Source organism: Nyctibius grandis, chromosome 2 (genome assembly GCF_013368605.1).
Source record: "Nyctibius grandis isolate bNycGra1 chromosome 2, bNycGra1.pri, whole genome shotgun sequence".
Taxonomy (NCBI): Eukaryota; Metazoa; Chordata; class Aves; order Nyctibiiformes; family Nyctibiidae; genus Nyctibius; species Nyctibius grandis.
In genome coordinates this window covers 37,226,909-37,515,266 of record NC_090659.1, presented here as the reverse complement: position 1 = coordinate 37,515,266, position 288,358 = coordinate 37,226,909, and the positions used below count along the sequence as shown (strand labels likewise).

At 40.6% G+C, this 288,358-nt stretch overlaps 5 protein-coding genes and 1 non-coding gene across 7 annotated transcripts; 2 read left to right on the top strand and 4 right to left on the bottom strand.

Moving 5' to 3' along the window:
* The first annotated feature begins 15,346 nt into the window (after positions 1–15,346).
* Positions 15,347–99,564, top strand: CDKL5 (cyclin dependent kinase like 5). The gene is given in 18 exon segments (XM_068425456.1): positions 15,347–15,424; positions 15,961–15,995; positions 47,953–47,998; positions 51,036–51,172; positions 54,160–54,280; positions 55,470–55,529; positions 60,862–60,952; positions 65,559–65,748; positions 70,143–70,223; positions 75,867–76,027; positions 78,347–79,306; positions 82,466–82,580; positions 82,824–82,929; positions 85,031–85,154; positions 91,403–91,505; positions 97,558–97,677; positions 98,945–98,987; positions 98,990–99,564. Coding segments are annotated over 18 exon segments (2,898 nt in total). The 5' UTR covers positions 15,347–15,360; the 3' UTR covers positions 99,331–99,564.
* An 11,144-nt stretch (positions 99,565–110,708) lies between these two features.
* RS1 (retinoschisin 1) lies at positions 110,709–125,758 on the bottom strand. 2 transcript variants are annotated; one of them, XM_068395499.1, is made up of 6 exons: positions 125,630–125,758; positions 117,413–117,448; positions 116,995–117,100; positions 112,331–112,472; positions 111,992–112,187; positions 110,709–110,861 (listed from the first exon to the last, which is right to left on the bottom strand). In XM_068395499.1, the coding sequence occupies exons 1-6, from the start codon at positions 125,678–125,680 to the stop codon at positions 110,709–110,711; spliced, it is 684 nt and encodes a 227-aa protein (XP_068251600.1). In that variant the 5' UTR covers positions 125,681–125,758. The 2 variants fall into 2 exon arrangements, with proteins under 2 accessions (XP_068251600.1, XP_068251601.1); XM_068395500.1 differs by having other exon boundaries at positions 117,413–117,438; positions 125,629–125,680.
* Positions 125,759–135,610: 9,852 nt separating this feature from the next.
* Positions 135,611–135,683, bottom strand: TRNAV-UAC (transfer RNA valine (anticodon UAC)). The gene has a single exon. It is a non-coding gene; the product is annotated as a tRNA-Val (tRNA).
* Positions 135,684–147,128: 11,445 nt separating this feature from the next.
* PPEF1 (protein phosphatase with EF-hand domain 1) lies at positions 147,129–177,938 on the top strand. The gene is made up of 16 exons (XM_068425546.1): positions 147,129–147,192; positions 151,755–151,882; positions 152,694–152,745; positions 158,584–158,756; positions 160,483–160,597; positions 162,577–162,623; positions 166,621–166,787; positions 168,238–168,274; positions 168,734–168,883; positions 171,718–171,918; positions 173,371–173,556; positions 174,202–174,344; positions 174,964–175,070; positions 176,195–176,358; positions 177,195–177,279; positions 177,745–177,938. The coding sequence occupies exons 1-16, from the start codon at positions 147,129–147,131 to the stop codon at positions 177,936–177,938; spliced, it is 2,013 nt and encodes a 670-aa protein (XP_068281647.1).
* A 6,149-nt stretch (positions 177,939–184,087) lies between these two features.
* PHKA2 (phosphorylase kinase regulatory subunit alpha 2) lies at positions 184,088–229,554 on the bottom strand. The gene is made up of 32 exons (XM_068422216.1): positions 229,477–229,554; positions 223,517–223,675; positions 222,117–222,164; positions 221,468–221,636; positions 220,201–220,283; positions 219,497–219,577; positions 217,015–217,113; positions 216,545–216,691; positions 216,264–216,317; positions 214,986–215,108; positions 212,877–212,972; positions 211,354–211,461; positions 210,562–210,640; positions 209,016–209,150; positions 207,653–207,762; positions 204,767–204,911; positions 204,179–204,257; positions 203,141–203,304; positions 202,372–202,545; positions 201,111–201,199; positions 199,857–199,990; positions 198,190–198,346; positions 196,643–196,722; positions 196,376–196,454; positions 196,121–196,250; positions 194,275–194,376; positions 193,523–193,641; positions 190,900–190,947; positions 188,795–188,962; positions 186,367–186,420; positions 184,820–185,020; positions 184,088–184,307 (listed from the first exon to the last, which is right to left on the bottom strand). The coding sequence occupies exons 1-32, from the start codon at positions 229,552–229,554 to the stop codon at positions 184,134–184,136; spliced, it is 3,666 nt and encodes a 1,221-aa protein (XP_068278317.1). The 3' UTR covers positions 184,088–184,133.
* A 3,829-nt stretch (positions 229,555–233,383) lies between these two features.
* ADGRG2 (adhesion G protein-coupled receptor G2) lies at positions 233,384–287,145 on the bottom strand. The gene is made up of 27 exons (XM_068420769.1): positions 287,028–287,145; positions 276,052–276,669; positions 264,219–264,260; positions 262,824–262,862; positions 260,886–260,918; positions 258,988–259,029; positions 257,075–257,122; positions 255,771–255,838; positions 254,069–254,142; positions 252,994–253,033; positions 252,830–252,864; positions 251,336–251,418; positions 250,609–250,669; positions 249,392–250,125; positions 248,384–248,582; positions 247,890–248,046; positions 245,648–245,797; positions 245,300–245,422; positions 244,101–244,146; positions 243,892–243,995; positions 243,190–243,314; positions 242,072–242,340; positions 241,143–241,242; positions 240,558–240,832; positions 239,896–239,997; positions 239,000–239,152; positions 233,384–233,956 (listed from the first exon to the last, which is right to left on the bottom strand). The coding sequence occupies exons 1-27, from the start codon at positions 287,143–287,145 to the stop codon at positions 233,772–233,774; spliced, it is 4,023 nt and encodes a 1,340-aa protein (XP_068276870.1). The 3' UTR covers positions 233,384–233,771.
* Between the last annotated feature and the right edge of the window lie 1,213 nt (positions 287,146–288,358).

Sequence of the window (288,358 nt, the reverse complement as noted above, 5' to 3'; positions counted from 1 at the left end):
GACAGATTGGACTTCTCATAGCAGATTTTCTTTAAAATACTCTTAATACTGTTAAATACTGTATAAATGTTATTGGGGGAAATCTTGATTTTTAGTTTAGTGTAAATCTACCATCACAAAACTTATTTTTAACCAATTAGGTTAGAAATGAAAATAAATTAGGCTTTACATATTAAAAGCATGTTTTTCTTGCCAAATTCAAACTGGAACATTCTGTGTCCAGTTTACACAAACTAAGCTGGTTAAATTTAAATCGGGCAAAGAACTGCTAAAGGGACATAACTAAATTAGGTCTGGGTTTTTGTATGAATTACATTTGCTTATGAGCACTTGACAGTACCTTTGTTACAACTAAAATAAGTGTTGTGTTATGCCTAAACGTTTAGTCTCTTAAATTCTTGAACTTTGAAAAGTTTAATAGTTTGCCACTTTAATTGGATGCTTGAGACAGGGTTACATACTATTTCTCCTTTTTATTTTTACTAAACATTCATTTTGGCACGTTTGCTGAAGAAGTAGATGCAAGTTTACAAATAGCTTTGAGGAGAGCTTGCCTGGGTACAGTGTGTCTGGGGAGGGGGTTTCCCTTTTCTCTTTTGTTTGCAGTATGAATATCTCTGAATCTTGGATTAAATATTTTGCTAGCCTTTTTCTTGTGTGATGGATGTATGTGTTAATGTGTGCCGGGGAGTCTTTCAGAATGCCTGAAGTTAACCACGTTCCATGTTCTATTTCTAGTGTTAACTTAGCTGCTGCTGCTTGCCGGCTGAATTAGAAGTAAGATCATTGCATTTCACCACCACTGGAGCTAAGGGTACAAAATTATTTACGTTCTCAGTTGGCCAAGTTCTCAGCTTGCCAAGAAACAAGTCTCTAATAGTTGGAAAATGTGCTGATGGATTCCTCCTCCCTACCCCCAATTAATTGAACTTCAAGAGCTAGAATATATTTGTGAAGTGAATTGAGAGCTTGTTATTGGAGCAGATTCAAGTACTATAAGGAGAAGTTCTTCTAAGGGAACAAAAAAACAGGAGAAGGCTTGCTTTTACATAAGTGAAAGAAAAGGGTTGATACCTCCTCCTCACACCCCCAAACAAGATGAGAATGGTATTAGGTTTTGCATCTGAAAAGTCCGTTTTTAATTGCAAATGAATAAAAATGGCAGTATCATCTGCTTTCACATCTCAGGGCAATAATGGCAGACTTCATATTTTGAGAAATTGCCTCTTTTAATGCTGGAGACAGTTGATATTTTCCTTACAGCTGTCTTCACTAAAGTGAATATTGTTCTCCAATATGCTGGGCAAACCTTTACCTGCTACTCAGATTCTAGCAGATTGCGATGTGATATCTGTTATACCCTCATGCAGGTGCAGTTCCTTTGTTAATTCATAAGCTGCTATCTTTACAGGTTTGTAAATGTATAGTTTCTTCACTCTGAAGTGTTACCTTATTTTACAACTGTTTTGTACATACAGCTTTCAGAAAGCAGTTGGCTGTAGCAGTATTCCAGTCCACAGGTGTGTGTGGGAGCTGGTTTTCTTGGTGCTTTTTCTGCCCTGAAAAAGTGTCATTTATTACTGTAATGGCTTAGCCTTTTATAGCAGATCTTCCAACCATGGAGGAAGATATCCATCAGACTCTTTCTTCATTCTTGTAGATTTCAACTTGTGAACTTATACTAAAAATAAGAAATAAATGGTATTTTTCTTGCTTGAGCAACTTGGAATCTGTTTTAAAGTGCTAAAAATAGAGTAAGTTTAATTTGGAGGAAGCTTTTGGCTTATGTATGATTCATTTCTGTAAAGTAGAGAGTGGTAAGGTAATCCAATCTATTCACATTCATTTTCAATAAAGAAAAGAAAGGTGATCATTTAGCTGAAGTTTTACAAAAATAAATTTAGTGGAAGGAGGAATTTGTCCCATCATTAGAAGTATGTGCGTGCACATATACGTATTTCTGTGTGTGTATACATATGTAGAGATAAAAAAAAATAACTTTGTATAGCTACTTGTTGGTGTATTTGTAAGGGGGTTTGGCCATTGGTTTGCATGAGAACCAGTTACAAAACTTGCCAGTCATATTCCTAGGAACAAATTGGCCAAACCGTCATTTTTTCAAGCTGAGCAAAGTGTAATTATGTTTTCAATCAAAAAAAAAACCAACCCCAACACAAGTATAATGTACTGTTCTAGGGAGGTGGGGGGTTGGGGGGATTTTAAACGAGGGGACGAAGCAAATGAAAGAAAACCATATTTAGATTGGACCATTGTTTGGACTAAAAGACCTGTGATGGCAAGAGATGTCGCGTTATAACTTTTTCTTGTTGAATTTCTTGAAAAAGGCAAAGCTATTGCATACTCCTCTCAATGACAGCAGTGACAGTCTTCAAAAGTTAATCCATAAACTAGTTGATAATTTTACTCTCTCTTCTTTTTTTTTCTCTCTTGAATTAAAATGTTGGACTGTTTTATCCTTCTCCTTGTGAAGGTAACTGTTAGTTTTCTTCCAGATGAAGTCATATGAAGGTATTGTTGTAATTTCTCCTGTGAGCAGGGTAAGGGAGAAGAATAACACTAATCAGGTAACACTTGACTAAAATTTTGAAATTTTACTAAATATGAAAACTGTCATTACACTTCATGTTTTTTTTCTGTATACTGGCTTTCTGCCAAAAAAAAAAGTACATACCCATAAGGTAACAATAACAAGTTTTATGTCTGTTTTACATTACAGGGAGCTAATTAGATTTATTCTTTTAAAACAATAAGAAAGCAGGCAGGGAATATAGCCTATTTTTTACCATTATTCAGTATTAACAATGGAGAAGAGAAGGTGGCTTCTAAAGTTGAGTACTTAATGCAAATTCATTCTCTTGCATAAGCTACAGAGCAATAGAACATAACACTGTCATTAAAACTGACTCATAGCATTCAACAGAAGGTGTGTTTCAAGTTTTAAAAATGCTAAGAGAATTACTGCAGTCTAGTAAATACCTTGCAGTGGGAGAAAATACTTTAGCTGTGATTTGTTGCAAAACGCTGTTGTGCAAATTGAAAGTATTTTGCTTTTTAAAAAAACCTGAGCATGCAAGCAGAGAAATGGTGTTATTCTGAACTACTAAGTATTTTGATCAGTTGAAAAATGGATGCAAATAGGCTATGAAATGCATTTAACACCCATGTTTGAAATTGCAGCTCAGGATGGAGACTCTTAACATTACTTGATTGTCTTTTAGTTCTGTTTATTGGGAACAGGAGGGATGTCTCCTGTACATCACAAAAATCTCTCTCTAGCAGTAGGTATTCAGCTGTGTAAATTGGTGGTTTAGTGGGTTGGGTTTGGTTTGGTTGGAGTTTTTTGGGATATGAGTAGATGGGAATAGGAAATGTATATCTAGCACCACGAGAGGTGTAAGTGTTAAACTTGCATTTAGATGGGTTTGGTATGCAGTCTCGGCAGCAAAGAAAGTGGTGTAATCCAAAGAAGATTACAAGAATTATTTCGGACTTTTTGTCTGAGTAAATAGCGTATACCCCATTCTACCTGGGTTACAAAGGAAGGTGGAGGTTACTCTTCTGTTGTTAGAAAGGCACAAAGAGAATGTTAGTGGAAAGAAATAATATGGTGCGGTTAAAACTGTGATCTTACATGTTATCTCCCTACCTATAGGGCAGCGGCTTCTTTGGCCGTGCGTGCAGGGTTGGGCACGGGGTCCGTGTGCTGATGCTTTGTGATTACTGCCTGTGATTGATGATGAAATGTCTTGATATGTGCCCATTCAGTTCTAGATTCTTGATGACCAATATTTAGGCCTGTCATTATATGTATATGGTTTTGTACAGCTTGCTTACTGCAAACCAGAAACAGCTGTTTCATCTCTTTGATTTGAAGAGTCTTTCACCTTGGAAGCTCCCTACCATTAGGTATGATTGAACTTCGGGAAGTTCTTTTTAATCCTCTGAGACATGGTATGCCTTATACTATTGCCAGCCCTTATTTTCTTAGGTTTTTTTACTTTCCTTTTACAGGAAATAAATAATAATGATATGCTGGGAGTAGACTTTTGTGTTCAGATCTCCCAAATTACTTCTATTTCCCTTAATGTTACAAGACTATTTGTACAAGAAGTGATATATTAGAAACAGGAAAGTCAGTTATGCAAATACTGACTTTTGGGTGCTGCAAGTCTGTATTTTTTTTTTGTAAGCTAATATAAATCTCAAATCTCATAATGAACTCATTGCTCATGCCTGAAGCATCTTCACCTTAGATTTTTTGTTTTCCTCTTTTCTTTCATTCAAGAACTTCCCCGTATGCCAGCTTTTCACTGTCTTCTGTGACTCCCTGGAATAGCTTTCCTTCTCTTCCTCCCTCACTCACCCTTCGTTCCCTTTGCCAGGGGCATTGCCTTCCCTCTTTTTTCCCGTTTCCTCCCCCCACCCTTCCCCCTCTATAATTAAACTTAGAAGACTCAAAGGACAGAGAAACGCATGAAGGATGAAAGTTGGGATTATGAGCTTTTTTTATTACCTTACCTTTGGTAGGCCTGCCAACATTGTTTACTGTTTAGATGCATCTCCCTTTTCTCAAGACCTGTTTTTCAGGTCCTCTTTTGGGTCACTTACATATCCAGACAGGCTTTCGCTGCCATGGGAATCTCCCATGCAAGAAGCCGTCAGCATACTGGAGAGAAGCTCTGTTGGCACTTGTGCAGCAGTCTGCATGGGAGAAAGACCATACACCTGCCACTTCCTATTTAGATTTAAATATTTTTCCATTGATACATAAACTTCTAATCTGGATGGTTCTTAACTTTAGATTATAGTGACTAACTAGTAAATACTAGTCTTTCTCTTCTTTTTTTTTTTTTTTTTGAGGTAGCTCATGCCTTTCAGTAGAAAACTCTTCTATTTAGTTTAGAGACACTTTTGTCAGAACAATAATGTTGACTAGGGCTATGGCATTCTTTCATTGGGCTTTTATTTTAAATACTAAACTTTTTGACAAAAATACTGGTTGAGCACAGTTGGTTGGATATGTATGTTTTGCTGGTATATTGGTGGTGGTGGATGAAGGTATAGAACAAATACAGGCTGCATTTGTGTTAAGAAAGTTTGTCTGAACATTCATACTTTTAATTATGAGGATAGTTGTCATGTTATGTGAGATTTAAAATGTCTTTTCTTTTAACTATTAAATGTAAACCACTAGGCTGAAATTGCAAAAGAAGCTATTACTTGATTGTATTTTTTAAAGTCATTAGGGAGGCGTCGTTTATTATTTAAAAAAAAAAAATTACTACCACATCCTGTTTCCAGAGATGAATGAAATTGCCTCCTAATGTTCTTGAAGTTTTTTCCTGAGTCATCTGGCGAGACTTTCATTTACCTCAAGACTCATATTTTACCACAGCAATTCTGTTCATGCAAAGAACCACTACCATAGCATGGTTTCAAATGTTACATCTTTATAACTTATTTTATAACAACACCCAGAGGCCTTCAACATAGCAAAAAAGTTTCTTTATCAAAGAGCTTAACATCTAATTAAAGACAAGATCCAAGAATGCATCTAACAGTTGAGATAACAGGAGAGGAAAACTGAACATCATAAGTGATTACGAGTCTTTGCAATTAGGTTTCATAATAGGGGTTTTGGAGTCCTTTAAGTTTGAGAAATAAAATAATAATCAGAATCTCATCTCTTCTAACACAGAATTAGAGATGCCAAGTTTAGAAAAGGCAAATAATTTTTCCACTGTAGCTTAAATTCATAGCATAAGGGGAAGGGTATATAGGGGGAAGTACTTCATGAATTTCAGTAGTTTTTCTCAAGCGGTCTATTCAAGGGACTAAGTCTCTGCAGTGCTCCAAGCCTGGTTGCAGGGTTCACATTCAGCCTTGCTGTGATCCACCTCAATCCTTGGATAGTATGTACAGGACGGCAGACTGTCAGCCTTCATAATTAGGTTACTAGTTTGTCAGTTTCCTTTCATCTTTATTAAAGATAGTTCTTCTATCGGTTTCCTCGTAGCAGAACTGCCCCTGCGTAGTAACGTACTAACACAAGTACGTGTCTGCCAACCTGAAGTTCACTTGCAGCTTTGCAATTTGAAGCATGATGGTGGCTCACTTGTTCTGAAAAAGGACTTCTGCCTTAGCTAATGCTCTGGTTGTTTTAAATCCACAACCACTAGATTTTATAAATTTTAAGCTGCCAAGCTCTGAACTATCCCAATTGTAGCAGTTTTATTTCATGCTGTATAAAATGAAAGGGGATCTTCTGATCATTGAAGAGATTTTTTGAGTACACATATTCAAAAGCCAGATAAAAATCACAACAGCCTGTTTTCCTCACCACCACCCAGTTTCACTATAATTTCAATAGAACTTAAATTTTGTGTTTAGGTAAAACAAATGGTACATGAATGAATATGAATGAGTGTTGCTCCGAGCATGTTTTTTCTTGTATACAGATGAACTCTTCATTAGTATCCATTCACTGATGCAGTTAGTGGTGGAGATAAGCATATGATCTTGTGCAAAAGATGATATTCTGGTCTTCGTTGCTTTTGCCTGACTCTATTTGCAAGTTGATTTTTGCTGCTTTTAGATGAAATCACTGAATTAAATTTGTGGGTTTCTTTCTGTATTTTTTTTTTCTCCGCTGGAAAGCTATTTATGCATCTTACAAATTGACTTGGTCACCTTAATAGATCTTCCAAATATGTTTGCAGTAATTTATGCAGGTGTCTGAAGTTCCCCTACCTGAAGGTGTTCTTGGTGGCTTAGCATGAGGGTATCTGTCGTAACAGCACAAGTTGATTTCTCTGTTGCTGTACTTTCGCTCCAGTGGATTTGCACTGAAGACAAAGTTTATTTCAGGGTTTTCAGTTTAATGTTCAGAGTACTTGCTAGAATTGCCCTTGGTACCTGATATATTGCTGCTGCTGCTTCTGTGGCACTGAAAACTCAAAGCTTTCATCCTCTGTTTCAAGGAAGCTTATGTTAATTGAACGAGGAATTATTGGGTTTTTTCCCTTTTTTTTTTAAACCTGGAATGTGGATCTTTTTTATTGAACTTCAGCTTATTATAATGGTCATAAGGTCTTAATGCAGTGTGAGCCACTTTAGAGATTAGTCTTCTTGACTTGGGTTTCACTTAATTGATTTATTCACCTGTGTAAGTTTAACAGATTTTTTCAACTAGGAAGTGTGGCAAACCTCACCTTTTATTTAAACATGGTTAGTGATCAGTTACTCTGATGGTAGACATAATAATAAAAAAATTATATAAAGTGTAAAAATAAGCACATTAAAATATTTTCAGTATTAATTGTACTTGCTGTTATCTCTGAAATATGTAAAATTGGAGCAAATGTCTTGCAATAGACTTTCACACATTGAAATAGTAGTAATATCTTCAAATTCAGATGAAACTTCATATGAAGAGATGTTTCTGTAGGTTTCCATTTCTTTGGGTTTTTTTTGAAGCAAGCTGCTTTGAGGTTGATGGAGTTAGTCTTTTTCTAGTTAAAGAGGAGGGTGGGGGGGGCAAGCAAACCCAAACAAAACAAAAAAAAACCCCAGCACTCCCCCCAAAATCTCCTGCTGTACACCATTTGCCCACCATGTGGTTTAATCACCTGTAATGACTTTTATGAAAGAAGAACCAATAATGAAAAAGCCTTTGAGTTGTTTCTTTAAATATGTTTCCTGCACATATGCTTGCATACTAATCTGAATTTATTCTTGAAATGACCTGTCTTTGGGTGTTAGGACAGTTAGTAATTGAGTGGCTTCTTTTTATCCTTTATTGAAAACTTTTGATGGCATTCTTTGCAAGGTTAATTTTGTAAAAGACGGATTATTTAAATAAAATGCCTCTGACTATTTGCCTGGAAAACACATCGAGAAGAAATGATAAATAATTTTTATAGTGTAATTAGAATGTAATTATATTCATTTGCATGTATTGTATTTTCTTATTAATTTAGTATTAAATTATGGGGGGCTCCCCCCCTCATATTTTTATATTTGTTCCATATCTTTGGTATGTCCTTTTAAAGGAAAAAGTGATTTCTTGGGGTTTTTTCTTTTTACTTCAGATAGTGAACCAGTAATCTGTATTTAATGATATGTTTGAAGATTACAAGGAAGAGTAGTCATTGTGGTTATTTTGATCTGCATTAGAATGCCCACAGAATTTATTATCAGCATTCATTTGCTATTTATAAATACTTTATATTCACCTTTACTTTTCTGTTCTCTTGTGAGAAAGCTCCATCCTGGCCAGAGCCAGTGCAGAGAGGAACATCTGACTCTTAGAATATGAATGGGACTTATTTTTAGAACAATGAAGACGGAACTGGGTTGGTAGGAGGGAGAAAGTTTGTCAGATTAAAAGAATTTTGGTCTTTTTTTGTTAGGAGATGGTCTTTTTAAATCACCAGTATGCTTTGTGTGTGCATATATGAAAGATTTGGTGGCTGATCCAGTTAGGAATGCATCAGAGGACTTTTTCCTAAGTGGCCAGGTCTCTGCATCTTTTGTTCTGTCTGCTGACAGCACGGTGGTAGAGGATTGCTGGTGCGGAGTCAGTGGTTGCAGCCATTGTGGAGAGGAACCTAGCAGTGTGGTTTTTGACAGTAGGCTGCCAGAGACTAGAGGGACCAGAGAGCATGATGGAAGAACTCAAGAGGCCCTTTCTTTCCACAAATACCCTGCTGAGCTCAAACTTCAGAGCAGTCCTTCAACTGACTGGCCGCTCAGTGCTTCTAGCGTGTTCCCTTAAAGATAATATATTGTACTTTTCTTGGACAGGAACTCCCTCTGCTCAAAACTTTTTCTGAATGTGCTTTTTCTTTTTTGTGGCAAAGGAGGAAGACATGCTCAACACTTCCCCCCCCCCGCCCCCCCCTCCTTCTTCTAAGCATGAATCTTCAAACACAAACGTGGGAATTGAGTCACAAAGTGAGTCCTCATGTGTAACTCTTTGAAAATAGTAGCTTTTTTTGGTAATTATTAAAGATGAAAAAGCTATGCCTGTAATATTATTTTATAGCCTGGGGATTTAAAGTCCCTGGCAAATTGTCAAAGATAATATGGGACTAAACAGTAAGCAATATGACACATGAATATAGGATATTACTGGAGACTGGTATTCTGAGAAGAGAGAAGGGAAGATTAAAATGAAAGAACCAGCTTCTAAGGAGACCACTACAGATACTGTGTCAGATAAAGAAATATTAGCTTCTTCCACAGGAAGATATTCTATTATGAAATAAGTCCTTCTTTTATCTTAAAAAAAAAAAATATATTTTTTTTTTCCTTGCCCCCCTTTGCCTAATGGTATCTCAGCAGAAGTGTGCTTTTACTTTAACTACAAATGTTGGGCATTTCCATTTGGTAGAAGTGAATGCAGGTGTCAAGCTCTTTGTGCCAGATGAAACTGCGAAGGCTTTGGATTTAATAAATTGCTGTTGAGAGTGTTATCCTCTGAACTCTGGTTGTTTTTCTGCAGAGCTGCTACAGGTAGGGCGAAGACTGCCCACCATACATAAGGACCAGCATAAACTGCGTAAGAAGCTGTCACACCCACAACAGACGTATTTGTTAAGGTTCTTATTGGAGGAGAAGACTAAAATGGAAGCAAAATTGTCTTTCCTGTCCTCCTGTTATGAGTCACAGGAGCTGCTTTTGTGCTCAACGCCTTGATAATCAGTCTGCTTATTTGTCACTACTGTCTTAGAAGCATCCTACCTAGGCACCCACTCTTTTGAGTTGGCCACAGCTGTTAGAGAAGCTCATAAATCCTGTGTTTTAACTCTGAGAAGTGAATTTAGTTCATATATCCAGGATGAGCTGAAATTTTTTGAATCTGTTCATAACATGGAGGCATGCTGCGTTTTAGGCCAGTTATGTGATGATGAGTTCCCTTGATGTATAACTCATCCAGATGAGCTTTCAGTTTTCAGTTATTTAAAAAAAAAAAAAAAAAAAAAAGGCAAAAAAACTCCTCCAAAAACCAACAACAGTGAAGTCAAGTTCCAATGTTGATATTAACAATGTCAGTAAAAGCTTGCTGGAGCTGAAGTTTAAAACCTGTGAGCTTCTGCAAGCAACCTTGGTGTTTTGCTGTTACATAATTTTTTCAAATTTGACAGTTTTCTAAATTTTGTATTTCTTTTCACCAGCTGTCCTTTTCATTCCTAATTTTCTTTTTTATGAGCAGAGGAGGATAGATTGAAGCTTAGAGTCTGAAAAATGGCTTGCATAATTGCAAGTTCTTTTTGCTTTTTATCTCCTCTTCAGCTTTTTATTTTTTCAACTCCCACATTGTGGGTTTCTTCATATTATGAAATGTTGATGGCTCTTCCTCCAGAACCTTGTTCTGTTAGAATGTCTACTGTCACTCCATAACATGGGAAAACAAGGGGTAGATTTTTCCAAATGCAGGAGTGAGACTGGCAAAACTTCAGTAGCAATATGATTGTGTCCTTTTTTTTTTTCCTCTCCATTCTTAAAGTCGTAATGTTACTACTAGCTGCCTCCTCACAGCCATTCAAATATTGAATTGGTTCTTCCTAATCTGTAATTCCTCATAATACTCCTGGCACATTTTTCTGGATAAATAAATCCTGAAAAATTTCTCCAGCTATTTTCTTAACTCCATCACTTGTATATTCTGCTGTGAATCAGGTGCTTGTAACTTTAATTAGGGATTTCCTGGAAAATCTCAAGAAATGGAACTACGGATATAAAGGGGAGGAGAAGGAAGAGGTGCTGTAGTAGTGATACATCATGACTAATAGAGGCAGTTAATGCTTCCTTTCATGTGTGTACCTTGTACGAGCAAGACGTGCCAGGGTTTGGATTAATGAGTAACCATCAAAGACGTACTTACATGGTATAAGTTTTTACGTCTATTTACTGACCCACTGTTTTGTTAGTGAGCAGATGAAAATGTACCCAGCCTCTAGAAATTCTTAATTTTATCTTTTCAGTGAGTACAAATAATAAATAAATAAAAAGTTTAAGTTTACTTCTTGTTTTAGGAGAGTAAGAGGAGTGTATTACCTACTGGCAAGAAGCTTGTTTAAAAGCTAACGGATGACTTTGAAGTCAATTAGAAGTTTCTAACTGACTTCAGCAGGGTGCAAATTGCACTCTTGATGTATTAAATGAACTGTATACTTGATATACAATATACTGATACACAAATCTAACTGTATTTCCCGAACAGTTCTGTTTCTCCAGATTTTGTGAAGACAAATATCTACCTCAAGTTTTTTATAATTCTCACTAAACGTCTCTACTATGTAAGAAGTACTTCCTGCCCTTCCCACCCCCTGTCCCCAGCTATTGATAATTCTGAAATAATGAATAGCATTTTTATTTAGGATTGAAGCCTTGGAGTGGGTGGTTAAGTTGGATGCTTTTGGGTGATGCTCTAGAATTCTTAATGGTCATGAAGGGAAAAGGAATTGCGGAAGAGCTAGGGTTTTTCCCCATTGTTTTAATTGAAATGCAAATTTAGGTACCATAATGCTGTAATAGTCTGCATGTTCACTCCTAGAATGTTTATATGGTTTTTGGTTTTTACATGTAAGCCTTACATGCAGTTGCAAAACAACGATGTTTGTATTAAAATCTCACACTGTTATAGTTCTGGATTAAGTGAAACTAATTTGTTCTTGTTCATTTCATGATGTTTCATCTTGCTGAACTGACTCTGTGTTTTGTGGAATGCCATGGTAACATTGAGACCATCTTAGAGATCTGTTGGTTTAATTCATAAGTTGTTGATATGTGTGAATCTGGCTGCCTCAGAAAGGGATGTTAGGAGAATGAGTGCTATTTCCCTACTGAGAACCTTTGAGAGGTAAAGAATGGCCTTGTTTCCTCTTCTGCAAGGGTTATCATTCTAGCCAGCAGGCAACTTATTAAAACAGACCTATATGGTGCTCAGTGAAAAGAACAAAATTGTGGTTGCTATTCATAAGGTTTTCCTTGCTATTTCCAGTGTTCAGCTTGAAAGAATCCAGCCTATCTTCACTAAGTTACAAAATAATGTAATTCTTGCTATGGATAACTTTCTTGAAATTACTTTTTTTGCTTAAAACTTCTAGATTTTATTTTTTCTTTATTTTTTTATTACAGTTACTCACTCTGCCATTCAGAAGAATCTGTCTCATTCATACAGTTTAAGTTCATGTTACCAGATTTCCTGCAAGAATCAATGATTTAAAAAAGTCTTAACAAGGCCAGTGCCTTCCGAAGAGCGGAAACATTTCAGAAAGTTCAGTGGGTGCTGCCACTAAGCAAGTATTTTCAGTAGTTTCTTTTCAATCTTTCAGGAGCTTTTGAAAGCAAAGATCTCAAACAAGTGTATACGTCTTGTCTAGGCATGAGATGCGTCTAGCTAGTCTGAGTTCGCTAATGTTGCAGGGGAGAAACAGTTTGAATTACTGCCCTGCTTGAGGAAATGTGGCAAAAGAGCTGGGGCAAAAAGTGTTTGGGTATGAATCCATACTACTGCTGCATGCCACTTGTCATCTTTTCATTAGCTCTCCTTTTCATTTCAAGATTAGGTTCTCATGAAGTGCTCTCAGCAGAGTTGTGCATGCAGGTGACTCTGGAGCTAGCACAGAAGAGGTGGGTCACTCAGGGGCAGTTTTCTTTTGGGAGTCCCCTTGTATGTGCATCTGTATTACCTTAGCTGTCAGTCATGATGCACTTTGGGGGGGAATTGGAGGAGCTGGCTTGTGTGTTTCTTTGGGCCAGTTGAAGTGTATCACTGATGGTGAATGAACATCGATAAGTGAGTTGACAGGCTTTTACCTTTAGGGAATTACATGTGAATGCTGCTGTAGGTGCCTTGCGTCCAGCAGCACCAGTGTAACAAGTGGATCAGCTTTCTGTGGCTCTTATTTTTAATTAAGTGAAAAGGGAAACTACATGATCAGTGGGGAGAGGATGTAGTACGGAATTTCAGAAAGGAAGGTCAACTGCCTGCAAATCTAACCTTTCTTCCTGCCCACCCCCCAAAGGATATGTACTGAATACACTTGCAGAAGTCTTAAAAATAGAAAAATAAAAATAGCGGACCGCAAGCTGCAGGCCTGTATAGTTTTAAGTAGTTTATGAGAAATTTAGAAATTATGAATGAAGGAAAGAGGAAACCACATCTAACGTTCTTGTTGAGTTGTTGATACATTATTTCATGAGCTTTTTCACTGTGTTGTCATAGATCCAAAAAGTATTGTGTGGTCTAAGGCAGAATGACACTGTATGGTAATAACATTAGCAGATAAGTAATGAATGTTATCACAAACTAATTTCTGGAAAGACTTATCAATGAATAATGCTGGGAACTGAAGTAGCGGATGTAATGATGTTACTGAATAGCGCTAATAGAAAACAGAATATATCTTCTCTGTTTCTTTCGGACAAGTATTTTTGCTGTTCTGAATGTGGCTGACCTGTTCACTTGTGTCTTGCTTATATTATGGCATTAATGGTTCTCTCAAGGTCTCTGTAGTGGTGTTTCTGTCACTCGGCTGCAGCGTGGGGACAGCTAGCTGTGCCCGTGTGCCTGGCACCAGCCTGTTTCAATAGGAAGCCGAAGCAGCTCAGTATGGGCTCTGTTCTCATGCTGATGGGTGCAACTGAGCAGATGCTCCTGCTTTTCCAGGAGCCCCTTTCTCAGTTTGTTACTGTAACCAGAAAGCCTGGGCAAACAGTTCAAAGGCTTTTGTGAGAAAGAGATGCCAAATGAGACAGGAGGAGAGTGTGTGGAAGGGAAAGGAAAGGGTATTTTATACAATTCTCAAGTGAAGAAAAAATTGATTAATTAAAACAGTAAATTAAATCACTGAAATAATCTATTAAAGAGTGAGTAACTTTTTTTTAAGAACAAAACCAAACAAAGCCCCTAACCATCCCTTTAATTTGGAAGTCGCTGCTTTATTTTCAAAGTTTGTTTCCAAAATACTGTGGTTGGTTAACTCTGAAGTTGCTTCTAAATTAACAAAACCCTCCAAATTATCTCCCCATGTCTTGCTGAGGCTAGTGTCGCTGTGATTTCCCTCCAACCCCGAGTCGTCCTTTTTGTTATACGTGACATAGTCCACAGGGCTTTTGGCCGGCACCCCTAGCTTATGGTGAAATAGCAATGAGAATTCCTGTTTGTGTGAGATGAAGATAAATAATGGGGTCACACTCACCCATTACATACAAGTTAATTAACTGAATTAACTTCTATCCTGCCATCGTGTTCCTCATGAGTATTCCTGTTCTTGGAGCACTCAACTGTGGAAATGACATATTTCTGATTCACGGTGGCACTATTTTAGCCTCTTTCCCATTTTTGAATGTGGGGATGTATGCCTTTAATATTGGGGGGAAAATATGCAGTCTGAATGAGCAAAACCAAACTTTGGTGTGTTTAGTTTATCAGATTTCTAAGATTATAGGAGAGATGTGTTGAGCCTAAAACAGACAGACACAAAAAACTTTGTTCTTTTTGCTTTGTTATAGTTGCTTGATTTGACAGGTTACTTCAATGTTTGGAAAACATGGAAAAAAAACCTTTGAAACTTTTCTTGTTTATTACACTTCCATTAAATAAGCTGATAATGGAAATAATTCTCTAAATCTGATTGCTAGTCAGTCTAGCAAATAATTTCCTTTATTTTCTTAAACAATCACAGAAAATAGTAGCAGAAGACTATTTTCTATTTTCTAGAGTTCTTTTCACCTTATCCTTCGTTACAGTAGACAGATAATAAATTGAGTAAACACAATTTGTTTTTATACCTAGCTGTCAACATACACCAAACTGAGAACATAAGTAGTTATAGGTGTATTTTTGCTCATTGAGGTAGTTCCTATCACCTTTTTTGTTTGCTTCTGTCCTGTAGAAAACTTTATATTAGTTAGTTATTATTGTAATAGACATCCTAAGTATGAGATTATAAGGCCAGCTGTTCTGTCAGATATATGTTCTCAATAGGTTCTGTCCATTATACATGCTGCTAAGCTCTCTTGATCATAAAATGTAGATGTAAATTAATTGTCTGTTACAATTGTTAGACAAAATTGGTATGATGTATATATACCACTGTTCTCTCTTACTGGAATAAAACAAAGTACTAATTACATTATTTTTCTCTTCTTTCTCCTAGGAAGCTACTGACTGCTTAGAAATTAAGAAAGGGTGTAAGAAGTCTGGTTGATCAAAGTGGATTTTTTTTTTTCCCCAAGAGCCTTTTCACAATTGCCTTTTGCAAAATCTTTGGACGATTCCCATTGTGCCATGTTTTGTGGCTCTCACCGTAAGAGGAATTTGTCTTGATGAAGATTCCTAACATTGGTAATGTGATGAATAAATTTGAGATCCTTGGGGTTGTAGGTGAAGGTAAGTAGTATCTTAATAAAAAATGAATTAGAATTTTATATAGATTTGACTTAGTTCTGTTGATGGAAATAAGTTTTCATTTAGAAAATACTGCTTGCATGCAAATCTTAAGAAACATCAGTTTATTCTCTACAGCTCCTTCTAATGCCATTCTCAGATGGAAGGAGAAGTTTGGAAGATGAAAGAAAAAAGAGAAATGGGACAGTTCTGTGTTTTGGGAAGGAGGTGTTTGGTATTTTTAAAGTTTACTATAGTAATTCCTCTGTAGTGATAGTGGGGAGATGTAAGTTATCAAACTTCTCTGCAAGTGTATTTAAAAATAATTTCAGCATTTTAAAATCCATTTACTTTCAAGCAATTTTTATAAAATTGTTTCAGTGCTCAGAAATTTAGTACAGTACCTGTATGTGCAAGTTCTGGATAATAATACTGGTAACAATATTATTTCTATAGCCAGGAGATGACTGAAGACTGTTTTATCTTGCTGCTTTTTTTCCTGTTTTGAGATGGTTTATCTCTTTTCTTCTTTGTTTCAGGAGCCTATGGTGTTGTACTTAAATGCAGACACAAGGCAAGTAAATTGCTTTAAGTCAGATAAATATTTGTATTTGAGTGAAACAATGACTTTTGATGAGAACTGAGATGTTACTATGTATGAGGTATGGCAGCTGGAGTGGGCTTTTCCTTGTAGTCAGTTATTCAGTTTTTTAATTGCAATACTGTCAGAGGAAATGACTACATCTAGTACCAAACCTCCATTTTTTGGTGTTTAATATTTGTCTGAAATATATGAAGTATTACTAATGTTTCATTAACCTCAACTAAGAAAGTTTTTAAAAAAGAAAAAAGTTGTTTTGGAATGCAGGTTACGCTCAAGCAGTCTCAATTAGAATGTCAAATTAATTGCCAAATACTGCTGTATAAGCACTTACCTGTCTTGGGGCAGGCAGAGGGAGTGGGATCCATGTGGAATTTCTACAGCTGTTGGAGAATCAAACTGCAGTAAGAAAGCACTGACTTTTATGCTTGTTGATTTAAATTTGGGAGAGGAAGAACTAAAAAAGGAAAGAAAAAAAAACCTGTTTCAGACAAAAAAGTCGTCTGGCAACCTCTTTACACTATTTTAACTACTGTGTAGTTGGATATATCTGAACTTGCTGCTCATCAACAGGGAACTCTAACATGAACTACTTTGCTGTCTTTGGAACTGCAGTGTAGTCATATAACCAAATAATTTCTACTTCTCTGAAGCAAAACATTTCAGAATCATAGAATAATTTGTAGTAATTCAAGAATATGTAAAAGTTTTTGTATGTAGTTCATACCTTTTTCTAGAAAAAAGTTAATGCTGTGCAGAGGACCTGTGTTCCTGCAGTGGGTTTTAACACATAGAGACTTTTACACGGGACATATAGTTATATTTGGAGTGGCTTACACTATTATACTGCCTTAAAGTTAAAAAAGGAAAAAAAAAAAATAGAACTTGGAAAGATCCTATCTCAAGCTGAAGCCTTGTCTGGCTTGGGGGAGGCTATCGTTCAACAGAATGACTTTAGTAAATTGGATATTTTTGGATAGTTACGGGATAATAATTCAGGGTGAATAGTCTGAGAGCACCTGCGCAGTGACAATGCGGTTTATACTAGGCAACTCTCTTCTTTATGGAAGGTAACCTCACCGAGACTCAAGAAGTTTCTAGGATTTCCTGCGTTGCTAAGTGAAATTTAAGCTCTGCGTGTCTCTAGTCGTGTCCTCATCTGGAAGAGTTCAGCACTCTAAAAGTATAGTATAATGGCAGGGTAATCTGTTGTCCAAGTTCCTATAAGAATACCTTACAGTGTACCAGATGACTAGAAAGGAAAGGCTTTGCTTTAGCAGAGGGAAGTGCTTCTTCCTACAGCCTGTGTAAGGACGCTGAGTGGCTTGTGAGGATCTAAATTTTTGGGTAGTCACACCATTTTTTTTTCTGCATCTTCAAGCTTAATGGAAACAACTGTATTGAAGTTCTAAAGCAAACGTATTTATTAAAGCTTCTAGCAAGTGGGTTTACCAAGACCTAGGGTTTCCAGTATTTGGAGACATGAAAAAAAAGGTGAGGTATGTTGCTATTTTAAGCTTACTGATTTATGATTCTCACTCACTTAAAACCAGCTGCACCCAACCTCTAAGAACAGATGACTTTAGGGGCTATCTGTTTTACTAAAAAAGAGTAACTATCTAAAAGTTAAACTTGACATACATCTTTTTTCCCGTCCTGCCTCTGGCTGTTTGTCGTCATAACTTATTCCTTTTACACCTTGGTAAAATATATTGACAGAGACCTGTCCCCACCTCTTTTGCAAAGCACTGCACAGATTCAGCGCAGACATGTCCTGCTTGTTGCCTAGATATGCAAGGTTTGTTAAGAAAACATTTAATAATTGCCACAAGAGTTAAGTTCATGTTTAATTATAGGCATCATCATAAATAGAATTATTTTCTAGTTTCTACTTTTTTGATGGATTTAATTATTTTTTAACTTGGCTTATTCCTTTAAATATGGAGGAGAAGTGGCTATAAAGGAAGAGAGCTGGAGGGACAGTATGAATTGGAGCTTGAGGATGTGAAAAGATGCTGCCTGTTTGCTCCAGATCCAGACAGAAAAGATCCAAATTATAGAAAGAAATTTTAAGGCTCTAATATTGATCATTGACTGGAATGAACATGATACAACTGAAGTTGTAGAGGGACACCCTCCTAATGGGAAGGGAAAGGGAGGAAGAAAAGGGGAAAAGGTTCTAATTCCTGCTACCTTCAAAGACGTGATAAACTAAATGGGTGGGTTTTAGATGAGGCCTAAAACCAGTCACTAATTAGCTCAAAATGGGAACTTCTACCAAACTATGATAACAAAGATTGTGCATTAAGAAAAGTTACTTGTAAACAAAGGAAGAAAAAAAAAAACATGTTGCAGGATGGTATGTGTAGCTGTTCTCCTTGATCTGGAACTGTTTTTTAGTACAACTTTCCTACTTGTACAGGAAAACAAAGATTTAATTCACTTCCATGAAGCCTTAACAGAATTTCCTAGAAATGCAAGGAGATGTGGGGTTTTTTACTGTTTGGCTGCTGATGGGCATCCTTTTTTTAGTATGGATGAAGAAAGAAAGAAGTTCTTCCACATGATCTGTCTGCAGGTAGCACAGTTGAACTTGGAGTGCATTACATAGTAAGTCTATTCAGCATCACATAAGAAGTCCAGAAACAGCATAAAAAACTCGAGACTGTTGCAGCATTTTTAATCTATGTATGGTATATACCAGGCCATCCTTGGTCATGTTCCCTCAGTATGTACTGTTTTTCTTTTTGTGCAAAGCTGGCAATTATGTGTAAGTATTTTAATGCAGGAGTATTTATTTTCATCTTTATAAATAGTAGCAACATGCCAGGATCAAATTCTCAACTATTGTAAGTCAATGTATTTCCATTGTATTGGTGAGAGGGTAAGTTTTGTGTGAAATGAGGAGCTGGTCCCTAATTGCAACAATTTTCTGACATATAATCCACTAGTGCTTCGACAAATATGTAGCTTTTTGCCCCAGTGCATTTCATTGGCATGTGTATATGGATTTAAATTGGAGAGAATGGCATAAGGAACAAATAACCTTGTCATTATTAGATGTGTTTTTTCTTTGCTAAGGGAACATTATCAGGAAAGCTAAAGTAGCTCCTCTAGAATGACTGTGTTTACATTATTATACAGCATGTTTTTTTCACAAATCCTTTATTGCTTATTTTTCTTTGTGCATAAAGATTACTTGTTTATCTGGGTTTTTTTCTAATGTGAAGCTAATACAAATAATGTTGAGATAAAGCAGCTCTGATGTTCTGGAAAGCTTTTTCCTTTTTTTTTTTTTTTTTTTTCTTTTAATGACTTTTCATAAGGAAATACACTGGAGTACATTGTGTTTGAGAATACTGGAAATACATTTTATTTTCACAAACTATTAAAATAGGCTGTCTTGGCTTATTTACTGGATCTTGACTATCTTTTCTGAAAAGAAAAACCACCTGAACTGTTCAGCGGTGTCAGAGATCATGGCTGAGGAAAAGAATCTTTGCTTATGTTTAAGCCTTGTCAAATATTTGTCCTTTAAATAAAACCACTATTCCCTTTACTTTGCTATGTGGGCTTGCAGCTTCATGCAGAGTTATCCTTTGCTAATAGGAACTTAGGAACAAGTATTAGGAGGACTCTGACATCAGATGCAAAGCTAATAGGACAATATTGTGACTTAAAAATCAACAAAATGATAGGAAAGTGCTGTAGGAAAGCCGTAGGTGTCCAAAGACAGGCACACTGAAGAAAGAAGCGTAGAGGAAAAAATTAAGCTGAAAGTCTGTGTGAAAAGGGAATGTATTGATACACTGTGAGATAATAAGCTGTGTATATAGGGGAGATTGTTGAGAATTGTAGCTGCAAGTAGGAGGAGTTTGTAGAAATGAGGTGAATACATCCTTGGATGACTGAGATAAGTGGAGACTGTGTCTAAGTAGACAAGATGATGACATTGAACAGAGGGTCATTCATTAGAATGAGTCAGAGCTCGCCACTGGGCTAGGCTGGAGAGGAGAAAGGATTCATACTAGCAGGCAGTCAAACCATAGCTGTTCTGCTAATGCTGTGTGTCTAGTTTGAAAGCAGTGATTCTAATTTCTGCTTTAGTTCCCATCTGCAGAGCATGCATAGTGGTTTACTTTATCTAGGCCAGGGTTTTATCAGTGTTCAGTTGAGTGTTTGAGAAGGACTCGGATGCAAGTCTAAAAAAAAAAAAAGTAATTTCGTTTCTTCAGAGCAGGATTTCATTATTATCCATTAAATAAGGAATAGACTGCATCTTAAGAAATGAGCATGAAACACCTAGACACCTAAAGCTGATCATTATATAAATAACAAAGTGTTGTAGCTGATGGTTTTCCACTTTTAGACCTGCTGGTGTGGGGAGCGGGCAGAAACTTGCAGGAAAAAACACTGAAAATATGCAAAAAGGAAGATACCTGTATACATATATTTGTACGTATAAATTATGAGGGGTTTTTAGGCTAGCTAGGTGTGCTGGAAGGTGTGTGATGGTGCAAATTCTCTAAAAGCACAAAAGAAATTTATGTAAACCTCCTAGACTTATCCTTTCTTTTGCTATGTGCTCTGTGTTATTAGAGTCCTTGGAGTCTAAGGGGATGCAGTTTAATGATTTAGAAATTTAATGCCAGTTGTTCTTGTATGTACAACATCTCCTGCCTAATAAGATGTTTTTTCCCGTTCTTTTATTTTAAAACTATGTCTGGTTTTGGTTGTTCTTTATTGTATGAGACATTTTTAGACCTTTTTCTTTAAGATAAACACCACTGAATTTCCTTATTAAAAACAAACAAAAAGAAACCTTAGTTTACAGAATCATTTGGCTACTTCAGTGCATTGAAGAATAATGAAGAATAACCTTTTTAATAGGTTTAATACTTCCAGGCAATTTCCTCTTAGCCTAGTATTTAATTTTGTCCTGTTTGAGCCTTCAGTAATACTCTTGCATTGTCTTCAGATAAGTTTTGTGTGTGTCTCAGAATATCTGAAAGAAATATTTACTGACCTCTTAAAGAAAGGTATAGTTTACTCAGTAGAAAATATAATGGATATGCATATATAACAGAATCATTAGATTTCATTTGATTACCTCAGCCTTTTCCATGCCTTTTATTACTCGATGCCCTACTGACCAGCAGGGTCACAGTTTCCTTAGTTTTCCCTTTGAAACCAATGTTCTTCTGTTCCTCCAGGTAGCCCATCTCCACTTCTGCACTCTTCACACCACTTGTTTGTGTTTGAGCTCAGTCAGGAATTCCTCATTTACCAATGCTGACCAACCTGAGAAACTTTTCTCAGCTTACTGCCTGTTGGAGTGGGCCATTCCTGTGCTTTTTGAGGAAGTCACCCGTGACAGCCAGCCCTTCTAGACCCCTTTACCCTCTAGGGCTTTCTCTGAGCAGATCCTTCAACAAGGTGAAATCTGTTCTTGTGAAGGTCCAGGGCTGTAATTCTGCTGTCCCATCTTGCTTAGTTCTTTCAGGGTCTTAAATTCCACTATATCATGGTGTTTTGCATCAGGAGATGCTGGTCTGTTGTAATCCCAGTAAGAAAGGTACTCAGACTCTGTAAATTGTCATTTAAAGTGCTATTTCTTTATAGTGCTAGCTTTAATAGACTAAAAATGACATAGGTGATCTTACATGCCTTTAGATGCTGGGAACCTTGAGTCGTGCAGCATCAAATGGGCCTCTGATCAGGGTGCAGCATACTGTGCAGACCATGTCTGTAAGAAGGGGTTACCCCATTTTCATTATTCAAGCTATTATAGGATTTTCTTACAAGAAAACTCTATTAATCATTTATACTGTCAAACAGAATGGATGTTGATGTGAGAACTTCTTGCTGTACTTTTAGATTAAAGGCAAGGCCATGCAAGTGATGTAAGCGCAGGTGCTGAGCAGGAGCTGCCTGCAGCTCCCGAGATGACTTTGTCCTGCATCCAAGGGATTTGTGCAGCACAGCACAGGCCTGGGCTTTCTCAGGTGAACTCTTATGTGAATCACTAACTTCTTGGTGTACAATGGTCTTCTGGTCAGGGCGCTACACATTGTCACTGTCTCTTAGGTTATCATCAGCCTTCACATTCCTATTGGTTCATTGGTTGGCTGTGTCAAGAAATTGCCTTCTGCATCTTCCAAAAATCTCCTGATTGTCTTCATCATGGTGTATTACTCTTTTAACAGATGCTGCAGTGCTCTAAGTCCTCTGTGAAAACTTGACTTTATTGTAAGGCTTCTCTGAAGAAGGCTTTATCTATCTTGCTCTCTTGATCAGGTGCTTTGAAGCAGATGTCCACCCTAATGTCACCTGTGTTGTTCTGTCTTCTAACACTCATGCAAAAACCTTTGATTTGTTTCTTCCTGTCCTGGTTTTGTGGGGATAAAATTTATAGAATCACTTTTCTGTTACATTTTGTTTCAGTTTGTGGCCAGCCGTGGTATGGTGATCAAGGCCATTAGCAGTGAAAGCCAGGGCAGCTGACCCAGGCTGGCCCACAGGTGTATTGTATAACATTAATGTCAGGTTCACTAGAAATGAGAGAGCTGCTGGGGAGGGGTGGGGCTCTTTGCTCTGCTCTCTTCTCCCTTCCATTTTTCTCATTCTTCTCAACAATTGATATCCCTGTAGTGACTTGACAGCACTCTGTGGGCTAAGTATAATTTTGTGTGTTTTGTATTACCATTGATATTGGTTTTCTTATTTTATTAAATCTGTTTAAAATTTTAACCCACGAGTCTCCCTCCTTTTCCCAATTCCCTTTCTCAGTTGGGGAAGGGACATTGGGTGATAGAACAACTGCTTATTGTTTAGCCCCAGGTGTGGGCTAAACAAAGACACTTACCTATTTCAAAGCAAATGTCCATGCATTCAAGCCTCCCTTTCCTTTGCAAGAATCTCCTTGACTTCTTAGCTCATCTTCCTCACAATACCCTGTTGTCTGTTCATGGCAGTGCTCTGGTCATGCAGGCTATCCCATCACATTTTCTGTAAACCTAATGAGTGATTTCATCATCTAGGATGACAGGTAGTTCAGGTAACGCATATTTCTGTAACTGTACAGTGACTCCTAGTTCTTCCTGTTTGTTTCCCGTGATGTTTGCGTTTTGTGTACAGGTACCTGGGACCTGGTCATTCTGCTTTCACGGGGAATGAGGGAGCTTCATACTCAGAAAATTTGGTGCGTCTCTGATGTTATCATAAAAATGGAGTTCTGAATTTGCCTGGTAGATATTAGAATTCCTTCTCCAACTTGTACATCTGCTGATGTTATTAATGTAGCTCTTCTCACTGGAAATCTGCTAACCCTTCTTTTTATGTTAATGAGTTTCTCTTTAGTGTCGAAGTTAAAAGGTAAGTGTACTTGTTTGTAAAAGTTGTGGTTATCTTCAGTGTGTTGTATTTTCTGATATTCTTCCTTTGGATCTGGCTTTCAGGGTTCCTTAGTTCTCCACTATGTGTTAAGCCAAGTGCTTGGACCAAAGAATATAGTCTTCATTGCAGTTTATCTTTAACTTTTTTTCTGGTATTATCTTCTGTACTGAAATGGATACAACTTTTTTTCTTTTACTTTGGATTTTACTGATTTGACAGTAGTTACTGTTTGGATGACTGAGAAATGAAATTATAAGTAAATGAAAAATCTGGGTTCCCAAAATGAGCACAGATTTGTTGTCTGCAATTTTTTCCCCTCAACGTTATAATCTTTCATATGATGGAGGTAGCATGAGCTGATTTCAGATTTTGACTACTCAGCTAGAGCAGAAACTAGCACTGTCTGGTATTTGAAGCCCAGAATACTAGCTGTGCTTATTCAGAAGCTTCTGGTTCTTGGTGTTTGTATTTAACTGTGATAATTCTAAAAGACTGTACCAATATTTGGAAAGATTATCTAAACAGCAGAAGACACTTAAGTTCACATCACTCCAAGGCTTAGCAATGGAAAAGTTTATCACTAATCAAGAACAAAAGGATAGATATATATTTGTGGGAAGTAAGTCTTGTCAGACAAACCAAATTTCTTACTTTGATCATATGTCGCTGATGAGGGAAGCCATATATGTGATAATCTTCTTATATGACTGAGAACTGCATGAGATTCTAATCAATGTTTCTGTATAATTTTTAAAGCAGTGTGAATTTGAGAAACAGCCGATTAACAGACCTCAAAGCAACTGTGAGTAGGGAGTTAAGGAGAGGTGTTTCAGTCTGGTTTTGACAAAGATAGATACTAGGTACAATATTGCTACTCAGCTTTTTAATGATTGGTCTGAAGGTAAATGTGAAAGTACTGCTGTTAAGAGTTATGGAAAACAGAGTGCAGTGGTAAGCAATAGAAGATAATAATGCAGAGCATTTAGCATTATGTGGCAAGTGATTCAATTCAGGCAAAGCATGTTTTAAATATTTGTATTTCTTCATATATGATTGACTTTCAAAATTAGAACCTTCCAGCGAAATTTGAGTCATGTTAGGAGCATTTTGAGCACTCAGTTTTATCATTTCAGAGTAAAGCTGAAAGCTGAGTAATGCATAGACTTTTCCCAATCTACTACTGTGACATACACAAGGATGGTCATTTTCAGTCAGATGAGTTCATCTAGCTCAATATCTTAAAAGTGGCTTTGTTAGAGGTAAACAAGGGACTAAAAACAGGGCAGGCATGTTGTGATACTCCCCACAGTATTCACAGTCTCTAATTGGTACAGTGCTACTGGGAAGTCACTGCCAGAATATTCTAGCACAGATTATGCCAGCAGTGTATTTTTTTTATTACGTTATCCTGTGCCTAAAGCCATCTGTCCTTTAAGTCTTCTACTTGGCTGTGCATACTGTTAAAAGTATTAACTGATATTTCTGTATACTGTGTAAAGTATTCTGTCCTTATGCATTTTTTTGTATAAAATCAGTTTACATATAACTATCCTTCACCTGAAACCAGGTAAAAAGTACAGTGCCAAATCCTACTGATTTATGTCTAAGATGCCATGTATTCTTGCATTGTTACTATGGCGCTCTCGTTGCTGCCTCTGGTTACACCCTCAAATTTTTTGCTGATCTTTTTCTTTGATTTCGGTATGTAATTGAAAATTAGCAATGCTGCTTTTACTACTAATCAAATGTGTTTTGGCTCTGTGGCAAGATTTTTGGTTTTAATCATGGCCAAGGGCAAATCTCTGTGGAGCATACCATTTTCTTTCAGCAGCTTACCTATGGAGGATTATTGCACCAACTAAAGCACCAACTCACTGATGTGTTTTGTGCCAAAACTTGTGTGAAATACATAGTGAACATGAGACCTGTATTGAGCTTTTGAAGTGAGTGTGCAAGTAGTAAATGCTTGCAGTAGGCAGAGTTGAGAATCCATCTTGAGTATTATGTGAGAAAAACAGAGCTATTAGGCAAGATGTAGTGCTGAAAATCCTATTAACTCTTTAATAACCATTTGTTTCAACATCGCCATTAGGCAATGAATAACCTTTTGAATTCCTTACAGAATTCTGGTTTGAAATATTAAGTATACAGTATTTCTTTCATGGGCTTCCATACTCTGTCTCCATGGCATTCCCTTGAGTGCAGCAGTGAGAGGCGAGCTTGATTAGTGCTAATGCACTTCAGTTATCGCTTTTCTATACGTGTATATAAATTACATACAATGAACACCTATAACTTCTTGCTGTGCAGGGTAGGTGCTAATGTGGTTTTGAAAGTTTCTAAAGCTTTCATTTTTTCATTGATGCATTTTGGCATTTGTCTATACCTGAACCTGAGCTTCTTCCATAGTCCTCTCAGTTCCCTGTGGCAGAGGGAAACAATCAGATTAGCATTATATTAATATGTTTTAAATGTCATTGATGTCAATGAAGTCCTGATTTATATTAAACTAAGTGGAAGATTCATCTATGTACTGCTATTGCTCCAAACATCAGATAGGTGTGCAGAATGGAGAGTAGAAATTAAGTTGCTGAGATCCCACAGGTTGAGAAGACAGCTGGCTGTTTGGTCTCTCCTCCCGTCTCACCCCCAAGGTGGGCTATAATATTCTCTGTATCACGATTGCTGCCTTTTATTTCTTAAAGTCTTATTCCCAAGTCTCATCTTTCTGCAATTTCTTTTTTAAAGAGTTCTTTCATAAGATATCTCTTAATAAAAACCATTAAAACACTAATTTTGAGGAAGCTATCCAACTCTAAAATGACTCACCTACTCCTGTGGAAAAAGTTAGATCTCTCTGTTTGGTGTTGTCCCAGTTTCCTAGAAGTCTGAGTCCTGGGATTAACTGAAGTAAACATTTGTTTTTCACACTTTTAAGGCTATATAGGACAAGAAGATAAAGTAAGGTAGTCCCATGTCTCCTTTTCATTGCGTTTGTTGTGTTATGTTGTCTTCTGTTTGTTAATTCTGCTATAGATGGCTAAGGTATACTGTATTTCAAGGATTTCTATTTTTTTTTTATATGAACTCTTGATATCTTTTTCAGTCACATGCAATGATTTCTTTAAGAGGACCTGGCCAGGTTGTACAAAGCAGGCATTAAAATAAATGCATTAAATTTAATGATTTTCATTATTCACATTGGTCAGTCTGTCTGTAGCCATATCAATGGAACAGTGCTGCTCTGATGTCTGCAGTTGTGTTGTTTCCCTTTGAGTCTTTTGTGACAATCCAGACTGCTCTATGAAAGGTCCCTTGTATGATATTCCATTCCCTTACCTCCTTCTTTGTACTGGTCATGTTATGAACCCTGTTCAGATGTGGGCAATATTCAGTATTCAAAACTGGTGTTCCCTCCCTCCTTTCTCTCCAAAGGCTAAATTAGAAATGGAAGGTGCAGGGGAAAGATGAGTGTGCTTTCAGGGGGGAGAAATGAACTTGGTGTGGAAGGGGTTACTAAGATTTTTTTTTTTTTTTCAGGTATGTTGAATTTAAAGTGGTACAGTGGGAGGGTGTTACTTTCAGTGCCACAAATTAGAATGGCTTAAGTTGGCTTGGCGATGGTAACATTGGGTAATGGAATTTCATGCAGCACAAATCTGGGATGCAGAAAGACCTGATGCTGCAGATCTTCAACACAAGAAGGGGGAAGGGAGAGACACAGGTGATCACCCTTATACTCCAGTAGTGCAGGTAACTGAAGGAGGCATAGAAGCCCGAGTTAAAAATAACAAGAGTGGTTCATCTTGCCTTGGGAATGATAGGTGAAATGTATTACTGATGGGTTTTGGTTTAAATTAAGTCAAAGATAGGTAATTTGTTTTTCTTTTAGTCATGCAGCTTCTTCCAGTTTGTCACACTAATGGCTCTAGATTAACCAGGCATCTGTTGCACTTTTTGCTTTGCTTTGTTTCTTAAAGAAACCACATGCCTTTCTGATAGTCTTTTACAGAATACACTGCATGAATTCCTGCTATGGGTACTGGTTTGGCTAAGCGAAAGGTTACTGCTTATGCCGCAAATAACACTTTTCCTTGGAATATTGCCAATAAATAAACATGCTCCTTAGTAATTGATGCATACTTCCATCTGCAAATGGATTATGTATAGTTATACTTGTATTAATATGGGAATCATATTCAGACCTGCAGCAGTGTGTTCTGTGGCTGCCCCTAATGGCTCTTAATTGCAAACAGCTTGTAGTGCTGTTCATTCTAATGCACTTGTAAGTGAAATCTTAAGTGCAGATGTGATGAGCACACAAAGCAAGACTATCCATACAAATTATTATTTCTTGCAAAAAGTGAAAATGTTATGCTGAAAATTAAAGTTTAAGAACCTGACTACAGTATTTCTTAGAAGCAACAGCAGAAGAAATTGAAATTGATGAGGATTTGAGACTTGATGTAGGGTCTTGGATCATTAGGAAAGTAGTGGTGCAGGCTAGGGAATTTATAGCTAATGCAAATTAATATATGGGAGAAGGAACAACATATGGCTAATTATAGGACTACATCTGTAGTAGCATGCACTTGCTTGAATATTGGATTACAGTCTAGTCTTGTCATCAGATTGCAAATTACTGTGTAGCATAATTGATGCAAAGAAAATTGTTTTTCTAAATTTTAGGCTAATTGTTTTCCTGCAAGGGATTCTTGTGGACTTTGTAAACTTTTGTAGGACGTGTGAGCAGCTCTAAGAGCACTAGGTTAATCACTGATCTCTGGATGCTCCATGTATTTAGATAAAGGCCAGTAAAATAGAGCACACTTCAGTTTTTGAGAGGATCACCACTGTAGTTTATTAAATGTACCATGGTAAAAATGGATCTGGATCATCTAGTTGGCTTTCAAAATTATTTGTAGAAGCTAAGTTGATCTAAAATGTTACTAGACTAAAGTGTCTTGAATGTACCAATTACATTAACTTATTTTCTTAATTGTTTTTGTGAATTTAAAGCCTTTTTTTAAGACAGGAGTCCTGGAAAAGGAACATGTGACAGTGTAGGTAAAATATTAACAATAATAGTGAAAACTTTCCCAGCATTTCACTTAATCTGGAAGTTATAGGCTCTTCTTGGCACACGTATTTTTTCATCAGTAAGGATTACAGTGTGGTTTTTAAATAAATAAATTGTCCTTCTGAATGTCCTGGTTAAAGTACTTTAATTTTCCTTTATTACTCAGTTCTGTGTAACTCCTAATTGGTGGAATGCCCTCCTAAAAATATAGAAAACTTTCTATTCTTTTTGAATAAAAATTCCTGGAATATGTTATTTCTTTTCAAGTATAGCTGTATTTACTTCTTACTCAAAGCCTGCATAACAATAAATGGGGGAAAAAAGGAAAGTAGTTTCCACTTATAACGTTACAGCTGTTTGAAATGTGTACAAATGTGTAAAATTTCATGCAAAGAACTTAATAATTGCACTTACCATATGCGGTGTCTGATCTCAGCTAAAAGCCTAATGGACTAGACAAGCCTTGCATCAGAGTATGGTGATGAAGAAATTTTGGATACAGTGGGAGGGCAGACTGAGCTCTAGAACAGAGGCCGTTTTGTTAAGACTGCATAGTGCTCGGTGGTTCTTCAGCTGATAGCAATTGTTGCAGGTTCGCACAGAACTGGAAGCATTCTTTGATATGTATCCCTTATACATATATTACAATTCTGAAACTCTCCAGAACACATACTTCTGGTTTGCTGTGTTTAGCTGTACCTGGACAATAAAGCTCGATGAGTCTGCTACTTGCTTTTGATAAAGAATAGTCCAATTGCATGGTAGCTTCTCCCGTTCTATTTAAGCTGCTTCTAGTTTAATAGGAAAACCAAAACACCCTCTGGATTTATAAAGTATCTGCATTGTTATTATGTTATCCCCGAATTATTTTAGCTTAGATTGCTAAATTAAACCAATCTTCATGCAAGTCCCTTTTAAATCCTAACACCTTACAACACGATGGCTTACCTTTGCACGTTATGAAAAATCACCCACTTTATGGAATTCTGTTTTCGTTTTTCCAGATGTGTAGGAAAGTGAGGATTTGTTTCGCAACAGCACAGGTAACTCTGTTCGAAATAGATAGCAGCATTGTTCTCCAGTTTGTAGTTGCTTGTGCCTTAAAAACTTTGATAAAGCATCTTCTATTTCTTCCTCCATGTGAATACTAATTTCTGTAGAGTACTGCAGCACAGAAAGATTAGTATAACAAAATTCAGTGTAAATCTTACAGAATGGGAAGTTGAATATTGGCAGGATCTTGAAGTGGAATTATTGTACTCATTAACACCCCTTCTTTCATGATTTCATTCACTTGTACTCTCATACCCACACTCTTAGAAGTATAAAGGTGTGTGTATGCCCACATAGGCAGTATCTGATTTGGGCAGTATCTCCAATGTGCAGGATCGGAGGACAAGGGCAGGTAGCTGTCAGGTCCTTGCTACATCTCTGGAGTTCCTCTTGGTGGTGGTGACAAACTAGTTCTTACATCTTTTGTATATATTTTATGTTTAGTAGTTGTCCGTTGTTATGGGATGATCCTTAGCCTCAATCTTGCTTACTTCAGCTTCCATTAGTCTGTTATCTGTTTTTTCTTGTTTGGAATTTGTGTTTGAAATGTATGTCTATAATTTTGTTTCCTTGATGGGCTAACAGGAGAAAGGATGGTGTATGTTATAAGCTGCAACCTTGTCGGTATCTTCCTGTTGTTGGGATTCAGGGTCTGCTGGTGAGTCAGCTGTACTGCAACGTTCTGGGCTTGGCATAATATTTTCCTCAATTTTACTATTGGAGCACCATCCTGGGAACAGCCTTCTCTGTTATCAATAAAAATTATTCCTGAAACCTTGTCGTGCAGTTTCTTCTTGTGCTTGTGCACGCTTGTGTGCGTATCCTTCTCAGTGCCTTCCCCAATATCCTATTCATACTTACCCTGATCTGTTACATACTTCTGCAGCAGAAAAAAGGTGCACAAATTCATATGTTCTCTGAAAAGTTTGTTGTTATTCTGTTTTCAGTTCTTAGTAAAGCATTGTGCTGCCTTATTGAACAATTAAGTATCAGTTGACCATAAAATGCTTTGAGAGAGAAAGCTTAGTTTGGGTGCTGTTGTATCTCTTAAACTTTCAGTCCACAAACAGTCTTTATATTATTGAGAAGAACTTCTTCCCAAATGGTGTGTCTAAAACACATTTTTACATACAGTTCTAATAACAGAAGACTACCACAGATTCCAGTGTGCTGAAAATTAATTGTGAAGTAGTTTTCTTAGACTTAACCTTGGCTGAACAAGGTTACCTTCATTATCAATTTTCCTTTGGGCTGTTGAGAGACTTTTTTTAAATTGTGAGGTTTTCAGGTATAACAGAGGCAGGTGACATGTAAGTGTAATCATGCACTGAGGTGTGGAAAGATGAAATTCTATAGGACCAAAAAAACTTGTTTGGCTGGTTACACCTACTTCTTCTTTTGACAATGCACATCTTGACCAGGAGGCAAGCTCTCTTCTTGAAATCAATTAACATTTCCAACAGAGATGGAGTAATGCCATGTTGATACACAGAAATATGTTACAGGCAATGCCATCTGCAGAGCAAAGCTGACTAGATGCTGCTTCTACAGGATCAATTTTCCTGTGACTGTGTGAAAAATTCATCCGAGTGGTGTGTAGCTTTTTTTTTTTTTTTCCCCCCCTCAGAGCATCAGCTAGTAAAGAATGGTGTTAAGAAACATATATAAGATAGTATCTGGTGGAATTGCAGCCTGAGTTCTGAACCTGCTCTGGTTTTGCAAGTCTTTCATGCTTCCACTGCTGTAAATGTTGCTGTAGTGCTAAGGAATCGAAACTATTTGGGGAGCAAAAGAGAATCAACAGGAAATTCACTCATGACCTTTAAGAAAGCTTAAGAGAGGCCAAACAACATCTATTCCATGGACTCTAGCAGGTTGTTTTTCTTTTTTTTTTAAAAAAAAAAAAAAAAAGGATGAGGGACAGGGTGGTATTTCTGTTTAGAAATTCTGGGATGTAGTGCCCGCCTTCATCCAGGTTCCCCAGGTCACATAAAATAGAGATCTCAGAAGATGTCAGCATCAGAGAAGCAAATCAAGGGAGATCAGCCTGTCTATAGTATTTCTCACTTTCTGTTCACTATAGTTCTCCATGAAATGGATAGTTTTTAATTTATATTACTGAAGATCAGCTTCTGTTGATTGACCAACATCCTTCCAATTTCACATGCGTACATGTACAGAGCCATGCAGAAGGGTATACACACATTTGTTTAGTTAATGCGTTACAGCAAATGGTCTCTTCTGGTCAGTTTTAGAAACTTTATCAGTTTTCTGATATGAGCCCATTCCTTCTGTTGCCTCTTAGCAGGTTTTTATATGTGCTAGTTAGCACACTGTTATGCTGGTTCTTTTTATATTATGAATACGAGGAGCACTGAACACTTGTGCCTCAATATGAAATATGAATGGCAATGATTCTGTTGTTTTATCAAAGTATTCAGCAGGAGCATACAAGACTTTAATCAAAATATGAATAAAAAAACTTCACAACTGAAGTCTTGTGATTATATTTTCTCAGCTTTCACTTGTCTCTTTATCTGAAGATCATGTTTCAGGAACTTTCTGAAAAATTTATCCTCATTGCTAAAGTCTCTTGTGCTTTTTCCCTAAACGTGGTTGTGTGAAGAAAGGCAACCTTTTACTGCTTCTGAGCTATTAAAAAGAAAAAAAAAAAGTGAAAATGAACAGTCTATTTAATTTTGATAGCTCTATTTCTACAGTAAACAGTAAGTCCCAGATTTTTTCAATGGGAGAACATGCCTTTTCTGAAAATATTTGGCTAGGAAATAAATTATGAGGGCATGGCTTATTCTTGCAAAGAATAAATCTGTGGAAAGACAAAAGTAAAAGAATAATTAGGTCCAGGGATCTGTTGTCCGTGGATTTGTTTGGTGTTTTTCCTCTTGATTTTTAGATTAGGGTAGGTAAAACATTAACATTCTTCAAGGCCACCTCTTCTTTTTTGAAGAGGGGACAATAGTTGACTATTCACACTGTACTAACTGAATGAAGCCTGTGTGGGGAGACTGATTCTTTTTTTTTTTTTCAATGAGGATTTTAACTGTGTTTAGAGTAATAGATGATTCATTTGTTAATGTTCTTCTATGTTACTCGTCACACCCAGAGCTTTGGCTATATAATCTTCTATTGAAATGTTGGTGGTGTTTTTTTTTAAAAAAAATCACATCCAGAATCCTGTTATAATGAAACCAAGTCAGATTTAGTACATTAAAACACAAATGCTAGTCAACAAACTGTTGTTAGAGCTATTGTTTATGCTCTGTACCAGCAGAAGTCTTGCTACTATATCAGTTTACAAAGGACAGAAGGCAACCTTCCTCTGAAGAAGCTTTGTTTTTCATATCTGCATCTAGTTTAGACCAAGTACTGCAATGAAGCTCTAAGCTTACTTGTACAGTTCTAACTTTTGGATTTTTGCAGTAATCTTAAATATTTTGTATCCTTCTGATCAAATCTGAAGTAACAGTACTGTTATTAATTATTAATGAGAAATTTTACTAAGTAAAATATTTGAAATCTTTACTCCACAAAGAATGCTAAAGCTTTTCCAATTGTTCCTTTTTCTTCCACTTTTTTTGTTTAAATGAATCTTTATAGTGCCTTGGAACTGAGAGAAATATAGCTCTAGGAGATCAATGTATAACATACATTCTAAATCCATATTTTTCTTATGACAACCTCTCATGTAAATCTTTGTGCTCTTACTGAAGGATCTTATCTGAAATGTTCTTCTGCAAGCTTAATGTAAGGAAAGGAGCTACTTCTAATGGGGCCTTCTTTGCAAGTTGTTTAAAGCTTCATTGAAATCAGGTAGTACCTTCAACTATACCAGGAAAAGGAAATATAAAGCTTATAGCAGAGCTACTTAGAGCTTCATGAAGATACTCACCAGAGAACATGTACTTTATTCTCTAATGTGCAGGTGAAAGAAGAAGGATGAGCTTCAGAAATTCTGGTCTTGCTGTTAGCTATGCCAGGTTGCTTTGTGGGATGTGGGAATTGACGCTGCACAGTTATGTTGGCAACGGAGATGTTCTTACTTCAGAGGCACAGTTGGGAATACTTTATTTGTGTTTCTGGCGTGTGTATTACAACACAATCCAATGGACTGTGATGATATTAATGTAGCAATGGAACTCAAAGACAACTGATACAGAGAAGGTAGTATCTCTGAAGTTACTAGTGTTGGTCACTATTTCTGAAATGTACCTTAAACACGCTCATGCATAAAAGTTTGTACATGAGTGAAAAAATAAAACATGCAGACTGAAGGGCTGCAAAGTCAAGTAACTTGAGTGGAATTAATCTCACCCACTGTTTCAGTGCATAGGTCTTACATAACTGATCTTGCTACTTTATGTAAATTGAGAGAGCCCAACATCCAAAAGCAATTCATACCATCTGGAAATGGTTAAAATCAGTAACCTTCTGGCTGAATCTTCCCTCCCTCCCCTGCTTTTACTAGCTGTGGGGAAAGCCTTGACAACGCACAGTGGATATGTAACTCTTAGCTGGCTAAACCTAAATGAGATGGACTCTACCTTGGGAAATACTTGAGGTTTTCTATAGATTTATTGAGTCTTCTTAAACACAGAATATACTTGTTCTCAGTTTAAATTTAGCTTTGGAGATTGCTGTTTCTATTTTAGACCTGCAGAAGGGCTTCAGTTTCTTTTGCGTACACCAGTAGATCTAATAAAAGAATGCTACCTTTTCCCGTCAAATACTGCCTTGCTTATATACACTGTGATAAACTTACTTTTTCGTATGTAATTTTCTAGACTTCTCAAATACAAAATTCATCATATAACACCATATGGATACCCACGCAGTTGTCACACAGCTGTCAGCTTCTAGTATTTGAGATGGTGTAGCTAGTAACCTGTTGCCTTCATCACCCGTGCATACCAGAATGCTGTGGAATGAGACTCATCTGTGGTTTTAGTGGGTTTGCAGCTATTTCTGAATTCTCACCATTCCTCTGCCTGCAGTAAAATTGGATTCCACTAAAATTTAAGATGTTCACAGATTCATTTGCTTATTTGTTATGCTGGTTTTAATACTAACTTCTGAGTCCAGGTGCCTTATCCCAGTTCTCTCTTCCAATCTGTTTTTAACCTGTGTTTGTCTGCCTTCTTTTTCTAATCTCTTTAGCCTATGTGTTCCCTGGCTGTTAGCTCTCCATTCTGCATTTAAACTCCTTTCCCCACATATTGTTTCCAGTGTTTGGGACAATGAACTTGGTAAGATCCAAGACACTGTTTTCCTTCCCCTTTTTCCAAAAACTATTCATTTGTCACATTTGGGCAAACTTTCACAGAGAACCTAAATTCTGCATGATATCTTTTTCCTGGCTCAAAAGCACATGTCTGTGTGCAAGATCTAAAAGTGGGATGTGTTAGATAGTCCTGTCTGTAGATAGGATTTTTGCTAGAATAGCTTTTTTTTAATCTTCCTGGAACTTGTGTGATGTTTAGACTTTTTTCTCCTTTTTGAGATATGAAAGAAAATATACTGATCTAGTCATGAGGTTTTGGATGCTACAGAAACTGCCTGAAATAAATCCACAAACTCTCTTTCTCAATTGAGCTCCAAAACTGAAATTTCATCTGTAGAAATGCTATTTTTATGAAGACTTAGCTGCTGTTTCTTTTTCATCTAATAGTAGTAACAGAAGTCTTCCTTGGGTGCAGATTCCTTTATTTCCTCATGTACGTTCTACTGCTCAAGTTAACTAAATTACCATGCAACTTGTGTAGAGGTAAACCTCTTGTTCCTCTGACCTCTGCAACAGTGATCAGTAAAATCTCTATGTGCTTGAGGTATGAATCTTGCCTGCTGTCTTTTTTTAAGCAGTTTGGATTGAATTTTAATCCTTAATGGTATTCTGTAAAGAGAAGATCTCTAAAAGGAATGCAGTTTTAAATGCTTGGCAGAGCAAAATGGCAGTTTTCTTAAGAGACAAGAATTTTTCTCTTATTGTCCAAAGAATGCACTGTCTGGATAATCCTCGAGAAGAAAAGCCTTTGTGTCTCTGCAAACCTGAATGTAGAAACACTGAGAAGAAATGAAGGTGTTCACTGAAATCTGTATCAATATACAGACTGGAAAAAACTTTTTTTAAAAAATAGCTAAATTGAAATGGGAAGTAGGAAGGAGCACTGACTAAGCACTCTGTAGAGCATCCATCAGGCTGGTAGGGAAAGAATCAAAAGTGAGGAGAACTGGTCAATAAAACATCAGGAAAGATGATCTTGTTCTATTATAATGCTAAAACAATTAAAAAATTGAGGACAAGAAAATAGTAACAACTTGCACATATAGAGCTCTCCCTGTTGTAAGATTGCCCTAGAAATTTGCTTTGATAAGAGCATAATGTCAGCAGAAATATCTCTTGATTGAGGAAAAAAAACTAGAGAGCAAAAAGATGTCTGTTTGTAAATGCCACAAAATCCTTAGGGGGGGGGAAAATTCTCTCTATAATACTGTTGTCTAATGGAAGAAGTAGCCAAAGAACAGAGGCTAGAAAATACAGGTGGCATTTCCTGTTCAATTTGTCATCCCTTCCCTAGAGAAAAACACTAAAATAATATCATTAAATATCTGAAAGATATGAAAGGGACATTTGTGAGCCTTAGAGCTACTTGAGGAGAAAATAGATACCATGACAGAGCGGACATGGAATGGCAGATCATTCTTAGGGTTACTGTAGGCATCTATGAAATGCTCCACAGCCAAACCTATCAACAAGCTGAGACTAGATTACCAAAGGTGTTGGTTACACTCAGTAATACCTTTTACCTATTAAATTGCCTGGACAAGATAGTGTTACGCTATTTTGTGTGCCCAAAAAACTGAAAACTGTTGGGGTTTTTTTTGCCCCATAAAACATTTTTTTTTTTTTTTAAAATTGGAAATACTGAACATAAAACTACTCATCTTTGGGATTCTAGACAAGAACACTGTAGTTTGGGCTTCCTTCCAGAAACAGAAAGCTTATAATTACTAACATATACTCTCTTTCAAATTAACTTATTAAAACCAAAAATAACCTCAACGATGGCTCTTGCTTCTGCTCCAGGCCAGATCTGGAATGGCTGTTTGATATCTAAATAGAAGATTACCACCTCTGGTGGTTTAAAGGCCACTCCAGAATACAGAGTTGTAGCTGCTATTTCCATGTGAGAGGGAAAGTTAAAATTAGGACAAACCTCCTGTGTAAGTCTGCACATGGAAATGACAGTAACTGCTGCTATTTTTAATTTTTTTTTCTTCAGCACCAAAATAGATAAGTTTTCTTTCTAAGATAATGGTAATCTGAGCAAACTAAGCTTGGGAAATCCTATTCTGGCCTGCACTCTAAAACAAAAATTTACTTAGTATTTAGAAATTGTTAAAATAGAATTAATACTGGAGCTTAATGATGGATGGATACAAGCACTTCAGGAAAGATGGAGTCGAAAGACAAAAGAGGGGTGACATTTCCCTTTGTGTGAAGGAGTGTCTCAGATATATGGAGGACTTTTCTGGGATGGATGACAGTGTGTTTGAGAGCCTGTGGTTCAGAATTAAGAGGTGAGACTAGAAACTGTAGCATTGTATTGGGACTTTGTTGTAGACCACCTGATCAGGGTGAAGAAGTGGGCAAAGCCACCTTTAAACAGCTGATGCAGTTTCTGAATCACAGACCCTGGTTTTCATGGCAGACATTAACTTCTCCGGCATCTGCTGGAAGGGCAACATGGTGGGATGTAAGTGGTCCCAGAGATTTATGAGGGATGTTGGGGAGAATTCCTTGATACAGGTGCTGGAAGGGCCAGCCCGATTATTATAATAATTGGCTACAATGGCCATGAGATAGTGGAGTTCAAGACTGTGAGTGGATTGAGAGAGAAAAGCAACAGTGTGCAGACCTTGAACAGAGAATATTCAAGAAAGTGGTAGGTGAGGAGCTCATAGGAGGCAGCTCTAAAAGGCAAGGGAAAGCTGGCAGTCCTTTAAGAACAACATTCTTCAAGTGCAAGAAGGACCCACCTCAGGGCTTAGGAAAGCAAGGAGTTCATGATGGAGCTCCAATGCAAAAAAGCAGTATACAGGAGGTAGAAGCACAGTTATGCTGCAAAGGAGGAATCTAGAAACATTGCTTGGGTGGACCTGGGTGGAGTAGGGAAAGCCAGAGCTCAGACGGAGTTGAGACTTGCAAAGGCAGCAAGAAGGGCTTCTACTGCTACTTTGGTAGTTGAAACGCTGAACAAGGAAAGTGTGGGCCCATTGCTGAGTGGGGCAGGCAGATTAATGACAGCAGACGCAGATGAAGTCTAGATGCTTAGTGCCTTCTTTGCCTTGGTCTTCACCAGCGAAGTCTCTCAGGTCTCTATGCTTAGTGAAAGAGCTGAGGAAGAAGATTAATTACCAGCAGTGACTGAGGATTGAGTTGGGAATTACTGAAGAGAACTCAGCCCATACAGTTTAATGGGACCAGACAGGCAGCATCCAAAGTTACAGAGTCCTTGCAGCAGGACAGCTCTTGATTGTCTTTGAAAGGTTGTGGAGACTGCGGGAGGTACTTGATAAAAAGAGAAGGGACAATTTTTAATTTAAAAGTAACAAAAAAACCACCCCACTCCAACTTATTTTACCCACGATTGGAAAATCCAAATGTGATTTCCATGCATTTCCCGTACATGCTTAAGCTGAATATGTGCTTTGATTTGATTTTCTTTTCATGTGCTGATAGACCTGGAAAGATAACATGATTAAGATAGAAATTTAGGTATGTATGTATGTACCTGTGCAAGTGTCTAAACTCCCACTGTAGTCAATGGAAATCTAGTCAAGGAATAGAGGGAAGTTCAATTCATGCTGCTTTGGGGGTGAAAGGTGCGCTTCAGTTGCCTAAGCATAAGGTCCTACTGCTATTGGCGATACCTGGGATGCTATGCCTTACCTCTGCCTTCTCCTTTAGGAGGTATACATCTCTAAAAATCCTCTGTCATTTCTGCCAATACCATGCAAGTGTTACAGATCACTAGGGAATCTTAAATGCTGCTAGATGCTCTTGTTTAGGCTACTGAATCATGTCTTCAGTGACTGGTCAACTTAGAGCTCTCCAGCTCTGCTTGTTGTAGTAGAAGCTTGAACATACAACTCACATGCAGGTTTCTGAATTTAGATGTCTTAATCTGAAACTGCATTCCACCTGAAGAGTTTCAGCCTCTGAAACCTTCTTGACAGGTCTGCCTTTGGTTCGTAGTAGGGCTGGTTTTACAGATTAAAGAAAATGCCTGTCAGACTGTTGATAGGAAAAAAAAGAAAAAAAAAATAAAATGTGAAAGTACCAGATAAAAAATAATTTGTATCAATTGCAGAAGTAGAGATTTCAAAATTAAAGCTTGAACTGTGATGAACTTCAGAAGTAGCCAATCACGCTGAAATTATTTTGATGCTCAAAGCTGGAATAATAACACTGAAGACTCTGACACTGATGCATGTTTCAAACAAACAAACAAAGCAAAGAAATATTTTCCAATAAGTTCTACCTACTCTTCAGTTACAAGGAGCCCAGGGAAATGAGCATTACATTAGAAATAACAAAGAATTAAGAAATACACTGTAATTACAAACATCCTGCTGACCTCTGTATTTATGGAGTCAGCAGTATCTTAAAGGAAGCCATAAAGGTAGTACAGGTTGTCTTCCTGCTTTTTCCACTTTTCTTACCATTTGTATTCCAAGTGTCAAGATTATGCTATAAGAAGTAAATAAATAATGCTGGTATCTGCCCAATGCAGTATTATGCTATTTATAAATAGCTTTCTTTTTATTCCCCAAATTTTCACAATTTCCAGTCATAACAGACAAAAAAAAACCAAATAGAACTGGAAGAGGATTGGAGTCTGAAAGTGAAATTACTATTACTGACATTTCAATATCAGAAAAATTTTATAGCCATTTACTGAATTTGGGTTCTGTTTTACATCTAGGGTTGGGATTAAACAATACTGTCAAATTGTAAAATGATATAGATAAGTGCTACAATAGGATGAAATGAGGGCCAGATTATAAAAAAAATTACTACAATAATACTAGTTTACCATGAAAAGCCAGAATAGCTGCATTTATAATATTTAAAAGCTGCTTTTTATTCAAGATCCTTTTCATTACACTATTTTACCAATTCTTTGGGAATACTTATTTACTTTCTTGCTTGGAGAAAATTGTGAATAAATATGAAAAACCCATTTGGAACAATGAAAGTTTCAAAGCTAACCACTATCATCAGCCTGGTAGTTAGTAGAAAATACTGAGCGGGTTCACTTCCTTCAAGTATTCTTTTCAGGGTAGTATTTTAGGGTTGTGGGACTGCTTAAATGCTAATGTTATAACCTTGGGTTAAAGAAACTGCTAATTCTCCGTGTTTATGAAAAGCCAGCATTCAGCATAATGTAAAAGAGGAGGCAGGGAGAATTTGCACAGAGCTAACTTCAGTCCAGAGAGATGAGCCTCCCTGTGCTTCGTTGGGAGTCTGGGGAAGTCGCTTCCTCCATTTGTGCAGAGGTGACTGAGAGCACCTTAACCTTAGTCCTTCTCTGAATCACTCTGTGCACCTCTGCTAATCTGAAAGGAAAGTGGGAGGGACTAGCCTGCAAGGCTAAGATTAGTCTTTGTAACTTCTGTGCAAAGTGGAGGTGGGGGGAAAAACATAAATCGGTAAATTTCACGTTTTTAAAGAATATAAAATGCATACATTGTAATGCACTCCTCTCAGGATTCAGGTGTGCCTCCTAATAACTGCTCAATGCAGAGTCAGCTACAGCAGGTTGCTCCAAATCTTGTCCTGGTGGATTTTGAATATCTCAAAGGCTATTCAGAATATCTCCAGGGATGGAGACATTCAAGATTGGTTGAGAGATGCCCTCCAGCCCCAACCATCCTGCAAACCTGTGAGCTTACTGCAATCTGGAGAGCCTCTGCTACCAGTGGAAAAGGGACCCTTTGGGCTCTCTCAAGCCTGCCACTGGGAGCTGGGGCAGTTCAAAGGGAGGACCCCAATCTGTAAGCCGGTGGATACAGATGGGCCGCTCATTTGGCTTACAGATTTGTCCGACGGTTGGGTGAGAAATGCTTGCTGTTTATGATTCCCTTGAATTACACTGGATTTAAACCAGATAAGTAAAATTGGTAATGCAAGCATTTACTCATAACATCTGAACAGACAACACAGTTATTGCAAGTGTTTATGAAAGACATGGATAAAGAAATAATAGAAACTGTTTTAATCTGCTTGCATTTTTTTAAAAAAAGTCGCTTTCCATCATTGCACGTGCTCACTGGTTGTTTCTTGACAAACTGGTAGCTACAGGTTTCAGCCTTTTCTTATGATTCTTCCACCAGTAGAATAGCTGAACTTTTATAGCTACTCCTCCTTGGAAATCTTCCTAGTGGGTCCAGAGTGGTTTAAGCTTCCTGTAGTCTTCCTTTTGTTCTTCCTTAACTAGGAGACAGTGTGGCCGTCTTCTTTAAAATGGGCATGTGAAGTATATAAATCTTTGTTCCGTTAAGAGTTTTCTCCTGCACTTAGCTGGTTAGTAAATAACATTCTACTTTCAAGAGAAATAGAATTGATTTGTGGTGATTCATTCTAAAGTAAACTGTAACAAGTATGTGTTGGAAAAATTCTAATCAATTTTCCAGTAAATAAAGGCATTGTGATAACTCAGACATACTGTTCTGTCATTATTTACCAGAGGCTCTGTCTCTTCCTAAAAATAAGTAGGACTTTTGGATTAGGAAGTAATTTCCTGAAAGTTCTCCTATGCTGAGAGTGGTATTTCATAGATAAACCAAGTGTGGTTTTTTAAACTGAAAAATAGGAGAGTTACAATTTTCTCAAGGTAGAAATAAAAGATTAAAACAGCAGAACACCTCTTGAGGGAAATTCACCAAAAGGATTTTAGGTGTACAAGAATACACAGTGCTATGACTTATACTTCCCAATGCCAAACTGTTTGAGAAAAGAAATTGAATCCATCATCTTGCACATTTCTTTTGTGTAAGCAATATGCTCCACTAGATGCTCCACTAGATTTTGAAAGTAATGTTGCAAAATTGCCAGCACCATAATATTAGAAATGTTGAGAAGACGGGAAGCTGTGTTCTGATCTGATAGCACTGTCCAAATGTAGCAATGTTTTAAGGCAGAATGCAGATGGAATCAGGACAGTGTCTGGGTGATGTCTTAAGGGCCTGATTTACATGCAGGTAATGATGCCTGTTACCTCTCGGAACTTGCATTGTGAGGTAGCTTGGCCTAAGTTTAAAGACTTTAGTTATGACATACGTTGCATTTATGATACATTGATTGATACTGACTAAAATGTTAATATTTTGTGTTCTTGTTTTGAGAATAACTTTGAGAAATGAATTTGCTGTTTTTTTAGAAGTTTCATTTTAAGCAACTCATTAAAAATAAATGCTTTACTATCTTGTAAGGATTTTGTGGGCTTCCGTTGCCTCGCTGGTGATTGCTTAATATTCTGTGATTTTTGCTAGAATCAAGATTATTGAAAGATCTATTCTAAACACTTAAATGTTGAAGAACATAATAATGCTTATGCAAGGTGAAGTACAAGTGTACTACTTTGTTCAGAAAAGACATTAGCCATCGGATATGTTTGGCTGAATTTTGTTGATATTTTAGTGTGTGTCTTTGTTGCGGCAAACTAAATTATGTGAATGTAATTATGGACTGGTGAGGATCAACTCACAGTTTCTTGCTTGCTTCTAAATTATTTTTATAAAACGTAAATATTATCTATGAGTAGAGAATGCATTTGATTTAACTTTTTCTAGCAGAAGTTAAGCACGCATTTATCTTTGGGGCCTTATAGTCTCATACAGACAGAAAACATGAGCCGGTCACAGAACATGCAATATCATATCTTAATATGCCAATTGATATGTCAGCATAAAACCCTGATGTGATGTACCAGATATTGTTGGAGCAGCACCGCCTGAGGAAAGGCAGCAACATGCTGCTTCTCCATGGCACACGCTCGGTATTGACTGTCACTATCTCTACTCATGTTTGTTGATTTTTATAAACACTTATTCTTCTGGTTGCTTAAAAGAAACCCATGCTTGAGAAGTTCTTGTAATCATATAAGGTGAGGCAGTAAAATTATAGCTGAACAATGTAACTTTCTGAAGGACATAATCTTACCTATTTTTCAAGAATCTTTTTGTGTACCTATGCTTTGCGTCAAATTTTCCTTGCTATGCAAAAGAAAAATGAAAACAAAGTCCTAACAGAAATCTTTGAAAAAAAATCGGGAGAGACATTTGAAGAGATTTTTTTATCATGTCTTTTCAAGAACAGCATATAGTTTGGTAGGATATGTTCCTCTTTCCAGAGGAGAATGGTTACAGTTCTAAGATGAGTTATGCTGAGGAGCGCCTTTCTCCTTGCATACTCTCATCATTAACATCAAGGATTTTTCTAGAAAACAACAGAGATACATTCCTGTGCTGTTTTGGAAAAGCACTGTCATGTCATATATAATACGTAGAGACAACGGAAAAATAGGGGACCTCTATCCTTTAAATGAAATGAAATGCTTTTGAATAAGGAAACTCTTCTAGTTTGATACTGATGAGAGGAAATACCAGGTGCTGCAATCTTGTGAGGAAACTTGGGAGAGAAATCTCTGGGTGGCTAGCAGAAGATCTCTGAGAACTGCTCTGCTCCCATAAGCATACTCACCTCTCATCTGTGGCTAAGTGAATAGACAATAAATCCCATATTTTCTCCAGAAGCAATTCCCATGCATATTTTGATGTAAAGGAAAGGATTGAGCCCTGGCATGCAGTCATTCCCGTCTCCAGTACTGGAGATATCTATTTTCTGTGAACAAGTATCTCCTTCCTCCTCTATATTAAAGCAAATGGAACAGACATGAATGAAAAAATTTTTGTCTTCCCCTTATTAAATGGTATTAGCAGATCTGTACGTGGAGATGAGACATTTTGCCCCATTTTAGACACATAGTCATGAAGTCTGAATAATCAGTTTGTATGTCCTTAACTTTTACACAAAGTGTTTTCAGTAACATTCATCTGTTGTTGCATACTTAACTGTAAAACAATGCTTTTCCTGTAGATTTATAACACAGAATGTTTATAATATACATGCTTAATAAGCAGAGGTAGTACTAATGCTGAGAGATTTGACTTGTGCATTTGCAAATTTGCCGTTGCCTCAAAATGTAAAGTGAAATATTGAGGGCAGAATTATTTAGTAGAGCAAGATAATGAGATGCTTAGTAATAAATGTAGCTGAGTGAAGCAAAACTACAGCTAAGTGAACTCTAGTTTTCATACTTCATTATATAAGCTAGTAGTAGTAAGTACTACTTACTTAAGATCAGAAAGGATATCCTGTGCTTCATAAAGAGCACAAAATATTTAGGATTACCTGAGTTTTTTCTTTCCTTAACATTCATTGAAGTCTCAAACATTGATTAAACTGGTAACAGCTTATCCACTTAGACAATACATTAATTGGATATGAGAATTTTCCATGCTAGGAGTTGGATACTGAGCTATTGTCTGAGGGGGGTTTCCACAATTAGACTGAACATTGTTTTCAGTACTGTTCTGTTTCAGACTAGAGTCTTGGAAAAAAAGCCTTTTGAAATGTAAAAAAAAGTATTTTAGAGAATGACAATTCTATTTTGGAGAATTGCAATTTGGCCTGGTTTTGAGGAGCAGAGTTCTGATCTCCAAAAGGACCTTTATGTAAAGGTTTAAGTAACGAAGTCTAAAATGATCTGTAAAGAACCTTTCAGATTCCCACAGGAATGTGAATTTTCACTGTTGAACCCCCTCATTGCTCAAAGCTGCTTTTCTTCATATCCTGCATTCTGTCCACCTTCTCAGGGCTTAGCGATGTGGTGTCTGTTTGCTTTGTACCTAGTGCATGTCAGTCCTTCTTTGAAACTTCAGATTGGGCCTGCATCATCTGACAGCTTTAGCATCTGTCTCCTGATCCAGGAAGCATACTCTTACCACCCTTACTGTATGCCTGCTGAATTGGTCCATATACAAAATTTATTCCATGTTTTCCAATCTCATTCTGTCTTAGTTTGTGTAAATGACAATTATGTACAACGGCTGATCAAAAGCTATGCGTGTTAGTTGCACAGGCTACATATGCTGCTTGTCTGCAACATCATACAATGTGTAGGAGATTGAGTTCTTACTGCTTTCTTACCCCAAGAAAAGATATTCTGTATACAGCTGACAAATTTGAGAACATTTTTTGAAATTTTCTCTTTTTAAAGCTTGTATTTCTCTGTAAAATTTGGTTGAAACTGGACGTCTCGTTCAAAATTGCTAGTGGTGATGGCAAACGGAGAGATAGACAAACAGGGCATTTGCAATGGATTCTTCCTTTGGAAACTAGTTTAAAACGTGATCGATGAGGAGCTACCATTTTTATGTCACCTCATATAAACTATTTAGTTGGTTTAGAGCACTCGACCAAGAAATGGGAAACATGCGCTTAGCTTCAATTTTCTCTTCTGCCTGCTGGAGCACTCCCAAACCCTAGCATTTTGAAGATGTTCCACATTATAGGGAAGTTACAGACTTTGTGACAAGCAGATGCATTGTATTTAAAAATCTATGCACAGTAATCTTCAGCATCCTTGTATCCATTTTAGCTTTGGCTTGACTGCTTCACAAGTAGCTGATTCCTAGAGAATGCCATTTAGATAGGATGAAGTCCTTCAAGAAAAACTGGACAAGAATGTCCCTCCCTAAGCAGGAACAAAATGTTACTAGTACAACTCCTTAAAGCACCTATCGTCAAGTCTCATTTTGGTGTTGTGATAAAGCTTTCCAAATGAAAATTTCTTAAATGTTACAGTATTTTGAACTGTTTGGATAACTTTTTCTTCCATATGTGTGTTGCTAAAGTCTTCATGTTCCTGTTCTTTGTAGAGCCACTTGTGCTTTAAGTACTGTGAATAGTCAAAACCCTACAGGATGTTTGATAGCATATCTTACATAAGTCTTTGCAAGACTGTGACCCAAGAGCTTTTAAAACTTAATTTCCAGAATAACCACATTCACTATACACATCAGGGACAGCAGCATATGGCAGAGAGGCCACATGGACTAGATTTCTTGAATGGTGCAGAATTGCTGTCTGTGTGGGGCAACAGCTTTTAACTCCTACATTGCTTTCAGTGTACTTCACCACTACTTCAAGAATAAAAATACAGCCTTCTGATGGTTGTCAAAACATCTACAAATTTTTCTTTTCCTTCATGTGAAATAGGAATGTAATGGTAATGGATTAATTTGGCTCATCCGCAAAGTGGTGTATGCACGCTGTCTAAACATAGGCATGTTGCAGTCAGCAGAGGCTTTTGAGGGCAGTTGTGGTGTTCCTTTTCTGAGAAACCTTTCGGAGGCTTAATTAGCCAAAGCACCTAACAGCAGATACTAAAAGTCAAATAAGCTAAATGCACTCACCCTCTTAGCAGTGTTCCTTCATAGTGCTGGTAACTATTACTATAGTTAGACATAATAAATATAACAATACTGTAACTTAGTAGTAACAATATAATTGGTAAAATAGTCTGATCAGTTTAGTTTAGACCATTCAGTTTATAAGCTTCCTGAAACAAAAATATTTAGGAACTGTAAGTGACATAAAAGCTGCATACGAGCCTTTCAGAATCACTCTGAACCTGAAATACATATTATGTCCTCGGTTCTGGCATCCTTTTCTTTGCTCTTCTGTAAATTGGTTGAGCAAAGGGTAGTACTTGGACCTTTGAAGTCTCTCAGCCTTCAGATTAGACCAGTGTATATGAAGGGTAGGTTTCAGTAGCAGAAAAGCAATGCAAATCCTCTCTAAGACTTAGTAGCATGTGCTGCTTCTGCTGAACTAAGCTTCTTCAATATGAGGTAGATACAGTTTGGTCACTTAAATCAATACACAACATAATGCTTCCCAGTTTTTCTGATAGATGTTATGAGTTATGATTGAAGGATGGTTTTTTTAAACATGCAAATTATACACACACACATATATTCTTATGTTTGTTTTCAAACTCATTTTTATTTATTTTTATTCATAGTAGTACTGATTTTCATTTAAAGGCCTTAAAAGGCATTATTCACTATCTACAGTAGTCTTTCCGTGTGCTTTTATTTTAAATGGGATCAGGTGTTTTCCAGGTTCATGTTTTATGATGATTTGAAGTGAAAAATGGAGTAGATGTTTGTGTTATTCAGTACTTGGTTATGCACATGTCTTGAGGTATTCCAGAAGGCCTTCACTTGTTTATAGCTGTTCTCCAATCCAGCCTTTGTATGCTATTAATAGTGGGATGTTGTTATTTTTTTGAAAACTGTGATGTTTGCAAAAGGTGTGTAAACTAGATCTAGCTTGTCAAGTAACCCAGGAAGCCTACTGCCTGTCTGCTCACATGTCCTTAGTCTGTGACCTTAAAGCTTCTTCGCCATGCTGTTACTAAAATTCAGGTGCTGCATCATAGTATGAACAGACTTGCACTAGTCATGTCATGTTAACTATAGTTTGGCCATGTGCTGAGTGCTTTCCTGCTCACACAATAAGACAAATGTCTTAAATTAAGAGAAAAGTGTGACCTATGATGATCAGGTTTGGTGAGAATAGAGAATACTAGAGGAATGCAAAGGCAGGCAGGCATTAAGACGTTGTCACCTATGACCATATAGTAAGCACAGATTAAGACTTTCAAATGCAATTAGTGATTTTGGTTTGGGATAGGCTTCCCTTAAGATGGGAACCTTTTTTTTAAGCAGGCACAGAGAATTTGCTTTCCTAATATCGTGTTCTGTGTAGATATTTGAACTTTGAAACCCAAAACCTTTTGGCAACCGAAATTACAGGTCTCATTGTAAGCCTTAGCCATGTGCTAGTACAGTATTTTCATTTCAGCTCACAAAGATAAGCACCCACACTCATACTTTGGTCACATAAAGGGTTGTTTGACTTTCAGAATAACTAAGCAACAAGAGTCACAGGAACAACTCTTCTGAAAATTTAATTGTTATCTGGTACAAGGTATTTAAATCTGAATTTTTGGCATTTAACTTTGTTTTTTTATACTGGGGTTTCTAATTGTGATGTATCTGCTACATGTGGTTTTGTATTGCATTTGGCCTGATCACTGAGGTATCTACCAGATTTTTAATTAATTTTGGTTTGCGTTGTGAAATTTCTCTGGATGCTTTTTTTTCTTTGTCTGATGCTCAGGAGGGAAAAAGAACAAAGAGAAGACACACAACATATCTTGCTCATTTCCCTTTGCTTTTGTTTTACAGGAGACACATGAAATTGTGGCTATCAAGAAATTCAAAGACAGCGAAGGTAACCTTTGCTGTTGCTTAACCTTTCATGTCAATAACTACGTTGTTAATGTCTCTCCAGTTAAAATAAGAAGTCTCATACATCAAGACATGATTTGAAAATGATAATGATTTATTGGCTCTGTGAATATTCAAGGTACTTGATCCTTTATACCTGCCTAGGGACTGCATTATACACTCCAACTAGATAACTACCTTTCTTTCTTGATGTATCTGTCTTGATACAGCTGAGATTGTGGTGCCATACACTGTAGTAAGATCTACCACTTGGAGACTGGATGGGATCAGGAAATGGCAAAAACTTCTCTTGTGGTACTGACTTGAAGAGTCTTTGGGCTTTATCACTCTGCATCTGTGGGAGGGAATCTAAATGTTAGGGGGACTTGAAGGGGTAAATGGAGGAGACTGAGAGAAGTCACCAAGAAGTTCAGTGGTATGAAGAGGAATCGGGGAGCTCTCAGGGATTGGTGGAGGATTTGAGAGAGCTGGGTGGTGAGGCAGAGCTCTGCCCTCCCTTCAGCAGGCTCCACTCGCCACAGGAAACTTGCTCTTTGCCCCCTCACAGCAGCCTCTGTGTACTCCTCAGTGTTGCTGAGTTTGCTGAGACGGGGGAAGAGCCGACTCCTGCAAGGCTTACTGTTGCTGGCAAAGTGGGTGGCAGAAAGCAGGACACATGGAAATTACTGCCAGTGCTGCACACACCTGTTCCTCACCCAGCAGTAATAAAACCAAATATCTGTACAAGACAAGACTGGCTCTCTGACCTGCGCTTGTTGGGGGACAGTGAATCCAAGTAACCTATCAAAGGCAAAACTGGCAGTGAATCACGAGAGCAACTGTCTACCTTGCGTACATCAGAAACTAGCCCTGATCCCTAATGGACTAGCACAAACAGAAGGAGAAGCCAAGTATGAAGTAATAAGACAAGTCATCCCAGTCTGAGGCGATGCAGATGATTTGCCATATACCAAGGCTTTAGCTGAAAGCTAATGATGTGCTTTAAAGAAACAGCAGCCGCTTTACTTCAGCAAACTCTTGTTTTGTTATTGTTATAGGATAGCTGGTGGCCGTGGAGGTGTGGTTGGTTACAAGGACTGTAATTTTCAGTCAGTTATGCACAGCAAAGTCAGATTTGTGTCTGTTGTTTTATGCAATGCAAACTCTTTGCTTTGCAGTTGATTTTGCCAGACACTTCCAAGAGTATATTTGATTAATCTTTTAGCTCTGCTATTCAGAAATCAGTTTTAAATCCCTGTAAAAGAATGTAGGAGATAATTTAATTGTGGTGACCATCTTGACCAGGTCATGAGAGTACTTCAGAATTGCTTTTTGGAACTTGATACAGTTATTCAGTACAGATCCTAGGCAATGACTCTCAGTATTAGGCCCTAAATAGGATTATTATATTAGCTGGTCTAACTGAAAAACGGAAACAAAAAATGCAACATTACTGTTATGTCTGGCTTTCCAAGAGTATTACGTAATATCAGTTTGCATGACTGATGACTGCTTTTCAGAGTTGTAGATAGTTGTTTACAAGTTTCTGGAAATATGACAGAAGTTCTTTTGATGGATTTGATTCAGCCCATTTCACATCTGTCTCATTAATATGGTGGTTCATTAGAAATCCGAATATACTGTAATTGTTTCTATTGGCATGTTTGTTTCGCTGAATTTTTGCTGTTGTTTGACATATGCATGCTAAATGTGCTGGAAAGAGTGTCTGGTTATAGATGAAATTATGTAATCAGGCTGATGCAAGCCAACACTGAGCACTCAGTTTTAAAATGAAATGATTTAGATTACTCTAAATTATATATTTTTTAATCAAAGCATTTGTGATGATAGTATTTTGTTCTCCTCTTCCCTCCTGCTACACTTCAATTTTTTTTTTTTGTCTCTTCTGATGATGATTATATGCGCTTGCATGACTTGTGTTACACTCTCTCCCCTGCAAACCTGTTTTTGCCTTTTGCTTGCTTGGTAAAACAACTTCTCTTCCTTGTTTCCTTTTTTCCTCTGTCTCTGGCTGTCTTTGTGGTACATGACCTGCAAATGTGATTTAGCTTTGAATTTATGGAATCATATCCAATTTAATAGCCCTCTGTTGTGGATAATGGTTCTAAGAGATTAAGAACTCTGCTTCTACATGTGCATGGGCAAACTTAGTGAATTAATGGATTTCATTTTACTAAATGAAAAATAAAACCTAATATAATCTGGTTTACTTGACATTTCATTGGTAGTAACCTTTAGAACGCAATCAGTTCAGGGCCCATTGATGATAAGCAGTGTATGAAGCTTTAGTAAAACACTCCTCCTTTCTTGAACAACTTTCAGACAACTAAATTGTCAGAACAACAGTTAAGTTTCTTGACTCCTCAGAATCAGATTCAAGGCTTCATTGAATTAGTACTTGCTCTACTGCCCTCTGTGGCTGCTACACTGGCCTGCATTGCTGAATTTCCATTGAAAGCCTTGTTGGGAAACTTAGAGGACTTACAGATCTGTGCTTCAGTCTTAAAATTTGTCCTGGCTTTTGGAGAATAAAATTATTTTGGAATCAAATAGCCTTCTTTGACATTGTTCAAACATGAGCTTTGCAATCCAGTGTTTCTGCTGAGGACCTGTTGACCTTGCCAGTGCTTCATGCGCGTGACATGTATTTGTCAGGTGGAGGATGCACGTATATGCATATTTTTGAAGCATATTAGTGCTCTTCATAATGGAAAAGATAGAAATGCAAATAATTTGCTTCTTATGACTTTTTTTTGCCACTGAAAACCTATATGATAGTCACGGGAAATCTGTAAGGATTGCATAATGATAGTACAGTCACCAGTTACCTCTCTTCCAGTGCAGAAGCATCCAGGCTGCAGAGAGAGTCCACACTGAAAAATAAGCATTTTTTTCTGTAATATCTAGAAATGGAGAATTTAATCAGGGGTTCAAAATAAAGATTTATAACGCTTGTTACTTGGGCATTTTGTTTTGTTTTCTAATAAGTTCTACTCTGTCACTTTTACTTTGCACTCTAGAAAATGAAGAAGTCAAAGAAACCACTTTGCGAGAGCTTAAAATGCTTCGCACTTTGAAACAGGAGAACATAGTGGAGCTGAAGGAAGCCTTCAGAAGAAGAGGAAAATTATACTTAGTTTTTGAATATGTGGAAAAAGTGAGTTGAGTTTGTCCTATGCTTGTCACAGTTAAATCATCAGCTTACTGGAAAAGTCTTTAAAATCACTTTCACTTTTAAAAATTAAGCTATTCTAATCTATAAAGAGGAACAGCAGAAAGTTTAATACAATCTGAATTGTTGTAATTAGACATTTATTGTGAGAAAGCAACACTGACAGCTTTACAATTGTTGTTACTTCATGTGTTCGTATTTAAAAAAAAAAAGTTCTTCCATATATGAACACAAACATGTTCAAATTGTGTAGACTGGAATATATATCATTTGAAGAAAAATTTCCATCCAAACTCTGTAGTCCAGTTTAATTGTAATGCTGATTACCTGTCCTGTGTTATGTTGTGTAATGAATCTTGACATAGTCTTTCAAAACAAGATCATAGACTTTCGACCTTGGAATCTGTTTCAACTTTCTCCATTCTTCCCTGTTAAAAATAGGATTTGTTTGTAGATTTCTGTAACAAAGCCACTACCAATAGTTGCTTAGAGAGATTTGGCAAAGATCACTGTCATTATTTCCAATCCTGACCTCATTTGAAATGATTCCAAAATTTCTTTAGATTGGCCTACTACTGCCAAGCATCCTGGTCTGTTTCCAGGGAGAAACAACCTAGAACAGATTGGTCTTTCGTTATTTTTGCAGCCTTCATGGTGAAGGTAGACCTTCCCTCTGAATTCTAACCATTTAGCATTTCTTCATGAAAATAATTAGGTGGTATTCAGATATATACAGTAAAAATAAACACAACCTTAAATATATGTATCTCTGTAGCTTTCATGAGATATTGTTCCCTTGATTGAAATTTTCATTTAATATCCTGCCAGTGTGATGTTGCAGTCTAGCTGAGTGCTAGGCCTCTTCAGTCAATTTTCTCTCGTGTAAAGATTCGTCACCCTAAATACTGTGTCTCCTTTACCTCAGTTTACAATTTATTATGTAGTATAACTTTATTGCATAATGTGAGGTGACCTATATTGGCCCAGAGTTTGGCAGAAATCAATTTTGTTTTTCACCAGCAGATCAGCAGCTTCTAATGTGATGGATCTTACTTAGATCTAACATCTAAAGCTTGACTTGTTCCGCCCATATTCCTTGTAACTGTTCCAGACACGTGGAATGTCTTTGATCACACACCAACTTAGAACATACATTTAATTTTCTATTATAGTTGACTTAGCTAAGCACTCCATAGTAGTGGGTTGGAAGAGCAACATAAGTAAAAGACATTTAATTGATCTGATAAGAAGTATATGTCAAAAATTGTTAATGTTGGTAAAAACACCAAGCTGCAATATCTAACGTTAACTTGGATCAGAATAAAAGACTATAATGATAAAGGTAGGCATCGTGTATAGTCTGTGCCTAGTGTAATTTCTATATTAATGGTCACCTTTATTTTCAGTTAAACTTTGCAGTCCATGAGCGTTTCTCATTTTCAGATATGTCAAATAGTTTCCACAGTAGTTTCTTTGGATGATTTCTGTATTTTTGGATGAGAGAAGGGTAGAAGGAATTAAATAAAATGTGGTATAGTAGGCTAATTTCTGTTTTAACTGGTGATGAGCACCTTGTGTCCTAGGGAATCTTAGCTGTGCAATATTCAAATCCAGATTATTTAGATTCGCATTTAGTCTAATCTCCTTTATTCATCATCCCCTTAGTTAATGTCTTCATATAGGATTATGTCTCGCTGTTTTGATGCGACTAGTTTGGTTTGTATTTGTAATACTAACTTCTTGACTTGCCTATCCAGATCCACAGGCTTCTGTGTGGACAAGAGTCTAACTAAAATCAATATGGTTCCTTAACAGAAAATTCCTTTTCTCAGATCTGAAGTCTGTTTCTAAGGAAACTTACACTCAAGCACATAAGTTCCAGTATTTATTCACAGATTGCAAAACTTAGAAATGTTTTCAAATATTATCAAAGTCTCAATTTGTTTTGTCTTATATTTGTGTTCCTCAAAATATCTTATAAAAGAAACCTCAAAAGTTTTATTATACAACTAAAGAAAATGTTTGTCAAAGACAAGGTAAATTTATTTTAAATGAAAAATCTACAAATGCTCAAATCCATCATTAAATGAGTTGTGTGAGGCAATATAGCCAAAATACGTATTTCTATTTCAGTATTCAGTAAATAAGGGTTTTCTCTCTTCAAGTGGGCTGCTGCTGCCCATTATTCATTCAGGATTCAGAGTACAAACTCCATTGTACTTCTAATTGTGCAAAATTGGAGACATTTGCTAACATAATGGGAATCTAAGTGTCCTTTTTCAAAGAGGAAATTTACTAGTATAAACAATCAGTTTATTTTTTTCCCTAGATATAGCCATAAACCAGTTAATATGGCCATAGTTACTGTAATGCAAAGAGCAATATAGCTGATATATAGCTATAGGATACTCCGTAGGTTACTATTTATGCCCCTGTGAGGCATTTTTATATCTGTTACTTCATTTGCACAGACAGGCTTGTGTTGCTTTAACTATGCCCATTCACATACAGACATGGTTTGTGAATAATCTTGGCCCTGCTATGCCAAAGCAGCAGAACTAGCTTAATAATGAAGAACAATGTGTTAAACTAGTCGGATATTTACTAAATGCTGTGCTCTACTAAACTTTTCATATAGCCACACTGACCTGGTGTTTCTGTTTAAGCAACTTTTTGTAACTAACTGACTTTTTAGAAGTTTTAAGATAAGTGGTTTGATGACAGTCTTTTAAGGGCTTGTGGTATATTTGTGGTTCACCTTTAAGGATTATTGTCTTCACAAGTGCTTTCTCCAGAATTAAAACAGCTAGTAGTATGCTTATGATTAAAATACACCCCTTGAATGTTAAACTACTGATTTTGCATAGCCAGGCTCAGTGGCCGAAGTAGGTCGCTTCAGAATGCTGAAAGCGTGTTATCTTCTAGCAACTACAATATAACTCTTCTAAATAATGTGTCTTTTAAACATTTAGAATATGCTTGAATTGCTAGAAGAAATGCCAAATGGAGTTCCACCAGAAAAAGTGAAAAGCTATATCTACCAGCTAATTAAAGCAATTCATTGGTGCCATAAGAATGATATTGTTCATAGAGGTAAGTGTGTAGTTCTCCACATGAAATAAGCCCCGTGTAGGAATTTGCTTTCTAAAGGGAAAGATGTTACAACTTGAAGTAATTTGCATTTAACATAAATATAGGCCATTGCTTTATATCAACAGAAAAAAAGTTCTGTAAATTTGGCTGGGTCTTAAGTCTGCTGCATGACTTCAGATTGTTTTAAAACTAAATTCATCTACATATAGAGTTTGCTGTCCACTGTCTTTGGGGTATGGTATAAAGATTGTATCATATGCACGGTGAAGTGAAACTGCAGTACAGACGTTGCGAAAGGAAAAGGATTTTTTTAAACATTTCATGGTGCTCAGTCATTTCACTTTTGAATCTGATAATAGAATATTAGGAGAAAAATAACCCAGAACTTAAAGCTTGGTCCCCTGTGTTTTACTTCTTAAGGCAGTTCCTCCCACTTCCCATGAGTTCAGCTCTGTATATTTACTTTCTCCCCTAAGCTTCAAGCACTTAGAGTATGTATCTTGATGTGTGACTTCATCTACTTTTATGTATTTTATCCTGATTTTATAAAATTGTATTTTGCTTTGTGGCTTTGCAAGAGTAACATTTCTAATGAATGTTTCCAATAAATTAAAGTTTTCCTACAGTATGCTGTCTATATTTGAGACTGATCAAACATAAGCAAGAGTCTGAAAATATTTTTTAAAATATAGTTTGAAAAATATACCTTATATGGATACCACAATATCCATGTAGGAATAAAAGAACAGGCTTAAAACTAGACAACACATTTTTTCTAAACAAATGACAAGAGGTGATCAAGAAGATCATCATAACTGAAAATGTCGAGCACAACACGCTTAACATTTTGTTGTTGACTGGGTAATTAAATGTCAGTTCTTTGTATTATTTTGCAATATGCAATATTCTGTATATTGGTTTGGTGCCCACGAATATCTGTAAGCACCTTTTATCTTCCCATATTTTGTTGGGAAACACTTCAAAAGACTTCAAAAGGCAGAAAATTAATTCTGCATGTTCACAAACTGAATTGCTGGAAGCTGTTTCAGCAGTTGCTCTTGTAATGCTTCATTTACGATTGCATGAATATCTCTAAATATGTTATAATGAAATAATATTTGTTGACAAAGTTCAAAATTAAAAAGAGAAGTTATCAGCATTTTTTTCCTCTCTCTCTCTGATACTCCAGATATCAAGCCAGAGAATCTCTTAATAAGCCACAATGATGTTCTGAAGTTGTGTGACTTTGGTAAGTTCAACAGATAGATACCTTCTTCTCACCTTTTTAAAGAAATCTCTTGCAGTGGAGTTTTGCCTTATAAGAGTTCTACAGTATGTACTGTTTAAAACCCTTTTAGTGGTCAGAATTGATTTCTTCTTCAGGTTTGTGTCTAGGACTTTAATTTGAAAGATCTCTGGGCTTAATTTGCATACCTTGTGAAATACCTGTATTAACATGTGAATAGAAACGCTGCATTTATCTCTTCCTATATTTGACAAGGTTTTTACTGGCACCCAGCTGAGAACAGCACGGATGATAAGCTGATGAGGAGGCTAGCAAAACTGTAGGTTCATCTCGCCTGTGTATTAAAAAAAAAGATAATTCTTCTCTGTTTAGTAAAGACATGATAAGCTTATACTTTTTACATATTTTATGAACCACTGGCTTTCATGGACTGTTACGTGTGTAGTTACAGGCCTACTTTTACTGTTACATTAATCAAGGAATCATGTGTCCACATATGATTAATGACTGAATGGCTGGAGATTAGAGCCAGAGTTGTACACGTAATGTTAACTCTGATGTTTCCTGACCTATCAATACCTGTTTAACGTCAGCTTTAAGGCTTTGAAGAATCCACACCCAAGCACAAGCCGAACTTTACCCATGTGAGTAATCCCCAGAGGACAACAGGGCAGAGTGTACACTGTTCCAGCAATCTGTATTTTTATTCTAAATACTACATAAACACAGAATAAAATACTGGTCCCTGTAAAAAGCTTACAGGTTGGCTTGGTAAATAAAAACCAATTCCATAGTGCTACCCAAGGGCACTTTTCAGTAAGAGTGGTTTGAAAGCTGTCATTTCAAACCTCTGTAATTTTGAATGAAAAAAACTGCTAAAAAAATAGATTGAAATAGTTTTTTAGGAACACAAAAAAGCCATCTGTCATTTGCAGTGCTGCTTATTTCTTTTAATCCTAAAGGCATTGTTGCTTAAGCTTTCAGAAACAATAACTGTTCTAGCAAAAGCCTTAGAAGATTTGGTCCATATGAATTATTTGAATTAAGGGTAATTTATTCTGCAGTGTAAGGAACTGCACAGCTCTGACCGAACACCAGGGTACTGTTGCACGGTGCCCTCGGTGCCTTTGCCTTTTTGGTACCCACAGGCCTCCTGTCTGCACCACTGTGGCCACCCTCCCCCGGCAGCCCTGTGCCCACGCTGCCCTGGCAGTGCTGCCCAGAGCTGGTGGGGCAGGACTTTTCCCTTACCCCAGCCTTACATGCAGGGCCATGCCCCTACAAAGCAAACCCCAGGGGGGCTGGCAGGGCCAGGGCTCTCCCAGGGATGAAGAGTTGGCATATGCCATCAGCTAACAAATCTTTGTGCGTGTGAAGTCGTGTCAACATCCACTGTGCAGCAGTATTACAGGAAAACAAAAAGGCAAACAAATCGTACGACCATGTTCTGGACAACAGTTTTCTCACTACGTGTAGATGATGTGAATGCCGTCAGCAGGGATGTTCTGCTCTGTTGGCTTGCTCCAGTCATACCCTCCAGCCACGTTCTCTTTCTGCTGTTGGAAAAGACATGCAACCACAACGTACTCGCGGTGCTTGGCACAACCTCAAGGAAGGCAAACTAAGTTATGGGAATTTCTGTTGTTGTTATTGTTCATGTGAGTTAGTTTGAATTTTGATCATTTCAGATTTAGTTGAATTTAAAATTCCAAGCAACTCTTATAATTTGGGATCAATTTTAATCTTTTAGCCTTATTGCTAATTGACAGTATTGCTGGTAGCTTAAGCTATTACTGTAAATTGTCTGTCAGAACAGTATTAGCCACAAATGTTTCCTGAACAAGTGTTTCCTGAACACAAGTGTTTCCAGAATTAGGATATAAGAATTCACCTTTTAACATGATTTAACACATGCTGTCTGCCTACCTAACTTAAATAATGTTTTGGGACACGGGTACTTGTCACATACAGTGACACATTCCTGATACGATAACAAATGCAAAGAAAAAGTCTGTGCATCCATCCCAGTGCAGATATTGAAGTAATTGGGTGTTTCCAAATAGCCCAGTAGACAAAAATGTTTGAATAGAAAAGTTCATAAATTTTTAACAAGATAGTTCTTCATAATCCTTGTGCCATGTGTTCTGTACATATCGTGCTAGATAAAAATGAGACACATGTTGTGTGGGTGTCATTTCTGCCAATAAAAGTGGAAAAAGAGAACAGTACAAACTGCCGATTACAGCAGATGCATCTGACTATGGGAAACAGGCTTTCTGACTACTGTGTTTGCTGTTTCAACACCAGGCCTTCAAAATTACTTGTTTTAGCAATCTTTTAATCTCTGTGTGATGAGTAAGTATAGAAATCGTGAAACACAGGACTGGAAAAGACCTCAAGAAATTCTCTAGTTCTTCCACCTACTCAAAGAAAGGATTAAGCATGTCTGTGTCATTCTTGACAGGTGTTTGCTTAGCTTATTCTTAAAATTCTCAGTAATGGAGGTTCCCTAGTGTTCCTAGGCACCTTTTTAAGTACTTACATGTCATTAATGTTAGAATGCTTTACTTTATGTCTAACTTAAATTTGCCTTATTTCTCTATAAGAAACTGACAATCTTCTCCTTTTTTCCTCACATCTTTTTCCTTGACATCTCTCCTACCCTGGTCTGAGTTGTTGAAAGTCCTTTTTTTAAATCTCTTTTTTTTTCGCTTGTTCTCCCTCCTTGCATCGTGATGCAGTTGCAAACTCTATTGCTTCATAGTTGCTCTCACCCAAATTGCCTTCTGTCTTCATGTTCTAATCTATTCCTTCTCACTGTTTAGAGTTTGGTCTAATCTTCTCCCTAGTTACCTTGTCATATCTTTACATAAAAAAAATTTTCCCATTACCTCAGCACAATTTGGAAGAAGGAACAATAAGCGAACTCTACCATGACAAAAAAAACAGTAATTGTGCCCTTATGTGTATTATGCTTTCTTGAATTATTAATTCTGTCTGTTATCTTTCAGCGTGGGTGTCATAGAGTCAGAGCAGTAGTGAATCCATAAAATGGTATCTCGTATCACCCAACAGTATATAGATGACACTGAAGCCCATGATGATAATTTTCCTTTCTGCCATGCCACATCAAATGTGTGCTACACCTAGTCTGTAAAGTTGGGGGCTGATCCTTTTTTCAGACTACGTTAGCTGCTGACTGTGACCAAGTTCCAACAGACTGGCCTGGAGGGAGGAGGATGCATCCTTGACTTGTTGATTCTTCTGGTGCACGTGGGCTGGTGGGCTGCCAGCCTTGTGCATTACGTTAGCACATCTGTTTATCTGTATCATGTGATGACCCCCACCCCCATTCAGTTTGGGACTTGCCACTGTCCATTTTGGCTGTCCCATTTCTTCAGTGTAGTTCCTGGTTATCTTCCCTCTCTTCTTTAAACACATGAATGAATTTTTCACTGACAAGATTAATCAGATTGGTCACGTAATTTGAAACAGAAACAGGGCTGCCTAAGCAGTTCTAAATGTAGTAATGTTTAGAAATTTACCCAAACCCAATGTTACAGTATGTAATAAAAAAAGTCCTTTCCAATTTTTCTCCAGCAGCATCAGTAATGTTCATTAGACTTGATGGGAACAGATCAGAATTGTTATTATTTTGGGACAACTTTGAAATATCTATTCCTCATCACACATGCCTTTTAGTTTACTAACTCTTGAAAGTAGAGGTATCTTGCAGGAAGTAGCAGATGTAACCTCTGTCAGTAACAAATCTATTTTTTTTTTTCTCAAATCACTAGTCTAATAATAATAATCTGCATCCAAACCTTTACTTCAACTCGGAGTAAATTAGTGTTCCACAGGGGTGAACGAGCCTGGGCTCCTTCATACTAAGCTGCCAAATGAGATACACTTTCAGAATACTAAAAAAAAATAAAATTTAAAGAATTACAACCTTACAAGCGTAGTTGTGTGGGAAAAGCAATTTTGGCAGCTTCTGCATAAGAACTCAGGTATAAAGAAGAATGACTATTGCATTTAAGTAGCACTTATTGATTCTGAAAATGAAATTATGCCTTGCACCTCTGCAACGCTTTGAAATTTTTATTCTTCATCGTTTGTGCAATAATGGAAAGACTCATAGTCATTTCACTGAAGTGAATTTTGAACCAAGTTCTAATACCACATCCCAGTAAGAAAGCATTTTGAAAATGTTGCTTCTACATTTCAGTCACAAAAACTTCTCTCAGTTTGAGCTCTAGTAAGGAACTTGCACATCCAGAGCCTTGCTGCTGAGATCTATCTGTCCTGTCTCACCTTATTATTAATTGTTTGTTTGAAAACAGTAAGCCACTTGATGCTTTTTGGAAAACAATGCCAGCATCTGCCCTAGAGTACTTCTACATGAAGAATCCAGTAACATCATTATTGTGGTGCTCAGCTAACTTTTTATAAATGGAGGAGAATGAAAACAAAAATATAAATTACTTCTGCAGCTGGGTTTTCCAGTATATGCACTCTTCTCATAGTTGGTGGTCTTAATTGTTATGCCTTAGGACAGAAGTTAAGTTTTGGTACAATTGCAAATAAGTATACTTTTTTTTTTTTATTATTCTTAACAAAATGATGATGAGGAAGAAGTTAATTTGGACTTGATTTCTGTTCCTAATTCACTAAGAGCCTTGTTGTGAATGTGATGCAAAGCAGGTGGAAAGCTGACACATGTGGAGTGAGCCAAATGCAGATATAAAGCAGTTTTGCTGATCTTTGGTAGACTCCTGCCTTTTGTAGTTTTGGGGAGATGACCCTGTTCCTTGCCAGGTCAGGGAGGGAGTGTCTTTAGATGAGAATAATACATAGTCTCTTGACCAGTTTAAAAAATTGGATGCAATGAGACTGTAGTAGTTAGGATCAATGACTGGAAGAGTCTACTCCCCATGCATATGTTACATTTCTAATGTTAGAAATCTTCTGCAAAGAGCATCTCAGTGAAATTTAGTGGCAATAGTTCAATAGCTTGCATGGCATACTGACAGGTAACTTTTATCAATCTGTTCTGATTCTGGCAAAGCACCAAAAGTAATAGCAAAACCCCACAGAATTCTGAGGAGAGTACCCAAGTAAAGTAGTCATTAAAACAGACATGTTGAGTTTCACTGTTGTATCAAATAAAGCTTGCATTTCAGTAGACAAGCAATTGTTAGAGACATTCTGCACTAGGGGTTGTAAACAATTTGCTTCTGTATAAATAGGCATGACTTCTTCCTGCCAAAATCAGTGGTGATATGCATATTGTATTTAAAATAGGATATAATCTTTCACACTGTTTCTTTGACAGGCTTTGCTCGTAATCTCTCTGAAGGAAGCAATGCTAACTATACAGAATATGTGGCTACCAGATGGTACCGCTCACCTGAACTCTTGCTTGGGTAAGTACAGTTTGTAGAATTGTCATGATAAATCTTGACTGATTCTTTACATTTTTTCAAGCACCTTTTGTAAGATTTACCCATGGAGAGCTGTGATTGATTTAAAGAGAAGAATCATAGAATCAGAATCATAGAATCGCTTTGGTTTAAATAAGCTTCCAGATTTTCATTAATTTGTGTTCATTTCCACTAAGTCAGCATGAATCATTGACATGTTGACGTGTCTTGAGCTGAGCAGTGTTTAACTGATTAAAATATGAAGCTGAATTATAAGAGATGAACTTCAGATTCCTGCCCCCACCGCAATTCCCTTCAGAAGAGGTTTCCATGGTAGTCCTATAGCCTAAAATGTTCCGTCAGCCTTGTGGTGGACATTGCATAGCAATGGCAGTGCAGCCTTCACCACACTACACTCCTAGTTCTCTTCATCCTTTTGGTCAAAACTATGATTTGTTTTTCATTCCCAGTTACCCTTTACCAGCACTGCTGAAGTGGCTCAGAAGGATGGTGCTAGCTTTTTACTGGTCAGGAAGAATTTATTGAAGAAGACTGTATGAATCATTATAATAAAGCACTGAGAAGTTAGTGTTACGTTGCCTGTGAAAGTTGTAGTTACCTGAGTAGCCTCAGCCGGACAATTTAGTTTTATTCTTTTATTAATTGGTGAAATGAGTGTTTTACTACCTCACAAGGTTAAACAGATTTTCAGATACTATGAACGAATTCATAGGACCCAAAAGGGCAAAGGAAGAGACAAAAATAAGTGGAGACCTACTATATGTGATCTTCCCATTACTATCAAGTTTAACAGTGCATTATTCTAAACTTCGTGAACACTGTCATGGAATACAGTTCCTGTATGTATAGCATATATGTATTTTTATACACTTATTCTAGAAATAAGGAATTGGTAGCCACAGGATGAATCAAAAAAGTACTGGTCACGCCTAAGATTCTTTAAGCAAAATGTTTCATGCTGCTGAGAAACAAGTCTTTGTTGGAAGCTTTGATTAACACTGAACTAGACGTTTCTTGAATAGGTAAAGCATTAGGTAATAATTATTCTGTCAATAAAGTCATCCCAGTATTCCCAGAGCTGTGGTAATCTTAATCAAATTGGTAGGTTGTTGCATTGCTATGTGCAGAATAGTATATTGAAGTTGCCATTAAAAACCTCAAAGCTCAGTTTTTCATATTTTGGAGAAAACAGATATTATTAAGCTTTCAGCAAAGTGCGTGTGTGTATGTGTATATATAAGTATAAAAAAAAAGACTTGGAAAGAAAGCATCAATTATGGCCTTTTTAGTTACACAACATTTTACTCTTTGTCTATAGCAGTAATGAGGATTTAGGAGGAAAGACACGAAAAGCTTGGCAGATGTAGTATTAATCTGACCTGCAGTTTTGAAAACTGTTTTGTTACCAAAGAAAAATTAGCAGGAATTGTGTCTGTTTGTAATTGACTAAATTTGCTTGATTAGCTTGTAGAGAAGGGGGGGGTATGTGTATTTAATGTATGTGACTTCAGCTTTGTTGGTGTATGTTTTTAATGCCAAGTTTTTCTGGCACAAAGTGATGCCTGTTTCTTGGCAATCCTGTTCTGTTTCCCAGACACTCATCTTACCCATTCCCTCTTCCCCTGCATTTACCAAATCTTTATAAACATGTAATATTCAAAAGTCTTCCCAGGTTTATTAAATATATACATTTTAACAAATACAGTTTTACTTTTTCAATTTTTAAAATTTGTCCCAGAGAGGTTTCTGTTTTGCGATAAAGTTCAAGACTTAAATTTTAGGAAAGGAAAGAAATCGCTGCCTAATTATGCACAGAATACCCAAAATCTACTCACTTTGGAGAGCCTCAGGTAAGTGTTAGTGGAGTGCTCTGTACACTTTGATGACAAAATATTGCTAAAAGCCAGAAGATTTTAAGGCATACCAAATTACTAGATGGAAACATGTTTTGGAAAATCTAATTTGTGCAGGAATAGACTACAGTACTTCTGATTTTTGGTGTCTCTGTCCTATATTTATATTTATCCTGCCACATCACTCTTGCATTGTTTGCCTGCTGTGATCTGATAAGACTGGTCCTGACAATCAGCAGAACAGGAGTCTTGAGTGTGCCTTTTCAAACAAAAAAGTTGCAGTTTACTCTGCCACTGCCTTAAGAAATGGGTATTTTCTGATTTGTTTCTGTTTGACTACAAAGTAAATAGTGGAAACTTCTTAAACTGTGATTCAGCTTTCTTTAGTCTTGTGAGCAAGGAAAGGTAACAGTCCCTGCCTCAAAGGAGTTTTAGCCCATTCCTCAGTTGTAACCCTAGCTTGTTCTCCAATGACCCAGCCTACAGCAACATCTTCCCCATTTCCCATTTCAGTGGAGAAACCTGCCTTATCAAAGGGGTTGCAAATAAAGATGTGTTTGTTTTTCTGTCACCATAAAAAGCTAGTTTTTTTCAATTGCACTCTCACAAACTGTTTTGCTTAGAGCCTCAGTTTTCCAGTACAGGCACAGAATATCTTAAGAGGAGATCCTTGGCTTTGGAGTCTCTTGTCATCTTTATTGCCTTTTGCAGTGTGGAGAAAAACTAGTCCTTCCTCGGCACTCAGACCTGACCTGATGGGTGGGTTGGACTAGCAGCATCAGAGAAAGGACAACATTGAATCTCTCCGCAAATTTACAAGTAGTCACTATGCGAGATTAGTTAAGGGAATTATGAACCCAGAGAGCCATTGTAGTAGTAGTACTTCAGGAGCTTTGCCACTGGTGATTCCTTGTCAGCAGTCTGTTCCAATGGCGCAAACTTGCTGCAGTGTCTCATGGCAAATTCTGAAAGGCAAACAGTTCTTGAAATTTTGGTGTCCTACTTCAGCTTTCCTAGGTACCATAGACTCCTGCACTAGGCATCTCAGTGGGCCTGTAGTTTCATTTAGGCTATTGTCCAGCTAGAAACGCTTTTTCACCTTCACCTAACTAAATCATCACAAGGGTTACAGGGTCCTCTGGCCAAGTGAGCTCCTGGTAAAGTGAAGTAACTGATCATGAGTAATCAATGAGGAAAAGTCAGATATTTTTTTCTTTAGACTGAGGGTGTTCTCTCTCCAAACATCCTTAATCATCCGCATAAGGAAGGAGCGAAGGGAACAGATTTAGGAGAGGATTTGTCACCTGCAACTCCTGGTGCTGTCTTATTCCAGAAATAGTCAAGCCAGCTGCAACTTAAAAAACTCTTAAAACAGAGGTTAGTTGTTGGATTACAAGTTTCAAAAAGAAGAGACTCAGTGAAATATGTTTTCAGTTCAGTCTTTGTTCCAGTCTTTATTCTTTTTATATGTTTTTTCTTCAACATGAGAAGAATTCTCCAGTTGTTCTGCTCAAAACCTAAACATCCCAAAGCAATTCTTGGAATAAGTTGGATGTTTACAAAAATTTTACAAATTCAACAAGCAAGAACTTGAGCGTACAGAAAAAGAGTTACTTCGGTCTGTAGTAGGAACAATGAAAAGCCAAAAGTATGTAACGCGTTAGCTATTGCACAATTGAAGTAGGCAGCTAAACAAGCTTGCCGAGGAACAGAACCTTAGAGTGAAAAATCAGAAACTGTTCAAAAGGATTCTGTTTCTTCGGTGCTCGTGCCTTTAGACTGAATGTTGCAGTAGTCTGCCACTATCTTCTTTTCATACGACGTTCCATTCTCTACATTCTGATGTTCTGTCCTACATGTCTTACAAACCGTCCTCAAGCCCATAGTCTCTCCTGACTCTCCTGACTAGAGTATGTATATTACCTCTTCTTCCATTAAATACCTTTGTATGTAGTCTCAAGAAAAACTGATATAGCTCTTGCTGGTGTAACACTCTCATCACTTAGTTTTGTCTCTGGTGAATTCCCTACACCTCTTCATGGCTGACCTAGCTTCTTTTGTCATTACCAGCTTAAAATACCAGGTGCCATCCTCCTCACCACACAACGTTGCTTGCACACACAGAGACCACCCATCAGAACTTCTCCCCAAAACCCCACCTGTGGCTTTGCTCCAAAACAGGAATTGCTTCTTTTATGATGCTTTAATTGCCACCTGTATTTTTTAAGGAATAGTTTTCAGGGACATTCTGTTTTCTCGCTAATTAAAATTTCACTCTATGAATGCTGAAACAGATTTCTTATCATTTCTGTTCTCCCAGTGGCCAGATGCAGTGTGTCTGTCCCCCTGTTAAGCACAATGGAAAAAGAAATGTAACTCAGAAAAAGGGCAGAGTCATTAACCCCTGGAGAGAAAGGAAGTTAGTGCTAGTTTTACTTGGAATGGTAACTGCTTCGCAGTCAAAAATATTATTCTTGTATGTAAGATTTTTCACAAAGGTAACCAGGTCCTTGGGGGTACTTGAGAATTCCTCACCTGCCTTTTCAAGCAGTGATACATCAGGCAATCCAGGGCAGAAACAGAGAGCTTGGTGTCTGAGATAGTTTCTTTAACATCAACGTTTATTTTTCTGTGTTGTAAGGAAGCGGACCATGGGAAATATGGCCAACAAATTGAAACATCTCGGTAAGAAGACAGTGTCAGTGGGTGAAAAACATTGTACATTCACTTTACAGAGCCCCTTATGGAAAGGCTGTGGATATGTGGTCTGTAGGCTGTATCCTGGGAGAGCTGAGTGATGGGCAGCCCTTGTTTCCTGGCGAGAGCGAGATTGACCAGCTCTTTACCATTCAGAAGGTGTTAGGCCCACTGCCAGCCGAGCAGATGAAGCTCTTCTATAGCAATCCACGCTTCCATGGCTTGCGGGTAAGAGAAACCTTTGTTCTTTTTTTTTTTTTTTTCAAATTTACTCACACAGTATTTACACTATTGTCGTTGTTGCTGTGAAGGCTATTTTCATTTCCATTGTGCATTACCTATTGCATGTGTTTCTGTGTAAGTATAGGATATTTAGATTATAAGGCATTCATAATTCAAAGTAAAATTCTGATTACACCAGTATTGAGTTTTATAAATATGTTAGGTTTACTGTTAAAAGTTGACTAAAGATTTTCTTTGTTTCTTTGACTTTTTTGACATGTAAGTTAGCATTCACACCCAGCTTAGCATTACCCTGCCAGGTTTGCACTGTGAAATTTAGTAGCATAGCTCTGTCAGTTCACAATGTGGAAAGTTGATGCCCACTATCTTCAGGCTACTCTCTTGGAAACATCTGAGCCATAGATGCTGCTATCATGGCAGAAGAGCTTTTTGCCTTTTGACTTATATTCCTGAGGGGTTGATGTAAGCCACGTGAGTAAAAACGCTCTTCCTACTGACAGCATTGTTCCCCTTTCAGGGGTTTGCCAATACCATGTAATGACAGAGGCTCACTTGTGTGAAGAAGCTGCTCAAGTTGGGACACGCAATATGGCAAAATGCCAGAAATAATATATAAGTAATAGCTCTGTTATCTTTAACAATACCTGGTTAGTGATTGTACTCATGTTTCCTTGTAATTCAATTTTGATTGTCATTTTCTATTAATGAATGTTGCTTAGAAAGGTGAATTCATGATCTTGATAAATGGTCTGAACTTGTTACTGTAAAATTCTATAAAGAGACATACAAAGGTTTTAGGAGACCTGATCTATGCTAGATTTGAGTTTTATTCTGTAAAAGAGAGAACTTAAGAGAATAAGAAAGGGAAAAAGGAGGGACCTAGTTGTGTTAAAAGTTGCCATAAATTGTGTTTAGCTGACAATGATAAGAAAATATATATTTGACTAAGGCGTTAGAACAATTATTTTAGCTACAAGGATAGCTAACTCCTAAGAGTTTTTGTTGAAGTTGGTAGACCCTCCATAGGCGGAGGGTTTGAAAAAACGATTAGACAAGCATTTCTTGCGAGATGCTATTTGTATTTGATCCTGTTCAGAACAGTGGGCTGGATGGGATTTTCTGTTTAAAAAAATGTCTAACCCCTTATCAGGAAAGCAATGCTTTAAAAGTTGTAAGCAAAATAAATTACTGCCTCTTCAACATTATTTTACAGCAGTGCTAGTTGTGCAGTGTAATCTTATTTGGATAAATGCTCTGTAATGTCTTAGGTTGAGAATAAAATATCTTTGTTTTGTAACTTTAAAATACAGTAATTCAAGAATACAGTATGGACCTACTGTGATTAGCACAGCGTTGAGTGTTATGAGTCTCTCTTCTTATCCTGGACCAATGGTTTATTACTTGTCTTCAGACATGTTGCTGCCTTCTTAGCCCCATCTGTAAAGTCAGGAAGCTAATGATAACAACAATGACATGCCTTCTAATAGAGATTAGTTTTTGAATACTGAAGTAAAGTCTGAATAATGGCTTAAACATTAAAAATACTACCAAAACCATTGGCTTGGAATGTGATAATTAGTTAGTTCATGGGAAAAATTTATTCCATGCTGTAAGACAGCCTTAAAAGTACATTTTTCTGAAAGTAGCATAGTGCTTAATAGTGGAAGATTTTCTATTGCATAGCAGATAGAAGGTATGCTGTGATCATGCAAGTTGTTATTTACAAGCTGGATCTGGCTCTGGGTATTCACTAGATAGAAACTAGCCCATGATGTGGAATTGTTTATCAATATGTTTAGGCTTTGTGAATTTCTATATTACCATAACTGTGAGTACTACCATATTGTAGCACAGGATTTAAAAAATTCTAATACAAACACTCCAGCACCATATGCACATGTATACAGATGCACATTCGCAAACTTTCTGTCCTTTCTTCCTGCTCATTTCCTCCATGCATATACGTATACATAGTTTTCCTCACTCCTGAGGTTTAGGGAGTATTTAGTGATCTCTTTTCAGTCCTTTTGAGGAAGAAAACCTCCACGGTATGTTGAAGGTCCAAGGTTATAAAATAATATGGGATTAGAAGGTACCAATAGGCTCATGCCTTTATGGAAAATGTGAGTGGTAATGTAGGGCTGTAAATATTGTTCTACAAATAAGTTATAAATAAGCTGGAGAATCTGAACAATTCCAGTGAATAGCCATCTCTTATTACTGCTTTGCATGGCTTTGGCACATTTTCATGTTTCTCTGATCATTCCAGATATAAAATCTTCTTTATGGTGGTCATTCTACATGAAGACAAGAGTATTTTGCCATTTGGTTCATGTAAAAAGTGGAGGAAGCATGGAAGCCTTAGTTCACCTAAGTTGCTATCTAAGATCAACATAGCAGACTTGAACTTAAAAAAAATCTCAATCATTAGTAAACCACTTCAAAAGAAAGCAAAGTAAAAAGAAAAATACAGAGACTATTTAGGAGCAAACACATTCAAACTAATGTTCTTTCATTTTCCTTCAAAGCTCACATAATGTAATTTATGAAAAGTAATGCCAGTACAAACAATGGGCAGCAATTCATAGTGGTCTAACACCTATGCACATGCAGTGCGTTTTGCTTCCAAATAAAATGCATTTTTGGAAATGAGCGTTTGTACTGTGTTTCTCTGTAAAGTATAGGTTTGAAGCTAGTATTTCAGCTGAGGAAGGTGAACGTGTAAATATGTGCACCTAACTGTAGCAATCCGTAGATGTGAGAGCTGGAAAATGCACAAGTGAAAGTAAAGGAATAAAAGTCTTTAAGACTTCCTGCTCATTGGCATTTTAGACCAAACGTATAGTTCTCGTATGTTTTTATACTATAGCAAACTTCCACATAAAGTGTTTATCGTGATGTTTGTTGATTTTTTTGTTGCTGTTGTCTGTCTTAATCACTGACTTGAATTTTCTTATTTTGTTGTATTTGCAGTGATTTTTAACTACAACTCAGTATTTTATGTGGGTATATTTTATGTATGACTTGAGCCTATTTGGACGTATAGTGATGGCTTTTATGTACCAGTAGACGAGAACACTGCGTGCTTCCTATTGTCAGTGTTCTTGCTTTGATGTGTTAGCTTAAGAAGACTTTTTGGAAAATACATAGGATGTGGATGGGATCAAGCCAGGCTGCAATTGAAACACTTGCATAGTATTAGGCAAATTCCACAACTCTGGGAACAGCTAACAAAGTGTCTGGATCTCAATTGTGTAGTTTTGGTTAAACTGTGATTAATGCCAGTAGGCTGCCTGATTGTTGGTTCGGTTTCGGTTCGTTTTTTTCCAGAGGCTTCTCTGGTATTCAAATGCATAATTTTCCCTAAAATCAGCATAAGTTGGATCCATGAGATTTTTTTATGCCTCTGTTGGAAATCCAGCCTTAATTTCTAATCCTGGAAACATCTGGCGTATATGTTTAGTTTTAAAATCTGAAGTTACCTTGCTGAAATCAGTTTATCTATTTGTTTGCTGTCAGTTCAACATGTGCCATGGTCTGGAAATGGATCTCTGTTGTCTGCTTCTTTTCAACTCATTGTACTTAACATTATGTTATAGCAATGAAATATTGAGCGGATCATTTTTCATTTGATAAAAAGAAAAGATTCCATCTTCATTTTATTTGACTCTTGTCTTGTTTACAAAGCAAGCAAAAAATCCAATTCTGTGCTTTATTTTTTCTTTCTTCAAATCATCCCTGCTTGTCCTGTTCTTCTTTCCAGACAGGGCTAGTTTCAAATACTGCCTTCATCAGGTTTTCTCCAGACTCTAGTTGACAGAAGATGCCCTCCAGCAGCGTGCACTGCTTCTCATGGTGTTGCTCGTTCTGACTACAGCATGACCACAGGAGTAATCTTGAACCTTAAACCTTTGGGTTTTTGATGTTTTCCACTAAAAACATTGTTAATATTTGGTATTTAGTTAGTACTGTATTTGCACTCTCAAATTCTCTCAAAGCTATTTTTAATCCTTTTTTTTAATATATATTTCTTCTGTTATTTCTGAATCTATTTTAAACCTCCCACCTCTTGTCAGTCATAATGCCACAAACACATTTGTAAATCTAAGTTGATTATTATTCATTTGAGAGAGGTTCCTTGACTGCCCTACTAATCAAGAATACTCTCTTTGGTTGACTAGGTGCATATCATACATCAACAATTATTTGTTTCATTATAATGTTTTGTAATGTTCCATAAACCACTAACTTTTCCAGGGCATATGATTCCCATTAATTACATGCCTTTATTCACTGTGTGGTTTCTATTTTTTGAAACATCGTATTCGTGTGTACCTTGTTTATATTCTCAGTATATTTATGCTATATTGTTTTTACAGTTTCCAGCAGTCAATCATCCACAGTCTTTAGAGAGACGATATTTGGGAATTTTAAGTGGTGTATTGCTTGATCTTATGAAGGTAGGAAAATGTATTTTATTTTCTGTCTATAATATGTAGGGAAAGGTGTAAGTGACTTTTTATCTTTGTTTCCTAATATAATACATCTTAAAAGTACTTGAGAACTTCCTTTTGAGATATTTTGATATCACCATTGTTTGTAGCAAGGCTTGATATTTCCTAGGAATTGGGAAAATATCGCTTGCAAATGCCTGGAGAGTCTGTTCAAATTTGACTTATTTGATAAACAATACATAGTCCAGACAACAGAATCACTGTCATTTGCAGCAATATGCATTCACACTGACATACATTCAAATGCACAGGTTACCTTAGTAATGCTGGAGTATGAGCTCTCAGCCCGTAATAAATTTAGATAAATCCACAGAGTATTATGCTAACCTGAGTTTTTTGTTCATTTGTTGTTGGATAAGTATGAGAACGTGGACAGTTGTCAAAGACAAAGCTGACGCACAGTAATTTTTTTTTTTTCTACCTGAGCCCTTAATCTGCTTGCTATTGCACATCTCTACACAGCGTGTATGTTGTTCATACAACAGGACTCTTCAGTCCTGTTTTGGAAAAAGTCAGCTGGTTAACCATGGCCAAACTAGGATATGATCCTGAGATAATTTCTTACAGGGCATCAGGAGAAGCTGGCTCCCCTCAAAATGGCCAAACACTGTAAAGCATTGTGCTATGCATTTGTGCCATATTCCTGGGTATGCAACACATATAGTTGTCCTTATTATGGTACTACAAAAACATCACTGTGGTAAGCTGCAGTACAACCCTCCCATTATTTCGTCCACAGTGAGCTGGAAAAAAAAAAAAGTCATAGTATCAAAAATTAGGTTTAGTATCACAGGGGTACCACCTAAGAGTTAAAGGCGATCTTGGACAGATATGAAGCATGGATATGGCTAATCAACTCTAAATTAATTGTGTGGTCCCTGCACCAGTTGTCTTGGAAACCAGAGGTCGTGTCCTTTGGGGTATACCTAGGTGTTTACTTGCTTTTAGCAGTATTGATGTAGCCAGTAGAAATCCACCAAATTTGCTCTACTCTGTAACACAACCAGTTCAAATGACTTCATTTAATCTCCCTGCCTTATGAAGAGAGTCAGCATAGCTTTTATCTTGGTTTCATGGAGTCCACAAATTCGATACCTCGGTGTGTATAATTGCTTGTTTTGGTATTATACATTCTCCTCTATTTTCTAATTAACAGAAACTTTTTTCTGGCATCATAGCTGCAGCTCAAACTGTAGTAGCATATATTGCAGAAAAGCAATTTCAAGATCATTGTTACACATGCTGGAGTAGGGTTTATTTTCATTTTATCCTAATTTTTATGTTATATCTCAGTGTCTTTTGAGTTCTTTTGGTGTGATATAAAAGTTACGAAGTTGTGTAATGAAGCACTTGAATTTTAGGGAAGCACAGGTTTCCAAATAATTCCATTCGACTTTAAATAATTCTTTTCAAGTTTTCTGTCCGTATTTCTCCCTGCAAGGTGAGAAAGGTCAGGGATTCTGTAGAGGGGATATTTTGCGTTTGGCCTACATTACTTAATTCAGGAGTTGGAACATTGTTAAAGAACGAGCAGGAGACGACAAGAAGAGAACAGAAGAGACGTGGTTAAGTTGCATGTTACAAATACTGCACATACTTTGCTGTATGCCTGTCTCTTCTCCAGACGCTGGACAGTCTGGCACATGTCCACACTTGGTGTGTTCCTCATTATCTGCATTCCCAGGGACCTCAGGTCTGATTTCTAGATTACTGAATAACCCACACTTCAATTTACGCCAGCTGAAGTAGTGAGTTCTTGATATATCTCTATTTAGAGATAATTTCTGCAATAGATTAATAAAGAGGCATGTTTGGCCCCGTTGCTTTGTTGCTCCTTCCCTCTCCCTCACAAATCATGCTGTTTTGCAAGCATGCATTTGGGAGTTGGGAGCTGGTTTTGCATGGGATGACTTGGGCAAAAAAGATCTTGAGTATTTCAGTCTTTTTCATATCATCTGTCATTCAGTTGTCTCCCTCATTCAGCAGCAGACATGCATTTTCTCTGAGCTTCTGTTTACTACTAGAATACTTGTAGAACCCTTTCTTTTTACCCTTGATGTTCTTCACTTGCCTTAGCTCCAGCTGGACTTTGGCCTTCGAAGTGGCCTATCTTTTGTGCTAACTCAATGCTTTTACAGTCCTCCTTTGTCTCCTGTCCTTGACTCTACTTCTTATACACTCCTGTTTTGCATTTTTGTTTATTAAGAAACTCCCTGTTTAGCCATCCTGACCTTATGCAAAGTTTTGTGGTCTTCTGTACAATAAGATGCTTTGGAATATTCAAGAAATTTTCTTTAAAAATCAAGTGGCTCTCCTGGACACTTTTCCTCTGATGGCAGTTTTTCAGGAGATTCTGTCCAGTAATTCCCTATAGAAGCTGAAGTCTGCTCTCCTAAAGTCCTGGGTCCTGTCCCTGGTGTTTATCTTCCCACCCTTCCTTTGAATCCTGACTGTAATCATCTCATGGTTGCTACAGCTCAGGCTGTCTTCTCTGATCAGATTTGTCACCAGTACTTTACTGTTGGTGAGCAGCAGGTCAAGTAGAGTGAAGTCCTGCCCTTGGCTGATTCGCCTATCCAGCAGCTGCACTAGGAAATTGCCACCAACATAATCTAGACATATCCTGGATCATCTACACAGGCTGGATGTCTGGATAATTGAAGTCTGCCATGAGGATAAGGACCTGTGATCAGGAGGCTTCTGCTTGTTGTTGTAGAGAGTTGTCCTCTTAATCATCTTCATGCTCTTCAATGCATGGTTGGTAGCAAACCCCCACCATAACATCCCAAATGTTGCTTTCCCTTCTAATCCTGACCCCGAGACTGTCAATGGATATACCTTCTGTTTCATGCTGGCATTTGATACCATCCAGGAACTCAATTATGTGGAGTGCCACTCTTTTCCCTCCCTGCCCCCTTCCTTCTGAAGCCAGCTGTAACCATCAGTGACCATGCCTCAGCCATGAGCCCTGTCCCACTGCTTCTCTGGGATTCCAGGCAGGTTCACAGCCTTCACAGAATCACAGAATGTTAGGGATTGGAAGGGACCTCAAAAGATCATCTAGTCCAATCCCCCTGCTGGAGCAGGATTGCCTAGACCATATCACACAGGAACGCATCCAGGCAGGTTTTGAATGTCTCCAGAGAAGGAGACTCCACAACCTCTCTGGGCAGCCTGTTCCAGTGTTCAGTCACCCTCACTGTAAAGAAGTTTTCCTCATATTTATGTGGAACCTCCTGTGTTCCAGCTTGCACCCATTGCCCCTTGTCCTGTCAAGGGATGTCACTGAGAAGAGCCTGGCTCCATCCTCATGACACTTGCCCTTTACATATTTATAAACATTAATGAGGTCACCCCTCAGTCTCCTCTTCTCTAAGCTAAAGAGACCCAGCTCCCTCAGCCTCTCCTCATAAGGGAGATGTTCCACCCCCTTAATCATCCTCGTGGCTCTGCGCTGGACTCTCTCTAGCAGTTCCCTGTCCTTCTTGAACTGAGGGGCACAGAACTGGACACAATATTCCAGATGCGGCCTCACCAGGGCAGAGTAGAGGGGGAGGAGAACCTCTCTCAACCTGCTAACCACACCCCTTCTAATACACCCCAGGATGCCATTGGCCTTCTTGGCCACAAGGGCACACTGCTGGCTCATGGTCATCCTGCTGTCCACTAGGACCCCCAGGTCCCTTTCCCCTACGCTGGTCTCCAACAGGTCTGCCCCCAACTTGTACTGGTACATGGGGTTGTTCTTGCCCAGATGCAGGACTCTACACTTGCCCTTGTTATATTTCATTAAGTTTCTCCCCGCCCAACTCTCCAGCCTGTCCAGGTCTCTCTGAATGGCTGCGCAGCCTTCCAGCGCGTCAGCCACTCCTCCCAGTTTTGTGTCATCAGCGAACTTGCTGACAGCGCACTCTATTCCCTCATCCAAGTCATAAATGAATATATTGAATAGAACTGGTCCCAGTACCGACCCTTGAGGGACTCCGCTAGACACAGGCCTCCAACTGGACTCAGTCCCGTTGACCACCACTCTCTGGCTTCTTTCCTTCAGCCTTGTGATTCCCTATGGACTTTCAGTCTCCTTGCTTGTGGTTCAGGCTCTGCAAGTTAGTGTGCAGGCACTTGAGGGAAGCCTCTGTACGTCCTCTCTTCTGAGGAGGAATGTGGAAATCACGCGTGGCCTTCGTGTGTTTGTTTGGGACATTTGGGCCACTGTAGTGATGAGCACCAGAAAAAAAGGGGAAAGAAAAAGTTAATCATGCAGTACATGGTTTATCACTTTGAGAAAGGAAGATACTTCATACTGTGTGACCAAACTACGTAGGAATGTAGTTTGCCACTTGCTTTGTTTCCTGAGCATTTTCCATTTTGAAGTGCAGGGACCCTGTGAAGGGAAAACTAATTTGTGGTTAAGTGGCTGAGTACTATGTTAATGCATATACAGATATGCATTTTGTGTGTGTATACACATGCACATACACACATAGAGTTGTTCTCTGTTCAACTTATATAACCCTTAAAAAAATAGCTATTCTTTTTATTTAATAGCCGTTCAAATTTTTATCCTTGCGGACATTCATGCATGTTCAAATATTCCAACATAAGTTTTGTATTGCCCTGTTCCTGCAAGAAACCTTTCAAACTCATCAAAATACCCAACCCGTGGGTTTTTACTTTTGTGATTAAATATTTTCTACATGTCAGAAAGTGTCTTTCTTCAGAATCACAGCAGATCTAACAGAATTATAAGGCAAATATTATTCTGAGTACATTGTAAACAGTTTAGCATAGAATGGTTTTGGTTGGAAAGGACCTTTAAGATCATCGAGTCCAACCCTTAACCCAACACTTCCAAGGCCACCACTAAACCATGTCCCTAAGCACCACATCTACACAGCTTTTAAATCCCTCCAGGGATGGTGACTCCACTGTTCCAGTGCTTGATAACCCTTTCCATGAAGAAATTGTTCCTTTAGATAATTCTTTAAAAATATGGGTGGAGTTGGACCCTAGAAGTCAAAACCAAAACTCTTATATTTGTATATTTTTAAAAATACTAACTTTAAAAAAACAATTTTTGTTTGTATAAGAATGTTCACACATGCTTGTTCTGTTTGTTTGTAAAGCCTGTTTCATTGTAGCATTTTATTACCAGTAAATTTAATATTTTTCATTCTAAACAACATTGTTGGAATGTATATTATGAAAAATATGTTTAAAATACATATATTTTTAAAATATATAGGTATATACCTAAAACATTTTTACATCTTTATATATTTTTGTATTTTAAACATATTGTAAGCACTCATATATAACTATATATATATTCATTATATACATGTAGCATGTATATATGTTTCATAATAAGGAAGTAGAACATCTTTTAAGTAGAACATAGTATTTTGAAAGTGTGTATTTTCTATCTTATGTAGTTAAATGCAACATGAAATTGTTGTGGCACTTACATCAATCACAGAAACTCTGGAGATTAAAAAACTATCCCAGTAATGTTCTTTATTTTGTTATATTTTTTGCTGATGCAAATGCAGATACTAACATTTAAACTTTGGGATTTGTTTTCCAAAGAACTTGCTGAAGTTAGATCCAGCAGATAGATATTTGACAGAACAATGTTTGAACCATCCTTCTTTTCAAACCCAAAGACTCTTGGATCGCTGTGGAAGCTCACCTTCACGGTCAGCTAAGAGAAAACCTTACCACGTAGACAGCAACACGTTATCTAACAGGTAAACGTAGTCATGTCACCGTCATCACTGACATTTGCTCTGCCAATGAGTGAGCTGCTGTCATGCTTACATATCATCATGCTTAATCATCTACCAGAAAAGAAAAGCAGTCGTTTGACAGTTTAGGCATATTGAGACATATATACTGTTCCATGTGGCTTCACTGAATAAAGAAAGTTGACACAGTTTTACTGTACTATAGCTATTCAAGCTGAAATTTTTGCTAACTTTCTGCATCGTGCTGAATGCTTCTTGAAAAAAAAATACAATGTTCAAGCCATTTCTGCATATGACAAAGGAAAAATAAGTTGGCTTACCCATCTTAAAAAAATGTTAGCCTTTTTCTTGAACAGCAGTAGGAATTTTGTGGCTTGGAGGATGCCTGAGATTCCAAAGGAATGCTCTTTTCTTTGGAGTGCTGCCATTACTGTACATGTGCAAATCTGTCCAGGGTTTTGATATTTGAAAGTTCAAAATTCACACAGATTTTTAGCAGCTAAATGTCCTGAAAATTGGTGCAATGATCATGATCCAAATTGGGGATGGAGAGAATTTTGTCTGCAGTTGCAGTTACAAATCAAGTCTAGTCTGCTTGAACTTAAAGGAGGGTGTGTTTGCTCAGAAACTCCCTTGTTGGACCCACATAGCTTGAGAAAACCCATTTGATTTTAATACATTAATGAACCAGGTTTACTGGAGGATAAGATACTTCAGTACAGAAAGCCTCATGGCAGTGCTCTGACAAAAACTTTCCTATAGGTCGCCCTCTGAAGTATGCAGAATGGCAGTGACTTTTAATCTTAGCCGTGTTTTTCTTTAGCTCTTCCTGTGAGATTCAAAAAATGCTCCTCATTTTAAGATTTGGGATGTTGACATCATTTACAATCTATACTTTTTTGGAGATAGACACCAAAAAGTTTTAGCTGCCCTTGTATATATTTAGGATAGAAGTTTTACCATTAGAGATGTGGCATCAGAAAGGAAAACCTAGATCCATAGGAAACTTCTTGTCTAATACAAAGGCTTGCCTAGCTGCTTGATTTAAAATTACTAGGTTCCTTATATCTCTAAGTTCTAAAAAAGTATTCTGCCTTTTGACTAAAAAATATTTTAAACTGGCATTAAAATTGCTAAATTTCTCAAAACTGTAATAGAGTACATGATTAGATCACTGAAAGTGGGTAGTACAAAAATCCTAAGTGTAAAAATGGCTAGCATTATCCAATTATAGTTAGCAACAAGATCAACAAAGGTACAAACTCATCTGTACAGTAAGCTCTCACTTCAACCCTCAGTAATATGTCTGAGTTACATTATCATAGATTTGATACAAAAATAAGTTAACTGTTCATAGCCAGCCTAGGTCCATCAAGGCTAACAGTACAGCTGCAGCACTGCTCAGTCATGGCTAGTTTGCAGTGCCAGCGTAAGGCCATAAAACCTGAGATAATAAATCCTGCTCAAACAAATTCAGGCTGAGTGTTTGCAGAACCAGCTCATATCTCAGTCCCATAATCCCAAAACCAGGAGAGATGGAAAGTAGAGTAGAGGTTAAGGACATGACCAAGTAGCCCTGCACCAAGTCAGTCTGGTTGCAGAGCATTTCAGGTGCAGCTTTGGGGATGAGTTAGTGTGCCAAGAACTGGGATAGTGCCAAGTTCCACAAAAGTTGGGCTTCCTGTGGTAGACCTGGTTTTGGGCTTGGTGTTACAGGGCTTGCTGTGCTGCACTTAACTCAGGCTTACTCCATCTGGGTATCTTTACCAGCACAATATCCTCTTTTCCCCCTCCTCTCCCCTCCCCTCCCTGTCCAAATGAGACATACATTAGATGGCCTGCAGCATTGATTGTATCGGGGTTTTTTGACAGTGCCGACATACTTTATCGTTCTACCTTCATTTTGATGTGCCAGGTGTATTTAAGACTTTTTTCAATGGATACACATCTAATTTTCATAATGTAGTGCTTACATTATTGATGTGCACATATATTACACACATACATAAATGTGTAGATATATGTTCAAATTTCTGTGACCGGATTTTATATCTTCATTTATTTTGTCAGCAGAATCCATTAAACAAAGCTGAGTTTGTCCATCAGGATATAACCAAAAAGAAACAACAATGTACTAACACTTGCAAATCTGTTACTTTAGTGGAGCTTCTGATGCCTAGTTGGCAGTATTTGATGTTACTGCAGTTAAATTTTGTGGGTTTAAATGGCGACTCCCTTCTGAAAAAAGTACTTTTGTTGAAGTTATTAATACATGCATATGTAATCTGGTATATTAATTCTTCTTTATGCATTTTAATGTAGAAATCAAGCCAGCAAAAGTTCTGCTTTGCAGTCACACCACAGATCAAACAGCAAGGATATACAGACACTAGGGGTTGGTGGGCCAAGAGAAGAGGGTCTTCCAGCGAATGAAAGCTTTTTAAATGGAAACCCTGGAGCTGCACATAGTCCAATGCATGCAAAAAAATCAGGCAGCACACCTGGATCTGGCAACAAGGATCTAGCCAATAATAACATGCCACATCTTCTCAGCCCAAAGGAAACAAAGGCAAAAACAGAATTTGATTTTAATGTGGACCCAAAAAGTTCTGATGGTCCAGGCACAAAGTACCTGAAGTCTAACACCAGATCTCAGCAGAACCGGCACTCGTTTATGGAAACTTCTCAAAGCAAAACTGGGACACTGCAACCCGGCGATAAGCACAGTCGCCACAGCTATATTGATACTATCCCACAGTCTTCTAAGAGTCCTTCATATCGGACAAAGTCAAAGAGCCATGGGGTTCTGACAGACTCAAAATCCGTGGGCAACCTTTCTGAGGCCAGGGCCCAAGCAGCAGAACCAAACAGCAGTAGGTATTTTCCATCCAGCTGTATGGACTTGAACTCTCCTACCAGTCCAACCGCTCCTCGACACAGTGATAACAGAACTTTGCTCAGTCCATCTGGGAGGAATAACCGCAGTGAGGGTACCCTGGATACCCGAAGACCATCAACAAGACACTCTAAAACAATGGAGGAGTTAAAACTGCCAGATCACATGGATGGAAGCCATTCCCACTCTCTGTCTGCTCCACATGAATCTTTTTCCTATGGTCTAGGTTATACCAGTCCTTTTTCTTCACAGCAGCGCCCTCATAGACACTCTATGTATGTGAGCCGGGACAGAGTGAGGTCAAAGGGCTCAGAGGGTGGCTTAAGCATAGGGCAAGGGATGGCAGCCAGAGCAAACAGCCTACAACTGTTATCTCCACAGGTGCAGCATAAGTCACTCACAAGATCAGTTGGCTCGTCACGAGAAGACTGTACAGAAGATGCTAATCGGGTTAGTTCAAACTATTGCCTGTTACGGAAGCCTTACCTTCCTCTCTTTACTTCATGTGGGGACAGCGTCCTGCTTTCCGTCTTCCCTTTGTTTGTTTGCAGTTATTTATTTGTCTTGTTGTAAGGCAAGGGATGTTGTTTTTTTTTCAGAAGGGGTAAGTATTTTAAGTGCAAAATGAGAGGTTATTTTAAAAGTAATTTTAAAAAATGGACTACGAATAACATTCTCTTAAAGTACTGGAATGTGAGAATAGAAAAATTTGTCTCTGAAGTTAAAATTTCATTAGTAGTTCATAGTCTGTGGTTACATTGTGACATTTTTATCATATTGTTTTGATTAATTAACCTTCTCATTTGTGTTTTTATTTAGCTTTTCTTATATGTCTTTCTGTTATGAATGCTGATGTTAATTTTTGAAGAGAGCTTTTCATTTGCTTATAGCAGGACATTATTGCTGAAATGCCATAATTTATTGAGGAATATCAAAGCTTGCCATATTTCTCTTGATTAGTATGATAAATAACTGGGGTAGTCTAGAGATTTTATGTTGGAGAAGCCACTGGTAAATTGACTCCTTACAGTGATTACTGTCACTAGATACCTTGTTGAGTTTTATTGTGAACATTATTTAATAAGTAGAGGAAGGGCTAATTCTGGTGTTGATTTACATTCCTTACACAACACTTCTGCATTATCTGATGTTTTACACATCAGATGTGTAAAGATGACTGTATTTGTCAGCAAATCTTTAAATTGCTGTATCATTAATCCACATCAGAGCAAAATGGTGCAGAGAGTAGTACACAAAATGAGCGTTTGTTTCTCTTACACATACATCTGTGAGTGACTTCTAAGGAGAGAACATCTAGTTCAGATTTGTTGACAAATTGAAGGAAGTCAAAGAGCTGCAAATATTATTTGAGGTCTAAAAATTATGCTTTACTGTGAGAGACTAAAAAAAAACTCTGCCTACGTAGTTTATGTAAGAACTATGTGTAGCTGACTCGATAGTGGTCTACAAGTACCATAAAAAAGAGCTTTCAGGTGGCGGTTGCCTCTTCAGTCCAGTAGGGAAAAAAAGGCTTGATACATTTTTTCGTACTTAGCACATCTCCTCCTTTCAGGATTATGTGTATTCACACATGAGAAGAGATCTCATCAAAATAGGAGAAATACAATGTAATTAAAAAAAAAAAGCTACTTAGAAGGGATTACAGCAGCTCCATTTCAAAACCAGGTTTTTTTTCTTTGTGTAGTCGTTTCTCTCTCTCTCATTTCAGTCAAGTTAAATGTTACTTATTCTTCGGGATGTTACTGTAGAAGGTCAATAACACCAACATTTGAGTTTTTGATAATAAAAGCTCATGCTATCTTCTATTCTTCAGAGCATTAGGATCTTTTTCTGCATTATGTAGCAGATATTAATTTGATAAGTAATTTAAATTTTATTTCATTTTATGGAGAGGCAGATTGCTTTTATTAGATCATTCTTTGTCATTTAACACTTGGTTGACAGATTTTTATTTTAATTAGAAAAATTGATGTGTATCTTAATGCTTATGGTTTTGTTCATTTTGGTTTGCTTTGGAATGCCTAATCATTTGTGAAGAACTTGCCTTTATCTCTTATCATCACTGTTTTTAAACTTAAGCCTTCAATTAATGCTTTTAAATCTGTATTTCAACCATCAGAAGTCTGAAAGGAAAAATACTCTTCTGAAATGGATGGCAAGTCTGTAAATTCACAAAGCTGTTTTTGATTATTTATACTACTTTCAATAACAAATCAGAATTTAATCGTCAGTCATTTTATGCCTGGTAAAGGCATTTTCACAAAGAAGTCATTCTTCTCCTTCCTATCCCTTTTTTGTTGTTTTGGGGTTTTTGTTTGTTTTCTCCATTCTGCATTAGAAATCAGAAAATATAACTTCCTTCAGGATTACTGAACTAAAAAAATCAGGAATAACATAAGTGTTTCAAAGATTCTTTATTGTTTTCCTAATTTTTTTCCCATTCAGTTGTACTTGTTCTCTCTCTCTCTGCTCATATTTTGTGAAGTTCCCTCCCTTCCATCTTTCTAGTCTCTCATTGATTTTCTCTTTGGCTCTACCAAGTCTTTTTAAAAAAAAACATTCTTTGTTTGCCAGGCTTTAAATCTTACTTTAAAAAAAAAGAAAAAAGAAAAAAAGACTTGCATTCAGTGTTAGTTTTGGGGCTTTTCAAGTCTCAGTAAAACATTGTTTTAAGGGTTCTTTTTTATCTTAAAATAAACATACACAAAGGGGGCAAGCAGAAGGAAAGTACAAGTTGCTATTACTGTCTCATATTGGTAACTTAACTGCTGACAAAGAAGAGGTATCTTACACAAGTAGTAATTTAATCAAATGCTTCAGCCTGTTGTAAATTTTAGAAGAATCAAACTGTGATGTAAAGCATTGTTTTAGCTCCCTTTCTCACCTTGCGCAGTTTCAAGGGTTGTTTTATCTGTGACAGTGAGGCCAGAACTTCATTAATAAAAAGCAAAACAGATTTTGCAAATCACTCATACAGTGAATTGAAAACCCAATTTTTAACTCTGGTTGGGTCTTTTGTGTTTTTGTTTTTTTTAACCCTTGTCCTTCTTGGACATTCTAGATTTAAATTCATATGGGGTTTCAGTACAGTTTCTTGTGGGGTCTTGTAGAGAGCATTGAATTTTATCTGGTCAGTCCATACTGTGGGAAAAATTGCAGTGTCTCGCTCATTTAAGAGTGGAGTTAAGTCATATTTGATGGCAAATTACATGCATATGGATGTTTCTAAAGGCGTACTTAAGCTCTTGCTTGAATTGCCTTCCAGGAAGTACTGTATTCAGGAAAATAGAGTAAGTTAGAGGTAATGATATTCTTTTTCATATCCTGTCTGACTTAACTATTTAGCTTATCGATTTCTTAGTTCAGGGACTACCTTTTATTTTGCATACAGTAGATTTTGTGACTGTTGATACCTCTAAGTACTACTGTATAACAGCTGATAAGAAATAGTGCTTTGGTGTTGCAATTATCACAAATTACATGCATTTCCTGTTTGCTTTTTAAAATTTGCCAGTGTCAGAAAGTGACTAGATTCCATCAGAAATTAATTTAACAAGGCCTCCAGTAAAAGATTCCTCCAGAGATGTTACAACTGCATTTCATTCACAGCAAAAATCTAAGGATCTGAATCATGCTCAAGTCTTTGAAATTACAACTAAGAGGCAAAATTTTGTTAATGTCATTTTGGAAAAAGCAAGCAAGCAGCAAAACCAAGTAATTATTGATTACATAGTCTGTGATTTGATACTGGCAGTTATTAATAGCATGAAAGGAAGATTGTGTGTAGTGAAGTTCAGGGTTTCTTGCTTATGTATGTTGGTTAAAACCTGCAAATCAGTTTATAGTCTTTAATTTTAAAGAGTTGATTGTTCTTTTGTTTAGGGTGGAGCATATCATGATCCACACACAGAAGATGGAGCATCTACTAAAGAAAATAGAATTCTGTATAATGACCCTGTTCCAAGAAGAGTTGGCAGCTTTTACAGAGGTAATTTTATGGTGGATCTTTCAGAATTAAACAAGAATTTTAACATGGAATATAAGTAGTGGAAATGGATACAGAGAACTAACTAAAGTGAACAACTATAAAAGTTTATTGGAAAAAGGATTGTTACCCCACTTTCAGAGACAGGGTTGCCCTGGTAGGTTGAATGCAGTAACTGTGTTAGTATCATATTATCTATTTGCAAATGATAACTCACTTTTTTTGAAAAGTATATCCAGCACAGTACCTTGTAAAGCAGAAGATAATTTATCAGGGGGAGTTGCACAAAATAGATTAATATTACTAGAGTAAACAGTTAATGAATGTTTTTCATTCTTCTTTTAAATTCTTATTAACATTATCTCTAAATACCTTTGTACTTGTAACACATTGACATACTGATCTATTTCAGATACTGTGGTGCATGGAACTGTAAAGCTAGTTTTTCATTGCTCAAAAACAATATTCATTTATTTTGTTCAGACTTACTAAAGATCAGAGTTTCCTACAAGCAAAAGCACACGTATAATCCCAGTTCAGAATAAATAACAACACAGGACTGTGTATACGCATATATATGTATGTCTGTGTATGTGTGCATGTGTATATATATACACACACAGATAGATACTGTTCTATTATGGTGCACAAAAGATGGTGATTTCTGAGCAGCCACCTTATGGCTGAATCTGGGTAATCCTTTCAAAAAAGACAAGGATGATAAGAAGCTAATTACTGTCCAGCAAGTGTTAGGAGGCCTTTGGGGCTCTCCTGGACCTTAAGAAGTCCCAATCAGCTGAAATTCGATTATGAGTCACCTAATAACCTTAAGTAAAGTCACAAATCTTCCTCTGATCCTCTTCAGGTTGATCAGTTGGCCGATGACCTGATTTAGACATGTTAAAATCTGCCAATCCTTGCAAGTGTATCATTGCAATATTAAAACCTGTGAGCAATATTAAAGCTTGCACTGTTTTGAGCAATGCTTTTGAGTGTAAGGTTTTGTAGTACGTGCAACAGAGAATCCTTAAGAATCCTCAATCCTGAATTGCTTTTATTAATCCTTAAAACACTCCTAAAATTGGAGTGGATTATCCTTATTTTTTTATACATAGTGAAACAGAAGTTCCAACGAAGAGTGACTTTCCTAAGTCATGTGCTAAGGAACCTGTAGGTCTGGGGTTGCATTCAATTACTTATTGTAAACTAGAGGTTTCTTCCTCTTTAATTGTATCTATGAAACAAATTCTTTTAGTTCAGACTTAATTATTGTATTGCAATAATGATACTATATTTAAATAATACATAGATAATAGTATATGCACAAACTATTGAAAGAAAAAGTTACTATGAAAAAAGTAAATTCATATATATGCAGTTCTTAAGTACTGACTTAATACAAAGGTTATTAGCATGCACTTTTGTACTACAGCTTGAACAAAAACTTAACAGATTCAATTTTGACAAATAGTGTAGTGTGATGCTGCAGTAATGCTGCAACTAGTGCCTGATCAATATTTAATCCACTGCAGGTATTTCTGGTGATATTCATAATTCTAATAAATTTATGTTCTAGGTATATGTAACCTTTTTTCAAAACCACAAGTATGTCTGTTTGAAAAAAAGATAACATCTGATTTTGATCCTTTCATTTTTAGTGAGTAATCTCTTGCTCTTAGTTGTATTAAAATCCAAAGTAATTTTTTTTCAGGATGAGTACTATTTTTTTTAAGGTCTAAATGAAAACAAAGTGTAAACTGTAGTATTGTGTCTTTAATAACAGTATTCTAAACTTTTATTCTATTTCCTGTTTTTAAATATCAATCACACTTGTGGCTCCCTACAGATAGAAATATTCTCAAATCTAATAACAACTTACCCAAGTTCTGACAATGGTCTCATTTTACAACTAATACCTTGCAAGTATCACAAACCAACAGCTTTCCAAACGGTAAAAAAGTATGCTTTTTTTCCAGTCGTACATAAAGTACAACTAAGTCTTCACTGTCTTGTTTCTGTAAAAGAGGTAGAGAGGAAGCAGACAACTGAAAGATGTGATTTTTGGCAGAGCTCAGTATACATTGTTTGCTATTTCTCTGTTCAGTTCCATCTCCGCGTCCAGAGAGTACGTACATAGAAAACAATGTGTCAAACAGAGCCTCTGTGTTACCAGCAGACAGCAGCACGGTGGCAAACCACTCAAAGAGACAAACCACCTTTGACACCTGGTGAGTTGTTATTTACACAGATGTGTAGAGAATGGCAGGAAAAAAAGGGATTTTTAACAGGAGGCGGAAAAAACCCACTTTTTAAAAAAAATTTGCAATTGTCTATACGTGCTTAGTTGCTTCCTCTGACTGTACTGACATAGCATTGCATGTTTGCTGTCCCCTTTTGAGCAACAAGGAATATTTTATTACACCTTCACACTGAATGCATTAAAGATTATATACTTTTGTCCAGTCTTTCCTGATTTTTTTCCACTGTTAATCTTTGGTTAAAGATAGTACAAAGTACTTGTGTGCATATAGTATGGATAGCAAGGCCATAGCTTCATCTGTGGATTCCAGAAGCATGAATTGTCAGACAAATGGAAAAAAATATCAAAATGCATGTTTCCATATATAAAATAGGACTGTATTAATGAAGAATATAATATTCACCCTACAATGGGGACTGCTGCTCTTTTTGCTTACACACCACCGAAGGAAATAATTCTGGTCTATGGGAAAACGGACTAAGCAATATCTTAATGGTATATATTGATTTTAAAGGATTGAAAGCATCACGTGACTCCATTATATAACATAGAACAATTAACTATAATTGTGCTAATAGAATGACAGTATATGCATAGCTTTGCAGGACTTAAAGGGAAATATCTGAATTTGGTTACTCTGAGAGCTATTCAGCTCTAAAATACCTTATTCTTCTACTTTGTTCATTCACAATAAAGCACACTGAATAAAAATAAGCAACTGGAGCTTCAAAGGATTGGTGGGAGGAATGGACTGTATGCATTCACATGGTTCAACTGTGCTTTGTACCACTGTCTGAAACACTGCTCTCTGAAGGTGTGAAAAAGTCATGCTATCTAAAGAACTATTTCAGTGGTTTGTTGACCTAATGTGTTTTCACATGAACAACCTGTGAATTATCTGCTTAAAATGAAAGGGGGTGGAGGGGGTGGGGAAGGGAAACAACTGGTATTTCAGCTTGTGTTCAGGTTATATACCCATGTCAGTAATAGATGATGTTTACTCCAGAGAACCCTTGTCACCTGCTGTGATTCACTAGAGTCTGCTTCCCGTCCCACAGTAGCTCCACCTACATCCATTTTGTGGAAGTTAGCTGAGGAATCCAGTCATTTATGTAAAAAAGTGGTACTTATGTTGTGACTTATGTGGCTAAAGAAGGTATTTATTCCTGCTGTTGAACCCTTTTACATATTTTGTTGTCCTTCATATCTGAATCTTTCTATCTTGCATATAACATAAGCCAACTGGAATCTTGTTTAGCTCTGTGTATTGTTCGGCAGTATATTAACTTTTATTATGTGGTCAGTGCAAAGAAACATGTAATGTTATCTTAACTCTGAACTGAAATAATAGCATATGTTATTAGAGCTGGTTGGGAATTTTTTTGACTAAGTAGTTTTTTTGCTTACAATGCCAAATTATTGAAACCAGAACTTTTCAAAGGAACAGGACTGATATCCACTAACCTTTTATTGGGAAGATTCTTCATCTCCAGGATGGAATTGCCAGTCAAAACCAGAGATACACTCAAAATAACAAATATTCTGGGGTCAGCATTATTTTTTGGGATGTGAGGAACTCAAGTGCAGGGCCTTTGTTCTTCGTTATTTAAACCAGAGGCTTGAACCAAGATCTTAGATCTAACAAGTGAACGTGCTGAACCAGAGGTTAGAGGTTATTCTGGAGCACATTCTCAGTTTCTTTCAATATATTCTCTTGAAGCTGTTTCATCTTGTTGAAATAGTGAAAGGACCACAGAGATGGGTGAATGTGGCCTTAGCAAATAAAAGCCCTTCATTAACTTGAGATGGTTAGATTTAAGTCCTTGCTCCAGTTAATGTACTCCAATATTTTCACAAAGTGGAACAGCTCCTTTGAGAGAAGAACCTACAGAAGAATAAACATTTCTTCTTGTGAAATGAGAGGAATGGCACTGCCCGCAACACCAAGTTACTGCTATTTTGGCATGCGTTTCTCTTTCTCTTTCCTTTTCCTATTCCCTGTTTTCCTGCAATGTTTCCTGCCCAGCTCTACATGTTAACTCTGTGCAAGTTGTCCTGGCAATGGTCTAATGTTGTTGCAAAATTGTTCTGTGCCATAAATGCAGCTTAATCAGATTCCTGAGTGATGTAGAGTCCATGTTCCTCTACTTAATTTTTTGTACTGCGTAAATGCTTATGAAAATGTTGAAAGCTCTAATGGAATGTGATTCTGCTTACATCAATTTTATGATGAAGTAAATATTTGATGTTTGACATACGTAACTGGTATATGACAATTCATCTCGAATTATGAGTGACATGTATTCCAACTGGACTTGCCACTACTGTAAAATATGGCTTCTCTCATACTATTGCTCTGTGTTGCCTTTCTTCTGTCAAAGAGTTTGTGAAGGTTTGCTAGACTGAATTGTCACAGATGTTTCCTTGTCTTTGTGTGCATTTCTTCACTCTGTCCCTGCTGTCCTGCCTCTTTAAAAATAAAGACGTTATAAACTCGACTTTTGTCATCAGGTTTTACTCTTAAATTACTAGATCATTTCTCAACTTTAGACGGCTTGATTTGAAAAAAGGCAAATTTTTCGACCTTCTAGAAAATCTTTTCTTTGCCAGAGTTTAATTTCCTGTAAATGACCTTGAACTTGCTCAATTTTTCCTTTTTTGATACAAGAGTAGATGTTTTCTTCTCTTGCACTCGTACGAGCTTTGTCTTCAGCTGGGCAAAATCAGTAGATACAGGCGAGATGCTTAACTTTGTTCTGCCAGCGTGCCAAAATGGTTGGCTTGAGTATCTTTGCCATTGTTATAGTTCTAAATATTGCTTTGGAATAAACTCCAACATGCGGTACTTCATTCTCACATCATATTGGAAGTGTTTGCATTGATTGCTTAAAAGATATCTGAGGGCTTCTGGAAAGCTTCGTTGTTTAGACCTTTTATGTCCATTTAATTTATTCATTCTATTGACAAACAGCTTTCATATCTTCTCTATCATGTGTCATACCTTCCTACAAAAATAATATAAAGGGGAAATATATATAATATTTATTATTATTTTTATACGTATAGAACAGATACAAACACACACAAACTGTCATTCAAGATAAGAACAAAAAAAAAAAGAACATCCTACTCTTAGGAGTGTTAAAGGCTTACAGTTATCTATCTACCATTAATTAAATACTATACCATACAGAGTATTCTGATAATCCTATTTTTTTCCTATACTGTCCATTGTCTGAAAATCATCTTTTGGGATGCCTAAAATATCCCAGTGTTTCATCTCATCGATCAAAATGTTCTGCTCTATTTTTGCTCAGTACAAAATCCTGGTGTTGAAGCTTCCTGCTATAATGCTATATATGTTCACTCTCTTCACATAATGAGCATGTGTTTTGAAGCAGTTGCTTTTCAAGGTCAATGCTTTTTCAGACAACTGTACTGCAATATGAGTCATAGGAGTTAATGACATAAACCAGTTGGTGTAAAACCACTGGCTTTTGGGTAAGCAGCAATTGAAAATGAGCAGAGTTTTCAGCCCCTTATTTTTCTCCTCTGTCTGGACACTATAGTCATAAAGAGGAAATGATGGTGCAGAATTTCCCATCTCTCCTATCTGCTCATCTGCTGTGGGGATCATTTTTATTATCCAGGTTCACTGGGCAGAAGAAAAGAATTTACATGAATGAATCTCTGTCTAAAAGTCTGGCAAAAATTGTCCCAAGCTTTATTCTGAAGATTCAGTTCACCTTTAAAAATCCAGCGTCTCCATTCTGGGATAGACTTCGGAACAGAAAAGCTATAGCCAGACATTGAAAAATTTTAAAGGACAACGTAGAGTAACCTCATGGGAGTTCTTTATGATCTGGCACTGGTTCCTCAGCAGGCAACACAGTGGCTGGGTTGGTAATTTGTACTGGGGCTGTGGTTTGGGGTATGTTTGCAGGTGTGGATGCACAGTAGCTCCTTTGGGGAAAGGCTCAGAAGATTCTCAGCCCCATTCACATGACTTTCAGAGTACAAGAAGGATACTTGGAGTGCATGCTTCCCTCCAACTTTTCTAACAAATTAAGTAAAAATCATTTAGTAAATCATTTGGTAGGTGTTTCGTCTGTGTTAAGTCAGTCTTATGAGTTCACCAAATCTGTAAAGCTGTCAGTAGTCTTTACTCTCGGGCTTTCTCGTTGGTGCTTTAAGTGACTAATACAAGACTGCCTTACTGCTGTTATGCAGTGGTACCAAATACAGGGACGTGACAGAAACAGGAATCCTTAGCAATCCAGTATATTTGAAACACATGTTATAAATCTAATAATTATATTAAACTAGAGATTTTTCCTGTAGCGTTGTAATTGAATTGTCATGTTAAATCTATTTTGTTGTGCACCTGAATGTGTTTCCTGGATCTAGATGTAAGTTCCAAAAATCTAAATTAGGAAGATTTCCACCATCCTCTCTGCCTGTAAATCTTTCTTCTAAGCCCATTCTTTTACTCAACAATTGCACTTTATTACAGCATTTAAACACTGCATGCATTTCTATTTAGAACCAAGTAGCATTTCAAGCTTGAGGTGATTTTGTGTAGAAATTGAGGAATTGATGAAACCACTACCAGAGTAAAGATACTCATCAATAAGGAGGATGCGTCCGGTGACTCCTACCTTAATTATGTGTTTCACATTTGCTTGGAAAAAAATGTCAGCTTGGCATGTTGTAGCAGCTGATCACCAGCTGATAGCATAGCATTTAAAGCCAGAATTAGAAGCCAAAGATAACTATAGCAGACAGCTAAGTGTTGCTACATTACAGTTGCTCCAAGAAAAGCTGCTCCCGTTTGTCATCCAGAGCCTTTAGAACTGTGGCTTTCCTTTAGGTTTTTCGTCAAGACAATGGAATAGTTTAATTTTTGTTTTCATGCAACTGAAGACTGAAAAAGGACTGTTAAATCACCCAGTATGATTTTATGTATGATAGCTGCCATTAAATGTCATCCGTTCTCTGGGATCCAGGCCCAGTAGCATACCTGACTAATGTGTATCTCCCAGAAGAGCATGCAGTCCTGATTTGAAATGTCAAAGACTGGAAATCCAGTTCTTTCACTAAGGAGTTTGTTCTGGCGGTTAATGGTTCTCATTGTTAGAATCAGTGACTTATTTCTAATATGACTTCTCTGGCTTCATTGTCCACCTACTTGCTCTTATTATGTCTTTGCCCTTTACTTTAAAGACCCCTCTAGTAGCCTGTAATTTATTCCTGGATAAGTACTTGTGCACCGCAATCAAGGAAACTAAATGTTGGGGGTGCTCTGGCTGTGTTTTTTAACACACTAAAGAGATTGAAATCTCTGACTCCTTTAACATAGGCCATTCTTTCTATCTCTGAAATTACACTTTCCTGCACCATTTCCAATTTTCAAACTATTTTAAAGGGCACTAGAACTGCATTCAGTTATGTCTCACTAATGTCCCATGTAAACCATCTTTTTACCCCATATCAGTACTTTACATATACAGTTTACTATGTATACTTAAAGTAACATGTTATTTATCAGCTGTAGTTAATTCAGCTGAGAAGACAAGTTAAAAAGTGGAAATTTGGTCTTCAGGCAAGTCACCGGTTCCACTTTCGGGTCATCTTCTTTTGCCAGCACTGTCTCACCCACGCATAACAAACTAACTGAAGTTTTTAAGTTGAAATGGACAACAGTAGATCCCCAGCTTCCCCAGTGATAAATTTGGAACCATGTCAGCAAAGGTCAGGAAGTTCGATTGAAGTTGGTTCTCTCTGGTGAACTTTGTATCTCCTGGCTCTCCAGCAAGCAATGGATAAACTGGACCTGGGCTTTTATACCTCATCACCATTTGTATGTTCTCTCAGATATGATTTTCATTTTTCTGAAAGATTTTGTGTGTGATATTTTGGTTTGAATATTAAATTCTGGCTTAAAAAAAGACATGCATGCATTCTTTTTCCCTAAATAACTATTCACTGGTTTGAGCTAAACATTTTGTCCTAACACTGTGTTCCTCCTATCCCATTTAATAAGACTGTTTATCCAGTATTTACATAGTAACCCTTGAACCAATGAATCCTAAAACATTAAGAATCTTTTTGCTTTAATCAATAATTTGCATTCTTTGGCATAAGATCTCATTATTACACAGAATTTACATAATATCAAAATAAAATGTCTCTTACAATACCTTATTTCATGTTTAGGAACAGTCCTGAAAACCTTAACAGTCACTCAGAACAGCTCAAGGAGAAAGAAAAGCAAGGGTTTTTCAGGGCAATAAAAAAGAAAAAGAAGAAATCTCAAACTGTAAGTATAGAGTATTTCTAGAGGAAAATATGTTTATCAGTTTTGAATTATACCATTTTAATATGGTAAATTAGTACAATACCTTTGTATTATTTGTGATCATGCCCGCATGTATCTATTTGTTCTTTTCACTATATGAAAGTCAAATTATTTCACTGTTCAGAGTTTATTTATCTGCCTTTTCAAATACTTCTTCACTTACTAGTCCTGTCCATCTTTGTTTTCATTGAGATCCTTTGAGAGCCAGTTTTGATACAAGTTTTAAGCTGATGTTGCAGCAAATTCTTTTGCAGGGTATTGGAATACCATTCCAAGAATAGCAAATGCATTATTGTGTGTCCTCAGAGCTTGAATAATTTCAGATATCCATTAGGGAGGAAATCAAACTGTTACAAAGGAGAATTCTTTCCAGTCTTTTTCGTGGCAGTGTCTTGATAACAGCCTCCATCTTCTTGCTGCACCCCGTGGTGGGAATAAGGATGATGTGTCTTAACCATTGTTAACGTTTTATGTTGGGGGAAAGAATTGTGGATTTTGTTATTTGGTTTAAGCCTTTGGTGTCTTCTATACATTTTTACCTTTTCATCTAGTTTTTGGGAGGGAGAAAACTCTTTTATCAGAGAGCAGTGGTATATTAATATTTCACAAAGTTTTGTAATGAAAATCCCCCGAAGAACTGAAGTAACATAAACATCATCTCATCTCAGTCTCAGATGACAGTTCTGGAAACAGTAAAGTATTTAAAATTTCATTTACCTAAAGTTTGTTTTACAAAATTTAAAACTGCAGGTACTTTATCTTAAATTATGACTAGTAAAAGCGTGGTCTTGCAGTTCTCAAACAGGCCACCAGAAGTAGAACTTCTGAAATTTCAATATTTTTTAATTAGTATAGTAGTATGTTACTAAATCTTATGTGCAAAATAGTTTCATAAATAAATGTTTGTCCTTTTCTGTTACCTGTTCTTTTCTGTGTGCTTCATTCTCACATTTCATTTTTCTGAGTAATGAGATGTGGATAGTAAAACTAAGAATTCTACCCAACTTTCCATTTTTTTTAAGATGGGCTTTCACTAAAGTGGGGTTTATTGTTAACCTGTTTGTAACAGTAATTTCTTATTTGATATTGGTATTGTGTCAGATGCTCTCAGTGTACAAATGAGTGGATAAATTTTAGACTTGATCTGGAATCTGAAAATCAAACTGTTTTATCTAGCAGAGGGATCATCATCTCCAACAGTAATGCACGTCCTACTTTCCAGAGGAGCTTACTTTAGTTCCCCACATTATGGGGTTTGTTTTGTTTCAGAACTCAATGCTATTCAAAAATCAAGTTGCAGTGTTTTTGTAAGTGTAATTGCAGTTACAGTTTTGAAGGTTCTCAGAATGGAGTAAATCACGCTCACTGCTTACAGTTAAATTGGCTTCAGAAGTTGTTAACGGTACCACAAGGCAAAGGGGAGTAGCTAAATCAAAATATCTACTGTCACAGAGTGAGGTGGCATGACTCTGAGTGTTGGAGGGCTGATCTGTTGAAATTTGGGGGAGAGGAATTATTATCTGGCTTTTTTTTTTTTTTAGTTTCTTAGAACTGTATGGAACATGTACGTGTGTGCGTTAACTAGCACTCAAAAATGCACCTCGCCTTCCTGCTGGGCAGGTTTTAGAGCAGTGACATCTACCTCTCCTTCTGAACTTGTTCATCCTTATACCTGTACCCCATTCAAATATGATCACTTGCATTACACAACTGAACAAAATACCTAGATTATAACTCTGAGATTATTTAATATCAAAATGTCTGTGAAAGGATAGCACACCTAGGGCCATTGGTTCCAGGGATGCATTTTCCAACAAAAAAGGAGGTGTTAAATTTGCACTCTTCTAGTCTACTCTGATTCCAGCCGTTCAGACATGGTGGCAGGGAACACTCTAAAAGCCCATCTGATAGATGGTGTATCAACTACTTGCAGATTAAGCTATCTGAAGGAAATACAGACTGGATTGTGTTGCATCTCAAAATCTGTCACTTTCCAAAACATCTAAGTCACCTAAAGTACCTTGATCTGTAGCTACCAAAAACATCACTGATTACAAGACAGGACAGAGTTCTACATAATCCATACTCCTGTTTCTTCTCCGTGTTAAGGAGAGGGGTAGAGGGGGAGGGGTTAGAGAGAGGTTTTGCATAAGGGAAAATTATGTTAGCTAGTTAGAGCTCGTATCTCACAGGAAGATGAATAAATGCAAGAAATGAGATAGTGATAAAACTCTTGCATCGTCAGCTAGAAACTTGCTGATGTCAACTTGAACTTTAGAGCGAACTAGAGACTGAAAAACCTCATTTCTACTTACAGCTGTTATCAGGACAGTATCTAGGGACAGACTGTACCAACGATGTGTGCACAAGTGTCTGTTCAGACACTGTTCTTTGTTTTTCTTCATCTGTTAGTTGAGGACGTCTACCTAACAAACATTGGGATGTTCATGACGATCGTCCAACACAAACAAAAATTATTACCTCCAGTTCAGGACCAGGTTTACTTCAGTGGTAAAAGCTGTTAACAGCACTGTAATATTAGCTCTTCAACTACATGAATAATGTTTTCTATGAATTTCTTGTGACTACCCAAGTTTTTTTCTGAGGCTTATAATTCTTACAGAGTCCTAGAAGTATGAAATTCCACTTATTTACTCTGACACAGACTTTCTGCAGCAAATAACAAACTAGACCTGAGAACAAACTAGACCTGAGAAGTTCTGGGCCCTGCACTTCAAGAAAGATGTTGCGGTGTTGGAGCGAGTCCAGAGGAGGGCGACCAAGCTGGTGAAGGGTCTGGAGGGTCTGACCTACGAGGAACGGCTGAGGGAGCTGGGGTTGTTTAGCCTGGAGAAGAGGAGGCTCCGAGGTGACCTTATTGCAGTCTACAACTCCCTGAAGGGAGGTTGTAGTGAAGTGGGAGTTGGCCTCTTCTCCCAGGGAACTAGCAATAGGACAAGAGGGCACAGCCTCAAGCTTCGCCAGGGGAGGTTCAGGTTGGACATTAGGAAGAATTTCTTTACAGAAGGGGTTATTAGACATTGGAATGGGCTGCCCAGGGAGGTGGTGGAGTCACCATCTCTGGATGTGTTTAAGAAAAGACTGGACATGGCACTTAGTGCCATGGTCTAGTTGACAGGGTGGTGTAGGGGCAGCGGTTGGACTCGATGATCCCTGAGGTCTCTTCCAACCTGGTTGATTCTGTGATTCTGTGAACTGTCACAACGCTGCGAAAGACATCATAGCCAGCTACTATTTACTTCTGATACCCTTTGGCAAGTCTCATTTTGCTGGTGATTGTCTTAAGAATCATAAAAGATATTTGAAATTTGATTGAAGACATCTTAATAACGTCATTCTCAAAATCTCGAACAGCCCAGAACTGATCCCAATTCCTGACACTTCCTCCTGCAGAGTTGTTCCCGTTAATCATTCTCCCGGTGCACTTCCTCATGGGATAATAATTGTTACTGCTTGCTATGGAAATTCTTTGCAATATTGTTTTTGCAGAGCTGTTCTTATCTGTTCCCCTTTTCATCTTCTTTGGAGTCTTTTAATAATGTAGCAAAAGATTTTGAGGATTGCTAGTGTCACATTTTTTTTCTGTCATGTGCCACCAAAACAATTTGATATCCATGAGGGTTGTGCACAGTGTCAATAGGCAATATCTTCAGAGGAGCCCGAGTTTTGCAGGTTTGGGCACATATGGCAAGCTATGGGTCTGAAGAAATTATCTGCTTTGGAAAAAACAGTTGCAAGTGAGCATTTCTCCTAGCGATGCTTTGATTCCTTTTTAATTTACTGCACTTGAAACAGGAAATTCTGACCATAATGCTCCTAAACAAGCTATGCTAATCAGTGGCTCTGTCTTTCATTAACTTGGATGGAATCTAGAAGCTGAGAAAGCTGTTTGAAAACCCTTGCTTTTGGTAGTGCACCCATCATTCTCTTTAGCCATAGAATTATTATATTGTATTATAAAGTTTTCTTTCAGTAGGCAGAATAATGCAAGCCACAGCATATGTGTCCTATGCTTGTTTATACCTGAGCAGAGGAGAAATAGTCTCATTCATAATTTTAATACTTGATAGTTCTGTTTGTTGTTTGTGCATCCATTGGTATGCTGTTCAGTTGTATTACAGAAATTAAAACGAAACAGCCAGTGCCCTTGCAGTTATACATGAAGTTGTTGAAGGCATTTTTTTGTCAGGACTGAAATAATTCATCTTAGAGCCCTAGCTCTTTTTACAAGTTAAAATAGAACAACTTATTTCTTCTACAGGTACCTATCAACTGCTCATTCTGCAAACCGATTGCCATTATTGTTAGTTTATCTTTGATATTTTATTTATATAAAAATAAGAAATGTCATACCACTTTAAGTCATTATCATAAGTAACAAATGATTGCCAGAATTACAGGATTTGATCCAAAGCTCAGTACAGTCAACAAGACCTACCAGTTGTTTCCAAAAGGCTTTGAAATGCACCGAGCATTCCTAATGAACATGGATATAAGAATAGGTGTACTGATCTCTTTTTACATGCTTTACATGCATTCAGTTCCTTGAATTTGTTCCATATGCTTTTTTCGTTCAATCTCTATTGTATTTTTCCAAAGCAAATTGTAGGATTGATACTATATATTTTCGGAATTTTAAAAAAAAGTAGAAGAATTAATATAGTAAGGACAGATCTCTTGAATTGAAATACTATGCATTTAGTTTTTTTATCTTATATTGCAGACAGACTCAACCAACGGGGAGAATCCAAGCATCAAGAAATCCCTCTTTCCTCTTTTTAATTCAAAGAATAATTTAAAGCATAGTTCTTCTTTGAAAAAGCTTCCTGTAGTCACTCTACCCATGGTATTAATTTTTAAGTACAGTAGCACTGTAAAATGCTCCAGTAAACTTGTTTTACTGACTACAGCAGCATGTGTTTTATTTTCATGGGATCACTTTCTCTTCATCCAGTTAAGTATCTTGGGCCAGTTCGATAAATTTAAGTAAAATTGGCAGTTTTGTTGAAATAGATTGTGCCTAAAAAAAAATTTTTTAAGTATTTGATATACTGAAAATGTAACATACACAGTTCCAGGGAGATGAGCCCTGGGACTAAGACTAAAGGAGGAAAATAGTTGTGAAATCGTGTATGTTTAAAATTAAACTGTCCCGTTCTGTTTCAATCAGGAAAAAAATTAACCTGGTTTGTTTTGTAGCTATATTGGGATTCCATTTTTTTATGCAAACTGCTCCTTTATATATACATGTAATTAATTAAATACTAACAACAGATTATCTGAAAACTAAATTTTAGCTCATGCCTCTGCTATATTTTGTTTGTCCTGATTGTTCATGATAAAAGACAGCTTGCATTAAAAATAAGTTAAATTTTAACTATCCTTTTTTTTTGCTTAGAATTCTTGAAATGAGATAAAACTATATATAAGTTTTAAATTATCGTTCTGCCATATATTTTGTTGGATTTTCAGCTTGGTTTTAGGGGTGTGAGGTGGGGAGTTTCTTAATTTTTCCTTTAGTTTGGGATATTTGTGGAGGAGGAGAAACATGGGGAGAGGAAAAGCTCTTGGTTTTGTGATGGCAAAATCAGCCAGACATCAGTTTAGAGAGATTTTGGTCTACTTCACTCAGGAACAAATTTATAGAACTGATCCATGGTCTTAACTGCGGTATGGAATGCTTTTTTTAAATGAAGATGAGGCTCAACAATTTTATTTTTTTTTTTTATTCTTTGAAGCCTTGTTTAACTGCTCTCTCTTACAGCAAATAACACTAACAGCATGCGAATGCTTTAAGGGCTAAGGGTATATATAACAAATCTGCATGATATCCACAGCCACTTGCTCTTACTGTGGGGAAAAATATTGAAAGGTCATTGCAACTCTGCTGCAGTAATGGGCTTCACTTGCGGTCTGTAATTAACTGGGGGAAATGATTTAAAGGTATTCTCAAGAATATATTAGGAAACTAGTATCTAATATTTTGTTGCAGATGCCTAGCAGTGATGGTCAGGATCTCTTGGCATTACAGAAAGCCATTCATTCTTCTAATCACCAGAGCAGCAGGCAGAAGGATTGGCATCCTGAGAAGATGACAGAAATCCAGCCTCCTGTAAGTGGCATTATCAATTCCCTGTATTTTAACATCACTGAGGTATCTTGACAGCTTTTTCTCTGGTGAATAGAAAAATTGCATTTGACATTATTTCCCAACCTCCCCATTCCCCACTCAATGAGTATGAAAAATCATGTGCCTGCAGTCCTGCATAATTCTTTGAAAACCTAGACATGAATGACAAGGGAGAGAAGAAAAACTAAATGTCCCTGTGTCAGTCTTTGAGCCTTTGAAAATATTGGTTATGTTTTTGTATTAGAGGCAAGCAACATTTCAATGCATGTCTGTGGTAGCTATGCAGCGCTGTAGAAGAGCCCTCAAGTTAGCTCCTCAAGGAACGGTGCACCCCGAGAGCACACTGCCACTTGACACAGTTTGATACTTGATGGGGTCACCAGAGCATCGTGACCACATTACGGTGCGGCTGTGCCTCATCTGCCACAGACTGCTGTTTAAGCAGGCTGCGTTATTGCTGCATAGCACTGCACTAATGCAACTTTATTTTCTCCAGTTCTAAAAGCAGTTTGGGGGGCAGGGTTTGGGAGGGAGCTTCAGTGCCATGCTCTGTTGCTGTTACCACATTGAAAGCTGAAGATGAGGGTTCACTGCAGCTGCAGTGTTTGAAGCAGCAAGCTGCTCTCTGAGCTGTGGAATTTAATGAGGCTGTTTTCATACCACTTTGTGTACTCGGGCTTCCCCAGGCTCTTGCTACCCATTTCAGTAACCCCATGTCTCCATTTTCCTTCAGCTTATCACCTAGCTGCTGGCAAACAAAATATCTAACTGCTGAGTTCTGCCAGCCCTTATTTCAGTGCAGATGATTACTCAAGACTCTCTCTAACGCCTAATTGGTGTTCACAAAATTTTTAGGAACTTTGTATTTCTGATGCCTGTGCCTCATAAAATGTGGCTGAGGTTCTAAAGTTAATAGCAGGAGTGGTGACAGATGGACAGCAAATGAAATTGTCTGTGCCTCCGTTTTCATAGGAAACAAGGTTAAAATAATTAATGGGAACACTGTTTTTTTTCTGATGTAAAAAAGCTGCCATCTTTCCAGGTAGCTAATAGATTGAATCATAACGAGAAGACTTTTTCTCAGGTGTGTAGTCATAGCTTGGAATTAAATATTCCAAATGAATACAAATTAAAAGTGAGGAAGTCCTGTGAAGTTCAAGGTGTTCGGTTTAGGACATGAGAGTTTTGTTATAGGAAGTCCCATACGATGGAGAGCAAAAGGTCAAGTGCTTTTCCCCATGTCTTTCAGAGCCAGCCATTAAAATCTCTTCGAAGCTCTGTACACCTCTCCTCTTCAATCATCCCCTCCCTGCTGAGCCCCGCTTCCAGCCCTTACCAAGCCAGCCAGCCAAAGCTGCTTTTCCTGAAGTGCGAATCCACCCCATGAGTCAAAGCTCTGGCAGCGGCGGCAGCAACGTGCGGCAAGAGCCTCAGCCCAAAAGCAGGCCGACGCTGCAGATACCAAGCCAGCTGGAACCCACCTGGCACGTCTCCCCAGTGAACAGGAGCGCGAGTGACGGGCCTCCCTACTCCGACCAGCTGCCTTCCAAGAGCGGACAGAACGGGCACACATATAACCGAACAAACCGATCGCGAATGCCAAATCTGAATGATTTAAAAGAGACAGCCTTGTAATTGCACTCCAGAAAAGAGGCCAGTTCAGGTGGAGATCAGCGTAGGGGCGCGTTGGTGGTTCTGGTGATGGTAAGAGTGCATTTTCAGCTTCATAAAGGTGTGCAATAGGTTCATGTGGAGCTACGCTGTTTGGCACCACAGAGAGAGTCAGGGATTATACAGTACAACAAGTGAATTATGAATTACCAGTCATCAGAAATGTCGCTGGATGCCAGGCAGAGTGTGCTGGGTCAGGGAGAAAACCTATTGCCGTTTTCTCTCACTTACATTCCAGCTTAGTGCACATCTCTGTCTGAAAGCTGGGGAGACTTCTGGTATGTATTGGCACTTACAAGGATGAAAGCGTTCATGTCTAGACCTATGCCCTTACTACATTTTTTGCTGCCTAGTTAAACAGTGGGGTTTTATGTGATAAAAGTGTATCCCGGTTAAGGGTTTAAAGTTAAATTTGTATGTCTTAATTTGTTTTTTAAACTTCCATATTTGATAGGATTTGTAATATTTATTTATGATGACCTACTATCGATACTGTTATAATCATATCTTTTATGTTATAATGTAAAGTTATTTTGAGCTGTTTGAACATTGTGAAGCAGTGCAACAGCTACAGTAGTTTCTATAAAGAAACTAACAGTAACATTTATATATTGCATCAGGAGTATTTTATTCTATATATAAATATATATAAAATGGAAAATAACTGTCTGTTTTTTTAAATATACTCATTTAAAAGAAAAGTATTGTTATGACACTATCTGCCATATTTTTATACATTTGTGATATAAAGTGCAGTATTATACTTCTAATAAAAGGAAGTTGAATGTGGGTATAAACGTGACTATAACAGTATGAATCTTGCTCGGCTATGAGAGCCTGGTATTATAGGCATTACTGGTAACAAACAAAAGACAACATTCAATTCCAAGCTTTATTATGGGCTATTTTGTTGGAAGTATTGGCTAAATGTAAGAGACTGCAGAACTGTACAGTAATCTAAATGTGGTACATTCTCCCCTGTGTCCTTAGCTTTCCTAGGAACATTAATGGGATTTCTGCATCTGCAGCAAGAGCACAGAGCCCCAGTACCAAATTTTTTTTTCCTCTAAAGAGATAAAGTGCCCCATGACTACAAGCTAAAGCAGGTGCTCTTCCACTTTATAGCAGGGGTGAAAACCAAAGAAACATAGCATGAATTGCAAGTGAAATGCCAAACTTTGACACTTACGCATAGCATGGCACTGCAGATCATGGTATAAGCTTTTATGCATATGTGTATTTTACATCTTGTTTATCAATCTATTAACTAATAAGATAAACACTGTATTTAAATTTAAACTACTCTTGCACTTTTTATTATATTTCAGGATGTATTTACAGCTACAAATCTGATACTTGGATATTGAGGGAGAAGGTTGCCGTGCAGCTTAATTTCTCCTTAGGTTTTACTGCCCGAATATTCCCTTACACAGTTCAGTTACCAGTCTCAGCAAAATACTAGATCTTGGGTTTCAGTCTCCTGTACAACATTATTAAAACTGCCTTTACGTTGGTGAATGTCGAGTGTAGCAAATACACAACCGGATTCCTCTGTTGCTACCGGTAAACTAAATCAAAGGTGAGCCCGTAGGAGTCAACATTTTGAGTTATGCCAGTCTAAACTTTGTGCAATAAGAGGAGAGTCAGGCCTGTAGTGTCAGAACAATACAATCTTTCCTTTTTAAACACATTCATTCAACTCCCTCGTTACTCTGCAGCATAGTTCGTTTTCTAGATGCTGTCCTCATAAGATACTTGTACTTGCAAATATGTTGTCTTTTCCAAAAAGAGATTAACCTGAATGTAAATGCAATGATTTAGCCATAGATGTAGTTAACAGAAGCAGCCAGGCAGTAAGAGCTGAACTTCCTAATTGGATAACAATGTAAACTGGACGTGCTGTTCAGTACCTCTAGAGTCATACCAAAGTTCTAATGTCGACAAATTTGGCACCACTCCTCTAAAAATAGTTGTCAGAAAGTACAATAATGGAAGGATGTTACACCAGGTTTGTCCAGGGATGAAAGTAAGTCTAGTAAATTTAGAAAATTACAAAATAAGAATTCTTTCTCTGTCAATTGCCTGCAAGAAATGTGCATGTGATTTTCTATAGATATAGATGATATATGATATCTAGATATATATGATATATACTGTGTTGATATATCATATATATAGCATATATAAATACAGTAGACATGAAAGGGTATTTAGTTTTTGATGAGTTCAGTGGGCATCCAGGAAGGACATTTTGATATTTACTAGTCATCACTATCAGAGTTCAGCAGCATATTTTAGCAATCTCTTGTGGATTCAGCAGTTGATCACAGCTAGGTTAGTCCTGTTCCCTGCTTTGAAGTGGGCTGATGCCACTGAAATCCCTCACAAAAGTGGTGTCTGAGAGTGGGACTCTAAGCAGTACGATTTGAATGTCTCTGAGGGAGCGTTCAGACTAGACTCTTCTGTACTCTGCGGATATGTATCCTTTTGCCTCTGCAAGACTTTTAGCTTGATGGTAAGAGTTTCATGCCGGGGATGATGATGCTGGGCTGTATGTGGCTGTTCTGTTTTCTGAAAAGGAAAAATGTTTCCAAAGGATTTTTTTTTCTCAGTACCCATTAAATTAAATCAGGGTAATCTCTGACTGTACATATAGCTGTTTAAAGTAGTTAGCAAAGCTTCAAGGGTGACCCAAGGAATGTTCAAGTATTTGGTGGCCCATATTTACCGAAAGTTGTTCTTCTACTTCATGCTGCATTTTTTTCTCACATTCAGCAAAACCGTAGTAGGTTTCAATTGCGTAGTAAATGTGTTGAACGTATGTAGTATTTTCTTCCTTCTGTTGGAAAGAACTTTCAGCAGGCTCAGCCAGCTGGTGCTGGGATAAATTGTGTATTTTAACCTGGTCCTATCTTCCCAATATTTAGAATATTGCTAATGTTAATTTTGCCGAGGTTTCCAAAGGAGTCGTCTTATAGTGACTGAGAATTTGCTGATTCAATAAAGGGGAAGGAGAATTACAGAACACAAACGATTTTGTAAGTGTGAGCTTTCCTCTTCACTGGTCTGTGAGTCTTGTGCTACATGTTCTATAGATTTACTTAGTATAAAGTATCGTAGTTAAACTGCATTTTATTCTTCGGCAATCTGTTTTGCCTTATGGCATCATTAATGATGTGAATAGAAAAGAAACTAAGTTTCAGAAATGAATTATAGTCATTTTGCAGAACTTAAGCTGCCTAAACTTGTCTGTATGTTTTTACTGTAGCTCTTGAACTCGTTAACTGAAAAAGAAGCACCTTAAGCTCACCTTAACTGACATTGTGTATGTGTTTAAGCTGTCCTTTTAAACTGCCATGTAAATGTATTAACCTAAACCAACAATTTTTTTTCAACAGACCTGACCACAGAGAACAGTCCCTTAGAGTTATTTAACACTTTTGCTCCATTTATCATAGTCCATGATTTGTTGCTCCTCTGAGAGGTCGCCAGCACACAGCATTGGGCAGAGCTCTTGGCAGGAAGCCAGCGATCCCAGATTCGGTCCCTTCTTCCAAAAATGTTCCCCATCCCACAGGGCTTGGGACTGACACCAAGCTTTGATTTCTGGTACCAAGTCAGACCCACCTAAATGTGTGGGTCCTGACACCATCCTATTTACAGATCCTCTCTCTTTTAGGTCAATATTAAAGCAGGCTTCAAACTTCCAAACTTATGAGACACCGTCAGGTCATCCTCAGGCTTGTCGCCTTTCTCTCTGCTACATCAACTTGTTTCTGGGAGGAAAGCTGGAGTGATTCTTCAAGAAGCAGTGGCCTGTGATAGGCTTTTGGCCATTCCTTGTCATTGCAGTTAAGTCTCTCAACAGATGAATCTTACTAGTAGAAAAAGCTACATACCAACTTCTTTTTCTTTTTTCTTCAAAAGCTGCTGTTGCTATTAGCTGAGTAGACTCCTGTCTTCACCCAGAAAAAACTATGACTTCTTAAGAATTCAGTGCTGTAGACCTCCCTTAGAAGAATGGGAACACATTATATAGCTCTGAAAGCACTGCTGTGATCTTTTTAGCTAAGGCAAAACCCAGCCGCTTTTGAGGGGAGCCGTGCTCTAGAAGTGTTTGGGGGTTTTATTCATGTTTCAGTGTTTTGTTGTCTTATAATGATTTGGTAGTGAGACATGCTTCAAAAATATCTGCACATAATTAATTCTGTACGTGTTGAACACTGTCAGAGTAGAGCTGGGAGAATGTTTGAATCCCAGTTACGCAAAGAGTATGAAAAGGATAGCCATATATAATATACTGCAGATTGGGGGGTGGCGATGAATGTTTATTTTTTCCATTCCAGCTAGCACACATAGTACATCTATTAATGGGATTATATCATAAACCATGCATCTGGGCTGTTGTTCATGTAAGCAGGCCCACCATTCAAAATAGGATAGGAGTGTCACAGAAGGTGATTGGAAAGGTGATGTGCCCTAATTAACCATTTTTAAATGACCTTCAAATCAGGACACTATTTAAGAACAGGTGCCTTTCCCTACACAGCTCTCTCTAATGGTGTCATGATATTAACCATTCATTAACTGGGTTTGTAGTAAATGAGGAGAAAAGCCATTTACTTCTGGCCTTTGCTAAAAAAGGGAGCAATTCGTGTAAACCCTTTTAATATAACACAGCTTGGCAGTTCTACATGTTGGCTCCTTTAACAAAGGGTCAAACAGCAGTGCATCAGTGCTCAGGCTCATCGGGCAAGTGAAGGCTTGTGCACATTGCTTGGTTCAGACGTTGTACTGAAACTGAAGATTCCTCATTTTGCAATCATGAAGCAAATTTCATGAAAACTAAGCAAAGCAAGTTTTATAGGAGATCCTCTTCGATTGGAAGAGAAAAGCTGTGGTAGGTCATCTGTTCTCTCGGTGGACTCTCTTAACAGCTACTACGTGAGACAGCACAGGTAAATCTGATGGATTAGGTCTGTATTTTACTTGCTCCAAGTTCTGCTTGGATGCTTATTTTGTTACCTTGTGTACAGCCAATTGTTTGGTGCAAAAGTTGGCTTTTTTTGACAAACTAAGTGGAAGAGGCATGAGAAGCGTGAGAGGACCAGCCCCACTATGTTTGGATGCTTTCGTTCCCCTAAATCAGATTGCTTCTCAGGCTCTTTTAGAATGTAACTCAAAATATGCAACCAGGCAAAAGTGACTCTTAAGACATGGCCCAAGGGTCTGAAAATGGAATTTGTGACTTAGGCTAAGAGTGACTCTACACATCTCTTGTCTTCTCTGCAAGTCAATCTACCTCCTATCTCTTGCAGAATGTGACTGAGGTTTGGTTTGTTTGTTCTGACTTTATTATTGACTCCAAATTTTGAAGAGACATAAAAAGATTCTTTCTCTAGGTACTGTTAGCAACCAAGTAATAAAATCTTGATGAGCCTTCATCTGATATACTTCTGAAGCCTCCAAGCCATCTGAGCTCTCCTTCTAGAATCCCAATGCCATCCTTTGCACTGCTTTGCAGTCTTCCCTTGCTCTTCCCCTTGTGGCTCTCAAATATTGCAGTTGCCTTGTTCTTTGTTGTTTCTCTAGTGCAGATTATCAGGGAGTTAGAGGCCTTATCTACTACTCCACCCTGTTTGCTGTTTTATTCAAACAGCTCTCCTTAGACTTGCTCAGGATTTTCTTCGTTTTAATTTTCCATTTCATCTGGGTGAGATACCGTACCTCATTGTGCCCCCACCAAAACACGCTGCCTACCAGGACCAGGCACTTTGTTCCACCAGGTCTCTGTTTTCACAGGGCATTGTTTCTCTGGATCCGTTCTGAGAAATGCAAGGTGGCATCTTAATTGTACAGGCAGAGAAATGCGTTGTGAAGTAACTGCTTTCATAGAGCTTCTCATTAGCAACATTAAAGCATGTTCATAGCACAAGATGGACGCCGCTATTCAAGTTTCCTATAGGATGCAAACCTCTTGGTGTAAACTCTTGACATGTAAATCCAATGGCACAGCTTTTAACTGTTTAGCAACAAGGCAAAACTTTAAGTGTAGGTAACTGTCTCGACTCTCCTTTTCTTCTGAATTTTTTTTTTTTTGCTAGTGCACATCTTAGACTCGTACTACTGAAGGATACGTCTAATCAAAAGGAGTAACATCTATATATATTTGGTTTATATGGAACAATAAGCTAAAATCTTCCATGAAACCGTAATTTTGTTGGAAATTCTATGCAGGCATTTTAAAATCTGGTTAATCTGCTATGGACTTCCAGGACTGCTTAGATCTCCACTGTGAAATGCTGAAGTCTGAATTTATGTCATTGGGGAGAAGGAAGGAAGAACGAGGTTTAGAAAAATGTAATCTTTTTTCATAATCTGCCAGTACAGACTATTCCAAAAATAACAGGCTAGGGAGGTAGCTTTCAAAACTTCTAAATTTATGGATAAGATTCCCCGATGTTTTTTAACAACTACTAGAAATCTAAAGCGCACAAACTTTAAATCTACCATGCTTTCTGTTGTGGAAGAGATGTGATGTGGTGTTAACCTTTTTAATCCTGGAATACAAATTGATTTTAAAATGTGTTGAATATTTAAGGATGACTTCATGCAAGTTAATAAACCATTTGTAAAGTGTTTGTATACAACCCTTTGTATCATGTTGTTGGTACACCTTACCAAATTTTTTTTGGGCATGTATTCCATTCTTAACTTCTGTACAATTTCTATTGTTGTTGTAAATATTCTAAAAGAGAAAAAAAAAATCCTGTGGTAACCTTAATTATCAGCATGGAAATGGTTAATTTTTACTGAGCACAATGTATTTTTGAATGGGCCTTCCAAAATATGTCTTTAATAAAAATGCAGATTTTGCACTAGAACACTGGCATTGGTCAGCAGCTGATCTTATTCCTGACCCATCTCCTCCAGAGCGCCTCCCCATACGTTGGCATGGCTCAGATGAGCAGAACAGGCCAGAACCGCACTGGGACTCCTCTACTTGACAAGTCGCAGCCAGGTCCTGGCTAACTCCTGATCTGAGAAGCCAGCTTGTATCTGTCCGCAAGCCTGGCATTTCCACAGGAGCACAGACAAAATAGCTCTGAAGCACCTTGTTGCCCACCGTTCCTATAGTCTCATTGCAGACGTGGGGGTTTTCTTCCTGTCAGGGCAAAAATCTGCTGTTCTCTCTTCTGAACAGTGTCAACCCACCAATCCCCTCAGCAGTCAATACCCAGAATTTAAAAAGCCTTGAAAGTTTCCAGCCCTTAAATTGTCTTTGCTGCAGAAGGGGATCCACCATTTGAGTAGCATATTGGGATTTCATCATTGCCACACGTAAGCCGAGACTCTTCTAGGCAAATGTTCAGGTGTCAGTGATACAGTTTTTGATGGGTTCCCCTTTAATGTGTCCTGGTCATAACTACTCGTTGTTGTGCGCAGCTTTAAAAAACTTTTAAATATTTCTCTGTTGGTCCCTCATTCTTCAGGGTAATTCGAAACAAACTGAGGAGCAGGGACCACTTTTCCTTGGCCTCCCTTCTTTCCCTCTGCACTCCAACAGCAGACTTGTTGGAAGCCAGGACTTGCAGCCTTTTCAGATCCTTCCAAAACAGCCGCCTGATGGGTTGTGCCACAGCCACAGGTGCTGTGAGACCAGGCTGCTGCCTGGTGCCCTCACTGAGCTGCACCCGTCACCTCCCAAACAGGGAGACTGCTGGCCTGAGCTAGTGGCTTCAACTTCCACCAGGACAAGCGGTCCAGCATTTCAACAGTCCCAGACAGAAATGTGTTTGAAATGCCTGTTTCCTTGAGGTGCCTACCTCTCTGGGGACTTAAGTTTACTCTTACAACTTCACTTTGCTCTTACTCTTTCAAGGATCTCATTGTAGTGACCCCAGACACGCAGTGTCGTTTTCTGTACTCCCTGCAGGGCTCCAGAAAATGAAGTGGCCACCTCCTTGAAGAAGTCAAGCACCTCACCGTGGTAGCCCCAGTGCAGTCAGCATTGCTCCCCCATGGGATGGGGAGCAGAGTGGGTGTGGGTATTTTTCTCTCAGGCAGCTGTAAAGGGATAATTCCTGCATGAACCCATTAAGAGAAAGGGGCTAGTGTAAGAGAAAAGGACTATTGACTTAAAAAGGGTGTGGCTGGTCTGGAGGCCTGAGGCAATCTCCTATCACATAGTTTAAGCTGGCCAAGCTTGACTTCTCAGCACAGTTCCCTCACTTCTCTCTGTAAGCATCCCAGACTAAAAATTCAGGTCACGAAGCTGAAGGCAACTCTTGGTCCTGCCTCCTATTTCAAGCCTGTTGCATTTTACGTGGTTGCAAAGCCATGCACTGGTCTCCCTGCATCTGCAGGTAAAGACCCGTGGGATTTTCACTCCTAGAAGAAAAATGTATTTTCAGCACTGCTTTCCATCATCTCCTGCAGCCTCAGTTGCTGGCTTCATTCTGGTTAATTGTGATTGAAGGCATCTGTGCAGGTAAATTAAAATGATAGTGATATGCTAGGAAAAGTTAGACTTTATGAGGAAAAGCTTTGTATTTTTGTAATTGTATTTTTGCTGGTTCTATCCTGCTTTCATAACGCCCTCGGCTGCACTGTTACTCCAACATGCTGCATTTATGCAGAGGTGGAAGTCAAGTGCAATTCTTAAAGCATTTTAGGACTGCTTAATTAATTAAGCCTCTCAGCACCCGTCTTTTTAGATGAGGCAGAGGTTAAGTGAATTTCCAAAAGTCGATTAGCAAGCAAGCTGCATAGCTAGGATCAGAACAGAAACTCCTGCTTAGTGGGAACCATTTAGACATTGCAGATGAGAGCCAGAAGTAGGTCCCCTCCCCCTGCAAGCTGGAGAGGTGAACCGCAGGCAAAGGACAGGGCAAGGCAAGAAGCAAATGAACTGTGAAATTCAGTGTATGCCAGTTAGTTCCACCTGATTTATCGCTGTGCATTTCAATCTGGAAAAAGGGTCTAGTGATTTCTTTGAAGCTGGGAGGCTGGAAGAGTGATAGCACAAGTCCCTTCTACCTAGACAGTCTTTTCTTCCTCCAAGGCTTTATTATACCCCACACGTAGTATCAGTCATGTGAAGATACATAATTTAGTGTGGTGCCTTGGTGTATGATGGCATGTGGTCCATCCTTTCAGACTGTGGATTAAGCTTGCGAGCTCTTTCAGATTACAGAGGAACTCTTGGCCCTCACTGCAGGGTGCATTTCCAAAACCAGACAACTTGCAAAACCCTGGACTGTGCATGGGAGCTCTTCAGAGGCCAGTCACAGCCAAGGCTTTGGGTGGTTTCAGTCAAGCTTAACTGCTTTGGAGTGCTATAGATATTCATCAGCTGGTGCCCAGTCTGTCCTTTCACCCCTCCAACTCCATCCCACAGTTCCTCAATCATGCAACAAAACAACAGCACCAATCCTCCTCCCCGCTAGTCACCATCCACCAGGACACGGAGCAGAGCTGCCCAGCCTGCTTTTAGGGAAGGGAGAGCAGTGTGTTAACGTGATGGCAACTGCGTCCAGGGACTGGAAATGCTTCAGCTTTCCGTGTTGGTGTTACTAACACAAGAGCTCTGACTGCTGGCGGAGCCCTTGTCTCCCTGTTGTTGTACATGCAGTGCCTCCAGGAGGCTGTTACCCCATGCTGGTCCCACAGGTGGACTACACAGAGGACTTGCCTCAGCCTCAGCAGACCTTCTCAGTAGAGCTTGCCTGGACTGATAATTAGCATTAGAGAACCATGCAGATTCACTGATTTCTTATCAAGAAAACATGTCCCTAGACCCATTTGTGGATAGGCAAAACTCATTTGGGTTGTGAGGTTAAGCAAGGGAGCGATGATGACATAATAACAATCATCTCAGCAGGTGGGGCTTGGTCTTTTCTCCATCTCTGTAGACTTCATACTGTTAGTATAGTGGAGCAGAAGCTTTCAGACTTGCCAGACAGCATATTTTCCTGACAGTTATTATTTGTCTCTATATACAGGAAAAAACAAGGCAGAAACATCTGCCCTCAGGAATGAATAAAATGTGATGAATTGCACAGACATCCAAAGGCTTTTGTCATGGTTTTGGTCACATCTCAGTTGGTTTTAGCCACATCTCATCTCCTGCCCTGCACACCAGGCGTTCGCCTCTCTGCCTGTAAGAGTAAGAAGAGGGCATGAGAGGCAGATGGCCTCCTTTGGTGCCATTGTCTCTGTGCCTCTCCTCCCTCCGCTGAGACAGTTCATGTGCTGATGCTGCGACTCTTTGGGATGGACGCACAGATTGTTAAAAAATAGGGAAAAGGCCTCCAGTGTCTGCCAGGTTTCTGCTGCAGATGCGTGGGAAGCCAAACAGTGGCTGCCACCCCACAGCCCCCCACAAACCTCCCACATGGGAGCTGTGGGGTCCATGGTTCCAGCCTGGGGCATGCTGGTTTCCAGCTCCAGGGCAGGGACACGAGCTGTAACACCTGGGCGGTCTCCCTGGGGAGATGGGTGCACCATCAGAGCTGCCATGCACCCCAAATTCCTCAGGCACTCAGCACCCGCCAGGGAACGGGCCATGGAGATGGAAGCAGTAAATGAGAGCGAGTCCCTGTTCCTGTGCCCAAACGCCCACAGGGAGTGATGTGCCCTGGGCTGCCAGGGATGACTCAGTGCAAAACCAGAGAGGACATGGAGGGGGTTCGACCACCCAGTGCACAAGGGACTGATGCCTGTCCCAAAAATGGCCACAGCAGCTCAGGTTGAGGGGACCTGATGCAAGGGGACATGAGGTGATTTGAGAGTGTGAGATACAGGTGGGGCCTGTCATACTGGGGACTGGCCAGACCTGGCCCCAACCCTGTCTCAGGGATGGCAGAGACCAGCAGGAGGAGCATGAAGAAAAGCAGGGTGAGATGTCTGCCCCGGCACAGGAGGCCTCCCTGGCCCCAGTGGGGGAGTGGGGCATGACCAGGCTTGGGGACAAATAATCAAGCACTGACCTGTGCTCCCCAAGAGAACCCAAGCCCTGCCTTTGGACCCCATCTGCATTTACTTTGGCCTCCACGGCATGCCGTGATGATGATTTCCCCAACCTAACACCCAGGGCCAGAAGCACCACATCTCACGGGACTGAGCCTGCCTTCCCTGATGTGTGACCCATAAACACCCATCAGCTTTACAGCAGGGTTTAGCTTTATCACCAGGCATGGTGTGAAGTAACATTTTATTGGAGACAGCCCATCCCTTCACAGGCTGGGCATTTACACCGCAGGGCTGCGGCCGCAGCAGACGTTGGTGGCGAGGCTGCACAGGCGGACACCCACCTACACATCTACCCTGGGAGACGGCGCTCAGCCACACTTGCCCAGGCACTCAAGGAGCTCCATGCGGATGGCGATGCGCACGTGCCAGCCCAGCGGGATGAGGCGGATGTAGCGGGCCACGATGGGCGGCCGCAGCAGGTTCTGCACCGAGGAAGAGCGGTCCGAGTTGCCATAGAAAACCTGGGGAGAGAGGTGGGGCAGGCAGTTAGGGGGCTGGAAATCCTGCCCCATGATTTTGGGGTGCCTGTGCAGAGCAGAGAAGGAGGAGGCTCCCTCTCCTCCACCCCCAAAATAAAAGACTTTAAAAACAGCAGAACGCAGACAATTTTCGTCACGCTGACTGGGGTTTCTGAGTAAGTCACTTTCCCTTCATCGTTCCTGCACTTTTTCTGGTTAGGCCTCGCCCCATTCTCTCTCATTTGCCTTCCCACAGCAAGGCACCACATGTTCGGAGTGAGCATGCTTGACCTTGGCTGTTTGCAGTTCATGAGCCAGGCTCCCAGACATACCGATACAGACAAAAAATGTATGTGGGGGCCCTTTCCCCACTGCTTGGCCAAGCTGCCACATCTCCTGCTGCCATGACCTCTTTTGGGGGGGAAGCTCAGCATTTCCCCAGGGCTGCAGGAACTGGTACTTCAGCAAAGCCACCAGAGCCTGCCATGCTGTAACGGGGCCATCCCCACAGATGGACACTGAGGACGCCTGAGAGGCGACAGCTGTGGCATTCCCCCAGCCCAGACAGGCTGCACAGGGACCACAGGCACCACTGTAAGGTCTCCCCAGTACAAGTTTTTGCTTCAAACCAACCCCTAAAAAGTGCAGCGTGAGAACAGTTTGGTGGGTTGTGACTGAACTAGTTGCAGATTTTGTCTCAGGGATCTTTCTGCATCATCACTGTGCCCTAGCTCTGAACTTATGGCAAAAGAAGGAGCCCCCATTTTGCAGTGCCCAGGCATGGCTGGGGTTGTGCTGCTGCAGCCGAGAAAGAGGTTTTATCATGGAGGTGCTGCCTCTCCTGAGATGCCAGCCAATGCCTCCAACCTTAATCTGGACTCCACTATCATCATTAGAACACATAAAAAATGTATTTTGTCCTTCTGCAGCTGGTCAGCATGGCACTCTCTCTCACCAGAGGGGGGATGCCCCCCTCTGTGCTGCCCCCGGACGTGGGGTGAGCACTGGGCCCCGTCCACCCCGCTGGTCCCACAGGACCCTCTCTTGGGGCATCTCCCCAGTGAGACCTGATGCGTTAATGTCACCAACCACACCACCCCTCCACCAGTGGCCAAAGCGTGACTTCCACTGACCCGGTTGTTCCCGGTCTGGTCCTTGTAGTAAACCCAGTTGAGGTTTTCGTCAGTGCGGTACTGCACACTGTACTTGGTCATCCACTCGTCGGCATCGCAGCGCCCTTGTGTGAGGATCCCCGAGATCACCTTCACCTCCTTCAGGTCGATCTGCAGCCACTGCCCATTGTCCTGGTACTTGGAGAGCCATGCACACCTGAGGGGACACCACCAGCCCCACTACATCCTCCACCACTGCCTTCCCAGGCAGCCCCTCCTGCCCCCATGCTGCCAGGGGAGCCCCAGCCCCCCACACCTACCTGCCCATGGGACCCCTCAGGGAGGTATTTTCAGACTCACCCAAAGCCTTGACCATTGAGGCGGGCCTTGTTGGGTGTCCAGGAGGAGTACCAGCCCGTGTACTGCTCAGGGTTGGAGCAGCTTATCTGGTCGGGGGTGACAGCGCCGGACTCGAAGCCCAGGGGCTTGTGGTAGGGGCACTCTGCAGAAGAAGGGGAAAAACGTGCTACCGTAAGGCCACGAGCAGCTAGTCGTTTCCTGGTTGCATTTGCATGCTTGTTGTCAACACCCTCTGTGGTTTTGCTGCTCCCTGTCCTCCCTGGCCAGGATGCTGGGGATGCTCTTAAACCCGGACCGTAAACCCTGCAGTATTTGCTGCCCAGGGGCCATACGTGTCTTCATTTCTAACTCCTCTTGTGTGAATTTCTGACTCTCCTCTCTCTCTCAAACTTCCTAAACCTATGCTGCCTGCAGCACTTTGGGGTAAGGTTTTATTTGGATATCACAGTCCAAATCTCCTTCTTGCAAGCACATGGAAGCAGTCCAGACTGGATCCATTGACCTGGATCCAGCCTCCAGGCTGTCAGCCTCTGCCTGGTCCTTGAGAAATGCCTGCCACAGCTTTTCTTGCTGGGCTTTATCTTCTTCTCCTTCTTCACTCACTGTCTGATTTATGTCTATGCCTGCATGGCACAATTGCTGAACCTGCTCTGATCATGCCTCCACAAGCACCATCTGATCTTCTGCATTTTCTGCTGCGGGGACTATCTTTGTATCTGGAGATGGTCTTGTCTTGTGGAAAACCTGCAGGTGCTTTGGTGCCAGTGAGGTGTAATGCTTGGCCCTGCTGAAGGCTCAGGGATCTCCACATGAGTTTTTGCCTTCAGATCTTCAGGCTACCAAACCTGACCCCACAGCCGTCTTCTGCAATAGCGAGAAGTTCAGCAAGAGTCCCGCTGGCTGCAAAACCTCTAGGGACAGAAATACTCATCCATCATTAAATCTTTCTGTGGTGGGTCTCCACACAGTGCTCTGGAAGGTAAGCCTTTGGTGATGCTGCCATGCAGACCACCTGCATGATACCTTGACCTAGTTGTTTTTTTTTCATTATGATCATTTTTTATGCAAGCAGGTTATCACTACGTATCTAGATAGACATAAAGAAGGTGCTCACAAGTGTCAGATGGGAATTGCCTGGGCAAACATCTATACCATGGGCAGCATTTTTCTAATTTTGCAGGCTGTGGAGCACATGTGGTCCCCCAAGGGTGACTCTGTCACATTTTCCAGTTTAGCATAGTTCATTTCATGGGTTTCAGCAATACAGGAGCAAGCAAAGCTCTGTGCAGCTTCACGTGTGGGTAGGACATTTCCTTGCCTGAGCCTGACCGACCAGCGTGATGCCTTGTATTAATATGACTGACACATGGGGAGTATCAGCAAGCACCCAGGGCCCAGCGGGACCATGGCCTCCCTGGTGCAATGCCCCAGCACTGCGGTGGCGTGGTCGATGTCTCATCAGCAAGCTCCACTAAGTCGATATCATATGCATCAATATCTCATTAACATATCTTGCTCAGTTGGTACCTCATTAACCTGTTTTTTCCCATGAAAACACATAGCCACTGCTCTACCTTCCTCCAGGCATGGAAACGTCACACTTTTCCACCACATGAAAAACCCTTGCTCCCCCTGTGCAAGATGGCGGCCGGGCTGGGGTGGCCCCATGTGTTTGCTACTCGGCAGGCTTATCTCGAACACCATGTAACTTTACTTTTAGCAACACTAATCCTCAGATCACACAGCCATAATGCAATTAGCAGGTCACCTTCTGGCGCGTCCGGCTGCGCCATGTGCAGGGGCCCATGAAACAGATGCCTGGTGCCCGCCCGGCCAACCCAGCTAAGATGTTACCACTGACCTGGAGAAAACTCGTGCAGAGATTGCGAGGCCATCTGCTCCCCTCTGTCTGTGCCAGAGACAGCTCTGCAACACCTCAGCATGGCTGCTCGGCAAACCGTCCCCAGGCAGCGGGGACACTGGGCCACACCACTGTGGCTGGGCTGGAGTGGGCAAGGAGAATGCAAAGCCCCCCTGCCTGGGGAGAGGGGCAGCTGGGAGATCTAGTGACAATATTTGTTACTCAGGAGAACAGCCTTCATTAGTCAGGGAAGATGTGTTCATTACTCATCTATATAATGCTAATGCGTGAGAGCACCCCTCACACCTAGCCTGGCCAGGAAACCTCTAGCTGCTCCTCTCACACATGTGTCCCTTAGCCATGTCTGGATCAAACAAACCTGCCGTGTCTCCTTTCTTTCCCTTCCCTTTGAAGGGGCAACAGTTTCAAGCCGAAAGAGGGTAGGTTTAGATTGGACATAAGGAAGAAATTTTTTACAATGAGGATGGTGAGCCACTGGGGCAGGTTACTCAGAGAAGTTGTGGATGTCCCATCATTGGAAGTGTTCAAGGCCAGGTTGGACAGGGCTTTGAGCAACCTGGTCTAATGAAAGATGTTCTTGCCCATGGCAGGGGAGTTGGACTAGATGATCTTCAAAGGTCCCTTCCAACCCAAACCATCCTATGATTCTGTGATCCCTTGGTGCAAGCGACAGCAGGGTGGTACCAGGCTGTTGCAAGGCTTTGGATGGAGAATTGTACACTGTTAAGGTTAGACAGCTAGAAAACATGCAGTAGGACCAGGCTAGCATGCCAGGCGTAGGTGCTGGTACAGAACCACCGTGAGGTGAAGGACTTCCCAAGGGGCTGATCGGAGTTCTCTGCTGGGCTGGCTGCGATTGAGCACTCCCATGAGGCTCTGTGGTGCATGTGAGGGTGCTGATGCTGCTCCTTGCACATGATGCCAGGGCTGCAGGAAGCAGGGGGATCCTACATGGCAACCTGGATTGTGCAGTAATCTCCATTTGTCCAAAATCTGCTTTACTGCAGCTCCATGCAAAGGGGTAATTACAGGTGAAGGATGTGCAGGGGTCACCTTCTGAATGGAGAGAGACTCAGACAAGGATGCAAGGACTGCAGGGACCTGCACATCACAGGTGGGCTTCGTGATGATGCTGTGACAAAAAGAGTTGTGGTGGCCAGCCCTTTGAAAGGAAGCAATGACCTTGGGCAGGGCCATGCCAGCTCAGACTCATGTTTAGGGTACTGCATATGGGTGTCTTTCATAAGAGACTGGAGGAAACCCTCCCAACAAGAGATATAAAGTGTTATATCCAGAGCTCCTATAAGCAATTCTTCTTCATCACAGGGGCTGTCTCCAGCAAACACCTTCATCCTCTTCATAACTGCCCCAGCAGGCAGCCCTGTTGAGATACCAGCTGCAGAAACTGGAAGGACAGAGCCTGAGAAGCCATGATCCTTTACTGGGGATGTTTGGGGCTGCTATGCCCTGGGGGTGAGACACCACCCATGTACGGCAGGTGAATCCTCTCCTTGTAGTTTCTCTGGGCAGGGAAGAAGCCTGTGGGCAATGCTTAAGCTGGGTGAGCCCCAGGTGGACGTGGCCTCCACAGGAGCAGGGCACATGGAGGGAGAGCTCAGGGGAAGCAGATGGCCTGCCAATGATGACTGGAAACTTGTCAGCTGCTTCATGCCACCGGAGGGAAAACTTCAGGTGCAACACAAGCATGGGATAGAAACGCCTGGGGATTTTCCCCCCTCATTTCTGTTTGCATATGCCTGCAAGCTCTGCCAACGGTGTCATATCTTCTTGTCAATGCACATTTTTATTTGCTTTCTAGCCCATCCTGGCTCCCACTCAGAGCCCTTCCAGGGTAACTCATTTAACCTCCTCTTCCTTCAGAGAAGCTATGCCAAACGCTGAGCACTGGGGTGACTGTTTCCCCCAGGTATCTCCCCTGGGGAACCCAGGGGCAGCAAAACACACCTCAAGATGTTGCACAGCCTCTTGCAGGAGCTAGGAAGAGGTAGTTGCTAGTGGGCACAAGGCAGGTACCACTTTCAGCACCCAGCCCCAGAGGAGATGAACACCTCTGAACATCTGTGTGATGGAGGCCTGAACAAGAGTGCAGTTTCTGTGGGACGCATGAGCTAAACCTGAGGATCAGCTGAGCACCGATAAAGCCTTGCTGGGGTAACAGGTCAGGGAAAATGTGGCAGTTGCAGAGAATAACGGGGAAAGAGCTTGATCAGAAACCCATAAAACATGATCTGCGAGGAACAGCTGAATGAGCTGGGCAGGGACAGCCCAAAGAAAATTCAAAGGAAACACATTTGTGATCTTTTACTGTTTAAAAATATGCTGCAAAGAAAGAATAAACTGTTTTCCTTGACGCCTGGGGAGAGAAGATGCCACAGGCTAAACTGCAGCAAGGGAGAATCAGCCTAGCTGGTACAAAAGGTTTCCTACAGCAAATCCTGCACAGGGCCGTAGCTGCCTCAGGCAGCTTCTGGGAGTATCAGTGCCAGGGGCTGTAGGGACAGGGCAGGCAAGTGCCTGCCAGCACAGGCCAGCCTGGGCCACGCTGAGTGACCTGCCAAGGCTCAGGCATGGCCCCCACTGCTGCTGCTCCTCTGCCCGACAGCACAGGGCCACCCTGCACCTCCCACCACTGCAGCTCCCCAGCCCCACTGGTTTGGAACAAGTACCATCGTAACGTGCCACCTCTGCAATGCAGGGTGCAACGGGGGAAGCTGCTGAAGATCACCAGACAAACATGGCCAACAGCATACTGGCCCATTACCTGGCATGCACTCTAAGCTGTTAGTCCGGCTGGACCACACCATGTTAGGACCTCCTTGGCAATCACATTTGCAAGCCTTGCTGTGCCACAGCTCCAGTCTCTCATCCTAAAGGGAAGGTAAAAAAACAATAATAAATCAATATAGTCATCAACAATAGTGACACAAGGCTAAATCTGAGTCCTGAAACTTAGACAGACATTTGTGCCCACCCAGGCTGCTGCACCTTCTCTGAGCCCCTTTCTTCATGCCAGCCTGGCACAAAATGTGGGACAACTCTGCCTTGGGTTCAGAGGTCAGAGCACATGCCTGGGCTTGGAGGCCCGGGTGCCATCCCTCCTTCCGCCCCAAGGCACCGGAGCCAGGCAGTGCCAGGCCCCTGGCATTTACCCAGCAGCCAAACCAGCCAGAGAGACTTACCTCTCCTGGGGAGAGGGCCAGCACAGCTGGAGCAGCAGGCATGGAGGGAAGAAAAGACAGAGAGATCAGAAACAAAGATGCTGCAAGCAAACATCAGGAAATGCAATGAACATTTACTCCTGGGCTGGGGACAAATAAATTGAGGAAAGACTGACGATTCTACCACGTTTCCCCAAGCTGATTGTCAGGGGAAAGCAAGAGGACGTGGGCAGGAACAGGTCACTGTGTGTGCCCATGCTGATGCTACTCCCCCACTGCATTTTTCTTTTCCATGCCTTGGGCATCTCCTCTTTCTGATCAGATATACATGAAACATCCTGAGAAGAAACCCATGCCAGCCCCCTCGGCCTCCGCTTTACAGCTAATTTCTCCCCTATTCCTTCTTGCTGTCTTCCTGCCCCAGTTTCCCTTTCCCATTTTGCCCTTAAAACATGTGAGCCGATGAACCCCAAGGGTGAAATCCCAGCCTGGCACCGCCGCAAATCCCTGGTGCCTTCGGAGGAGATGGGACACTCCGTGAGATGCCTGGCCTGAGATCACTCTGGACGAGACGGAGGAAAACAAAATGTAAATAGGTCTTCCCAATCCATCTTACATATGAGGCTCCTTTTTTTTTTCTTTCTTAGAGAAAATCAGTTGTTGTGGACGTAGAGGAAGAGCCGCTATTTTTGTAACATCTGACCTGTTTTATCTCCCGCCTGTCACTGAGTAATGGCTTTTTTATAAGCCCTTTCCTTGCTGAAAGGGCTCTCCTGCTTCCCAGTGGAGTCCAAAGAAGACTATGTTAATAGCATTTGGACTGGCAGAAATGTGCCCAGACAACTATGAAAATAAAATAATTTTAAAAAAATAGTCTCATGTCTGCTGAAAACTCATCAACACAAGTCAAATGTCAAACGCCATCTTTTCAATACTGATAGTGAATCTGCAAGCCACTAAGGATCAAGCTATCGAGCAGGTAAAAACTTGTGTACAGGAGCCATGAGAAACCCATCATTTCCAAAACCAGAGATTTTGTGAATAGAAAAAGAAGCTCTTTTCACCAATGAATTAGACTCTGAATTATTCACTGAAATCTAGTTATGACTTATTCATTCATACACTGTCATTTTGCTGAGCCTAGGAACCTCCAACTAATGCTGGGAATTTACATCTCACATTTCTATAGCAAGTTTCATCTCAAAAGACTCACAAACACTGTGCAATTATAATCAGCTGAAATATAAACTATACACAAAGCTCTGTTTATTACTGAAATGCAACTGCTCCTTGGGTGTGACACTGAGCCTGAATGTATCAAGAGTCTGAAAGAAAAACCCCAACAAAGAACAAAATGATAAGGAAATAATTAAAAAAAATCCTTTAACACAGAGATGGTCTCCTTTGCTTCAGTGTCCCAGGGCAGCATTTCTGGCATTGGGAACTTACTGCATTCACCCAAGGCATCAGCCCTGGAAGAAGAAGTAAACGCTGGTCTACACAAAAAGATGTGGCTTTCAGTCAGGCCCAAGAAGGAGGCAGGGGGGCACCCAGACCCTGTTGAGCTCAGCACTCCACCTTACCCAGCCAAGCCCCGGGCCTCCATTGTGCAACAAGAAAACCAAAGCGGAGGTGCAAGCCCAAGGCCAGGCAGCGCATTGCCACCTCCATGCTGTGGCACACGGGGCAAAGCAGGTCGACTTCAACCAGCATGAGGGCAGTTTAAGTTAACGCTGCCTGTCGTCATATCAATACAACACAAATCAGGACTTCATCACCTATCAAAACTGTACCATCTTTGCCAATAAAAGCAATGCAGTGCCTCTCCTGCCTGCTTGATGGCTCTGTTTGATGCCGATGATGGAGCAGCACTGGCACCGAGGGCATGGGAGCCAGGCCGGCAGGCACCTCTTCTGCCCCTCCAGACCAGGCTGCGGTGGCCCTTCCCAGCAGGATCGGTGCCCTGCTCCAGGAGCACCAGTTGCAAGGGCTAGCTTCATCACCCTGGGATTTGGGAGCCCGGCTCCCGAGCCAGCACAGCCCACCCCACCATGTGTCCTCACCACCCAGGTCTAAGGTCACGGGGCTGCAGCCTCAGTTCCTCCAGTCTGCAGGCGTTCAAGTTTCATTTAGAGATGCGCGCTCGCTACATGTTTCTTAACCTCTTTATTTTCATCTTTAGAAGACTGATTTTGGTGGAAAAACTTTTTGTGGGTCATTTTGTATTTTCCTCCCAGTGGTTAAATGCACTTTTGCATGACCTGACAAGTAAGTGAAGTCACGCAGAGGTGAAAGCAAAGGCGACCGCACCTCTCTGCCTAAACACTTGACCTGTCTCCCCTGGGACTTCAGGGGCTACAGAGAACCTGGTAAACAAACTAGCAAATGAATATACTTTGTATAGGAATAAAATATTTCTCATTTCCCTTCCAGTGCATGCCGGCAGCCCACTTACACGTGTGTCAGGTATGTTTGCCCAGCATGAGGAAGACTGTATTGTGGTGAAGACTACCCTTGTGCACCGCATATCTGTGGTGGGGAAAGGGGATGGGAATTACCAGGCTGATATAGGGTATTGCTTTGGATCCACAATGAGCCCTTCAGCAGGCCTCCCGAGTCCCTGCCTGGGCATTTGAGAGCCAAGATCAAAATTTGACACCTCATTGACAGATGCAGCTGGAAACCCAATGGCTGTAAGTCAAATAACAGAAAAAAAGGAGTAGTTTTCAGGTGGGTGGGTGTATGGTAGCACCTACTCAACCACCAGGAATAAACCCTCCTTCTCTGGCCGCCCCAGTGTTGCCTGGGTGGCTGTACCTGGCCAGTGATGCCTGCTCCTGAGCTACAAGGGCGGCTTTTAGGGTTTTCAGGCTTGTCAGCCAGGAGACATTACTGCAAATCAAGCAAAGGTGTGAATTTCAAACATAAAAGCCTTTCTTCAATGTGATGTGTTATTGGGTCAGCCCTGCGAAACACAGTGGTGCAAAGGCAGTGCCAGGGCAGGGGTGCTGGCGTGCCAGCCTCTGGCTGTCATCCCTGGTGGGCTGGGGGCCTCCAACCCTTGCTGTGTGGCTTGCTGGTTTAAACGTCTCAAATAGGAGGTCAGCCTTGTCTTCTTGAGCTAAAAGAGGTTAACTGCTAAGGGCTGGCTCCCACGGGCCATCCGACTGCTGGCAGCCACAGCCTGCGTCACAGGGGAGCGGCAAGCTTGCCTTGGGGTAAGCACAGCAGCGGCACCTGCAGATGGGCCAAATGTCCCATCTGGGCAGCGTGGCCTGATAACCCCTGGCGTTGGGAGAGAAAAGGAGAAGAAAAGATGCCCTTGCCTGCAGCCAGCCGGAAAAAGTAGTAATTGATATATTGGTGTGTTTACAGCTGTGACGGGTCCTGTCCTACAAAGGAAATGAAGAGGAAAGCTGGCTGCCAATAGTCTAAAAATGTGATGGGCAGCATGCTTTTATAGTAAGCATGTTTGCCTTCAAGGAAGGTTACAAAGATAATTGGTAATTGTAGGTCAGACAGAACAAATTGCTGCTATTCGTGGGAGAGTCATAAGTCCTGCATGGCTGCCGGGGACTGAAAAAAAAACCCAAAACATTAAAAAGGAAAGAGCCCTATTTACAGGCCCTGCAGTGCCCCAGGACATTCAGCAAACCATCAGTTCAGTGAAATAAATTATTATCTGTGCCTGTTTGTGAGAGGCAGGGAGATACGGCATGCGCCTTTCCTGTCCCTCCATCCCACCCTGCAGCGTGGAGTGTCCAATGCACTGCCGTGCACACATGCTACCCCGTAGCACAGGATTTCGGAACCGGGGCTTGGGCAAGCACCAGGACATGATTTTATGCTGGAGCACCCATCCCGGTGGGGCTGGGCTGGAGCACGGATTCCAGGGCAGCCCTGCTTTGCACCCACTGCTGAGCAGGATGGAGAGAAACCCCAGGGACTGTCCCAGGTTTGGAGGACAAGGAACAGAGCTGGCAGAGGTAGTCCTGGGATGCTGGGATGGGGAGGACATGAGTTTCCCCAGGTGGAGGTGGGATAAAGCAGCAGCCACAACTGGGGCTACCTGGGGAAAGGAAGGGGCAAGCGGTAGCAAAGAGGCTCAGCTGCTGGAATTTTAATGACAAGAACAGGTAACTGCATGTCTCAGGAAGTTTGTGGTCATTAAGAACACGGTTAAACAAGAGAAAGAAAGGAGGAAGGTAAGTATGGGTAGAAGTAACACCGCCAAAGTCTCAATATATTTCATCAAGGTAAACTCTGAGAAATCATATTGAATATCCTGACTGTAGAGCCACGACAGCAAGCCATCTTTTTTTAGTGTGGCTAGAATTAATGACAGATGTACAAGCATGAGAAAGCACATTATAAAATACAACAGAGAAATAAAATATAACACAGAATAAATGTCAGTCACTCGATTTACCAGAATAAGTTCACATAAACCTGGTCGTCACAGGCAAAGTATGTGGGAAATGTTAATAATTTTGTTTTTTTATTGACTTTATGATTTAGGTGGCCTAGAAGCCTCAGCTGGGAAATAGTTAATTTTGCCCCTCATCTCTGCACATAACATCTCAGTTTAACAGACCTCAGAGAGACGAGCAAAATTATTTTCTCTCTGCTTCTCCCAGTGGAGAGCACTCTCTCCACGATGCAGCGCTTTCCCAGCTCAGTGTCTCCTGATGCATAGCTAGTCACCTGCTTCCCTTCTGCACCTGTGGGCCGTGGGGCAGGGGAAAGGAAAACAGCTTAAAAAACAGAAAAATGTGACTGGAGCCCCAGAAAAGCTGTCACAGAAATGAAAGAGGTGACTGGAATGAATGGCACTGGTTTTATCACGTTTTCTGAAAGGCACACCATTGCAAGTCCCCATTTCCCTTGAGCGCCACATTAGAGAGAATCAGGAAGCAGAGTTAGGTAAGGAAGTATGTAAGCAACACAGAGGGTTGAGACACTGAAAAAAGCATTGTGGTACCTCTGTGCCCATTGGGTGCTAGTTTGTGCGTTGCTGTAGTATTAACCTAGGTTATTTTTATATCCCAGCCCTGGAAATCGTGCCAGGCAAGTGAGGTGGCTCATATCAGGCTGCACCAGCCTCGGCAGCAAGGTGCATCTGGGGAAGCTGCCACAACCCACCATCGCACATGGCATTTTCCCCATCTCTCCTTGCCCCTGTGCCAGGGGTGATGGCCCCAAGGACCCCTGCTGCAACTGCAGCCCATCCCCAGGTCCCCTCGGCAGGCATAGTCCCCTCGCCCGGTTGCTTTGTGGTTGCTTTTGTTGTTTTTCCCCCAGGACTTTTTCCGTGGCTGTGCTAAGCAGGTTTCGTGAGGACTGTGTCCTGCAAACAGTGCCTTTATTTCTAAAAAGTGCTGGCTTTAAATGGTCCTTGGGAGCTATGCTGGCAGGCAGAGACCCTCAGGGCATATGCAGATCTGTGTCCACCAAAAGATTTTGGGAGCCAGGCTGGCCTGGTGAAAGCAGGCTGCTCATCCAGAGGCTCTCAACACCTAAAGCTGCGCTGGGCCAAACACTCAGCCTGTTTCCCCTGTAGATGATATTCTGGCCCTGGCACCCCCCAGGAGGGTACCACCGTCCCAGGGCGCATCAGCCCCTGAGGACTCTCTGCTGATCACTGACAGGCACAGTCAGAGCCAGGGACTAAAGGCAAGAGGACCAGCACCAGCATCAGCCTGTGGAAGGGAGAAGGGCTCATACTTCATGTTAAGCTCCTCTCTTGTGCTGTAACAGGGCTGCTGTTTTCCTCATTCATTTTGTGGGGATTTTTAATGGTTTTATTATTTTAATTTCCATTTCATTTTCTTTATTTGAATAATTTAATTTGGTTTCCATTTTTATTCATTTGCATTGTGCCTCATTCAATATTTACTGTTATTTATCCGAAAGTGGTAAAAAAATTATTTAAACAATGACAAGGTATAAACCTGTTTAATTCATATTAATTTCTCTTTTATGCTTGCTGTCTCCATAATGTTTCTACAAAATTTTTTTATGTTGTGAAAATATTTGGAAAAAACATAAATAATTTGAAAAAATCAACCTTTTCTCCTTTTCTTCTTAAGAGATGTATAATTTTCTTTTTTCCAAAGTGTTCCTTTGAAAATTTTTGGCAATTTCTGATCTTATTGACATGTTTGTTCTTTCCTGCTTAGAGCTATGCAGAACATTGCCTGCACAGTAATTTCATTAGACGTATTGATTATGCCAAAGGGCAGCACTAAAGATATTATTTACTGTGATCCAAAGGCCGGTTTGGGCCTTTGATTTTGTTTTTTTTTTCCAAAGCTGAAAAAAAAAGGAAAGGAAAAAAGAAATCCACTCTTTTAAACTGCAGATGTGCTTATTCCCCAACGTGTAGTGAACATGGATGGAGTGATGAGGCACAGGCACGTCACATTCAATGTGCTAAAAGCATATCCATGTCAGTCTGGGGCTCGGGGTGCTCCCCCTCACCATATGGAGGGGGCCCGGCAGCTGCTGCGACTCTCGTCGCAGGAGCCTGCCTGCTGCACCATATGCTGCTGCTGCTGTGGTGGCGGTGTCCCTGGCAAACACAAACCCAGCCAAGGCGCGGGGGCTGGGGGTGCCCCTCTAAGCCACTTGTTCTGCTGGAGAAAATAAACTAAGGAGCTTATCACAGCATCAGTGCACGTGGCTCGAAGGACTGACCTAGCAGCACCTTCTCTGTGGTGGGAGAGGCAGGAATGAGAGGGGGACTTGGGCAAAGGGTCGCAGCTCGCTCTTTATTCAGAAGAGGACACTTGGACCATGAAGCAGAGAAAACCAGTAAATTAAGAAAACTAGCAAATTAAGAAAATAAATTAAATACTGAAGGAGTGACGCCTGGAAAGTGATCCTGCAAGTAATTTTTCACTGCAGGCTCTCCAAAAATATCCTGATGTGTGGGCGTTTCTTAAAAGCAAGCTGTGTCTGGGATCCAGAGCAAGGTATGAACTCATTCCAAGGACTAACTGCAGTTATGCCACCCATCAGGAAAAAAATGCTGGAGTCTGGGTAAAAACAGCCTTCCAAGAAGCTCAGGCACCAGTAACCTTCCCAAGTGAAACAAAGGAGAGCTAAGAGATAAGGTATGAGGAGAACACACGAATATTTGCTGGAAGATTAAAAGTAAGACCTATTAATTAGACAGAGTGGGGTTCAGCCAAGCATAACAGCATGAAATGAAGTCATGGCTAGTTGAGGAACACTTTCTTATCCATGAAATTTGGTAGACCAAAATATTCAATGGAAACAGAGAAGGATAATAAAAAACTAGACACAGTAAAACACTGAGAATTCAACATCCATGGGGGAAAAGCTGGACTCTTTGAGAAATCTGTCCCACACTCTGACAGATCATACTCTATTCACACGTTAATTTTGGTAGATACTGCCCAGCACTTAGCAAGAGCAACCTCAGCCTTTTTTAAGATAATAGCAGCTTTGCCATTGGCTTTGATAAAGTCAGAAGTTCAAACACAACCCAGAAAATTATCTCCTCATTCCACAGCTGGGTTAATTAAAATGGAAGGAGACCATGACCCTGAATTTTCTGGCTGTTTCTAGCTCGTGCTTACCTGCTATCATTGCTACTTTTCTGAAAAGTAAATTTGAGAAAGCTTCAAAATGGAGAAAGCCTCAAAATTGATAAATACTTTTCCCATTTTCTTCACTTATGATTGCTTTTTGTTCTTAAAGTGCCTTTGGAAGTCTTTTCCAGACCAAAATACCTGAAAGAACCTTTTAAAAAAGGCAGCTCTCCATCAGCAATCTCTTGCTGCTAGAGAAAATGATCAGGTTTTGATTAATCAAGAGTTTTGATTAATGAAGGACCAGTCTTTCATGTTATACTGTACCTCATTTTTCAAATCAGCATTATTATTTTCTCACTGGCTCAGCTGCACTACAATTTTCTTTGCAAATTCATATTTTGACAAATTATATGGCAATTTTTTTACACTGCAATTATTTTGTGAAACAGTTTTACTACTGAATATTCATAGAGCTGTAAGAACACTGCTAACTCTTGTACATAAATTACACATCTCCTCCACAATTTTGCCTTTCCCCGAATTATTATGCTTCCATAAGAACATAGAGAAGACCTTGCTCTGTAACCCACAGCCCCTGGCAGAAGACAGAAGTGTGGATGAAACAAGAAATACAAAGAGGGACATCTGAAAGTGCCTCTCAGGAAACAAAGTGCATACCTTTGTACCAGAAAAGAAGAGACAGCAGGACGCTTCCCATCTTGAACTGCATCTTTTCCTTCCTCTTTCAGGAATAGCTCCTCAGCCTGCTGCTCGGCTTGCTGGGAAGGCATGAGATTAATTTAAGCATTGCCTAAGCACCTTATTCTCCTCCATTGTCATGATTTTATCAAGCACCATCAAAGCCAACCACACAATTATCACTGTCAAGCTCCATCCTAGAGGATGTGTCATGAGTAACAGTTTTTAAAAGATAAAAAGTACTGAGGTACTGGCACTCTTGAGTGTAAATCTGATTGTGTATGCAGACACATGCCCAAATAAACAAGGATATACTAATGTAGAAACCACAGAGACCCCCCCCATAGAAATGCAGATGTCTAATGCCTATAAAATATATGTACTATATATTGTCTATGGTATGTAGTACTTATTCATTATCTTCCACCCCAATTATTTACCTCTACACTATCAATGCCTTTACTAATAATAGCTGTGTGTAGAAATCTGCCCTGGCCTTACTGCTCTTTCAGTCACCTAATTGCAAGGGGCTGAAAACTGCAATTAGTAGATCAAACAGAAATAGCACGTTTCAGTTGTTTACTTGCGGAGACGTAAAATCTCAAACCAAAAAAGTAAACCTCCCTTTGCTAACAGTCCTACCTATAGTATCCTCTCAACCAGTTTACATCAAAGAGAGTTATGCATTTGATTTTAAAATGACTGAAAGATTCAAGACACCAACAGACTGCTAGCGATTTCAGTGGATCTTGCATGCATTCCTCCAATCTCTGTTAATTATGTGCAATTAGCAGTGAATTTTTAATGGAGGTTTTTGAAAGCAATTGCTGCAGAAGCAGCTTTCTTTGTTTCAAAAGATCTCAGATTGTATGCACAGGGAATAGATTAAAGAGCTGCATAGATCACGTGGGCTGCTGTTGAATTAAACTAGACCTGTCTCTAGTCTTCTGGTCTACATCCATTCAAAAACTGCTGCGCAAACAAGGATGCTGACTTTTCGGGAACAGTCCCCTGGGCAGGATTCACCTCACCTGCATTTGTATACCCACAAATTTGGAATGCCCCATACATGGGATGTCAGGTACAGCATCCCTCTGCAGTCGCACGTCCAGCACCAATGCATCCTGGCCTCACCAGGGCGTGCAACATGGATGGGACAAGTCTCCTGCCAAGGGGGCTTGCTGCTTTGTGCAGCCTCGATCAGGCTCGGTGAGCAAGCAGGACGGCTCGTCCCAGGCACCAGGAAGGGGGTCATTTTCCTAAGGGCAGGGAGGTGCTCCTGATTTTTTCTCAGAAACCTCACGCTCATACGCAGCACCCCTCTTGGGGCAGCAAGACCCACCTGAAGGTCCAGCCAGGGGGTGAACAAACGTGAGCCTCCTTGAGGGTACCAGGGCAGCCTCTGGGTATCTGCCGCTGTGTGGCATCTCGCTCCAGGCTCTACATGGTATGTGAGCAAGGCTCTCTCTCCCCCTCTCTTTGCTGTCCAGTCTAAAATGGGCTGCCACAGAGACAGAGATTTCCAGAGCTGCTGAAGACACTCAGATATCTATTCCCTCTCTGCATTGATGAGCACTTGGTATCTAAATCCCATGGGCTTGAAAATCCCAGTTTAAAAATCCCTAAATACTTTCATCTATATATCTCTTGGAAAACCAGACCAGGTCTTCAGCCTCTTGCCTTATGGCCCAGGTCACCGGGAGGCAGAGCTGCCCACCCAGAGAGAAATCACCTACCATATTTTAAAAAGCAAACCCAAATTCCCCCTCCATCACCCCAAGCAGTTTAAAATCAGCTTGGTTTATGGTCAACTCCACCCTTCAAATAGGTCTTGATTTTGTGTAAGAAATGTAACAGCTCAGGGATCATGTTCAGAAATAGCACAGCTGTTATCAAAGAATATTTCATCCAAAGGGACACCTCAAGACTGGTTCACATGAAGAGTAGAAAAGCCTTAAAATTAAAGTCTCTGTATAAATACTATGCAGTTCAGACCCTCTGTGTCTAATGGTGTTGATGGTCTTTCATTTTAATAACTGTAAAAAGCAAAACTGTTCTGCCACTGCAGACAACATTGCTAAATGAATCACGTAGTTAATTCCTAGCAAGCATACAAATACTTTTAGGTACAGAAGACAGAAAACTTCTTCAAGCCAGTACACAATATAGCACCAGAAAGGGCTACATTTCCCTTTATAAAATACAAAAATAAAATTTTAAAAAGGATAAAAATTAGCCTGGCATTGATTATGGAACAAAACTATAGCTGGTACAATAGCCCAAAGTAGGACAGTTTGGTGACATCCACGCTGCTGAGTAAAACAGGGGCAGGAACTGCCTGGGCAGGTTCACTCTTTTGGCCACGCATCTTCTCCAGGTCCAGCTTGTGTCCCATTGGCCTTAAGACATTTTGTTACGCTTTCATGGCCTCAAATGTCTTGGAGCGTTTTCTTCCCCCAGATGGTGGGAAATAACACAAAGGCCAGCCTGCACCACTGGGATGCTTTTAGTCCATGAAGTTGAGAGTACAGCTTGTGTTTCCCAGGGCACGATGTGAAGACACGGGGGTACGTAATGGTGCAAAGCCCCTGGGATGGCAGCAGAGGGCATGAAGCTGAGTGGTGGCTGTTCAACACCCTGCCTGGGGATTCTCCTGGCATGTGTCCTTCCCCAGCTAGGTTAGCTGGCCAGAACCACAATTTTACGATGAGTTTGCTAAGAATTAAACAGCATGGATGACCTGAGGCCAGTGCTCCAGTCTGTACCTTGGCCTTGCTTTGTTAACAGATACAGATATAGCTCAGCACCATTTGAGGAGCCCATACCAGCATCTTATGCAGACTTAACACTTTCTGCCTGTATCTTTCTCCTTATGAGAAATGAATTTGCTTCTGAGCATGGCAGAACTGTGCATCCATGAGCTCTCAAAACACACACATGGGCACGGAGTCCTCCCTGGCACTTGGTCGACTGGCAGCATGCGCGAGCACATGCCCTCAGAGGGGAAGCAGGAGGCAAAAGCACTCGTATGCAAGAGAGAAGCGCAATTCCACATAGCGATTTCGTGTTTCTCCCACAGCCAGAGTGCCAGACAGCTAAATCAGAGCGGCGCACACAGACTCATGAGTCTGGGAGCTGAACGTACACGTGTGCAATGTCTCAGTGCAAATGTGTGACTGGCGCGCTTTGGTTTTAGCACAATTAGGAAACATACACATTTACACATGCACGTGTGAACCACAGGCATCTCTCAGAAGCAGGATACTGACATGCCGAGAGAGCAAGACTGCCAACGCTTTCAGAGCTTGAGTCAAACCATCAGGAGCTGGATCCCCTTGAAATGCATGGAGCTACGATTGTCTACACACGCTGAAGATCTGCCTCTTGAAATAAAATATTCTTTCCACGAGTCTGAAGTGTGAGCTTAAGTCCTTTTCTGAAAAGGAGCTTTTTTCCTAAATGTAAGAAAACATGATGCAGATAGTTACCCAGTGCTTGCCACAAGGATCAGGCCCACTCCCTGTAATGCATGCACCTGGGGGAAGCTGTCAGCTGTCGCTGTTGTTGGCAGGGTGGCCACCATGGGATCACCGCCCCTATTAGATGGGAAGTACCTACACTGAAGGCTTGCATTAGGAGAAGTCTGGTTATAGCTAATTCAGCTTTGAGCCTGTATCCTTGAAAGAGCCCGGCTGTGGAAGGCAGTTTAGCTGAGAAGCAGGATACATCACTTTGGCTTCACCTCCCATGGGCTGTGCACATGCTGCTAACCAAGCTAAGCAAAGGAAAGCCTGCGTACGTCTGCACTTTCAGGCTGCAGGATACACAGGCCTTTAGTGTTGTTACAGTGCTTAATGTTATGACCTTATCCTGCTAGGTCTCACTATGTGATATATGGGTGCTTTCTACCCGGAAGAGTTTTTACAACCTAGCCCAGGTATCCCTGCATTGCACTGCAATCTCTCTAACTTCAGCTTGCCCGTACCCCAGAGTGTTTCTTTAGTAAGAGGAAGCACTGGCAAAGGTTAATAGTTTTCTTAAGATGATGATGATTAAGGTAAGTTTCTTAATAAGATCCCAATTAAAGTAAGTTAAGCCAATTTTTCTCTTTCATCTTTAAGATAGGCAAATCACACACTCCTGCTGTGATCCTGCATAGAGACTCAAGAGCAAACGCATCTCAGTGGAGCTAAGGGACCCTCCTCCTCCTTCTGCAGAGACATCTTGGCCTTAGCACTCATTAGGCCTCCCACGCACAGACAGACACCATGGCAGCATCCATGCCCAGAGGTTACCCTTTTCTGTGCAAAATAAAACAACACGTTATAATTCAAAAGTTAAGCTGCTCCAAGGCATGCTGATGTGGCTCTTTTTCCTGATGTCCTGGTTTCACTGGGATTTGGTTTCAGTTTGTGGCCAGCCATAGTGATCAAGGCCCTTAGCAGTTAAATCCAGGGCAGTTGACCCTGGCTGGCCCACAGGTGTATTCTATATCATTGACATCAAGTTCACTATTGTCACAGTTTAAAGCTGGGCCAGCTATTAACCCGGTGGCAGACGCTCTCTGTTAACCCTCTCCCCCCCCACCCTAAGGGAAAGGGAAAAGGGAGAGAGACTTACTGGTTGGAAAGTTAAAACAGTTTTAATAAACTATAGTAATGAAAAAGAGTATAATAGGAATAATCAAATATATACAAATATATACAAAACCAAGATTGAGAGCTTGGAAATCCTCCTCAGGCAGAGTTGCTCCCCCAGCACGGGCAGAGGGGAAAATGCAGTAGCTCCCCCTGTCATCACACTTGCAGACTTTTAACTGGAAAATTGGCAAAGCTGGTACCAATCAGTGGGAGACAGGAGGGCCCCTCCCTCCTGGGCCCCACCTCCAGGAGGCGGTGGGTTAGTGATAAATAGGAAAGTGAGAATGACGTGTATGGGATGGAATACTTCGTTGGTCAATCTTGGGTCACCTGCCCTGTCTGCTCCTCCCTGCAGGTGCGACCCCCCCTTCGGTTCTTCACTCATAAGCAGTGAGGAATTTAGCAGTGACCTTGGTTCCTCTAAGACTAATTGGCCTGGTTTGGGCCAAACCAGGACATTCCACCCCTTATTCCATACCATTCACGTCATACTCAGATCACCACTACCTTTTCATTTTCAAATATATATACACATATCACTAGTTTATGATTCATCTTTATGCAAAAAGTTCATCAAGTTCATTTAGTTCAGGATTGTGGGTTTCCATCTGGCTAGCAGTCTCTCAGGGCAGGAGAGATGGTATGAGTTTTGTCACGGTTCATGCCCACGGGTTGCAGGTTCAAAATGTCAGTCTCGAGGAGGTTACTGGACGCCACTTGCAGCTAGCTCCGGTCTCATCAACACTGTCTTAACCTGAAAGACACTTATGCAGCAACAACATACAGTTCAGAATTAAGTAGTCTCACCCAGAATCAGATCACCTTCAGGGACACATCGGACTTCACCATCTTGCAACATCACCCACCAAGTACACCCAGGTCCCTGAGCAAAAGCAATCCCACGAATGGGTTTACCTTTGCCCGTTGCAGGAAGAACCCAGACAGTTTTTCCCAATAGATTCCTTTCATGCACCACAGGGACTTTATCTCCTTCTACTGTATGTAGAAGGTCTGACTGAGCAGGGCCAGCTCGATTGATAGATCCCCTGGTGTTAACTAACCAGGTAGCTTGTGCCAGATGCTTATCCCAGTTTTTAAAGGTTCCACCCCCCATTGCTCTCAGGGTAGTTTTTAACAGCCCATTATACCGTTCAATTTTCCCAGAGGCTGGTGCATGATAGGGGATGTGATATACCCATTTGATGCCATGCTCTTTGGCCCAGTTGTCTATGAGACTGTTTTTGAAATGAGTCCCATTGTCCGACTCAATTCTCTCTGGCGTGCCGTGTCGCCACAAGATTTGCTTTTCAAGGCCCAGAATAGTGTTCCGGGAAGTGGCATGGGGCGCAGAGTATGTTTCCAACCATCCGGTGGTCGCCTCCACCATGGTAAGCACATAGCGTTTACCCTGGTGGGTTTGAGGGAGTGTGATATAGTCAATTTGCCAGGCCTCCCCATATTTATATTTCAACCACCGTCCCCCATACCACAAAGGTTTTAACCGTTTGGCTTGCTTAATTGCGGCGCATGTTTCACAATCATGGATAACCTGTGCAATAGAGTCCATGGTTAAGTCCACCCCTCGGTCACGAGCCCATCTGTATGTTGCATCTCTCCCTTGATGACTTGAAGTGTCATGAGCCCACCGAGCTAAAAATAGTTCACCTTTATGTTCCCAGTCCAAATCTATTTGGAACACTTTAGCAGCTTGATCCGCTTGTTGGTTGTTTCGATGTTCCTCAGTTGCCCGACTTTTAGGTACGTGAGCATCTACATGATGCTCTTCACGACTAGTTTCTCTAGCCGAGCAGCAATATCTTGCCACAATTCAGCAGCCCAAATAGGTTTACCTTTGCGCTGCCAGTTGCTTCGCTTCCACTGCTTTAACCACCCCCACAAGGCATTTGCTACCATCCATGAGTCAGTATAAAGATACAGCCTTGGCCACTTTTCTCGTTCAGCAATGTCTAAAGCCAGCTGGATGGCTTTTACCTCTGCGAATTGACTTGATTCACCTTGTCCTTCTGTGGCTTCTGTGACTCGTCGTATGGGACTCCATACAGCAGCTTTCCACTTCCGATGCTTTCCTACAAGATGGCAGGATCCATCGGTGAACAGGGCATACTGCTTCTCATCCTCTGGTAGTTCATTATATGGTGGGGCTTCTTCAGCACGTGTCACGTCCTTTTCTGGTGGCATTCCGAAGTCTTTGCCTTCTGGCCAGTCCATGATCACTTCTAAGATTCCTGGGCGATTAGGGTTTCCTATTCGCGCCCTCTGCGTAATTAATGCAATCCATTTACTCCATGTAGCATCAGTTGCATGATGGGTAGTGGGAACCTTACTCTTGAACATCCAGCCTAGTACTGGTAATCGAGGTGCCAGGAGAAGTTGTGCTTCAGTACCAATTACCTCTGAAGCAGCTCTAACTCCTTCATATGCTGCCAGTATCTCTTTTTCAGTTGGGGTGTAATTGGCCTCAGAGCCCTTGTATCCTCGACTCCAAAATCCTAGGGGTCGACCTCGAGTCTCCCCCGGCACTTTCTGCCAGAGGCTCCAGGTAGGACCATTGTCCCCAGCTGCAGTGTAGAGCACATTTTTAACATCTTGTCCCATACGGACTGGTCCAAGGGCTACTGCATGCACAATCTCTTGTTTAATCTGTTCAAAAGCCTGTCGTTGTTCAGGGCCCCACTGAAAATCATTCTTCTTTCTGGTCACTTGATAAAGAGGGCGTACAATCTGGCTGTAATCTGCAATATGCATTCTCCAGAAACCCACAACGCCTAAGAAGGCTTGTGTTTCCTTTTTGTTAGTTGGTGGGGACATAGCTGTTATTTTGTTGATCACCTCTATCGGGATCTGGCGATGCCCATCTTGCCATTTAATCCCTAAAAACTGGATCTCCCGGGCAGGTCCCTTGACCTTGCCTCTTTTTATGGCAAAACCAGCTTTCAGAAGAATTTGGATAATTTTCTCCCCTTTGTCAAAAACTTCTGCTGCTGTATCACCCCATACAATGATGTCATCAATGTATTACAAATGTTCTGGAGCTCCACCCTTTTCTAGTGCAGTCTGGATCAGTCCATGGCAAATAGTAGGACTGTGTTTCCACCCCTGGGGCAGTCGATTCCAGGTATACTGGATACCTCTCCAGGTAAAAGCAAACTGTGGCCTGCACTTTGGTGCCAAAGGAATAGAGAAAAATGCATTAGCTATGTCTATGGTGGCGTACCACTTGGCTGCCTTTGACTCCAGTTCGTATTGAAGTTCTAGCATGTCTGGCACAGCAGCACTCAGCGGTGGCGTAACTTCATTTAGGCCACGATAGTCCACAGTTAATCTCCATTCTCTATCAGACTTTCGCACTGGCCATATAGGACTATTAAAGGGTGAGCGAGTCTTGCCAATCACTCCTTGATTTTCTAATTGTCTAATCAGTTTACGAATGGGGATCAGGGAGTCTCGATTGGTGCGATATTGTCATCGGTGCACCGTGGTAGTAGCAATTGGCACCTGTTGTTCTTCAACCTTCAGCAACCCCACAACAGAAGGATCTTCTGAGAGGCCAGGCAAGGTAAACAGCTGTTTAATGTCCTCAGTCTCTACAGCTGCTATACCAAAGGCCCATCTATACCCTTTTGGGTCCTTAAAATACCCTCTCTTGAGGTAGTCTATGCCAAGGATGCACGGAGCATCTGGGCCAGTCACAATGGGGTGCTTTTTCCATTCATTTTTAGTTAGGCTCACTTCGGCCTCCAATAAAGATAACACTTGAGATCCTCCTGTTACTCCTGACCCCCCCTTTGGCTCTTCACTCATAAGCAGTGAGGAATTTAGCAGTGACCTTGGTTCCTCTAAGACTAATTGGCCTGGTTTGGGCCAAACCAGGACAACTATAAAAGAGAGGGTTTGGTAGAAAAGAGGTGGGGTTGGTTTTGCTCTCCTTGCCTCTACTTCTTTTCCAATGATTGTGGTTCCTGAAGCAACTTGCTGGTGCTCTGTAGATAAGTATAGTTTTGTCTCTTTTGTGTTGTCATTTATATTGGTTTCTTTATTTCATTAAATCTGTTTAACTTTAACCTACAAGTCTCTCTCCTTTTCCCAATTCCCTTCCTTGTTTGGGGAGGGGACATTAGGTGATAGAAAAACTATTCATTGTTTAGTGCTGGGTGCAGGCTAGACAAGGACACCTGATTAATAAAAAAGTTACACACAGTACAGGGGAAAACAAGGATGGAGTTAACTGTGCTTGCTAGCTGGGCGCTGTGAAAAGTGCTGGCCTTTCCCCAGCGCTCAAACACAGAGGTGAAAGCAACAGTGCTCCAGTCTGCCTCAGTGAGACATATCCTTGGCAATGGCAGCCTTCGCCACCACCACAGGGGTGCTCGCTTGCCCTTGGCCCCACCTGGGGGGAGGCACAGGCTGTGGCTTCTCCCCACTGCCACCATGGCTGCCTCTGGTCTCTGCGGTCTCCTTGGTTACCCAGCCGAGGGACTGCAGTAAGGCGGGGATCCCTTGCCCTCACTGGCAGGGAAAGGCTCCTCTGGGCAGTTGGGCAAAGGTGACCTGTGGCAGGGAGAGGCCTTGTCTACGCCTTCCTCAGCAGCCAGCCTGGGCCTAAGCTGCACCACTGAGAAGGGGCCCAGGGGAAGATGCAAAATGGCCCCTGACGGCCTGTAGATTAGGCAGGCTTACAAGGAGGGGTGACACTCTTTTATTAGGCTTCCAGCCTCCTGTTCCCCTGCCTGGGCGATGCACAGCTCAGCAAGGCCCCGGCCGCAGAGAGTCCCACAGGCTCTGCACTGCCCTGGGCCTCCCCTCCGCACCAGGGGCACACATGGGGGTATCAGCCACCACAAAATGGCTCCCAGGGAGTACAGTACGGTGAGCGACCAGATTAAACCCTGTACATCCTGCCCCGCAGAGCCATGTGGGCAAAGAAAGCGCCAGCTGCTTCAGTGCCTCAGGGTGCTGGCTTGAGCCAGCCCTCGCTGGGCCCCTCTGCATTTTGGTTGATGTTGTTGAAGGAAATGGAGATTTTTAGGGGAAAAAGGCAAGCGCTGCAGCAACATTGTCTAAATTATGTTAATGCTCTTAAAAAAAATGTGTTATTGCACTGGGCCTGCAGAAAGAATCTTGCCAGGTTTTCCTGCTTCCCTTGCCACATATTGCTCCTCCTCTGCCGCAGGCAGGACCCGCTCTTTCTTTACATACTTACTTATGAGGTTGCCCGTCTTGGGGAGAAAAAAGCAAACCGAGACTGATTGCTTTAAAGGCAATCACTAGATACTAAGGGTGAACAGAAAAAAACACCACGCTGGTTCCACTGGGGCTCGAACCCAGGACCTTCTGCGTGTAAAGCAGACGTGATAACCACTACACTATGGAACCGCCATGCATGCGCCGTACCGCCATATTGCCCCTATTGACGAGACGCTGGCGCGCCTCCTTCCCTCCCTGAGAGCGGACCGTTCCCCCGCCCCGCCGCACTTCCTCGTGTAGCCCGTACAGGCCACACGTGTGCCTGCACGGCGGGATGGGGGCGGCAGGGCGGGCGGTGGGTGGGCTGGGGTGCTCGGAGCGGCGCGGCGGAGGCGGCAGGGCGGGCGGGACGGCGGCCGAGCGCCGAGCGGCGCTGTGGCCGGCTCCCGGTGCGGTGCCGCGCTGCCAGCAGGGGGCTCCCCGCGCTCGCGCTCACGGCCTCACGCCCAGGGCCCAGTCAGCGCACTGCGCAGCGCGGCCTGCGGGGGGGGGGCTGCGTGACGCTCCTTTGCAACGGGATTTTTTGCAAAAACAAAATGTTTCGTTACATGTGGAAGTGTTCGTAGGTGCGTCTTTGGTAAAGGGCCGCCGATGGAGCTGCTCGTACTGTCTGCTCACTCCCTACTCCCAGCCGGCTGTACCCGGGATTACGTCGGCTGCGGGTTCGCGGTGCCGCAGGAGGTGGCTCGGTGGGAGGGTGCGGAGCGGCGCCGCTGCCCCTGCGCGCTTCTGTGCCCCTCTGCATCAGGTATTCTTTCGTCCAGCGACTTCTTTGCCACCTGTTACACCACACAATAATTGCCTTATTTCATCTGCTACGTTTCGCCTGGGGTTCTGCACTATTTGCGTTACCTCAGTCCTCAAATCCCCACATCCCAAAGGGGGTGGCTTGTAGAAGTACAAATTAAAGCACCTGTACGGTGTTCACAGGACTGTGGTTAAAAGTTACAAAAAGAAACTATTATTCGGAATATAAAAGATAAGTCTGATAATTTGGTCTATCTCGATAATAATGGTCTATCTTGATTTCAGTAAAGCGTTTGACACGGTCTTCCACAGCATCCTCGCAGCTAAACTGAGGAAGTGTGGTCTGGATGATCGGGTAGTGAGGTGGATTGTGAACTGGCTGAAGGAAAGAAGCCAGAGAGTGGTGGTCAATGGGACAGAGTCCAGTTGGAGGCCTGTGTCTAGCGGAGTCCCTCAAGGGTCGGTACTGGGACCAGTACTATTCAATATATTCATTAATGACTTGGATGAGGGAATAGAGTGCACTGTCAGCAAGTTCGCTGATGACACAAAACTGGGAGGAGTGGCTGACACAACGAAAGGCTGCGCAGCCATTCAGAGAGACCTGGACAGGCTGGAGAGTTGGGCGGGGAGTAATTTAATGAAATATAACAAGGGCAAGTGTAGAGTCCTGCATCTGGGCAAGAACAACCCCATGTACCATTACAAGTTGGGGGCAGACCTGTTGGAGACCAGCGTAGGGGAAAGGGACCTGGGGGTCCTAGCGGACAGCAGGATGACCATGAGCCAGCAGTGTGCCCTTGTGGCCAAGAAGGCCAATGGCATCCTGGGGTGTATTAGAAGGGGTGTGGTTAGCAGGTCAAGAGAGGTTCTCCTCCCCCTCTACTCTGCCCTGGTGAGGCCGCATCTGGAATATTGTGTCCAGTTCTGTGCCCCTCAGTTCAAGAAGGACAGGGAACTGCTAGAGAGAGTCCAGCGCAGAGCCACGAAGATGATTAAAGGAGTGGAACATCTCCCTTATGAGGAGAGGCTGAGAGAGCTGGGTCTCTTTAGCTTGGAGAAGAGGAGACTGAGGGGTGACCTCATTAATGTTTATAAATATGTAAAGGGCAAGTGTCATGAGGATGGAGCCAGGCTCTTCTCAGTGACATCCCTTGACAGGACAAGGGGCAATGGGTGCAAGCTGGAACACAGGAGGTTCCACATAAATATGAGGAAAAACTTCTTTACGGTGAGGGTGACTGAACACTGGAACAGGCTGCCCAGAGAGGTTGTGGAGTCTCCTTCTCTGGAGACATTCAAAACCCGCCTGGACGCGTTCCTGTGTGATATGGTCTAGGCAATCCTGCCCCGGCAGGGGGATTGGACTAGATGATCTTTCGAGGTCCCTTCCAATCCCTAACATTCTGTGATTCTGTGATTCTGTGATAATTTTCAGAAGCATGTGGTGCCTGTAAGCAAAACAGTGTACCGTTTGTAGCTAAATACCGTAGTTGGCTTGGCTCTTGAATAATATTTTGCTGAAGCAGCAGATGATTTACTGTTACAAGGTAGAAAATTTTGTCTTTTTGTCTTTAGAAGCAATTTCATAAGGATAAGATGAAAATAGAAGAAAATTATTTCCATAGACTTTGTTGACCCTCTACCATGTATGTGATGGCTGCATTTAGTAGTTGGCAGTTCCCAGTCTTTAAAAAAACAATTAAAAATTAAAAAATTTTTACATACTGATCATTAGCATGTGAGTCAAATCTGTGTACCCTCCTGACCTGGAGAGCCAGATTTAACCCAGAGGCACCTTTTGGGCAGAGACAGGTAGGCTGGAGGCTTCAGTATGGAGGTTTTTCACTGTCTGTGCAGCTTGTGGGTCACAAGACCAATAAACTGCAGATCAAGCTGTCATTAGGCAATTCTTGTGCCCATTTCTTTTTCCTCGTGTTGCTTTACTAAGATTTGGCAAAGCCTGAGTGCTGTAGATAGCTATCATCTCTATAGGCTCTAGGCAGAGGCTGAAGCTAACTTGTGAGGGAGGTAGAGTTGTACAAATTATGTCATTAGTCATCGCTTCCCAGAATAATCTGCATTCAACTGATAATTTGAGAAATTTTCAGGTTTTAAAAAATTTGTTTTCATTTTTATAGAAGATATTCTGATGTTTTCATAGTGTTCTGGTCTGGTTTCTTGGCCTTCAGGAGTCTGGAGGCCTTACAGCTGCCCTTCTTTCACATTTCTGACTTTGTGTTCTTTTTTGCCAAGGATGCTAGTTTTGATGTCTTTTATTCATCATTTCACCCAGAATTGTCAGTGAGGGGGAGACTTCTCTTCCTGTTCACCGAAATTAACCTACTCCTTCTGATTTGTGACAACAGATTTCTGTAATCTCACCAACTGAGACAAAGTTTAAAATTGTTCTGGACATTTATTTTTCTCTTTATTTCTTCTATTGCTTTTATTCTTTCTGTTTGTGACTGGATGTCCAGGTCTCTCAGTCAGGGACTTGTCACCTGGGTAGTACTTTAAGCTACTTTGTTGGGTCACATAAAAATACTTCTTTGAGCTTAGTAGGGTAAGAGGAGGGTAACCATGGTCAGGGTTTGGAAGGAGTGCATTCTACATGCACTATGATTATCTTCAGTCTTTCTAAAAAATATCTGTTACATCACTTTGTAGTGGGTGCTTCTGAGAAACAGGCCTGAAGCAGAATTTGAATTGTGTATGTGGAATGCCTGCATGGAGGGTTGCTTGGGTGGTTAATGTTTCCAAAGCATTTGGAAAACAGAATATGTGCTATTACATCAAGAAAGGCTGCTTGTAAAGGGATGTCCCAATTTCTGTGCTAGCAACATAACTGGGTTTTTTCTTGTCATGCTAGACTGCTCAAAAACATACTGTCATACTTTCTGTTGCAGCTGTTGATGCTAAAACCCTTTTCAGCATCTTAAGTGTGCTTGTGATACATGACTTCTGAACAAAAAAGCGTTAGTATGTGTGACCTTGTTGGTGGAACTGGTTATGTTCTCTTTGCCCTATGTAGAAAGGAGAATGGTCTGGTTTGGTACAGCCTATGTCCTTGGACTTGAACGGGAAAGGTTAATTTGGAAAGCACATTTGTGTTTCCTCAAGTTGCACGTTATTGTGATCCCCACAGGTAACTGGAGAGGTGGCTCAGTCCAGCAAGACTGACTCTTTATCAGGTTGCTTGGTCACCTCAGGACGAACTACTTCCATGAATAACAAGAGAAAACATGCAGTGGAGATTTTATGTCCTACAGAACCTAACAGCTAAGGGTTTGATCCCTCTCCCGTTGATCTTGGATGAAACGTTTCTGATGGATTTGTTGACCGTTGGAACAAACCTTATAGCCTCTCATTATGCAGAGATCTTGGTAAATGTCAATATAGATGAATTTATCAGGTACAGTAAATGTTTTATAAAAAATGTGTATCCCCAGAGTGCAGTGGAAAGAGGTTATGATGTATTTTTGCTTGCATGCATTTTGGCAGAACAGCGTGATCATACATAAATGATTAGCTACTGTAACTCTGATCAGGGAAAGTGCATCCTGCCAGAAAAACAAACATCAAAACTCTTCTGGGTCATGCAGAATTATCGTGCCTGGTATGTATTCCATTTACTGTCTCGTCTCACAGGAGAGAAACAGCTTTGAAAGTGGAAGCTTGTGTCTGAGACTCCAGAACCCCAAAGAACTAGCTCAGTGAATCAAACCAGTGCATTCACACAGTGGTTTCTGCTTTGCTGGTTTGGCACTTTAACTATCTTTTGAACATCAATAAATGTATCCGTTCTGTCACAGTAAGGGCAGTTGCCTGTCTGTCTCAAAAGATGATTTGAACACTCTGTCCTTCACAGTGGTGGTTGATGCCTTTAGAACTGTCACCAGACTGATAGCAAAAATTGCCTGAAAATACCATGTCACAGTATTATTAGACCTTTGGGGCACAGCCAGGAGGGTGAAGATCTTGCTTTGTTTGTCTCTGTTCTCAGAAATCTTTTGCTCCTTATCCAGTCCTGGTGGGACTCCGTCACGTGGAGAGGCTGCAGAGCAAGGGGCATGGTAATCCTCATCTTGTGCCCATCACTGTGGAGCTTTCTCCCACCACAGCATGCTTTATAACCTCTGGTCCTTTTTGAACCCACAGGCCCTGGCGCTGACCCCACAGAAATGGCTGCTCTGCTCTGTTCCATCACTTCACACAGCAGCAAGAAACCCCTCCCCAGCTTTCGGAAAGGGGTAGAAGGACAGACTGGGGGAAAAGGTGGTGTGATGAGGATGAGTGGTGCTGAGGACTGGGCCTAAGACTGTACTGGTGATATTACAATACCGTACTTCTACTGACACGTCATACTTTTTGGTGCTAGCAGTGGGCAGTAACAAACCACCTTGAGCATGATGGCTCTGCCCTGCCCGGAGCACCTCTGCGGTGACTGGGAGTCCGTGGCCAGCATGGCCAGGAGCTAGATCAGAGGTGTGGGCCCTGCTGCCTGGGTCAGGGTTTGATTTCAAAGCATGCAGCACCACGGCTTCCTGACTGCACAGGGGAGCAACGCTGCAGCATTCTCGGCTTGTTGGATCTCTTTCTGGTAGTCACACAAGGAGCAGAGAAGCTGAAACATGAACCGAGTCCAGAGAATTCCAGACACACGTTTATGGGGAGAATATGTGCATGCACTTGAAGAAATGGAGTGTACAGGCATTAGTGCAGTGCTTCTGAGCACAAGATTTGAGTGCTTCATACCTGTCCCATTATCTGGGTACGAATGAGTGTTTGGGAGAACACCTGTATTACTAACGTGCAGATACAACGTCTCGTGGTAAATTCAGTATTTCTTTACTTAAGGGCTTTCATAACCATGCCAGTCACATCAGATAACCAAATACCTGCACAGCCCTTATGTTTTTTTTCCGGTGTGCTAGATCTGCTAAAATGCAAATCATTGCCTCAACACAGCAGAAAGGCCGTTCCTCTTGAAAGCGATCATGTGACTTCAGATGCGAAGCAGATAACTTCAGCCCAGCCCTTTCTCTGCCTGAGATTCAGGAGGCATGGTGACGAAACAGCTCTTCAACAGCACGGCTGGAGGGCTGCAGCCATGAGCTTTCACATCAGGCTGGATGATGAAAACGGCGTTTTCCCCTGACCGTTTCTGAAGAGCGGCACTTAAGGAATTTCCTCTCTGGAAGCTGTATAAATAGGTGGAGAGCAAGTACATTGCAGCTCCTGAGCTTCAGAGCCCCAGAGAGAATTGGAGCACCTGTTCTGCAGAGCCACACCCCTCATTGGGCAGTTCTGCTTCCAAAAAGGGGCTGCTTTCTCTTAAAAAAAGAATCTTCTAAAGGTACTCCTGTGGAAAAAATCTTGGTATTGCTGAAGCAGAAAGGAAAAAACAGGTAATATCTTTGGGTGGGGATTTTATATATATATATATATACACTGTGTTTCAAGCTATAAAGTTTGACCTGGACTGGTTCAGTTATCTAGAACTTCTGAGTACAGATGAGATCAAATAGCTTTGAGACTACTGTATTTCATGTACTTTTTCTTTTAGGATGATAATTTTGAACCTTGTTCTGATGCTTAACTTAAACTTTATTAAAACCAATATGAATTTCAGCTGAAGCATGAATTTAATTTTTAAACTGGCTCAAATTTCAACATATTCTGGAGCTTTGCTTTTTCATGACTTTCTCCCTTGAAGTAAGGAGAATTAAATGGGATGTCATTAAGACCCTGCTCATTAACTGCAGGACAGTGTGTGATTCAGACTTTGCTTACAACGGTTGTTAACTTTTATGCTGTGGTTGGGTCCAGTTTACTAGAACTAACTTTACTTCAGGATTTTTAGTTTTCTCCTTGTTTCCTAAAGGAATTTCCCCCTAGAGGTATTTAACGATTCTGGAAAGCAATAGGATGGCTTTGCTTATACTTCAAGGTGATCTGCACCCTATTTGTGCCCTTGTCTTTGCTACTCCCCCTCTTTTTTAAAAACATTCTCCCCAAAGTCTTGCTGTGCAAAAAATGAGGCTGCTTGCTTTATTTGTTTATTTTCTGTACAAAAAAAGTACAAATGTTTTGTGAAAATGTATCCTTTATTGATTATAAATAATATAAACTGGCATTCTCCCATCATTTTTCTACAGATTCTCTTTGGATTTGCATGCAGTTCCTGAACTCAACGATTGCTTGAACAATCTCTTTATGTTCACACCTTTGCAGCTCTTGCTTTTATTTCTTTTTGCAGTGCATTTTTGGGCTCAGGAATACGAGTCCACGTTAATGAGCTGGCCTGTCTTCATCCTGTTCTCTTTCAGGCTTTGCTGGCTTTCCGGTATCTTACTACATCCATTCCCTGTTGATTTCTGGCCCAAACACTGAGATCTATCAACACAGCCATTGCTAGAAATTATTCCATCAGTTCTATATTGAGCTTAGCCTTGCTCCTCTGAGCAGGCTGAAGAAATTATCTGTAAACAAAAAGGCTTTCTCATTTCTTTCTTTCACATATGTTTAATCACTGAAAATCGCTTAATAGGAATGTCAGTTTGTGCCATGGATGTAAAATAAGAGAGACCTAAACACATACTGCTTTGCCTGTGTTTGATGTTCTCATATCAGCCCCTCGGCAGGCCAAATTCAGCGTTGGTGTCAAAACTACAGCTCATGTGTGCCATAGCCAGATTCTCTTTCACTCTGTTAGTTGACTGTGGCTGCTTCATCCCACTTTCTGCAGGGTGGGTCTTTTAGCTAATGAAATCTTTAACTCATTTCTAGATTTCTATCCTTGACAATCCCAACTCTGGCAACAAGATGATTTTGAAGAGTTGCCCCTCTACAGGTGCTAACCTGGGTGTTGGGATTTCATGTCAATGTTCTCTTCTTTAGGCTATTTTACTCTTTCCCGCATCATTCCCTTAGCAACGCACAGAAGCAAATCCATCACAAACCCGTGTTATAGCATCTCTCAGTTCTCTGCAGTCCTCGTTTCCAAAGGAAAACAACTCTAAAGGAAGTCTGTGAGTCACAGAAAATTAAAAAATCGATAGCAAGAAGACTTCAAAGGAAAGCCCCTGTCATTGGAAGCATCCACCCATCCATCCATCCATTTAATCTTTATGGAGAAAACTGTCCCCATCTCATCACCTCTCCAACCACTTGTACCTTCTAAGACATTTTATGGGAGGAGATCATAACTACCTGTTTGCAAATATGGTTGAGAAAGGGGTGAGTAGGGCAAGGAGACACGTTGCTGGAGATAGCCATTAAAACAACTTGTACGGGAGGTAGCATAATTGTGGAAATCCCATACCAACAAAAATGAAGGGTGGAACTTTTCATTCTTTGCTTATCAAAGATAAGAAACAAATGGGACAAAGCAAGAATAAGAAGCTAAAGCCTAGTGGCTCTTATTTGTATGGCTTCCATATCCTCCGGCGTGACCTAGCTTACACTTGACTGCCAGTAGCACAGCTCATCTAATTTTAAAAGATAAGGTATGCTTGGAAGGATGACTCTCTGCCCAAAGGACCTGCAGCCTGATTTCATTAAAAGTCGGCTATAAATCTTTACAAGATTTCCATTATTCTTGAGGCAGCCTGGTCTTTACATGACTGAAAAACTGAAGGCATGATTGATTTTGGGCAGCACCTATTACGTCCGGATCAAATGGTGCTGACTCATTATCTCTGTAAATCAGGCTCTCGACAGCTCAGGTTCTGCAACCCAAATTTCTGAGCACTTGCTGCAGTGTAACCTTCAGTGACTCCTATCCAGAAAAAGAGCAGTGTGTGCCACTCCAGCTTAGCTCAGTGCATGTCTATGGCATGGTTGGAATGACATTTTATTTCGCTTCAGTGGATGGGCTGTGTATTCAGTGCCTGTCCCTTGCAAAATTGCCTTTTTGCTGAACTGAGAGAAATGTAGCAATTTCTTGGCAGTATATTTAAAAATTGAACAGATCACTGGCTTGTAAAAATTGAATTACTGCCTGCTTTTTAGTGAACATGACAGATTCTCTTTTAAGGGTAAATCAGTGGTATAGTATCCAGAATGCTAACACAGCATGATGTCCCAAATTCTCATCCAGATACCTTGGATCTCTGAAGCCTTTTTCAATACCTTGGTAAAAGTCCAGCTTTCCATTTCATCAGCCAACATTTGGGGAAATTTTGTAATAGCAAGTGATCCTTCACCAGACATTGCTATACTGCATAGTAAATAGCTCACAGAAATTACTTTAATGTTTTAAATGCTTGTTTTTCAATCTTCTTCATCATGGAAGGCCTTCATGGCCTTTGGCTGGTATTTTTCTACACCTTTGCCCAGGAAGGCAGGGTTTGGCATGGGGCAGGAGTTTATTTGAACCAACATACCTGGGGAGTGGGAGGGGAGGGTTATTTTCCTTTGGAGCAGCTCAGTTAGGAGCAATGAAGAGCCTTTGCCGGAGGGAGGCACTGGCTCTTTCCACAGTGGCTTGTTCCCCTTGTTCATGATTCTTTTGTCAGACCAGAAGGGCAGAAAGTGAATTTGCTGGGCCTGGGTGGAGACCTTGCTTGCTGGAGTCTTCAATAGGTGTGGCTGGTCTCGAGTCTGGACATGCAGGTTGATGGCCAGGATGACTCTGTAGCCACCTTGAGAAGCCATCAGCAAATAGGGTAGTAGTTTGAATGTTCATTGTGTCCACTTTAGGAAGCAGACATTTGAAAATGAAGGGGATGATTATTCTGCTGGATTTGCTCTTTGATGACCTGATTTGGCCTTTTTAAGAGGTTTAATGATAGGATGTATTTGTGCAAGTTTTCCTTCAAGCTTTGAGTGTACATTTCAGGCTTCATTTACTGCTATCACCATAAAATTTCTGTCCCTCTGTCTCTATCTTTCTTATTTCTTTGCTCAAAGAGGTGCTACAAGTCTGTGAATTTAGAGGGAGGTGGAGGGAAGAGTGGGGATGACTGGGAGAAAAGCTGAAGTCATTGAAGGTAGGGTGCGACAGTGATTCAGATCCCCGTTTCTTGGGTCAACCCATTGTTTGTCATGGGTTGGGTGGAGTCCTGAGAGGTGTGATGGTTCTGTTTGGAGCTACTGTTGCCCGGTTCCTGGGCACACGTTGACCTGCCCTTTAATCAAGATAGTCTCTCTGCAATAGGATTTAGATTGTAAGCTCTATTTTGCTCTTCATCCTAGCCTTCAGATCACAATTCCAAGTTGTGGCTGGCTGGTTTGAGATGGACTAATGAAGACTTGAGATTCTTCTAAGAGGGCAAGTGAGGAGACGGCATTCAGGAAAACAACAATTGTTTGGAGAGAAGACACATTTGAGCTATTATTAGCCATATCAGTGCTGTATTAGATGCTGTCAAAGCCATTGACTGGCTCAAAATTAATGTAACAGCACTTTTTTTGATTTTTTTTATAGCTTCTAATAGTAAATAACTGACTCAGAAGGTGGGAGACCCAGCCGAAGTGTGGGATACCCTTGTGTTGTGGGACCCTGAAAATAGTCCCACAACTATAAAGTTGTGTGATATTAATATAATATAATATAAACATAAAAACTGTAAATAGTCCCACAACAATAAAGGTATTCTTACTATTGAAATTGGTAACAGGCTAGTTACGCATTTATGTTTTCCTCTCTCTCATCCTCCTGTTATTTTTACTTCTGCTAGTAAAGCCAAAGGAAAAGAATAGTAGTTAAGCATTCATTTTATGCTGATGAATTTCTTCGTTTTAAAACTCAAGTTAAAAGAAAAGGAATATCAAAGAAACAAAACAACAGATGCAATAATTTAGACATGTCAGACATGCTAGAGAGAAACATGTAACCCTGGAGACAGGGAGAGAGAGAAGTCAGTATGATCATATAAGAAATCTTTAGCTAAAATGAAGTTAAGTCTCTCTAAGAGCATCAGTGACATTCTTGTTACTTAGAAATTAACCCATTTTGTATCTCAGGGGAATTGATTCATTTGAACTTTTTGATTAGGAAGTGTATTGCATTAGTGAATGATACCAGTTAGTGATGAGCTGAGCAAGTGCCAGGAGAAAAACCCAAAAGGCCATACTGCAAAATGTACTTTGTTCATTTATTTAATGAAACCAAATCTTTTATTTATAATGTTTCAGTAGAAATGTTAAATGAAATCTGATAATGAAACTATTTGCTGTGGCACTGTCTCTCATTGTAAACATGGTGGTTGGTGACACTGAGAGTTAAAGTGGTAAATGGAGTGATAGGGCACCTTTTTAAATCAGTAGAGTGTTAGGAGGGCTGAGGTTTGGGTTTCTTTTTAGCAGTAGTATCAGATGTAATTTAAAGTCCTTAAATTCTGCAGTTCCAATTTTCAAATCATAAGAATGACGAGTAACATGACTCTGTAGTCCCTTGTCCCTAGTAGTAAGGCTTTATTTAGCTCTGCTTCAGATTAAGAAATCACTGGTGCACATTAACTTTCAGCTAACATGTAAGAAGTAAACTGTATTAATTACTGAGTTCATCTGTCTTGAATGCAAGGTGATAGTGATCAGATGTGAAAAAGAAACCTAGTATGGTTTATCAGGGCCAGTTTGTGTAGGATGTGCTGTACAGTCATTTATTATGAGCTGTAGGTACTTTAGATACTGTGTTGTCAAACACTTTTTTTTTTTTCCCCTCTCCCTCCCTCCCAGTCCTCTTCCTCTTAGGAGTGCTAAGAAGAGCACAGGAGCCCACAGGGGTATAATCCTCATTGCTGAAGGAACAGCACAGGAAATGTGCATAACACTAACAGCTGAGAGAAACATGCTTTGTATCAGCAGCAATTAAAACTGATGGGCAGCATCATTGGAACCATGGGGTGCAGCAGTTCCGTAGCTGACAGAAAGTCAGAGAAAGGTGAGTGCTACTTTTGTCTTCAGGGTCAGTGGTTCTCTCTGTAACACCAGAAGAGGATTGCAAGGTTATGTTTCCCCCCAGTCCTGTTGTCAAAATACTTGTTCAGAGACAGTTATTTCCTAATTATCTTCTTTTTAAAGGAGTGCATAGCTTTTAGATGCTGGCTGAGGTCAGAAAGCAACTGTAGACTGCCTCTAACATCTACAGATTGGGTTGGAAAAGATTCACAGCACCTGGGACAGAAGCTAAATTTCAGATGTGTCTATGCTCACTCTGCCACTGGCAAAGCATATGAGATAAGGTATTGAGGGGCAACTTTTATGGCCTTTCAGAACACAGGATTCCTGGGCATACCACCCCGATTTCCCTGCTGCTGGGTGACCCTGATTATGAAACAAGTGTAATAAAGCACAGTTATTACAATGACTCTCAGAATCAATTTTCTGCCATACCAAGTGCGTGACCTGAAATTCTCCCTGACAGTCATTGAGGCTGTCAGTTGAAAGTCTCCACAATACCTGGTTAAATGTTCAACTGAAAAATTAATGCATCATCCCCCTGCTTTTATTCGTACCATACCCTGGTATGAACACACCAGGCTCTGCACAGGCAGGTGGGTTCCCAGATTGGCTCAGATTTACAGGTCTGACGAGGGCCATGTTACGTGGCACTGTGCATAGTTTTAGGAGATTATCATGCTGAACAACCATGGTTGAAAAGGAAGGCTCTTTTTGGCAATGAAGCCAGAACACAAGTCACAGGAAACTGGTGACTAAGAAGCAGGAGCACTTAGTCATGGCTACAGGGAACCAACCTGGCTGGTTTAAGCGTAGCCCTCAGCTTTGTGTAACAGTACTCAGTAGTCACAGCAGCCTCAGTGCTGTATCACAGTAGTGGAAGTAGAATGGAAACATCTGGAGCCCCAGACCTACCTGTAACTGTGAAGCAGGCCTTCCTCTTTGGGTTTGCATGCTATCCATATATGTGCCTTGCAACGCCTCGGAGGCGAGTTAGTTGGGAATATTTCTGAGGGTGCAAAAGCTTGGAGTGGACATGAGGAGCTATACTCATTCTCAGTCTACAGCCATCAATACACACTGGTGTGGGGCCAGGCTTTGATACCCCAAAGCTGACTTATAATTTTGTGTGTTTGTTTGACAATGTTTTGTCCTCTCCATTTGCTAGATGGTAGTCTTTCTGCACTTCAGCAGTAGTCAAATGATGCTGAACCATCATTCTGTCTGCAGCCTGAGGCTGTACATCCCTCTAATGCATTAATAACATGAATTTAACAGGTACTTGCTGGTGTAAAGACCTTCTGCAACTGATAATTTCTTTTACAGATGCAGTTTAGCCTAGTGTGAAAATCATGTTCTGATTCAGTCCTGAGAATAACAGCACTGTAATAAGTACAATTAAAAAAAAATGACAGGAAATAATCTGTTAGATTTGCAACATTAAACATAGTGGTTTGTATATATCTGCCTTATGTGATAACAGTGGAACTGTGCCGTGTTCAGTGCTCAGGACCATTAAGCATCCTGGGGGGCTTTAATGGGAAGTTTAATGGTTCTGATGCTGGAAATCAGTTTCTGTGCTGGTAGCTGTGCTTTGCCCCTTAGGTACTCTTCTAAACAGAAAAGTTGATGACAGCCTTGCTGTGATGTGTCAGGCTTTCAGGTCTGTGGTGGTGGGGAATTCCAGAAAGGATGGAAAATAAGAGAGATCTCAGTGTTTATGTAGGGTACAAAGGATGCTCTTAGTCATATAAGGTTTACAGTTCTTTCAGGCAGGATGCGGTATCTGCAGGATGGGAGTCTTTACTGGTTTTGGCCTTCTCTGGACTAGAAAACTTTACCACTTTAACTATACTGTATACTTATTAATGGTAAAATAAGCAAACAATGTGCTATTATGGCACCTGTAAGCATTTTTATAAAAAAGCTTCCATAATGTTATACATTTATTAGTAGACTCACTTTTCCATGGAGGTTTTTCTTCACCTGCATAACTGTCAGTTTAAGAAAAAAATCATTCTCACTCAGGGGGTGCCACTCATCCTAGTCTCAAAATCCCTGGTATTTGTGATCAGCTAACATAACTGACTATTGTAATCTGTTGTCTCTCTAGTACAGAGCTTTTCTTTGCTTTTTGCAGGGGGGAAAAACATTAGTATGGATTGTTGGTTGTTATTTCTTGTTTTGGTTTTCAGTATCAACTGTTCATTTTGGCAACTGTAATAAAATAGAAGCATATTCATGTTAAGACATTAGTGTTGGTTTTAGTTCCCTCTTTTTTTCTTTTTCATGAATTTGCAGTGCTGTGTGGTGGTGATTGTGACAAACTCTAGAATTTGAAAGAACATCTCAGTTTTGTTTCCAAAACTGATCATCCATTCATCTGCTCAGAAGTGAGCTCTAGTTCTTGGGAGTGTCAGGAGCTAAGATCAGTGTATTCCTTTGGTCCTTGTACCTTCTGTAGAGTTGCCCTGCAGCTGCTTTGACTTCTTGTCCCAAGATCTGAAGCATAAAGACTTTTTTTTCTGTGTCCTATGCTAAGCTATGCAGGGTTGAGTTCCTCAGGGAACTCCTTGAAGTGAGATGTTAGCTGCAGGGCTGGAGGCAAAGGCTTGACATTTCTGTCCCCATCTACTTATTTACTGGTATCCTGCTGAGAGTACAGGGAAAAAGAGGTAGGGACAAAGAGGTAAGGACCCAGTCAAGGAAGAACTATGTTCAACTTTAAGTCAGTAAATGTGGCATCTCTTGAGAGCAGCCTCCTACCTTACTCTATTTTTTGTTGCCAGGCAAGAATATGGTGGTGGCGATGTGGTTGCATTGGGACAGGTGCAGGATCCAATACCCCTGTCTTCCTCTCGCTGTTGCGCAGTGATGCATGTAGTGTCTCTTGACTGCCCCTGTTAGTGCTCTGTAAGGCTAAGCCTGTTAATACAGAGTCCCCTTCTGACCATAATTTGAGCAAATGACTAGATTTGAATTTGCCATTATTTCAGCTTCTAGATCTTCAAGGCAGTAGCTGCATTTTGTTCTGATTTTACATAGTAAATGGTATCCTCCTCTGGATGGTAAATCCATACTTACATATGCCCTACATATATGAAATGTGCATTTTTTTTCCTCTCTAACTGATCTTAAAAAAAACAGTTAACAAGTGACCGAGGAATGCTTTTCTCAAAGTTAGTTGATCTTTCTGGGTAGGCATCCTTAAAGCACTAGAGAGCCACAGCTCTGTGGAACAGGAGAAGCTACTACTGAGCACATCTGTTCCTTCTCTGCCAAGCTCATGGTTGTTGCAGACTGAGCACAGCCCCTCCAGCCTTCCGCTTTCACTCCTCCCTCCAGGTCTATCAGCGCTGCAGTGATCACCTGTAATGCTGAGGGCATGCCTGCCCACCTTTCCTCTTGTCTTCCTTCTGGCAGTGCTACTGCCACCCACATTTCATGCCCCAGCTCCTGAGACCAGCTGTCCTTTGGATATCAGGAGTAGTAGGGGGGATTGGCAGCATGGTAGGGAGGGATCAGGTGGGCATCAGCCCTGTCCTTGGGCACAGCTCTCGCTGGTGACTGCTGTTCACGCAGCACTAACTGCTTGGCATGGGTGTGATGAGCTCTCCCCACAGGGCAACACCCACCCCAGGACCTCTTTGTGCCACCAGATGTTCTGCTTGATGAACTTTTATCTGAGCAGCTAAGGGAACGTGATCTGTTTGTGGCATGACTGGGGCCTGTAGGCAACAGGTCCTTCATCCTAGGCTGCAGTCTTGGTGGCTGTCCTTCAGTGAAGTTTGCAGCAGTTTTCCAGACTGGGACAATAGTAGACACAAGTGCTGAGTGGGATGTGTATTCTGCACATAGTCCAAAATGGTCTTCTGACATGTCCCATTGAATTCTTGGAGTGAGTGTTCCTTTGTTCACCAAGCTAGTCAAGGATATAGCTGTGTGCCTTATGGCATGTCTATTTAAGCAATTATTTAAGCATCTATTCTGCCCTTCAATACCATTTGTTAACATTTTATCCTAAGGTTTGAGTTTTGCTGGCTTCCTGATACAGCTGTGCAGACAAAAACTTTCTGTTAAAAGAGGCTGTCTGTCATTACATGATGCTCATGTTACAGCTTGCAGTCTGAAGCTTTTTACTGCACCTTGGTGAAGAAACACATTTTGTTGGTAGGCCAAACTGCACTTCTTCCTTTCCTTACCTTACGAAAACTCACATACTGCCCATCAGCTGAACAAGGCTGACTTCTTACATGGGTACTGTCTTCAGTACAATGAAATGGGGAACGTTTCTAACAATAGAGGCCTGAGCAAGTCAGCTAGTTTGGGATCTGTCTCCAAAGACAGAAACAGTAAACACATCATGTATTCATTGTTAGAAAACACTTTTTAAGTCTCAGTTTTACAGAGCTTCATCTTAACGTTGACTGTGCACAATGGACTGAATTTGTCACCTGTCTGCAAAATTCTGCAAAGGTAGCATGTGTGTTTTCATTGTAGGTTACACTGCATCCATGTGTGCTCCATTGCTTTCTGTTTTGACAGTCATTAGAGCTGCTATCCTCATCCAGAACTGGTACCGCTTTACAATGGCCCGGCTAGAGATGAAGCGCCGCTATTCTCTGAGTATCTTTCAGTCAATCGAGTATGCTGATGAGCAAGATCAGCTGCAGGTTTGTAATCTTCAGTTCTTCCTGTACAAGCAGTTGTTATCCCCAGAGGACTGGAGTTGCACAAACAAAATGGGTGTGTAGGTATTTCTACCTACAAAGCTGTGTCCTGTATAATAAAAACACTTCCCTGCCTCACACGTGAACTAATTAAGTTGTGTATATATGTGTGTGTGTATATATATTTGTAACACTATGTAAGCAGTGGGACACCATTCTGCCCATACAACCATATCTAGGTTAGAGGTTCCTGTAGACCAGCTTTGTTAGCCAGGGATTGCAGGTCATCCCACTATGGGTGATCTTAACCGTGCCTGTGAGGCAAGATATGTGCAACGGAGGTATCAGCGTCTCAGCGTGTCAGCCCAGGGTTCCTTTAGGGTCAATACAGGGAATTAGGAACTTCTAGAGTTTTGTGTTCATCCTAGTACCAGGGTCTAAAGTCAGTTTGGTGCATTGTAGCAGTTTCTTTCTATTGATTACAAAGGAAGTCTGGGCAAATAGTGTGCATGATGGGCAAGATGAATTACACCCAAAAATGTCAGCAGCATTGATACAACCCTGGAACTTTGTATGTATTCATATAGTGTCAATCTGCTAATTCATAGCAAAGAAGGAAAGGAGTAGGCCATTTCTGTAGTAGGACACAAGCTGTGTCATTACTGTAGGCTGATGTTATGGGAACATACAGTTGTGTCTTAGATGCCCCTAAATGGGAAATGGTTAGTAATTGAGTCAGGAAAGAGAATGTTAATGCTTGTTGGATCACCTAAACTGATCAGTGTGTGTTTGTTCTTTTCTTTTCCATACTCAGCTGTCCAACTTTTTTACATTCATGCTGGATCACTGTACTCATCCTGATTCAGGTAAGGATAAAAATCAAAGTAATATGGAGATTCTGTTTGGAAAACCTGATGTGAGGAAAGTCAATTTTCAATGTGATGTTTATAGCTTATGGCACATGCTGGGGCTGAGGTTTGATTTTCCAGATAATATAATAAGAATTTGATCCTGTAAATGTTCACTCTGCTCAATATGTACTCAGTGAGTCAAGATGTAAGACAGGACAGAGTTGTCCATATGAGAATACTCAGAGGTGCTCAGAGTGCTTTCTTGTATGTTACTGCCCTTAAGCAGTTGTCATGGTAGTCTTACTGAGTCCAGTTTTCACAGCTTTCTATGGATGTTTCCTTGAACTGTGAGATATGATTATCCAGAAAGGGTGTGTCTAGTTGGTTTAAGGCAGGTGTAATCAAAGAGTTTGCCTTCAAACGGGTTGCTCTTTTCCCCCCCTTTTCCGGTTCCCCCCCCCTTTTTCCTGGGTTCCCCCCCCCTTTTTCCTGGGTTCCCCCCCCCTTTTTCCTGGGTTCCCCCCCCCTTTTTCCTGGGTTCCCCCCCCTTTCTGGTTCCCCCCCTTTTCCTTTTTCCCCCCCTTTTCCTTCCCTCAAGCCGTTCTGGACCACTTTTTAATTTAATTGGTTCGAGATTTCGCTGCAAAACATGTATCAGTATGTGAATGATTAAAAATGAAATAAATTTAAACTGCTGGAGATAAGTCTTTAGAAACCATCTCAATGAAAGCTCAGTTATTCAAAGAATAACCTTTAATTTTTGAAGTATTTTGGGATCCTTGAACAAAACTTACTTTTGAGGTCAGGCTCAACAGGACAGACTGAAAGAGACTTCCTAAATCCAGAAAACAAACATGAGTTCCCTGAACAAATTGAGAATAGATCTAATCCTAGTGGAGTTAAAAAGGAGGCTGTCCTCTTCTCACTGAATTACAAGAAAATGTCCTTTCTCTTTCATCTGGTCCAGCCATGGGTTATTCCAATTAAAATTTGTACAAGACACTTTGATAGCAGGATGATAGCAGGATGAAACCACCATCAGAACCGTAAGTGGTTCAGTGTTCTAATGACAACCATTAGAAATGGCAATTCTTCTCTCTTAAATACTTTAGAGTGCCTAATGCTCTCTGTGCTCTGAAGAAAAAGAAATTATGTTTGAACCTTGCTCCAAAGCCAAGGCAGATGATACAGTAGTCCTTCCTTTGATTTTTTTTTTTTTTTTTCATTACCACTGTATTCTGAAAAAAAACCCTGCTTTAGTCAGTTAACTTTCTGGTGTGGAACTGGCAAACTCAAAGAAAATCAGACACTGCTCACTTCTTCTACTTCTACATGCTGATAGCGCACCTCAGTTCAGCTTTTCCACCTGAGTGGGAAAGAAAGTAGTAGTGCTAGGTCTGGGATTTGGAAAACTAGTGTTAATCTCTATTTTCATTATAATATTAAAAGGGAATTTTACAGCTGCTCATTGTGGATATGATTTATCCACTTTTATTAACTGTGTCTATGGTGAACAATTAACTGTGTGTATGGGAACAAAGGTGAGTGAGATGCCTCAGGTGACTTGCTAGGGCTCAGGACATGGCTGGGTACAGAGCACACTGCTACATGTACAGGCTCTTGGTGGGCCAGTGGAGATCCCAGCCCCACCTGTGTGCAGGGAGGGGCGGGGGGTACTGTGGGCTGCCCCTCATCACCACTGCATGGTGACCTGTTTCTTGGTCTTGCGGATATTGGGAGTTGCAGATGTGGTTAAGGCTGAAACACATGATAAAGTGTATGGTTTATGGTAAAGCTCCCCTTTGTCTTGCTTGCTTAAAACTTTCATCTGTTGGGACTGGAGTTGTTAAGGCTTGATAACTGCTCCAAAGGCTTTATTTTTGTCTTGGTTTGTTATTTCGCCCTTTCTAACACTCCATGTTACAAATCCCAGAACCCAAATAGAAGCAGAAAGATTCTGTAAGGTATATGTTTAATGGATAGACAGCCCAGGCTGCCTATGCAAAGGTCCTGACTTAGGGGTTTTTTGAGAATTTTCATATCAAATTTGTGTTGTGTGGTTTATGGTTATGTTTGTCCAACTACTGGCTGTGTGCATTCTCAACTTCAAGATCTTGATTACTTGCCCCTCTAAGTGACCTTTGCAGCACCCATGCTAGCCCCGCTGATTTAAGCAAAATCAGTGCTGAATAGAGGGATTCTTAATGAACTGCTTCCAACTCTGCTGAATCATGGTCTTAAGATATGAGCCATGGTGAGTGTAAACGTAACAAGCAGAGAGGCTTCAAATTGGCTTTGCTATTCCCAAGCATTTTCTAAAACCCGTGATTCTCTGGCTTTTTTTTTTTCATCAATGTGTGCTCAGTTAGATTAGTGATAGCATATGGTTCAAAAGCCCTCTCCAAGAGGATAGTATATAATGTTCTTACCAGAGAATCGGTTGCTTGTTCTTAGTATGTGATGAGAAAGCTACTTGAAGATTTTGTGATCTGTGTTTTTCCTTACATTATAAACCACTCGATCTCCTCTATTCATCTTGTCACTTTCCTCTTTTTAATCTGCTTTTTCAGAATATATTTTTCAAAGAAAGAAGGAAAGCAGCCACCATCTCATTAACACAGTAGTGCTTTTGATGTGATTGTTTATCTGTTGTACCCTGAAGCTTTTTTTCATCCTCTCATCCTGCTTAAGATGTCAGTGCAGTTTAAGTTGTGATTCAGATATTACGTAGCTGTGTGTCTTGTTATTGTTCTGCTTCTGATTAAAGGCTATTTTCCAAGGGTTTGTGGGAAGTAAGAATTAAAACCTTTTCCACCTTATGATTTTCTCCCTCCCTCCCCCCAAAAATCTGCATACCTGCTCAGCCTTTCAATTGAAAGATCTCCTATCAGAGAAAGCTGGAAACTGCTTTTCCAGCAAAAGGTGACCCATTTGCTCACTCTTATGGGTGCATTGAGGGTGAGAAGGCTGCAAACATGTCTTGGGCAAAGTGGTGGGACTGGGAGTCCAAGGCACCCCTGGCTGTGCCTTTCAAGGTCACCAGGGCAGGACCCATACCTCCTGGAGCCTTCCTTCAAAAGGAAATGAAAAAAGGTGCTGTTTTCTGCAGTTTCACTCCCCATGATGCCTCCCTTACAGCATTAACATCCTTCCAAGGCTTTTTGCATAGAGTGATTCTTGCAGCAGGGAATAAGTCACAGCTGCTTGCAGCTTACAGTGCCAGAAACGGAGTGAAAGAATAAATGTTTGGAGCATTTTAGAAATCTACATCCTCTTAGTGGGCTCAAGGTCCATCTGGCTTTGACCTGATGGGTGGGAATCAGTATCTGGCAGATGTAAGAGCACACCTCAGGAGTCAGAGGTGCTCTCAGGTACCCCAGTGGTTAGTCTGAAGGCTCACTGATGGTGGCAGAACAGAGACCTTATTTCAGAGATGCAGAATTAGCTGATTCCTTGTTACCCCAATAGTGAGTACATCCTTGACGGTGGCGTCTTTGACTTGCCTTGAACAACTCCTATGGTGAGGTGGTCTTGTCAGGAGAACCAGGTCCCTGGGCTTTCTGTGGCCAAAGTGACTCCATGTAGCTCTGGGTTTTCGTATTTAAAATGGAATATGGCTGTTGTCCTGTAGGGTAGCTGTATGGGGTCTGCTAATAGTGAAAGCTCAACTCACTGAGCTTGGGCTAGACGTCTGGTGTCAGAGTACAAAGCCTGGTCACTCCCTGTGCTCTCTGTAGTTGGTAGAGAGATGCAGATACTGGTAGAAGGTATTTCATTCTGTCTTAAGGTGAGTGCCTGAATGAGGCATGTCAAGAGTTTTTGTCCCAGTCTTTCAGTATGGACTCAAAGAGCCTTGACAGCTTCGACTAGAAGATGACTAAAATGAGAAGGGTGCCAAATCCTTCAGAATTAGTCCTGCATGGGGCTTGCAGTGAGCTGGGGTACTTACTGGCAAGCGCACTAATCCCCAGGCTGCATTAGGGCATCCATTACTGACTCATCTGACAGCTGAAAGACTGCCTGAGGAGACGTAAGCACACTCTAAGGCTAATGACCATGACTGGCTTTTGAGGACTCATATAGAGGTGGAAAATGGGCTGTACTTTGCAGAGATAAGCCCTGCAGGGAAGAAGATTGGGTTTCTCAGCCTGGGCACATGCCAAAAAGGAAGCAAGGCTGCAAGGAAGGCAGGTTCATGTTCAGAGGTAAAGGGAAGGATAGCCTGCTGCATGCAGGAAGGGGGGGCTGGAGTAGGAGCAGGCATGGGCAGGTGTCTACCTGGCTTGAAATGCTGAGAAGACCACTGACTCTGAAGGAGTCATGTCAGATGAGGAGAGCCTCTGGCCAGAACAGGCAAGCAATGAGGAATTCAGGTGGTCTGAGGAACTGGCCTCATAGTCTGCAGCCACCCACTTCCTGAGAGGTAGGGCACAGAGGGAGATAGCATCTGGAGACCCACTGCTAGAGCTGGGACAAGACTTGGTGCAGATGTGCTCGGATAATCAGTGTGTGGGAACCAGCAGTTTTAGTCCATGGGTGACGTTCTGGCATCTGGCCAGACAAAGCTGTAACTGTGGTGGAAGACTGCAAATCAGACTGCACCTCGTGGAAATGGTGAACTCTGAGCACCTTGCTGTTACTTGATGCCTTAATCCATTTACATGGCTGTATACTGAATGTGCTAATCAGCTCACAGCAGAAAAGCTGATAAAAAAAGTGGGTTTTATAAGCCAGAGCTGATAAAAAGTGTATTTTTTTCCATTTATTTCTTTAATATGGATTTTATCCAGTTATAAGACAAGCTAGCCTTTATGAATCTCATAGTTTATGAGGCCACATGCTGGTTTTGGCTGCTGTGAGTTTGGAGTCACAGCCACGAGTATTCCTCCAGCAATAAATAATACAATTTTATTTCCAGTTGCATCTAATCAAGGTTACAGAAAACTTACCTGTAGCCCAGCAAAAAGTGTTTACAATAATCATCTCACAAGAGCAACTCTGCAACAGCAGCTGCCGGAACACTGTTCTCTAGGGTCTGGTTCTCTCTTTTAGCATAACATATGACAAAGACAATCTGCAAGAAGAAAACACTGAAATCTGCTGTTCACTCAGTTAAATTTCAAGGGTATGTCAACAAAATATTGGATTGAAGCAATTAGCAATCTTCCTGCTTTCTCCATGTTCCAGGAAAATTAGAAGCTATGCTCTACTTTTACCGCTATGTTTTTGTTTACTTTATTTCATCCAATGGTTTTATGGCAGCCAACCAAAAGCTGGCATTGTCTCCTAGTTGTGTCAGAAATGAGTGCTTTGCAATCCACTGTGAATAAATAGGATTTTGTTGATGACTTTTTAAATAATCACAGACGTGCTGGCATTTAGCCTAAAAATTTTACATAGAAAATAAAGGGAATAAAAGTGATTCTTTGAAATGTGTATTAAAAGTGTAATATTGAACTTTAAACAGATGATGGTCATTGAATGATCAGCCATGACTCTTAAATCTCCTTGCTTTGTGGGGGAAGGAGAAGAAAGTCTGTAACAGGTTATGTTTCTCATTACCTACGAGAGCAGATTGCTCCAGAACCTCAGTGCAAAATGTTTTGCATCCTGACCACAGCTACTGAGTTTTTGCGTGTTTTTTCATCTGGTTGGGTTTTGCTTGGCTTTTGGGTTTTTTTGTTTGTTTGTTTTTAGTATTGTGAAACAATCTGGGGAGACCTGGAGCTCTTCCACTATACAAGGCAGGAGTTAGCCCCTGTAATACTGCAGTTACATTCAGTTGGTTCTGGTCATGGTGTTATGGCCCTAGTGGAGTTTCTACATTGTTGTTTTTCTTCCCTCTTGTTCCAGTTTCTCACATTTTCACCAGCCCTAGTGCTCCTCAGGTGGTAGATGAAGGCTTATGTTTAACAGAATTTGAAAAGAAGATTGATGTTCCAGACTCCTATTATGGACCACGACTCTCATTCCCCCTTACAGTTGAAGATGCCAATGCTCTTCTTCATGCTTTCAAGAATGAACAGGTAAGTTGCAACTAGTTTGATTTCTTTTTACTTATTTTACATCTCTGTCAAGTTGTAGCTCCACAATCAGTTGAATCTGATGTAAGGCTAAACTGGTGCCCAAGGAGACATTTCTCCCTTCCTTTCCATCCCATTACCCTTTCGTGCTAGCCCCATGTAATCATACAGGTAGGTACATGGTGAGCTGTCTAGGGAAAGCGATCTGGCTGGAAGCTAACACAACAAAATCAAAAGCAGTCAGTTCTCAGCCAGACTAGTTCCCAGATTTGATTCACTACTTGAAGCATGACCTCCAGAGTCAGCACTGGGGAGGGGGCAGGAAATAGTGGGGATCTCCTCTTCTAGCATTGAGATTACAGTGATCATGAAATGGGAACCCCTAGCAGCTGCAAGGCAGGGGTTATCAGCGAAGTGCACGACTGGGGAAGATGTCCTAAGCTAACCTAGAAACTAGTTATCATATTTTTCTGGGTTAAAAGTACTCCTTGTGTGGTCCTCTTCCCCGCGCCCCCCATTCTTTTTAGAGGAATTGAGGTGCAAGGGTTAATCTTGTCATTCCAGTATGCAAGATTCCACCATAATAGAAGAGTGAATATAAAGCATCACTGGTGTGGCAGAACAGGGTGATAGCACAAATCTCAGGAGCTTGCTGTCTGCGGCTGCCAAGGCACTGAGGAGGCTGTTACTGATTCTCGGTGTTCCTGAGCGAGCCCCTTTGCTGCCCTCTTACAAGATGAGGGTGGAGCAGGGAGGCATTACATGGCACAGCTTTGTTTGAACTTGTGGTCATTTGTACTTAACAATACACTGTATAAAAAGGATAAGGGTCTATCTTGTTTTTCAATTTACTAAATAATGATGGTTTTTTATTTCTGTAATTTCCTGTGGAGGCTGATGTTAAAAGTAGCAAAATGTAAAGCACGTGATAAAGGAGCCCACCCAGACTTCACCTTACTGTCAGCTCTCTCTTCTCTTACTATGGTTGACATTTTATTAAGGAAATGATTATATGTAATTGGCCTTTTTCATTTGCTTTAAACATAAATCTTGAAAAGTCAGTCTGTAGCTCATCTGTCTCCTCTACCAAACTTTCTCAGAGCTGTGTTTGAATTAAAAGTCTTAAAAATCACTGACAAAATTATCATAAAAAGCATTAGCAGAGAAGACCAGAAGCTTCAAATTTGCATTGTCATAACATCTTCACAGTGAACAGGAAGATAACTCTTAACAAGGCAACCCTTGCTGGAGTTTTGCTCTCATTATTTTTGCAATTTGCTGAAATATCATTTATGGCCTTTGGGGGTTTTTTGGTTGATTTGTGGTGTGGTGTTTTGTTTTTTTTTTTCCTCACAGCTAGAACTACATCCTTTTTTTTTTTTTTCCTCCCAGTTACTTTGAACAGATGACCTTACGCAATGATTCTGAGTGCTGTATTACTAAGTTTCTTATCCTTTCTGTAGATGGGAAGAGTAGAAACTGTACACTAGAAATAAAATGGGAAAATATGTAAGGCAGGTTCATTAAGGGCTCTATATCCATTCACTGGGAAGCAAGCACAAAGCTATGAACACTCCTAATTCCCAGCACTAAACCATACAGCCTGTAATCATGTCTGGAGGTCTGTAGTATAAATAATCTTGGCAATACGGGTCTGATTAATAAAGCAGACAGACATATTGCTACTTCTAATAAGTCTCCCTTTGCTCCCTGCATTTTTTTCTCACAGCTGCTTCATGCCCACTATGTACTGCAGCTACTATGTGAAACTAGGAGGGTTCTCAAGGAGATGCCAAATATCACCCATCTTTCAACTTCCTACTCCAAGGAGATAACTGTCTGTGGTAAGGTGCCAGAGAAGATAACCGCTTCAGGCTATGGGGTGATATTCTAAGTGGTTGGAGAATGATACAGACATTTCCAAATGTTGTCATTACAGAAAAGTTCTCGATGCTTTTTTTTCCTTCTTTTTTTTTTCCCCACAAATGGATGAATTGGAACAAGCTGGGAAAAAAAAGTTTCCTGAGTCACACTAAGTATATTTTAAGAAAGTCCCTCACCTCCTCTTTCCTTTTCTCGTTAAACATTTCTGAATGAGTCAGAATTAATTCAGCTAACACTGCAGTGTAGCTTAAATATTCCTGCACTTCCATCTCTAAAATGCCACCGAGTATTTTGATCACTGGCTGCAAGTCTCACCACTTTCTCCTCTTACTGACAAAAAGACTTTACCATCATAATTTACTCAGTAATGATTTTAATGAGGGCTTAATAGGGGTGGCAAACAAGACCTTTCATTGACAGCGTGACTATCTAGAATAAATTTAAATTATAATAAACCCTCATTTCTAAAGGGACCCATAAGGATGGATCAGTCTTTATACAACCAACAAATTAGTCTCACAGAATGATGTGATGTGTCACAAGGTAAAGAACTAAGAGCTCATTGCCTCTCTATTTTGTTACACTTTTGTAAATTACGGATAAAGAAATGCGGTATCCTGACCTGCCACAGAACACAGTAGCTGCAAAACAGAACAGTAATGGTGACATCAAGTCTTGACAGCTAGCAGTGTGTGCTGTGTGTAATAGTAAAGTGGTATAAGGAAAAGGTACTATGACACATGCAAAACAAATAATGCTTTTTAAGATGTGGTTATGCACCTACTTCGATTGCCAGGAAAGGGTTTGTTTAAATGAGGTTTTGTATAACTAGTAATTGGTTAACCAAACCAACAAAACCTCTCTCCAAACCAAGGAAGCATGGATTCATACTTGTTCGCTACACAGCATGTTCTTACTAAGCAAAACTTACCTCCTCATGTTTGTATTGCATTTGCACTATGTAAGCAGCATCTAAAGGTGTCTCCCTCCTGCCATTGAAACGAACAGCTTTTGTAACCAGAAAGATCCTCTGCAGAAGATGAAAGACCAGTTTTTAGACATAATTGATCCAAAATGTTGATTTCCTTAAAATAAGGTATCCCTTTCCCCATTTTATTTTCATTTCAAATTAATAAAGCAGATTAAATATGAACCTGAAATGTTTGCATCCACATACGTGATGAAATTCTATCACAGCTTGAAGGACTCCTTATAATTACTTCAGCAGGCTCATAATTAATAAAAAGTAGCATAGAAAACATGTAGACAGGGTAAAAATGTCACTTCTCTCGTTTCCTACTCATTGGTGGTGAAAGCATATTATCACAAGATAGGTTTTGAAACCGTTCTGTGGCTTTGTGGTGGTGAGTCATAGATGTGAGAAGGTTGGTTCTGTGAGCATGAAATTCAGTCATATGCAGGGGGGGAAGCTATACTGCAGTGATCCTTTGTGTTGCAGTGAAATGCCCCTGCCTGTTCCAAAATAAACCTCTTGGAAAGGGCCAAATCTGTCATTCCTGTTGCCTTAGAACTGAGGTATACAAGCATGGACAGTTCTTGACACTCTCCATCAAATCCTGCCTGTAGTAATCAAAACCTGGCCCTGAATCAGACAGGTTCATAATAAGTTTGTTCATCTTACTCTCATTTCCCTGAGTGAATGTTTGGCTGTGTGACTGTTCTGATCTTCAGATCCAGCTAGAGAGACAAAAGCTTTATGCAAGACAATTGCATACTCTTTTAAGTATTTAATTGCCAGATTTTACAAGCAGCTTCAACATGTACCTTAAAATGAAGCTAATCCCAATACAAGGCAAATTACTAAGGAAAACACAGGGAAAAACTTGTTAGGACTAACTAATTCCAGTTTTATAATTCCAGTTTTTTCCTCCTGTGTGAGAAAATTTTTTTTAAAAACTAATGTTTTTATTTCCTGTAGGAGATTTGCATGGAAACCTGGATGATCTTTTGCTGATATTCTATAAGGTCAGTAGGCAGTCTGTGATGTAGCATTTTCACTTCATGACTTGTTGTTAAGAACACGTATTTACGTCTGATGATAGATTTCTCACTGTAAGAACTGTACATGCATTGTGCATGTGTGGTACAAATGTGGCACAAATACTGGAACAATTTGAATGGTGCCTTTGTTGTAGCTTTTCCTTCTCCATATCCTCCCGCTCACTGTGAAGGAGGAGATCCAGGAGATCTTTCTCTTCCTTAAGTGTTGAACTGGAGCATGAACCAAAACCTAAGAAGGTTTCTTGCAATGTCTCCAAAGTACTGCCACTGTTTTTTATTCCATATTGACTAAAGTTGTCTAAAATCAGGAGATAACTTAGTTCCTAATGTAACACTACACCATGGATAATTTTGGCCCTTCAGAAAAAATGCAGCAGCTTTCATTTAGTCCTGCCATTGATACCTGCAAAGTGTTTATTACTATTATTTGTTTACAGGAAACAAAAAAGAGTGTTATCTGTTTAAAAAGCTTTTCAAGTCTTGGAAGCAATCACGTAGTCTGCACAAAATGGAAATACCTTGGGCACCTTTACATATCCTTGAACAGTTGCTCACTTTTTAATGTTAAAAAAGCATAGCTCTGTTTTACTGATGTGAAAAAAAATTAAGCTCCAGGCTATCTTTTCCACGATTGTATATTTAACTGAAGATGCGGGAGATTTCCTGTATTTAGTTTCATATTTATCTTTAGCATGAATCACCACCTTTCGTTTAGCAGATACTCTCTTCGATTTGAGCTTTCTGGGGGAAAGGGTTTGTGTCTGATCCTTATACATTCATCTGCATTGAATGGAGACTGAAGTGAGCTAAACCAGGTGTTTAAATGATGTAATTCACCCCCTGCTTCCAACTTTGTTCCACTTTATCTGACACTTGTTGAATGGAAACGTGGTTGTTTTGCCCAGGTGCACACCTGAAGCTTGTTGAAGTATAATCAGACCTTTTTACAGAGTTCTGTTTTTCTTATTAATCAATCAGTTACTTTTAGCTGGTCCTTGGCTTGCAGTCTTTTAGCTCTTGTTTTAGTTAGACAGTCTTCCTTTTTGAAACTGGAATACGAGTATGATACGGATTGGTTTCATACACAGGACCTGGAATGGGAAAAAGAGCTATCTTGAAGATAAATGTTCAGATATATTTACAACTGCAATCAGCTTGAATTTTACTCTTTTGAACTAAACAGAAGGTGTTCTTTTTCCCCTCTCCAATGGATGTTACGAAGAGAAAACAACTCTAAGCAAGGAATAAATCCTGACTTCAGTAAATTCAGAGCCAAAACTTCCACTGACTTCAGGCACTAGAGGTTACCCCCAGTTGTTCTTTGTTAAGCTTCTAGGGGAGTCCCTCCACTAAACTGAATAAAATGGACAAATATTTTGTCATTTCAAAGTGCTGAGAAAATAGAGAGCGTGTGATAGAGCTGCTTAGTTATTTAGAAGCAAATTAAATGACACAGTATTTTCTGTCCCCTCTGAGCAGTTTACTCAGCTGAGCAGCGAACCCTGTCAGCCTTTGGGATCTGTTTTTTTTCTGCTTCCCTGTTTCAGTTGGAAGGGATTTCTTCCTCCAAGTTGGTATGAACCACCCGTAACTTTAATCAAGAGGGTGCAATCCCAAACAGTGCCATGAAGAGTGTAGCGATCTCAGGTCTGCGCAGAGCCGTGCAGAGCTGAAATGGCTGCTGAAGCATTGAGGAGGCCTGCATGCAAACAGGGTGCCTTGAGCGTGGGGCTCTGTCCAGGGAACTTTTATCACAGCACTTTTACGAACAGCCAATGGCAAACACCCAGAAGCTAGCAATCGACAGCTTGTCGATACAATGCTGGTTGTAACAGTGTGTATAATTCTTAAACCTGGTTTGGGTGAGGCTAAGAGAATTACTTCTTTCTCAATAGCCAGTTTGCAAGGTTCATTCAGTCCCTGCATTAATCTCCATTAAATTACAGCATTTCCTGAAATTCCTTGAAACCCTTGAATTTTAAATTACATAATGCTAAGTTAGATTGTTAAATGGATGCTATGGATAGAAATAGCCTGAAGCTGTAGAAAATGCAAATGACGAACAGAAGTTAATTAATCACTAACCCAGCAGATACAGTAATGATGCCCAGCAGCAAGTTGCTAATCATTAGAGGGCCTTGTTCGCCTCTTTGACATGTCAGAGGCTGCAACAGCCTTTAATTTAGTTTTGCTCTTATTGTTGGTCAAAACCACGGAAAAAGAAATAAAAACTTTGCATGAGTGTGGAAGAAAAAAAAATGTCACATTGAAGATGGAAGTCCAAAACAAACTCTCATTTAAAACTAAGAATTGTGAGTAAGCTTTTCCAAAAGAAGAATGACAGAGTCTGCAGAGTGCTTCAGTAGAGCTGTCTTTCCATGAGGATTGCAGTTCCAGAGTGGCTGTGTGTATACTGACAATCTGCTGATGATTCACATGCCTGTCGGTTTTAAGGCAAAGCTTTTATTAATTCATCTTTTCAGGAGCTGCTGCTGAGTCTCTCCTGTCTGTTCCACTCCTGAAATCCATCCTTTCTTTTTTAAAGCCACTACAACACACTGCATTAGCAGAATCTCATAAATTGCCACTCGTGTGAGCACAGAGTGACCACACACACACACACCCCTCTGCTAAATTAGCTTGGAGAGAGCTTGGGAGAGGCTATGGCAAAAACCAAGCAAGCTGTATTTACAGCAGTCAGGATTGTGCTGCTGTGGGACTCGGGAGACCAGGATTCACCACGGCATCCCGACATAACAGTGCAGGACACTGATTAGGACAAAAAAGAGATTTCCTAATGGATTCAAATTAAATGTTTAATTGAGACTCCGGACAAATCATGCATCCTGCAATAAACCTGCTAAGGCAGTACACCAGGGAACGTCGTGGGAACATAGGGAGTGCTGGACACTGATGTAGTAGCTATATTCAGGAAGTGGGATATCTTGAAATGCTGCCAAACCTGTTAAGAGTGGCTCCCACAATTGTAATGTGATTTTATAGGTGTTCTATTGATAATTCTTGTGCATGTCAATTGTGAAAACAGAGGTTTCCTTTTTCTGGCAAGTCAAAATTGAAATAATATTTCTGATACTCATGATTGGAAATGAAGAAGCTACACGTAATTGCTGCTGTTCTTTCTGTAAGCTTATGGCACCCATTGACATGTTGATAAGTGATCTAATGAAACATACCATCAATTCACAATATTAGCTTTTGATAAGTCACTATTCATAATAAAGCATTGCTGTATATCATCAGAAAAAATAAGGTAAGAAATACCTGTATGTACAGCCTCTCAGGTTTGTGAACATTCAAGGGCCTTTGCCCCTGCCCAGGGGCAAAGTGCAATGTGATAAAGTTCAAGTAGCGCTTTCAGGATTAAAGCAACTGGAACCAAGGTTCTCCAGACTTCTGTATTAAGATTTTATGTCCTCTGGACTACAGTCTTTCTCAGGAGTTTTAGAAGCATACACTGCAAACAATGTAAATATATAAAATCCATTTTCTTACCGTGTAAGGAAACAAAAGAACCTTCAGACTTGTGTCAGAAGCTCACTTTTAATGGATTTTTTGTCTTCCATTCAAAATGAGTGACTCCCTTTTATTTGCAAGTGCATAACTTTCTGGCAGCAGTTACATTAACAGAAAAGTATATTTTATTAGAAGAATAATGTTCCTATTGGTCCCTTTCAACTTAATTTAATAGGTAGAGGAAAGGGTTAGAGATGGCACCATAAGAACAGTCAGAGAGGTTGTCTCATCTCTGATGGCTCATACAGGTTGTCTGATATGGAGATTTTTGTTCTAAGCAGTGGAAATAAATGCTGCATTTTAGATCTCTGTATTGTGCAGGTTTTTTCAGATTTTCTAGCAATGTGATCTCATTTGAAATGCTATTTCCTTTATTACAGTAGCGTAGAAGCGTCTCTAAATGTCTTGGTTTTTTTTCCTTCTGCAGAACGGTCTGCCTTCAGAACAAAACCGTTATGTCTTTAACGGTGATTTTGTTGACAGAGGGAAAAATTCTATGGAAATACTTATAATCCTGTTTGCATTTCTTCTTATCTACCCCAATGATCTACACTTGAATAGAGGAAACCATGAAGACTACGTCATGAACTTGAGGTAGATTTTAGGGGAGGGAGAAATGTTGGTGCTTTTCAATGCTGCTGTAGCCACTGTGACGCTCTATAAAACAGAAATAATGTTTTATTAGATACTCAGGTGTAGCTCTGCGTCTTCAAGATGGGGGGGGGAGCAACTAACATCCTCATTACACACAGGCACTTGAACGGGAGTCGTGTCTTGTCTCTGACCTGATCACAATCCATTGAAGTCAATGGGCCTAGTGCAGCTTCCAGAGTACCAAATTTGGGGAAAGAGGATGGATAGATGGTATTTTAGTTAAAGCATTGGCTTTTTCCATGGCATAGCAAAAGACATAATAGTATGCAATATAATGGTACCAGTAAACCAGGAGCTGATGTTTCACTTTAGACTAAGATATCACGTCCCAAACATAAGGGGTGGGTAAATATCCTCGCTTCTGCACCATGGGGGTCCATTTGTTGCAAGGGGCAGTCTGCCCCATTGCAGGAGCAGCTGAGATGCTGTTCTCTAATGCAGATGTTTGTACTCAGCTGTACAGCACTGCCAAGGGAGTGAGCACAGCCAGCGTCTCTGGCTGTAGTAAAAGTGTGACTTGTAGACAAAATCATCGCACACATGTGAGGAGAACTCCTTAGTCCTGGTTCCTATACTTCTCAGCCACCCCAGTAAGTCTTTCAGTGACTGACTGGTGGGTAACCTGTTGTACCTCTTCCATCACTTGATGCGTGCACACAGAATATATTGCTTTTTAGCCCAGGCATAAAGCTGGGTTAGAGACCCAGGTTCAAATCCTAATCATGATCCATGTAAGAGAATCAGTTTCACATGATACTTCCTTTTTCAGCACTTGATTTAAAAAAAAAACAACATAAAACAAGATCAGTTGTGTTATCTACAAGGTAGGAAAATTCCCACCCAAAATAGTGGAAAATATAACTAAGTCTGTGATGGTATGGAGTGGAAAGATGCATTCCTGTGCATGGCTCTTTGCGGGGCATTTTGATTAGCAGTGCTGCACATCGGTAAATTTGAAAGCTGAGAGTTAGGGTGGTGTGAAAATGTCCCTTGCACTGAGGATATCCAGGTGTTAAAAGAATGAGGTGTCAAAATCCTTGTCCCTTGTGGGGGAAAAGGCATGATAGATGACACTGTTGAGTGATTTAGAACAAAAACTGTGTGGAGGTTTTGTGGGAATTCTTGCCTGTCATCAGTTAGGTTCCTTTGAAATTTCTTTCCAGTATCTAAAAGGTATTTCATTTAGATGGGAAAAAGGCCACTGAATAATTATTGGTCTGGATTCTGCGTTTAACTCAGTTCTTGAGACAGAACAGAAGAAAGCACATTTAAACAGGTGAGACAGAATGGCAGGAGAAAAAGAGGAATAGAAAACTCCTGGCAAACACTACAGAAAATCATGCCAAAGGGACATACTGAAAACCAGTTCATGATATTGTCCTATTTTCAGATATGGCTTCACAAAAGAAGTTTCAAAGAAATATAAGGTAAGAGTTCTCCTTCTTCTCCTATATTTTCCTTGTAGTCTTGCACACGTAAAATGAAACCTGTGTAAACAAAGAAACTTCCAACCAGTTTATTTAGGTGTAGTACAGAATGACCTTAGTAATGTTGAAATTATTTTGTTTTTTTCAGGGGAATAACTGGCAAAACAATTGTAAGTGTTAGCCTTTTATGCTTAGAGATCTATGGCATGAAATAAATAACATGCCTAAGGCCATTCAAGAACACAAAGAGAGGTGAGCATAAAAGGAAACAAAATGCTATAGAGACAATCAAAAGGCCCCAAAGTAAATGTCAGAACATGTTTGTCAGTGTGGCAGTTTGGGGTGTCACCTGGATGGAACTGTTCATACAGACTGTGACAGGCACTTCAGCAAAATCTTGAACTTAGAAGCAACAGAATCTGCCAGAAATAGGATCTAATATAAGAGTATGTTTTACAGGACCATGGGAAACAGATTTTGTGTCTTCTGCGAGACGTCTTTAGCTGGCTTCCCCTCGCCACTATAATTGATAGCAAAGTTCTTATCCTACACGGAGGGATTTCAGACACCACAGATTTGGATTTCCTGAATGCACTTGAAAGAAATAAGGTAAGAAATCATATTCATGTGGGGGTAATTTTGTTTTCTTTAAAAAATTTAGCAGTAGAAATGCTAAGATCAAGTTGTTTGCATTAAGAAAGGACATGACTGCTGTATAAGGCACGTAAGAAAAAAAGTCTTGTTTTTCTTCAAAATCAGTGTTTAGGAAGGAAGGTTTCAGTAGGTGTTGGGAGCCAATTATTTGGCTGCAGTAAAATAACTTGGGTCTTTTGACTTTAAAATAGCTAAAACCACTTCAGATACCTCCTTCCTGCAGTGATGACGCATTAGCCAGAAAGTACAAAAAGTACTTAACTCTCAGGCATTTCATTTCTAAACACTTTAGAATCAATGTAGCCACATCTTTTTAGCACTGCCTTTTGTCCTGGGGCTGTGCTTCTGCCATCTGTTGTGTGGGGGAAGTTCTCCACCTGTGAGGCGCTCCCTTGGCAGCAGCTGAGCTTTGCATATGTGGGAGAGTCTTTGAAGGGTCAGACTTCAGGACCTGGTCTTAAGAAAACAGAAACTACTGCTTTTCAGGGATTTAGAAGACAGAAACATACTTTTTTTTTTTTTTTTTTCCCCTGAAATGGTGAGCAAACACAGCTCTTTCAAATCAGTAGAAAATGGTGTGGGGTTTGGACAACTGAATCGAGATGTTTGCTTGTGAGCAGGGTGCTTAGGTTCCTTAAAATCAACGGAGATCCCAGAGAGCTGGTGGAGATCCAGGTCTTGTCATTGCTCAGACACACGTCTCCAGTGCTGTTCATGGGAACACCCCGCAGCTGAGGGATGTCCCCTCTGGCCTCTGCCTGCCTCTGGAGAAAGTCTTCTTCGCAGGTCTCCTCCACCAGTTTCCTTTCATTCTGGTTCATATCTGCCTATCTCACACTAATTCACAGATTACAGAATCACAGAATGTTAGGGATTGGAAGGGACCTCGAAAGATCATCTAGTCCAATCCCCCTGCCGGAGCAGGATTGCCTAGACCATATCACACAGGAACGCGTCCAGGCGGGTTTTGAATGTCTCCAGAGAAGGAGACTCCACAACCTCTCTGGGCAGCCTGTTCCAGTGTTCAGTTACCCTCACTGTAAATAAGTTTTTCCTCATATTTAAGTGGAACCTCCTGTGTTCCAGCTTGCACCCGTTGTCCCTTGTCCTGTCAATGGATGTCACTGGAAGAGCCTGGCTCCATCCTCATGACACTTGCCCTTTACATATTTATAAACATTAATGAGGTCACCCCTCAGTCTCCTCTTCTTATGGATGCAAGCTAGAGCACAGGAAGTTCAACCTCAACAAGAGGAAGAACTTCTTTACCGTAAGGGTTACAGAACACTGGAACAAACTCCCCAGAGAGGTTGTGGAGTCTCCTTCTCTGGAGACTTTCAAGACCCATCTGGATGCATTCCTGTGTAACCTGCCCTAGATTGGTCCTGCTCTGGCAGGGGGGTTGGACTTGATGATCTCCAGAGGTCCCTTCCAACCCCTAACATTCTATGATTCTATGATTCTTCAAGCTAAAATGACACAGCTCCCTCAGCCTCTCCTCATAAGGGAGATGTTCCATAAGGGAGATGTGGTAGAGCATCCCAGATGACACAAAATACCTATATTTAAGCAACCTTTTGTACCTTGTCATGAGCTATTTCTCTCATCCTCGTGTTTTCTAATACAGAAGTAAATGCTTTACAGGACAGTCAGGTGTATCTCTGTTTCTTAAAGATGTAAAAAAGGGCAACGAATATTTCTGGTCATCAGAGTCTAGCCTCTCTTGGCTATACCACTGTACATTAAAAGTGGGTGCCTAACTACAGATGTAGGTGTCTTAACTGTGAGCTGAGTTCACCAAGGCTTGGCTCGGCGTGTAACTGATGCGCTATCTGTGAAATGCAGAATTAACAGGTCAGAGTTGCTGCTGCCACAGGAGAGCATTGCTAATGAGACATGTGTGGGCCACAACTCAGGGTGATATCACTCAAGGCCAACTGATGTATGTTAATTGGTACAGCTGGCAACTGACAGGTCTCAAGTACTGGTCAGTGCACTGGGGAATAACCCAGTGTTTTGCATAAAGAGTAGAATTGGCGGGGGGGGCAGGCTGTTTGTTTTTGGTTTTTTTGTTCAAAAAATGAGCTAGTATGAGAAAATTTCAGATGAGAAGATACGATACTCCCTGGAGAAGAGTCTGTGTTAATGGGCATTCATGGAGCCATAGCACACAGCTCCAAAAAAAGCAAATGCCCATGCGTATTGGAGGAGGTTGATTTAACAATAAAAAGGCCTGATGTAATACTTCATCAATTTCACTGTTAACCTCCTGACACTCCATTTATTTTAACCAAATTAACCTAGCAGCATGCTACTGTATCAGAGCAGTAGTGAAGGCCGTTTCATCTTCAGTACAGTATACGTGTATATTTTCAGTTTCCAGTGAAGCTGGGCACCTAAGTGTCTGCCCTGAGCCCAGACTGTACTTGCTGTATAGTGAGACCTTGTGATTGACTGTGGCTTGGAATGACTCTGTGTGTCTTGATAAGAATGGGGGTTGGGGGTTGGACTAGATGATCTCCAGAGGTCCCTTCCAACCCTTAATCATTCTGTGATTCTGTGAATATGAGAGCAGCTCTGAAGAGGCTGATCACTGACAGATACAAAGCAAAATTTCTGCAAGTGCCAAACACCTGCAGCTTCCACCAAACCTGTGAGTTCAGGACATCGTGAGAGTTCGGTAATGAGTACAGTAAACTGATACTGATGTGCCTTTCAGCTGACATCTCTGATCATCTTCATGTTCTGGTAACTCTTTAAATTGTTTGGTTGGTTTTTTTTTTTTAAAGTTGAAATCTTTGATGCGGCCACCAAAGCCAGTGAGAGACAGACAGGACCAAGTGAAGGAGAGAATTCCCACAACCAGACCCAGTAAACACATTGCCAGCCAGAACGTTGCAGGGAGAACACAACACATCTCTTCATCAGGCTCCACTGAGCCATCAGGCTCAAATTCGCCTCCAGACCCGGCCCTGAAGGAATGGAAACAGGTAGGTGAACCCAAAGACAGCCTGATACCAAACCCCGCCTGCCCAAGCTCGGCAGGCGCTCTGTTCAGGCAGCGTTTGGGTCTGAGGGGACTGTCTCTTAATAAGAAACCCGTCATTCTTGGGAGGACACTAGCCAGCTATTAGTTCTTTGGATGCTTTTTGTAGACCTGGTAATAAAGGCTTGTGATTTTATACCTTACAAATACAGTTTACCCAGTGTTTTCTTAGCTGTTAGGAGGAAGAAACTGCTCGGTATGAGGTGTGTTTGCGTGCCCTCATGTGGTTGGATCTGTTGGTACATAGGTGGTTGTCTGTTTAAATAGGTCAGGCTTTGCAATTGTCGACGATAGTGAGCACCTTTTTTTGGCTGTGGTTTTGGCAAATGAATGCTGATACTGTACAAAAAAAAACCCCAACTCCTGAGACCTACAGGCTGATTACTCAAGAGTGGGAATTTTTTGTCCTCTGGCTGTTCATTTCCTCTTGAATATTAGAGGCAATATGGAGATCTTGTCATGCTGTAATTTAATAAATTGTGACAATTTGAAAAGCTTAATTTGCACAGCAATTTAGAAGCTCAAAATTGAGCTGTGTATAAGTTTATTTTTCTGAGCTTCTCTTCAGACAGCTGCTTTAAGGGGCGCACACTTTTGTTTTGCTTCTTGAGAAGCAAATCCATCTCTGAAAATGTGATTTCCCGATACATATCTGACCTACAAACTGATGTAATGGGCACAAGCAACCCCTCAAATGTGACACTCCCCCAGCTAACCAAGGCTCCGCTGAGCCCTGCTCACAAACGTGAAGTGGAATGTGTTAGTGTAAACCTTGTCCAGAGAGGTTTAAACAAACACATTTTGCCTACTGTTCACTACTGACTAGAATTATTAGGTTAGAGTGACTTTACACCATGGTAATTCATCCTAATGTCTGTAAAATCTTGTTTTGAAACATGACCTAACCCAAGACAATAAAGACAAAAGCAGTTCTTGTCATGTTTAGCGCAGGCATTCCCAAGCTTAGCTTAGGTAAAACCACAGACTCATGGTTATCAGGTCTCTGCTAGGAAATAGAAAATGCCTCTCACACCTACATGTGAAGAAGGCAGCTATTGCTCTCTTTGAAATAGCCCAGGTACCAGGTACCGTTGCTGTTGCACCTACCCGAGTCTGGAAACTTCAGCTGTCAAAGGAGGTACATTTCTGAAATAATATTTCATCTGAAAATGTTCATCCAAAATCTAGATGTTTCTTAAGAAAAGTAGAGCAAAAGTTTAAGCCCAAAAGAATGCCCTGCTGAAAGGAAGGAAGAAAACGTGAGAGCTATTTGTTAGCTCAAGTGTGTTTTCTCCCTGTACTGTGGGGCTTTTGCCATGGCCAGTACTTTAGACAGCCATAGCCTGTCAGTCCTCACCTACTACCAGTCCTCACTTGCTTGATTTGCTATTTACAGATCCTTGACATTCTCTGGAGTGATCCAAGAACACAAAATGGCTGTACACCAAACAAGCGTCGAGGAGGAGGTTGTTACTTTGGCCCTGATGTCACTGCCAAGCTGTTTGAAAGGTATAATCTGAAGATGCTCATCAGGTCTCATGAATTTAAGCCGGAAGGTTATGAGATCAGTCACGATGGGAAGGTAAGATGTTTCCATGTGAAGTAGAATTCTCCTGTGAATTTCACAGGCACATCCACAATATATTTATCTGCAAAATTGATTTAAAAAATTAGTGACTTCTTTAAAATGGGTTTAGGGGAATTGTGTGCTAGATAGATGTTAGGACGAATTACGGAGTTCTGACAAACAAAATTCTTCACAGCTTCAGGGAGTGGCTTATTACTCATGTGAAAACAAATGAACATCAACAAACTCCCTGAAGAGAGTTATATGTAAATACAGTGCAAGAGATGCTCTAAGGCTCTAGAAGCCTTTTAACTTCATCGTTTCTCTTCTGGCCCTGCTTTCTGACATGCTGTATCAGAAGGCCAGCAAGAATCCTGAAAACCAGGTCTGTCTTAGAAAGAGGTTTCTGTTTAACAGCATTTTATATCACACTGCCCTCTGGACTGAAGTCTTCTTGTGACAGACCAAAAATACAGGCCTGGAGCTCTGACTCGAAAAGTGCAAGTGCAGTTTGGTGAACACCATAGTTGTGGATCTCTGGGTTTATATGCAGACACTTAATTTTGCAACCTGCATGTTTGTTTTTCTAAGATCAGTTTCAGCAATCAGTACAAGAAGAGTTGCTCTAGCCAATCCAGTTCCTTTGTTTCCTATGATCAGGTTATCACTATATTTTCTGCCTCTAACTATTACGAAGAGGGGAGCAACCGGGGAGCATACATCAAACTGAATCCTGAACTGGTTCCTCGGTTTGTACAGTATCGGGTCAGCAAGCACACACGCAGGCAGAACCTTCGGCAGAGGTAAAGCCGTGTGTTGTACGCAGTGAGCGTGTACTGACTTAGCGTGCGAGTACCTGCTGCAAATCTATAGTTTGACTGATTAATTGAATAGGCATCTATTTTGCTTGATTTTCCTTGTTTTTCTGTTTTACAATTTAAAAAGTAATACAGTAGGCAAAACATGTTCTAAGTACTCTAACTCGGTTTCCTGAGAAGCTCCCAAAGGTAATTCGATGTGGTAAGCGGTTAGAACAGACAATTGTCAGGGACTCACGGAAGGCCTGTTCCTGTCTGTCAGGTTTGCTTTAAGGCTGCAGCGGTAATCTGGACAAATCCTGTTATGAATTGAGTCCAAAAAGTTTATCATGACAGCTTTGCCATGCCTAGCACTGTGGCCAGATTTACTAAAGCAAAGCAGTTTAGAATTACCTGCATAAACTCGATTATCTCATAAATTCAGATTACTCTTATGGGGCTTTGTTTGTTTTGTTTTATTTTTTCCCCGCTGTTGCCTTTTGATGGCCCTAAACATACTACGTGTTAAAGGATAGAAGAATTTGATAATGCATGTTGAAAAGCATAACGTGCTAGAGGATTTAAACGCTTTAATGATCTGCTCTGCATTTTTTTTTCCTCCTAGGGTGGGTACAATTGAATCATCTGCCTTAAAGTCCTTACGAGAGAAGATTTATGCTCACAGGTCTGAACTCACTAGTGCTTTTGCACAGTATGACCTCAACGGCACAGGTAACACCACCTCTGGGGAAACAGCTTCCATGTGTGTGGGGGGGCAGAGGGGACAAACCCCATGGAGAGGGGTCCTGCCTGACAGTTCTTCCAGACCACAGTGGAGGAGAGGTGTTAGCAAGCGCTTAGCCCCAGAAAACAACTTGAGGTGATGAAGCTTTGAGTAGGTAGAAGGAAACAACTGAAACACATGGGCAAATAAGGAAATGGTGGTTGTTGTTGGGCAGAGAGTTTGGGCAGGCAAATCCAGCTCCAGAAGCTTCACTTAGTTGTGTCTTCAGATGTCAGACAGGGAAATGGAGTCTCAGGTGAGGGGGAACTGGTCTCCTTCTGAGTCTGGGAGATACCTGAGTGAAGTTGACTGGCTATGCCACTAGGAGACACAAGCTAACCCATCAGCTGAAGAAAAGTCAGTGGTAAGTTGATACATGAACCTTGTACGTAGGAGCAAGGAGTTAGTGATTTCTAGCACAAATACAACTTTTCCTCATGATGGCTTCTCACTTGACTGTGCTGTCATCAGTGCCCCTATAAGGGCAATAAAATGTGATGGTACTGTTTCTTTGGCCACTGAACAACTGTTTAACATACTTCTGTCTTGTTGGGTTTTCAGCGACACAGGTCTATAATTGCAGCTCATCTCAAATCTGAAGTACTCTTCATGGCATAATCTGGTTTTCTCAAAAGGTATTAAAATATGCTCAACATCATAGTTGGAATGGACCTGTGGCAATGTCTAGTCCAACCCTGCTGCTCATTGTTATGAGGGTTTTTATCCCAGGGTTAGGAGTAGTGAGACACTGGAACAGGTTACCCAGAAAAGCTGTGGATGCCCTCTCCCTGGCAGTGTTTAAGGCCAGATTGGATGGGGCTTTGAGCAACCTGGTCTAGTGCAAAGGTGTCCCTGCCTGTGGCAGGGGGCTTGGAACTAGATGATCTTTAAGGTCCCTTCCAACCCAAACCATTCTATGATATGATTCTATGATAAAGTTGCCTGAAACAAAATTCTATGATAAAATATTTCTGTTTTGCAACTGTTCTTAAAAATGGCAGAAGGCACGGTGGTGACCAATGTGCGCTGTGTCACGTACCACTTGTAACCATGAACTGACCCCTTCTGGCAGGCAGGATTTCTGTCAATGACTGGGCTGCAGCCATGGAGTCTGTTCTACAGCTGGAACTGCCCTGGAGGATGCTGCGGTCTCAGTTAGCACAGATGAACCCAGATGGAGAAGTTGACTTCATGTCATGTTTCTACGATTTGAAAATAGGTCAACCTATAAAAGAGGTAAGGAGGAAAACGCCTCCTTGCAAATCTTGGAGGAACAGCTTTTGGTGCAACTTGAGCCATAAGACAGTGGTTTGGCCAATCAAGTAGACATCTACAGCTGAAATCGTTGCTGAGCTTCCTTTTATAGTTACTGGAGGGAAATGAGCACTGCTAGGGTACACATCGTCATTCCCTGCAAAGGTAGATGCTTAAAATAGGTGGGATGAATCACATGCTAGAACTGCTTCTTACTTTCTGTTCACTCTCAAGGGCGTTCAGATAACGTAGCTGAGGAGATGCGACAAATCCTACCCAGAGCGCTCAACCCTCGCTCTTTGAGATGAGCTTTTCAAGTGTGCTCGAGAGTCAATTCAGGCATGTGTAGGAGGGAGTCGCATTCACAGATGGACTTCTAGATGTTTAGTGGTAGCTGAGGTCTCCTCTACAGAGCCCAGTTGTTACTGCATGGCTGCACAGTGCTTTGGTACTTAGCTGTCTCCGGCATTTTTCTAAAGAGCAGGATCCATTCACATATGTACAGTGAAAGCCTTGGATGAGTGCATGGCACAGAGCATCCTCCCTAGGTTATCCATATTTCCACAAATAATTACTGAAGGTAGGAGGTGTGAAGGGCTCCTTTCCCCCAGGCCCCGCCATCTGAAAGTGACAGGTTTTAGCTGATTATTCCTCAGGGCAAGACACAAAGTATCATTCCACAGAACTCAAGCATAAGATTTCTTTTTAAACATTTGAGAAGTTAAACTGGGAACACAGATTTGGATAGTACATACTCTGATGGTTAGACTAACTCAAACCAGGTCTGAATGGTTTCCTGTATGGAATTTCAAAAGCAGGTTCAGCCAGCTTTGGTGGAAACACTGTGCAGATACAGAAAGGATCTGGAGATCATCTTCAACATCATTGACAAAGACCACTCAGGTAAGTCCAGGTAACTTCACTGTACCAGCTCTAGGAAGCCCATACTAGTTATCTTTCCCCACTGTGTTTCCTCCTTAAGGCTTCTAAATATTGAGGAACCAGAGATGCCATTTTTCCAGTTTAGTGAAGACTAATTTAAGCAGTCAGGCTGTAACCACATAAGAGACAGTGCAGTGGGCCTAACTTGAGAACAAATTCTCACATATCCCATCTCCAGTACAGGCTTCACTCTTTGGGGGGGCTTTTTCTCCCTTCCACTCTCACTCTCAGTATTTACAGCTTTCTCAGTCCTGCTGTTGAAAGCGTTAGATCGTTACCTGAAGTAAAAATCTACTTTAGTCATGAAATCACCAAACATAGCCAAGCCACAGTAGGCAGGGAACTTCCTTGCAGTGAAGGAGTGTGTGTGTACGCAGGCAGGGGAAACAGCACTGGAAAGAACAACCTGCTGTCTGTCTCCTTTAGGTCTGATTTCTCTTGAGGAGTTCGGCCAGACATGGAAACTCTTTGCTTCTCATCTGGGCATCGATGTATATGATGAATCCCTTGACAAGTTAGTCCTCAGCATAGACTACAACAAAGATGGCCACATTGACTTCAATGAATTTTTAGAGGCCTTTCACGTGGTTCATCGACTAGAGAAAAAGGCAAACTCATGAGAAGGCAGAAGTTCTTGTGGGCTGCCTTGGAAGCTCACCTTCCTGTCATCAGTCATAGGCAGTCTGGGAAGCCAATTTCCAGACTGACAAACAATAAATGGGCTGCTCGATACGGTAAGCACCACGGTCACTGTGTAAGCCTTTATTTAGTCCCTTCTGGATGACATATACCTGCTAATAATGAGACAGAGGAGATGAAAACCCACTGCTTAGACCATTACTGTGTCACTGACACATCAGTACCTTACAATTTATCCTCCCCCTTGGTGGCATCTCGCCCATCAATCTAATCTGTGAGCACTGCCAAGGTTACACCTACAAGCCCGTGGGAAGAGAAACTTTGGTACGTTTCTTTCAGCAGCCCTTAGCAACAGCTGAGAAATAGCATTGATGACCACAAGGAACATATCAGACTCTCCCTGAGAATGTAACCAGCACGAGAGAGGCCTGCTGTGGACTATCCAATCCAGGAGAGGAAAATAGGGAAGAAGAACCATCTAGTTAAAATAGGTAGTTCTGCATTTAATCTTGCTCTTTGCATGATGCCGTGAAATCAAACCATTCCAGGTCACTATCCATCCGCCTTGAAGTTTACAGGCAAAACTTAAACGATCTTAGCTGAAAGGTGTTTACACTTGCACTAGGTTTCCTCTTGCGACTGGTTACTTTTGCCCTACATTTGTTGGGGTTTGGAGCCAAGAAACAGTCATAACTCGTCACCTTACTGAAGGCTAAGACCATAGCATGTTAACGTAACATACGATAGATAACAAAATAAAGCTTTAGCTTTCACAGTAAGGTGTAAGTGTGGTGTCTTTTTGCCTGTAGTTTGTTACCATACACATACCTGAGTACAACACACTTTTCCTGAAGATTAACTGGACTTCTTAAAGAGATGAGTAAGAACACAAAAGCAAAAAAATGTTGATATTAGCGAACCTAAATATTCTTGCATCTAGTTACGCATAAATTCTTTACCAAGTAAACTGAGAAATTCTGAAACTGAGTTTTGGGAACACAGCAAGATGGAAGAGTCCAGTGGCCCCGGCCTCCCCCCAAACCCAGACTGCAAGCTAATATTCCCATTCCTCCAAGTACCACCCTGTCCACTCCTGTAGGGGAGAGTAGGGAGATCTGGACCTAATTCTGTTGTGTATTGCACTCTTGAGAGCAACACGCTGATAGAAAGTGAAGTGGAGCCAGGTCAGAGCTTTTTCAAAACAGTATTACTTAATTCAGCCTTAGTACAATGTGCACGAAGTGCTTTTTGGGTAGGAAAAGATTCCAGCCTTGCCCATCTTTAAATTTTAATAGTGAAAGACAAGCTAAGTAGCGTAGCTAGGTTTTATTTAATAACAGTGTTGAAAGTACAAAAAAAAAGCATCCTTCCCAGTTTATCATCACAGAATGTAACAGCAGCCCAAGCTTAAGGTACTGCAGGCTTCCTTAAATCTTATTTTCTACAATTAAATACAAAATACTTTTCCAGAAGTATTTTGTAACTTGACAGATTTATTAATAAACACACTTATTTCTATTGCCTGGGGTGGAGAAAGAAAAATCTTTAATAGTGCAAACAAATTTACAGTAAAAACATAATGGCATTGCCCATAGTGAGTGTCTATTTTTAGCATGCATTTGTTGTGATCTATGTGAGGATCGGTCCCACCTTATTCCAGTGGAGTGACAAAAAAGGCTCCACCTAAGATGGACAAACACCACGGTGCGTGGTGGGAGTTCGCTTCCCACCGTCAAGTTTCCTTGCTGTGGGCACGAAGTGACAAGGTGGAATGAGACAGCGCAGCTCTGGAGTCCTCCTTTGCCACCCCCCAAACCTCCACCCCACCCCCAAGAAGAGAGGACAAAACTAAGGGTGCCCAACAAGACGTGGGAGCTCAGAAACATGCCTGCCACCCTCCAGCTTCAATGTCCCCCTCTAAGGACATGCTCCTGAAGCTACCCTAGCATGAAGTTGAAGGACGCTCGCCTCGAGGGATCACTTCCTGAGAGGGGATGTGAAGGTAAGACAGCAACGCAGGGCTTCGCTCAGCAGGCAGTGAGAAGAGGCTTTCAGGGATGCAACACTGAAGTGTGAGAGGAGCTGAGTCATCGAGACAAAAAAGAAAACAGCCTGCCCTGCCAGCCGCAGGCGGCATCCAGGAGCCCCTTACCCCCAACAGAAGAAGGGAGGGTGGTGGTGGGAGTAACTGTGAAACATCTAATGCCACGAATAAAAACCACTCCAGGCTAAAACTGGGAGTGGAAGAGAGCCCGGCTACTTGTACTTAAATCTAAACTCTTCGAACTGAAGCTTTTCTGACAAAACCCCCACCCCAATCTTTTTTTTTTTTTTAATCCCACAATTTTATGCAGTGACTACTTAATATTGCAGCTGTGAGCAGTCCTTTGAGCAGGGACTGAATCAGTCTGCAGCTGAGCGCCCAAGCTCTTGCCCTACAGGTACAGATGCCACTGCTGGTGGCATCTCTCTCTCTCCCCCCCCACCCCACTTTCTGGACAACTGCTCCTACCTCCCGACCACACCAGAAAGTGCCCAATGATGGATCCGGACTGACCCAGGCTCCCACTTCACTCAAGCCCCTGGCTGCTGCCGGAGGGGTGACACAGTCCCTCAGTGCCCCGTGCCCACAAGGGTGCAGCCCTGGTGTTTACTACCCACCACAGAAAGCGACACCTCCCCACCCCCCTTTTTAGGACTGCTAGGGACTGGGCAGCTCACCTTCGCCTCCCAGGAAGAAGCACGGCTCTTTCCCTGAGGAAGGACACCACAGTCAGCAGAACAGAAGCCCAACTTTATACCCCAGCCATTATGTTTTCACATCTACTTGTAGGAGCAGCAGCCGAGGAGGATTAATGCCACTTTTGATCCGTCTGGTTTGACAAACTCACGTCCTTCGCACAGCAGCAGGGAGAAGGAAAGAGCCGCGAGGCAGCGAGCAGCGAGGGCGCTGGCCTGGAGAAGCTGGGTTGGGGCCAGCACATGGTGTATGCTCTGAGCTGGACACAGCTACTCTGGCGAGGGCCCCCGACCAGCCCCGTCTCTGCAGGCACGCCTGGCTGCCCCCAGAGCTGTGTAGGTGCTTCTGTCCCCACAGCTGCAAACCGCTTAGGGCAGCAGTGCCCGTCAGCCTGGAAAGATCAGGTCTCGGGGGGTCTACTTTAATTCCTTAATGCCCTTATTTCTGAGGGATGCGTCTGTTCACCTTTGCCGCCTTTGCATAAATCAGTTTCCAGGGACTTGGCGTTGGCCGTGTCATACTCCGCTGGCTCCCCTGGGAAGCCTGACAGCCAAGTCGAGCCTCTGCCAACCAGCTCAGCCCCGCACAAACTGCGAAGCTGTCACGTATTTTAACTGGGAGCACACCCTCACCGCCGCCAACAGTAGCTCTGCTTTGCAACAGCTCAACACACACACAGGTGGATCCTCAGCCAAGCAGGGGGGTCTATATAAAACCTCATTTGTTTAATTAGGTTTGCACTAAACCACAACTCTCCAATTGGAACAGTTATTTGGTCTGAACAGTAAAACAGCAGCAAGTTGCAGCTGTGCCTGACCTGGACATTAACACGAGTTTCCCTTCCATTGGCACTGTGTTTCGGAATCCCACCCTTCACCACCAGCCACCAAAACTCTTCAAATTCCCACATAAATACTTTCCAAGTGCACTCCATGTGATAATTGATCATGATGATCAAAAATATATCATAAGCTAGGTCATACTATGAATTTCAAATTAAAGAGACCAATGATACTCCCATTAAAAAGAAAGAGTTAAGGGGTGTCCAGGTATGTTTTGCCACATGCTCCATTGTTTCAGACTTCACTGCAGTTGCATGTAAAACAACTATATCACCTTTCTTGTTTCTGAAAATAAGACCACACTGTAGGTTTAAAAAGAAAATGAGTCTGAGGAAAAATATCATCTTGCATCTCTCACAATCTAGGATTCAACAGGAAAAGCAAAAATAACTGCTACTACTGCCTTTTTGTATGATACCAGATAGAACAAGAAACCATCACACAGGCTCTTGTGTGCTCACGCTCTGCACTGTCACATTTGTCTGCTTGAACTAGACAAAGGATTTTATTTTCATTTACTGGGAAACAAGGTAAGTGATCTCTCACTATACATATGAAAAGGAAAAAAAAACCCATAATGAAGGCAAAACCCTACAAAACAGGCACCATGCCAATAAAATGACTTCCACATCCAAACGTTAATGTACCTGACCCATACCTTTATACCAGCCCCTCAACCAGCCCACAGTTTTCATGGTGGTTAACACAGTACGTGCCTCTCCCAGAGCATCCGGTCCCAGGACTCCTAGGCCTGTGGGCAGCCAAACTCTCCTGGTCTCTGGAAAAACATGAAGTCACCACCTAAGGCCTCCCACGCCTTCACTGTCTTGAGTCGGTGTCCAGACATTGTTACAGCAGTGACTCCATAGAGGGACAGGAGGCGGAGTGGCACTGCCATCAGGAGCTCAGCCTCCCTGGGACCCATGGGTGCTGGCAACTGGCAAGTGAGACAGGCGTTTACTTCCCTCCTTTCATCAAGGTATTTCATATATCTGTACAAAACTGGAACCAAAAACCTCATTCTCAAAAGCACCACGTACTATTGTTACCAAAAAACCCAAAGTTTTCAAATCCTGTAAAAGCAGCATAGTTATGTTTTGAAAGAGTAGAGGGGGGTCTCACAGAAATATGCTTATCGGGCTAATTAGCACAGAAAATACTTACTTTTCACAGGCCATAGCTGCTCTTTTACCATCTACCTGACAGGGCAGAACCGCTCCGATCCTCTCTGCTCGCACCACGGCAGTGCCAGCACACCCCAGTGCTGCTGAGGGAGCCCATGGCCATGGAGAGGCTAAAGCTACAGCCACTTTCCTAAGCTGTCAGCCAGATCTGTGCTGGCTGGTGGCAAAACCAGCAGCACTAGCACAAGGAAAACCGCAGCTGGTGCCTGGGGTAAAGCAGGGTTTTCCCTTCCAGAGGCAGCCTACCTCTGTTTTCAGTTTAAATGGCCATGGAGCCATTTCCCTGCAGGACACACTATTCTCTTTCCAGCAGCTCAGAGCAGCCGCAGAAACTGGTTTCCAGTGGACAGATTCAAGGCACAGGCACTAACCTGCGAGCTGTCTGAAGGGAGACTTCCAGGCAGCCCATCCCTAACCTCATGCAACAGGTTAGGTTGCAACTTTAAATTAAAAAAGAAAAAAAAAGGAAGAAAGGGAAGAAAAAGAAAGAATGAAAGAAAAAACAAAGAAAAGAGGGAAACATCAAAGCCTTCCCTAAACGCACACTGCACTAGAAGGGTGGCAATTATGCCATCTTTAACTCTAAGGCTATTTGCAAGGGAAAGGATCAGGAGACTTGGAAAGCGTGCTCGAGTGGAAGAGGTTTATCTTGCTCCGTTCAGAGGAAAGGATTACAGGCATAGAACTGTCTGTCACCTTGGAGAAGCTGGAGTCTTGAGATTTTGCCTCCGAAGCCTCAGGGATGCAGGGAAGGAAGCTATTTTGTTCAGATTGAAGAGAGATGCAGCTTCCTGAGAGGCTGTCACCTCAAATTAGTGGATACTGTAAGACATTTGTCTCTACTGGCCTTAGCCCTGCACTGACTAGGTGCAAACGAGATGAGAATCAGGATAAATGTGTATTAGAAATATCATCTGATTATTTCAAGTTATTCCTTTTCCTCTAATTTACATTTCCCTGGATGTTTCATACTGTGCATTAGTGATTCACACTGATGCACGTTTACACACAGCATGAGAAAAATTAATGAATTCTATCACTTCCCTTATTTGGGAGACTTCATGCCTGAGATACAGCTCCCTTGTTTTATTATGCCTTTTGATCTCCACAGAGTAATCTGTTTTCCCCTTGGCAGAATGGTATAATTCTTGCTAATTTAATATGAATTACATTTATGCACTGTGAGCAGAATTAAGCCTCGTTATTTGTTATTTCTCACACACTCCCTTAAAACCAGGCCAAATTCCACCTACCTGTCCCCCACAGGTAGGCATGCAGGTAATATGACAACTAGTATAAACCGCTGAGGTAGTGCACAGCACACATACATGCAGCAACTAAACAAGAGGTTCATGACAGGGAAATGGGGATAAAGGGCTTCTGAGCCTTCCCTCCCTCAGGAGGCATCGCTCATTGCACCGCACAGCCTGTGCTAGGCAGGAAATCATGTAAATAAATAATTATGGCTTTTGTTAGGTACGTCATGGTGCCATAGGCCCCGCTTGGAGCACTGTCATAAAAAAAGTGGCAAATTCCTGTGGCTACGTCTTTCTCCAAGATACTACCAGTAGCTCCGAATGATTTCTGAAAAGACACAAGCAAAGAAGTAGGGAAAGTTAGGTGTGCATGCTTATTCATTGGAAAAAACCCGCCACGGTATGATTTTGCATTTGTGCTGACTACTGAAAGCAATTCTCCTTTCCCTCATGAAAACCTTCATCAGGATTATTATAGCACCCACACGACTTAGTTGGATCAGTGTAAGTAAATAGGGAATATACAACTTCACAGATTTTTGTCCTTTGGGGAGGCAGGTGGGATTACTCAAATATTGGTAATTCTAATGCCTTGGTAAAGCAAAACTTCACTTCAATCTACTCACTTAGTTCAGAGCCACTACGATTTTATTCCCTTTAAATCTCCCACAATTCTTAAATTAGTTTTCCAAATATATTTCCAGAAGATACTTAAGTGATTTCGTCTGTCTTTGTAGGGGAAAGAATAAGGATAAGATCAAGCTCATCCCACATATTAAAAAAGGAGCAGGGGACAATTTTTAAATGTGGAGGCTTCCCACTGCTGCCCTTTGAACTCACCAGCTCCTGCAGAAACAGGTCATTGGCCATGTGCACGATTCGATCCACGTGGATGATGCCCCCGATGCTGTTCACCTCGATGTCAGAGAGGAACGTGAGAACGAGAATAGCTTCCACCAAGAGCTGCCTGTACTCAGGCTGGGGTACGTGGTTCAGCACCGACTCCACATGCACAGCAAACTTGATTTCACACGGGGTCATCTGCCAAGTTTGAGGGGAAATGGAAAGAAAAAATGACAGATCTAAAAGACCAGTTCTGCACATCCTGCAAGCACTTAAACACATGCTCCTCTCTGCACGTGGGAGTATTCTGTGAAGCGAACAAAACATTTGTGCAGCTTTAGCACTTACAGTACCTTTTTGTGTCGCTAGGCCCTGATCCTGCAAACAGTTACACATCTTCCAGAAGACTGCTCCAGCCCTGCAACCCATCACACACACCTCTGAGTTACATACAGGACTGCTGATGCTTCGCTGGCAAATTAACTCTTTGCTCCTCATGCTGCGGTCTCACACACTCTGCCTTGTACTTTTCTGGCATCGCAGGTTAGTTGCGAAGCCACAATTACTGTCAAGTTTTTAAAATAACCATCTGCTTAGAGTAAATGCATTTCCATACAGGGATATACCTACACTGTTTGTAGAGCCGCCTAATTTGCATTGGCATAGCTGTATGGATGTTATGTGAAAGGCTGCTGCCTTAGGAGGTTTGTGCTTTTTGCTTTAAACAGCAAAATTAGATACTGTCTAGGTCTGACAGGCTACAAATATAAGCCTATTTATCTACACAATAGGAATAAATAAAGCTCTCCATTCTGAAAAAAAAGGTTTAAATTTGGCAGAAAATTCCAGCTCCTCTCTTCAGCTGTTACCACCGTCCCTCAGAAAAGAAGGAAGCCAGAGACGAATTTGAAGGAACCAGACAGGACAACAGTCTCAGGCACACCAGCACCTCTCCTGCACTGATGCATTACTGTCTGCAAGTTTGTTTTGTAGATGTGAATTCAAAACTTGCCAGAGCACCTGAAGACAGAGTGGCAATCCAACTAAGGAAAAAAAATGTAAGGAAAGGTTACAGATTTAAAGAGTCAAAGCTTTGGTTAGAAACAATCATCCTTAATTGGTATTTATTTTTGAGACTGTGATGCCAAAATACACTGGCTGCTGTTGCAGCATATTAAAAAAATAAGTGGCAAGCAACATGTCTGCTTCGCTCCAACAAAGCTGCACTTTCTCCTCACCCTGCCCGAAGGACTGCCATCAGCCACCCTCTTTCAAGCACTGCTCTGTGGGTGCATGGGGTCAGTGAAGGTGTGCAGAGGGCAGGCTCGGCACACGGGAAAACCTGCCACAAACCCACTCCCAGACCTGCCTGGCAGGAACTCATCTGCACAGCCCCAGGGAAGCTGGTGGAGTTCCTGGGGGAAGGTCCAGATCTTCTAACCTTCTTAAAAACATGGATCTGCAACAGCAGCCCCACTGCATCTCACGCTGTCAAACCAAACATTCAGTCATGGGGATAGAAAATCGTTGGCATTTTACTGTACCTCTCTGGTGGTTGAAGAAGGAAGGACATACCCATCAATGGACAGACCGTGGCACTGAAACAACAACATTTTGACAACGAACAGAAATTACGGTTCTTGCAGGTGAATCTGAGGGTTCTCTGTTCTAAGGCAATATGTAACAACTTTCAGTTAAAAACCAACCAAAAACCCCAAACAAAACCAACAAAACCTGTTAAAAATATTATTTCATCTTTGCTGAAGAAGTTATTATGTAACCTGGCAAACGTTAGCAATAGCCTGACATGACACGTAGAGAGCGCGCTGTGTTCCAGCCCAGCTACTGAAGTGGAGGAAAGTACTTAGAGAGCCACTACAGCAAGAGGCACACAAAGGAGGAAAACAAATCAATGAGAACATTCTGTGGGAAAGGATGTAGAAACAAAAGATAATGCAAAAGCACAACAACAGACCGCGGAAGTGAGAACCTTTAGTTTTCATTTTTGCTAAAACAACATTTAGTTAAGTGTTTCAGATCCAGGGCACCACAACTCAAGGATGTCAACATGTTGTGGTGCTTGGACATGGGCCACCAACACTGGGGCAGAGATGGTGTTAGAAATACCAAGTGGTATACAAGAAAAGAGTGACAAAACCTAAATGGTGAGAAGGCAGGCTAAGGAATGACACATCTGGGTACCTGAGGTACTGTCCTGGTTTGGCCTAAACCAGGCCAATTTTCCTTTCAGTGATTTTTACTTTCAGCTAAGTCTCCTCTAAGTAACTGCACTTTCTGAAACTAACTGCATGTTTTGCAGACAGTGTCTGCTTCCAGGACTGATAACGCTCGAAGTTTGTAGTTATCACTGAGGCACCGGTAGGGATGTTGTGCAGTAAGGCTCTTGCTGTACTTGTTCTTGAGAGAAACCAAGGTCACTGCTGAATTCCTCCCTGCTTACGAGTGAAGAGCCGAAGGGGAGTCGCAGCTGCAGGGGGAAGCGGACAGGGCAGGTGACCCAAAATTGACCAACGAGGGTATTCCATCCCATACACGTCATTCTCAGTATAAAGCGGGGAGATCACGAGGGTCTCGTTCTCTTTCTGCTATGGCCGGTGTCCAAGGAGGACTCCGTCTGTTTTCCTGCTGCCCCCGATCCCGATCCGTGCATCCCTGAATCCAGCTCTCAACCGTCGCTAGGCCCAGGCTGGGCCTTCCCGGAGCCTGCCCTGCAGTGCCGGTGGTGACGTGGCTGACTTCAGGGGAGCTCAATCTTGGTTTTGTATATATATATTTGTATATATTTGATTATTTCTATTATTGTTATTATACTCTTTTTCATTATTATAGTTTATTAAAACTGTTCTAACTTTCCAACCCGGAAGCCTCTCTCCCTTTTCCCTTTCCCTTTGCGGGGGGGGGGGGGGGGGGGTTAACAGAGAGCATCTGCCATAGGTTTAATAGCCGGCCCAGCTTTAAACCGTGACAGGTACAAAAACACACCAAGAAGAAGAGAGAGATTTTATGAATAGTCCAAAGAGAGATTAAGAATGAAATACTGAAGACAACTTAAATAAGCACAATTGATTTTAATAGCCAGAAAACCATTCAAATACTCCCAGCTATGACGTTAGGTCAGGACAGAAGTGATGCTCTCTTTACTGAAAGATCCCATTAGTAAATAGCCACAAGGTCATATATGACTCGTCTTGGCTGACATCAACACTAACAGCTTCAGCATAAGTGATTTTAGAGGACAACCAAAATCAACCTGAGCTGGTGATGCACATTTTCCCAACTGTGTAGGCACGAACAGCTCAGTGCTGCAAGGTGCCGAATGCCGGTTTTCACCCAGCAAAGCAGAAGAACAGCTGCATAATCACTTTGAAATGAGTAAAAATTCATAATTCCCCTCTCCTCCTTCCTGGAGAGCTGCTTCAACACATTTCCATACTCCTGATCTCCAGGGTGCTGGCAAGGACCTACCTTTCATTTAAAAACAAACAAAAAAATGTTAAGAATGCCATACAGCTCAGAAGAGCCAGCAAGGGATCTCAAGACATTTTGGAAGAGTCAGTGCAGTTTCCTCCTTCATTCCTCGTAGCCTTTCTGAACCGGAGCACACAAACTGCGCTGCACTGCAGTGCCCCTCAGCAGCACTGACCACAGCTCGCATTAGGCCATGGGTGATGCAAAACAGACAGTGGTGGAACAGAATTGACAGAATTGTTCAGCCAAAATTCAGCACCGGTGGTTTCAGAGAAAAATACACTTTCAAACAAACATGTGAACTTCTGTTAATGGAGCCCTTTTATGTTCAAGAGACGCGCTTCTGCTAATGACTCTAGTTTCCACCAGTCTTCCAGCTGAAGACCAACTTCAAATCCCAGCAACATGTTGCCTGTGGACCACCACCTCCCCAAGTTACCGTACAGCTTGCTTGCTTCCTGCCCTCTACAGCTGTCAACTTACCTTCTGAAGGATTTTCCACACTTTCTCATAAAAGCCAACAGGAACTCTGTTGATAGCACCATCAAGCCTCCTTCTGCGCAGCCACTGCCCTTTGCGGTCACCCCAGCTCGTGTCTCCATTGGAGCCAGTAGGAGAAGTACTAGTGGGAGATGATGGCGTACTGCCCCTCTGTAATAAACATTAAAGCCTTGGTTAGTTGCTTTCTACCACCCCAAGTGCTACTCCTGGTGAATACAGCATTCTGTTACAATGCTACCTCAGAACCAGGGGGGAAATACAAGCCATGATGTCATACAAGATGACAGAGCAGGACTAATCGTTTTCTCTCCCCTTCATAACAAGCTTCACTTCTCCAGTACTTCAATAATTTCTTACAAGACAGGCAAGCAGTTCAACAAGACACAACCCAGTAAACTTCACTGCCTGGTTCATCACAAGGCCTGACTATTTTAACGAGCATGAGCTAGCTGCCAGGGTAGTGTCACTGGTGTGCAAGATGGTAGGATTTGCAGGTAGGTCTGATTCACTCGGACTTCGGGCTCGGTGTTGTAAGAGAGCTAAAGGGTCCACGAGTCCAGCAAGAGAGGTCCTCCATGCAAAAAGCTCCTCCATGCAAAAAGCTCCATTAAAGTAAGCAGATTAAAAATTGACTTAATGTGGTCATGTAATCATCATACCTGCCTCTCTATAAGTATCAGTCTTGTTTCCTTTATTGTCACTATTGCTCTATTATTTTACTGTACCAGGCTTGAAGACTAAATTAGGCAGCAAATCATCTTCAAAGTTGTGGCACTACCACCAAATTCTTGTTCCAACTTCCACACATGCAGTCTGCCTACTCTTTGCACTCCCAGAGACTGTGCTCTTCTGTTTCCTCATTCCTTTTTGCAAACCTATGACTTTCAGCCCAGAAAGGACTTCACTGACAGCCCCATCTCAAATCTCATCATCTGAGTAAGAAACTGCCTGAGCAAAGTACTGGGTAAGGTGGGAAATCAGACTGAAAACTGTACATTTGTAAAGGACAGGCTCACTGACTCTACATAGCCAAGCTCTGCAAAAAGACCAGCAAATGCAAACAAAGTCCATATTCACTCCTATTGGTGTCAGTGAGGCACAGGTGGTGTTCCCTTGATGGCTTGATGCACGCTATTCCTTTCCACTGCCCTCTGAGAGAGACAGAACTTCCTCCACCCTGCTGAGCAGAGCTAGGGATGCAGGAGGTCAGCAGGAGGGTGGGTGACAAAGTAGAGAAATCCATCTGCATACAATAATTAATCTGGCTACTCAGGAGGTTCAGAGAAGCAAAGTTCTCATTGAACAATTCTGAGCACTCGAATCGAACACACAGTTGAATCCTGCCTTTCTGCACCAGTATGTGGGAAGAGAGAGGCAACAGCAACCTGGCAGTTGTCAGGCCAAGCCACAGGGCTAGTGGTGCTCTGCAGTTGTGTATTTAGGACACTTGGGGGGTGTGCCATCGACAGCACGCCTGCAGACACAGAGAACCACGAATCGCAACTGCCAGTTTAAATTGCACACGTAGCTGCAAGCTTTCTGTCTCTTCATGACAGATCTGGAGCCTCAGACTTACTTTAAATTGTTGAGGTTTCTGTTGGTGAAGTATTTAAACAATTATCTTCCTTCTTAACAGTGAGAGCTTAAGAAGAGCTACAGTTCTCTGCCTTGAAAGAAGACGACTGCCTGAGGAGACACCCATGCCTATAAACCCCCTATCTATCTCAGCAACCTAGCTGGTCTGAGTTCATTACTGTCCACAGACTGCCAGCATTTATCAATGCTACATTACTTTTAAATACTGATGACACCTGTAACGTAATCCAGGTTACGTTAAGTCTGCTATAGTGCTTTATCTGCTACAACTGCTTAAGCTTCAGTAGAACTAAGTGGATCTAAATGCGAGATTCAACTTCTATTAAAAGATTACTAATGAGAATGGGATCCCAATGGATATGAACAAAACAAAGAGATAGGGTTTGAAAACAAGTCTTTACGCAGGAGAAGGCACAGGAGGTGTCTAGAGCCAAGACCCTTGCACACACAGAGGGTGAAGAGCAGGTACAGAGCTGCAGATGGTGTTTTACTGCGGAAGCGAACACGATGCTGGACATGGAGTGGCCCTCACGAAAGAACTACAAAACCAAACCAGTCACCAACACGTCAGGCAGCCAGCCATGACAGAACAGGATGCAAACAAGGTTAAGTAACTCATCTGTGCAAAGACAAGAAACATGGAATAAAAGCTCAGGTACTCAGCAGAAAAGTGTGACAGCCCCTGGCCTCTTGCACTTCAGCTGACTTTGGGGCAGCTGCTGCATATTCCCAGGGTCGCCATGAGGCAGACCCTGTCGCGCCAGGAGCCTGCTTGGTTGTGGTGCAGTCACAAGCTGCCCATGCCATCCACTGAGGTCCAAGCACGGTCAACATAAACCGCCACAGTTCAAGACGCATGCAAAAGATTCCCTGTAACTCAGGGCTGGGAGAAAAACCTCAAGCTCCCCACTTCCATTTCCTATTTGTTGCAATGTCAGCAGCTTCTCTTTGCACGAGAGGGTCATCTTGCTGCAGAAAGTCTGTGGGCTGCCAAGTGGGTGGGTAGCACTAAATAAACAGCTGCAAGGCAAAATTTTTTCTGACATGTGGATGCAGCACTTGAGATTTGCAGCACTTTTCTATAACTGTCCACCCCAAGCCATGCCTCCTAATTAAGTGCTAATGGTTCAGACGCAGGCAAAGGCTTGATGTTCAGACTCAAGAAATAACGGCAGCAAATAAGAGAGCTGCTGTCGCTCAACACTTGAGGTCTGGTGCAAAGATATGTTAGTACAAGTACTTGAAATGTTCCTTGTAACACAAAGTTGATTCTCTCCTCCCAAAATGACATTATATTAATATCTAGTGAATTATTCAGAGAATGCAGTGAGACGTGGCAGGAAGCAGCATGAGAGGAAAGGTGGGGGGAACAAAAACAGCCACCTCCTCCTCTGTGCCAAACACCAGGTTTCCATCTAATGTAAAAGCAATGCAGGAAACACCTTTCCAATCTCAACAAACCTCCAAGTGTTTCAGCTCAGGCCCACCTCTGTATTTAAAACAAAATAATGCTGCCACCTAGTGCTTAGTCCCCCTTCCTTCCTGGGAAGGCCCCGAAATCAGACACCCACCATACAACTGTGAGCATTGCTCAGACTGAACCCCCAGAGTCACTTCAGGGCTGGTGGAAAGCAGCTAGCAGCACCTTCACAGCCACAGCCATACCACGAGGCTCAGCCATGACCATGCTCAGGCAGCAGCATGGCTCAAACATGGCAACCAGGTCTTGTGAGACAGACACCGCACGTCTTGCAGGCGCCTTCACTTCCCTGCCTTACCGTGTCCCCCGAAGGATCATTAACTGATCTTTAGTGTCATGATCAAATGCTCTGTGTCAAGACCATGCAGAAATGCCACTCCTTTCTGAAGGCTTATCGAGCAAATCTGTTTCATACAATCAAAAGAAAACATCACATACTTCCTCAGAAACTTGTAGAAATGGCCTCAGATTAAATGAATCAGGCTTGACAAGCTCTCAGAAGAGAGAGTATTTTTAAAATATGCTTCTAATATAGAATCACAGGATACTTTGGGTTGGAAGGGACCTTTACAGATCATCTAGTCTAACCCCCTCTGCCACAGGCAGGGACATCTTTCACTAGGTTGCTCAAAGCCCACTCCAGCCTGACCTTGAACACTTCCAGTGATGAGGCATCCACAACTTGCTGAGCAACCTGTTCCTGCGGCTCATCATCCTCATTCTAAAAAATGTCTTCATTATGTCCAATCTAAACCTACCCTCTTTCTGTTTAAAACTACTGCCCCTTATCCTGTCATAACAGGCCTTAGCAAAAAGTCTCTCTCCACCTTCCTTAACAGCCCCCTTTGTATACACAATAAGGTCTCCCAGGAGCCTTCTCTCCTCCAGACTGAACAACCCAGACTGAACAATATGAAGCTATTAATTCTTACAAATGTATTTTACTTGATCACTACCTTCCTATTTATCTAAAGCAAAAGAAAATTACTAATAGAAACATTAAAAAACAGAAATAAAAACCACTCATTACAAAACCATCAGTCACATTCATTCAGAATATTTTGGAGGTATTTTCTGGTATCTCTCCATATGCTCAGTTGCTGTGCACTTTGATGTACTGAGCTTAAATATATATATATATATATATTCTAGCAGTAATTATCCTCCATTCCTGAAGAAACAAAACAGGAAGAAAACAAACCAAGATTTCTTTTCCAAGTGTATCTTTTCCAAAAGGCATGTGGACTACATTAGCAACTTGTGCAGAGTCTAAAAATGAACACTGTTTGCATGAAAGCTTCACTTTGTACACATGACCTTTCCTTAGCTAAAGATGATTAAAGAGCTGTTTTAAAGTTGATGCCATGAATACATTAGAGCTTGTTCAAGTTCTTCTATATTCAGCATGTGAATCAAGAACAAAAAAGGATGTACATTTTCAGAGGAAATATCCCTTTACTGCTTTCTATTTAGTCATCAGCTTTAAATCAGTGGATCTTTGGAAACTTCTGTCATTTACCAAGAATCTATTTGGCATTAAAAATGGTCTCCTAAAATTAACACACAAAAATCTAACATAGCACAGTACCAGAACAGCTGCATTTTTCTGATGAGCATTGACAGAAAACCCTCACCTGCTTCATCTCACTCTTCAGTTTAGTAATACCACTTCTTTCTGTTTTGGTTGCTCCAGAATGCCCCATTTCATGAATTGAAATCGCAGGGCTAGATGAAGAGGAATCTCCAGGTCGCACTAGAAGAAGCAAATGGACATTTTTAAAACTCTAGGGGGGAGAAAAACAGATGAGATTTTATCTAGAAGTTAAAGATAAAAGCATATCCTTCCACAAGTGTACAATGCTCTTCGTGACAGCATCCTTTCAAATCACATCAATAGTTCAAACCTGACTGCATTGAGTCAAGGGCCTAGATCCATACTTGGATATTGGGACCTGATTTTCCAAAACACTGAGTAATGACAGCTTCAAAAGACATCAGAGTTGCAATGTGTCTGTGAGGGCTTAAGAATGAAGCTGGGAGAGAGCTGAAGTGCCAGTCGGGAATACCTGGGCATCACAGGTATTGAAGGCAGGTTAGACACGCCCTTTTTATGGCCTTCATTCTGGTCATATAAAATTTCTTCTTTTTGCCTTCATATCACTGAAAACTTGATACAACCTTATTTCACTGCAGGACAGCTTCTATCATATGCGTTTTGTTTATTCCACAGCAGACATACACAGGTACTGGCCACCCATGATTAATACATCACCTATACCTCTACCTTATGTGCCAAGAGAGTAGATTCCTACTTATAAGACAGTGTAACTAAAGGTAATTTCTAGTTCTCACTTAACATATACAAGCACCCAAGTGGACAACTTACAGCTTCTTTCCACACCAAACTCTTTTCCACTGAGAATATGGTGTAGGAGATTTTTCATGTCAAAGGGACTTAGATTCATCAAACTCTCTGAAGCTTCTTCACCTAGTTAAAACAAAACAAAGACAACAAAAAGACAAACATCACTATAGGTTGCTTTATAGGTTGTTTTCCCAAGTGAACTGCTGACAGAATGAAGTTCAGTCACATTTCCTTTGTGGCTAGTGCTTCCTTTAAAAAAATTAATATGTAGAATCACATTCCAAATAAAATACATTTCAAGACTAAACAACAAACACTGCATGGAAATAATGCTATTTGCATTAGTGAATAGTACGCTGCACCCTGTGTGAAATCTCTCTGAAGCTGATGAGGAGAAAGCAGTTGCTCCTTTATAGAGCAAGATCGCTTGGAAAGGCATTATAGCCATCTCCCAACAGCAGATGACATGCAGATCTAAATTACAGAGCCAGAGTTATCCCATACAGAAATGCATCCGTGTGGAAGGCTTGTGTTGTATTTGGTTAAAGGATCATGCTTGTAAGTGACAGGGAGAAAAAGCACACACTTAACACATGAGCACACGTGTGCACAGACAAATCTTCCATAGGAAAACATGAACAAGACAGCTATGAAGCTGAGGGCAGAGTACAAAGAAGCTGGCATTTAAGGCTAAGGAATAATAAACCGGACCCCAGGAAAGACAGGCTTTGCACTGTGAATAAAGCAGCTTCTGCGATTCAGCTACAGCTTTGGGGGAAACAGGGCTTTCTGAGCGCTCTTCATACAGAAACAGAATTATGCCAGAAAATTACTTGGCTCCTTTTGTCAACTTCTCCTGAGGGAGAAACCTGTCACTCCCCAGTGGCAGCCACTCAAGTTAGTCAGAGAGCAGCAGCATCCAAGGTGGGCTCCATCTAACCAGCTATCAGGGACCTCAGCTTCACTCCAGGAGGGAGAAAACCAGGGGGGGACAGAAAACACACTTCCACAAAGTTATCCCCTTTAGGGTGTGCTAGGGCGTTAGAAACAGTAGCAAGAGCAAAGGCACAAAAATATGGCCCATATCATGCTCCTATGCATCTGACTATATATCTGTCACAACAACTTGATTACTTCTCATGACTGCTTCTTCTTAGACTTCTGAGCCCTTTAAATTCCACTGATGTGGAAAATTCTTCAGTGATTTTTCAAATCTCTCTTCAGTCATGATTCTTCTCTAGTTTCAGTTTTCTCTTCCAAAACAAATTTTAAAATATTTTTGCCTTGCATCACTTTTTTATTACTTAATTCTTATTTTATTGTATGTATTTTATTTATATGCAACACCTTGAGGTCCTGCAAGAATTTTTTACTGTCCTCCTGGCAAAATACTGTACCACTATAGCTGAAATATAAACAGCAAATATTTTTCAACTGAGCACATTCCAGGGGAGAAGGTTTACACATAAAAGGAAGATCAGAAGTTACTTTGAATAAAACCTTCCAGAATTATGAATTAAAACTCAAATATTCAGAAGATACCTAAGGTCCTAACTCTCATTGACATTAGTGGCATTGGGTCCCTAAATACACACACGTGCAATTTGATGACTTGGACTTTAAACACGTACTGAAAGTCAGGGGACTTAAGTATTTAATATTCACTTCAGTTTGAATAGCTGGGTGGTGGGGGAGAGACAGGAATCTTTCATTAAGCCAAAAAGAGAAGTTATTTTTCAAAGTTTGTAACTGTGCATGATGAATGAAGAAGTTAATAAAAGGATTTAACACATATAAATGAAAAATCAACTACTGAGGTGAAGCAGAAATAATGGCATAAGTACCCTTATGATAAAATTGCTCTTACCTGAGCATTTCAGACCCCGAGCCAGCTCAGTGGCCATCACCTGAATTATCAGACCAATGCGGAGCCTGAGCATCTCCACAAAAAGACTAGGCTGTGACCGGACGTACATCGCCAAGTACATAATTATTTCCTGTAAGGACAAGTCCAGAAGGGCACCGATTCAGAGTGGGTCATCTTGGCTCCCCCAGTCACAGAGCAAACACTGGCGCCACACTGGGCATAGCTGGAAGAACCCTTTCTACACATGCTGCATACCTGTGTCAGGACTGCAATACTGATGTCTTGGCCGCTTGCTTCATAAATAAGATCTGTGAGTTCCTCAGGTGGCAGTGGGCTGCAAGAAGGCAAATCACAGTTAGCAGTGACTCCGGCACCTGCTATTAACCCCTTGAACAAGCACCAGAACCAAGTCACCCAGAAACATCTTTGCACTGCAAAGGTGCCTACGATTCTGCCTGGGTGGCTGCAATTCCTTCTGAAGGTGAGGAATAAGTTTTAAAACAAGATGACAGCACAACTTACGTGGTAATGATTTTCTCACGGGGTTCTGGTGGGAGGCCCACTGTAAGTTGCTTGTGGTGTGACAGAAGGTCTGTGCAGGCCTATCATAATGCGACAGAAATCAAGAGACCTTTCTCTGAGTTGTGGAAGTGATAGAGCTTTTAATTCCGCAAACCGAATAAATTCTTCAGCAATTTTTAAGTGCATTTCTATTAACTACCAGACGCAGATTCAGCAGAATACTATTAATTAGTTGCCAAAGATCCCCTGAGGTCAACAGGGCTATGAGAATCTGCCCAGGCTGAAAGCCTGCTTCCCTGCTCTGTGAAATCAGCAACGTAATGATTAGGGACTCCAGTGAGGCTGGCAAATCAATAAAGGACTTTATCCTTTATCATAAGACAAACGTTTGTTCTTTATTTAAGACAAAAACATTTTGAATCAATGAAAAACTTGGTATACTAATATATCTCTTAAACACATCTTAAATAAATATATCTCTTTTAAAAAGAACAAACACAGAACATACTGCATCACATTCCTGAATTAGCCACCCTGATACGTTCTGAAATCCGTGCTTCCTCTAGTGTTTTACTCTTTTATATCGACCTCTTTCAAAAGTGGGTGTTCAGTTTACCTGTTTTAGCATCCTGAGTCAAAGACCTCACAGAGCAATGTTCCTCTGATTTTTAAGAGTCTATTTTCCCTCCCCTAATGTGGAACAAAACAGATCATGTCTACTCTCTTCCTCCCCAATTCATTGTCCCTATCTTCTCAATTTAACACACACGGCTTTCTGTAAGCATGTCTGTACTGCTCATCCATCATGTCTTGAGGATGGAAAAGGCTGGGCTTAATGAAGTACCATGCAGGGCAACTATCACAAATTGCTCCCTGCAGATATGTCTGTCACTAAAATAGGGCATCCTGGATGTAGCAGTCAAAGCTTCGAAAATGGCCAGGAACTAGAGAAAGAGCTCTGCAGAAACATGCAGGTATAAGTAGGAAATTAAACAAATACTTTTAGAGTATTTGAGAGGAAACATTTTTATAATGTTCAAAATCAAATCTGTACCCTTACAGTGGATCTTCCTTGTTACCATTAAATAGTTGCAGATATTTTAATGCCTCCGTACATCCACAATCACATGGCAGACACTCTGCCCAATGGGACGGGTATTGTCAGGTCACCTTTTAGCATCATTTCTAGCACCACGACATACTGGTGCTCCAAAAGTGTTCATGCTATCGCAATAGCAATAGACAGCAAGCAATGGCAACTATGGCCTTCAAAGCACATAATTAAGCTTCTCTGATTAACAGAGATTAAATGAAGCCTTCACAATCATTTACAGTGTGACACTCTCAGTCAATGCCAACGTTAGCGCAGTTCACAGTACAGATGAAAGGTAAAGATGTCGTAGTAAGATTTTAGATCAGAAAAGCAACCTATGCTTACACGTGAAGTAAGACCAGAAGGCAGCAAGCACAAGCCCCACTGGCAAACTGGTAGTTTTATCTCTTGTTTCCAGGCAGGAAACTGAACCAGCATTATGTACATTTCATACCTCAGCCAGGACTTCCACTCTCTTTTTGAGTATACCAGAAATATAACGGATCAAGCCCCACTCTTGATTGAGGCCTGCCTTCCTGTATAGCTCGTTGAGTAGGCAATGAACAGTGACGCCGTACTGTCCATCCAGCTCTGTGTCCCAGTCAGCACCTCTGCCAGAAAAGAAACAGAAGGTAATTTTAATCAGATAAAACGCTACGCTGCTTAACCTCACCACACAACGAGCAGCCTGATTTGGATAAAATTGCTCATTTTAGCGACAGACTTAAGAAGTACAAAGAACACGTAGGCCTTCACCAGAGATTGATTACATGTAGACAAAACCTCTTGATACCAGGAACTTAATTCATATTAACACAAGCACTCACTTAGCCATGAGCCTGTGACTTCAAAGCACCCAAGGGATTTCCTACTAGGCTTTAAACTGAGCGTGCACACAGTTTGCTAGAGGAACGCTCCATGTGGTGCTTTTTCAGAGCAGCAATGTCCTCAGTACCACTGAAGACTGCATCCATTTTTCAGATGCCTCGGGGGGGCTCTACAAGTTTTTTGCCTTGCCTCTTTCTTAGCTATTAACTAAACTTCCATGCTGCTTATGCCATTACTGAAAAAGCAAAGGAAATTTCTGTTCCTCTGCTGGTTTTGAAACTCACTGCATTATGGTTTCTTGTTGACAATGTTTTGAGGAGTCACACAATGACCTTTCAACTGCTACCAGAGAAGCAGAGTCCACCAGAAGTCCACCTGCCTGCCCAACAGAGACTCCCAAACGAAACAAGTCCAGACGAGGAAATGAAGGGTGTTAAATGCAGTTAAACAACAAAATGGTATTTTTTCAGGATTTCCTTTGCTCTTCAAGAGAGGCTGCTAAACATTCTGCTTGGGACAACAAGCAGATCAAAGAAGAGGTCTTCACAGGAGAAAGACTAAAATAGAAAAAATACAATCTCTGTAGCAGTAAGGAAGACCATCTGTGATTAACACATGCTTGTCTGCACCCAAAGCTAATATCCTGCCAGATTCCAGCAGTATTCTCCTGCACAGGAAAAAAAGCCCAATAAATGCACTTTAGAAGATGATTCAATTGGTTTGTATTTGCATTTTGTTCCCATCAAACCTATTTAATGAGCAGTTGTTTACTAACCCCAGCAGCTCAGGTTAGACTGTTTCCAAGAAAGTTTTAAAGAGCACTGAGTTTTAGCCAGCAATGCACTTAAGCATGCAGAGGCATGAGAGGAAAAAACAGTGACTACCCATTAAAACTGCATTCTCCTTTTAGTTAGAAAATGAAAAGATGACGTTTCCCTCCACTGCCCTTCTTGGGTATAAAAATCATGCCAAATCTTTGTGAACTTAACAGTGCCACAAATATAGCAAGGTGTGTTCATTCATGTAAAGGATTTGTGCATTTCACTTGTGAACTTTGGAGCCTGTATGTATTCACAGTTGTGTGCCACTCAACTCTGAAATCTGCACAAGCATTTTTTGTATCCAAATCAGTTATGTAATCAAGCAAACTGAAAATCTTCCTGTTAAAGCACAAAATATTTTAACCTCTCCCCTCAAAACACAACCCTGAACAGTGGAAAGCTTTTGCACAGCAATAATCAGGTAGTTGTGACCAACTATAAACATGCTGAAGTTTATACTCAGATAACTCACTTTAGTATATGCAAGATATATAAAATATCTGCTTGATCATGGAGCGTCGGGCATTCCTTCAGCTGCTCAACAAGCTTCCTGCAATCCAAATCACCATGAGCGTCTTTAGGTACGTGCAAAACATTTTCACAGTCCTGATAACAAAGACAGATGAAAAATCAAAGAAATGATCTTGAAAAAGTAGCAGATCAAATTCAAACTGCAACTCCAAAGAGTACAACAGACAAGCAACATAACTCTGCACTTGAAATACAGATATATCATGTAGTTCTTGTCAGACTACTGCAGACATAAAAAGCAGACTTGTCCCAGGAAATACAACACCTAGAATGCAACTTTTTCTCTAGTTTTAGTTCAATCAACAAGGAAAATGATTTTTTTGACAAAACAAAAAATACTTTGTAAAAGAAGGAAACTAAATCATTTGCACGCTTTTCCTGTTATATACCATTATTTGGAAAGAGAAAAGCCGAAGGATGCTACCTTTTTTTAGTTGAAATCGTTTAGAGCTTTTTGAGTTCCATCTCTAACCTGTATATATGTGATGCTTTATGAATGCAGATGTTGCCATCATAAATTTTTCAAGCTTATGAAACTAACATGTTAACTAATCAGATGATGCAATCCTGTTCTGAGTTCTTGGATGAAGTTTTGTTTAATAAGCTATTCAGCAATTTATATGGTCCTAAAATGCCATTTCCACAAACAGAGCCTGTAGAGCAGAATACTTCAAGAGGCTGGATACAACTTTCTGCAACCATTCTCAGCAGGTGGTCACATATATTAAGACAAAACAAGTGTCCAGCACAACCCCATCCTCATTCCTTGTAGTAGGATTTGGCTGATGCCTTAAGGACACCTGTCCTTTCACACACTCCCCTCCTGCCCAGACATTACTATAAGTAGCATTTCTTGGACAACATCTCTAAAGGCTGTGAACATCCCATCCTTCCCTTTGTGTGTTCGGTTAGAACTAAAGACAATGACTTAACCTTTGGCCTTTAAAAATAAGCACCTATTATATTACTTTCTGTTTGGCACACACAATTAAAAATTTTCCACTCGAAACCAAAAAACCTTCACCCAGCTAAAAAACAATTCCAAAACAAGGGAGTAGCTATCTAGTGCCTTGGGCAGAATGGCTTGTCTGTGAAGAAAAATGAGAACTAGCACACGGTTTGGCTGGGAAACACAGGAAAGGCCACAGTACTGGGTCCTAAAAACACAAGCAGCATAAAAATTCCCACAGCTTACCTTTGTCTCAAAGAAATGGGGATTATCAACAAGATTCAGAGACTTCCGGTGCGTGTTCAGAACTTTAGTGGGAAGAGACATAGACATAGCTGGAAAGCAAAGCCACCAGAAAAAAAAAAGTCCATTTCAGTAACATGAAAATTGAAAACACCTACATGAAGCAACTATACTAGGTAAAAACAACAGAAACCTCCAAGAGTCAAAACACAGAAGCAACGCTTCTGAGATTGCCATGCATGGAACTCGGAGACAAGCTTATGCTCAACTTCATCTCCTTGTAGGCTTCCTCCAAGTGCTTCTGATCTTAAAGGTCCTTTCCAACCAAAACTATTCTATGATTCTATGATCAGCATGTCAAAGGCTCAGGCGCTACATGCTCAACTGACACCTCTTATGATATCCCATGCCTCAAAAATCCTATAGCCAATGATCAGACCCTGCTAAGTGTTTTAAACATTTTAACAGGAAGTATGTGGAGAAAATGGTCTAACTAATGGTCTAACTAATATCATAATTAAAGTGATAACGGTAAATGCAGGCTAATGTTCTGTTAACTTTATATGTTGAATGTAATAAAGGATCAGGTGATGTGGCATATAAACAATGGGAGAAAAGACTAACAAAAAAAGCTTGGAAGTTATTAATATACACTGAATTTAAGGGAAGCGTTCCCTTACCCAGGGCATCGAATACTACACACCTACATATAAAACCCTGCATATGTTGGAATTTATTTACAAATTCAGTCAAAGCATTCTTTTGGTGTAAATCCTCCAACCAGTCTATTAGAAATAAAGCATAATTAGGAGTACTGTTCTCCCTCTCCACTCTGTTTGTTCTTACAAATTTATAAAGTTCATGTGCATACTTATGTTTTTCTGGCATCGAAATATTTCATTTCACCACAACTTTGTTAAAATAGGAAAGTACCTTTTGTCTGCCAAAGACAAAATAAATGAATTCACTGACTCGGGTTCTAAAATTCTACCCAACTGAAAAGCTGCACCAGTTTCCATAACATTAACTTTGATTAAATGTTACATTTTATAGCAGGTTATCTATGTATACACCGAAACATGGGTTACTGCAGGAACACCACAGGAACAACTTTGGACTCACTCTTATTTCTTGATAACTACAACATACTTGTGCCACCAGTTCTTTATAAATTGCAGAATTTTGAAATACTTGAACTTACCCCTTTTAGCACCCAAAACAGGATTTCTATTATTATCACTAAATAAATAATAGGGAGAAATACCTGGAACCTCCAAGCCCTTTGTCTTGGCCATTATTGACAGTATCTCTTTTGTGGAATGGTTTGCACTGAACACAGGCGGTTGACTCACAGTCTTTGAAGTTGGAGGCAGGTATGACTTCAGTGCTGTACTCTGCAGGATGTCATTTATATACTGATCCAGCTCATCCTGGCTTTCTAGTGTGACACACATAGAAGAAGAGGTTTATTAAAGGTAAAAACATAATTTATCAGTTCGTTCTTTTTCAAACACACCACTCTATTCTTCCTTATACAGAAGGGCACACAAAAATGCAAGAATATCATAAGCAGGAGATTTTTAAGCTGAAGAAATTAGAAAGAAAAAGACATGTAATCAGTTTTTGACACTTTGAAAACAGTTACATTAAGAAGCTGTTTTTCCCTTTGGAAGGAAGCAAAACGGTTTTTATCTTGCTGGTAGTCCACAGATCAGCTCTTCCACACAAACTCTTGTCTGTGAGTCCTCACAGTCTCTTCTGCCCTCTAGCTTCTTCCACACCCCCTGCCATCTGCTGACTCTTCAGAATCAGCTTTACTGCAGCAGTTACTGGTCAACACCATACTACGAGCATGGGAAGAATATGCACAAACTCCTTCTCCAAATTAAGTCATGCAGGTACTGTTCTCAGACTGACGCATGAGAAACTGGAATGACTATCAACTCTGCACAAAATAGATTCTGCACCGTAGGTAAACAATGGCTCTGCTGGTAGAACTCAACAGAAAAAAATTTGAAGTGAAAAAGCACTACCTTTTTCACAGAAGTCTGCTGAATAGCCTCCATATTCACTGTCAGGACTATTACGGCCTTCATTAGGGTCATCGAACAGTTTTACGTCACAGTCTGGATCCAGGAAGCTCAGATACGTATGAAAAGAGGTGGTAAGAAATTCTGATAGCTTGCCTATCTTCACCCTGCAAACAGGAATGCATGCCAAAAAGCATTAACATCCACCATTTTGATACTCATTAATGCTCACTGAGCTTTCAACAGCAACTCCAAAATTTATGAGACCTACTGTCAAATCCACCTTTGGTAACTACAAAGCAGCAGAATACTGGTACTGGAAAAACAAATGCAAAACAACAGTTGCAGATCCAGCAGGCTACTTACTGCTCTAGCTACTAAGTGAACTTAACTGTGTTATGGTAACACCTAACTCAAAGCCTCCTTATGCAGGGTGTTGTATGTTTATATGAAGAGAGACCCTGAACAAAGACTTAAACTCCAAGGATAATGCATGAGAAACGGGCTGAGATGTTCCCATGAACAGCAGTATCTTTTCACAGGACCGCAGTGCTGCTAAAAAACAGAAAACACATCTGATTGTCAGAGGAAGACACTGACTGAGAGAGGGCAAGCAGAAAGAGAACAGGGAGGAACGGTGGCATCATATTAAATTGCTTTTATATGTAGATGAATGGAACACATAAGCTTACAAGTACTACATGTAATTCATGTTTAAAACATGTACATGTGAAAGAGAATTTCTTCTTAAAAACAGAAGTCCAGCCAAGACCAAGTTTTTATATTTCCAAAGGTCTGACATTTGTTTTTCCTTATCCATTAATGGCAGTCAGAGATGGTACACCTCTTGGGAGACAGATCTTTCCCATTGCATCTGAGGGCCAGCTACCATCTTATTGCCACATAGTAACTAAAACTGAAACTTCTCTCTGCAGAGCTCCAGCACAAGGTCTGTACACTATGACAAGTTGAAAACTGAGGCTTGTTTAGGATTTAATTAAAAAAATAATGGAGAGAATCATCTGGGGGTTCTGACATTACCTTGCACCTCCAAAATAACCATCCTCTAATTTTCTTATGGTGGCAAGAACTGCTGGGTGAATGTCAGTGCCATCATCAACTAAAAAAGAATAATGGAAGAGCTGAAGCTTAGCAACACATTCTTAAATTATCATGTCCAAACAAAGCGTATTACTGGGTGTTGTCTACAAAGTAAATCAGACAAATCTAAAACAGAACACACAACTGCTATCAATACTAGCTTACTCAAAAAACCCTAAACAAACAAGCAAACAAAAACCAACCCTGAGACAAGTTCCAAAGGGATTTCTCAAGACAAAAACCAACCCACTCAAGACAAGTTCCAAAGGTATTTCTATCAAATTTATTTGAACAGAAATAGTATAGAGATGACGGGAAGATACAAGGATATAAAGGGGGAAGTAAAACCGAAACGAAATATTACCATGTCATCCAAATTCAGCATACACTTGAGAAAGTTAAACTGTACTTTTGATGTTAAAACTCAGATGTTGAAACAGTCATGCCATCTGTCTCGTCTCAAACTGACTTCCATCCTACTCCTCTGCAGTAATCTACTTTGCTTGAAAAAGAGAAAATTAAGTTTACCAAGCATTGTGTGGGTGATGGGAAACGTCAGGGTTGGTCTCCCTGTCATCCTCCAACAAGACGTGAGGTAAGCCAGCTCTATTTTGAGCATCTCCACAATCATCTGATTGTCTAGAGCCAGATAGAAGTGATGCTGGTCAGTAAACTAGAGAACAAAGAAATATGGCATATGAGTAACTGTCAGTGCTCTCATTTTTTTCCATTTCCTCCCTTAAATCATTCACAAAAGCCATATGAGCTATTCTTGACCGCAACACAGACTGCATGAATTACCCTGACAAGGCCTGCGACTGTGAAAAAGAAATCCATGCTTGTGCAGAGTCCATTTTCTTAAACTTGTAGGCTGACTGTGAAAGAAGTAAGCCATGCAAATAAAAAGCATACAATCACACCCATGAAGTAGAATCTTCCCAATGATGAATTACAGTGACCTATAATCTGGAAGACAGAAGTACTCTAAATGTGGAAGAAAAAACTAACAATAGCAACAAAAACAATAAATAGGCTTAAGTGCACGCTGGGAACTGTGAACTAGTAACTGTACGTCTTTCGGGAACAAGGTGAAAGTCAAGCAGAATACAGGTAAGTTGGCGGTTACTGTGGAAAAAAGGTACATTAAATGTACAATAGTAAAGCGTGCTGTTCCCACTACAGAGGAAAGCCAAGAACCACAGCAAGAGACTATTACGGCTACTTCAGGAACTGGAAACAAAATAAGCTGGACAAACAACGGAAAGTATGTCAAAGCAGCCGCAAAAAAAAGTTAAGGAAGCACATAAGCCTTGGGAAGGGGTGGAAAAAGGAGGCTGGGATGTAAAATAAACATCAATTAGTAAGACACATAATAGTCAAGGAGAAAACATCCTGTAATGCATCAGAAGTTAACAGGAAAATACAGAAACTGTAGGTCTGTTAATAAAGAAAGAAAGGAGGTAGGAAGAGAGGATACAGACAAGCTGAAGTATTTGATGCTGTTTTTACTGACAGAAGAAAAGTAGTGAATTATGACCTGTAATACTACTTTCAACAAAGTGATAGGAGTACAGCCTGAGTATGGGAAGAAAAGGTTAAAGAGCATGTAAATTCAGGCTGGCAAAGTCCAGAGAAATTACTTCACAGAACATAAGGAACTAGCCAAATCAATCTCTGAGCCACTTGCAATTAGTTTTGATAACTCAGGAAGAACAAGTCCCAGAAATCCAGAGACAAGCAAACACACTGCCTGCTTTAAAAAGGAAGAGCCAGGCTAACACAGACCAGTCAAGCCAATTTCAGTGCCTGAAAGCACAGGAAAACAAAGCCAATTTGAAATTGATAAGATAATTACAAAGTGATAAAGCAAGATGGCCAAACATTCATATCAAAAACGAATCTCTGCAAAACAGTTCAATTTCCTTCTTTGGGAGTAACTAGATGGTAGGTACAAGAAAGTGGCTGACGTCTCTCAACTTTTGCAATTTCACACTAGTGAGCTGAAGAAAAAACATCTGAGGAGGCAGAACTGCTTGAAAAATTGTTCTCAAAAGGTAGTTATTAACCATTTTTTTTTAAAATGAGAGGATATCTAAACGGGGTCAGCCTTTGCCCCACAGCTAATCAATGCTTCCATTAGAGAACAGGATGAAATACAAACTACACACCCACAAAATTTGTGGACATTACTCAAGATCAACACAGATGAGTTAACTGCTAACCTCAGGAAGGTGAAATTAAACATTAATTCCACCCCCCCGCCCCCAAAAAAGTCAGGGGGAAATGTCTGGCTACAAAGTACAACAGAAAATGTTATGGAGGTTTTGGTCAAACATGGAATAAGCAGGAACTGTCAGTGTGTTGCTGATGCAAAGATAAATGTCATTTTGAAATATATTAATAAGTATTTCCATATTTGATACATGGGAAAATTTCAGCTGGAATATTGGGTCCTATTTACACGGTAAGATGTGGACAAAGAGATATTTTGAAAAAAATATTGACTTTAAGGAATTTTCCCTAATTTGCAAAAGTGTAAATTGGTGTGGGGGAACAACACAACAAATAAACAATATGTTACGGTGCTGCTTGTGATCAAGTGACATGGGGAAGAACAGGAAAGGAGCCACATTATGTACAGTAAATCTGATGCTGTTTGGACATCATGAAGCACTGCAGAATCCATCTATGGAGTCCACGGAATGTCTTCCACTAGAATTTAAAGACTACATTAGTCAAATATCTATTTAGGAGGGTGTGAGCATTCTTTATCCTGCTCCAGTTGCACATGTTTAGAGTAGGTGACCCCTTGGCCTTCTAGTACTAACTGCTAGAATAAGTCTACAGGAATAAGTGTGTCATATTTCATTAAATATATAAAGAAGAGCCATTAATCCTGGGAAGATCCAAACTTCCAGCTACATTGAAAAAGGCACTAAACAGAAAACAAAGAGAGAACATCCCTTTCTCAGCGCTATTGACCCTTTCAACAATATAATGAAAAGACTACATCTTCGTCTCTTGGGGGTTACAGAACTTGGCATGCTTATGCAAAACTAAATTTTCCATCAAAGCAATCACTAGTAAAATATATTAAGTGACCTGTTTCTGGAGAAACTATTTCATTAGCTAGAATGTTGGTTTGGCAGAGATCAGTAACAACTTTGTACTATGGATTTGCTGTGTTCTCCTAAGCCAGAAGCCAAAGAAGCCAGACTCTGTATGACAGAAGAGAGATTTATCAGTACTCCTACCACGCATCCAATGCTCTCAAAAACCCCACAAAGCAAAGCACATCTGCTTTATCAGCCCTGCTCTACCTCAAGTAGAGTGACAGCATGTAAAAGCAAAGTGCTTCACTAATGATTAGCCATTAAGTAAGCAGCGATTTCCCTGCCAGCTTTACGTGCTCACCTGAGGGGTAAAAGCAAATATTTGATTTCTTATCACATACAGCTTGGAGGTACCTAACACTCCAATGTGTCGGTGCGGCCGTCCACTTAATTTCATGTTCTTGTTCTGGCCTGTAAAGAGAAGAGAAAGAAAATAAGTCTCACCTAACTTTTCCTGTGTGGTTTTCCACAACAACCATTTTAGACAAGACCTACTTCATTCATATCAGCAAGGCAGAAGACAGAGAACAGGGTGAGATGCTACAGACCAGTCTGTTTTGTAGCAACCACCAATATAATAGCTAGAGTCCTTCAAAGGCCTGATTAAAAATAAAAATTTTGGCTTCACTGACCATGGGATTGGGTCTTTTCATTACAGTCATTACTCAGCACCCAAAGCCTCCCCATCAAGAAGGACAGGGAGGTACACCCTTTCAAAAACAAGACCATCAACATACAACAGAAATTGCAGTGCTTTCACTGTAAAACCTTAAAAATTCTTGCCCACAGAAGGCTAAATCCAAAGTACATCCAAATATAAAAGGCAGATTTTCATTCTTTTCATCAGGCTAATAAGCTCCACTTTTCTCTGTAGAGCTTATTAGTGAATGATCCACGTTGCACCCTTTGCTCCAGCAGCGAGGAGCTGACTTGAATCTGTCTGACAAGGAATATGAGCCAAACAGCCATGTGCCTGAAAAAATACCACTGTGAACATTCCCAAAGAAGTCACTGTTAAAAACAATACACCAATATGTCAAACATCCTACTCATACCCACTAGTGAAAGAAAGCTATTATAAATTATCATGAAAGAAATGTAAGCTTCAGCAAAGCCCTGCAAATGTTTCATTTGTTTAAAGTTCTTTGTGATAAAAAGACAAATTCTCTCCCAAAAGCAGCACATGCAATTTCCTTTCTCCATGTAAAGGGCACACTTTCTAAGACTTATTTGAAGGCCCCATTACTTCAGATGCTTCCAAAAAACTTCCTGTTAAAACCACAAAAAAACCCAAGAAAAAACACAACAAGAACAACAAACTTCTTTACTAAAGCCAGTATCTCTGTGGAAGTAGTTCATGCACGACAAGAAGAGTCAGTTCTTGCCTAAAGGGTACAGGGAAACTTGTATTTTGGTCACCTTTTCTAATGAGGCAATCTTTTATGCCTGTTGGAGTCCCTTGTTTAAGACCAAAGTTGTAATTTTGTTAAGCTTCTTTACAAAATTGCATTTTTTTAAAATCAAAGAAATTTATTTAAATAAAAGAAATTAAATCAAAGAAACTGAGACAGTGTGAAGCAAGAAAAAAAAAAACCAACAAAACACCACCCTTAAAAAGTACCTTGCAGAGAAGTAGAGAGGGGCTTCCATGTTCAAATACCTACCCAGCATGGTGTAGAGGTTACTCAGGATGCGAGCTGGCTGCACTCTGAGCGGATGGATATCAGCAATGCTCTGAACATTGATTCCATGGTCTTGCAAGAGATTCTTAATTTGATTAGATTCTGCCAAAACAGTTACTGCATAACAGAAGACAAAACCACTAGTAAGAACCAGAGTCCTTCTCTTTTTAACTGTCTCTACTGCCACATCTCAACTGCTGCATAGTTGACTAAAAACGCACAAAGGCCTCACTTCTTAATTTATGAGCCTGTGAGATCAAAAGGGATTGTAAGAGGGTGTCAGACAGCTTTTGGCTCCCTGCTTCTCAACATGTCTTGCCATTCTTGCCCACTTTGGACCACGGGGCAATTCAAGTTGGAGGAGTCCTCACGAGGTCTCTACTCCAACCTCCCGCTCAAAGCAGGGTCAGCTCTGAGGTCAGACCAGGTTCTTTGGGGCTTTATCAGTTTCTTCCAGTTTCTTTCAATACCACTAGTTTGGATCATGCAATCTCTTTCAGCAGATGGTGCTTTTCTCCCATAAAACAAGGGAAAACTCAACTTGAAAATCTTCATTGTTGTAATACAGCACACTATAACAACACAGCTGAGTCAATGGGGAACAGATGCTGTTACCTGTATAGCAATAAATGCTACAGAGGCCATAAACTGACAGAGGTAGGGAAAAAAAAGAAATCCTAAAATCAGAAGAATTACAATCCAGGCCTTGATCCAACCTCTTGATCTGTTTGAGGTTTTGCCCATGCTAGCTGGCTTATTGATTTGGGACTCATAATTCAGTATTCTTCTTTGCATTATAAATACCTGTCAAAGAATGCTAAAAATAAGCAAGAATTTGTATTTCTACTAGAAATTAAGAACTTCAGAACAGCAAAATGCCACCCCATGAGACACCAACAGGGGGTAAACAAGCACCTGCCCACTTCACAGTACCATTGACAAAGGCTGCTCCTGATAAACCAGCTGGTTGCTTTTCCAGAGTGGTACAGGCCCTTGAAAAGCCTTTAAATCCTGATCAGCTGGTGTTTGCCCTCTGCTTAATTTTCTGTTTTTTGCTGTTCCTGCCTTGACAACAGCAGCCACTCCCCTGCAGTAGCCAAAAGATAGCTGTAAGTCTGGCTGCCTCACCTCTGTGTACGGAGATTCGCCCTACTCATTGTTCTCTGGTTCCTCCAAAAAGGGGCTAAACAGAAACCTAACTAAACTGACTGGTTTCCTGCCCTTCCTTGCTAGAATCCACGAAGATTTTCCTTTTCACTACAAGATTAAGTTTGCCACTCTCCAGTCCCTGACCAGTCTTAAAATTTTAACAATTATTTTTTAAAAGTTTGTTAAACTTGATCTTCCCTCCAGGAAAATGGCAGCTAGGCAAAACAACCCCTTTCTCCTTCTCACAGTAACACCAAAGCATCCACATCTCATGCAAAAATCCACATTGTTTTTAAACATGTCTGTCTTTCCTCCTGTACATAGGGACTTTGCCATCACATGACTCAATTCACTCAGAATGTTCAAAAAACTCCCTCACCTTGTACCACAACATCAGGTTTAAATCCAGTGGAAAATCTCCTGTTTAAGGGATCAATTTCACCTGCAGCAAGAAATCCCTAGAATAAATGCAAAAGAAGAAAAAAAGAAAGGAAACAAAAGTGAAGTAAAAGGCTTCTGATGACATCTAGAAGAAATCTCAACCAATTTTCATATTTTATCAGAAGCGCAGGACTTAAAGCCTGGTTTCTCTACCCTGTCCACTAAGTAGTACATTCAATAAAAACAATGGCTGCAATATTTTTCAGAACAACAAAAAGATGGTTATGACTGACACAATCTGCATGTTTAGATTTCGTATTTTAAGAGTTTCAGCAACTGACATAATTTCACCAGGCCAGTGATTTTTTTGCAGCCCCACAGAGATATTCAGTGTTTCCTTTAACAAGTCCCTGGCTAAAACAGGACGACTCCATAGGCATCTCATGCCACAGAGTAAGGCATAGTTTAGTGGAGCTGAAACAGTGCAAAATCTTAGCTCTGGGACAGCCAAGTCAGTATGGGCATATTCTTCTAGCCTAACCATATATCCAGTCCATGAGACAACTTTTCCAGCTTGATTAGGAACAGGCAATCGCATATCTATATTAAAAAAAAAACAAACAAATAAAAAGCTCCTGAAAGCTCAGAGTCACCCCTCCATGGTTCATGTACATGTTTCTACTGGAAAACACATTGTCCCCTACCTGTCAACCAAATTGTACTTTTAAAGTCCAAGCCATCTCAAAACAAAATGAAATACAAGCTCACCTACTATACAAAAAACAATTACCTCTGCTAATAGGCAGCTAAGGACATACAGTGATTGGCCCCAAAGATGAGGCAATTTTCCCACTGGGATACGATCCACTGAGTGAGGATTTTCATACTCCTCGTCCACCTGAAAACAAACGCATAAGCAAGAAAAATGACCCTAAAGTTCTGAAGAACAATCAATAACATTGAAGTATGCGAAAAAAATACGGTCTATCATCTACCCTTTCTAATCTGCCATTATTACTGACATACAGATCCTTTGGTTTTACTTTTAAGGCTGCACATTTTTTGGGACAAGAGCTATGCTTCCTTTCTGTACACCACCCCATCCTTTGAAGCTGGAGGTTGAATGGGGACTCTGTATGCAATTATAGCTTTGGTATTAGCACTTCCCCTTTCTTCTCACCATTCCTTTGCTGCCTTCCCTCTGGGCAGCTTGTAGGTAATTGTGTGTTTGCTTTCCAAGCCCTTGCAATATGACACTTGAACTTCACCGATGTCTACCTAGCTTCCTGAAGTAAAGGTGTTTTTCAAAAATGAAGGCTATCCCACCTTTCCTGTGTTAGCAAGAATAGTCAATGGAAAAATTAAGAGTAGACTCTTATTAATTTAGAAAAAGAAAAACTGCCTTGGTTTTGCCATACACAGATCTATTTAGGGTGAGGGGAAAAACCCCCTAGACAACTTCTTTACCATAGCCATTCTAAAATTTACAAATGACAGGTAAAATCTACCCTATTTGGCATGTTCATCAGATCATCACCATATCAAAATTCACAAGAAGGCTCTGAACTCTTACACGCTTGTTCCCACTAGGAAGGCAATTCAGAGTTTTCACTTCAGATCTGCGAGCAAGACATCAGCTGTTAACACTCCCTGCCCAAACTGAGACCAACCCAGGAGGCTCCACACCCTTAGTGAATGAGGGCTGAGAAGTCTGGAGCAAGAGAAGAAGTTGGCAGGGAGGGATACAAAGGCAAATAGCATGGAAGAGCACATAAGCTCATCTGAATTTCTCTGTCACAATGTGAGAATCAGGTAAACAGTAACACCAAAGATGGGAAGAAAAAAAAAAACAAACCAAACAAATAAAACAAACAAAATTCTCGGCCCAAACCCTAATCCATCTGAAACCTGTTTCTCTCTCACACACAAACTCTGGAAAAGAAAGAACACAAACAGCCAATAGACTAGACAGGCAGGACACTCTATGCTTTATTTCTTCTTTGAGCTTCAGTTCCTAAGTCAGCATCAGCATTTCTTAAATATAAGTCTTGCTATGAGGATTTAAAGCTTTACACATGCTCTAATTTTCTGTAGGTACCCAGACTCCCAAATAAAAAATGTGACGATTCGGAAGCCTACAGTTTACCATTTCTCAGCGGGAGCTGTGAAAGGTCTCTTAGTTTTTAAATAATGTGCAGTAGCCTTTTTTTATTGCTGGTTTAGATTCACCAGCTACAGGAAAACTGTAAAACTGACATTCATCTTGATATCTATACTTTGCATACTAAAGTGAACGCTGCATTTTCACAATACCTTTTCTGGAGGGACTGCATACAGTTCAGGCATTAGCACTATTCCGTTCTTCTCTCTAATAAGTATTCCTTCCAGAGCCTCTCTATACTCTTGTACCTGGAAATATTTTTAAAAGAAAATGAGAACTCACATTACAGTCAGCAAAACAGAAACAGCAAAGTTAAAGTTCTAGTACTTTCCAACAGTACTTTTCTGCTGAAAGTTCAGTTAAGAAAAAAAAGGGCGAGGGGGTGGAATCGTGACTTGCTGATGGAAGGCCAGGGTTCAAATTCTCAGAGATTGTTCCAGTAGCTCCATTATCTCAATATCCATTGTCAGCCTCAGAAACATGAACACACATCTTTAATCTATAACACACCAGTACAGTACAAAACTTCTAACATATTCCTATCAAGAAGTCACTGGAACATGAAATTTGCAACGGATAACAATGCAGTGACATGGATGTCAGGACTGCCAATATCCATAAAAGTGTAAGGTGTATAAATTGTTAGCTTTCTACCATGCACATTTACCTACCATTTTCTGAATTCTGCCTTGCAGGGTTGGGAAATCAGTTTCTCTTAACTGATTCACTTAAAAATTTGCCCTATGAAAAACTTTACTTAAACTGTTTAAAAATACCTAAGTTAACTGAACAGAAAATCCTCTTGTTCTTGCATTGTTAGACAAGATACATGAACAGGAATACCAGACTGATACAACATAAAAAACATTTAATATTCTTTTTACCAGATCCTGTATTTTGTTCCATTTCTTAACTATCCCATTCCCATTCCAACTTTTTACTTCCAGGGAAGCTGTTTTCCAGCACTACCGGCACCTGCCTCTGAAATCCTATTTCTGCTATACCTTTCTGAGTACAGTGGAACACACAAGGTAAGGTACCACAGGTTCATATTACGTTACACTAATATTTTCAGTATCCTGTCCTTCTCCACTCTTTTTGAGGGTGCATATTTTTCCTAACAATTGCTGCCATTGCAACCATTTGTTTGCAGCAGTAAGTGGGGAAGACTAGACACTCACCTGAGTGTCTCAGCGACTCACCAGCTATGCTTATAACCACGGGAATTGCCTGGTCTGAGTATGCCCTAGCACAGCCTACCTGCACACCATAAAGGCAATTTCTTCACATACAAGCTGTTAGGCTTGTATCAAATACGACGAAGCAGTCTCTAGAATTCAGTTGGATGATCTGGGACGGTATGTACCCTCATGAAAGAGTCATTTCTCCCTCCACCAGTCTATTTTTACTGTGTTCAGGAAAGCAACTTACATTTCTAGTGCTAGTAAGTATTTCACTTGATTTACATCTGGTACAGAAAAAGGCTTTTTGGTCTGAAATTCCCCACTTTGTTTCTGATACCATTTTATTTTTTAAGGGGTTATGTTTAGCAGTCTCCTGTCCCTCTGCATACTAGTTGATTTTAAAACACATGTATTTTTTACTCCCTTCACCCCACCAATCTACAGAACTCTTAGTATGAATACGTTTAGTCCTGGCTACTTATCACTCTCTGACTCACCAATACTCTCCAGGTGCCACTATAACCTTTGGAGGGCTACAATCAGTTTAGCTCCCCTAACTGCTGGATGCTTGACACAGTAAAGGCATGAAGTAACTTAGAGAATCATCAATTAACTTAGGAAATTAGTAAAAATGAAATGACTCTCCATAATCCAACCCCAAACCTCCCTGAATGTACAGAAGGACTGAAGGTACTATGAATCTTGTTCTCAGCAGCTAAGCCACAGAGACCGGGGGAAAAAGAAGCTGGTCCCATGCTGCAGTAATTGGGAAAGGGGCATCAAGGTTGGCGGTAAGACAGAACCAGGCAAATAAACCTTGTTTAGCTCAATTTGACCACACCAGCTAACAGAGCCACTCAACCTGGCAGAGAGAGAGCAACGAGGCCCCAGTATTCACCACACTGCAGCCTCTGCCACGTCATGAAATCCCCAGGAAGGTGAGATTGTCTGAAGACTACTCCCATCCTGCTGATGGGGTATCCAACTGATACCCAAAATAAACATGGAGCAAAGCTACAAAATACTGTGGGTAAATGGCTTTGCATTTCCATTGAAAGTAATTTCTTCTTTCCTCACCTGAATTTTGTCCTCATTAAATATTCCATCAATTAAGAAGTATGTCCAGAATACCGGCCACTCACATTCAATATTCTCAAAGAGCTTAAGCTCAGCAGGATCATAGTGCAGCCTGCTTGGATCCTAGAAATTCAATCATACTCATTTAGTCAAAGTACTAAATTAATCACTCATATTGCAACCATAATGGTAGCCTATTTTATACAAGTAATTAAAACCAAGAAACCAATAAAAACACCAGAAATAGCCTCCATGCAGCCTCCTGACTTCTTTTTCACATTCAGTCTTGAACTCATTTGATCGTTCCCCAGATCAATCAACCCTTCCCAGTCTCAGAATCTAGGTGTCACCCAAATAATCTTGCCTCTGTCTCAGTTCAAAGATATTTTGGGATGCCTCAGAGACATCGCTTTCCCTTAGGCACCATAAGTATATCTAAGGGTTCATTCCTTACAGAATTATGAATTAAGTTCTGACCTTAGTAACTGGTTTTCAGACCCTGAGCCTCCTTCAGATATGTGTCATTTCTAGGGTGGATACCTGAATTACTTCCAAATCCACTAAGATGTCTTAACAGTGTGCATTGGTTTTGGCTGGGGTAGAGTTGATTTTCTCCACAGTAGCTGGTACAGGTCTGTGTTTTGGATTTGTGCTGTAAACAGTGTTGATAATTGAGGGATGTTTTCATTATTGCTGAGCAGTGCTGACACAGAGTCAAGGCCTTTTCTGCTGCTCCCACCACCCCACCAGTGAGTACGCTGGGGGTGCACAAGAAGTTGGGAGGGGACACAGCTGGGACAGCTGACCCCAACTGACCAAAGGGATATTCCATGCCATATGATGTCATGCTCAGCATATAAAGCTGGGGGAAGAAGGCGGCAGGGGGGACATTTGGAGTGATGGTGTTTGTCTTCCCAAGTAACCATTACGCATGATGGAGCTCTGCTGTCCTGGGGATGGCTGAACACCTGCCTGCCCATGAGAAGTAGTGAATGAATTCCTTGTCTTGCTTTGCTTGCGTGCACGACTTTTGCTTTACCTATGAAACTGTCTTTATTTCAACCCACGAGTTTTCTTACTTTTACCCTTCCGATTCTCTCCCCCATCCCACTGGTGGGGAGTCAGCGAGTGGCTGGATGGTGCTCAGTTGCTGGCCGGGGTTAAACCACAACACAATGATATACAACTTCACCCCTTCATGTAAATGAGACAAAAAATGTCTATAAACAAGAGAGAAAATTCTTCCTAATATCTACTGAAAATACATATCAGAAGTACCTCTCTGGGTGTCTTGTAACCATCTCGGAGAAAGCGACAGCAGCCATAGCGGCCCTGTAAAAACAGATAAAATTATACAAAACTTCACATACTCTTCTTCCCCACAGACTGACATCAGCACGAAAGTATGTGCCGAGTTTTAAGTGTCACTTAGGGATTTTCCTGCCTCTCTTCCATGTACAGATGCACCAAGTCTGGCAACTCTTGTTTAATTAGGATTTTTGGTTAAGAAAAGGAGGTTCTGCTTCTCTTTCCCTCCGGAATATAAAGGAAATTCTTACCTGCAATTTGGATATAATTTCACTCTTGGTCACATTAACAAGGTTTAGATCCTCCACTGCAAAAGCTGGGTAAGAAATAATGGAGAGAAGGCCAGCATCTATCTCCTTTGATGTGGATGCCCTTGGCAACATGGAGTATAGGATAGACTGAGGAAAACAGGAACAGAAGAGAGGGATGTAAAACAATTTACCTACTTCAAAAGACTATGTCAACTGCAAATGGAAGACACCATACTCTTCGCAAACTGACAGAGAACTCACTGTATAATTATTTTTAACTGAGTTAGTACAAGAATGCTTCACAACACTCACTTTCACATGATCTACTAGAAACAGGGCGAACAGCATAGGCTGCAGCCATCCTTATTACGCTAAGTTCTTGGTTCAGTTAACCAACATTTCATTTAAAAACAACAGGGAGAAGGTGTTGGGTTTTCCCCTAGCAAAGGAAACGGAAGACTAATTTTTACCTGACAATGTTCTACTTCATCAGGAAGAACATGAATCACTGATTTGTGTCCTCCATGAGCTCCAAAAAGATCTAGTTCATCAATTGCTTCCAAAGCAGCCTTCAAAAAAAAAACCCCAAAAAACAACCCAAAATCATTGAATACCTTTTAAGCCAAGCTTACGTCTTAGCACCTGTGCTTATCCTTTGAAGGAAATTATGTCAGATAGAAGTTTGCTCCACAGGTATTGGCAATATTTTAGAAAGAGTAAATATTTCTGTCTTTCCACTAGTAGGATACAGGACTGATGTGCTGGTAAGCCTTCTTACAATTTAAAGGCAGTGCAAAGCAACAGGGAGCAGGGCTTCCACTGAGATAATATCTAAAGTACTTTAATAATAAATGCTTCTCCTGTACTATATTCCAAAATAACCCCCACATTCAGTGGCCTTTCACTCCTCTTGCCTGAAGGGCTGTTCAAAGAGGAAGGCTTGTTCAAGGTGCCCCAGAATCAGCAGAGGCCAGTGCTCAGAGAAGACAGCATTGCCATCTCTCTGATACTATCACTTCCCAAGAGAAAGAGAAATGAGACATCTGCTCTCTCCACAGCCAACCAAGGCACAGCATGCTCCATGTCAACAGGTGAATCACCGCATCTCATATCTCTTGGCCATAACACATTTGTCTAGTGGAGACATTAGCAGCCCAACCACTGACTCCATTTGGACACTCCTACTTTAACTTAGTAGGCTACAAAACCTGGCTTTGAAGAAGCAGGGTGTGCAGCACCACGCAGGGAATGTGGCAGGAAGAGAGCAAGGACTGGACAGCCAGAAGCAGGCTAGCAGAGCCTTCCTCTGAAATGTATATTTACAGGGTTGCAGTAGCACTGAATGTTGCTACGTGCCCATTTTTGTCCTGCAGCTTCACAGTAATGTCAATCTCTGACAAAGAAAGGATCACACAGCACAGCTTGCCTTATCTCGCTGCAGAGGGGCAAGGGTATTTTTCTTCTTCCAACACAAATATGGGTTTACTGGCTCAGCAGAGCCCCTCTAGCCAAGCGCTAGAGCAGCACATGTTCCTGATAGCAGCAGAAAGCCCCACTGAGGAACTGCTAGCTGGGACCATGGGCAGTCTGAATGGCGCAGAAAAGGCACTGAGATCCACTCAAAGGCATATGTTCTGTGCTGGACTGCTGCCATGGATAGCCACACAAAGCAGATATTGGAGAGAAATGTTAAGAGGGAGAATTCCTGAGGCAGATTAAAAAAAATAGCATCTACCTCACCCTCTGCAGCAGGTCCTCCAGCGTGCCCTCCCCCAGTCCCCACCCCCAACAGCACTTTCATTGAACTCAGAGCCACAGGGAAGCAAAGCTGTGCAGTGAGTCCTGCAGATCGTCCTGACATCAACATGCCCAGAAGTCATGCAGAGACCACAGCAACCCATGCCAGACAATGGGTTCAGTGCAAAAAACCTCATACTGGACAGCTAAGGAATAACCTCCCCCATGGACACTGCCCCATCGTTATTTGACTGAACTGTGGCCAAGACCAGCAGTTTCTCCCTCTTGCAGCCACACAAGAGCTTGGTAACTAATAAATCCTGCTGAAATGCAACTACACCTCTGACCTTAACAATATTTGGCTTCTGTCAGTCCCCCAGACACTATATAAAAAGGTGGTTGTCAATTACACATTTATATTTATGGCCTTCTGAGCTTCATTTACTATCTCCGTGACCTTGTGCTATGGGGGAACGAGAAATATCCACTTTAAGTACATCTGTACTCATTTTTCTCTCTAAATTCCTTGTGAATAATTTCTGAGACTGATATTCTGCTGTTTTCCAGAATTTACATCTGACTTACCATGAAAACACCACATATAATACTGGGGCTGAAGAATTAAGAAAGAGGAACAGAAAACCAGATGCTACTTTACAGAATCACAGAACGGTTAAGGGTTGGAAGGGACCTCTGGAGATCATCTAGTCCAACCCCCTGCCAAAGCAGGTTCACCTAGAGCATGTTGCACAGGGTTGTGTCCAGGTGGGTTTTGAATATCTCCAGAGAAGGAGACTCCACAACCTTCCTGGGCAGCCTGTTCCAGTGCTCTGTCACCCTCAAAGTAAAGAAGTTCCTCCTCATATTCAGATGGAACTTCCCATGTTTCAGTTTGTGCCCATTGCCCCTTGTCCTGTCACTGGGCACCACTGAGAAGAGTCACCTCACTGAATCTATCATCAGATTCATGGCTTAATGAATCTGGTACCCTTCTTGCAATCCACGGAACAACTGTGCTGAGGTCCTTCAATGAAAGCCATTATCACAAGGTTTTTACACTAAAAAGTACTCACTCACACCCAAACAAAAATTCTTATACAATCAGTAACTATCACAGTGGCCAAGAAGACTATGCAAAGGAAGACATCAGGTTTGTCAGAGCCCTTCAGCATGAACGAACAGCCATGAAGGAGGTGTCAGGAAGACAATTCTCACTTTGGCCATCCCTACAGAGCTTGCGTTCAGTTCAGGGATGCCCTGGTTTGTCTTATCACCACGTTCCCAAATTCCATAATCCTGCAACGACAACATCATCAAGAAAAAATTGGCATGACTATATACAAAAACGATGTATTCCCCCCTCACCCCACAACAAAACCAGACCCCTGCATGAAATTAGTTTATTTGCTTTAAAAAAAAAAAAAAAAAAAAGGAAAAAAAAGGCTCCAAGTCCCCACAGAGCCCCTCCTCACGTTTAAAGAGCAGCACATACAAATATACCCCAGCAGGATCAGGTCTACAGTCATGAGTTACTGTCTTCACAGAACACACAAAGCCCTCCCCCCTCTGCATGCTTCTTCCTGTGCCCCTTCAACTAGTCACTTTCCAAAAAGTTTGTGAACACTTTGCTCTTTTTAGAAAGGCCCGTAAGATTTTAATGAGACATCAGGAAATATTATTAATTATCAATAAAGAAAAACTATTATTATGATAGAACAAGTATACCTCACCCAGGCAGCAGTAAATCCTCCACAGCCCTCCCACCATCTCCAAAGATGCTGCTTACAATGTAAAGTACTGACAGGTTCTGGTATCTTCTCATGGAAAAAGAAGTCTGTATTTTCCTTTTCCATAAATAAATAATTTTCCACCCACATCTGAGCAGTGTTCAGGTGATTTACATATAATTAACTACTTACAGCAACTTTGTAGGCAGCTTCTATGTAAAAAACAAGATTCTGAATAAAGGTGACTTCATCGAGGGTGAAGATAATACGTAACCCTGATTAAAAGAAGGGAAGAGAGTAATTATACTGTATCAGAACTGGAATATTTCCTCTTCAGTGAGTTTAATGATATTTTTTATTTGCTACCAACTACTGCCCACTGAAATCAATGGAAAAACTCATGTTGATTTCAAAAGATCAGGCAGCAAGCCTCCCTACTTGCTGCTGATAAAATACTTCAAATGCCACCAATACATACTGTTTCAAAGACCAACCAAAAACCACCCGTGAGGGTGACATTCAGACATGATGGGTACGAAGCAGAGACATCTGAGCCAGCTCTGGCTCTCAAGAGCAGTGCATCTCAATTCCTGCAGCCCCCCACCCACTTAGTGCTCTATCTAGGGACCACCAGGACAATCAGGTGCCCGCCCTGCAGGGGTCAATTGCAAGAGGCTCTGAAGACAGAAAAACACATAAGTAAACAAATCTTTATCCTCACAGGAGGAGAACAATTGAAAAGAGCGCATGCTAAAACAGCACCAGCAAGAAGAGGAACACAGACAGCACTAGTGGCACCTGACTCTATGTCACCACTCTCTGAAGAAACCTGGTTGTCCATGAGGATGACCTACGTAGTCTTCAAACATGAAACTCTTCTCTGACATGACTCTGAGTATCTCATGTATTTGTATGCCAACAAACATTAAGGAAATGGATACTGCCAGTTACTATAAACATGAAATCCTAAGTCACATCTCTTTTCCAGAGAATCACAGAATCATAGAATGGTCTGGGCTGGAAGGGACCTTAAAGATCATCTAGTTCCAACACCCCTGCCACAGGCAGGGACACCTTTCCACTAGACCAGGTTGCTCAAAGCCTCATCCAATCTGGCCTTAAACACTGCCGGGGAGGGGGCATCCACAGCCTCTCTGGGCAACCTGTTCCGGCGTCTCACCACCCTCACAGGAAAGAATTTCTTCCTAATATCTAGTCTAAATCTACCCTCTTTCAGTTTAAAACCGTTCCCCCTCGTCCTGTCACTACATGCCCTTGTAAAAAGTCCCTCTCCCGCTTCCCTGTAGGCCCCCTTCAGGTACTGGAAATACTACTTTCTTCTGAGTAATAATTATGTAAAGGTCTTTGAAGCTCGTTAGAACTTTTTTTCCTTTTTAAATGAAAGCTAAAATAGAAAAAGACTGCAACAATAGTCAAGGCTAAAATATCTTCTGATTACCTGATGCAGTCATCTGTGCCAAGAAGAGCAGGTAAAGGGAAGTTGCATCCACTTGCAGATGTCCCCACTGGTCGTCCCCAACCACCGTGGCGCAAGTTGCAGAGTTATACTTGGCATGTAGGCAGTCTTTGGTACTCTGTGTGCGTTTGAACTTCTCTACCTTATCCACCTAAAAAACGCCACAAATCTCAGATCTGAAACATTTTGGAAGAAATTCTCCAAACTATTTCAAAATGAACAGCTTTTCTTAGGTGAGGAGAAACTTGAGGTCCTAATTCCTGTTACTTCACTTCAGTTGATCAGAGTGCTTAAACACAACTCTAACTGTAGGCTCCAGCTAAATCCACATCTCTTTGGGAAAAAATAAAATGAAATTACCTTATTGAGTTCAGATCTTAGTTATAGGTATGAATCTTGGTGAAAATCAGTTTGCAAAGGCAAAACTGTGATTTGCTATAAACACAATCTCAAAAAGGTGCAAGTAAGATCAGAGTTTTGCTCAAGAGTTTTAAAAAGACTCCCCACAACACCATACACACACACACAAAAAAAAAATCACTCTACAGAAAAGACACAAGAAATACATGCTTCGGATGAAATGCTTTGCAAATACAACCCGTACTAATTCAACTCATATCTATGACATTACCTGTCTCATCATGCACTGTAAGAGTCCCCGCATCAGCTTCACAACATTCTGCAGGAACAAAACAGACCAGTCACACCCCCACATGGCCAGCTTCATCAGCTCTTACAAACAACATCCAAAAGCAACAAAGTTCACACCCCCTACTAACCTCCTGCCAAAGGCAAAAGAAAAGCATATTTGCCTGAAATGCTTTACATGCCTTTTTTTTTAACATACTGGTTGATTTTTATTCTAGGAGAATAAATCTTTTCCCAAAGGCTCTAAACAGTGCAGCAACTCTCTGTGGTCCTTCTATCCAGCTAAGGAAGTAAAAGGAATGCTACGTCTTGTAAGAATAATAATAATGATGATGATTTTTAGAGTGACAGATCCATGGAACACTGGTAGGGGACTGCAAGACATTGACATGACTGCAAAACCTGTGGAGCTTCTTCTGCTCTTTATACAGTACAACAGAAAGCAGATGACTAATGTAAAGAAAGGGCCTTTAGTGTGTACGAAGAGAAGCACAACATTTTGCCTTAAATGAAGAAATCAACCCCATCTTTTCACCCAAAAATTATTATAGCCTCAAAATACGATCACGCAAACTGAGTCAAGGTTATTCTGTCACCACGGATCTCCCTGGTTTGAGCAGTACATGGCAGCATAAAATTCACCCAGTGCCTTCAAGACAACAGCAGGACACAGATACCAACACTCCCTCACTTTCCATTTAACCCGTGTCTACACTCTCACTTTTGATACCCACTTTCCCAGATGCAGATTATAGAAATTAACTGTGCAAGTTACCCCCCCTTCCAATTCTCCAGCATGAGTGTTACCAGTTTGGAGATTATTGCCTCATCTGGTTTGTTCAAACACATCCATACACCATGTACGACTTCCGTGAGATGACACAAGTGCACGTTTCAAAGATTGCTACTTTAAATGCCGTGCTTCTCCTTACAGGGAAGAATGGTCTAGCAGATAAATTGCTACCCTAGGATCCAAGCGACCTAGGCTTGATTTTCTGCTACGGAATACACCTCACAAGGGATCTCAAGGTTTAATCAGAGGCTTGTAAATCTGGGCATAAAATCTCTCAGAAGCCTAATTTTCAACAATCAGCCCAACTGATGGAAGCTTGATTCCTATATGTATTTGTTTCGTTTATATTTTAATTTAGATGTTAGCCTCTCTGCCACAGTTCTCCAAATCTCGCTTGCCAGAAGGCTGCCAGGAACACTGTATGCCATGTGCTGCACGGATACTGACGTGACAGGAACAAGACACATACTCCAAGCTGGGAAAACCCTGCCAGATCCTACACATAACAGCACTGCGAACGCACTGTTCAAAACCACTACCATATGAAAAAAACAAACAGCGCAACTGGTTCAGGCGGAACTTTAACATACCTGCTCGAGCTCGTAGGCTTTGGCCTTATCCTCATCCCGGTCCGCGTTCTTCCGATAAGCCATCCCCAGCCCCCACACGGCCAGGATGCTGTAGATGTTGTCCCGTACCCAGGCATCCTTATGGTCTGTACCAGCTGAAAGCAGCCCCGTAACTGGATTCTAACCATGGCAGAAGGCATACAGAACAAACATTACTACCTGAAATTCCATCTTTCCATATCATAGAATCATAAAATGGTTTGGGTTGGAAGGGACCTTAAAGATCATCCAGTTCCAACACCCCTGCCACAGGCAGGGACACCTGGCCCCATCCAATCTGGCCTTAAACACTGCCAGGGAGGGGGCATCCACAACTTCTCTGGGCAACCTGTTCCTGTGTCTCACCACCCTCACAGAAAAGAATTTCTTCCCGATATCTAATCTAAATCTACCCTCTTTCAGTTTAAAACCATTCCCCCTCGTCCTGTCACTACTTGCCCTTGTAAAAAGTCCCTCTCCCACTTTCCTGTAGGCCCCCTTCGGGTGCTGGAAGGCTGCTAGAAGGTCTCCCTGGAGCCTTCTCTTCTCCAGGCTGAAGAAGGGTAACAAAGAGTATATATGAAAGGGTAACAAAACAAAATAGAGAGCCAAAGGTGATTTCGCACTGATTGCACACTGTGGCTGCTGACAATTTTGCAACAGAAGCGAGGTCCCATCTTTCTTTCCCAAACTCATACAAGTGAAATGCAAAATTTCTTTGAACACTTCAGGATATAAAGCTTATGGCATCCAGCTGGGCATCCTCATCCACACAGGATTATTAGCTAAGTCACTGAGTGAAAATTTGAAATACATTGAGGAAATGGGAATTTAAATCTTACATATTTGTAAGGAAAAAGGGGTACTGAGTTAATATTAAAAACTGAGTCTAGGATCCACTCTTCTCTACGAAACTGGTCTGCAGCATACTCCTGAGGAAGTAAAAACCCACTACTTCCCTTCTAGGAAATTAAAAAAGTATTTCTATTTATTTACCTGCTTGGTTTGTGACAGCTAGAACATGAATGCGTGCAAAGCCTATTTATATCCTCCTTTGGAAAATGCACAGAAAGACAAATTCTGATGGTGTTGAAAAGCAGCAGTGCCTGAAAACCAGCACACTGAGTAGTCTCCTGTACCCCAAATAATCTACTAAATTTTTCATTGAATCATTAATTCCCATCACTTCATTATCATTAATCTTTAAGACTGTAATTTTTCAGCTGTGTGTTCTTCACTACCAAAAAAATAAGGTAGAGAGGCAAAAGGTCAATAGAGCTTTCAATCAAATCAAGCCTTTACCGCAAATTTCAGTGAACGAAGATCAGCTGCCAGGACTGGTATGACAAGGGGCAATAAAGATAAGTAAAATTAAAAAGGATATATACACCAATTTTTCATTTCTGCCACGTACCGCTTCACTCAACTCCTTCTGTAGTTATTTTTAAGAAAGCAGTTTTGCGGGGGAGGAGCTTCAATTATTACAATTTCCTGGGCTTTGCATGTGACAACTGAACACGACAGGGGTGAGAGCCTGACACACATGACTGGGCACAGTCAGTGCTATTGTCACGGTTTAAATACAGCAATGCCTAGTGGCTCGCCGAGAGGAGAAATGCGTAGTTCTGCTGAAACAGTCCCTCAGCACGGTCTTCACAAACCGGGTAACAACAGCAGGACCACCTACTCATCCATCTGCTGGGGAAAGTTGCATATATGAATCCAAAGAGCTTAAAAAACTTATTTCAGAACTTGAAAAGCCAAACCAAGGAGTAACAGAAGAACAAGTGAGCAAGCACAGAAAGCAGACCCCGCTCCCAGTTCAGCACTGCGCCTGCGTGGTGAAAACCAGGATCCTGAAAGGCAGGCCGCATATTCCCAGCATTTTTAGAGGGTACTTTTTTTCCCTCCTCCCATGCAGCACAACAAATTTCTATGTACCTACAGCCCTGGCTTGACAAGAGATTGCCCTGCTGCCTGAGAAACGATCGTTTTGGTTTGTTTTTCCCCACCCTCTGTGCTGGGCTGTAAATCCCAGAAAAAATGGCCCAGGCAAGACTTTAAAAGCCCATTCAGTCCCTAGGGAGGGACCTTCCTACCCTCAAGAGGATGCATTAAACACATCCAAGGGCAGCTATCACCACTTCAGTGCCTTTGTCCTCTACAGGGTCCCAGCTTTTGGGGCACACTGGGGCTGGTTTTCATGGACTGACAACACATTAATGTCTTTCCTCATGCACATTCATAATGTTAGTAGAACAACGTAATAAATTAATTAATATTTTAAGTGTTGTAGGTTCTTTTTTTAGAAAGTGCTTACTCTTAAAAACTACAATAATTTTCTTCTGTTACATGCTAACATGATATGAAAAGTACAACCCTTACAAGGTGCTAAAGAACCTGAAGAAACACTGAGTGTGCCTAACCCCAAAGATGGCAAAGGGATTTCAGCTCAGCAAGTACTTCAAAGCATTACATCTATGCAGTGATTGCTAATTGGACTAGCAGGTCTCATCCTGCAAATCACACTGCACATACAGATCCACGGAGAAAAGAATTTTACCAGCACCTATGGGCTTTGTGAGCTGAGAGCACCGCAACAGAAAGCTGGTTGCTGGACTAAAACTTCAAACTGTTGTATCATGCCCAAGTCTATTTTTAAGTCTATCTGTTAGTCTGGAGACAAAAAAACCCAGAACACACCAGCAGTTCCTACAGGGGACCAGACACTAATAAGAACTCCAGCAATACAGGCACAAAAATAGCGGGGTTCTAACCAGAGCAGCAATACAAGTAAGCCCACATTTAGCATCTTGCTGAAAATCTATTTAATTTGCATCTGTCTCATTGATCCGTCAGAGGAAAACTGATGTAAGCTCCAGCAAAGTTTGCAGATAGTTTGCATGAAACTAGACACAACACAATTGGGGTTACCCATAAATGTATGCCAGATGTGCTTTCCTTATCAGCTCCATAGCTTTTCTCTTATAGTACCCTAGCAATACTTATGGGCTTATCTTTAAGATGCACATTTTTTCTTATCTCATCTCATGCAAATTAACAAGTGTAATAAGCAGCTGAGAACAGCCTTCTGGCAATGCTCTTCAGTGCTTGCTCGGTTACAGTATTGAAGAATCCCTCTGGCCCCCACCCCCAGGGGCACATACAATAGCTGGCAGATCCCACACCACAGCAGGCCAGTATAACCAATGCAACAGCACAAGACAGGAGACAGTAGTTTAGTCTTAGCCTCCTTGTACAACCCTTAACAGCGTACCTATCACCACGCATGCTGCAGGGACTGATCAGCAGAATGTAACACCTGCAAAACAAGAAAAAGTTTGCTATGGATCCAATCCTGCAAGGTGCTGCATACGGAGAACTGTCAACCCTGGCGAGGGGTCCAGACTTGTGCTTCGAATGCATGTCTGCCTGGTAGCATGTATATTCGGAATTAAAATTCGCCTCTAAAATGATGTTGATTTAGAGTGATTGCAATGAAAGTAAGATCAATTGCTGCTACTAAGAAACCTGACCCCGGTGTACTAAACACCTTCTTATCAAAGTAAAATGTTCCTGAGCACACTATGTGTTCTCCTCACTGCATCCTTACGAGATCAAGATCGTTACTGCCCTCCATCAGAGCGCACCAGCTGACGTGCCAAGTCTGCACATCTGGCATGCTTGTGGATGCAAGGTACAAGGTCACAGTCACACATCACCCCTGTGCTGAGCGGCATCACCTCAGAGGCATCTTAAATGCCTCCTGGCTCTTCTTCCAGGCTGCTCCTGGGCAAGCGGATGGCTTAAATTCCCCTCCCTGTCTCTGTCCTGAAAGGTACCAGGAAGCAGCAGCCCAGTCCATCCCGCCACAGGCTATTCTGCTCCCAAGCAAGATGAGGCTGCTCGTGGCCCAAGGAGAACTGTCCTAACTTGCCCAAGCAAGGACTGCATCTCTTCACCCAGCTGAGCAGGATGTTTTCAATCCATTGCAGTGGAAGACCATAAAAAGTACAGACAGAGAAAACAAACCTAGAAGCCCGTCTTCCAGCATCTTTCTGGGCCCTCTTGTGATATCATTGTCCCTCTGCCTTGCGGCTAGTCTGTGACTTGCTTTCCACACGCAGAAGAAAACTTACTTATCTCCTTCCCCCACCTCTGAACTCTCCCCAGCATTGAGCACTTAGTGGAAAAGGCAGCACTGAGTCATGAACATGCATCCAAGCACTGTAAATAGAAAGTACAAAATTCTGGGTCACTGGTATAAACTCCTGTATTGTCATTATGTTACCCTTTTCATTATTGTTAATTATTAATATCATTAAGGCACAGCTTTCAAGGGCATGTTTGATCTCTGGATACCAGAGGCTCCATCTCTCCTCTAATGAAGGCTGTTATCGGCATCCTCATCCTATATAAATGTGGAAGTCAAGGCAGGCACTGGAAGCCAAAGTGACTTGTCCAAGGTCATCCCACAGACAAAAGGCTGAGACAGGAGCACAACTCAAAGCATCTCCTGCACCCCAGCACAGCACGAGAGCAAAATTACCTTCTCACACCACTTATATCATGTCCTTGCATTTGTTTCTAATGAGTTTACAATAACTAGTACAGAAACATTAATTCACAGGTGTCTAGACCCCGTGCCCACAAAAACAGTTAGTGACAAAATGTTAACGATCTAAGCGGATTTGGGTCTTCACCTCTTCTTTCACTGCTTTCCAGTTTTCACCACACACAGCACGCACGTCCCGCACACAGCACGCATGTACTGCACACAGCATGCACGTATCGTACATAGCACACACACGCACCACACACAGCACACACACACCGCACACATCACGCACGTACCACACACAGCACACAAACACCACACACAGCACGCACACAACGCACACATCACGCACATACCACACACAGCACACACACCCCCCACACACAGCACGTGCGCTGGCCACTGCAAGCCTCACTCTGTCCTGGATTCACACTGAGCTGATGCTGACAGACACGTTTCAGAGGCCCTGCTAGGGACCTCTGTGTTACTGGGACCTGACTGTGTTACGGATGTGTATATATATAGTGTTACAACGGGTGGGTGCGTATAACATGACCATGAACACATTCTATACACAGTATTATCGTTTGCAAGCTCAGACTTGCTGTATTTTCACAGAATTACAGAATGGTTGGGGTTGGAAGAGACCTCTGGAGATCATCTAGTCCAACCCCCTGCCAAAGCAGGTTCCCCTAGAGCACGTTGCACAGGGTCATGTCCAGGTGGGTTTTGAATATCTCCAGAGAAGGAGACTCCACAACCTCCCTGGGCAGCCTCTTCCAGTGCTCCGTCACCCTCAAAGTAAAGAAGTTTTTCCTTACATTGAGATGGAACTTCCCATGTTTCAGTTTGTGCCCGTTGCCCCTTGTCCTGTCGCTGGACACCACTGAGGTGGTGTCTGGCCTCATCCTCTTGATGCCCACCCCTAAGGTGTTTGTAAGTGTTGATAAGATCCCCCCTCAGTCTTCTCTTCTCCAGGCTAAACAGACCCAGCTCCCTCAGCCTCTCCTCAAAAAAAAAAGTGTTTTTTTCTGTTTTTTTTTTCTTTTTTCTTTTTTTTCCACATATCTTCCAACGTGCATTTATATAAGCGCCCACCGAGCACCCCGCGGATCCGCACCGCCTCAGCTTTCCCCGCGCTCCTCCTCAGGCGGGGAAAGGAGGAAACACGCAAAGGAGGCCATGCGCCGGGGAGAGGAGGCATCTTCTTCCACCGGCCCCGTCGTGCCCCTTGTGCAACCAGGCTGCGGTCATCGGCCCCGGCAGCTCCAGCCGCTCCGCCGGAGGCCCCTCGCCGCGGCTCCCCCGCGCCCCGGCCGACCCTATCGCGCCGGGCGCCCCCAGCCCCGGACGGGCGTCCCGCGGCTCCGGCGGCTGCCCTCACCTGGTGGCAGAGGATGGTCCGCTGGACCAGGCGGGCGTAGCCGTCCAGTCGCACCCCAGAGTTGCTGCGGCTCCTCATCGCCTCACGGCCGGCCGGCCCGCCCGCCGCCCCGCGCCTCCCGCCTCAGCCGGCCCGGCTGCCAGGCCGGCCCCCTGCGCCCGGACGCGAGCGGTGCGGCGGCGCCCGGAGATGGCGGTAGCCTCCTCCTCCTCCTCCCTGCCGGCCGGCCTGCGCGGCGGGCGGTGCGGCAGCCCGGCCTCCCTCGCGCCGAGGGGGCGGAGCGGCGCGCCCGGCCTCCTGCCTCCGGCCGGGCGGGCGGTGGGTGCCCGGGGCTGCGGGAGCGGGTGAGGGCGAGGGCGGGCTGTCTTGGCGGCGGAACGAGCGGGAGCAGGGGCGGAGCCTGCAGACCCCCGGGAGCAGGGGCGCTGCCGTGCGGTCGGGTGCTTGAAATCCGAAATTCAGCTTTTCTGAAGAACCAGCAGACTTCTCCTTGCGGTGTTCGCAGCTGCTTTTCCGAGCCTCAGCGCGCTGCCTGGGGAAGCGGCAGGAGAAGGGTGGGCGTGGGGGACGGCGGGCACGGCAGCCCGCAGGGACACCGCGGGGGTCAGTGCCCGAGGGAGTAGCTAGGAGCAAAGGCAAGGCCGAGCGGCCTGAGCTGTAGTGGGAGAAGTGACAAAAGTCAGGCTAAATTGTCAAAAATAAAGGCAATTTTATACATCCTCTTTCTAAGTTCGTAAGATAAAATGCAAAAGGCCAGAACATTTGTTGGAAGTCTTTTTCTTTTCAGCCTTAAAAAATACCATTGTGAGGTCTGATAGAATGAAAGGCAAAAAAAATGTAAGACTTATCAGGCGTCTTCACGCCCCAGCCTTGGCTTTCCGACAATAAAGAAACGAGATTTAGAGATTTCTGATGGAAAGGAACCTGCTATTCCCATAGGCACTCACTGAGGGCATTAGGCAACGTGCTTTTGAGGTGATTGTCACGCTGTAGTTCCTGAACATGGGTAAGACAGGAGCGAGCAGAAAGAAGGGAAGTCAGGCAAAGAGATCCAAGACTTAGAAACTTGACAAAGACTTAAAAGGGGAGAAAAAAAAAAAAAGACGTGTTACATACAGTTGCAAAACCTTCAGTGAGTTCCCTCTGTGCTCCTGGCAACAGGAAGAAAAACAACAGTACGTGTGGGTGGGTGCTGAAGCACAGAAAGGGTGTTGCAGAGTAGCTGGAGCTGTGGGATTCACTCAGACTTCAGACAGGATTTTTTTGTTTGTTTTTTTTCTCATGTGAAATTACAGCATTAACAGAGTTAATTTTGCAACTTTTTTTTTTTTTTTGCTGTGCTTACTTCATTGACTGCGTAATTGACAGCCACGACTGAGACCTGTTGGGTGAGCGGTGGCCATCAGACAGCACTGGCGTAGGTACGGTGCAGCAAGTGGGACAGGGCACTACTTGGAGGTTCGTTAATTCCATCAGCCAGAGCCCTGCAGCTGCCATTTGTTGACAGCTGCACAGTCCCAGAACATGGACCAGTTCACTCTCCAGTTCACCCTCCCCTAAACTCTGCACTTGCTTCTTGCTTCAGGGCACTACAGAGATCACATACACTTAGGGAACAGGTTTGCTGAGCAAGGTGGTGCCAGCTGTACACAGCGTGTTGCTGTTTATCTATGACCAAGCTTAAAATCTCCCTTACAGATGTCCCCAAGTTAGCTTTGCAGCCACAAGTTGATGCACAGATCTTTACTTCGCACTCAGGACGGGGTTGCAGCAGCTTTCATCCAGCTCTGGGCTGCCATGGCTAAACTGCTAGCAGTGCACATGAGACCAAGTACCAAAAGGATACAACACCCAATGCACAAACACTTTTTCAGCTAGTTTAATGATGACAATTTACTGAGCTAAAATTATATGCTGCTGTGGGTGCAAAATTTTACTACAATATGTGCATGCTTTTAAGTGGCAAAGTCAGACTCCCCACCTCCACGATATATCAAGTAAAAATGATTAAAAGCATCCTAACATATGCTAGTGTGCCAAAATAAAACCAAAGGAAGACTCCAAGCAGGTCAGTGACAGTGGAATATGCATTTTCATAGGGAGTTTAACTACTGAAGCCAAGCTCAGCTACGTGCTTTTGCTCATAGCCTTCTTGTGGAAGAGCTTCAGCAGACTTGAGGGCAAGCACGGACTGAACAGACTTATGTCAGGGCTTTCCCTGCTAAAAAACAGATCTGCTAGAACCATGAATGGTAAAATATGTGGAAGACAATAAATGCAAGGGCTAGGTCAGCATTTCCTCTAAGAGGTTACGTACTGAAGCCCATGTAATCTGAAGAATTGTAACACAGCCCAGTGTAACGACACATTTATCTAAAAGACAAAGTTAATACATTTTACCTGTTGTACTTGCTGTAAATTTATTACTTTTTTTTTACAGTTGAAAATATAAATACAAGAACATTAAATAAATTTACAAGAAACAGTGCAAAGGCAATTAGCCAAATAGTTAAAGCATTCACAGAAATGCATTCCAGCTACTAGCATTCCAGGATGGTCTTTTATTAACATGCAGTTAAAACTTTGTGGATAAACACAACAAATACTTTAAATTCTCACTTTAAAACCATACTCAGAGTAGTCTTGGACATAGGTGACCAAAGGAACCCATGCGCTGCATACAGAACAACAAGAGGGTTTGAGTACTGAACACGTTCAATTGCTGAACTGCAACAGAGCCCCGGATAGGAGGCATTTAACTGATGCTTTGTTGAGACGAGTGTTCCAGGGCTCCCTCCCGAGTCCTCTGGGAAAGCAAAGCCCTTGCTCCCCTCCAGCGTGCACCTGCCTCAAAAAATCCCCTTTACAGGGTCTGGCACTCCGCAGTGTGGCGCCAGTTTGTTCTAGCTCTTGCTCCCGGCGCATCCAACCTTTGCCCAAGAACAGAAGGAAAAAAAAGTAATGGCCACAGCTGCACACCTGTGTGAGGAAGAAGAGGTGCAACCAGGGCTCAGGCTAATTTCTGTTCAGGAAGAATCTTCACAATGTTGTAGGGGCTTCCACCTGTTGTGCATGAAGAGCCTAAATCCAGCTTTTTCAGACAAATATCACAAAGGGAATGAATCTTTTCTTCAGGAATTACTGAGCCAGGACCTCAGGATTTGCCTTGCCAACCAAGGGCCAAAGTACAAGCAGAAATACTCATTAGAATAGCTCAAGAGCTGCCCCTTAAAAACCGGCCACACAATGAAACAAACAATTTCTTGGCTACTAAATACAGCAGTTAGCATTTATTCTCTGTATTTTTTCTTCAAAAAATAACACTTCTCTACTTTTCTTTACTGTTGCAAATGAGAAACGGCAGTGTGTTTAACCTCTGGAAGCACCACTCAAGATAAAATATTGACCCTGCTGAAATCAATGGCAAAAGCTCCCACTGACTTACATAACTTACTTGTATTTAAGAACCTACTGACTACTTGATTTATCACTCCCCCATTCATGGCACTCTACTTTGATGATACCCAGCTTCTATCCCTCTGTGGTGTACTAAGAGGTCGCTAAAGGTTCAAGACCCATAGTGTTTGTATTTACAGCTCTGTATCTAGTGAATATATTTAAACCACTGTAAGTGATTTTACGTACTGAACATATTAACTTCTACGTTAATGATCTCAATTAAAGAAAAATGCAGACTTACAATAAAAGTTAAAACAAAATACCAATTATTTTTCTATACACAGGAATATTTAAATTTATATTACAAGAAATAAATATAAAAGTATCATTAAGATGCTTAAAGGTTGATATTTTTCTGCTTATGTACATCACTATAGAGTTTGCTACTACAACATACAAAAAGTTGAAGACAGTGTAGCTAACATTTCTAAAGATAACATTGTTTATACACACAAGTTGTAACTTCCTACATTTATACAATACTACTATGCATTATATCCAGATAAATTTAGTTGTAATGAAAAAGTCTAAACAAAACTTTCCTTTAAATGTAAAAAAACAACCTCAAAAAAACCTCTAATGAAGAATCAAAATGGAATTGTGCCATCTGTAATTTGACATCCAAGATACTTTGTCAAAACAGTAGCTTCCTGGTTTTTGGTTTGTGTTTTTGTTTTTTTTTTTTTTAATGTCCTTGTCAATCCATTGCATGGCTGCCTTGAAGTTCCAGTACCATATATGAAATAAAATCAGTTCTTGGTCTGCTCACATTATGTAAACCTGTCAAAGTAAATCTCTACTTCACACTGTAAAACAATGTGCTGTTTAAAAGGAAATCACATTTTCTCCATAGAAGTTAGGCTTCCCCTCTTTGAAGTCCTTCTGAGCGGGATATGGCTTTTTTGGCTGCCTGTATCATCCTTTTCTTGAAATACAAGTTGTTTGCCTGAAAAGTCATGGAGACGCACATCACCATTCTGTACACTGAAAGAAACACCATTCTTCTCGCTGGAAAGATGGCCTGTTGAAATAAAAGAAGTGCATCCCCTATCAGAAAGGTTCAGAATCAAGTCTCCCATGCTTTTTCAGTCACTGTAGGGAGTTCATGCACTCTCATTTTATCCCTGCAACAATTTCAAAATGTGGATTTTTCTGTCCGTATTCTGTATATATTTATTTTCCTGTGTGAAATCAGTAAGAGATTTGGGAGATGTTAATATATTTATGCACAAGAGGATTCCATATTTTAAGCAGTAAAGGTCACAATTCTCAGAATGTAGACTTTGACTTGGAATAAATATCACTTGATAAGATGCAAAATACCTTCTCATTCTAGTTTTGCTTTAACAAGTTAAGTTTAAAAGGTTTCTCAGGTTTGCCATGCATCTGAAACAAGAAAGTGTTTGAGAAAACAAGGATTTTTTTTCCTTTGAAAGGCACTCAACTTGCAGCATTTATTTCTGGAGGACAATCAGAATATGGCCTAGGTCCAGGCATGGGTCTAAGCCTAATATTATTAATATTAAGCCTAATAATATTTAGACTAAGAACCTTACACATTTAGGTGAATCTACAACGAACACGTATAATACCACTGCTGATTGCAGCCTATTAATGAAATGCTCCACAAATGCTCAGTTCACTGGATAGGATCTCCTACCTCTATGCATCACGTTCTAGATAATTTTGATGAGAATTGTGATTTTTTTATGGTAAGTATTTGTGCAAATGCTTCTGGTTTGTTTTGTTTTGTTGTTTGTTTTTTTTTGCAAAGCAGTCAAGTTTAAAAGATCTGCCAGGATCCTGATATCACATGTATCATATCAGTAGGAGTAAATTATAAGGAATACCATGATGGAGAAACCAAAACCAGAACTAGTATTTCTTTTGGGAGGGGATCATTTTGTTAAACACTGAAAACGAATTCACAAATACAGATGCAGAGCTGTCATTTATCATTTATACCAGAAACAGAATTAATAAAAACCACAAAACATCCAAGTTTGCTATTTGTGTTAATAGTCACAACACTTCATATACAAACATCATCATCATTCAGTAGATTTCAGTAAATCTACTGAAAAGACACAACAGTGAAGGTAGAAACTGCTTGCAGTTTATGGTTTTAGGAGGAGGAAAAACACTGGTGGGAAAGCTCTAGGCAGTGAAAGATTGACTCTTATTACAGGGATCAAAATCTGATCCTCTCTAGTACACCTGGATTCAGTCCATCAAATAGCTCCAATATGCTGGAGCAGAATCCTGCTTTGGCTCTGTCCTCCCCTTTCCCTCTCTCACTACCTCAAGCTTTTGAACCCTTCCAGAAGGGGCAGGGCCACATTACGGGATGTTCTTCAACTATTTCCTTAGGGTCACCAGAGGGAGAAGTATTTGGTGACATCCCTCCCCTGCACTTAATCCCTCCCTCAGAAAGGATTCTGCTGCTTGAGTGACTGGGCTGGACTGCTCTTCTCTGTTCTGCTTGGGCCAGGGCCCCCAAGCACACAGGTTTAGTATCGGTCCACTCAAACCTTCCTCTATAAACTAATCCTTCACTTCAGGCAGACTGCATACCTTTCAGCAGTTATCCTGCTGATTCAGGCAGATGTCAGCATATCAGTTGCATCAAAGTCTCACTGGCAAACTTCTTTGGAATCAGAGATGGCATTTTTTAAATAAGATGTGAACATATAAGATGGAACAGGCTGCCCAGAGAGGTTGTGGAGTCTCCTTCTCTGGAGACATTCAAAACCCGCCTGGACGCGTTCCTGTGTGATATGGTCTAGGCAATCCTGCCCCGGCAGGGGGATTGGACTAGATGATCTTTCGAGGTCCCTTCCAATCCCTAACATTCTGTGATTCTGTGATTCTGTGATGTATTTCTAGCTGATAAAGCTTACTACCATTTTGAAAATTTAATGCATATAACTTAATTTAAATATCTCAGGATGGGAGTTTAAGGGAGTGGGTTTGTGGTCATGACTGTCAAGGATTACAGATTCCATGCCAAACTACTGAGCTGCTACAGGACCCACAAAACGGAAGCAATGGCTCAACAGATTATGTAAAACCTCTTAAAGTCTAATAATTAATTATTAATTTAAAAGGCCATCAAGCACTTAAATAGCACAAAAGTAAACAGTGTAAGATGAGAAGAGCTTTGTTAATCAATTCAAATCAGATAAAGACTCAAATGACAGCAAATAACCATATTTGCTGATACTGTAATTGTGCATGTATAGTTGTTTAACCCCCTGCCTGACTACAACTGTTTTATTTTAGAAGGCGTGTCCAAAATAGCTGTGCCCTAACATTAGCTCTTCTGAGATACAACTGTCCCACATTTGGAAGCTTAAGTGTAAGAAATTGCCTCAAAGAGCTTTGGCTGGGAGGACCAACTCTATCCAAGCATCAGTTTAGACTCTTCTTGTGGAAGTTCTACAGACTCAGAGGAATTACTCAGTCAAACAAACTATGCAGGCAAGGTATCAGACAACACTTTTGATATGAATGGAGGATGTGGTACAGGGTTCACAGCATTCAAAACATACAATAAAATACAAGAGGAGATGAGGTGGGTCATCTGAGACATCTGTGTTTGTGAGTGTACAGGAACAAAGTTCTATCAAAGTTCTTTCAGCTGCTTTGTCTGAGAAGCTGTTGGCACAGGACATACAGACTCTCATGCTAGAAAGATCTAATTACGTGAATAAATTAGGACAGAACTGGAGCACATCCCACAGAATTGGCATCGCTCAATGGTTTAGACCATCAATTTTGCATCTCATTCTAAAATAGTACCCAAATCAACAAAAACTTGTTCCAGAAAGCCACAACAGGACCATTCACTCAGTTGCTACAACAAACAAGTTCAACAAAACATTTCTGCTATCTTTCTTTCTGTTGAGAAAAGTAGACAAAATGCTTTTGTAGCTGTGTATAAGCGTGTCAAATGTTGCAGGGAGAGGTGGCATCTTTCATCAGAGTAATTAACATAGCTGGAAAAAAAAATCCTACAAGACGTGCAGGCTTTTGTGCCTGAAAATTTCTCTCTCTTTGAAAGGCATTATTTCTACCTAAAAATACTGCCTTGCTTTGTATTTGATGAGAGTTACTGGATTCTGGTTCTCAACTGACCTGTTAGATACAAAGTATGTTAATTATTGCATTGTGTGGTATCCAAACAGAGAGGTTTTATAAAGGAATAACAAAAAAAAAAAAAAAGGAACTAATTTTACAAGCTTAATTTGGAAAGCTATTTAGGGCATGTCCACGTGCCATTTCCTGAAGTGTTGTGATTTCTTTACGATATCCAGCTAGTACATCCAAATGGACAGCAACCTATTAAGGGGGCAGCACATATGAATTCCATAGCTTTTACTCTGTATATCTGAGAGTTTATCTACTGAGTTTATCCCATTGATTATCTGATGTCTTCTGACAGCATATGCCAGGAAATGAGGACAACACAGCCCCTGTGAGCATGTTCTACAACTTCATACTAAAAAATCTAGCTGATGGCATGACTTACTTTTTAGCCTCAACCTTTGATCAATTGGGAAGAACACCTCAGGCACACAGCAGTAATGTTCTGTAAGTTTTGGTCAAGTTAGGCTTTTGCACATTACAGATTTATAAGTTATTTTTCTCTTCGAAAAATTGATTGCCTTTACTGAGAGCTCAAATCAGCAGCGTGACCTGTGTTCAGCAAGAGTGTGAGAAACTAGATTAAGGGAGTAGAACATCTCCCTTATGAGGAGAGGCTGAGGGAGCTGGGTCTCTTTAGCTTAGAGGAGACTGAGGGGTGACCTCATTAATGTTTATAAATATGTAAAGGGCAAGTGTCATGAGGATGGAGCCAGGCTCTTCTCAGTGACATCCCTTGACAGGACAAGGGGCAATGGGTGCAAGCTGGAACACAGGAGGTTCCACATAAATATGAGGAAAAACTTCTTTACGGTGAGGGTGACTGAACACTGGAACAGGCTGCCCAGAGAGGTTGTGGAGTCTCCTTCTCTGGAGACATTCAAACCCCGCCTGGACGCGTTCCTGTGTGATAATGGTCTAGGCAATCCTGCTCCGGCAGGGGGACTGGACTAGATGATCTTTCGAGGTCCCTTCCAATCCCTAACATTCTGTGATTCTGTGATGTCCACTGGAAAAAAGATCATTTTTTCCTAAGTACATTCAGGGGACATTCATATCTAGTTTTCTCAAGAGACAAATAAGCCACACCAATTTGCAAGTTAAATTGATTGGAGTGCTACACAGACCTGCATTTCAGTTTGTCAGGAACAGAGCAGAGGGTAACAGTTCAGAGAATAGTACTGAGTTAGAGCAGGAACAATGGAGAATTTTAATTCTGAAGAATTGTTTCCTGCCACAAATACATATTTCTGTTACGCAAAAACATCCTTAAAAACCCCACAGGGGAAATAAAGAGCTATAGAGAAATTCAGTTTCAATACTTTGTAGCCAACAGTGAGGCAGCCCTCTCAGCAGTGCTTTCTTCACTGAGGTGATTTTATAAGTTACAGTCTCCATTTACTCTTACTTCTCCTCTCATAAGCAGCTTCCACGTGAGCATTCCATTAATGTTCTTCCTCATATTACCTCCTACATGATTTCTTTCATACTTTCAAGCTATACTATTATCCTACATTTATTTCTTCTTCAGGCAATGTTTGTTTTAATAAGGTTTAAAATATGAACTGTTTTAAAACATGCTTGAAGTTTATTGTCACATGTTCAGGTGACAAGAAAAGTGTTAAGAGCAGCTTGTGGTTAAGTAATTACTCTAATAATGAATATTGCCTACTATTTGATATATAAATCAAGAGTTCCCACTAATTAGGAGAAACGGATATTTTAAAACTTTGTCTATAGCTCCCTAAAAGACATGTGTGGTTATTATTTGTGAGGACATCCTGAAATATTCTGACCCTATACTTATGATCATTATTTCGTCAGCACTTCACCTTATGTTAGCGTGAAAGAGCACAGCACTTCTGTTTTAAGACAACCAAAAAAAATCTTGAGAAATACTATTTTGTATTATACATACCATTTCCATTCGCGTGCACTGAATAATCATTATTCATTAGCAGTGTTGTAGAGTTAGTGGAGTTACTGTTTGATTGTAAGGAATTGGAAGAACTGGATACTCCTTGATTTACAGTCTGCTTCTTTAAACCATTAGTGGCAGTTCTGCTCCAGTCTACAATAGATACATGTTACAGAAAATAGCACAACTCATAAAAGCAATATATAAAAATACAGTTAATAATGCAACTGAATTAAAATAAAAACAAGGCTTTACCCACCCTCCTCACAGTATTCTAGACAGAATTATATTCTCCTAAAAATTTCATGATTCTTGATGTTTAAAATTATTTAAATCTAGTTCCTTTTTCTCTTGTCCCATTTTTAATACAAGCAGCCAGCTGTCATAGTTTTACGACTGCAGACAAGATCAGAAAAATAACTAAAGTACAGTTGATCCTCTAAGTTAAAGTGTATAAAAAATATATAGCTTTATGAGAAGTCAACTACTGAATAACAAAATAACATAAAATCATTTATAGCTTTGTTGATTTAAACTATGCTCCACCTTGTTTTTGTGGAAGTCACTGGTAAAACTACAGTTGACTCAGAAGCTGGAACAAATCTTACAGTTTCTAACTGGTCAAAAGTCTTCTGCAAAGACATGCCTTTATACTGCAGTGGAAGAGATCAACTGCAGTTAACAGCTTAATGCAACAGCATATAAGAACTGTATCAACTACCACCTTTAAAAAGTATAATTTTGGAGGTTTATTATCCCTTGGATAATAAATTAGAACTGCAACTGCAGCAACATGATTTATTGATTTTTTAAAAAAAGTATTACGAAATACTAGAAACTCAACATTGAGTATAAGTATTCAGAAGTAAAAAAAAAAAAGAAATATTCATATTTACCAGAGTTTTCAGCCAGCCTGAATTTCCCACAACAAAGATATCTTCTCCACTGTTTACGGACATTCTCCTTTGTTACACAATAGAAGATAAAAATGAAGAACCCTGCAAAGCAATAACATTGGAGAATGTTGCAAAATTGACTTTTACTACTTCTTAATGAACAATGTTTCGGGCTTTTTTCATTTCTTTTAAATTTCTAATTAAAAGTAATGACAGCTTTCCTTGGTGAAAAAGTTTACAACTCTAGGGGTAAGTGGAGAAATTATACAGTTTTCACTACATTAATTACATTATTATGTGAACACTTACAGTAACTGAGTATTTACAATTGATCTGTTGACTAGAGAAATACAGTCATTTCCAGCGGTATCTGGTTTGCATACATTTTTAGAATTATAATATTTATAGATATAAATATACTATACCTATAAACAGTAGCTAGCTTTCCTGTACCTTACTGTAACATAACTGTAACTTAAGACTACAGTAAAGCAGTATAATCTCTAATTTATTTTTTTAATCTTTAATTTAATTTTTGCTTTAACATGTTTAAAGCACGTATCAAAATTACATCTTTATTGCTGAATCAATAAGGTGCCATTTCTGAATGATTTGTTTATTATATTGCACGCAATGGGCTGTCACATGAAGGATAAGCTTACCTTGCAAAGTGTTGAAAATGGTAAAGAGGTAAGTAAATACCTCATTTACTGTGAAGAAAGCAAATCCCCAAGTAATTCCCAACAAGAATGTGAGGCCGGCAACACTTCTAAGGTCTTGAATACTGGTTTTTCTTTGAGCACCAAGTTGTTTTTTCTTTTTGATACGACACAGCTGGATCAGCACAACAATGAACATGCTGATATTGATCAGGAATATCAGGCAAAAGTATCCCACAGCAGTAATATAGAAGACAATTCTATTTTTAATCCAGCAGCTGGAAAACAAGAACAGTCTGTCAACCATTATCAGAAACAGAAATTAAGTAAAATAAACATGAGATAAAGGTGTAGTTTGTTGCACATGCAAACCATTTTTGCCTCTTTAGTGAAAAGTATTTGTTTGGCCAAAGGGTAAGAGCTTTCATATAGGCAATAATCGCAAAACACATAACATACTGCAGAACTATACCATTTCAAAGCTCCCCCATTGCTTCCTTCCCTTCCCCACCTTTACTTTAATTAAAAGCAATTTCGTAGGACCTCCCTCCCCCCCACCACCAAAAAAAGCACCTCCCTTTAACTCACAATTCATCAGGTCTGTTTATTGAAACCTTTCCTGTGGTTATAAGTCCGTAATTGTCTGGTGATACTGCCAACACAATGGACACAACTATTGCTGGTAACCCTAAAAGATTATGAGCAAATACATAAGTGAAAATCATGACAAAGACCATATTATGAGGACTTGAAATTATTACCTTTTTCTGTGAAATCTACAACTTGTTTCTGAAATTTGTCTGTCAAATTCTGTTGACTACTAGCTGTCTGAGAGAATCTAAAAACTGGAGCATTCAAACTGCTCAGGAGCGTAACTTGCAAAGAAACAAGTTCTTCTCCACGGCTAGCTCCAAACCTTTCTGGCTAAGGCAACAAATACCATCACTCATCAAACTGATTTAAAACATCAAATACAGGTTACCTGATTTTCTTTCTTGCATCTTTTTTAAGAAAACAATTCTGCTGATTTTAGTGCCTTCACTCATGTTTACTCAAGTGGCCAAAAAGGATAATGAGGTCAAGAATCTCTTCATCCTTTATCCAGTTAGATCTGTTTTGCTGCTTTCTGTTAGCAACAGTGCTATCCCAGAAATGGAATATATATACTTATTGGCATTTATTTTCAAAACACAACTGAAGCCATCTGTCTGGTAAATGGAAATGGAAGCATGTACATTCAAAATTGGTTCTATTGTACTTGTACAAGGAAAATTCATTATCAGTTTGTACTGCAGTAGCCTCAGTTCTGCAGTTAGGGGGCAGTTCCCTACCTCAGAAAGGTGGAATATATAGGATCAGATTTACTGATAATGAATACCTTGTCACTGCAAGGTCATAACATTTAATGACTGCTTCATTTTCATTTCTGAACTGTGTCACATTCACTGAAATACTTGAAAAGAGAATTTATCTATTTAGCATCCAAAAGGAAAAAAAAAACAATAAAAAATACATACCCCAACCAACAACGCAAAATTTAAGAATATATTTCCGTACATAGGTATTAAAGACTTTCACAAGGGCCAGATACATGTGGAAAGCTTCTAGGCCCATCCAGGTGAAGGAAACCAAGAGGAAGTAGTGAAGAAATACTGCAACTGCAATGCAAAGGCTTCGTGTATCATACAGTGCAATCCATGAGTCAAGGAGGAAAACTAAGTTGAGTAGCAGTAATGCAGCACACAGCTGAATAAGGATTTTGGAGGGGTAGTCTCTCCGTATTTTCCTAAAAAAAAGCAAATTAGTAAGATTACATCAATTGTCCATCGATCCCTAGCTTACTTCCTCTCTTGTAGTCCTTAGTGCACAAATGCCAAGAAAAAAAATTATTTATATATTTTCATTCATATATAATGCTTCATATATTGCATGCATACATACATGGAGAGAGTAATTTATAAAAGATTTCCAATTTAATGGTCTGTATGAATAAAGTTTGTTATAATAAGGTTACATAAATACAAACAATAACTTGGATTCTTAGAGTTTAGTACCATGATTTTCTTTTTTACATTGTATGTTGGACTTTTCCTTGTTACAGTACTTCAAAAAACCAAAATCTTTATTGTTAAGCTAGATTAGGCTTTTGACTGGGCTTTTAAAGCCTTGATAGAGACAAGTAAGTCCTTGATGACAGCATAATGAGAGAATAAATGTTTGCTGAATAACTTCAAGGAGGATTTCCAAAACATAGTATGGAGGATTCAATAGTTAAGGCTCAAACATAAGAAAACATTCTGACAAACAACAAAGAATACCAATGCTATCATTCTGCACTGCTCTATATATGTTGTATCTTAAACACACTCCTTCTCACTTCTATTATGATAATCCATTATAAAATATTTAAGAGTGCTACTTCGTCACTTCTTACTGCATAGAGCCTCATGATTAATTCACTTGTCCACAAGATTAACATTCCTGAAGACTGAATCAACAACGTCCTGGTAAATTGGACAAATTTGTGCATTATTAACAGGGACAGAATCCATAACTATTGGAAAGGACTTTGCAGTGAAGATTACAAGTAATCGTAACTGAAGAACGACGGGAGCTTAGTTGAACAGGTACTCACTCAAAGGCAATGTAGGTCACTAGAGTAATAGAAAGAAAAATTGCAGAGAGGCCACAGCCTATATAGGATATAAAAGTCAGTACCAATTCTTGTGTGGGATTCAAAGGAGTATTTCCATACAAGTTCTAAAACAGAAAGAGAAGTTAATTTCAGAGAACATGTTTATTAAATGGAAAAAGATAAAAAAAAAACACAAAATGCACCTTTCCCTCTGCAATTAGAAAAAAAAAGGAAAGAGTTCTTTTCATCATAGACCTTATAAAAGGTTAACTGAAAAACAGAAAAGCCAATCTAGTCTTGCAAGGAGCAGGGAGTTGGACTCGATCCTTATGGGTCCCTTCCAACTTGAGATATTCTATGATTCTAATTGTGACATTCCATTTGATTAAAAATCTCTTTTAAATTTGATTTATCCTAATTTTTATTTCCTACAATATAAACAACTGCCTAAATGTAAAAGATGCAGTTTAACAAGCACTTTAGAAATTTTTTACTCCAATGGAGCTCATGGGCGCCCATTCAACAAGCCGCTTAAGCACGTGACTAACTGTATGGCTATATGCACTAACACTGAAATGAATAGAACCTGAGTACTGTTTCATAGGTGGTATGTGCTTACTGAATGCTCATTTGCTTAAGATAACACATGCTTAAATGTGTTCTTGAATCAGGGTAAGATTGCATTATTTTTTAAATAATTACCATCAAAACTGCAAAGCTTGTCAGGTGGTTGCATGAACAGACTGTTTCATTTACTCTACTTTCTTTAACTATGCAACCTTCATATGACCAGCCTCCATGTCCACCTGTTAAAGAAAACAGCTTTGTTATTCATAAAAGCGTTTATTTATATTAACATGAGTTAACAGAGCTAAAACAGTATGATATCTTGGGTGACATCAAGTACTTACCATTTTTATTAAAGTCCCAAAAAACACATCTAACTGTTGAATTATCCTGTTTAGGAGGCGAAAAAAAAAAAGACGTTTTACTAAAGTATGAGTTTATGAACAAGTCATTTATGAATTTTATCTACAAAATGCAGGCAAGAATAAATACTGTATACAGCAAATATACCTGTTTTACATGAATGCAAAATGAATTTAGGTGCATAGAATGGATTAATATTGCAATATGCATGTGACAATATGCTGAACAAATTTGAAGTCACCATACAGGAGCTAGCGCTCATGCTTATGCTAAGATTGTGTTCCTGGTAGAACGTTATGAATGCTCTTTCATTGTCTTCCCACAAATATGCAAATTTCTCATCTTTCCTGATTTTGTAAGTATCAAGAACATGACCACACAGAAAAGGAAAAACTCTTCTTCATTTGCAAACATTTGATCACTTTATATTACCATGATGTTAAAGGTTTATATATGGATTTCCCATACGCACACAAAAATCCTAAAAATAGTAGCAGTAATAGACTATACTGCTATGAATACTAATAATTCTACAGTTATATCTCAAAACTCAGTATTATATCAATACAAGTAAAAACTACACTAAGCCAGCTCTTGAAAAAAGCTTCAAGTGCATTACTGGAATGCCTACATTTTTCAGTTTATAATATTTTACTATTTTTAACTCTTCTAAGATATGGGACAGAAGATTTTAATCCTTGACACTCATTTAGGAAAGAGATACTGTATATGAGCCCTAATACTTCCAGATGACACAATCCTGTGTTCCAGTTTAAGGAACAACATTCCCCCTAAGAAAAAACACTTATATTGCTTTCTGGCCATTCAGCACCTACAAATGTCATGATTGCAGCATCTCCGTAGCAACCCTCACTGTCAGGCTTTCATCTAAGAGATTTTTACGCTTTGAAGAATAAAACAGAAGGGTAGGTAGGAAAGATAAAAATTGGATGCAAAAAAGTGATAGCGCAAAATTACCTGAAACCGTTTGAGAACAAAAATTTATACCAGTGACAAATAAGCAAAGATGAGCGATTTTGGAAGTCCAGATGGAGATGAAATGTCCACACTAGTAAAGCAGAACCAACCAATCTGTATTCTGAATACAGTATTTCTTCTACAACAACTCCAATGGAGGCAACAAAATTGTACTTCAAGTCTGCCACAATGTAAATCATACCTGATTAGGTTTGATATTCTGTAAAGTGACAGTAACATTTGCCTTTAAATTGCTAATTGTGAGATTAGCAACGCTTGATGATATAACATTGCTGATTAAAGATGCATTCTTCAAGGACAGATCCTGGAATGACAAAAAAGAATCAGATTTTAAAATCTTAAAGGAAACAATAGTAGAGTACAGCACCCACAAGCTCAGTTATTATGTGGAGTGAGCACTGGACAAAAACAATTACTTCTTAAATCAGGAAGTTCTGAAATGTGTTTTGTGCAAAAAAACTCCATTATTATTTTATTTTGCTCTAGGCTTGCGTTTAAAACCCTTATGAACAGAGGATCGAAAAGATACCTGGAACACAGTGGTCTTTTTAAAGAAGTTGAATATAATTCTAGAAGCCAAGTCCACCTCTTCAGGGGGTAAATTTGTCAGCAATGATGAAGGAAGTGTAATTGATCCAAGATTATTTAAATCATTAATTGCATTAATGCCTAGAGAGATCTGAAAAATAAATGCAAGGATTATGCTTCACTTCAGCCACAAAAGAAAAAGTAAATTATGACTTATTTTCAGTTTAGAACTTCAAAATATGTATCTCTGTAATCATTGTCAGAAATTCACTGCTGCTCTCATTCCTCTCCTGCTCCAATGAATAAATAGCATCTGCAGGCCTGAAAAGGATGCAATTCATTCCAGGTCTGCCTACCACTGAAAATACGCTGGCTTTACTCGTTTGCTTACAGAGGCAGAACACATCACTGTGGTGGATAATATTGATTTGAAAAAGGTGAAGAGCAACAACCTAAGTCGGTCTATGTAACTGTGTAGGCAGATTAACATTTCACAGCATGGAAGCCTGCAAAGGCAAAGAATTTTTATAGCCCATATGAAGTATGTCAGAATTCAGAAAAACTGTAAATAGCCATTATTTGTCAATAGGGTTTTAAGTACAGTAGGTTAAGTAGAACCTAAGAATGTAAACCCTAACTTTATGATCATCTGGCAAAAGTGACAAAAATAAACTGGATAAGCAACAATTCAGATATCTCAAGAGCTTAGTGATCTAACATTATAAAAAACAGATCTGAACTTTCACCCAGTTTTCTGTGCTGTACTTATAGGACAGAGAGCTTTGTTTAGTATAAAATCTCTAACATTTTCTTGTTGCACATTAGTCACTTTACGTACAAATATCATCATCTCAGAGTTCCTGGGAGATGTGAAACATCAGCACAACTGAAGAAAGAAATTATCCGTGTATTCAAAGAATGGCTGTAATAGGAGTAACAGTGTGACCTCCCCACAGTGCCCTAACAATATGGTTTAACTTTTCCGTTCAGACCTGTGGTCTCCAAACTTTTTTGATCATGCACCCCCTAAAAATTTTTTGACATGCAGCCCAAAATACATCTATCTATTTATAAGTCATATGCATGTACTACTGTACTAATATATTATGCACACTATAAAGCATACACAAAAATAGAAATTTTTAAAGGATGAGATAAAGATTAATCGTATAAGTAATCATATAATTAATCATATAAAAATATTTTCTTCCCACACCCCAATGGACTGCCTTGTGGACATGCTGGGGTACTCACACCCCACTTTGGAGACCACTGGTTTAGACAGCCACCAAAGAAATCCCGAATCAATTGCACAAAAGCATTCCTGTTGCTTTGGTTTGAACTAGATGATACTTGTTGAAAATTCTCCATATTTCTTTGCCAGTGCCATGAGATTTCCAGAAAATCATTACTTAGCAAATATCTGTTTATCAGCACTACCACCTCCTAGTCACCTCACATTCATGCACCACATACTGCTAAGAAAATAGAAAAGAACTCAAATGTTAACATTTCATATCCTTTTCAAATCACAGAACAGTTCCAGTACGACTTATGGCTCATGCTACATTAAGCTATTTCCTTCTCTGAGAGGACAGAATGCACCAAAATTTGTCCAGAACTTTCCACCTCTCCTTGCTTAAGCCTCCAAGACTGGTATTGTCTAAATTATTATTTCCTCAACCAGGAGGGAGGTTTTGAGTGAGGCAAAGTGGATCCAAACTTTCTAAGCACCTCTTTCTTGGCAAGACCATGTCATGAGTGACAAATGTATGAATGTCATTATCCAAGCAACATAATAGTTCTTTCCTGGAACCCTCTGCAATTAGTCTCCTCCTAACAGATGAAGCCATCTGGCAACACTCCTTGACAAATTTCAGCACTGGCAGGGTGGGTGATTAAGTGACTCATGATTCAGGGTTTTTGAGGCAAAGTTATTCCGCCAAGCACTCTGTCCAGCTGGTGTTCTGGCTGTACCCTCTCTAACAGCTTATTAGTCGAATGCCAGTTTCTGCTAAGTCTGTTGCTTATTTACACTTATTTACACAGTAGAAAATGAAAGGAAAAACTATGGAGGGCTTCAAAAACAAAGTATTTTTTCTCTGAAACTAACACGAACAAAAGATCCTGCGATTGTGACATAAACACAGAACAAACTCATGTTACATATAAATATAAACCCATAAATACTTAGGAATAAATATTGAAGAATTTATAAGTATTTAGAATTATCAGTGTTTAACCTGGAGACCAGCTGAGTCCTGGACAGCAAAAGACATCTGGTTGGAGCGGATGCGATTGGTTTTGACAACTGCCAGAGCCAAGGAAGGGGAGGCAAAATCAGCAGACGTTGCTGCAAAGTTCAGTTTTAAGCCAATATAATCCACCAGTTTGATAATTCTGTCAAGAAAGAGAGATACTTAGTATTACCAAGCACATACACCTAAAATTCCCAGGCAAGTTGTGGTTATGGAGCAGCACGACAAGCATAGTGTAAAATACAGCTGACTCTGCTCACTTATTGTGGTGGCAACACAAAAAAATACAGTTTTGAATGGCCTTATATTATAGTAGAGCTGGAAACACTAGAATGAAACTCCTTCCATTTTGTATAAGCACATTAAGGAACAAGAAATATTCTGCTGGATTATGGTTATGAAAAAATGAAACTTGCTGAAGCCAATTTATCAAGACAGTCAATACAACACACCTTTAATCTACTGACAGAATGACCTACCTGTTAGAAATTCCAGGTGGTAATGCTTGAGAAGCAGTCAGGACTTTGCTAACCTCACTAACCATCCTTTCTGCATCTTTTGGCTCCACTTTTCCAGCTGCTAAATCATTTTCTATTTTGGACACAATGTGCTCAGCTGTGGTGACATTAATGGTGGTATATACAGAAGTTGTGTATGTGGTAGCTGATAGTATCTTTCCTGTGACAAAAGAGAAGTTGTGCATTTATTTAAATATTGTGTTCAACAAATGAAATAAGGTTTGAGAAGCAGAAAAATTAAGCAGTTCTCTTGACCAACAAACCTTATCACAACTTGTAAGGTCTCTCAACATGTTATGTGAGACAGAAACCCTTTTTCTCCCTATGAGCTACTTTGCAGATAGCAATACTTTAAATCTTATGAAAACATAAAGCAAGGTTTCAAATGGCCAGCATTTATTCCAGTTTTTATTGATTACAAAGTTCCTCACATCAGACCATTAGTGATGTTAAATAATCTATTATTTTGGATTTTTAGCCACTGGATGTCTGAAAGTAGAATAAAATCAAGATAAGACCAGCAATTTGAAAAGAAGCTTGTAAAGATGCATACAATCTTCACAGGAAAATACACAGCCACTAAGAATATTCATAATCATTAACAATATTTTAAGGAAGATCCAACACTGATTTGCAATATTTTAAATACTAGCTTAGTGAAAAAAATAGTTACCTGGCTCTTTGACTTAATTTTTTCTGCCAAAGGTACCTGTTGGGAACTTAGAACAATACCTATCTATCACAGTTTCCAACCAATTTGTAGCGTGAGGTATCACTCACCATGGCCAAAGGCATCAGAATGCATTTTAAAATAAGCGTACACCTCGTGAGAGCTGTCCCATGTTTTTCACAGTAATTGGAAGGTCACAGCTCACATACATAATCTTGTTTAATAAAGTTTAAAAGCAAATTCAGTATGTGGCATTCAAATTAAAAAAGGAAAATAATCATTTTACTTGTTATATTTACCTGTGCTCCCATTAGGCAGGCTACCATGGCCATCGGCAGTAGAATGAGGATGAGAAGCTGAGACAGAATGGTTGATAGGACTAACAGTAGGGGTCAAAGTTATTGTGAAAGGAGTAAGGGGAAGAATAGGTGCTGTAGTAGTGTTTTTGTTACCAGAAATAGGTTGGGTCGAATCTGTAGCAGGCTGAATTTGTGCAACAGATTTGGTGGTAGTCTCAAAGGGGGGAATTGCTATTGGAGCTTTGGGGGGAAGCTCAGAAGAGGAAACTGCAGAATGGTTAGTGAAACCTACAGAAGGAGAAATTATTGTAATAGGCTTGCTAAGATATGCAGCATCAGATTTAATTGAGAAAGCAGCATTAGTGACAGATTTTGTTGCAGGTGTGGAAATATTAGACTTATTAGAAGCTATGGAAGGAAAAGTTGGCATGGCAGGTTGAGCAAGAGACTCAGAAGAGGAAAGTGTAGTGGTAACACTGGTGGAAGACACAGATGTTTCAGTAGTAGATGTGACAGAAGTTTCAGAGAGAGGATTTGTAGTGGGAGATGTGGAGAGAGTTCCAGAAAAAGAAATTTCTGTGAATGGTGGGATCAGTGGTCTAATTGTGGGGCTTTGTTTGGTAGAAAGTATAGTGGGGGAAGTAAAAGTACTAGATTTGGGGGAAGTCTTTTTAGAGAAAGAAGAAGAACGGAAGGAAGGAACCCATATAGAATGAGGTGGCACTTGTATAGTACTGTGAAAAAAAAAAGCACAGAAATGCATGTTAAATTTAACATTTTTTATATTTTAAAGAAAATGAGTTATAATAGAGGAATATATATGAATGATATGGACATACTACTAATAATGTATATTTAAAAATCAATCAGATTGGATATTCATGCTCTAGTAACAAATATGAATTCCATAACATTTTGACAGTTCTTACATTCTATTTTACTGTAGTTATTAAATAGCAAGTCCATAAATACTGCTACTGCCTTTGCTGCCTATTCTGGAGGTGACCTGATGCTGAGCACAAAAGCTATCTGCATCAGGGGAAAAAAAAGGAAGAGAAGGGAGGGGAAGAGAGAGGAATGGGGAAGGAGCTATATAGGAAAATGCCTGTCAGGTTGTTCTTGTGGAGTCCTTCCCGGCTATTACACTGCAACATGGAAGTTGACTCTATTAATGCCTTAGGAAATCTAGGAAAGTCAAATTTTGTATTTATACTTACTACATTTGTAATTCTTCAGCAGTCAAGGAACAATACTGCAGTGATGAACAGCAGCACTGGTCTGAGATGACAAAGAAGCATTAACCTAGTTTATCCTGAAGCATAAAAATTTCTAATACTGTTAAGTACGATATTCAAATAAGCCTGTTTTATGTTTTTTAAACAATAGTGTATATTGCATAATTGATTTTGAGCTTTTTTTCTGAAATGACATTTGCAAAACAGATGGTGACCAGTGAGAATACTGCAATACCCCCAGATTTTTGCTCAATGTCTGACAAGTACAGATCTATTTTCTTGTTATTGTAAACAAACCAAAATGCAAAGCTACATCTTTTGAAACAAAGAGACAAATGGTATGAGTCACTACCCTATACTATCACAATATCACTAAGCAAGCCTGGCTACTTTATAAACTTTTCAATTCAGATTGCCATTTCAGTAACACATTTATGTTCTCGAGTAATTTTACACCTAATCCTTTCAAAGTCTGCTTTATTAATGTATCAGCAATTTTATACCAAAGTTTTTTTAAACGTATTTCTATCTTCCCCCTCCCCACCCAAAAATCAGAAGGCTATATTTTTGATGTATTTATATTGTCCAACAAAAAATTATTTTTATCTAAAACCAAGTAACAATCTTTTCTCTTAGCTACTTGGAGGTCACCTGTAAAGATAATCTGAAGGGGTAACTGTCATGAGACTGTGTTTAAAGCGTAACTTACCAAGTTGAGTTATTTCTATTCTGTCTGTTAAACTGCTTATATTCTCTCTCTCGGCCAGCTTCATTATGAAATTGCAGTCTATACTATAATGAGAAGAAAAAGCTTTAGACTCAAGAAACAGATCTGCCTCATCTTTAAAACACATGAAGCTAACATCAAATGCTAAATGAAAGCACATTAGCACAAACGCTAAGTATGCAAGTACATTTTTCCTAGGCTTTTTCAGGTTTGGGGATATTTTTAATGCACATAAAACACTATGCCAGACTAAACAGAAGAGTAATACATCTGTTTGTGGCAGCTTATTTTCTCTTTTCGCTACAGACACTGTTGATTCTTAAATGGGACCCTCCCTGATTAACGTTAGCCATTAAAGAATTGATAATTTTGTGAAGATAATAATGTAATCTCCACTGCTACTGTAAAGAAACTCCAGAGAGGAACTAGCAAGTGTCCTAGGTGGCTATGTCAGTGTATATGAAATCTCCATCACCTGAGGAAAGCCAGTGGTCTCTCTCTTGACTTTAGAGAGAACTTAAATTACCCACTTAAGCATGTAAATGCATATTTATGATTATGGTTCGATGCCTTGAAACGCTGCCTGAACAAGCAAACCTACAGCAAGAATTTTTCACATTCAGCAAACTCAAACACACAGGTGAATGAAAAGGCAACACATAAAAGAGGAAGTGAAGCTTCTTTCCAGCTAACAAGAATTAAAAGAGTACCCTAACTACTGCCAGTATATGACATGAAGGTGTGATCTGACTTTCTGTCTATTACTATTTGAGTGGTTTGGACTTTCATCCTAACCCAGGGAGATAATCCCCAAATTCAACTATTTGGGAAAATGAAGTTCCACATTTTGTTTTAGAATATAGTGTTTCCAAGCTGATCAGTGTAAAGGACCAGCAATTTAGTGGTGAGTAGCAATTAAATTGACAGACATTATCTACATTTCAGGGTTTCCAGGGACACATCTGTGGAGCAGCCTTGCCATTATGATACACCATGCCTTCCAAACTCTGAACTGGTTACCTTCTCAGGCTTCCCCTACCCTGAGGATGGCTGGTTTCCCAAGCCGAAGAACAGCAACTTAGGATGTCTGAAGCAATTCCCTCATAAAGATTGCATTGTATTCACTAGCCGTGGAAGTTTCGTCGTCCCAAATCCCATAGCTTTTGTGTCTAAGTTGTCACTATGTGACTCAGGTAATACAAAGATGCAGAAGAAATATGGCAGGCAAGCCTGCGCTTCACCAGAAGATTAATGAAAAGCAATACAGTTTGGTTAAAAAAAAAACCAACACACTACTGCTAGGAGAATAATGGGATCAGAATTTGTCAGCCTACTTATATTTCTCCAGCCTGTTTCTCAAACTTAACTTCCTAGAAAGTTTGTTTTTAATTCTGTTACATAGCCATTCATACTTGATATATCACAAGACAACATGAGCTTTCAAATATATGAGCATTTAAAAAATTATCAACAAACCTCTGGTTTTCTGCACTGCATTCCATAACAGAGGACTGTAATGACAAGTGAAAATAGAAAAAATTTGTTTTGTCAGGAGAAAACAGGACTGATACTTAGATAATGACATTATCAGAAATAAGCTGGAAAAAAGTTTTCCAATCAGTAACAATTAGTAATCTTACCTCACTCACTGCTTGCAAGGTTTTGTTGAACTCTGAAATTCTTTAAAATAAAAAGTTACTATTATGAAGGATTTCTAGTTATGTTTCTAAAGACAATTGCAACAATATAATGAAAAGAACAAGCAATTACTGAGAGAAAAAAAAAACATTTTTCCAGCTGATCAGTGATTTTTAAAAATCATGCCAGTTCTAATATTGTAAAACCAGTTTTCAAAGGATTCAACATTTCAAAAGTTGCCTTTTATTAGTCACTACACAAACTAAGGTTAAACCTCTGTCATCACACGTTTTAACTTTTACAGAAGTGGATTAAAAGAGCAAAAGATAAATCTTAATGTTATCTTTTCGCAAGCAGTATTTGGAACAGAATTCTACATTTATACTCAAAGCCACAGAAACCGAATGAGTAAGAAATATGGATTTCTTCTACAAAAAAGACCTGTTGGCCAGTTGCAGCTTTTTGCTTTTCAGGGTGTTTGGGGAATAGCATAAGTATTCACTCATTCAAACTTCTCCTTATAAAGACTGTAAAAGAAGAAACTACACCAAAATAAAAATACAGATATGACTCCAAGAATACGTATTAAAAAACATGCAGCTATGAAAGTTCTCTTAGTAATTTCCTACAAGACAGACTGAATCCCTGAAATACCATTTATTAATGAAGAGCAGCACCCAGACTGGCATTCTCAACAATCCACGGGGCATGTCCTCGGGTTGTCATTGTTGTTATTATTATTATTACTATTACTATTATTACTACTATTAAGATCATCAGCATATAAACAACAAGGCCTTCAGGCTTTGTTGAGCCCCAAGGAAACTGAAGGACCTAAAAGGAAATCAGCAAGTGTACCATTTCTTAAAACAAATTCCAGTGGTACATAAAACAAAACTAATGTTCTAACCAATATTAACTTCATGTTAAAGAACAATAACTTACAACTCCTGAAATTTTTTAATTTATAAAGTGCAGGAATAATGCAAAGCGAAGAGTCTGCTAACCACATGGAAGATCCCACTTCATCTGTTTCAAATATAACAAAGATATCAATCCTTATTCAAAATTACTTACCTCAGTTTTTGTAGGGTAGGTGCTGGAATTGCAATTAATTTTGTAACTTGATTCTTGATGGTTATGTTATTAATCTGTTAGAAACAAAGATTTCACGGCTAAATAAAACCAGTAATTTTTAGCCCTAAAAGAAACTTGTTCATTTCATACATTTTAACAGTCTAAAATTCCAAAGATAAGAAGCACATTTTCTCATGAATACACTTCAACAAATATTTACCATGACATTGTTGTCACAACTTATGGAAGGAATTGGCTCATCTAGTATAGACTGAATAACAGGATCTGACTTGTGAAATGTATGGGCAAGAGGATAGTGACCTCACCATATCTCATATTGGAAAAAGAGGAATTTGGCTTAGTTTGCAACAAAGACAGCTTAGACCAGACACTGAACAAACTTTCTAATTGTAAGTGCAGCAATGGGACAAGCTCCATAATAGAGATAAGTAACAAACAACACAGAATCCTAGGAGTAAGAAGTCAAGAAATGAGGTGAAAGACATGGTAGGAATGATCTAAATATATATATCTAGCCTTAGGGCCAGGGGATACACTATGGTTTATCTAAAGGTCCTTTATGATTTGCATTCTTCTGTTCTTCTGGTTGCACCATTACCGGTTATTTTTACATTTCATGCAAGAAGCGAGCACCGTGATGAAAACATCATCTAACATACATGGTATTGACATTACCTAAGAAATATTCTGCTAAAAAGTAAAAGAGTTGCAAGAGACAGGAAACCTGTTTTTCTAATAGCTGTAAGTGTAACGTTAATACACTGGGACGGTTCCAGTAGGCATTATCACCATTGAAACATAACACAATGCAGAGGTGGCTTTTGCCAGGGGCCTACTCCTGCCCAAACTCAATGCTCAGTGTGCACCTGTGCACACTGCTCACTGCAGTGATTTTGCTGACTACTCTCGAGCTTGCAGAGATCAGCATGTGAAATCTCAGACTGAGTGTGGATTGGGATGTGTAGGAGAAAGATACAAGGTCCTTTACAAGCTAATGTCCTTTTTTTTTTCTCCCTTCAGTTTTCCCATCTATAACAACGGAACATTCTCATCCTCACAGTATTATCTCGATACTGAATAATCTACATGGTCCTTGCTTTGCATGATATCATTCTCTTAAACCTCTGTTGTGTTGTATAAGTGGACACACTCATGTCACATAGGCCTACTGCAAAATTAATAACTGATGAACCACATGCCAAAAAGCACAGAACACCCTATTTATAAGAGTCTCAACGTGAATTATTCCCAGGATGCAATCCAATTTCATTTATGCCCACACTGTTGCCATCTAATGATGCTCGCTTTCTAAAGTGCCTAGATTGATCTCCAAAGGAAGATCCTGTACGCCTAAATGTAGATTCCTAATTAGGCAGTTCCTCTCTCCAGACTTCCCAGGACTTCCCCCTCGTTTCAGTGGCTATATAGAGAATACAGGCCCTTACTGTAGGAAGTTTACTTATCTGGAATTCTAAAATTCATCTGCAAAGCAGCTGTTTAAGAGAGAGAAAGTAGATCCATCCACTGCAAATATTAACTTGTATTGCAAACTGTATTTGAGATAAAATAAAACTAAAAACCTGATACTCTGACATGATTATTATTATGTTTTTTAAAGTGTAGACAAAGAAACTCATTTCAACCTTCTTTACAATACAGTTTTAAAAGAGAGAACACTTACTATTTCTACATTTAGTGACGTGTTACTTTCTTCACTTGCCTGAAGTTTTACCTTGCCCACATAGAACACTAAAACCAAAAGGCAAAAAAGTTAAGAAAATCAACACCAAACCACATGACTTAAAATTATTTGAGAATTTTAAAATTCAGTCTTGTATTACAATAGAAGGGAAATAAGAACACTTACACTAGCTTTTCTGATCATTCACTATTTTTGCAATTGTTCTTCCATTTCTTCAATTTCTATTTCCACAAATGAACTAGTCCAATGGCTTCATTATTTTCCATATATTTATTTTGGCTGGCTGTCTCTAAATTCCTTCTAGTTCTCTTTTTTTTTCATCCCGAAAATAGAAAAACTGCACTGCACGTTACTATTAATACAGCTCCAAGTCCCTCAACAAAAATAAAATGTGTGAGTAAAGGCAAAGTGATACTCTGAAAATTATTCGCTTGGGGATTAATGAACTTTCAGGATACCATAATGCAGAGTATCATTCAACATTCCTTGAGAGCTAGTAGGCCCATTTTGGAGACACAAAGGAACTTCTACAACACTTCTCTTCCTACAGCCATACATTCAGTGCACGCTATAGAGAAAGACCCATACAGGAATGCATACATGACATCACTCAAATCATGTAGCAGTTTACTGTGTCAATCAGTAGGGAAACTTTGGCGGGGGCGGGGTGGGTGGTGCAGATACTTATTCTGACTGTTTCTAATCTATAAAGCACTCAGCATATGGCTACTTGGCAGAAGTGACTTCATTTTCTTGAGTATTTCTCACAGAAGCCGTTTATCGAAGTGTTTTCGAAGGCAGAACACGTATCAACAAAATCTTTTACTACATTTTTGTTAACACACATAAAGGGAACATCACTGCCCTTTCCATTTTCCTTTGTCTGTTCTGTCACATTACACTTCTAAAATATGTGCAGGCTTTTACAATAATTCTCCTAAACACTATTTCAACTTCTATTCCTGATACAGTTAGGCTCAATATGGCAGACATTAGCATCTGCCATAGCATACTAGTTTCTTGTTTTCTCAGGTTTGTAATTCTTATCTGCAGCTGTATAGCCTTTGATAAGAAACCAAAGATCAAAAATACAATAGACTAAACATTACTTTTAAATAAAAACCCCCACATTTTATATTAATTTTTTAGAAGTTATACAAAATCTCTCTAAATTTGCAAGAAAATTTATTATAGAGCTAGCTTTTACATAGCAACTAAAAGTTGCCTCATTACTCAGAATAGAATGGTTTTCATAAGAAAAAAGGAAAAAGGAAACCACTAACCTGAAAAATTGCAGACAGGTGTTATGTTGCATAAAATGGTTTCTCCTGCTATAGTTTTTTTCATGAAAAAAAAAATCTAGTAAGTAAAAAAAGCTGAACTTAAACCCAGTACTGACAAACATACATATTTACAATCATTTCAATGTTTTAAATGTAAAGGTCTTTAACCTTTCAGAAGTATTTCACATACTGTCTAGGCTTCACTTCTCTAGGGCACTTACCATGACATTTTCCAAGACTTAGTATGCAGAGTGAGAAATGCTGGTTTTGATTAATTAATTTTGAATAATTTTCAGTAACAGTTTCCACAGAAGATCTACATGCAAGTGGTCTCTATTTTTTTTAAACCCAAATAAACTTGCAATCAATATATCACAAAGTCTTCAAATATCACACTATTCAATCACTAGGTAGCATATTATCTGATCTGAGGATCCTACTATGGCTATTTATGATAGCATGAAACTAAAACTGTTCTACCTGATAGAATTCAAACTATGATGACAGCAAACATGTATACTCTCATCTAGTAGAACATGTCTTTAATTATAGCAAGCTTTTGGCTGCTACCATATTTTTAATACTACCTACACTGCAAAGAAGTAACACTGATCCCAAATTAAGGGTACTGTAAACAGATGGCTCTGTTGTATAAAATCAAAATAAAGGACCGGAAAGATTTGCATTTGAGACAAAATTCCTACACTTGTTCATAAAAACAACATGGCAGCGCACTTTCCTTATATTAGTTAAGCAGATTCCTCAGCTATGCTGAGGAACAGCACAATGGTTCAAAATAAACACCATATTTTGGTATAAGAATATAGATTGGCCTCCATTAATGGAAAAAACAAATGCTATTTTCTTTGCTAGTATCATTATCCAGTACCAAATGAGATGGGAGTTTTTTTATTTTTTTACTTTTTCTGTGGTACAAACATTTGCCTGTTACAGCTTGATGCTTCATCAATTTTATCACCATCAACAACAGAGGGTACGGATCGTGAGCTGGTGGCAATATTAAAATTATTAGAAAAAAATTATTTTTTCAGACAGCAATTTAGACTCAAATAAAATTGCCTTCTCTTTTGTGTTGGCAGGTGGCAGTAAAATAGTTACGAAAATTGTATCAGCACTTTTTTTTTTAAAAACAATCCTTGAAGAAATAAAATGCTCATCAATAACTGAATTTGTCAAAATTATTAACTACATAAAGAACAACAACACTTATAAAAACCCAACTCAAAACCCAGGAGTGACACAAAAGTAGAGAGTAACATCAGACTCTTTTTCTTTACAGAGCACACATTTGTGTGCCACCTAGTCTTGCTTAGGATCTCTGTGTGCCACCAAAATGCACAAAATAGATAAGCAATGTGGAGGATAACAGACTGATCAAAAATCACTAGTGTTTCCAGCCCCTAAAGATCATCAGATAACATAGCTGCAAACTTCCTGCAGGTCACATTCACACAGTCAAACTATACTAGCCAGTATGGCTCCAAGCCAGTTCTTCTACCACTTGCACTAATTCAGTGCAAATATATTCAAATTGGTCTACCAGGCTCCTACATGGATAAAAAAAAATTCAGCCTACTCCTATAGACTGGACCTGCCATGAGAACACCATGACTGGATTCAGTCTGCTTCAATTTACTAAAAAGCATGATTATTTTTTTTTCAAGTAAACATGGCCCGTGAGATTGTGGTTTTTACATCATTGTGGTAATTTGCTGCTCTGACTTACAAAATAACCAAACTCTTCTGTACGTGGCCATCTAGACAAGCATTGCAGAATTAGACCTTCTACCAGGCTGGAGATCAATGTGAAGACAGACATACTGCTAATATGATACACACACTTAAGTTCTGAAGAGTATAAAAGAAGATCAGTGGTGAAATATGAATCCTACCTGGTATTGTGGTGGAGTAATAATCAGCGATGTAAAGAGGTTCTGTTAAAAAAAAAGTTTTTAAATTAAGTTTTCACATTTTAACTTAAAAAGCCTATGAAACATGTGTCACAAAAATAAGTTTCCTCATGTCTACTTTAGACACTGTCTTTCCAGAAGAAATGTAAACATGTCACCATTTATAAGGGAATTAAGCTACTTGCAGCACTGAAACTGAAACAGCAGCATTTGGAGTGAGATCCATCCAATCAAATGTTTATGTCCCCATGTGAGCCAGTTACTCTGGGCTCCCTGTTACTCAGTGGAGAAAGTGGTGCTTTTAAGGTGTGATTCCCATTTAACCTATTCTACATGGGCACTTCAGTATAAGATGAATCACGTACACTCAGGGACTGAGTGTACCCTCAGCAAGTTTGCTGATGACACAAAACTGGGAGGAGTGGCCGATACACCTGAAGGCTGTGCTGCCATTCAGCGAGACCAGGACAGGCCGGAGAGCTGGGCAGAGAGGAACCTCATGAAATTGAACAAAGGCAAGTGTAGGGTCCTGCACCTAGGGAGGAATAACCCCATGCACCAGTACAGGTTGGGGGGCTGACCTGCTGGAAGGCAGCTCTGCAGAGAAGGACCTGAGAGTTCTGCTGGACAAGAAGTTCACCATGAGCCAACAATGTGCCCTTGTGGCCAAGAAGGCCAATGGTATCTTGGGGTGCATCAGGAAGAGTGTGGCCAGCAGGTCGAGGGAGGTTATCTTCCCCCTCTACACTGCCCTACTGAGGCCAAACCTGGAGTACTGTGTCCAGTTCTGGGCCCCCCAGTTCAAGAAAGACAAGGAACTACTGGAGAGAGTCCAGCGGAGGGCTACAAAGATGATCAGAGGACTGGAGCATCTCTCTTATGAGGAGAGGCTGAGGGAGCTGGGTCTGTTTAGCCTGGAGAAGAGAAGACTGAGGGGGGATATTATCAATGCTTACAAATACTGTAGGGGCAGGTGTCAAGAGGACGGGGCCAGACTCTTCTCAGTGGTACCCAGTGACAGGACAAGGGGCAACGGGCACAAACTGAAACATGGGGAGTTCCATCTCAATATGAGGAAAAACTTCTTTACTTTGAGGGTGACAGAGCACTGGAAGAGGCTGCCCAGGGAGGTTGTGGAGTCTCCTTCTCTGGAGATATTCAAAACCCACCTGGACACGACCCTGTGCAACATGCTCTAGGGGTACCTGCTCTGGCAGGGGGTTGGACTAGATGATCTCCAGAGGTCCCTTCCAACCCCAACCATTCTGTGATTCTGTGTGATTTCATGTTCTAAAAAATGTGTCTTTTTCTCCATCAGCTATGAAGAATATCAGAATGTCTAGCTCATATACAGACATGTAGGAATCTGTATTGATATGGGATGAACGTACTCCTTGTTTTCAAATGCAAACGTTAGGAAAAAAAGGGGTAGCAAGTTCTTCTGATTGAGTCTTTACTGATCCTATTTGGCAACTCATTGCAAGAATATACATCATGTAAGTGTCTTTAAGGAATGGTGCGTACATTTTACTTCTGTAAAATATTTCAAATAGTATCAGAAAGTATAGAAAACATTCCATCTACAGATATGCCAAAAAGCTCCATACTTGCTGAAAAGAAATATGTCCAGTTTGGGCTTTGGTAAGCAATATAATATTTTGAATAAAAAAGAAAGGTTAACAGCTCAGTGTTGGTTTAATGCGCTTCAAAACTCTACCCATGCAGACTTAAAATACAGATTGGAGATAAATACGGACTTTAAGATCATGCAAGAAAATAATTTGGAGTAAACGAATCGCAGTTATTAAAAAAAAAGCAAACTTTCATGAATGCAGCAAACATCTCCCTTCAGACCTTACTCTCTTCAAGCTAATTCTCACCTGCAGTTTGTGTAGTCTCCTCTGAAGTCATATCTGAAGAAGAAAAATTAATAACAGTAAAAACAATAAAAATAAAATAAAAATCTAAAAAATCTAAAAAATTCCAAATCTAACTAAATCTAAATAAGAGAAACATTAATAAAATCTTGCCTGAAGGATTAATAGGATAGGTGATAAAAGTAACAATAAAGGATTCTGGGGAAAAAAAAAAAAAAGAGAAAAGAAGCAGAAACTGTATTAATTTTCATTTCTATGAATTTTGGAGAAAAAAGATCAAGCATGCAAAACTTCGAACAGGAACTGAATTTTAATTATTAAGTTCCATTTTAAAAACAACTGCAGTGCTTGTTAGGAATGTTCACATTATTTCAATATAGTTATTTAAAATAATGCTTACATTATCTCAAAAATCTGAATATCTGAATACAAACAGCTGGTAATCAAGTTCCTTCAGATAAGTTCCTTTTCTTGGTTTCATTCTTTGAGAAGATGCAGATGAATTTGGCATATCCAATAGCAATAACTGCTTAGCCCCAAGGACCTTTTCCTGCACCTACTCGCAACACTTATGAGCAGAGATGACACTGGGTTTGGCAAACTGTCTCTCAAAAAAAGGTATTTTTGCCAGTAACCATACATAAATAAAACAGAGTGGGGATGAAAGTTTTTTTTTTTCAGCTACATTAAAAGAAAAAAAATACATTAAGACAATTGAAGAAAATTTAAAGATTGCTCAGGAAGGATGTGCTTAGTAAGCATATTTCAGGTGTCAGTGCAGGAGTACAAAGTGGTTAGAGGACCCCTTTATATCACTCCAGTATGATAATTTAGTGCTTTTTTAAAAATGGGCCAGAGCAGCTTCAAAACAGAAGAACATTATGCTTTCCAGACTTCTTTACTAAAAGCATCACTGTCATTGTAGAAGCAGTATCTTAAGCATAAGAAAGAAAGTTGGTGGCTCTGCATAAAGATAGCTGCATATCCAGGAAAAAAAAGGAATCTCTTTCATTACATGGGAAGGGAAAGAGAGCTTTTCTTTCTGATACATTTATTTCAACTAGACTAGCCATTTTGAGCCTTTTCAAAAGTGCCCTCTTAATTCCATATTCAGAGTAAAAGCTAAGCATATTTGGTTCTTAAGTAACAAACCTGAAGACAACTGATTTTCTAAGGCAACCAGCAAGCAGCCAAAATACAAGGAATCAGAGTGAAAACTAAGTGCTGACTTCATCTGTATTATTTGGCTTGGTATAAACTACAACAAATATTGAATTGGCTGCAGTTGTTAAAGATGAGACATTCCCAGAGAGAGACTGTATCTGGTAAAAGAACAAAAGCATGTGTGTTCGTGTCTGTATTCTTTTCTCCAGAGCACGATATCTCAGCATACATTAAGTAAGAAAGCAACTGGCTTTCACAAAGCTATTTCTGTATGTCTACATTCTTGATTTTTTTAAAAATGCTTTAATCGATGATGCTAATCACCTCTGGTCCCAGAGGTTATTAGAGTCTCGTGTGTGTGCGTGTGTGTGTGTGCATGTGCGAGTGTGTAGTATACCACACTGCATCAAATGACACAGGCACATCTGCTAGGGTAGGAGGAGATGTAAGGGACCTCTCTTACTACAGTGTTCCTCCTCTGCCATCTCTGCAAACTGTTCCCTGTTTAGGTTACTGGACAAAAGGCTCTTGATCAAGCAACTTCACCTACTTCATCCCCAAGTATCACTGCCACAAACCATGAGTGATCCCATAAGGTAAGCTATTTCATTACAGAGTAGAATGAAGAAATTAATTTGCTCTTCAAAAATAAACAATGAAAACATTAAGTATTGGAACTCACATTACAACTTTTCTGCATTACCTCAGATAAAAGCAGATTTATCTAACAGAAAATAACAAACATTGCAGTAATCAGTAAAGTCCTGGTTTTCTTACCAGAAACGGTTGTTGCAGCCGATTCTCCTGAATTTGCAGCTTTTGTTTCAGACAGGGGGAAAAAAAAAAAAAAAAAAAAAAAAAGAGAGGAAAAAAAGGACCATAATGAAGTTTCAGACACATACATAACCATTCTCAGCAGCCTTTCCTTCTATTATCAAAAGTTCACTGCATTCACCAGAAGAGGGCAACACCTGCTTATCAGAAGAACACTTCCAGGTTGTCAAAAAAAAGGCAGATGTAACAATCTCTGATTAAAAAAATTACAATTGTTATTAATTCAAATAGAATTCAACTGAAGGCGATTTCTTGTCAACAAATACTGGACAGCTGGCACTGTAGAATGTTAAGAAAACAAAAATCACTGACCCAAGATACGTGCCACGCTAGCCTGAAAGCCCCATGCCTAACCAGAGTGTCTGGCTAATTCTGGGAATGGGAATCAAATGTACGTAACAAGATGGCTGTAGCTGGGTATGAAGGACTCCTCTCAGACTTCGTATAATAACGCTGGGACTTGCCATTTAAAATTTATCCCATACATACCTGTTCTCTTTTCTATCCTGCAAAAAGCAGCATTACAAAAAGCTAATCCATTTCAAGTTTGAACCTCTGATCTTGATAGGAGCCAGCCAACTATTTATATAGCAAACACTGGTCTCTAAATCTTTGATGTTGTTACAGTCAGTATTTTGATCGCAAAGAAATCAGGGAATTTGATATGTGGTTCACATAGCAACTTCAAAGTTAGCCCTTTCATTCGCTGAGTGGTTTTTGACAGTGCCACAGACAAGTCAAGTCAGAGTTATCACAGAAATACAATCTAAAGAACAGCTGGCTGCAAATATGAAACACTATTTAAAAACATATACTTAAGGTATTTCAACATCTCTCAAAACTCAGAAGTCATCCTATAATGTTACTTACAACACACTAATTATACTGTAAAGCCTTTCCTACTGTTGTAGAAGAGTTAAGTCAGAGATACCAAAAGTCTCTGTGGAAAAACAGATTTTGTTAAACCTAGTAAACAAGGAGTTTCTGAAATGCTAATCACTCACACGATTCCTTGCTCAGACTATTTTCCTTGCCTTACTGAAAACTAGTAATAGCTTCTTTCCAAAGGATAAACGTAAATGTAATTTCTACAATGAAAGGAGAATCGGGAGTCATCTCAGTGACCTTATTTTCATTTTCTCTGGAAGATTACTGATGCTATTTGCACCATGAAATATGGTAATAAGCCACAAGGATGATACGGATAATTAATTTGCAAATATTTACATATTCTTAACTATCTCCATGAATTAAAAAGTAACAGCAGCAGCAGTCTTCTTACGCACTTTCTAAAATACAAAAACAATGGGAAAAAAATTACACAGAACCCCCATGTACCTGTTATCTGTTCTCCACCAGGCAACGCAGCAGCAGTTTCAACTACAAAGGAAGAAGATTGTTTAGGAGCAGCAGTTTTTATATATATTTGTACACGCACACATATACACACGCTTTTTTAAACACAACCATTTTAGATGCGCTACTCACCTCAATTCAAGCTGGTTTGCAAAACCACTTTGCATCCCTTGAGAAACGTGTGTTGAGTCTTTTTGAAAGCTGGAAGTTGGAACTCAAAAGAGTTCAATTTTTTACTCAGTTTATCACTTTTATACTTATGGAAGACACAGATTAGGCTGTGAGCTTTCCCACTGCCCTTCCATTGTCTTCAGAAACCCTTTCAATACATTTGCTTGAGTGAAGATGAAAGTAGACTGAATAGCAGCAACCAAAAATCTAACAGGTACACACAACTGTGCTTTCACACAGCCATTTTTTCAAAAATGTGGAAAAGAAATGCTGGTGAATTATTCAAGAAGTGAAATTTTATTAATACAAAGAGCAGCAGAGAAATTAAACAAAAAAAAAAAAGCAGGGGGCAGGAGAGTTGGGTAAGGCAGGGATACTTTATTCCATACATATTTACAAAATACATGAGATGTACTTTGAGAATACATCTACATCATGATGTGCATATACATCATGTAGACAGTCACATGCCCAAGAGTTGCACCACCAGAGAACATCTAAACAATGAGCAGATTAATCAGGCTGCCAGAAATGAAGCGGCTCAGGTGGACCTGGACTGGGAATGAAAAAGTGAGCTACTTCTAGCTCAATGGGCCCATGAAAGATGTCCCTAGGGACGCCTAGGCAGAGATGCAACACACAAATGGGCTCTTGATCAAGGTGTGGATCTGACAATTGCAGCTATTGCACAGACTACCCATGAATGTGAAACATGCGCCGTAATCAAGTGAGCCAAGTGACTAAAAGTCTCCCTGGAATAGAGGATGCCGGCTGGGCTATCAATATGAGAAGGCCTAGCAGATTACATGAAGACCACCACTGTGAACCTGCCACCAAGGCAAGCGCTATGTGCTTCCCATGGTGGAGACAACTAGCAGGTGGCTAGAAATGTACCCTGCAGCCTATGCCACTACCCAAAACATCATCCCGGGCCTTGAAAAACGAGTGGCAGCACAGCGCGACATACAGTTAAGGCACTGTCACCTGCTTCACTACCCTTGATAGCTGAGACCCTGTCTGTTGGGGCAAGGAGGAAGAGATATTCTCTTCAAGTCACTGAACCTGATGGGACACTCTAGCCACAGCCAAGATGCAGGCCCACAGGGTTGCGGAGGAAGAGTGATTCTCTTTGAATTGCTGGAGCTGGTGGGACAGTTTCTCCACAGTTAGTGCCTTGGTATCTGGCTAGTCCATCATCATCACGGTGTTGGCATATTACACTGGTGCATACTGTACTAACCTCTGCCACATGGCACATGTGCAATGGACATCATCCAGATCTTTGCAGACCTGGTTGTTGTCTAGGTTGCTGTAGACCACCCCCATCACTGCTAACACCCTCAGATACTGGACACATTCCTTCTTCCATCACTGGTGGTCCACTTGCAACAGCAGGCTACCAGACCATCCTTGGACTCTGAATCCAGTGATCCAAGTTCAAATACCTGTGGGACTTCCAGTAACCAACCAGTTGGGGATGACACACAGGAAATTGCTCTGAGGCAGCAAATTCCTGGGTAGCAAGGTGTGTGGGAGAATTTGGGCAGGTGCCTAGAGCAGTTTTCACCTCTGATGGCCTCAGAGTTTACACCTGAACAGGCACGGGATCCTGTTGAAATGGCTGACCAGTTGAAGGAAGGATGTCTTGCTTACACTAAAGACAGACAGAGACTTTTGCTGCTGTGTCGAGGCCTGGCCTATGCCTACCAGGTCTGTCTCCAACACCCTGAAAGGAGCAAGAAGGTCTCTGGATCTAAGGACATACAAATGGATGCTGTGGCCAAACCAGAGACGCAACTCTAACCATAATAGTCACTCCTGCAGTGAAGAGGAAACAATGGATGTGGAGGTTGTCCCAGGCAGTGAAGGAGGAAGAAGCTCTTCCTCAGGGGATGCAAGAAGAAGATTCAGAAGAGGCAGCCTGTTCTGCAGCAGGACAGCCACGAGAACAGGAGGGGGAAGTGACAGAAATCATAAAAGAGACGGAAACCACCCAGTCCCTATTCCTGAATGAGCTGCGAGACATGTGCAAAGATTACAGTCACCAGCAAGGTGAGCAGATTGCTGCCTGGCTGCTCCAATGCTGGGAAACTGCGGCCAACAATCAGGAGTAAGAGAGTACATGAGAGCCTGACGAGACATAAATAAATCTCGGTTCATTTTTGTTGCATGTCATACACAGCATGAAGCTACAAAGTGGCAATTCTGAAATATGGCAGAACGAATATATGGAAATCAGATTAATTGCACTATGTTTAATTTTTTAGGAGTTTTCCTTGAAATTAACTGTTCGTTTTAGTTGATTTGCATCCTGCGTAGAAGTTTTCTCAGGTAAAAGAAAAGAGAGAGAGAGAACCAGTATTCTAAGTAAAATACACATCCATTAAGTAAAAAGTATAAGTGAAAAATTACACCTTCATACATATCAGCCTACTGAATTTAAACTATTTCAGTAAAGACAAAACCAAGTTACATCAAATATCTCATTTGAAACAACTAGGGTTCTGCCTACAGAGAAATAAAATTGTTCTTTTTAACATCTAGCACTGTATGAACTTTACAGATCCCGAAAATCTGGCTATAACCTTAATTTTTACAGTCCATTTTCAGGAAAATTAGGACTTCTCACTAATTGGTAAGTCCGGTTAAAATACATGATCCTATAAGGTATGTGTTCTAGAGCTCTTATGTAGAAGTGTTGTTACTTTAACATTGTATAGTGATTAGGTATTATGGCACCTATAAAATTATTTTCTTAACACCTAGCGTGGGTTTAGGGAAGACCCTTAAGCTACAATACTGACTTTAAATAATATGCAGAACTGAAGCAGTAGCCAGATAAAACTGTTCTGTGTTGTTTAAACAGTAAATAGTTTTTTAAGGTAGAATGGGGTGAATAAAAATAATTGAGTCAATTCTACATAAAGTTAAGAGGACTTTTGGTTAGAGAAGAAAGTATCCTTCTACACGTGGGCAAACTGGCTTTGCTACCACAGGAAGTGAACTTCACCTCCCAGAAATTTACTTGCCACTGGTCCTGTCTTACTAAGTGGTTAGCACCTTGTGCAAAAGCCCTTATCTCCAAGCAAAGTGCCCTGCAGGAAATTAAATTCTCAAAAGGAACCCACCTCTTGAAGTATGGAGCATCTGACAGAAAAGACCACCACACTGCTTCTTCTGCCCACTAAAAAAAATTAAAAAATCTGCTTGGGCAATCTGACCTTAAGGTCTTTCTCACATACTCTGGAGGAGTCAGTGTAGACATAGTCACTGTAGACAAACTGCATTTCCCATCCGCCATATCCTTTCAACTTGCTTTGTGAATTTTTGAGTATACAAGTAGTATCCTGAGGTGGGTAAGAAAATTGTTCACTAACATCTTTAGTACTGTAGGTTAGTAAGAAGATAGTGAACTCTAAAAATGCCAAATGCTTTTAATAACAAACCCAACAGTACAGGGAGCAAAATAAGCTAAACACAAGCCATTAATATGGAGCTGGCAAATCCAGCAAGTGATGATGACATGCATAATCTGAGGCACTTTTTTCTGGACACAAATCTAACCATGACTTCTCTTACAACACAATATTCACATGCCTACAGTTGCTAGAAATTATCTGTGAGAATAAGACTTGTCACTGATCAAGGTGCAGCATTAAGTTCACTAACCAAGTCCTTCCTCAGAATCACCTTTGCACACAGAAAGGGGGAAGGAGAGGCTGTCACACATTATTTAATTTCACTTATATTTGTCAACCCTCCTCCTTTGTTGTATTTAAAAACTAGAAAAGAAAGTGAATAGGGTTTATTTGGAGAAGGATTAAAGTCCAATTTAAAATATCCCTAAAGTTGACATATAAAAAAGAAAGTAAAATAACTCAAGGTGTGCTAGTTACAAGCTAACAGAAAATTTATTTCCTTCAGGTTTACTATTGATAAGAGCAAGAAAATCCTTAAGTATATGAAACCTTGTTTTATTTGCTCTGTGCATTTTTATTTGCAACACTGTTAGTTTAGGATCATCAAATCAACATACCTTATATCCTATTCCAAACCAAGACATTATATATTATAGTAATATTTTGCTACATTTTCTCTAATAGAGAACATTCCTGAGGATCCAAACAGCAAATAAATATGCAAATAACATTATTCAGTATTATTCTTTGCTTTGGCTGAAAGGGAGACAGAATAGGTCCCCACAAGAACTGTTTTTTTAAGAAGAAAAAGGCAACTCCATGAAATAAGCACCAGTTTCTGTTACTAACGTGCATCATTAGAAACAAAAGCAGCAAGTCCCTCACTGTCTTCATATCACTTTGTACTGTTCTGACATAAATAGCCAGCGAAGCCAAAACTTGCAAATCCCATCTGTGTAGGCAGAGGAAACTTCCACTGGTATGAAACCTGTTTAGCAACTCTTGCCATCCCTCAGTACCACAGCTGCAAAAAGCTTACCTGGGAAGTATTTGCATTGTCACAACCTTCATTTCCCATAATGACTTTGTATGACAATAGGAACCAGTGTAGCTTTAGCACCTCCAGTCTGGTAGGAGACTAAATCCATTAATAACAGTACTTAAGGCTAGGTCCACAAACTGATATAGCTCTGAGAGAGACCAGTGCCTGGCCCTGTCTACAAAATAGCCTTGTGCTTACAGCATTCCTTAGCATGAGAGATCTTAGCTATCAGTCTGCTGGCTCTTTTAGGATGGGATGGTCTCCACATGTTCCACTGAAGCTGTTTCATCAAGCAAAGCAGAATTCATAAGTCAATTCAGCTACAGGGAAAGAAAGGGAGAAGGAGACTTTGCAACACAGTGGTCATAGATGGTGGACAGATGGTTCTGGTCCCTGCACCAAAGGCATTGTCACTCATAGCATGCCTTTTCTTCAGTAACGTAGACACAGGATACAGAAAAAGCCCTTAAAGCATGAACAGTGTACAATGTTCTATCTCCAACCAGAACAATGAAAAATATCATTTTCTTCTCCCTACCTCCAATCTAACTTATGTTCAGTACACTCTTTTGTAAAATTTTTGGAAAGGCAACACCCTTTCTGATTCACCTGTCTTCAGGCAACCCCCCCTGCCAGAAGCAGTTCAGTTTTTCCAGGGTGGAGGAGTGAGAAGCAGCTAGAGATAACATCGTGCAAGAACTAAGTTACTGGCAGCTGCTTCTTCCTCCCCCATCTCAGGGGAACAGTGTTGCCGCTGACTAATGCTGTTTTACCTAACACTTCATGATTGCCTTTAAACTTTGCAGAAAGCATCCTTCGAGCAAGCCTGAGACAGCAACTAGAGTGCTTTCTTAGGAGGAGACAAAGAGTCTGAACTGTAGTGAACTAGAGCCTCCATATGGACACCCACCCTGCCCAGCCTGTGTGGAGGGGCAGGGGATGGTCCAGCGAGAAGGGTCGTGCCTGCTGGCCTCTGTCGCTCAGGAAACACTGTGAGAGAATGCAAGGGGCAGTTGCTTTCTAGTCAGGTCCAGACACGAAATAGGCATTGAACACTTAAGGAGCAGCAACAGCCCTGGCAATCTGTAGAAGCACAGACAACATCACAGGCAGAAAAACATACATTCATGGAATTACATGTTTTGGGGCCCAGATGACAGGTCTATGAAATGAAGTGCCTAAAATTTTACTCTATTAATTAAAAAACATGCCAAAAATGAGAATTTGTATTATCACCCAGGACTACTCTTTCAAACTAAAGGTACTCTCAAACATGTCAGCTCTCACAAATAGATCAACAGGAGAATCTGAACAGAAGAATCCCAAGGGACACCTTGGTGGCTATGTAATATGGTCTCCCCATGCCAAAGTACTTGGCTGACATCACAGAATGGCATTAGATAACCATGACTGTGTGCTGCTGGTATCAGTTTTGACTTACAAATACACACAAAAATACCAGGAAATTAATAAAAATTAGATTTTCTAAATAAGATGTGATACCAACCTTAGTGTTGAAGGTTTTTTCACCAAAAATTCAACTCATTCAGGCAGGGGAACGGATTTGTATTAAAAATTCCCATCAGAAATGCCAAAGTAGAAGTTTTCATTCCAAATAGATACATAAGACACTTTCTGACTTAAAAAAATAATTAAAACCATGTTACATCGAAAAGTTGCTTCTACACTGCATTTTTAAGTCTACCCAAAATCTCTTCTAAACATTCTCACAGGCAACAGTTATCAGCATGCATTACATCAGTTACCAGTACCGTGCAGCAGCTACTGTCCATTTGTAGTCAGTGTTACTAGGATACAGCCATATGAAAATGCCTGGCCTTAATACATTTCACAGGACTTGCTCAGGAACAGGCTGCCCAGGGAAGTGGTAGAGTCACCATCCCTGAAGGTAGTTAAAAGAAGAGTAGATGTGGTGCTTAGGGATATTGTTTAGGGATATTGTTTAGTGGTTGACTTGGTAGTGTTAGGTTAATGGTTGGACTCGATCATCTTGAAGGTCCTTTCCAACCAAGACGATTCTGTGATTCTGTGATGAATAAAACTGAGTAGCCCAAACAGCAAAATTTCAAAATGGTACTGTTCTAAAATCCATCTATTTATAGAAATACGCACCAAAAATATGGCATTCAATTCTCATATTCAAATTAAATCCATGTTTTCCATTAAGAGATTGGATCCCTTTAATATTTGACAAACCTTTCAGCTGGATAAACATTCTGCCAAAATGAACCATCCTGTCACAGAGGGCATTAATAGCAGTAACACATAAAAATCCTCCGCAATTGTTCCACTGTGGAATTAGCCCGTATCGACTTTTTACGTAAGTTAGATTTTGAGGCACATTGTATAGGTTTATAAGGTAAAACTAACTGCAGTTTTATCTTTTAGCACCCCTCATGACACCTCATGTCTGCTCTGACTCTTAGCGGTGGCATCATGGAAGAAAGGATGAATTATCACTGGCTATTGGACAGAAGCAAATGTAAAGAAACAGTGAAGTGCTTGTTCACATCGGGCTCTGCCACTTTGGCCAGTTCCACTTTAGTGTCCTTAACAGAAAATTTAGGTACAGTATTTTTAACTCAGCTTTGATGTTACACAGGTTTTTAGGAAATTAGGCTATAAATACATTTTTTATCTGTTTGTATAAAGCTGTACATTAGAGACTGAGGTGAATCAAATCACCTCTTCTCTGGCAGGCTGATTTCCAAAAAGCTACTTCCTTTGATATCACAGAGGAGGGAGGCAACAAGAGCAAAGAAAGGTAAGGTCAAACATGCATTCTGTTAATAGGTATAAAGAGTGGCACATGACTCATCAAATAGGCACTCCAGAGTTAGGTATTTTTTTCCCTGTCACATTTACTTCCTTTAAGAGCTTCTAGAGGTTTCTGTAGTATTTGGTCCTTACAGTTTTAGAAAGAAAATGGTATTGGGGCAAATAATTTATTTTTTTCATCTCCAGCTTTCATGATCTGCTCAGTAAACGTAACAATACGGTCCAAAGTTTGGTACCCAACAGACTGGGATGCAGACTGGATGAGTGGCAGCTACACTTCCACCTTCCGCCTGAGGAGGTAAAGGCCTGGGACTCCACCTTCCCTTCCAGGAAAGCTGATCCTGTCATCAGAAGTGTGCACAGCTCGGGAAATCTTTAAAAGGGATTACATGAGCCTAAATCATACCTCCTATTGCCCACACCTGCAGACTAGAACAATAGCCCAAAGTGAAGTTTTCCTCTTCCTTGAGCATGCGAAGGTGAAACAGTCGCACAGGGCACCGGTCACTTCCCGTTTTTCCCATCAGCATTAAACTGCTTTGTTCCCACAAGTCTGGAAACCTCCTCCAGCAACACCACTAGCAGGCTCAGCAATATTGGGACTGAAAAGGATACATGGAAAAAAGGGGGCAACATCTTAATCTTGAAGGCTGGATAGGACAGTTCAGAAAAATCTGAAATGCCACAATATAAACACTGAATTGTATTTATGAAAAAAAATGCACTAAAAGCAACAGGCACTGTACTCCTGCTAAAAATTAGGGCATCGATACCACAAATAAGACGACAGTGCTTTACTGTCAGTGATACTATTTACAGTTGTGCCATAAATCATCTATTTTATTTATTCATTGAAATGTGTACAAGATATCACGTCATCTCTGTGCTCCTTGCATAAATGCACAGTGTAACAGTTTGGATATTTATATTTTGATTAAGAATGTTACTGCTTAATGTGTAACTGAAATGATTAATGTTTAAACAGTACATTTCTTCCAGTTGTCAAGTTATTATTAAAGGCAACTTGCAAATAGCCCATGTAAAAATGACAACTGAAGAGCTGGTGCTCACAGATGACTAAAGTTTCTTTTCAAGCACGTAGCATTTTAAACTCACCTATTTTTTTGTGTCTTTGTATTCTCTTAAATCACGCAGAGCTTTATATTACTTAGTGCACTTTTTTCTTGGATTACGCAGAGACAATCGTGGTATCACCCATATTGTCCACATTAAAGTATGTAGCTAAATAGGTGTCATTCATCAAGGAACAAGGTAAAGAAATTTTCCAAAGTTGGCATTTGGAACAGTGAGAACATCTTTCTTCACTTACGTATTTTTAAATACCAGGAGACAACCTTTAAAGTGAGATACATTCAATCTGTGGCACTCTCTCCATATCACGTTAGGCTACTTCTCGTTCTCAGCAAAAGGGGAATTACTAAAGGAACCTGAGGAATATAAGTGGAAGGTTAGTGACGCACAACATGTGGGGCCTCCTCCCCTCTTTGGCCCTATCTGCAGTATTTACACCTGCTCAGCATTCACTGGCTACACCAAGCAAAGGAGAACCAGAAGACTGTGTGACTGAAAGAAGCTAAAGTTGCATCTTTAACTCAGATCTAAAAGTTTTCTATAGCTAAGTTCCATTAGTCCAAGAAACATGATCAGCCCTCACCATAAACTGGGGAACAGTCAGATATGTCCTTTCTTGCAAATCCTCAGATGCATAAGATACGTAGCTACTGTAAAGGTAATCCCATCCACTTCTGGGGAGCAAACTACTTGCTAAGGTTGAGCATACCTTTAAGTGATAAGCATTTGTGTAAATCTTACCAGAATCAGGATTCTGGTCCTTATTAGACCTCACACGGTTAAGAAAAAACTAAATACATTTTTGGTAACCTGAATAATTATTAAAAAAATAATAAAACCAAAAGAAAAAGAATCTAAAGAGACAACAAAAAGAAAGGCAGGAAAATGAGGTAAGGAAAAATAAGCTAATAATGTGACATTAAGTAAATCTAGACTTTTTAATGGAGTGCATCACTGCCTATGAGACACCAGTTAGATAATGGCTTACACTGCACAAAGATTTTGAGTGATTAGGCAAAGGAGAAATCACAGAAATCATGGTAACCTTGACTGAACATTTTACAAATTGCTGTTTCATGCAGGCACAAAATGCCAACCAGGTCATAAAAAAAATTCTGAAACTTGTCCTCTGGCACAATTATGACTGTAATGAACCACTTCCTTTTCACCTTTTGTGCCTACACAGGAGGCATAGCCCTTTCCCAAGCTTTAGACCTTTGCCAATTATGTTCTTTGCAGATGCAAAATCAGATCTTTCTGAAGACTTACTACTCAAAGTCCTTCTGTTTGAACAAAGACAGAGAAGCCCCCCAAAACATATAATTTTTACACAGGTGTACAGAGGAACTTACAGAAAGAAAGCAGATTGTAAGACTAGTAGCACCATCCATTAAAATTACCTGACACTGACTATTATATGCTCCTACAGTCAATGCTTTGTTTTTGTTTAACTGTTGGACTGATATTTGCTAAATATATGCCTTTCACAGGCTGACTTGGAGGGGGACAGCAATCAGCTAAAATGCATCTATTCCTGAAAACAGTTAAATAAACTGTTAAAAATACCCAGTGAACTTTTCTTTGAAAAGCTGGTATTCTTCCAAGTTATCTAGAGGAGATAACTGATCTTTGGCAGTAGAGATGGCTTCTGTACTGAAACAAATCCTTGCCAGCATAATTAAAGTTCAATCTGGCTAAGTAACAGAGCTTTGGAAACCATGCATCTTACACACTCACTAGAGAGCTCTTGCAGTTACGCAAAGGATTCCACAAGCCCCTAGATCACTAATTCTAAAATCATTAATCAGGTGGGACTGGAGCTGGGCATTACCTAGCCAAGCTGCCCTGTGATGCTCAGAGATGCTCTACATTCAGGGTAGAAAGTGCTGAAACTGAAAACAAGACTGTTGTCCTTTCTGTGCCTCAGTGAAAAATCACCAGATGCTCCACTCTGATCAGGATTTATCCCGCTATCCAGACATAGGGATCTCAGATTTTCTTTGAACCAAACTTTTGCCTGGTAGTCAGAATGTTCCCCGTTTCAGCCCTAAGACTGTGTTCCTTCAAACACAGTCACACATGAGCAAGAGACAGACATCCTTTCTTCAGCTCCTCTCCCAAATCACACAATCCAACAGAGAAGGTATGCTCTCAACTACAGCATCAGGCCAGCAGAGGCATTTCATTCATTATGACCCAGTGTTAGAGGCATTCTCCATGAGACCTGGTTTGTCAGATAGATTTCTTTCTCTCCCAGAAAAAGAAAACCGGTCACCTTATTTTAATGCCCTTAATAAGACACTTTTTATCTACCCATTCAGGCAGTGATTATAACATTACATAGCTAAATGATATTTTTTAGTCTGCACAAAATAGACAGGTACAGTTTTTAAGGATAAAGGTGAAGACTAAGATTAAGTTTGACTGAAGCACCTATGCTACATAAGAACTTTAGGAACCAGCTGAGCCAGGAATCAATCTCTGAAGGTCTTAGAGGGTAATATCATTTACTATGGCTGATAAATTGGATCCCACCCAAGCTTGATTCAAGTTTATCTTTCTTGTCAACAGATATGATAGCAAAAGCTAGACAGAAGATTATTCTCTTGCTTTAACTCCATTTCAACTATATTAAAACTCAATTTCTCTGAAAATAAAATCTTGGTTTGTTTTGGTTTAAGCTTTCTATGGTTCTTTTTCAGGCCAGAGAGGAATTTTGATAAATCTGTGAGAAACCATTTGGCCATTTTAGCAAGGGAAGACATTAACGATACAGAAACAAGATGAAATCAGAGCCTCCAGTAATCTTTACAGATATAGACCATACCAGCTAAAGATGGTGTAATGTGCCAGTGGAGCAGTGAAAAGTTCCACTCGTTGAAGTTCTGGCCCAGCAAATGTGCAAAATGAGGACCAGCAATGCTTTCCTCTGTATTTATTGCCTGAATAGAAGATGCATAAATTAATTATTTTGAGATAACACTGATAGAAAGCCCTAATACTCCAAGGAGTTTTGGGTGGATGCATCCTGCTCTCATTACCATTACATGGACCATAGACAGACACGGCAGTTGAAACAAGTTGAAAGTCTTTAAAGGACTGCTGCTATGGTTTTTACTTTTGGATAAAAGCTAGCGAAAGCTGCAGATCCTCACATGATCTCATCAAGCATTTAGCTAGACATGACCAACAGCCAAAGACTTTGTAAAATCTGAAACAGAAATCTTAGACACATTCAGATCAACTTTTGACAAAAACACTATTTTAAAAATAGGGGTGCAATGGTACTTACCACATGGCAAAGAGTTATCCTCTTCTACTGTCTTATTATAGATCCAATCCTCCTTTCTCCAGCGTATAACACCACTATCTTCACAGCCCCGAGACTGCTTTATATTTGCTTTGTCCCACATTCTGAACATGTACAGCTCCCCAGTCATACCCAGGTTAGGTGACATAGATGTACCTGGCAGCTTTGAACAGCCAAGTACGAACTGCCCTTTTCCAGGGAAATTAACTTTCCCCACTAGTTTTTTGTTTAGTATTTTTGTTTCATTAATGAATACCTTCATCTCCTCATCTTCACTTTTCCACTGGATACATATTCGGTTCCAAATGTTTTCCTCAAGTCTTGCTGTTGTATTTATTTGCTTTCCAAACAACCATATCCTCAATTTACCGTGATCTCCTGTAAGTCCAAGATCATACTTATTTGCAGAGAGATTGCTGTGAGATGTTTCTTGACTGTATACATATGCAGTCCAGGGACTATTTGAGGAATATAGCTTGAGGTGCACACAGACAATGAATTCTTTCAAGGGACGCAGAGAAATTCTCGGTGACATAATCCAAGGATCTTCACATGCAGTCTTAAAGACGGCTTTATATTGTCCTAGGAAATCCTCCTGATCTAAATAAAGAAAAGGTGATTTGTAAAATGATTTTGTTTTTAGAAGGATCATCTATATGAATGTTACTTTTCCATGTAGGACTGTTCCTAGGCATTTACCTAGGAGTTTTCAAAACAGCACATTAAGAAACAACCTGTATCCTTCTCCTTTGTTTTTTTTTTTTTTTGTGGTGGGGAAGCAGCAAATTTGGAGGCATGAAAGCTTTGAAGTAAACTCATGCACAAGATGAAGGATGACCACGTAGCTAAGGCAGCTCTCAAATGACAAGTGGGAGGCAAAAGAAGAAAATCACAGATCCTGGTTCCTATTCCCAGGACTGCCCAGGTATTTTGCATTTAACAGTTACTTGATAAAATACAGAAAATTGCTAGAAGGGACTATTGCCCTTACTGCAGTCTCATGTCCCAGCCTTGCATGCTGCTTCTCTGAACAAGATCATGTTTCTCCATGTCATTTTTTCCCAACCTTGAGATTTTTAAATCCTCTGCTGCACACTGGCAGAGTTTCAGCAAGAGAGGTAGAAAATATCCACATTCTAAAAGAGAATGAGTTTAGGTGACTTTCAGGAAACGTGTTTCAGAGCCACTGGTTTATTTTAAATTTAATCCCATCCAGCCCCCATTCCTGTTCTCTACCAGGGCATTTACTTGCAGAGACATCTGGTCTGTAAATCTCAAATCTACTACGGCATTGAGACGATAGCAACCCAGAGTTCACCTGTGACAGTAAATAGAATTTTAGATGCTAACAGTAAATTTACTGGTGAAAACAAGGTGTCAGGCTCTGTCAATGCTGGTAAAACAAGTAGTGTCAGGGAATGCCCTAAACACTGCAACTTGATCATAACTGTTAAGTTCTTGTAGGTGCCTCATTCCCTCCACTGTCCCACTACAGGACAGTACAGGCTTTTGTGGCTGTAGATGTAAGCTCTTTGGAGCTGACTCTCATTTTGTGCAAAAATGCACATTCCAATCACATAACCATTATCATGACTGCTTGCTTTATGGTGCACCTGTCAGCAACAAAATAAATCCAAACTAAGAAAAACTCCTATGGGACATGAAATGGAACTACAGAAAAATTAAACAGCCTGGTAGATGCTCAGCCACTGCAACACAACACATTACTGACACCTTTAAGGAGGCATTTGGGTCAGGGGCAATCCTACATGTGGGTCAGGGCAAACCCAAGCACAAATACAGGCTGAGCAGAGAATGGACTGAGAGCAGCCCTGAGGAGAAGGACTTGGGGGTGATGGCTGACAAGAAGTTCAACATGAGCCAGCGATGTGCGCTTGCAGCCCAGAAGGCCAACTGGGCTGCATCAACAGCAGCGTGGCCAGCAGGTTGAGGGAGGTGATTCTCCCCCTCTACTCTTCTTTGGTGAGACCCCACCTGGAGGACTGCATCCAGCTCTGGGGCCCTAACATAAGGACATGGAGCTGTTGGAGGGAGTCCAGAGGAGGACCACAAAGATAATCAGAGGGCTGGAGCACCTCTCCTATGAAGACAGGCTGAGAAAGTTGGGGCTGTTCAGCCTGGAGAAGAGAAGGCTCCAGGGAGACCTTCTAGCAGCCTTCCAGTACCTGAAGGGGGCCTACAGGAAAGCTGGAGAGAGACTTTTTACAAGGGCATGGAGTGATAGGACAAGGGGGAATGGTTTTAAACTGCAAGAGGGTAGATTTAGATTAGATATTAGGAAGAAATTCTTTACTGTGAGGGTGGTGAGACACTGGAACAGGTTGCCCAGAGAAGCTGTGGATGCCCCCTCCCTGGCAGTGTTCAAGGCCAGGTTGGATGGGGCTTTGAGCAACCTGGTCTAGTGATAGATGTCCCTGCCCATGGTAGAGGGGTTGGAACTAGATGATCTTTAAGGTCCCTTCCAACCCAAACCATTCTGTGATTCTATGATTTATTTATCAATATATGCAGAGCTTTTATGTACCCTCCAGAAGAGATATGTGATTAGTCATGATTGGTCAGGGTTGGACAGCAGGAAAAGATCGGTCAATATAGGAAGCAAGCTTTTCCATTAGCTCCCCCGTGAAAAGACAAATTTCCAGGCAACTTGGATCAGGTTTTCTTGTTTCAAGGTCACAGACAGCTTTTCTGTGATCTTCTCAACCAACCAGAGCACCAGCTTTCATCAGGCCAATTCTGAATCAAGGACGTGTTCAACTTTTCTGACTCTTGACCACGGGGGTCTCAAATTTCTTTTTCAATGGCAACAAATGAAAAACAGGAGGAAGTTCCTAACTTCCAAGTGCAGCTTGATAGGTACAAGCTACCAGAAAAAGCTTGAAACACAAAATATATCAATCCATTTTCACGGAAAGTCATTGATAACTATTCTTGTTGCATACTATAGCTTTGAGACGCCCTTTGTGATCCTAATTAGCAGAAACCTGTAGGCATCTTTCACGACCCTGAATCATTCCTGAAGTTCAACATACATCATGAAAGTGCCATACAAGGCTACAGACCAAACAAAACACACTCAGGGTACAGGCTGAATTAGGTGAAAATCCTAACTAGCAGACAGGGGATTTTGAATGTCGAGGTAATACTTAGCATGGTTCTATGGCAATGGAGAAGAAAAACATACTTGACCCAACAGCAAGCAGTAGAACTACTTCCCCCCTGCCCAACCCTAAAGCATGAACTCATTCAGTTTGGCCATTTTTTAGAGCCTAATGGGCAAAATCTGGGATACTCAGCTAAGAACAGTTCAACACGAAAAAACAGTTTTAAAACACGACTTAAAATCTGGGGTGAGGAAAACTGGGCGGGAGGTGGAAGTGTCACAGAAGTGGAGATTTTTAGATACAGACTCAAACGTACCTACCCTTTTTAGTAAAAGGATGACTACTATTAAAATAGATGTGCTACCTTCCAGTTTGGACATCTCATGAGGAAACTGACTTTATAAAGGAAACGGCTAGCTAGATATAAAGTTATATGCCAACACTTGTGACACAGTCTCTCCAAAGAAAAATAATTGCTCAAGTCTTTCATTATTAAGCAGGAATTATGCTGAAGGTTTTGAAACCTTCGGTCGGGGGGCTATGATCTAGTGGCAATTACAGAGACTTGGTGGGACACCTCGCATGACTGGAATGTGGTCATGGATGGCTATGTCCTGTTCAGGAAAGACAGGCCACTAAGGAGAGGTGGTGGAGTTGCTCTTTATGTGAGTGAGCAGCTAGAATGTATTGAGTTCTGTCCAGGGGCGGATCAGGAGCGAGTTGAGAGTTTGTGGGTGCGACTTAAGGGGCAGGCTGGCAGGGGTGATACTGTTGTGGGTGTCTATTACAGGCCACCGGATCAGGATGAGGAGGGTGAAGAGGCCTTCTACAGGCAGCTGAGAGCAGTCTCGCAATTACAGGGCCTGGTTGTCATGGGGGATTTCAACTACCCTGATATTTGCTGGGAGGCCTACTCAGCCAGCCATCCTCAGTCCAGGAGGTTCCTCCAGTGCATTGATGATAACTTTCTGATGCAAATGGTGGATGAGCCAACTAGGAGAGGAGCGCTGCTGGATCTTATCCTCACTAACAAGGAGGGTCTGGTTGAAGAGGTGAAGGTTGAGGGCAGCCTTGGTTGTAGTGACCATGAGATGGTAGAGTTCAGGATCTCATGTGGCAGGAACAGAATAGCTAGCAGAATCACAACCCTGGACTTCAGGAGGGCCAACTTTGGCCTTTTCAAGCAATTGCTAGGGGAAATCCCATGGGACAGGGTACTAGAAGGTAAGGGGGCCCAAGATAGTTGGTTAGCATTCAAGGACTGCTTCTTCCGAGCTCAAGATCAGAGCATCCCAACAGGTAGGAAGTCAAGGAAGGGTACCAGGAGACCTGCATGGTTAAACAGGGAACTGCTGGGCAAACTCAAGTGGAAGAAAAGGGTGTACAGATCATGGAAGGAGGGGCTGGCCACTTGGGAGGAATATAAGTCTGTTGTCAGAGGATGCAGGGAGGCAACTAGGAAAGCTAAGGCCTCCTTGGAATTAAACCTTGCAAGAGAGGTCAAGGACAACAGAAAGGGCTTCTTCAAATACACTGCAGGTAAAGCCAACACTAGAGGCAATGTAGGCCCACTGATGAATGAGGTGGGGGCCCTGGAGACAGAGGATAAAAAGAAGGCGGAGTTACTGAATGCCTTCTTTGCCTCTGTCTATACTGCTGGAAGCTGTCCTGAGGAGCCTCGGACCCCTGAGGCCCCAGAAGAAGTCAGGATAGAGGAGGAATCTGTCTTGGTTGATGAGGGCTGGGTCAGGGACCAATTAAGCAATCTGGACGTCCATAAATCCATGGGCCCTGATGGGATGCACCCGCGGGTGCTGAGGGAGCTGGCGGAAGTCATTGCTAGGCCACTCTCCATCATCTTTGCTAAGTCGTGGGCAACGGGAGAGGTGCCTGAGGACTGGAGGAAAGCGAATGTCACTCCAGTCTTCAAAAAGGGCAAGAAGGAGGACCCGGGTAACTATAGACCAGTCAGCCTCACCTCCATCCCCGGAAAGGTGATGGAACAACTTGTCCTTGGTGCTGTCTCTAGGCACATCAAGGATAGGGGGATCATTAGGGGCACTCAGCATGGCTTCACCAAGGGGAAGTCATGCTTAACCAACTTGATAGCCTTTTATGAGGACGTAACCCGGTGGATAGATGATGGTAAAGCTGTGGATGTGGTCTATCTCGATTTCAGTAAAGCGTTTGACACGGTCTCCCACAGCATCCTCGCAGCTAAACTGAGGAAGTGTGGTCTGGATGATCGGGTAGTGAGGTGGATTGTGAACTGGCTGAAGGAAAGAAGCCAGAGAGTGGTGGTCAATGGAACTGAGTCCAGTTGGAGGCCTGTGTCTAGCGGAGTCCCTCAAGGGTCGGTACTGGGACCAGTTCTATTCAATATATTCATTAATGACTTGGATGAGGGATTAGAGTGCACTGTCAGCAAGTTCGCTGATGACACAAAACTGGGAGGAGTGGCTGACGTGCCGGAAGGCTGCGCAGCCATTCAGAGGGACCTGGACAGGCTGGAGAGTTGGGCAGGGAGAAATTTAATGAAATATAACAAGGGCAAGTGTAGAGTCCTGCATCTGGGCAAGAACAACCCCATGTACCAGTACAAGTTGGGGACAGACCTGTTGGAGACCAGCGTAGGGGAAAGGGACCTGGGGGTCCTAGTGGACAGCAGGATGACCATGAGCCAGCAGTGTGCCCTTGTGGCCAAGAAGGCCAATGGCATCCTGGGGTGTATTAGAAGGGGTGTGGTCAGAAGGTCACGAGAGGTTCTCCTCCCCCTCTACTCTGCCCTGGTGAGGCCGCATCTGGAATGTTGTGTCCAGTTCTGGGCCCCTCAGTTCAAGAAGGACAGGGAACTGCTAGAGAGAGTCCAGCGCAGAGCCACGAAGATGATTAAGGGAGTGGAACATCTCCCTTATGAGGAGAGGCTGAGGGAGCTGGGTCTCTTTAGCTTAGAGAAGAGGAGACTGAGGGGTGACCTCATTAATGTTTATAAATATGTAAAGGGCAAGTGTCATGAGGATGGAGCCAGGCTCTTCTCAGTGACATCCCTTGACAGGACAAGGGGCAATGGGTGCAAGCTGGAACACAGGAGGTTCCACATAAATATGAGGAAAAACTTCTTTACGGTGAGGGTGACTGAACACTGGAACAGGCTGCCCAGAGAGGTTGTGGAGTCTCCTTCTCTGGAGACATTCAAAACCTGCCTGGACGCGTTCCTGTGTGATATGGTCTAGGCAATCCTGCTCCGGCAGGGGGATTGGACTAGATGATCTTTCGAGGTCCCTTCCAATCCCTAACATTCTGTGATTCTGTGATTCTGTGAAAGATTTGATGTAGCTGCTGTTCTTCAGAGAGTGCATGTCAGTATACTTGCATGACTCTCATACCCTCCAAAATTCCTGTAAGCAATCTTAAGCAAGCAGAGATGGCCAAAGTGACCAGTTAAGGAAGTCTTCTGACATAGCTTCAAAACTTGAAGTCACTGTTAACTATCCAGATTGGAAGGCTGGAAGTCCATTTCTGAGCAAAAATGTTAAACAAAACTTGAAGTACCATCAGCAGACTTGATTTTGGAAGTGAACAAATTCTGAGAGAGGCCTGATTTCATGTTAAGCATTAGATCAGCATTTATGTGCCAACAGTGAATTAATTAAAGGACTGCAAAATCCTATTACATTCTTTAGGGGAGCTGACACTACAAAGTTGTCAAGGGAGCCAGAGTAGGCATAAACTTGCAGGTGGAAACAGTTCTAAGGCAGGTAACCAATAGAAATGATGCAAAATGGGTTAAAAACTGGCTGGATGGTCGAGGCCAGAGTGGTGGTGAATGGGGCAAAGTCCAACTGGCGGCCGGTCACTAGCGGTGTTCCCCAGGGCTCAGTTCTGGGGCCGGTGCTGTTCAATATCTTTAGAGATGATGTAGACGTAGGGATTGAGTGCACCCTCAGTAAATTTGCAGTTGACACCAAGCTGGGTGGCAGTGTCGATCTGCTGGAGGGTAGAAAGGCCCTACAGAGGGATTTGGACAGGTTAGATAGATGGGCCGAGACCAACGGCATGAGGTTCAACAAGAACAAGTGCCGGGTCTTACACTTCGGCCACAACAACCCCATGCAGCGCTACAGGCTGGGGGAAGAGTGGTTAGAAAGCAGCCCGGCGGAAAGAGACCTGGGGGTGCTGATTGACAGCCGGCTAAACATGAGCCAGCAGTGTGCCCAGGTGGCCAAGAAGGCCAATGGCATCCTGGCCTCCATTAGGAATAGTGTAGCCAGCCGGTCTAGGGAAGTGATCGTCCCTCTGTACTCGGCACTGCTGAGGCCGCATCTTGAGTACTGTGTTCAGTTCTGGGCCCCGCACTTCAAGAAAGATGTTGAGGTGTTGGAGCGAGTCCAGAAGGGGGCGACCAAGCTGGTGAAGGGTCTGGAGGGAATGACCTATGAGGAACGGCTGAGGGAGCTGGGGTTGTTTAGCCTGAAGAAGAGGAGGCTCAGAGGTGACCTTATTGCAGTCTACAACTACTTGAAGGGAGGTTGTAGCGGGGTGGGAGTCGGCCTCTTCTCCCAGGCAACTAGCGATAGGACAAGAGGACATAGCCTCAAGCTTTGCCAGGGGAGGTTCAGGTTGGACATCAGGAAGTATTTCTTCACAGAAGGGGTCATTAGACATTGGAACGGGTTGCCCAGGGAGGTGGTGGAGTCACCATCTCTGGATGTGTTTAAGAAAAGACTGGACATGGCACTTAGTGCCATGGTCTAGTTGACATGGTGGTGTCAGGGCAATGGTTGAACTCGATGATCCTCTTCCAACCTGATTGATTCTGTGATTCTGTGAAAATCAGATCAATGTTGCTCATGATTCTCCTAGTCTGCTTTGTATCGTTCAAAAAGACTGCTGTTGATCAGTACGCAAGGCCTCATGAGTTAATTTAAACTAATAAAACAGTTTACTTAGAGAGGTCTACCCTTGTGGAAACTGGTAAATCTGGCCCACTTTGCTCCACACAGTTCAAAAAAAAAAAAGGTGCCAAAAAGGGGTGCCAAAGTTAAGAGAATAGATACAAATATTATCTGAATTGTTACAAGGAAGACTTGGAAAATTTTATATGGTTAGTCTACCCAAAGAATGCTGAAAAAGCACAAAGGAAATCATAACCATAGTCAGAAAATGCACTTTGCTGTTCCAAGTGAAATACACATAGTACAGCCTTAAATTAGTTAGAAATTAATTATCAACGTCATCTTGGCTAAGTCTGTTTGATATGTGGGTGGATGCAACATAGTAGGAGACTACATTACTTTAAAGCTTTTGGAAATTCTGTTAATCATCGCTTATTTTCTTTAGTAATGGTACTTGGGGGCTGCAGCCCACCCTTGACCATAGAACCGAGGAGCTGGAACTGGCTGTGCTCTGACAGTGGCCTTCCTGGCTTACAGTTAGTTCCTTTGGGTCCAGACAACACCAATCACATTCAGAAACCTAGCCATGAACATATCTTTACCAGTACAGCACAGAAAAGGTAGCATAGCAGAAAGAATGCTATCTCCAGAGTATCAAAACATCTCCGGAGTAAGAAAACTAAGCAAAAATCGCAATTTGGAGTCAAGGAAACTCCATGCAATAGTAATTGTGGGCTAACTTTTCAACGTCATTTGCTGTGTTCAGGCACTTAACCTCTTTCGGAAATGCAAATTGTTCCTTCTTAATATCTCTAATAGATGCAAGAACTGGGCGTTTTACCCTCACTAAAACTAAGAGCATCCACTTAACAAGTGTGTTCTCTTAAGCCCTAAAAGAAATCCTGAAATGTATGCACATATTTCCAAACATTTAAAATAAACTTTCTGAGAATTACAAGGTAATGCAAACATAAGCCAAAAATGTAATCTTTTTCAAACATTTTCAGATAGTAATAATTGATATCTTTCCAATAGATAGCCAAGCATAGGTAGTAAGAATTAGACATACAGGAGCAGATCTTCTTAGTACATAAGCACCAGTGTCATTCTGCTTTCATTACTAATAGCTACTGTGTCAGTATAGTTGAGCATTAATACAATTGAGTATTCTCTTGAATAAAAATAGTCACAAGTTTATGTGTCTGCACAATCTGGCTTTTAACCAGTAACAACAATAGTCATTAATTTCTGTGCAAGTGTTTGCCACCTGTAACACATTTGGCTTGCTACAGTCCATTAAAATGACATCACAAGAATCTTGTCTCCTAATGTATTCTGCTGAGAGCTCATAATTGTTCTTCATAAAAAGTTTAAAACTCTAAACTTTCTACATGTGGGTCACTTGATTCTGCTAAATGTTTTGGAAATCTGAAGCTAAGAACTGTTTCCTCAAAATGAATTTCATCCCTCCTTTTCATTCACAGTTGTATTTGGATATCTGGGGATAAACTACGCCACATTATCCAGAGTGTCCTAGACATCGGAAAGAACACAGGCAGTTCTTCTCTCTTCATATTTCCTGGATAATACAAACATATTTTGGCACCTCAGATGAGGAGGGAACTGAGCAGAGATGCTGCTGACAGTACTAACAGCCTAAAAAACAAACAAAAAAAATAGGGTGGAACCGTAAATAAACCCTTGCGTCAGTTTAGCTTTTCTTGAAGCATTACTGACACTTCTAAGTGATACGTAGGTGGAAGACAAAATCCCTCTTTGCTTGCTTCCTCAGAACTCTAGGTTCAGTTAAATTTTCCCCAGAAAAATTCTTGTATGACATCCTCCCATCTGCTGAGCAGCCCTGTCCTTTTTACTATTCAAAGTACAAGAGGTTAAAACCTCACCATCTTAGTAACAGTTTTATCACCTGAATCTCAAATTCTGTCTCAATAAAAGTTTTATTTTATGAAAATTACTACATTTGGAGAATTAGAATCAGAATTACTCTAGACATTGCTAGTACAATGTCATTAAGCAGGCATACTTACTAAGTACAACTAAGTACATTTGAACTGCAAGAAACTCTGACCTTCTAGAGTAAAATAACATGCCACAACACAGGAAGCAGTTTCTAAAACTAGTCATTAAGTACATGTCAAAAAACACTTCTAATTTTTTAATATTCCATGCACATTACTAACATGATAAATGTATTACACAGTATTGATATAAGGAAGTTTTACAAATGACAAGCACTGTTACCTATATCAGTTGAGCTCCAGAGTAGTGATGGACTTGTATGTGCCAGCTTACACAATAGCCATGAATAAAACACAAATTGCTGATTCTACTGTACCTCATACAAAAGCATCACCATGTCAGTTACCCAATCTGTACAAGAACCTTATGAATTTATTTTTCATTTACTGTTATATAAAGAGCATAGACTGTCAAATTCAAACACATCATTTCTGTTACATGTTTTGGACCTTACTACCTTTTCCCTAGCCATATTCAGATCCACAACCAAGAGCAATGCAGGAGATATTCTATGCTCATACATGCACTAAACAGAGTGAAGCTTAAAGGATCTTGTGGTGTTTGTGTAAGAGCAGTGTAAAAGATTTAACATCACGTTCTGAAAATAGTAACACTTCCAGTTCAAAAAAATAGCATGACAGTAATTTGTCTTATTACATGTTGTGTTTACGTTCTCTCCTCATCCATAGCCAAAAAGAAGTTACTACTGATCATGTTTTATGAAAACAAATACTGTAAACATAGGGTTTGTATATCCAAAGCACTAAGCACCAACTGTTTCATTTCTCGTTAATGGCAGTTTTTCCTCTTGATTTCAAGGAGGGGAGACTGTTCATCAAGACTAATGCTATTTATTTGGAATACCAACACTAGATAAATCAGGAAAAAATTGTCTTACCTTTGCCTGCTGTAGCCAGGAACAAATGAAGTAAAAGGACTCCTAGAACAACCCTGAATCTCAAGAAAAAGTCCTGTATTCTGCCAAAACAGCAGTGCTGTTTTCCCCAGGCAACCATTCTAGAAGAAAAAAAAACAAAAATAAATAAACCACAGTGACTAGAAAAAGTGCAGGTGTGCCGATATTACGACAAATTATGTTTCCAAACCAAGAGTGTAAATCTTTCCAACCTTGTTATATGACTGGGTATATGTCGTACAGAAATGCACAAATACTCTGTATATTGCCAAGTCACCAAAAAAGAAAGAGCTGTTTGCTAAAAAGAAAAAAAAACAAAAACAAAAAAAAATCCCACTCAAGCTCTAATTCTCCAAAGACTCACAAATACATCAGAATGTGGCCATGAGTCCTTGAACAAATAAGGCTTTCAATATTTGAAAAACAAACAAACAACAAAAAAACCCCACACACAACAAAAAACCCAACCAAAAGCAGACAGAGAGCAAGCTTGGAGAGCTTATCCAAAAGCTTTGTTAATCTCAGTAAGTATATAGAGAGCATCTTTTCAGTCCCCTGCCCACAGGTTCTATCATCTGACATTTTAATAGCAACACTGTGAACTCCTAAGGAAGAAGCAAGAGCTTGATTCCCGATCCTCATCTCATTCTCAAGGCAAGAAGCTACTGCAAAAAAATGAGAAATGCCACAAGTCACTGTGAGCAGTAAGTTCATGGAGAATATCATGGAAACCTGGTTTGTCCACATTTCGTCCTAGTGATGGTTGCCTAATGTGAACAATAAGACATGGTGGTGGAAAAAGAACATGCCTCTACTGTAAGAGATAAAGTTCTGTGAAGTGATATACTTTTTCTACAGAGATCTTTTTAAAAAAGGTACATCTTCTGACTATTTTGCATGCTGAAAGAAACATTAAGTGAAACGGTCATGTGCTTTTTGCATGCATTATTTCTTAAATAAAAAGGTTTAGAGATACATAGTTATAACTGATTCTATAATTGATTCTTGAAACAAATGCAAAGCAGTAAACTTTATGTGCTGTTTTTCTTTAATGTATCAGCTTTACTGTAGACCAGAGCATTCTGCATGTCACCAGATGTTTAACTTTGTGATCACAAGCTTGCTGCATGTGTAATGTATTGGTGCATGTATTGGTTAGCACTCATACTGCTCGCAAACTTTACTGTATTTTTGTACATCCTGTATCAGGCTGCAACAGGTTCCCTTCTTTTCAGGGACTGCAAATTGTGAACTCTTTCAGGAGCTGTAAATTCGTGTTAAGGTTAGGCCTAAATTGTATTTTCTGCAAATAT

Coding starts and splice junctions, on each gene's coding strand:
- PPEF1 (XM_068425546.1), top strand. CDS start 147,129: ATGGGCAGCATCATTGGAACCATGGGGTGCAGCAGTTCCGTAGCTGAC. Junction 171,919..173,370: donor CCCTGAAGGAATGGAAACAG/GTAGGTGAACCC, acceptor TGCTATTTACAG/ATCCTTGACATTCTCTGGAG. Junction 176,359..177,194: donor TAGGTCAACCTATAAAAGAG/GTAAGGAGGAAA, acceptor TTTCAAAAGCAG/GTTCAGCCAGCTTTGGTGGA.
- ADGRG2 (XM_068420769.1), bottom strand. CDS start 287,145: ATGGTTGCCTGGGGAAAACAGCACTGCTGTTTTGGCAGAATACAGGAC. Junction 264,261..276,051: donor GGATAACTCTTTGCCATGTG/GTAAGTACCATT, acceptor CTTCCTTTGTAG/TTGAAACTGCTGCTGCGTTG. Junction 252,865..252,993: donor CCTTGCAAGCAGTGAGTGAG/GTAAGATTACTA, acceptor TTGTCATTACAG/TCCTCTGTTATGGAATGCAG.
- PHKA2 (XM_068422216.1), bottom strand. CDS start 229,554: ATGAGGAGCCGCAGCAACTCTGGGGTGCGACTGGACGGCTACGCCCGC. Junction 207,763..209,015: donor TAACCTCTACACCATGCTGG/GTAGGTATTTGA, acceptor TTCTCTTTACAG/GCCAGAACAAGAACATGAAA. Junction 186,421..188,794: donor TGTGGAAAATCCTTCAGAAG/GTAAGTTGACAG, acceptor TTGTTGTTTCAG/TGCCACGGTCTGTCCATTGA.
- RS1 (XM_068395499.1), bottom strand. CDS start 125,680: ATGCAGTTCAAGATGGGAAGCGTCCTGCTGTCTCTTCTTTTCTGGTAC. Junction 112,188..112,330: donor CTCAATGGTCAAGGCTTTGG/GTGAGTCTGAAA, acceptor GTGTCCCCTCAG/GTGTGCATGGCTCTCCAAGT. Junction 110,862..111,991: donor ACCAGACCGGGAACAACCGG/GTCAGTGGAAGT, acceptor CTCTCTCCCCAG/GTTTTCTATGGCAACTCGGA.